The sequence below is a fragment of the Oncorhynchus keta genome, chromosome 35 (assembly GCF_023373465.1).
Source record: "Oncorhynchus keta strain PuntledgeMale-10-30-2019 chromosome 35, Oket_V2, whole genome shotgun sequence".
Classification (NCBI taxonomy): domain Eukaryota; kingdom Metazoa; phylum Chordata; class Actinopteri; order Salmoniformes; family Salmonidae; genus Oncorhynchus; species Oncorhynchus keta.
In genome coordinates, this window is record NC_068455.1 from 30,651,495 (window position 1) to 30,917,410 (window position 265,916).

The 265,916-nt window shown below is 43.3% G+C and overlaps 4 protein-coding genes across 7 annotated transcripts; all 4 read left to right on the forward strand.

The window, feature by feature from the left end:
- The first annotated feature begins 7,445 nt into the window (after positions 1-7,445).
- On the forward strand, positions 7,446-192,195 carry LOC118369087 (latent-transforming growth factor beta-binding protein 2-like). Of its 2 annotated transcripts, none has more exons than XM_052496861.1 (41): positions 7,446-8,458; positions 18,559-18,632; positions 40,616-40,892; positions 84,112-84,326; positions 85,288-85,464; positions 91,192-91,395; positions 94,148-94,389; positions 96,116-96,218; positions 108,593-108,667; positions 118,444-118,566; positions 118,801-118,965; positions 121,694-122,161; positions 122,870-122,889; positions 123,096-123,132; positions 123,768-123,869; positions 124,784-124,909; positions 125,424-125,552; positions 125,929-126,048; positions 126,380-126,499; positions 156,253-156,375; positions 156,568-156,690; positions 156,802-156,924; positions 157,063-157,188; positions 157,385-157,510; positions 157,596-157,721; positions 158,351-158,476; positions 169,471-169,596; positions 170,097-170,216; positions 170,367-170,492; positions 173,860-173,982; positions 174,648-174,776; positions 182,774-182,908; positions 183,216-183,350; positions 184,460-184,651; positions 184,840-184,926; positions 185,507-185,635; positions 185,730-185,870; positions 186,053-186,226; positions 186,689-187,006; positions 187,122-187,271; positions 188,335-192,195. In XM_052496861.1, exons 1-41 carry the CDS (start codon positions 7,995-7,997, stop codon positions 188,514-188,516), a joined length of 6,381 nt encoding a protein of 2,126 aa, XP_052352821.1. In that variant the 5' UTR covers positions 7,446-7,994; the 3' UTR covers positions 188,517-192,195. The 2 variants fall into 2 exon arrangements, with proteins under 2 accessions (XP_052352821.1, XP_052352822.1); XM_052496862.1 differs by having other exon boundaries at positions 123,771-123,869.
- Positions 192,196-193,543: 1,348 nt separating this feature from the next.
- Positions 193,544-203,717, forward strand: pomt2 (protein-O-mannosyltransferase 2). Of its 3 annotated transcripts, none has more exons than XM_052496864.1 (20): positions 193,544-193,706; positions 194,239-194,552; positions 194,644-194,728; positions 194,872-194,976; positions 195,075-195,183; positions 195,404-195,512; positions 195,646-195,805; positions 195,909-196,015; positions 196,140-196,222; positions 196,407-196,583; positions 196,679-196,739; positions 196,871-196,949; positions 197,070-197,221; positions 197,332-197,423; positions 197,548-197,624; positions 197,708-197,779; positions 197,876-197,935; positions 198,014-198,119; positions 198,202-198,342; positions 198,819-199,442. In XM_052496864.1, exons 2-20 carry the CDS (start codon positions 194,248-194,250, stop codon positions 199,430-199,432), a joined length of 2,694 nt encoding a protein of 897 aa, XP_052352824.1. In that variant the 5' UTR covers positions 193,544-193,706; positions 194,239-194,247; the 3' UTR covers positions 199,433-199,442. The 3 variants fall into 3 exon arrangements, with proteins under 3 accessions (XP_052352824.1, XP_052352823.1, XP_035608225.1); XM_035752332.2 differs by lacking the exons at positions 193,544-193,706; positions 198,819-199,442 and adding exons at positions 202,538-202,649; positions 202,868-203,717 and having other exon boundaries at positions 193,722-194,552; XM_052496863.1 differs by lacking the exon at positions 193,544-193,706 and having other exon boundaries at positions 193,717-194,552.
- A 964-nt stretch (positions 203,718-204,681) lies between these two features.
- On the forward strand, positions 204,682-229,381 carry LOC118368320 (protein lin-52 homolog). The gene is made up of 6 exons (XM_035752335.2): positions 204,682-204,787; positions 206,737-206,811; positions 206,917-206,954; positions 207,051-207,117; positions 207,207-207,290; positions 228,773-229,381. Exons 1-6 carry the CDS (start codon positions 204,769-204,771, stop codon positions 228,826-228,828), a joined length of 339 nt encoding a protein of 112 aa, XP_035608228.1. The 5' UTR covers positions 204,682-204,768; the 3' UTR covers positions 228,829-229,381.
- Positions 229,382-234,560: 5,179 nt separating this feature from the next.
- LOC118369246 (visual system homeobox 2-like) lies at positions 234,561-241,890 on the forward strand. The gene is made up of 5 exons (XM_035753703.2): positions 234,561-235,350; positions 235,755-235,839; positions 236,967-237,090; positions 239,644-239,824; positions 240,221-241,890. Exons 1-5 carry the CDS (start codon positions 234,936-234,938, stop codon positions 240,532-240,534), a joined length of 1,119 nt encoding a protein of 372 aa, XP_035609596.1. The 5' UTR covers positions 234,561-234,935; the 3' UTR covers positions 240,535-241,890.
- The last annotated feature ends 24,026 nt before the right edge of the window (positions 241,891-265,916 follow it).

Sequence of the window (265,916 nt, forward strand, 5' to 3'; positions counted from 1 at the left end):
TTGCTACTTCCAACACACTTAAACTCCACAGTGAAGTTATGATGATTTCCCTGCATGTGATAACCTCTGTTCATTAATTCCCATGAAACTTGGCCAAAGAAAGAGAAGCTTACTTCCCTTATGGGTGGGATAGAAAATGAATGGACAAACCATGCATGCTGACCACACTAGCCAACTCCTGTTGACATTTTTGGAAGGTGTGTGTAATGGTAATGGTGTTGGCGTGGTGGAGACAGGAGATTGGAGACATACTGTAGGCCTATTTAAGTGTTAGTGATGGGCAGGTTGCTAACCCGCAGGCCCCGCGGTTACTGCGGTAGGGTGGCAGGCAGGTTGAATGAAGACAAAACAATGCAGAAAAAAGTCCATAAAAGTATACTTCTTGTGCAATTCATACTGTCTATAAAGGTGCTATATTTATCAGCATTATAAAAGCTGATTAGTATTTCAAATAAATAAAATACGCATCCAAGCCGAACTCAAATCTTATCAGAAACATGTTGGGTAGTTTTCAAATATTTTAATTTCCTTATAACCGGTCCAACTGATGTCATTCGGAAAGTTAGCACGAAAAATCTTTCCAGTTGCATTTTCTACCCGGTTCCTAGATGTTTTTGCTTTGGAATGGCGGTTAAGAGCATTGGGCCAGTAACTGGGTTTGAATCCCAGAGTCGACTAGGTGAATAATCTGTTGATGTGCCCTTGAGCAAGGAATTGAACCCTAATTGTTCCTGTAAGTTGCTCTGGATAAGAGAGTCTGCTAAATTACTTAAATGTTACATTTAAATATGGCGGAACAGAAGCAGAGATGAAAGAGAAGCTTTACCGATGCCAACTAGATTGAAGCATTGATTCTATCAATTTATTACATTATTTTGGTGAGCAAGTGTTTGTTTAGTATTCTAGGGCAACAAGGAGTGACAGAATAGAAGCTGCATGTAGGCTTATTTATTGACAAGTTGACTAACAAACAGCCTTCCAAAATTGTTGAAATTATAAGCAGAAACATAGGCCTACAGTGGGGCAAAAAAGTATTTAGTCAGCCACCAATTGTACAAGTTCTCCCACTTAAAAAGATGAGAGGCCTGTAATTTTCATCATAGGAACACTTCAACTATGACAGACAAAATGAGAAGAAAAAATCCAGAAAATCACATTGTAGGATTTCTAATGATTTTTTTTGCAAATTATGGTGGAAAATAAGTATTTGGTCAATAACTAAAGTTTATCTCAATACTTTGTTAAATACCCTTTGTTGTCAATGACAGAGGTCAAACGTTTTCTGTAAGTCTTCACAAGGTTTTCACACACTGTTGCTGGTATTTTGGCCCATTCCTCCATACAGATCTCCTCTAGAGCAGTGATGTTTTGGGGCTGTTGCTGGGCAACACGGACTTTCAACTCCCTCCAAAGATTTTCTATGGGGTTGAGATCTGGACACTGGCTAGGCCACTCCAGGACCTTGAAATGCTTCTTACGAAGCCACTCCTTCGTTGCCCGGGCGGTGTGTTTGGGATCATTGTCATGCTGAAAGACCCAGCCACGTTTCATCTTCAATGCCCTTGCTGATGGTAGGCTTTGTTACTTTGGTCCCAGCTCTCTGCAGGTCATTCACTAGGTCCCCCCAGGTGATTTTGGGATTTTTGCTCACCGTTCTTGTGATCATTTTGACCCCACGGGGTGAGATCTTGCGTGGAGCCCCGGATCGAGGGAGATTATCAGTGGTCTTGTATGTCTTCCATTTCCTAATAATTGCTCCCACAGTTGATTTCTTCAAACCAAGCTGCTTACCTATTGCATATTCAGTCTTCCCAGCCTGGTGCAGGTCTACAATTTTGTTTCTGGTGTCCTTTGACAGCTCTTTGGTCTTGGCCATAGTGGAGTTTGGAGTGTGACTGTTTGAGGTTGTGGACAGGTGTCTTTTATACTGATAACAAGTTCAAACAGGTGCCATTAATACAGGTAACGAGTGGAGGACAGAGGAGCCTCTTAAAGAAGAAGTTACAGGTCTGTGAGAGCCAGAAATCTTGCTTGTTTGTAGGTGACCAAATACTTATTTTCCACCATATTTTGCAAATAAATTCATTAAAAATCCTACAATGTGATTTTCTGGATTTTTTTTCTCATTTTGTCTGCATTAGTTGAAGTGTACCTATGATGAAAATTACAGGCCTCTCTCATCTTTTTAAGTGGGAGAACTTGCACAATTGGTGGCTGACTAAATACTTTTTTTGCCCCACTGTATCTAAAAAGGCCTAAAAAAATTACTCCGCCATCTCCGACTGTACAGCACCTTTTCTATATTTGCAGGTTAGGACATCGGATGCGGGCCTCAGATTTTCACTATGGCGCAGGACGGGATGACTGCAGTTTTACGGGCTCCTAACCAACTGTTTTTTCACATTGTTTGTAACTTGTTATATACATAAAGTTGCTGCTACTGTCTCTTATGACTGAAAAGAGCTTCTGGACATCAGAACAGCGATTACACACCTCGAACTGGACGAAGACTTTTTTCTTTAATGATTCCGTCGCGAAGGATATACTCCTTTCCGGAGAACAGGTCCAAATCCCCGTCATTCATTGAAGAAAAGGCGGAGATACCGAGGGAGAAGGTTGGGATGCCTTGTTAGGATTTGTAGGCGAGTGAGTAAATCGCCATTACCATCGGTTCTATTGGCCAACCTGCCATCACTGGAAAACAAACACTGGAAAACAAACTTGATGATCTACGGTCGAGACTATCCTACCAACAGGACATTAAAAACTGTAATATCTTATCTTTCGCTGAGTCGTGGCTGAACGGCGTCACTGTGTCACACACTGATCTGTTTCACCTGTCTTTGTGATTGTCTCCACCCCCCTTCAAGTGTCGCCCATCTTCGCCATTAACCCCTGTGTATTTATACCTGTGTTCTCTGTTGGTCTGTTGCCAGTTCGTCTTGTTTGTCAAGTCAACCAGCGTTTTTGTATCTCAGCTCCTGCTTTTCCCTGTCTCTCTTTTTCTCGCCCTCCTGGTTTTGAGCCTTGCCTGTCCTGACTCAGAGCCCACCTGCCTGACCACCCTGCCTGCCCCTGACCCTGCCTGCCGACCTGTATCTTTGCTCCACCTCTGGATTACTTACCTCTGCCTACCCTGACCCTGAGCCTGCCTGCCGTCCGGTACTGTTGCCCCACCTCTGGTTTACTGACCTCTGTCTACCCTGACCCCGAGTCTGCCTGCCGTCCGGTACCATTGCCCCACCTCTGGTTTACTGACCCCTGCCTGGCTTGACCCTGAGTCTGCCTGCCGTCCGGTACCGTTGCCCCACCTCTGGTTTACTTACCTCTGCCTACCCTGACCCTGCCTGCCGACCGGTACCGTTGCCCCACCTCTGGTTTACTGACCCCTGCCTGGCTTGACCCTGAGTCTGCCTGCCGTCCGGTACCGTTGCCCCACCTCTGGTTTACTGACCTCTGCCTACCCAGACCCTGAGTCTGCCTGCCGTCCGGGTACCGTTGCCCCACCTCTGGTTTACTGACCCCTGCCTGGCTTGACCTGTCTTTTGCCCCTGTTGGATTATTAAACCATTGTTAATTCGACGTTGTCTGCATCTGGGTCTTACCTTCATACCTGATACACGGATAATATAGAGCTGGCTGTTTTTTCTGTGTATCGCCAGGACAGGGTAGCTACAGTTGAAGTCAGAAGTTTACATACACCTTAGCCAAATACATTTCAACTCAGTTTTTCACAATTCCTGACATTTAATCCTAGTAAAAATTCCTTGTTTTAGGTCAGTTACGATCCCCACTTTATTTTAAGAATGTGAAATGTCAGAATAATAGTAAAGATAATAATTTATTTAAGCTTTTATTTATTTCATCACATTCCCAGTGGGTCAGAAGTTTAGATACTGTCACGACCTCCGCCGAAGTTAGTCCCTCTCCTTGTTCGGGCGGCGTTCAGCAGTCGACGTCACCGACCTTCTAGCCATCGTCAATCCACTTTTCATTTTCCATCACACCTAGTTCCAATTCCATCAATTACATGTTGTTTATTTAACCCTCTGTTCCCCCCCATGTCCTTGTCTGTAATTGTTTGTTGTAGTGCTTGTGCACGGTATGCTGGTATTTACCGGGTTTTGTTTGACCCATTTATTTTATTATTCTGTTGACGGTGGTTTATGGTTATTAAACACAACCGTTGTAAATCAGTTTCCGCTCTCCTGCGGCTGACTTCTCTGCCGCCAGTAGCATCGCATTACACATACACTCAATTAGTATTTGGTAGTGTTGCCTTTAAATTGTTGAACTTGGGTCAAACTTTTTGGGTAGCCTTCCACAAGCTTCCCACAACAAGAGGGTGAATTTTGGCCCATTCCTCCAGACAGAGCTGGTGTAACTGAGTCAGGTTTGTAGGCCCCCTTGCTCGCACACGCTTTTTCAGTTCTGCCCACAAATCTTCTATAGGATTGAGGTCAGGGCTTGGGGTCATTGTCCATTTGGAAGACCGATTTCCAACCAAGCTTTAACTTCCTGACTGATGTCTTGAGATGTTGCTTCACTATATCCACATAATTTTCCTACCTCATGAAGCCATCTATTTTGTGAAGTGCACCAGTCCCCCCTGCAGCAAAGCACCCCCACAACATGATGCTGCTACCCCCTTGCTTCACGGTTGGGTTGGTGTTCTTTGGCTTGCAAGCCTCCCCTTTTTCCTCCAAACGGTCATTATGGCCAAACAGTTCTATTTTTGTTTCATCAGACCAGAGGACATTTCTCCAAAAAAGTATGATCTTTGTCCCCATGTGCAGTGGCAAACCATAGTCTGTCTTTTTTATGGAGGTTTTTTGAGCAGTGGCATCTTCCTTTCAGGTTATGTCGATATAGGACTTGTTTTACTGTAGATATAGATACTTTTGTACCTGTTTCCTCCAGCATCTTCACAAGGTCCTTTGCTGTTGTTCTGGGATTGATTTGCACTTTTCGCGCCAACGTACGTTCATCTCTAGGAGACAGAACGTGTCTCCTTCCTGAGCGGTATGGCAGCTGCGTGGTCCCATGCTGTTTATACTTGCGTACTATTGTTTTTACAGATGAACGTGGTACCTTCAGGCGTTTGGAAATTGCTCCCAAGGATGAACCAGATTTGTGGAGGTCTCCAATTGTTTTTCTGATGTCTTGGCTGAATTCTTTTGATTTTCTCATGATGTCAAGCAAAGAGGCACTGAGTTTGAAGGTAGGCCTTGAAATTCATCCACAGGTAGACGTCCAATTGTTTCAAATTATGCCAATTTGCCTATCAGAAGCTTCTAAATGCATAACATAATTTTCTGGAATTTTCCAAGCTGTTTAAAGACACAGCCAACTTAGTGTATATGAACTTCTGACCCACTGGAATTGTGATACAGTAAATTATAAGTGAAATAAACTGTCTGTAAACAATTGTTGGAAGAATTACTTGTGTCATGCACAAAGTAGATGTCCTAACCGACTTGCAAAAACTATAGTTTGTTAACAAGAAATTTGTGGAGTGGTTGAAAAACGAGTTTTAATGACTCCATCCTAAGTGTATGTAAACTTCCGACTTCAAATGTATATACCAGGCGGTGTCAGAGGAAGGCCCAAAAATTTGTCAAAGACTCCAGTCACCCAAGTCATACACTGTTCTCTGCTACCGCATGGCAAGTGGTACCGGAGCGCCAAGTCTAGGTCCAAAAGGCCCCTTAACAGCTTCTACCCCCAAGCTATAAGAATGCTGAACAATTAATAAAATGGCCACCCTCGACTAACCTGTACCCCCGCACATTCACTCGGTACCGGTGCCCCCTGTATATAGCCTCATTATTGTTATACTGTGTTACTTTTTACTTCGACTTTATTTTATTTAGTAAATATTTTCCCAAATCTATTTCTTGAACTGCACTGTTGGTTAAGGGCCTGTAAGTAAGTATTTCACGGTAAGGTGAACCTGTTGTATTTGCATGTGACAAATACTATTTTATTTTATTTGGGTGGTTGCAGATGGGTTATTTAACAATTTTGGGCAGGTGATGAACCGTTACAGATTCTGCGATAGAAATGTTAAGGTAATTTCCGATTGAACCGACATACAGCATTTACAGTTGGCAGCTTTGTCGCTAAAGCAATAGCATTGCCTTTAAATTTAAATCATGCTGTAAAGCTAAACTTGCAATGCAGATTGAATAAACTTGCAATGCAGATTGAATAAAGCTCTTTATGCTTGTTCACATTGCAGGCCTTAATGCTCAAATCAGTTTTGGTTTTCAAATCCGTTTTGGAGTACTGACTGTCATAACAGTTAGTTAAGTTAAGTTACAAGTGACCAAATCGGATTTGTGTGTTCAGACAGTCAATTGCTGACAATTACTGACAATCAGACGCTAGTTGTCATAGTAATGATGGGTGAGGGCACAGTGGTGTAGGCTGATTGGTGGTGGTGCTCCTGCTTCCCATCAAAGGCTAAGGTGACAACAATGCCTGCCATGGATGTTTCCCAGTTGCTTTGAATGTTCAAAATCATAGTGTAAGAACCTTTTTAAATCCTCAGAGGATAAGATGATCCAACTTTCACAATGAGTTCATTTTTATCTAGCAACTGCAGTCAACTAGCTAGCAAGGTAGCTGTTCAGCTTTCTAGCACATTCACTAATTCTCCAATCAGCAAGCTAGTTAGCTACCATGTCATGTTCATGTCAAACTGTCAACAGAGTAGCTAGCAAGCAACAAAATATGCCAAATAACAGTCTAAAAACCACTTGGGGGTAAATAAACAAGACTTTACCATTCCGACACAAGTCGCATGGCCAGGAATCAGATTTGTATCTGACTTCAAATCAAGCTGGTTTGAAGTGTGGCTTGAAATATCAGATTCCATGTGCTTTTTGGCTTTTCAGACTGCAGAACAAATTTAAATTGTATATGCAAAAACATTGGTTTTGAGTAACTTCAAACTGCCAATGTGAACCAGGCTGAAGTGTATCATTGTGGGTTGAATGGGATAAGGCAGCCAACTCTCTTTGGGTTGTTTAAGATCTTATGGGAGAAAAGAAATGTGTTGTTTCCAGGCAGTCCAGGGAAACTGATGATGCAGCATGGAAGAGAGGGGAAGATGAATGGGATTTGTTATATAACTTCTATAGTTTTCCAAGAACTCAAATGTAGCTTTAACCGTGTGTGCACTTCCCATATCCCCCATGTTGTGTGACATAAATATCATATTGTTATGTCAATGTTCAATTACGAGCCTACTAATTACTCAATCACGTTTGTCAATGTGCTATATTATATGACAAGTTGACCTTACCTAGCATACTCAATCTAACATTTACTTGATTTGCATTTTAATACTATCCTGCAGTATCCACATTGTGCGCTACATGTGCGTTTATGCAACCGCAGCAAAGAGGGGCGCAGGGTTAGTTTGTGTATGATCTCGTACTGTAGCTTGGCGGCTTGGACTGGGGGGGCTGAGCGTAGGCATCAATAAGACCACTAAGGGGGAGTTTTCTACTTGTAAAACGCATGAAAAGCCTCCCCAAATTCCCGGTGACTTCAGATTCAAGGAGGTGGTCATATCCATCGGAGCACCATTCATACTCTAGAACTTTCACTTCTAGTAGGACTGCGGCTTCAGACAAAATCCCATTGCTGCCTGCGCGCGCTCTTAACATGAACTCAAATGGATTAAAACGTATCTGACATAAACCTGTTTCTGTAAGTAACCTATAGGTAAGCTTTACATTTTCAATTTTAGGAGAATATGCGAAAGCTGTGAATTGGTTTAAGATTTTGAATACATCCTGCGTAATGCTTACCTGGACATTATGAAGAGACATCAAAGCATTTTGCATGCTTCGGAAAAGATACAGTGTTGTTGAAACTTTCTGTTCGCCTCCATTCAACCACTCGATATTGCTTGTGGCTATCGACACAACTGAATCTTGAGTGACCAGCCTACACGTAGCAGCAATTCAATTTTTGACACAAATATGGACCGTTTATGGATTGCAGTTTTAGTGGTTCTAACCATTGCACTAGTACGAATGTGTGACTGCCAGAAGGACTCAACAGGTGGTAGACAGGAGATGTGGGAGCAGCTCCGGGAGCTAGCGAGGAGCCAAGGTCACTCCGCAGTGGGAGCTAAGGACGCTGTCCCCGACACACCATCCAGAGAAAGCTTGCTCAACCTCTCTCATAATGTCTCGCACTCCGGTCGCCGGGCTCCGATGAGCTCATCATCTCAACGAGATAACAGGTACGCGACGGCAATTAAACCACTTCCAGCTCCCAGTACGGAAGCTTCCCTCAGGGCGGATGATGCCACGGTCCCACGAGATGCTGCGCGTAGGGCCGCGACACAGCTCGGCACCCATCACTCATCACAGCAAAGACCCCGAATCAGTTCCAGACAGAGCAACAAACCCAGCTCAACGCATACCAGGCGCCTTGCAGGGTAAGACACAGCGCTTGTTTTTTTTAGTTGAAAAAATATGTACTGCCCGCAGGAGTACTTTTGAGTTTGTCTACAAATTAAACATGTTTTTTTTTTTTTTTACATAAATCCTGCTGTTTCTCCTCCCGGGGTTGTGAGGTTACATTATTTATTATGATCTTTGATGTTTGTGATTTGTGTTGTTGCTATTGTGTCGTGTCATGAATGAACACTAGCCTACTACAGTGAAACATTTGCTAAATTGATACACTTACTATTTGTCTGCTACACAATAATGATTGTATTATAGGGTGAATGACTTTCAACAGTAGCCTATGCAGTTGTGTGCCCTCTATCTGCTACAGATGTTTTGTTGCTCTTATTTTCCCCTATATCTCACACAGGATGGTAAACATTGGCTATATTGCTATAATGTCTAATGAATGAATGAAATAATTCCATCCCATGGCTCCAGTGTGTCTGAAGTGAATGTCGGACCTCTCCTCTATTCAGTCTGACACTGAATTCCTCAGTGACATTTCTCTGAATGGAATGATAATTTGTCATGTGGGGTCATGGCAGGACTTGAACTATATTGGTAGAGGTTAAACCCTTTATTCATATCAGAACAGTGAACACAACATGTTTCTCTGGACTAGGAAGTTGTTCATTAACGACAAGTGTTAAACCACATTTTTGTCACTAGTTTATGCAGAGCAGTTTATTGAAAGAGCACTACCAGAGCTATCATTTAATCTTAAGAAAACTTTGAAACAGTACAGTTACCATGTCCTCAGACTACTCCTAGGTAGGTAGGTGTGTGTTGTGTGAATACACATGCTGCCCGTGGCCATGTAGTGGTTCTACAAAAGCCCTTTGCCCACATTTGCAAATTCACTTAGTGATTACAAACACCTGTTTTCCTGGAGGCTTTTTCGCAGTGCTGCAAATACCTGGAGTTCTTTCTCTTTCTTTTGACTCAAAACAGAACCATCAGTTGTTTCCATTAAAAGCTGATTATTTTTAGTAAATGAACCCTCATGCAGCCAACCCTGTTTGTTCCATAGGACAACGCATGGTACACATGCATGGCACACGACCCTATGGGAATCAGGTTATTTATATGGTCAGTTTCTGAGGGACACTTTATGAACAGTATGAGGATCCCTTCTAATTGGAGAAACACATGTTGGGGGATGAAAGGTGTACTCACAGACCTTACTCTGCTGAATAAGGTGAGGAATGCCTAGCAGACTCTGTGTAATGTCTGACAGTTATGGTTAGGAGGAGGTGAGTAGGGAAAGATCTGGGATGATAGTCTGAGTGCCCGGATTTCAACCACCGTTCTCCTTTTAATATCTTGGACTGGTAGGCTTTGCCACTTGGTTCCAGAAAAGTAAACCTAATATAATGGTTCCCATAGCCTTTTACAGGGAGATTTAGATATACTAGTGTATCAGTGTGTTCAGCACCAATGTCTTTATTACTGTTGCTGAGTTGCTGTAGAAAGCAGTTCATGTGGCGCCCCCACATCCACACAACACAATGGGTTAGATTCCATCAAACTTGTACGGTAGGTAACCAGAAACATCTTACTTCTTGTGCATTAAGAATGCACATTTGGATTCAAGGACTCAACAAGCCTATGTTACAAAACAATGTGAATAAAAATATAATCCAACCCATGTGGATTTTAACATGCTTTCTCACTGCACAGAACAAGTATTATTTTAAAAAAGGAACCTAGTTACTGGTTTGATTGAATAGGGCATGTGCGTCAATGTAATTAACAAAATAACAAATCAAATCAAATTTATTTGTCACATACACATGGTTAGCAGATGTTAATGCGAGTGTAGCGAAATGCTTGTGCTTCTAGTTCCGACAATGCAGTAATAACCAACAAGTAATCTAACTAACAATTCCTAAACTACTGTCTTATACACAGTGTAAGGGGATAAAGAATATGTACATAAGGATATATGAATGAGTGATGGTACAGAGCAGCATAGGCAAGATACAGTAGATGGTATCGAGTACAGTATATACATATAAGATGAGTATGTAAACAAAGTGGCATAGTTAAAGTGGCTAGTGATACATGTATTACATAAGGATGCAGTCGATGATATAGAGTACAGTATATACGTATGCATATGAGATGAATAATGTAGGGTAAGCAACATTATATAAGGTAGCATTGTTTAAAGTGGCTGGAGTTGAGTCAGTGTCAGTGTGTTGGCAGCGGCCACTCAATGTTAGTGGTGGCTGTTTAACAGTCTGATGGCCTTGAGATAGAAGCTGTTTTTCAGTCTCTCAGGCCCCGGCTTTGATGCACCTGTACTGACCTTCCTGTAACATCGGGTGGTGTAGGTGTCCTGGAGGGCAGGTAGTTTGCCCCCGGTGATGCGTTGTGCAGACCTCACTACCCTCTGGAGAGCCTTACGGTTGAGGGCGGAGCAGTTGCCGTACCAGGCGGTGATACAGCCCGCCAGGATGCTCTCGATTGTGCATCTGTAGAAGTTTGTGAGTGCTTTTGGTGACAAGCCGAATTTCTTCAGCCTCCTGAGGTTGAAGAGGCGCTGCTGCGCCTTCTTCACGATGCTGTCTGTGTGAGTGGACCAATTCAGTTGGTCTGTGATGTGTATGCCGAGGAACTTAAAACTTGCTACCCTCTCCACTACTGTTCCATCGATGTGGATAGGGGGGTGTTCCCTCTGCTGTTTCCTGAAGTCCACAATCATCTCCTTAGTTTTGTTGACGTTGAGTGTGAGGTTATTTTCCTGACACCACACTCCGAGGGCCCTCACCTCCTCCATGTAGGCCGTCTCGTCGTTGTTGGTAATCAAGCCTACCACTGTTGTGTCATCCGCAAACTTGATGATTGAGTTGGAGGCGTGCGTGGCCACACAGTCGTGGGTGAACAGGGAGTACAGGAGAGGACTCAGAACGCACCCTTGTGGGGCCCCAGTGTTGAGGATCAGAGGGGAGGAGATGTTGTTACCTACCCTCACCACCTGGGGGCGGCCTGTCAGGAAGTCCAGTACCCAGTTGCACAGGGCGGGGTCGAGACCCAGGGTCTTGAGCTTGATGACGAGCTTGGAGTGTACTATGGTGTTGAATGCCGAGCTGTAGTCGATGAACAGCATTCTCACATAGGTATTCCTCTTGTCCAGATGGGTTAGGGCAGTGTGCAGTGTGGTTGAGATTGCATCGTCTGTGGACCTATTTGGGCGATAAGCAAATTGGAGTGGGTCTAGGGTGTCAGGTAGGGTGGAGGTGATATGGTCCTTGACTAGTCTCTCAAAGCACTTCATGATGACGGAAGTGAGTGCTACGGGGCGGTAGTCGTTTAGCTCAGTTACCTTAGCTTTCTTGGGAACAGGAACAATGGTGGCCCTCTTGAAGCATGTGGGAACAGCAGACTGGTATAGGGATTGATTGAATATGTCCGTAAACACACTGGCCAGCTGGTCTGCGCATGCTCTGAGGGCGCGGCTGGGGATGCCGTCTGGGCCTGCAGCCTTTCGAGGGTTAACACGTTTAAATGTCTTACTCACCTCAGCTGCAGTGAAGGAGAGACCGCATGTTTTCGTTGCAGGCCGTGTCATTGGCACTGTATTGTCCTCAAAGCGGGCAAAAAAGTTATTTAGTCTGCCTGGGAGCAAGACATCCTGGTCCGTGACTGGGCTGGATTTCTTCCTGTAGTCCGTGATTGACTGTAGACCCTGCCACATGCCTCTTGTGTCTGAGCCGTTGAATTGAGATTCTACTTTGTCTCTGTACTGACGCTTAGCTTGTTTGATAGCCTTGCGGAGGGAATAGCTACACTGTTTGTATTCGGTCATGTTACCAGACACCTTGCCCTGATTAAAAGCAATGGTTCGCGCTTTCAGTTTCACGCAAATGCTGCCATCAATCCACGGTTTCTGGTTAGGGAATGTTTTAATCGTTGCTATGGGAACGACATCTTCAACACACGTTCTAATGAACTCGCACACCGAATCAGCGTATTCGTCAATGTTGTTATCTGACGCAATACGAAACATATTCCAGTCCACGTGCTGGAAGCAGTCTTGGAGTGTGGAGTCAGCTTGGTCGGACCAGCGTTGGACAGACCTCAGCGTGGGAGCCTCTAGTTTTAGTTTCTGTCTGTAGGCAGGGATCAGCAAAATGGAGTCGTGGTCAGCTTTTCCGAAAGGGGGGCGGGGCAGGGCCTTATATGCGTCGCGGAAGTTAGAGTAACAATGATCCAAGGTTTTTCCACCCCTGGTTGCGCAATCGATATGCTGATCAAATTTAGGGAGTCTTGTTTTCAGATTATCCTTGTTAAAATCCCCAGCTACAATGAATGCAGCCTCCAGATAAATGGTTTCCAGTTTGCAAAGAGTTAAATAAAGTTCGTTCAGAGCCATCGATGTGTCTGCTTGGGGGGGGATATATACTGCTGTGATTATAATCTAAGAGAATTCTCTTGGTAGATAATGCGGTCTACATTTGATTGTGAGGAATTCTAAATCAGGTGAACAGAAGGATTTGAGTTCCTGTATGTTTCTTTCATCACACCATGTCTCGTTAGTCATAAGGCATACGCCCCCGCCCCTCTTCTTACCAGAATGGTGTTTGTTTCTGTCGGCGCGATGCGTGGAGAAACCCGTTGGCTGCACCGCTTCAAGTAGCGTCTCTCCAGTGAGCCATGTTTCCGTGAAGCACAGAACGTTACAGTCTCTGATGTCCCTCTGGAATGCTACCCTTGCTCGGATTTCATAAACCTTGTTGTCTAGAGACTGGACATTGGCAAGAAGAATGCTAGGGAGTGGTGCACGGTGTGCCCGTCTCCGGAGTCTGACCAGAAGACCGCCTCGTTTCCCTCTTTTTCGGAGTCGTTTTTTTGGGTCGCTGCATGCGATCCATTCCGTTGTCCTGTTTGTAAGGCAGAACACAGGATCCGCGTCGCGAAAAACATATTCTTGGACGTACTGATGGTGAGTTGACGCTGATCTTATATTCAGTAGTTCTTCTCGACTGTATGTAATGAAACCTAAGATGACCTGGGGTACTAATGTAAGAAATAACACGTAAAAAAACAAAAAACTGCATAGTTTCCTAGGAACGCGAAGCGAGGCAGCCATCTCTGTCGGCGCCGGAAGTACAGCAAATCCCCATGAAAATCAGTCTGTTTATGAATGACATCTGTTTTTTGTATGGGCTGCGTCTCAATCCACCGCATCCGCCTATGTCACCTTCCGCATCTTTTTTTAAAATGTAATATTATTTTTTTAAACTAGGCAAGTAAGTTAAGAACAAATTCTTACTTACAATGACGGTCTACTGTGGAACAGTGGGTTCAGCCTTATTCTGCCCCTGAACGACAGATTGTTACCTTGTCAGCTCAGAGATTTGATCCAGCAACCTGTTGGTTACTGGCCAAACGCTCTAACCACTTGGCTACCTGCCGCCCCATCTGTGGGGAAAGTGTCAGAGCTACAGCACTGTTTGTCAGAAAATCAGTCTTTACACGAAATTCGTCTGTGGAAAGATGAGAATCTCACAAACAAAATGGTGTTTTCCGTTTTGTTCTGCGACCCCAAAAGTCATGGGACTCGTCTGAAGGTAACCCGGTATCGTTTTAAAAAATGAATGAAAGTCGTTTTGTGCCAACTAAAAAAAGGAGTTAAATATGTGTACATTTATTTCTATATACACTGCTCAAAAAAATCAAGGGAACACTAAAATAACACATCCTAGATCTGAATGAATGAAATATTCTTAATAAATACTTTTTTCTTTACATAGTTGAATGTGCTGACAACAAAATCACACAGAAATTATCAATGGAAATCAAATTTATCAACCGATGGAGGTCTGGATTTGGAGTCACACTCAAAATTAAAGTGGAAAACCACACTACAGTCTGATCCAACTTTGATGTAATGTCCTTAAAACAAGTCAAAATGAGGCTCAGTAGTGTGTGTGGCCTCCACGTGCCTGTATGACCTCCCTACAACGCCTGGGCATGCTCCTGATGAGGTGGCGAATGGTTTCCTGAGGGATCTCCTCCCAGACCTGGACTAAAGCATCCATCCGCCAACTCCTGGAAAGTCTGTGGTGCAACGTGGTGTTGGTGGATGGAGCGAGACATGATGTCCCAGATGTGCTCAATTGGATTCAGGTCTGGGGAACTGGCGGGCCAGTCCATAGCATCAATGCCTTCCTCTTGCAAGAACTGCTGACACACTCTAGCCACATGAGGTCGAGCATTGTCTTGCATTAGGAGGAACCCAGGGCCAACCGCACCAGTATATGGTCTCACAAGGGGTCTGAGGATCTCATCTCGGTACCTAATGGCAGTCAGGCTACCTCTGGTGAGCACATGGAGGGCTGTGCGGCCCCCCAAAGAAATGCCACCCCACACCATGACTGACCCACCGCCAAACCGGTCATGATGTTGCAGGCAGCAGAACCACTCCTTTATTGGGGCTGTCTTGCTAATTGCCTATAATTTCCACCTGTTGTCTATTCCATTTGCACAACAGCATGTGAAATTTATTGTCAATGAGTGTTGCTTCCAAAGTGGACATTTTGATTTCACTGAAGTGTGATTGACTTGGAGTTACATTGTGTTGTTTAAGTGTTCCCTTTATTTTTTTGAGCAGTATATATATATATATATATATATATATATATATATATATATATATATATATATATATATATATATATTTCCTAAGCTTTCTAATATCTCCTAGATATAGAAAAGAGACTTCAAAACCTTATTCCTTATTATACATTTTTTTGACTGTCTGTTTTTCCATTTATGAATGTGTTATTCATTGCTTTTCTATGGCCTATAGCAGTAAAGGCCAAACAATACAATATTTGATCAAATCATTTGTTAAACGTTTTTTTATATACCTACAGGAGTCCTACAATTCAAAATCAAATGGCTAAATGATCCATGGTATGACCATTTTAAAACAATTCAATATGTTAGCTTAGTAGAACCCTCCTCTCCAAAGGCTTAGACTTGTAGGGGTTAAAGGTCCAGTGCAGCTGTTTTTATCTCAATATCAAATCATTTCTGTGTAACAATTAAGTACCTTACTGTGATTGTTTCAATTAAAATGGTCAAAAATAAGCCAAATAGTTTATTAGCAAAAAGCATTTTCTCAAACAAGAATTTAGATGGGACTGTCTGGGAGTGGTCTGAGTGAGGGACCTAATTGGAGGAGCCTAATGGGAGGGATATGTAACCTGAAAACGAGTTGCTATTGGCAGATAGGTTTGAAACTTTGTCATTGGTCTATTAACTTATACTGCCCAGTGATGTTGCCAGGCAGGCCAAAACTCCATCCCACCATCTTTTCAAATCGCTCAAACACTAAAAGGGCATTATCATAATTTTCACAATTTCACAGTATTATTTAAACCTTATTGAGTGGAAAAGCCTGCCCCTTTAAGGGGCCGTAACAGTAAAGGTGCCATAAATCTTCAGAGGCATTAATTAACCTTGTGTAATTCACGATTTTTCACCTCTTTCTCTTTCATTAGCTTGAAATGAATGATCTGCTTGTCATTAGAGAGCGTGTGCTTGCATGACACATTTCCTCTCGGAATTCCCACTGTCTCCTTACTCACTCCCTGATTTCTGGTTAGCCCTCTGGGATAGGGAGTTCCACACGGCGTACCTGTCATGCCCTCTCGAGCTCAGTCTGTCAGGAAGACCCAGGACTGCTCCAACTTGCTCGGAAAATTGCTCAACCTGGCTGCATAAAATGGGTCATTACGAGTGCAAATATGACATCATTGATATTTATAGAGCTTTTATGAAAGGTTTTGTTATGTAGAACTTGAATACCTTTACCATGCTACTGTGCTCTTCATGATGCTAGCAGGAATGATCCCTATAGGCATCAACTTCCCCACAGACCTGCTGGTCTATTTTGTATGGTTCATATTCATAATTTCTGGGAGATATTATTGTTTTCTAAGTCACTGTTGTATCGTTAAAATATGGTGAATCAGCTGTTTGCAATTGTAAATGTAATTGATTAACGACCTACCAACTACTTTGCTCTAGTCTGATTGGTCAGATGTTTGTTAGTTGTCAGAAGAGTTCAGGAGTTGATGCATGGTTGTGAATATGCTCAGTTTGCCTTAGCATTTCACAGCTAAGGCAAAGCGACGCAACAACCAATGGTTGCGTGGCACGTCATCGACTGTGTCATCGACTGACAAATTGCTATAGCAGATGTGGTTAACTGATTCTTAAAATACCTATCCAGGCATTGTACGGTCTGTCAGGCATCAGCAATGTCTAACAATAGGAACACGCCCTAAATCTGCAAAAGAGTCATTGGTCTCCATCCAGTGTTTTTCTACATAGAGAGTAATCTATCCATCTAAAGAACTCTCAAACCACAAAAAAAACCCCGGATGTAACCGTTAGTCTTAACCGTTTTGCAACAGAAGCAAGAGTTTCTATTAGACAAATTCTGGTAGGTCCCTCCCCATTTCATTCCGTTTACTTCCGTTTGGATCTGGTTCCTAGTGAATACACCCCAGTTGACTGACCAGGTGGTGGTGACAGGAGGCAGACAGTACTACTGTCACCCTGTGTTTACCCTTTAACAGTTTACTAGTCATCTCCTGACCCAGAACAGATATCGTACTGTATCTGCACAAGCCATACATACATTCACTCAACTCATTGCCATTAATATCTTGTGGAAAGAAGATGGGAAGTCAATTTATGCCAAAACTCTTGTTTGTGGTTTGAATTTGCCCTGGAGTTGCTCTTGTGGTGTGGTGCCTTTTCATGCATCTCGCTGTTAAAATTGGCCAGCGCTGTTCTTGCAGAGTAAAATATGTAAAGAATCTAGTTATTATAGTTTGAAACTTGTCATCTTTCATTTTCCTGGAGATTTATGTGAGCAAAGGGTGCTTTTCATGTGTTTCTCCTGTTCCCTCCCAGGCTCAGATAACCACTAGCCTATTTGTTTTCCCTCTGGACTCCATGCAGCACAGAGAGAGAGGGGTGTGTGGCTCTACACTCACAGATAGAGTTTCATGCTTTGCCTGCAAATGTTATTGAATAAAATGCAATTATTTCTGAATCTCTAAGGTGCTCCTTCAATAGGCCAACCACATTAAGGGATATGAGACTATAATGGGGTCAGAATTAAATCTCAGATAGAAATGTTAAGGTTTGAGACCATGAACACTCAAAACATTATTCCCCTTATGAATTGTGGGGTACTGTACTTTGTACATGCCAGTCCATTTATTACGTACGAATCAAATCAAATGTATTTATAAAGCCTTTTTTACATCAGCAGATGTCACAAAGTGCTTATACAGAAACCCAACCTAAAACCCCAAACAGCAAGTAATGCAGATGTAGAAGCACTGTGGCTAGGAAAAACTCCCTAGAAAGGCAGGAACCTAGAGAGGAACCAGACTCTGAGGGGTGTCCAGTCCTCTTCTGGCTGTGCCGGGTGAAGATTATGAGAGTACATGACCATTAAGGCCATATCGTTCTTCAACATATTGAAACGTTCATAAATGACCAACAGGGTCAGATAATATTCACAGGGGTTGTTGAGGGTGCAAAAGGTCAGCACCTCAGGAGTACATTTCAGTTGGCTTTTCATAGCTGAGCATTCAGAGGTCGAGACCGCAGGTGAGAGAGAGAGAGAGAGAGAGAGAGAGAGAGAGAGAGAGAGAGAGAGAGAGAGAGAGAGAGAGAGAGAGAGAGAGAGAGAGAGAGAGATTCAGTTAGTTAGTTAGTTAGTTGAAAACAGCAGGACAAGGTAGCACGTCCGTCTGGTAAACAGGTCAGGGTTCCATAGCCGCAGGCAGAACAGTTGAAATTGGAGCAGCAACACAACAGGGTGGGCTGGAGACAGCCAGGAGTCATCAGGCCAGATGGTCCTAGGGTTCAGGTCCTCCGAGAGAGAGTGATGGGAGAATTAGAGCGAGCATACTTAGGCCACCAAATAAGACAGAAGAATTTCACCAGATAGGACAGACCCTAGCCCCCTGGCACATATACTATTGCAGCATAGATACTGGAGGCTGAGTGTTACATATCCCATTTCTCTCCCTCTCTTTCTCTGCAGGCCTAATGTATGTGGAGGTCACCAGTGCTGCTCTGGATGGGCTGTGGCTTCTGGCACCAACCGCTGCATAAAGCGTAAGTATTCATCTTTGACCATATGCCTTAGGTAAACAATGATCAATGATAATCTCTATCCTTTGGCTTGACTGTCTCTTAACCGTCCTTCTCAATAGTTTAAGCATATTGTCTTACCCAATAGCAGGGGTCGGCAACTTTGGCCCCCCAAAGTTTGAAAACTTAAGAAAATGACTGTAACATTTAGGAAATCTGTTCCCAAATATTCCCACAAATAAAAAACAATAGATATGATCGTGTCTCAATGAAATTATGAAATGATTGCTTTCAAAATTTAAACAATCTCTTTTTGGGCTTAGGTGTGAGTTAATTTGACCATTCGCTCCTACAAAAACCGTCCCGCGGTTGAGTCTTGTTGCCTAACCCTGCCCTATAGGAAGTGTTCCGGTGTGTCATTATTACCTCCATGGTCATGTTATTAATGTAGATTAGCATGCTCTTTCATGTAAAATCCTAACATGGAAATGACCAGTGCTTAGCACTTGGCTCGCTCTGTTTGACACAAGCCCTTAATAATGGGTGTAACTGTACTTTTCTTTATTTGACCACAGCAATATTGGATATCTTAACTACCATATAATTAAAAACTCAATGGCAGATACTGGGGGTGAGTGAATAATTGGGCACTTTTTAAAGCACAATTTTTGCAGAATCTTAACAGCTTACAAGTGTTACCATTGTAACATTCTTGACATTTGGAAAGTTTTTTTTGCCTTTTTACTGTTCTGTGGGTTGTGAAGTGTTCTATATGTTTTCTAGTGGGGGGCAGGCGCCTTAAACAATCTCTCCTTTTAAGAGAGAATTGTGACCTAGTAACCACCCAGCTAGCACATTTTGTTCCTTCAAAGTTTTGGGAACATACGTTTTTGGTTTCCCATTGTTTCTGGGAACGAAGCCATACGTTTCCTGACCGGTTAAACTGAAAGCTTTTTAAACGTGCTGAGAACAGAAGTGAAAATTATGCCTGTCTGGGAATGTTTATTTATCGGTTGAAGGGAGGTTCTGATAATGTTTTACTTTGAAAGTTTTCCTGGGAGGTTTTATTAATGCACTGAGAATGGAAATTACAAGGTATTTTGAGGTTTTTGATAACTTCCTTAAAACTTTCATTGAACGTTTCAATAAGACTTTTAATAACACTACTAGCTTATTTTGTTTGCATAAAAAAACACTCCAAGCACAGATAGGACACATGGTAATTCATTCCCTCAGGAATTAATCACGTGAACACATGTACTTTTTGTGACACGGCGTCAGTGTGATTCGTATCTATAATCTTCTGTTGTCTAGCTATGGAATTAGTCCACTGCGCCACCAGGATGGTGCTAGCATGCCATGCTTTTATACACATACTAAGCTGTTCTTTTAAATGTATTCAAACAGACCTCATTTCAAGCGCTCAAAAACTAGAGTCGATTTCCGTGGTACCGTGGAAATGTAATTTGCATAATTACCTCTGGCTTAAATCTGTCAGCTTCTTTTTTCAATAGATACATCTCAATATCTCCGCCGATATCTCCGCCGATATCGCATTTCGTGTCTGCGGTGAAAGGGGACAGAGCTAGAGCAGTGTTTGTCCCGAAAATCGGTCTTCTCACAAAATCGTCTGTAGCATCCGAACAGTTTAGCTTACAAACTATTATGACCCTCTATAAAAACATGAGACTCTCACGAACACGATGGTGTTCTCTGTTTTGCTCTACGAGCGTCTTGGGACTCGTCAGAAGACGGCACAGCCAATTTGCCAACTTCTGTCTGTAGCGTCCGAACAGTTTGGGCTACACACTAAATGACCCCTCTCTGCAAAGGTGAGACTCTCACAAACACATACATGTCAGTTGTTTTGCTCTAGGATGCCCACAGGCCTCACAAGACTCGTCTGAAGGTCCCCTGGTCCCAGTTTTTTAAAATGATGTATGTATTTATGTATGTATGTATGTATGTATGTATGTATGTATGTATGTATGTATGTATGTATGTATGTATGTATGTATGTATGTATGTATGTATGTATGTATGTATGTATGTATGTATGGAGACTGTAAAAAATAAGGCATTAAATACATATATTTTTTACATATATTTATAAACTGAGCAAGAAAAGAAACGTCCTGCGTTGCATCGGTTATATGCAACGCAGGACACACTAGATAAACTCGTAATATCATCAACAATGTGTAGTTAACTAAGATAAGTTTAATGCTAGCTAGCAACTTCCCTTGGCTTCTTGCTGCCCTCGTGTAACCGGTAGTCAGCCTGCCACATAGGCTCCTTGTGGAGTGCAATGTAAGGCAGGTTGTTCGAGCGTTGGACTAGTAACTGGAAGGTTGCAAAAACGAATCCCCGAGCTGACAAGGTAAAAATCTGTCGTTCTGCCCCTGAACAAGGCAGTTAACCCATTGTTCCTAGGCCGTCATTGAAAATAAGAATGTGTTCTTAATAACTGACTTTCCGAGTTAAATAAAGGTGTAAAAAATAAATTAATAATAATAATCGGCAAATCGGTGTCCAAAAATACCGATTGTTATTGAAAACTTGAAATCGGCCCTAATTAATCGTCCATTCCAATTAACCGGTCAACCTCTAATTTTGACCCCCCACCCCTCTTGTTCAGGGACACATTATTCTATTTCTGTTAGTCACATGTCTGTGGAACTTGTTCAGTCTATGTCTCAGTTGTTGAATCTCATGTTCATACAAATATTTACACATGCTAAGTTTGCTGAAAATAAATGCAGTTGACAGTGAGAGGACATTTCTTTTTTTGCTGAGTTTATAAATTGAACTTTTTTTCTCTTTCAGATATAGGGCAGACACCTCAGAACAAACTTCCTTTAGATTTTTTGAGGGGGCTATCTGTTGTTCCATGTAGTGAATCTGTTATTCAATGTGTTTGTATGGGCTAATAGCAGTAAGGACAAATGAAAATGGTCATACTTTTTATGTATATATTTTTTTATACTTCAAGTGGTATTAAAATAAAAAATCAAATAGCTAAATGATCCTTGGTATGACCTTCTTAAAAAAACGCAGTCATAGCTTAGTAGAACCCCCCTCCCCTGGTTTAGACAGGGCTTAGACTGTAAAGGGTTAAGATCAGGTGTGGCCAATTAGTGGGCGCGGCCAACACACCTAGGGCGCGTTCAGCAGGATTGAACGTTTTGGAACATTCAGATAGAAATAGTGTATGCACATCAAAAATACCTCTCTGATATGTAGAATAAGGAATCCGGCTCTATTCATGGCATTTCTATCTGCAACGTTCAGGAATGTTTGGCAACTGAACATGACCCTGAACACACTTACAAGATAGAGGAAAGAGAGAGTTTTGTTGATGCTGAGAACAAAATATATGTTTTTAATAACATTCTTAGAACATTCTCTGAACGTTACTAAAATTTTCTTGTGCTTTTTATGGAAAGTTTTCTTAATATTCTGAGATCATAATGTATATTTTTAAGTAAATTCTTAAAATGTTCTCTGAATGTTACTAAACTTTTTTGTGGTTTTTATGGAAAGTTTTTATAACGTTCTCAGAATAATTTGAGACCATTACTTTAAATAAAACTGTAGGAAACGTTATACTGAAGTACTGAAATTCACACAGAAGAACTTTACTTCTTAACGTTCTTGGAACAATTTGAGAACATGACTTTAAGTGTTAGCTCGGCAGCTCCTGGTTACAAATATTATCAAAGCTTTTCTATAGCCTATCAAAACATTTTGACAACGTTTCTCCTTTTATTTTTGTCTGTCATCATGTTGCTGACTGAAATAACAGGTTACAGGAGAAGCTGTTCTAGAAAGAGTTATCTTTACGTTTTACAAGCACAGAATGTGAAACCCACACTCACAACCTGCATTTCGGGGCGAGAACAGTTCCCACAGCAACTAGACAGCAGCACACAAACACACACTCACAGTGTCACACGATACAAAAGCTGTAGTTGTTTGCCCATCAGTAAATAAAGTCACCTCCTCATTCGCCAGCCTCCTAATTACTACCGCTGGTCCCAGCTAAAGGCACACTTACAGAGGTGTAAATGACTTAGGATGAAGCAGGAGTTACTCAGATCAGATGGGTAAACATTTTTCACCTGCCAGAAAGTAACATGTCCCTTCTTAACCAGTCATGTTAAACACAGTAGACCATCTAAGAAGGCAAGGTCTCCATCCCACCACCATCTGGTTTCTGTTAGGAGTTTGGCCCTCACCCAGGTGTGGCTGGAGGGTAGGGAACCATCAGCTGTGTAGTGAACTCCACATCACGACCCCAGGCCGGGCCCTGGCCTGGAGCCAAAACAAGCCCCCCAGCCAGCGTGCCCTGGGAGCTCCCTTATGGAGACCTCCACCGTGGTGGTGGAAACCCCCCCACTAACTCAGACTATCACATTCTCTGTGTGTGTTACTGCAGACCCTAACAGGGTATAACTAGTGGGGGGCGGCCACATGAGAAAACATGTTCACAGTGGGGGAAAGAAAAGGAACAAACCTGTCAACTGGGCAATATGTAAAAACATATCCTCACTGAGCCACGTCTTGGAAATTATATATGACGGGATTGAAGTAACGTCTAATATTAAAACTGTCGGTCGTAAGCTTCAACCGGGAGAGTGGATTTGGTGTCTTGAGTTATGGTTTCTCAACAACACGTCCTTGTTGAATCAGGTTGATGTCACAGCAAATATATGGCAGGAATTGGTTTGACAGTTGTCCAGTGAGAATGCCTACAAGGATTTGTAAATGCTATGTTTATAGAAATGTCTGGGTCTTTGTGTGTCTGGTCTGGTATGGAATCAAGATATGGTTTTAAGAGGTTTTCAGAGTTCTTGCCCAGTTAGTACATTTGGTTCCTTGGAAGTTGTGGGAAAGTATATTTTTGGTTTCCCATTGGTTCTGGGAACGAAGCCATAAGTGAAACTTTTTCAAATGTTCTGAGAACGGAAGTGCAAATTTTGCCTGTATTGGGAACATTCATTTTTATTTTGCAGGAAGGTTTTGAGAACGTTTTACTCTGGTTTCTTGAAAGTTGTCCTGGGAGGATTTATTAACGCTCTGAGAACGGATATTATAGGCTATTTGGAGGTTTTATAATAACTTACTTAAAACTTTCACTAAATGTTACAATAAGACTTTTAATAACACTCCAATCTCATTTTGGGTAAACTTTTATGAACTCCAAGCACAGATAGGACACGTAAATTAATTTCCTTTGGCATTAATCATGCAAACACATTTCTTTTTTATTGTGACATGACATCTGTGAGATTTAAACACATAATCTTCTTTTCTCTACACATGGAATTGGATGGAGCTAGCATGCAATGTTTTTTACGCATACAAAGCTGTTGATTTTAGTCTATTCAAACAGACCCAATTTCAAAGGAAACAAGCACTCATTAAGATCACGTATGGCCAATTAATGGGCGTGGCCAACACACCTGAAAACAATTAACTTTCTCTATCCTTTATCTTGTTTTGTTGATGCTGAGAATGCAGTGCACTCGGAAAGTATTCAGACCCCTTGACTTTTTCCAAATTTTGTTACGTTACAGTCTTATTCTAAAATGGATTAAATAGTTTTTCCCCCTCATCAATCTGCACACAATACTCCATAATGACAAAGCAAAAATAGGTTTTTAGACATTTTTGCTAAGTAAAAAAGAAATGAAATATCACATATACATAGGTATTCAGACCCTTTAATCAGTACTTTGGCACCGATTACAGCCTCAAATCTTCTTGGGTATGACACTACAAGCTTGTATCACATATATTTGGGGAGTTTCCCCCAATCTTCTCTGCAGATCCTCTCAAGTGCAGTCAGGAGCATCACTGCACAGCTTTTTCAGGTCTCTCCAGAGATGTTAGATTGGGTTCAAGCCCGGGCTCTGGCTAGGCCACTCTAGGACATTCAGAGGCTTGTCCTGAAGCCACTCCTGCGAAGCCACTCCTGTGTTGTCTTGGCTGTGTGCTTAGGGTTGTTATCCTGTTGGAAGGTGAACCAGCACTCTGGTGCAGGATTTCATCAAGGATTTTTATTTTTTTATTTTACCTTTATTTAACTAGGCAAGTCAGTTAAGAACTAAACTCTTATTTTCAATGACGGCCTAGGAACAGTGTAACTGCCTGTTCAGGGGCAGAACGACAGATTTGTACCTTGTCAGCTCGGGGGTTTGAACTTGCAACCGTCTGGTTACTAGTCCAACGCTCTAACCACTAGGCTACCCTGCCGCCCCAGGATCACTCTGTACTTTGTTCCATTCATCTTTCCCTTGATCCTGACTGATCCCAGTGCCTGCCGCTGAAAACATCCCCACAGCATGATGCTGCCACCACCATGCTTCATAGTAGGGATGGCGTCTTCCAGACGTGACGCTTGGCATTCAGGGCAAAGGGTTCAATCTTGGTTTCATCAGACCAGAGAATCTTGTGCGGGCTGTCATGTACCTTTTACTGAGGAGTGACTTCCATCTGGCCACTCTAACATAAATGCCTGATTGGTGGAGTGCTGCAGAGTTGGTTGTCCTTCTGGAAGGTTCTCCCATCTCCACAGAGGAACTCTGGAGCTCTATCAGAGTGACCATCGGGTTTCTGGTCACCTCCCTGACCAAGGCCCTTCTCCCCAGATTGATCAGTTTGGCTGAGTGTCCAGCTCTAGGAATAGTCTTGGTGGTTCCAAACTTCTTCCATTTCAGATTGATGGAGGCTACCGAGTTCTTGGGGACCTTCAATGCTGCAGAAATTGTTTCGTACCCTTCCCCAGATCTGTGCCTTGACACAATCCTGTCTCTGAGCTCTAGGGACAATTCCTTCAACCTCATGGCTTGGTTTTTTCTCTGAAATAAACTGTCAACTGTGGGACCTTATATAGACAGGTGTGTGCCTTTCCAAATCATGTCCAATCAATTGAATTTATTTTAAATAACATTCTTAGGTTCTCTGAGCATTACTAAAGTTTTATTGTGGTTTTTATGGAAAGTTTTCTTCACGTTCTGAGAACGAAATTTATGTTTTTAAATAACAGTCTTAGAACGTTTTCTGAATATTACTAAAGTTTTCTTGTGATTTTTTTATTGAAAGTTTTCTTAACGTTCCCAGAACAATTTGAGAACATGACGTTAAATACAACCATGAAGAAACCAGTAGGAAACATTATGCTGAAGTGCTGAAATTCCCACAGAAGAACATTGTTTCTTAACATTCTCTGAAATATTTGAAAACATTCCCAATGTCAAACCTGTTGGAGAACATTCCTAGAACATGACCAAAATTGAAATGAAATGTAACCATGTTTGAGCTTTTAGGAAATGTTCTGATAAATTATTGAAAACTAAGAAAATGAAGTTTGTTTTACTAAGTTCCTTAAAGGAGGATGTTTCAAAGTTTCTTAAATGTGCTGAGAATGTTCCATGGCCAAATAACTATCCTGCACCATTCACATAAAGTTGTGGGAAGGTTGTATACAAAATAACCATAGGACAACTATGGTCTCACCAAGCTCTGAGAAACATTTGGTTCCCAGAACGTTATGTGCTATCTGGGTGTCCTGTTGTGGGTTTGGCCCAAGGTTTGCTCTTGGCTCAGATTCTGCCTTGTTGTTGTAGAAGATGGATGGTAAACACAGTTGTTTTTTCTGTTTTGTGTTGTTTAGTAAGTAACATCCGTCTAAAAGAGTTTGCTGTTATGTAATAGAATACTGAGCAATAATTTGTAATTATTTTTGCTTGAAAGTCACCTTAGTAAATGTTCTTTGAAGTATCATCATTAAAAAGAATACATTGTTGAGAAAATGTCTTATGTTATTGTTATGTATATAAATTCTGATCAGGCTTTTAAGTCTGTGTTTGTCAGTGTTGTCTGATCTAACCACTGGTTTTATTGATGGTTGTCATAAGACACATAGTTCTGTGGTTATTTCTGCTTCGGTTGGCCAAAGCCATAAAGTGATGCCAGGTGTAACTGTGGCCAATGGCTATAGAAGATTCCCAGTTTACCTTCATATTTATTTACAAGCAGCATTTAGCATAACTATGCCCCACGGATCCAAAAGGGTGCATCTGGTTTGGGGGTCATCTCTTTAGTAAATTTGCCAGATTCACATCTGTTGACCAAAAAACCCTCAGTCCCAGAGATCAAGAGCAACGGAAGGCCAGATGTACCACAGACAGACAGACAGACAGACAGACAGACAGACAGACAGACAGACAGACAGACAGACAGACAGACAGACAGACAGACTGACTGACTGACTGACTGACTGACTGACTGACTGACTGACTGACTGCACAACATGCTGCTGTCAAGACACACACACACACACACACACTTCTAAATGCACTTTTCATCTTCCAATGTGTTTTACTGTAAAGCCCCCCCAAACTGCTCCACACATTTATTCCATGATAAAAAAAGACCTGCGGATTCCTCCTTTTGCCAGAACCAGGTTTAGGAATTATAATTAAATGATCTTATACATGTACAGTGTCTTCAAAAGTATTCATACCCCTTTACTTATTCCACATGTTGTTGTGTTACAGCCTGAATTCAACATTGATTAAATATATTTTTCTCACAATATCCCATAATGTCAAAGTGAAAACATGTTTTGAAAATGAAATACAGAAATCTAATTTGCATACAGTACCAGTCAAATGTTTGGACACACCTACTCATGTCAGGTTGTAAAATAATAGTGAAGACATCAAAACTATGAAATAACACATATGGAATCATGCAGTAACCAAAAAAGTGTTAAACAAATCAAAATAGATTTTATATTTGAGATTCTTCAAAGTAGCCACCCTTTGCCTTGATGACAGCTTTGTACACTTTTGGCATTCTCTCAACCAGTTTCAGTAACCTGGAATGCATTTCAAATTACGTGTGTGCCTTGTTAATTTGTGTAATTTGTTCCTTCTTAATGCGCTTGTGCCAATCAGTTGTGTTGTGACAAGTTAGGGGTGGTATACAGAAGATATCCCTATTTGGTAAAAGACCAAGTCCATATTATGACAAGAACAGCTCAAATAAGCAAAGAGAAATGACAGTCCATCATTTGAAGAACAAGTGCAGTCGCAAAAACCATCAAGCGCTATGATGAAACTGGCTCTCACGAGGACCTCTGCTGCAGAGGATAAGTTCATTAGAGTTAACTGCACCTCAGATTGCAGCACAAATAAATGTTTCACAGAGTGCAAGTAACAGACACATCTCAACATCAACTGTTCAGAGGAGACTGTATGAATCAGGCCTTCATGATCGAATTAGTGCAAAGAAACCTCTACTGAAGGACACAAATAATAAGAAGAGACTTGCTTGGGACAAGAAACACGAGCAATGGACATTAGACCAGTGTGGAAATCTGTCCTTTGGTCTGATGAGTCCAGATTTGAGATTTTGGGTTCCAACCACCATGTCTTATTGAGATGCGAAGCAGGTGAATGGATCATCTCCGCATGTGTGGTTCTCACTGTGAAGCATGGAGGAAGAGGTGTGATGGTGTCACTTAACCAGCATGGTTACCACAGCATTCTGCAGCAATACGCCATCCCATATGGTTTGCGATTAGTGGAACTATAATTTGTTTTTCAACAGGAAAATGACCCCAAACACACCTCCAGGCTGTGTAAGGGCTATTTGGCCAAGGAGAGTGATGGAGTGCTGCATCAGATGACCTGGCCTCCACAATCACCCGACCTCAACTCAATTGAGATGGCTTGGGATGAGTTGGACCGCAGAGTGAAGGAAAAGCAGCCAACAAGTGCTCAGCATATGTGGGAACTTCTTCAAGACGGTTGGAAAAGCATTCCTCATGAAGCTGGTTGAGAGAATGCCAAGAGTGTGCAAAGCTGGCATCAAGGCCAAGGGTGGCTACTTTGAAGAATCTAAAATATAAACTATATTTTTTATTTGTTTCCACTTTTTTGGTTACTACATGATGCCATATGTGTTATTTAATATTTTTGATGTCTTCACTATTATTCTACATTGTAGAAAATATTACAAAAATAAAGAAAAAACCTAGGTTTGTCCAAACTTTTGACTGATTCTGTAAGTATTCACACCCATTTGCTATGACACTCCAAATTGAGCTCAGGTGCTTCCAATTTACTTTGATCATCCTTGAGCTGTCACGACAACTTAATTGGCGCAGTGGTCTAAGTCACTGCATCTCAGTGCAAGAGGCACCACTACAGTCCCTGGTTCGGATCCAGGCTGTATCACATCTGGCCGTGATTGGGAGTCCCATAGGGTCCAGCTTCGTCCGGAGTAGGCCGTCATTATAAATAAGAATTTGTTCTAAACTGACTTGCCTAGTTAAATAAAGATTACGTTTAATAAATTAAATTGGAGTCCACCTGTGGCCAATTCAATTGTTTGGACATGATTTAGAATGAAACACCTGTCTATATAAGGTCCCACATTTGACAGTGCATGTTGGAGTAGAAACTATATCATGAAGTCCAAGGAACTGGATGTAGATTGTGATGAAGCATATATCTGGGGAAGTGTATAAAACAATTTCTAGAGTGTTGAAAGTTTCCAAAACACAGTGTTCTCCATCATTGGTACATTGAACAAATATGTCTGGAGGAAACCAGGCACAGCTCTTTACCCGTCTAACATCATCCCTACCATGAAGCATGGTGGTGGCAGCATCATGCTATGGGGATGTTTTTCAGTGGCAGGGACTGGGTGACTGGTAAGAATACAGAGCACAATGAATGGAGCCAAATACAGGCAAATGCCTGATGAGAACCTGGCGCAAATGCCCTTAGACTGGGGCAAAGACTTTACGTTCCAACAGTACAATAACCCCAAGCATACAGCTAAAGAAATTCTGGAATGTCTTCAGAACAAGAATGTGAAAGTCCTTGAGTGGCCCAGTTAAAGCCCAGACTTGAATCCCATTCAAAATCTGTGGAAATACTTGAAGATTGTTGTTTCCCTCCGCTTTTCATCTAAACTAAGAATTGGAGAAAATCTCCAAATCCAGATGTGCAAAGCTGATACAGATATACCAAAGACGACTCAAAGCTGTAATCACCACAAAAAGTGCTTCTACAAAGTATTTACTCAGGGGTGTGAATACTTATGTAAATTATATTTCTGTATTTCATTTTCAATAAATTTACAAAAGATTCTTAACATGTTTTCACTTTGTTATTCTGGGGTATTGTGTGTAGATGTGTGACAATGTATTTTTTTAAATACATTTTGAATTCATTAACACAACAAAATGTGGAATAAGTCAAGGGGTATGAATACTTTCTGAATATTTCCAATATTCATTCACAATCGCAATATACCGTTTTAAACCACAGAATGAATGAACACTTCACCAGCAAACCAGTCATTCATTAAATGAGCCAGGAAAGATAAGTAGTGGGAATGCAGTCCACCTTGATGACCAATTATTGCGAAAAAAAGGGAAACTGAACATCGAATTACTGGAATTCCTCTGATTTGTATCGTAAATAGCCACAGAAACATGTTTCCAAAATAGCAAAACCTCCGGCAGGCCAAACTGAATCAAATGAGGAGGAAGTAAAAGGTCACCTTATTAGGTGGAAGCACTTTTACTTTACTTATTGACTGTCACTACTGTACCAGAATTGGACTCCAGTATTTTATAGATCAAAATAGTCTCTCTTGTTCTACTGGTATCTCACTCTAATCTATGTGATATTCAAAGTAAGATTCACAGCAGTCATCTCGCAGTGAACATTATCTGGGCTACAGTATCACACAAAGTTGATCTGAGTCAACTGACTATTCAGATCTCCTATTAGTAGTGTTTATTTTTGGTTGGTTAGAAGGTTTAATCCTCACATATCAAAGTTGCCATTTAAATCCTGACCAACAGGTGTTTACACACTGAGTTTGGCTCGTCGTGATCATAAGACGGACTTCACCGGCCATAGAGACAGGGCTAGCCCTTTGCATTCATAGCGCCCGGGTCACTATGCATCAGTGTCATTAGGGTTGCGATGGCTTCTCCTCCTGACATGGTCTCTTTGTTAATTGGATTAATGACATGGTCTGCTGAACACAAACTTGAATTTAGGACTGAATGCAGAATGCCTCTCACAGGAGGGAGACTCCCCACAGTGCATACTGTGTCTCACTGACCATCTCACCCCAACACAGTGAGTTTACCCAGTGCCATGGCACAAAGACTTATTGATGTCTTCTGCAGTTGAATTCATACTTGCTGCATATACTGTAGTGAAGACCAAATGGTACGTGGAATGTATTTGAACATGCAATAAGTATAATCAGCCATGAAATAATGGCTCTTGGTTTAAATCCGTAGCTGTCTTTGAGAGGGCAGATGAAAGGTGCATCATTCTTGAAGAGAAATGAAGTTGTTTTCAACCTTTTAAGCAGCCAGTGATTGACAGAGTGAAATGCGGTAGAAAGGAGTTTCTTTTTGATTTCCTTCCAGCTTTCTTTGGCCTGCTGTGCTGCTCAGGGCCCCATCCAAACCTAAAATAACTCTTCATGCAGAAAGTCTGCCTCTCTCTCTTTCATTCCCCCCTTCCTCGCTATTTCTCCTTTTCCAAACAAAAATGTCCTGCATGTAGAATGTTTCTTTAATTCCATCATATCCTCACGGCTGTTAGGGATAGATTAAAGCCTTCCAGTGTGGACAGATTTGGAGACACCGTTAGGAATTATGTATGTTTTGATTCAAGCTCTGCTGCCCAAAATCAGAATTACGTACTTTGTAGTTACCTCATCCTACATAACCTACAGAGGTGTCATGCCCATAGGGGGCACAGGGGCACATGCCCCCTCAGATTCTGGTATTTTTTGTATTTTTTAAATGAACATGACTAGCCAGTTAGCATTTTTATGAAGTTGGCTTTAGCTAGCCCAGATAGGTTCCCAATCACCAAACCTTATATCTAGCTACCTAGCTAAGAAGCCATTGCAGGTTATCATTCAAGTTGGAGTAGCTAGCTTGTCTAACCATGCCTGTTGGTAAGGTTGGGAGACTTTAGAAAAGCAAGCAATAACTAAATATACTTTTATCCAGATGCGGAGAAGCATATTTTGTTTCTTTAAATAAAGAAACACCAGTCAGGAGGGTACAGACAGCTCAAGAGGTATGCTTATATATGAAGAAAAATAGACATAGAATTAAGCATAATGATTATGGCTGTAGATTTCCAACCCCCAGCCATCCTCACATACTTTTTGCCCCCTCAGATTTTTCAGGGTATATAGTATGACGCCTCTGATAACATGGGGCTATGTACCATCCTACTGAAGCTCTCATTTGGGGCCCTGTCAACTCAGGGGGAGTGAGTTCAGGTTGACTATACCTTGTTGTAAAACAGAGTCCACCTGTAATATGCTTTCCTCTCACATAAACACGTGCCCACCAGCTGCTAAAGTAAAGCATCAAGGACATACATGTGTGAGCATTTTGGGAAATTATTTTGGCTTGTGGTATTGGTGCTTTTTTGAATATCTATTTTGTTCCAGATGCATTGGGCATGCATTGCTACAGTCCAAACACTGTTCATGATTTAGTGTGAAGACTGTCTTTGCATTCAACCACTGTATATTCAAGCCTATCATTGAATCTGACAGTGTTCCATTGCTTCCATGGCTGTGGGCCAGTTGCTCATCCTTATCAAAACCAAATCTGCTTGTGAGCCAAGTCACCTGTCATTTTCATTGGGAGAAAATATGTTTATGTTCCATTCAATTGTTTGAAGAGCATACACTGCTAAATGCATTAGCTGTATGGAAGAGTTAAATATCAGGCTTGAAGGACATTATGAGCCAATATACAGTACTGTTGAAAATGTCTTTGCCATGTATTGTCATCTAGCATGACACACACATAGAGTTTAGCCTGAAATCTCTTTGAAAGAAAAGTGAATTAGGCATAAACAGTTCATGTATATAGGGCATGCTGATAAGGATCAAATCTGCCTAGAAACATGGCTTGTTTCTTTACAGGACCACTGGAAGGTATTTAAACCACTGGCCTCTCTGGTGACGTTGTTCAGTCAGGGGTGAAGTAATTGCTACACAGACAGGCCGTCCCTGCTTTACAGGCGCACTGCGGATTAGCAGGGGGTTACACAGTTCACCGTTCAGGGGCATAACTCTCCCTGGCAGTCTGGATGGTTTTATGGGCTATTAGACAGATCCTGTAATCAATACACACACCATGTTCACAGAGCCCTATCATTACTCTCACACTGGGATGGACACTCCCCAAACCAGGAGGCCTCCCTTCTCCTCACCAGCTGTTGTCTGTCTGGAGGTGGCAATCAGGTTCTGTTTGGGCCTCCTCTGGCCACATGTTTTTCTAATTGCTACCATGGACCACAGCATAGCTAGAATGAGTTACTGCATTGGCTGTGGATGAGGAGGGGAAAGGTTTGTTTTTCTGTTTACGCGTTGGTTTTGGTTGGCGAGCCCCTGTTGATATAGGGCCACTAGAGACGGAAGTAGAACGCTGTTACTCTGCTCTAGCCATGGGTTGTCTGACGGGTCTAATACATTGTTCAATGACATTTGACTGTTTCTGTTTCTTTAAGCGCGATGTAACTGATGTCGTGATGCAAGGAGAGAGTGGATCTGTCAGAGATATCTTAACAGAGAGACTGTAGAGAACTTTGCAAGACTTTGCTTGATTGACCGGGTCACATACAGTACAACACCAAACGGTAAACACTCCCCACCTCTCTGTACCCGATAGCCTTATGGCCATATGGAAACTTGTGATGTTATCCCCTTGAGAATGGAGTCGAAATTACACGTACAGTAGTGGGCACATACCCCCATATATCCCCCCAGAGGATTGCTCATTAAAGGCTGAAGGAGGTGAAGGTGGAGAGGTACAGTATAGCATGGCTAAAAGTAATGTACACAATGTCATGGGTCAGCCTCAGGTTACCTAAATCCCCATGCCAATTTGAGTGGAGAGGGAGTGAAAGCCCAGACTACTGTATTAGGTTGAAAAACCGCACTGTGACAGAAAAAGTGAAAAGATATGAAGGGGCAAATCCATTTTCTGAAATGTTACCCCATAAGGCTTTACTAGAAAGTACCACAGAACTACCACAAAGGACCAGTCATCAGTCAGTCCTGAGCTGAGATCCCTCACTTCTACTGCTGGTAATGAATAGGCTTCTAGATGGTAGATGGTGACAGGGAGGGTGACAGGGAGGGTGACAGGGATTACATATTGGGAAATGGACAGTGACAATCTCTAAGGGAGGTTGATTGATTGTACTGAAATGTGCAAATGCTCACTTTTGAAAACAATGTAACCCGTGCCATTGAATAACATAAATACTCTGATCAAGATCATGCTGAAATACCAGTGTACCACAATTCTGCAATGTTACTTATTTGGTAGAAAACATTTTAGACATGATTTCACCCTCCAAAGCTTGGCCTACCGTTTAACTAGCTTTAAAGACATCCGTTGACTAGCAGAAGACAATAGTATTTTCCTAAGTTTGTCCAATGTTGGATAGTGCTGAAAATGGGGTTTAATAAAACCTCCTGGGAGCAGGTTTTTTGTTGTAATGGAGAAGGTGAGAGAGTGTGGTAAAGTTAGGGCCACGTGTTATGGTTTCTCTCTGATATCACACACATGGCTTAGTGTTCCAGAGTTTAGCATGTTTCCATTTTTAACTTTGAACAGACATTCTTCCATACATTTCCATATATTTTGAAAATCCAACTCAAAACACAAAAATGATTATCCCCCACCCCCTCTTCCAGTGTTCTAGTTTTGTTTGAAAGGGCCCTTGGTGGTGAGATCTTTAGTTATTTGTGTTCTCTTGTTCAAAGAGTGCCTGAATCCTAATCTGTATAACGGCTCACTGGCCATAAATCTCTTAATGGCACATCATCTCCTCCAACCGTAGAGAGAGGGGTACCCAAGATTATCCCGATTCCGTTCTCATTATTGATATCATTTTCAAAAGCACCAATATCAAGTTAGCAGAAGAAGTATTATTGACCTGTGAAAGAAAATGGAGACAATTTTGTGTGTGTTTGAGTTATGTCAAATATTTGGTTTCAAATTTCTTGTCCTGAATGAGAGGATTGTAAAAGTTTGATGGGTTGTATTACTTTGAGGTGGAGAGAGGGGGCAAATATCTAGTGAATAGTAATGGACTGGAGACAGCCACTCTGTTGGAAACGAGAGCCCGACTCCATACAGTGGATGTGGGCTGCTGCCTGCTGCCTTCCACTGAAGTAAAGGCTTCCCTCAGGCCTGCTGTGCTGTGGGAGCTAAGAATGCTATTTACCCAAATTAAGGCCCTGGCTTATTTTAATATTCATAATTTAGTATGCTCACCACTAATACAATCAAAAACTCATACAGTACAATATATTCAAATGTGCTCTGCTTTTTTCAGAATAGGTTTTATGGTCTGTTTTGAAGGATGACTGATAGTGTAGTTTGGCCACAGAGTGAATGTTGTTTGGAAAGCAGGGATGATGGGGTAGACCTCAGCTGTCATGGATTTGTTCAGGACTGTTATCCCTCTGACATTCCCCCATTCTCCCTTCCTGAAGTCTGTCCTTAGATAACTTCAACTGGAGATTGGTTTTAAGGACAAAACTTGGGCTGAATCTCACATGCTTACTGTTTTTGCTCCTAGATCCAGTGCATTCGGGAAGTATTCAGACCTCTTGACTTTTTCCACATTTTGTTACGTTTCTAAAATTGATTAAATCACATTTTTTCCTCATCAATCTACACACAATACCCCACAAAGCAAAATGTCATGATCATTGGTTGAATTAATGGACCAAGGCGCAGCGTGCATAGAGTTCCACATGTTTATTGGATGAAACTCACCGAAAACAATAAAGCGCAAAACGAAACATGAAACTAATGTAGTGCTCGCAGGCAACTAGACATAGACAAGATCCCACAAAAACCCAGTGGGAAAAGGCTGCCTAAATATGATCCCCAATCAGAGACAACGATTGGGTATGGTATGGTTCCCAACATGATTGGGAACCATACCAGGCCAACATATAAATTAAAAAACTAGACTACCCACCCTAGTCACACCCTGACCTAACCAAAATAGAGAATAAAAAGGATCTTTAAGGTCAGGGCGTGACAGAAAAACGTTTAAAAAAAACATTTATGCAAATGTATTAAAATAATTAAATATTATGATTACAATTATTAATAATAATTATTAAAATTAAAATAAATAATGAATAAATAATTATGTACTTAGGTATTTAGACCCTTTGCTTTGAGACTCGAAATTGAGCTCAGGTGCATCCTGTTTCCACTGATCATCTTTGAGATGTTTCTACAACTTGATTGGGGTCCACCTGTGGTAAATTCAATTGATTGGACATGATTTGGTAAGGCACACACCTATCTATATAAGGTCCCACAGTTGACAGTGCATGTCAGAGAAAAACCCAAGCCATGAGGTTAAAGGAATTGTCCGTAGAGACAATTGTCCGATACAGGATTGTGTCAAGGCACAGATCTTGGGAAGGGTACCAAAAAATGTCTGCAGCATTGAAGGTCCCCAAGAACACAGTGGCCTCCATCATTCTTAAATGGAAGAAGTTTGGAACCACCAAGACTCTTCCTAGAGCTGGACACCCAGCCAAACTGAGCAATCGGGAGAGAAGGGCCTTGGTCAGGAAGGTGACCAAGAACCCAATGGTCACTCTGACAGACCTCCAGAGCTCCTCTGTGGAGATGGGAGAAACTTCCAGAAGGACAACCATCTCTGCAGCACTCCACCAATCAGGCCTTTATGGTAGAGTGGCCAGACGGAAGCCACGCCTCAGTAAAAGGCAAATGACAGCCAGCTTGGAGTTTTCCAAAAGGCACCTAAAGGACTCTCAGACCATGAAAAACACATGACAGCCCCCTTGAGAAGAATGGGAGAAACTCACCAAATACAGTTGTGCCAAGCTTGTAGCGTCATACCCAAGAAGACTTGAGGCTGTAATCAATGCCAAAGGTGCTTAAACAAAGTACTGAGTAAAGGGTCTGAACTCTTATGTGAATGTGATATTTCAGTTTATTTTTAATAAATTTGCAAAAATGTTAAAAAAACATTTTTGCTTTGTCGTTAGATTGATGAGGAACAATTTGTTTTAATCCATTTTAGAAGGGGTCTGAATACTATCCTGACACTATTGTTCAAAAGTTTGGGTTCACTTAGAAATGTCCTTGTTTTTTAAAGAAAAGCAAAACATTTTTGTCCATTAAAATAACTTCAAATTGATGTTCTGCCTTCTAGGCAGAGTTGCAAAGAAAAAGCCATATCTCAAACTGGCCAATAAAAGATTAAGAAGGGCAAAACAAAACAGACACTGGACAGAGGAACTCTGCCTAGAAGGCCAGCATCCCAGAGTCGCCTCTTCAATGTCGATGTTGAGACTGGTGTTTTGCACGTACTATTTAATGAAGCTTCCAGTTGAGGACTTGTGAGGCATCTGTTTCTCTAATGTACTTGTCCTCTTGCTCAGTTGTGCACCGGGGCCTCCCACTCCTCTTTCTATTTTGGCTAGAGCCAGTATGTGCTGTTCTGTGAAGGGAGTAGTACACAGCGTTGTACGAGATCTTCAGTTTTTGGCAATTTCTTAGCCTTCAATTCTTAGAACAAGAATAAACTGAGGAGTTTCAGAAGAAAGTTATTTGTTTCTGGCCATTTTGAGCCTGTAATCGAACCCACAAATGCTGATGCTCCAGATACTCAACTAGTCTAAAGAAAGACAGTTTTATTGCTTCTTTAATCAGAACAACAGTTTTCAGCTGTGCAAACATCATAGCAAAATGGCTTTCTAATTATCAATTAGCCTTTTAAAATGATAAACTTGGATTAGCTAACACAACATGCCATTGGAATACAGGAGTGATGGTTGCTGATAATGGGTCTCTGTATGCCTATGTAGATAATCCATTCAAAATCAGCCGTTTCCAGCTACAGCAGTCATTTACAACATTAACAATGTCTACACTATATTTCTGATCAAATTGATGTTATTTTAATGGACAAAAAATAAATGTGCTTTTCTTTCAAAAACAAGGACAATGGCATGGTAACAGAATGATGCTGACAAATAATTAACACAGAACATTTTGCACAAAATCAATTACTTGAACATTGCAGATGGAACGTTTGGTGACAGGACGACGGCACTAACAGCACAATCCATCATTCTGTCATGCATCTGAACTGATCTTCACATATATGTTTTTGGACACATTTTCTGTGGAAATTGTTTAATTGTCGTCCTTGTGCATGGAGTTGCATAGTTTGTTTAACTTTGCAATCATTGTGTTTCGATTGACATACATTTTTAAAGTCAAAAGTCAGAATCTAATCATCATTCTGTTACTGTGGAATTGCCCATATGAGATGTTTGAACTGAGTTCACAAAGTAAAGCTCATGAACGTGATTAATGCACAGAGTCTTGCATGGAGACTCGGAGTGTATGCTTCCATCGCATGACAAGTTCCAATAATGCCCACGTTTATGCACTTTTCAGATGACTGGCTCTGGATTCTCTTAAGATTGGTCCTCAGCCTCAGTCATAATTAAGCACAACAATGACCCTGCCAGGAATGTTTCCCATTTCTATTAGTGTTTCAAAGAAAATTCGTATTTTATTATTCCCCAATGCAATAATTAAACCACATATTTGTGAAATGGACGGAATGTGAGGCAATTAGTTTTAATGATGTGCAAGACAAATCTGCACGACAGCAATTACTGCGACAAAGTGTTCACCAGCCAGGCAGCCAGACAGGCAGGCCAGCCCCATGCAGCAGGCCGGACCCAGAGAAGAGAGAAAGATAGTGACACTGCACCAGGCCAGACCCAGGGAAGAGAGACAGACAGTGACACTGCAGCAGTCAGGCTTGTGTGGAGCTCTAGTCAGAGTCAAAAGGACCAGGGTCAGTGTCCACTGCCCAGCCAAGTCCATTGTCAATGGAACGCATGTTTGGTGCCACATTGCGTCACTTTAATGACTGCTATTGGGCGACAGAGCTGAAGAGGGTCACATATTCAGGGTCACATACACAGACTCTGACATGTACCAACCATACAGACGGATGATTAGGCCATTTTCTTGGCCAGTTGCACAAATTGATAAGTGAGTATATGTAATTGTTCCAATTTAGATGGTACGGTGTCAATAATTGGGAGGGGTGGGGTGGGGAGTGGGAGCCACTCATTTACTGAACTCTCCCTCATAATGTCAACAGACTCTTTGATCCTCAAAGTCTTCCCCCAAACCCTTGTAATCTTTGAGGTTGAACAAGGCTGTGGCACCAGGCCAGCCTCAAGTCTAGTTAGTGGATGATATATTTAACTCCCTGCCAAGTAGAGACCAGGCAATTCTTATTTTATCCTATGGTGGAAACTGGAAAACTCGGATCACATACCAAGTTATATGAGTCCACACTCCACAAGCACATTTCCCTGACTGTGTACACTTCATCAGACAGGGGTGTATTCCCCCCTAAGCAGTTAAAACTAAATGCTCTAGCGAATTTGTTGGGTTTAAATAGAATAGACTTAACAATAAACCACAGGAATTTGGTCAAAGGACTATTATTTAATTTAGCGTTTGTTCCCCTTTGCCATCAAGTTGCAATGATTGACCGTAATGCATACCCTCTCAATTAACGCATGTACATCATATTGTAAGAAAGTTGTGGTGCTGAATTCAAAACCATGTGGTGCTAGTTTGCTGCCTTTTCATGGCAATTTTATGTCTACTGTTAGGATACAATTAGAGAGAGCGAGAGAACAAGAGACTGAAGCCAAGCTGTTAGCTACACAGTAGAATAATTATGTTCCTCGGTGTGGCAGCCAAGGACTCAGTCTTCCTCATGCCATAGAGGACACGTAGGAGGTCCATTCTCCTCTCACATCAGACAAACTGGTCCCTGTGTCTGAACAATAACAGGAAGCCTACAGCAGGTAGACCATGCAGCCCATAGCTACCAGCTCTCTTCACAGTGCCAGAAACAGTGGAAGCCTTCCTGCCTGCGATCTGTCAGTGTCCACGGCATCTGTGTCAATAGCATTCCACCACTGTTGACGGAGCACTGCTGTTTGCTTTAGCCACCAGAGAGTAGCGACCTGATTTAGTGTTTGAGGACAATGTCATAAATTCTGCAGTGCCATCCAGTACATACATTTGTGTCACAAGATGGAGTGGTTGTTTGCTTTGAATCGCATGCCACAGGCCTTTGAATAGTGTTCACGTAGCTGGAGTGAGGTGCAGGGAGGGGCCAGGGTTGGCCGTGTGCGGAATGTTTGCCATGACCATAAAATTACCTCAACACTCACTGTATTTTCAGACAATTGATAAATATTGTTTATACCTCAATCTTGCACCAGACAAGGAAAACAGATTGGTTTGTTTTTCAAATCTAGGAATATCTGCGGGCACGAGCCATGCCATATATGAAAGGTGAGGCATTTACAGTCAGACTCAAGTTAGGCTCCAAGTCGGCCTGTGGAATCTAGTTTCCCATTCGCTCATTTTTTTACGTGCTTCATTTATGACCCTTTTAAGCTGTTTGTCTTTATAATGGCAATGACACACATTCGATTTGGAATCAGTAATGAAAGGTATTTCTAGGAAAACTGCTGAGCATTGGAACGCCAGTAGCATTAAGCACCACCAAGGAGCTGAAGTAAAAAATTTGAGAAATCAGACAAGGGTTAAATGTAAGCGATCACATACATTTAGACTAAACAAGGCTGTTATGGACTCAGGTGAAATTGAACATGACATTCCCTCCAGGCTCTGTACTATAAGGAAAAGCAAGGGCAGAGACACACAACTAATCGCCCCCTTGATTGAATCACTTAAAGTCAATCTGGGCCAATGCTGAGATAATGTAGGCCATGTCTGGAGCCGCTCCTTTATGTGAAAGACCACATGTTCTAACATGACACCGCTAATGATCTCCCCCCCGCAGCCGACTGCCAGCCCCCCTGCCATAACCGCGGCTCCTGCAGTAGGCCCCACACATGTGTGTGCCGCTCGGGGTTCCAGGGGGCCCGCTGCGAGGAGGCAGCACCAGAGCAGGTGTACATCCACACCGGAGGGTCCCTGAGGCGCATCCAGCCAGGCACTAACCCCTTCCAGAGAGAGCAGCCCAGGAGGAGACCTACAGAGAGGCAGGCCATAGACAACCCCAGCCCCAGGGCCCAGACAATCAGACCTGATACCACCAGACAGCCTCTTCAACCTGTGTAAGTCCACCACTGCACTGTACCCACTTCCTGCTGGAGTATTTACACATTTAAAGATGGTTACTCACTGACCTTTACACACTGACCTAATTTAGCTCTGTTTTGCTATATGAACTATGTGTTTTCCCAACAGAAGCAAGGAAAGAAATGTAAATGATCTTTTGATTGTTTGTGTTCAACATGCTTTATGCTTTAAACATACTTTAAGAGGGAAGGAAAGGAAAGGGGGATACCTAGTCCGTTGTACAGCTGAATGCCTTCAACTTAAATATAGGAGCTCAGTAGACACTGAATATGGAATACTGGACTTACAGAAGTTTCAGTATTTGATCAGATGCATACATTCTGGATCTGTAACACACTAAATAGTGGGGTGACAGTAAAATATTCTTGGTTTCCAATCCAAGAGTACAGTAGGCCTTTGAAGTGTAATCAAAACTGATTTTCTGGCGCTAGACCACTGACATCTGAGATTTTTGTAATATAATCGCTGAGTTCAGAAGAGGATTTAAACCTCCGATGCCATTTCTTTTGATCTATGATGGCAGTCTGACATGTGGGCATGGCAGCCCTGCGGCTTTATGAAATGTTTTTGGCCCAGTGTCATGGCACACTGATATACATCTTCATTTGAACATGGAATTCGTTTCACAGTCAAACTTGGACTCAAGTGTAGATTCTGCTGTTTATTCGGGGGCTGCGGTTTAAGCTCATGCAAAAAGGAGTTATGCCTCTAAGCTCCTCATTTCTACAATAAGAAGAGAAAATTATAATTTCGCATCTATTCAAAATCAGCCTTAGTCTTACAGGAGCAGGCAGAGGAAGGAGAAAAGCACTGTACTGTACACACCACCGTGAGTTGAACTACTACAACAGTCACCTGGACAGTGTGAGAAGCAAGTGCAATGATATGCTTTATGTTGTGTATGTACGACATACGGCGTGTGCAAAACAGAAGTTCTTTATCCTGGTATGCACTATGATGTGTGTTTGTCATTGGGTCGAATCATAGCAGATGAGCGGGTCCATATGTTCAATGATTCATGCTTCATTCTTAATTCTCTGTAGAGCCAGAGCTAAACAACCGAGCATGACTTTCCTTCTTCGCCATTAAAAGAGCTGCTCCATATTAACTCCACAGGGGGTTATGAAGCCATGGTTGAAGAAGTTCAACATGAACTTCACGTGAAGTTCAACAAGTGTGAAGGAAAACAATGTCTGATTTGCCACATAGGATTGCCACAGTAACGCTTGCCATTTGCTGTGAAGATAGAAACCAGATTTGAAAGAATAATGTATTTTCTTTGGGGTTGTGTAACATTATAAAAATGTCAATTTGTTAATTGGACTAGACTAACAATGACTACCGATGCACATAGCGTGACAACTGGTCCGACTAGGTCATCTCACTAAACATTCAGCTATTCTCCAAAGACCATTAATCAGACCAGAGAATGGCATCAGACTTTTGGCTTCAACAGCATTCTATTTGTCTCGCAATCATTCTGGAAATGATACTCGTGCATTTCTGCTAAAAAAAATGATTGTATTTTTTTCTCCACTGTTTGCTTAAGTACGTTGTTAAGCTTGGAGGTCACTGCCAAATCTTCTGATTATGGTCGTGTTATGGTTTGAACCGTATTTCCGACTGAGGGTGTTGAAAGGTGATGCTTGTTTGTGTCTATGACTGTGCAGGCCGATTTTTTTGTTATGCATGGGAAAAGTTTATCTTGTCAAATGCTTCTCTGCCTTGGATGAGAGCCCAATGGTTTTCTAATCCTCCTGCAGTTGTATTAAGTGCCATAATTTGTTTGAGCACTGAGGTCACCCTTCGTTTTCAGCCAAAGTGTGATCTGGGTAATATCGTTCTCTGAAATCTCTGCAGTGTATTCGATTACAGTTGACATTTATGGTCCAGTACGATCTAATTGCGAGAACCGAGAGTGCCTTTTGCAGTTATGTCACATTGTATTTCTGTTGGTGTTATGGAATTACACTGGCAAAACCACTCTGATGCATGTAGTAGCTTGAAGTAACCCAAGTCAATGTGTTGGCAGATGTTTTCCCGAAAACAGTTTTTAAATTATTTTCCCTTGCATTGTTTCTTAGTCACGATAAATCTTTAGTTTGTAATCAATACAAGGCATGTGTCAGAAGTGCACAGTTGCTATGCATATGGTTGCTTTGATATTGACTTAGGGGACATATTTGCAACCTGAGTCACAGATCTGGGACAAATAAGAGAGCAAAGCTGCATATTTGACATTACAAGAGGCAGACACCATTACTGAGTCACACACAACCTGGCGATGAGCAGCTTGATCTCGCGTGTCTCTAATGGAGCTGACTAACACATCGCAGCAGGTGTTGTTCATCTGAAGATGAGCCATTTCCTACTCCACAACACAAGCCTGGCCAGAGCCTGTCCAACCATTTAAATGAATGCTTGTGGATGAGTTGGCAAACACAGACGTTTAGATAAAATGGGGTTGTGAAGCCAGAAACAGGCCCAAACTATGAGAAGTATAGAAAACAGTGAGTGTGTGGACATTTGGATAAGATTATTCACATAACCCAGTCAGGGAGTGGCAGGCTCACGTGTCTGTATTTTCAGGCTACTAGAGTACTTCTTCTCAGAAGAAGTTTGTGTAATGTACTGTATGTGTGGGTCCAGTTCTAGTGAGCACCATTCTCAATTCAGGCCCTGTTGTAACCCAGAGGTGGAAAAAGTTCACCCCTGGAGCAGTAGTGGACCCAGGTCTTTGTCTCAGATATCAGGTTTTGGTTGTGCTGTGGCCAGAGGCGCGGGAGCAATGTGAGGTCAGTGAGAGAGTGCAGAGCGGTGCCAAGCCCAAATTAACGGGTGAGGAGAGCTGCCTCGGCACAGATTAGAACATCCTGCTGTTTTTACCCCTGTCCTCTTCTCCGGCCGGGGAGAAAGGGCCACTCTCAACAACAACCGCCGCAGACCCCTGCCCCTGCCTCCGCTGCCTCTACTCTCCTGCCTCCAGCCTGTCCAGGCCTTTCCTGTTCTCCCTAAGAGGGAAGGTGTGAGGTATGTCTCCGTCTGGGAAACAGGTTTGGGTCGTTACGCCAGTAGCACCTTGTTACTGACTTTACCTCTATTGCCTGTTGGGTCGCGCCAAGAAAACAGGCATTATGCAGCAGCTCCTAGCAGAGCTGGGCTTAAGATGGGCCAAGTTGGCCGGCAGTGATAAGGGCATGAGGGGTCGTCTGGCCGGCCAACGTGGAGCGGTCTGGGAGTCCAGACAGCCTGCTCTCCCGACCCGCCAGTTAACCTCCCGCGGTAATGAAATCACCCTGTGTGCACTGTGTCCGCAGCAGATGGGAAATGAATACTGTCTGCTGTATTTTGTGAAGTGGTTTGTCAACACTTGGGAATATCGGGACGGTCTGTAAGACATGAACGGTCTGTAAGGCATGGACGGTCTGTAAGACATGGACGGTCTGTAAGACATGGACGGTCTGTAAGGCATGGACGGTCTGTAAGACATGGACGGTCTGTAAGACATTGACGGTCTGTAAGACATGGACGGTCTGTAAGACATGGACAGTCTGTAAGACATGGACGGTCTGTAAGACATGGACGGTCTGTAAGACATGGACGGTCTGTAAGACATGGACGGTCTGTAAGACATGGACGGTCTGTAAGACATGGACGGTCTATAAGACATGGACGGTCTGTAAGACATGGACGTCTGTAAGACATGGACGGTCTGTAAGACATGGACGGTCTGTAAGACATTCCAGTAAAACAGGTGTACACTTTTGCTGTGTTTAACTCAGTTTACAGTAGGCCTGTGCAGAGTAATCTGAGGCCAAACACAGACCGTTTAGATTAAAGAAAGTAAAGAAAGTGTGTTCATAATGTTTGTAGCTAAAATCATAAATCAGGATCATGCAAACTTACTGTGTCCACTTTGACCATACTCCCACTCTAGTCCCCTACTCTCCCACTGTCCTCCCCTACATGTCCACTGTCCTCCCCTACACTCCCACTGTCCTCCCCTACACTCCCACTGTCCTCCCCTACACTTCCACTGTCCTCCCCTACACTCCCACTGTCCTCCCCCACTGTCCTCCCCTACACGTCCCACTGTCCTCCCCTACACTCCCACTGTCCTCCCCTACACTTCCACTGTCCTACCCTACACTCCCACTGTCCTCCCCTACACCTCCACTGTCCTCCCCTACACTCCCACTGTCCTCCCCCACTGTCCTCCCCTACACGTCCACTGTCCTCCCCTACACTCCCACTGTCCTCCCCTACACTCCCACTGTCCTCCCTACACTCCCACTGTACCTCCCACTGTCCCCCTACACTTCCACTGTCACTCCACTGTCCTCCCCTACACTCCCACTGTCCTCCCCTACACTCCCACTGTCCTCCCCTACACTCCCACTGTCCTCCCCTACACTCCCTCTGTCCTCCCCTACACTTCCACTGTCCTCCCCTACACTCCCTCTGTCCTCCCCTACACTTCCACTGTCCTCCCTACACTTCCACTGTCCTCCCCTACACTTCCACTGTCCTCCCCTACACTCCCACTGTCCTCCCCTACACTCCCTCTATCCTCCCCTACACTCCCACTGTCCTCCCCTACACTTCCACTGTCCTCCCCTACACTCCCACTGTCCTACACTACACTTCCACTGTCCTCCCCCACTGTCCTCCCCTACACGTCCACTGTCCTCCCCTACACTCCCACTGTCCTCCCCTACACTCCCACTGTCCTCCCCTACACTCCCACTGTCCTCCCCTACACTTCCACTGTCCTCCCCTACACTTCCACTGTCCTCCCCTACACTTCCACTGTCCTCCCCTACACTTCCACTGTCCTCCCCTACACTCCCACTGTCCTCCCCTACACTCCCACTGTCCTCCCCTACACTTCCACTGTCCTACACTACACTTCCACTGTCCTCCCCTACACTCCCACTGTCCTCCCCTACACTCCCACTGTCCTCCCCTACACTCCCACTGTCCTCCCCTACACTCCCACTGTCCTCCCCTACACTCCCTCTGTCCTCCCCTACACTTCCACTGTCCTCCCCTACACTTCCACTGTCCTCCCCCACTGTCCTCCCCTACACGTCCACTGTCCTCCCCTACACTCCCACTGTCCTCCCCTACACTCCCACTGTCCTCCCCTACACTCCCTCTGTCCTCCCCTACACTTCCACTGTCCTCCCCTACACTTCCACTGTCCTCCCCTACACTTCCACTGTCCTCCCCTACACTTCCACTGTCCTCCCCTACACTCCCACTGTCCTCCCCTCCTCCCCTATCCTCCCCTACACTCCCACTGTCCTCCCCTACACTTCCACTGTCCTCCCCTACACTTCCACTGTCCTCCCTACACTTCCACTGTCCTCCCCTACACTCCCACTGTCCTCCCCTACACTCCTCTATCCTCCCTACACTCCCACTGTCCTCCCCTACACTTCCACTGTCCTACCCTACATTCCCACTACCCTACAGTCCCACTGTCCTCACCTACACTTCCACTGTCCTACCCTACACTCCCACTGTCCTCCCCTACACGTCCACTGTCCTCCCCTACACTCCCACTGTCCTCCCCTACACGTCCACTGTCCTCTCCTACACTCCCACTGTCCTCCCCTACACTTCCACTGTCCTACCCTACACTCCCACTGTCCTCCCCTACACCTCCACTGTCCTCCCCTACACTCCCACTGTCCTCCCCCACTGTCCTCCCCTACACGTCCACTGTCCTCCCCTACACTCCCACTGTCCTCCCCTACACTCCCACTGTCCTCCCCTACACTCCCACTGTCCCCCCCTACACTTCCACTGTCCTACACTACACTTCCACTGTCCTACATTACACTCCCACTGTCCTCCCCTACACTCCCACTGTCCTCCCCTACACTCCCACTGTCCTCCCCTACACTCCCTCTGTCCTCCCCTACACTTCCACTGTCCTCCCCTACACTTCCACTGTCCTCCCCTACACTTCCACTGTCCTCCCCTACACTTCCACTGTCCTCCCCTACACTCCCACTGTCCTCCCCTACACTCCCACTGTCCTCCCCTACACTTCCACTGTCCTACCCTACACTCCCACTGTCCTCCCCTACACTTCCACTGTCCTCCCCTACACTCCCTCTGTCCTCCCCTACTCTCCAACTCTCCCACCCTACTCCCCTACACTCCCACCTACTCCCCTTTATTCCGATCCTTCACCTATAGTGAACTGTGTGGACCTCCCAGGGTCTGGCCAGGTCTAACGGCAGGCTAGAGATTGCCAGGTCTCTGGGCCACACTTCAGAATGAGTACATCCTTACGTGGCTGCCAAATAAATAATCCATTCTCCCCCCATGCCGTCCCTCGTCCGCCCTGTTCGTCACCCCTGCAGTGGGATTCGACAGAGGTTCAGCGTAACACAGGCTTTCCTGTGGGGGGCTTTGCTCAGCTTAAGTAGTGAAACGTCCTTCCCTGACAGCATGATATCCTGGTGGTCACAGCCAGTCTGTCAGCCCGTTTTATGAGGGTCAGGGCCAGCCTTGAACCACTCCAGTCCGAATGGGTGGATCGGTGATACAGCTGGATCAGTGATACAGTATGGCATGGAGGACACAGTCACTGCCTCCCCTGGGTTCTTCCTCTCTCCCGTCCCTCTCTCCTTCTCTGACATCAGGTCTCCACAGGAAACGGGGCCAGGCCAGGGGCAGGGCAGAGCAGGATGTGCAGTCATCTTTCCAAAGGTGATTTCTCTCTGTGAGAGAAGAGGAGAGAGGAGGAACCTGGATTGTACTGTAGGACTCTGCACAGCAACAACTTCCCATCTAATGGTCTCTACACTTGTGCTAGCTTATCTGGACTAATAGAAATTGATATGCTAACTGCAGGTTGCATTGTTGTAGCAGGTACTGTATTGCTTTCTCAGCCAAAGCTTCATGATAATTTACTCCACAAACACAATGGTGACCTTGCTGTGAGTCCATGCAAAGCTGTTTTACTTAAAGCTCCCGAACAGTCAAAATCATGTTTTTCGTGAACTTGGATGATATTTGTATGAAACCAGATCAAAGTACAATTGATTATACTTGTCCCCTCCCCCATGACAATACACTTGGATTCAGGAGGTCGGGATTAACGCAGGATTATTAAGGTGTTTTTGTGACAGCACAAAATGCCTCTCATTTTGACTGCAGCACGGCAGCAAGTATAATAAGAGGTTTCCCCTATTCATCTAAGGCAAAGATACTTCTAGGTTTCAGCTTTCATCTGTGTCTGGCGTTAGCTAGTAACTGGCTAGCTAGGTCTTCAGCATGGATCAAAAGGGTTGGCCATTACATCAAGACACATGCCAAATGGGAGGTTCATGCAAACTTCTTCACATCATTGACAGTCATGATATATGGACATTGTCTGGCATTCAATATATATATTTATTGAAATGTACCCAGACCTCACCCTGTAAAGTTTCAACTGAAATTCTCCAAGATGAACCAGCTAGCTAGCTTGATAAACAGTGCTGGATTTAAAAAAAAGTTCCTATTTAAAAAAAATACAAACATACACATACAAACAACAACTTACAAACATCAACTACATCACCTCTGCCCAGACCCAAATTCTCACACCTCCATCCCTAGTGCTTGCATTGTTTGCCACATGTCCTTAAATTGTACCAATTTGATTTTCTCGGTCGCCCATGCTTTTTCAATATTTCAATAATAAATCATTTGATTTTCCCATTGTGTTAATGATGGCGGATGAATTGATTTCCAAGTTTTTAATATACTTTTTTTTCAAGATGAGTGATGAGAAGATAATCATCCATGTAACTGCTTTCGTCTGTTGAATGAAGAGTGGACCAAGATGTAGCGTGGAAAGCGTTCATGATTTTAATATTCAAAAAACACTCAAACAAAATAACAAACGTGAAAACGAAAGCTCACAGTTCTCTCAGGCACAGACACTAAACAGAAAACAAGATCCCAAAAAACCCAAAAGGAAAATGACAACTTATATGTAATCCCCAATCAGAGACAACGATAGACAGCTGCCTCTGATTGGGAGTCACACACGGCCAAAAACAAAGAAATAGAAAACATAGACTTTCCCACCTGAGTCACACCCTGACCTAACCAAACATAGAGAATAAAAAGGATCTCTAAGGTCAGGGCCTGACAATCCAGCCCAACGGGTCTCACTACACTCGCATATGCCATGCCATGGTATGCTCCGGCCGCAAACCTGAACCTATAGGGGAGGGTCCGGATGGGCATCTACTCACGGTCGGGGCTCCGGTGCGGGACGTAGACCCTGCTCCGCTTGAGGCTCCCCCCACTTCGGTGGCGCCTCTGGTGCTGGGATCGTCACCTGGGCCTCCGGACCGTAGATCGTTGCTGCAGACCCCGGACCGGGAACCGTCGCTGCAGGCTCCGGACCGGGAACCGTCGCTGCAGGCTCCGGACCGTGTACCATCGCTGGAGGCTCCGGACCGGGAACCGTCGCTGCGGGCTCCGGACCGTGTACCGTCGCTGGAGGCTCCGGACCGGGGAATGAAGCAGGAGGCTCCGGACCGGGAACCGTCGCTGCAGGCTCTGGACCGTGTACCGTCGCTGGAGGCTCCGGACCGTGTACCGTCGCTGCAGGCTCCGGACCGTGTACCGTCGCTGGAGGCTCCGGACCGGGGAATGAAGCAGGAGGCTCCGGACCGGGAACCGTCGCTGCAGGCTCCGGACCGTGTACCGTCGCTGCAGGCTCCGGACCGTGTACCGTCGCTGCAGGCTCCGGACCGTGTACCGTCGCTGCAGGCTCCGGACCGTGTACCGTCGCTGCAGGCTCCGGACCGTGTACCTTCGCTGCAGGCTCCGGACCGTGGACCGTCGCTGGAGGCTCCGGACCGTGGACCGTCGCTGGAGGCTCCGGACCGGGAACCGTCGCTGCAGGCTCCGGACCGGGAACCGTCACTGCAGGCTCCGGACCGTGGACCGTCGCTGGAGGCTCCGGCCCTGGGAATGAAGCAGGAGGCTCCGGACCGGGGATCTTCGCTGGAGGCTTCGTGCCACGGATCATCTCTGGAGGCTTCGTGCCATGGATCAACACTGGATGCTTTGTGGCATGGATCATCACTGGAGGCTTCGTGGCATGGATCATCACTGGAGGCTTTGGGCCATGGATCATGACTGGAGGCTTCGTACGTGGAGCCGGAACAGGTCTCACCGGACTGAGGAGACGTACTGGAAGCCTGATACGTGGAGCTGCCACTACACGTCCTGGCTGGATAACCACTTTAGCTCGGTGAGTGTGGAGAGCTGGCACAGGACACACTGGGCTATGAAGGCTCACTGGAGGGATAGTGCGTAGAGCCGGATATACTGGGCCGTGGAGTTGCAGTGGAGGTCTGGAGCGAAGAGCTGGCACAACGCGTCCTGGCTGAATACCCCTGGCACCAAGTGCGGGGAGCTGGAACAGGCCACACTGGGTTGTGCTGGCGAACTGGGGATACCGTGCGTAGAACTGGCGCAAGATATCCTGGGCCGAAGAGACGCACCAGAGACCAGGAGTGCTGAGCCAGCACAATCCGTCCTGGCTGAATTCCCACTCTAGCAAGGCAACTGCCGGGAGCTGGAACAGAGTGCACTGGGCTGTGCATGCCCAGACACCGTGCGCATCCCCGCATCTCCCCGTGTGCCCCCCCCCACCCAATATTTTTGGAGCTGTCTCTCGGGCTTCTGTCGTTGTCTTAAATCCTCGTATCGTCGCCGTTCCTTACTCGCTGCCTCCGCCTGCTTCCATGGCAGTGTCTTGTCCCCTGCCATTACCTCCTCCCAGGTCCAGGATGTCCTCCACTCCCTTTTCTCCCAGGCCCAGGATCCCTGCTCCTCCTGGCCACACTGCTTGGTCCTTTGGTGGTGGGATCTTCTGTAACGGCTCTCGTTTGTTGAATGAAGAGTGGACCAAGACGCAGCGTGGAAAGTGTTCATGATTTTAATATTCAAAAAACACTCAAACAAAATAACAAACATGAACTTCCAATTTAGTCCCAAATAAATAATGAAACATGTTGAATTTGGTTTAAATAATGCAAAAACAAAGTGTTGGAGAAGAAAGTAAAAGTGCAATATGTGCCATGTAAAAAAGCTACATGTTTAAGTTCCTTGCTCAGAACATGAGAACATATGAAAGCTGGTGGTTCTTCTTAACATGAGTCTTCAATATTCCCACTGTTGGAATTAATGCTTACGAGCCTGCTGCCTACCACCGCTCAGTCAGACTGCTCTATCAAATCATAGACTTAATTATTATATAATAACACAGAGAAATACGAGCCTTAGGTCATTAATATTGTCAAATCCAGAAACTATCATTTCAAAAACAAAATGTTTATTCTTTCAGTGAAATACGGAACCGTTCCGTATTGTATCTAACGGGGTGGCATCCATAAGTCTAAATATTGCTGTTACATTGCACAACCTTCAATGTTATGTCATAATTATGTAAAATTTAGGCAAATTAATTACGGTCTTTGTTAGTAAGAAATGGTCTTCACACAGTTCGCAACGAGTCAGGCGGCCCAAACTGCTGCATATACCCTGACTCTGCTTGCACAAAACACAAGAGAAGTGACACAATTTCCCTGTTAAGATTGATTGTTTTTTATTACATAAGTTTAATTCTAGCTAGCACCTTACCTTGGCTCCTTGCTGCACTCGCATAACAGGTAGTCAGCCTGCCACGCAGTCTCCTCGTGGAGTGCAATGTAATCGGCCATAATCGGTGTCCAAAAATGCTGATTACCGATTGTTATGAAAACTTGAAATCGGCCCTAATTAATCAGCCATTACGATTAATCGGTCGACCTCTAATCTCATACATCGCTGTGTACTACTCCCTTCACAGAACAGTGCAAACTGTCTCTAACCAGAATAGAAAGAGGAGTGGGAGACCCCGGTGCACAACTGAGCAAGAGGACAAGGACATTAGAGTGCCTAGTTTGAGAAACAGCCTCACAAGTCCTGGCAACTGGCATCTTCATTAAAGTAACCGCAAAACACCAGTCTCAATGTCAACAGTGAAGAGGTGTTCATTTTACCATGAAGGCCTGATTCACGCAGTCTCCTCTGAACAGTTGATGTTGAGATGTGTCTGTTACTTGAACTCTGTGAAGCATTTATTTGGGCTGCAATCTGAGGTGCAGTTAACGCTAATGAACTTATCCTCTGCAGCAGAGGTAGCTCTGGGTCTTCCATTCCTGTGGTGGTCCCCAAGTTTCATCAAGGAGCTTGATGGTTTTTGCGACTGCACTTGTAGAAACTTTCAAAGTTCTTGACATTTTACGTGACCTTCATGTCTGAAAGTAATGATGGACTGTCGTTTCTCTCTGCTTATTTGAGCTGTTCTTGACTTGGTATTTTACCAAATAGGATTATCTTCTGTATACCAACCCTACCTTGTCACAACACAACTGATTGGCTCAAGCACATTAAGATGGAAAGAAATTCCACAAATTTGCTTTTAACAAGGGAAACTTGTTAATTAAAATGCATTCCAGGTAACTACCTCATGAAGCTGATTGAGAGAATGCTAAGAGTGTGCAAAGCTGTCATCAAGTTAAAGGGTGGCTACTTTGAAGAATCTCAAATTCCCATTCATTTCTGCTGATCCTCTCAAGCTCTGTCAGGTTGGATGGGGACGCTGCGTCGCTGCACAGCTATTTTCAGGTCTCACCAGAGGTGTTAGATCAGGCTCTGGCTGGGCCACTCAAGGACATTCAGAGACTTGTCCCTAAGCCATTGTCTTGGCTGTGTGATCAGGGTTGGTGTCCTGTTGGAAGGTGAACCCTCACCCCAGTCTGAGGTCCTGAGCACTCTGGAGAAGGTTCTCATCAAAGATCTCTCTGTACTGTGCTCCGTTCATCTTTCCCTTGCTCCCAGTTCCTGCCGCTGAAAAACATCCCCACAGCATGATGCTGCCACCCCCATGCTTCACTGTAGGGATGATATTGGCTAGGTGATGACTGGCGCCTAGTTTCCTCCAGACGTGACGCTTGGCATTCAGGCCAAAGAGTTCAATATTGGTTTCATCATGGTCTGAGAGTCTTTTAGGTGACTTTTGGCAAACTCCAAGCAGGCTATCATGTACCTTTTACTGAGGAGTGGTTTCCGTCTGGTCACTCTACCATAAAGGCCTGATTGGTGGAGTGCTGTAGAGATGGTTGTCCTTCTGGAAGGCTCTCCCATCTCCACAAAGGAACTTTAGAGCTCTGTCAGAGTGACCATTGGGTTCTTGGTCACCTCCCTGACCATGGCCCTTCTCTCCTGATTGCTCAGTTTGGCCGGGTGGCCAGCTCTAGGAAGAGTGTTGCTGGTTCCAAACTTCTTCCATTTAAGATTGATGGAGGCCGCTGTGTTTTTGGGGACCTTCAATGTAATTTTTTAGAACCATTCCCCAGTTCTGTGCCTTGACACAATCTTGTCTCGGATCCCTACGGACAATTCCTTCGACCTTATGGCTTGTTTTTTTCTCTGACATGCACTGCTAACTGTGGGACCTATATAGACAGGTGTGTACCTTTCCAAATCATGTCCAATCAATTAAATTTACCACAGGTGGACCCCATTCAAGTTGTAGAAACAGCTCAAGGATGATAAATGGAAACAGGTATTTGCAAACATTTCTAAAAACCTGTTTTCATTATGGGGTATTATGTGTAGCTTGATGAGGATTTATTTTTATTTTTAAATGTAATACATTTTAGAGTAAGGCTGTAAAGTAACAAAATGTTGGGAAATTAATGGGTCTGAATACTTCCTGAATGCACTGTATTGTTATAGTGTTGTTAACCAAGAAGTTGTTAATGTTGTTAGCTTTATCTTTTGAAAATAGACATGCAAAAATAGTCTGGGGATGAGCATGTGAATCTTCAATATGTACCCATTGTTCCTCTTTAGTGCATTTAACTATATGTCTGTAGTAAAAGCCTTGGGTGGTGAGTTGAAACAATTCCAAGTCTAAAGGTTAAAACCACACTTAGCCTTAGAAAGATTTAAAGCATTCCTATTTATTCTATTAATTTGATTCGCCCATATAAAGTCTGTTATGACCGAGTATACCAAATGTCTTCGGTGGGGTAATTGTTATTGTCGAAAATGAATACAAAAAAATTGGGAGACTTGCCATTCCAAAGAGGTTTATTCTCTCTGTAGGATTCATGGGAAGATAATTCAATTGAATTAGACCTGCTTTCATATTGTTGATTAATGGATTAAAGTTATCTTTATATATTTGTTGTTTGTTGACACTTAATAAGTGTTTTATATTTTTTTGTGGTCCACTTAAATGATTGCTGTAGATTGATTGTTATTCTTTTTTTTGCAATTATCAAGGTTTTTTAATGTAAAATGTTATATCCTGAAATGTTTGAGTATTCTAAAAATATTTTTATGAAAGGGGGAATTGAATTTTCAATATTGATCACGTATATCTGAAGACCATCTGCAAAGAAATGTAGTTTATATTAATGTTTAACAGTACCTGTTACGTTTGGGTCCTGTCTAATTCTTTCTGCAAGCGGTTCTAGTGCCAGTGCAAACAGGATGGGAGAGAGGAGACATCCCTGTCTTGTGCCCTTTTCTAAAGCAATGTCATCAGAAAATGTATTTTTTAGTATGTTTTTGCTTTAGGACATGTAAAGAATATTTTTTATTAAATGTATTATTTCAGTTGGAAAGTTAGTAAAAAAGCTTCCAAAGTTTTGAATAGAAAAGGCCATTCAAGACAGCTTAAAATACAACAGTCATTATTTTTTTTTTTAATTTTACCTTTATTTAACCAGCCAAGTCAGTTAAGAACATATTCTTATTTTCAATGACGGCCTGGGAACAGTGGGTTAACTGCCTGTTCAGGGGCAGAACGACAGATTTGTACCTTGTCAGCTCGGGGGTTTGAACTTGCAACCTTCCGGTTACTAGTCCAACGCTCTAACCACTAGGCTACGCTGCCGCCCCCATTATTAATAAATCTATATCTTGTTTTCTTGCGTATTGTGTTAAATTGAAACGTCCATGTATTTGTTTGTGAGTGTCTATTGTTAATAAACCCGGTTTATTTGTTTCATACGTATCAAGTCTGCTTATAAGTTTGTTATTATACTGAACAAAAATATAAACGTAACTTGTAAAGTGTTGGTCTCATGTTCCGTGAGCTGAAATAAAAGATCCCAGAAATGTTCCATATGCACTAAAATATAATTTTTCTCAAATGTTTGTTTACATCCCTGTTAGTGAGCGTTTCTTCTTTGCCAAGATAATCCATCCACATGACAGTTGTGGCACATCAAAAAGCTGATTAAACAGCATGAACATTACACAGGTGCACCTTGTGTCGGGGATAATAAAAGGCCATTCTAAAATGTGCAGTTTTGTCACAGATGTCTCAAATTTTGAGGGAGCTTGCAACTGACATGCTGACTGCAGGAATGTCCACCATCATAAAATGGCCTTCTTGGTCCTTGTGCTGGGATATAAGAGAAAATGGTATATTCTTATTTATCAGGATGCTTACACCTCTGCTGTTATGACAGTAGGTGGGAGCATAGGCCTCTCCAATCCAGCTACTCTTTAAATGTTCAATTTCTCTTTTTTTATGTAACTCTTACAAGAATATGCTGACAACCATATGCTGAGAACCATATGTTTTTTCCTCATCATGGAGCCTTATCACATTCCATGTGATAAGTTGGATTTTGTTCATCTTTACTTGTAAAGAATCAAAGTTATCCTCAAAGTTAACCTTATCTGTTCTGCCTATCATTGAAGAACCAAGTAAAACATTTGGGGACTATGTCAACAATGGACTAATGAAACAAATACCAAATAAAATGTTTGAGGTGGAGTTTTCCTTTAAGGCAGCTCAATTTTCTCAGCCATTTGTTGTAAGGTATTGGACTGATGTTGAGGGCAAGGCAACCAGCCATGTGCATGGAGCAAAATGACCCTTAAGTGAATGATGGTGATATATTTATCTTACAGTAGGCAGTGACTGGTTTCCTCATATCGGCCCACACTTGTTGTCTGGTGACTAATAGGCCTAGTGGTTACGGGTCTTATTGACTCTAAGCTTTACATTGAACCACACAGTAACTTCTCAGAGGAAACTGTGGTCAGTGAGGGAGTTCTTCGTGTTAATCATTGAACAGTCATCCCTTTTAGCCTAACCCCAGATAGACCACACGACTCTTACTGCTGGAAGCTACTGTCACCATACCCTAGTAGGTGTTCACGGAAGCTGCCAGAAGTATTATTGTTGTTCTGTAATATACTGCAGTAGTTGTTATAGAATTAGGAGCAGTGTGAGACATAGTAATAGCAGTAGCTGTGGTGGGAGGCCTAGTTATGGTAATAGTAGCAATTGTGGTGGAATGGTAACTTTAATGTTGAAAGCAAGAGAATACATCTTTCCTCACAGTTTCTCATAACCACACAGAAGGGGAAAATGTCAAAATAGCAAATATCCTACTAACTTTAGGTCCCTAATACTCTTGACACTTTCAAGCCTGCATGCTCTTTATGCTAAGTGGTTATGGTAAGACGTTCTGACTGGGAAAGTTATCCTGCCACCTGGTAGTCTGCTATCATAATCAGAGAGGAAGTACCAAGAGTCATCCCCTTGTCCTCAGATTCTACAGCTAAAAGAGTATGCCTTGAGTTGGGGGAATAGAGGGCTATGGAGGGGGGCTTGGACTCGGAGTGTTAATTCCCATATGTCATAACAGTTTTACCTTCACCCCGTTTCTGTTCTTTCTAATCTCTGCAAGGATAGGAACTAGGATAGGGACTGTAGCATGGGGATCCCTGATCTATGTCACTAGTGTGGGTGTGAATGAACATGAATGAGTTCTGAGCAGGCTCAGTGTTCAGTGTACTGGAGGGACAGGTTTGTCTTTGTGCTGATGCTACAAACTTGACCTCTGGCTCGACCCTGGTCCCTGATGATCACTTTCACTTGTGATGTGAATGGGTAAGGGCTTTCCGGAGCACTGGTGACATCCTCTGCAATGGTTTAGGAGTGTCCAGGCAACTGTGTTTCTCTGCTAACGCTGGATTATAGAACATCAACATGGCAAAGAGTGCAGACTCAGCTCTGGAGGCTACCTTGGACTCATGTGAACCCTCGTGGGGCTTGGGATGGGATGGGAAGGGGCGGGATGGTTGGGGGATTGGGTAAAAAACAGCTGCCATGTTTAAAGTAACTGTCCAGGGAGAAACTCACTTTTAAAAGTTTAGATTATTTGTACTTATGCCCAAATAATGTTGTTGACTCATCCCATACTCATATTTGTGGGAAAAGCTTAAATTGGAGAAGAAAACGCTTATCTCAAACAGACCATTTGATGTCATCTTCGTGAGGATGTTGAGCTGGCCATTCAGCATTCTACTCTCTTTAATATTTTTAATGACCAGTGTACTCCCACACCCTTCTGTTGTTGGGGTACACCCACACCTTTCCAACACACAAAAGCTGCCTTTAACATACTTGAACTATTTCACTCATATTGTAATTCATTATAGATCATTTTTTAAAGAAAGTAGCATTTTGACAAGACAGTGATATTGGCAGAGTAAGACTAGGGATCAGAGTTTGTTCCCCTGTTGCAAAGATAAGGACAACAAAGTCCCATGAGTGGTTGACTTTCTTCTCAGGCCACAGGGTCTTAGAAAGCTTGGCAGCGCAGGAAAGATCTTTCTCTCTCTGTCCGTCGAGCTCCCCAGGGCCTTGTCAGACACATACTTAATGCCACAGTTCCCGGCCTGGCGGACTGCAGGTTCCAAGCCAAATCCATCACATCAACCAGCAGGCCTTTGTGATGCAGCTGTCATTCGCAGAGACAACAACATTTCTGGGGAACAAAGTGTCCCTTCCACACTGGTCAGGCTGAGTTCCCGTGATGGGGGTTGAAAACATGAATTACCAGTATGGCTGTGCATGGGACCAGTTTTATTTAACCAGGTAAGTTCACTGAGAACACATTCTCATTTACAGCAAAGACTTGGGGAATAGTTACAGGGATGAATGAGCCAATTGGAAGCTGGGGATGATTAGGTGATCATGATGGTATAGTATAAAAGCCAGATTGGGAATTTAGCCAGGACACCAGGGTTAACAACCCTACTCTTACAATACGTGTCATGGGATCTTTTAGTGACCACAGAGAGTCAAGACACCCATTTAACATCCCATCCAAAAGACAGCATCTTACCCAGGGCAATGTCCCCAATCATTGCCCTGGGGAATTGGGATATTTGTTTAGACCATAGGAAAGGGTGCCTCCTAATGGCCCTGCAACACCACTTCCAGCAGCATCTGTTCTCCCATCCAGGGACTGACTAGGACCAACCCTGCTTAGCTTCAGAAACAAACCAGCAGTGGGATTTAGGGTGGTATGCTGCTGGCCCAGTTAAAGCAGGCAGAGGTCAGAGAGCTTGATCGCTGGGGGTTGAGGCAGCAGAGTTCAGCTTACAGCTCAAAACATCCAACAATGTCAGCCTCTGGTCCTTGGTGAGCACTAGCTAACTTATCCTACGCAATAGGTGATTACATAGATATTTGACATGTCTGGGCCACCCACAAAAAAATAGAATTTATCACAGTTTCTTGTTTCCAGACATCGGAAAACGACCTTTGCTGGCTTTTCTTTTGCTGTTTTAGGTCGTTCAAAGTAAATAAATGTTTCGTATTGCTTTTCAATTAACTTCCCTGTGCTCTATCAAAATCCCCCTTTTAAGTATGAAAACCTATTTCAGAGCTAAACTATGTTTTTATGTTATTAGGACTTGGCTTCACAGAACACCTCTTCCTGCTTAGCTGTCTCGCTATAATTTGGGAAATGAATGATCAGAGCGACTGTAATATGCTGGAGAGGTTTGAATGGCCTCTCAGTTTCGAATGTCTGCAGGCCTTTTGGGCATCTTCCCTGGACCACACAAACCACAGGCATCTCCTCCCCTCGCGTCCAGACCCAGCTCACTAGCCTGCCTCTCACAGCCTAACACTCCTTACTCTCTCCAAGAACCGAGGTGGAAATTGACGGGCTGGCAAGGGTCTCACATAATATGGCCCCCCAGGGGGGACAAAACAACAGTTTATTTCACAACTTTTTGGCCGGAAATATAGTAGACAGAAATATAGTGATTCACTTGCACATAGAGCATCTGTGGACCTCGTTGGAATCAAGTTTAGAAAAAGTATATTCTGATGCAAATCATGAGGGGGAAAATGAAGAAACTGGTTTCAGTTCTATGTGGTTAGCACCTAAATCAAACCCATTAGAGTACCTTGTGGAGAGGAAAATGGACTGTGCTGTGCTCACTCTCCTCTGGAAGGCACAGTTTGTCCTCTGATATAAGCCTTGTCCCCTGGGGCACATAATGGCTGAGGTAGGAGTTGGCATGGAGCTACTTCAATGCAGCTCAGGGATTTAATCTAACTCTTTTCTAATTCATTGTGTCCAGGCCATGGCTGCTACCAACTGGATTCCTGGAAGGCTAGACAGGAGGAACATGATTTAATCCAGCCTCTACGGCTGGTGCGATTCACTCTGTGACGCACCCAGATTTTCATGAGGGGAAAATAATCTGCCAGGAGCCACAATTAGCCAAGCCATAATGACTAGAGATGCTATCAAACACAATAGGCCAATCTGCGTTTTAATTGTTCACTGATGTTTGGCCCTGTGCAACTGTGTAACGAGATGACCCTGAACTCTGCCCTGTTACACTGTATATCCGCTAACCAGGTGTTTTTCTCTTATGAGATGGGACAAACAACAGCACTAATACTGCTTGCATGTACTCCAGAGAACAGTCCTCAGAGTTGCATCTAGTTTCAGGAGACAGGGTTAGTTAGGGTTTCATCAAAAACATAGGAAAAACTTACAAAGACGTGTTGTAAGATTTGGTATTTGAATTGTAGTCATCCTAGGTTTGAGCATGCGTGTGAATTACAGGGGGTAGAGGGAGGTTTTTGCTCTGATGTGCAGCCATGGTGGATGTTCAGCAGCACTGTTCAGGCTGTTTCCAACATGGAGGTCAGTGGTACAACTTCTATCTACATGGCTATGTGTCATTTATTTCAACAGTTTGTTGGTGCTTTTTAATGTGGTGCCGATCTCCAGCCAGGAGAGGGAGAAACTCCAATAAAACTCTCAGTTTGCTTCCTCAACTGCTCTATTGCTGGTCCCATAAAAAAGTGTTTTGGATAATGTCGTAATGAGAGCTCACTTGAGAACGCTCCCGCGTCCCCCGTGTCCTCGCTCCTGATTGAATCCACATGTATCTGGTAAAATATTAGTACATGGTAAATTGATAATGAGGACATTGTCTCCTTACATCCCGTTATGTAAGAGCGAGGCAGATGTCAATAAAGATGAATTGCTAACGCCTGTCTTCAAAGGAACAACTGATAAGGTTTTATGTCATTTTTGGAAGAAGATGTAATGTTTGGTTGACATACAGAGAAGCTGCGGTGGAGGAGCAACAGCTCAGTGCCAGTTCTGAAAACAGGCCAATTGCTTTTTCTCTCCAAGCCTTCAGTTCACATCACAACCCAGCCATTCTGTAGGGCCCGGCTTACACGACTGACCACCACAGATTAAACTTTCACAGAGGCTATAATTATAGGTCAGGCTTTGATGTGACAGAGACTTCTGAGTTATTTTAAGTTTTCCAATGAACACCAACGCTTCCGCCGCTCACTGAATTGTTCATGTTGCCATGAGGAATAAGCAACAACAATATGAAATAAGCCCAGTGCTGTCAGGGTATCATATTTATTATAGCCTGTTCAGTGTCAAGCTTTGAGGTCTTATTGAAAGGAGCACAGAGAGACTTCAATGCACCCGCTGCATATGGGCTCTAGAAAGAAAGCCAGGGAAATGGGATCTGCCCTCTGGAGCTGCATTTGACCACTGTGGTGGCAGCTGTGCTGCTATTCTGTGTGAGTAATAAAGGATTCATGCTTTCACAAGTCCCAGCCACCTCTCTTCTCACTGCTTCTCAATCCACCCAACTGAATCTACATTGAATTTCCAGACAAATAAGAGGCATGTATCAGTTTTCTTAGATCATGTGGATTGATGGAGATGGGATAGAATTAGACCAAACCTGATCGAATCAAATCTAAGGTAAACTTCCATCATGAAAAAATAACATTGTTTCTGAAAATGCCAAGTTTGAATTCCTGTGTGCTGATGAAACCTTGTAAATGTGAAAGCTTATCTGATATGAAATCCTATTTTGACGGAGAGGTTCAGAGGATTGCATTCTGCAGAAAGATGATAGCATCTTGACGGACAGTCTGGAAAGGTTCCTCTGTGTTATAGTTTGGTTGGTTCGTTCCAGGAACATTATGGTCATTCATTACACAACAGTGTTTCAAATACTAAAACATTGACTTAGTCGAGCATCATGTTAGGTAGTTGAATGACAACGCCAGGGCCCTGTTTCAAGTTATACACTGCACTCTATGAGGACACGCTATGCTGTCCATGTTACAAGTCTGTGAATGCTCTCTACACTTCACCTGAAGTACCATCTGTTGAAACTTGAGAACCTTTTAACAATGTAGACAGGCTCTGTAATGCCCATTCTAAAGTGCTCCATTGTTTCAGAGATATTCTGTTGTTGAAACACTCTGTTGGCCAGATGCTCTAGAATTATATCACATGCTTTCTCTGTCCAAATGCCTTTCCCTTTATTGCTGCTTTGGAATTTGTGGAGATACGTGTAAAAGCATAATGTTTATGTAGTTTGTCTGTGTCTGAAACATTTCTTGTTGCAACACAGTATCTACTATGTGTTTAAAAAGATTACAGTAAAGACCTTCTTAGTTCACTGTTCAAGTGCATTCTCACAATACATTCAATTATGGTATTCAACTATTGCATCTGAGCTCCTAGAGTGTGCAGCTCTCCTTTTCTTCTTCGTGTGTTCTACTCCGCTAGCCAGCACCTCGCCTAACAAGGTGTGCGTTCCTTTGGCCTCCACGTTCTCACAATACACTCATAAATCGTCTCTACTTCGATTGCCAAAAAAAGGGCGTTTTCAATGACTGAGTACTACAGTGTTCTCGCTGTTGAAGCCACAATATGTGCAATTCAATAACAATTGACCAATTTGCCAGGTTTCTGTTGTTCCTCCAAATTAGTCTGATGATCTACATATTCAATCTTCAGCAGTGAAGTGAAGTTCTCTCTCTTCTATTTTCTCCTAATGAGGTGAACAAACTTGGATTTCCACTTGATCTTTAATGACTATCATTTACTTTCCTATTTGCCAACTAGACTTCAAATTGCTGCTAATTGCGAGCGACCATTATGCAACAAGAGCATTTTTAACTAGGGTCACTTTTGGAAAGAGGTTCAAAGTTAGCCATTAAGCATTCTGTGTAAATAAAGAGAAAAATAATCACTGGGTTATTTTCCCCTTAATAGTGTGAGCTATTGTTCTGGTGATGTGTTGTAGCATTATAGATTGGCCCTGGGGGCATGTCACTCTTCTTTCTAGGGGTCATGTTCCATGCGAGGCTAAATATAAGGGCTGTACACAGGAGGCAGTGTGGCTGAGTGTTGGCCTCTGTGTGCTGAGCTGTGTGCTGTGGTGGTGAGACCCAGACCCAGACCCAGACTGGGACAGCCATGCCAGACACTTCTTTCTGCCTGCTGTCAGACAAGCTTGTTTAGACAGTCGATGCAAAGCCAAATGGCTTTTTCCAAAATCCAGACAGTCTTCATATCAGTATATTTTCTGCGTTAAGCTGCCTGCCACAAGCCAGAGCCAGGCCATTAGATGTGGGTTCTGAGTATGGTATTTTCAAACAAATCTAGATGAAAAATTATTATTGCCAGGGCAAAACAGTTGTGTGGAACTGAGTCTCTCAAAGCGCTGAGAGAGCTGTATAAATCTTTTTTATATATACACCCTGTGCTTCTTTCCAGGCCACCTGGCACTCCAAGTCCAACGAAACAATATTCTGCTATTGAAATGCATTAGTCTCTAACTGACTAACTTCTGATATATTTAGTGTGGATTAGCAGTGATGAAACAGAATTGTGGAAGATGCTACAGTACTCCCTGTATCATACTGAACTATGGATACATTTTGCATGTTTTCCAGGTTGACAGTGTGCAGTAGGCCTGTGATGATTAAGGGGTTAGTTTGAGATGGGGAGCTGGGTCAGGGTGGAAGGTGGTGGTGGGTGGAGGTGGGTGGTGGTGGAGTGTGTCTGGGAGCATCAGAGGATCAGGTGCTGTCTTGCTGGCTGCAGTTTCGAGAGGGCACCACTAGCAGAAACAACAGATTGAGAAATAGGCAGATAGGAAGTGATCTGTTTTGAGAGACCCCCTAGTATCTGGCTGTTCCTGTCAGCATATCAAAGCCACCTTGCAGAATGTCACAACGGAAGCATCGGTTACTATACCCCCCCCCCCCTTCAAAGAATGCCTACCATTTTGCTTGGCAAGATTATGTCATTGAGAGCTATTAACAACACGATTTACGAGATTCTGCGTCAGCAAACGGCTGTGACATCTGAGATGTTTATTTTTTTACCCCTTTAGACTGTTCTTGGTTCTGCCCTCTGTTTTGATTGGGCAGGGATGACCCCTAATTGGCCCCTAAGCCCTCTCTTATTATTGTCAAATGACACGTCAGGAGCAGCCAATCACATTGTCTGTCACTTTTTATTAGACGTGTTATACCTGTGTCGTAATGCTGAAATGGGTTTGAAGATACAGCATATAACAACCCCTTGCCAAAATAATTGTAGGCATTCAGTGTAATGCTTTGGAAGGGGTACAATATGTGTGTTTCTATCAAGCAGGACTAGAATGTTACAGTGATTAGTGATTTCCCAGACGTGAAAACTTCTAATTCTCTCCCACATAAGTGGAATGATGAACGAAAGCAGTCACTGCCAAGCCGTGCTTCTGGCTCGGAACGATTCCCTGCTAATCATCCCAGGGCTTTCATCAGGTGTTTGAGCATAGATTGTCTTGTGTGTTTAAGGTCCTCTGAGATCCGCCAGAGTTTTGATTTACACTGATAATGCTGTAATGTAGAAGCAGGCCTTGCTGGGAATGGGTTAAGACAGTTCGGACCAGGCCTTGTCGCCCTCCGGATCTCACAACCTGCAGTGTACTGTAACTGAAGGGTGAAAGCATAGGGTAAACTTAGGTAAAGCCAGAATTGGAGTGTATTTTCATTTGTTATGACAACGACGTATGTTACTATACAACCTTACATCACATATCACACGCATGCAAACACACGTTCCTTTAGTATGGCGCTGAGATTTTTGTCATTTAATTTGCTGAGTGATAAGTGTAATTATTTGGTTTCACATGATAACTCCCATCATCAAGTACTCAAGTGCTTAGGGTCTAATGAGGGTTGGGGACAGTTCAGTTGGTAATTCGTTGTTAGTTGTTCAGTCGGGTGTTAGTCGTGGAGCCCTATTTACAGCTCTTTAAGAGCCACCAGCCAGGCTCATATTATGAGCCTGATCCATAGATTTCAGGAACACTTGTCTGTGTGTGAGTGGCGACATCAGACACAAGCCTGTGTTTCTATATTGGACTGTGGAAGGCAAGTGCAAATTCAATAAATGTGTTTCCACTAATTCAATCATTTCTCATTGCTGTCTTTGTTCCTCACCATCATGACGATAATGTGGCCCTCCCTCCCTTTCGTGGCAGATACTGATTTAATTCAAATGTCATAGTATATTATTCGATAGTGATTTTTTACGTCTTCCATTGAAGCATGTTTCACGTAATCTTGGCAGAGGGCTCCTCAAATAGCTTTTCATTCACCCATAACATGGCGGGCCGGGAATCCTCCCAACTCCTTGAAGTAGTAATGATGACATCAAACGTACAGAATGAGCTGCCCCCTCCACCCCCTGATCCAAATGCTGTGAGGAAATAGTTTGCGATTGGGAGCGAAACATCTGGCCTGGCCCAGGAAGTGAAGTGAGGCAGGATGGGTGCTGGCCAGGTGTAACACACTCAGGAACGGGGGAAAAAAACATAATGGCCTGGACTGGGCTGGCCACAGCCCACATGCACCTCTCCTCTGATTGATGACTGATACAAGCACATCTTGTTTCCCCAATGTCATTTCCTACAGAGAGGGTCTCTAGTAGTGTCAGGAACTACTGGGTCAACAGCTGTCAGCTAGGTGCATGTGGTCTTTCTGAAGGACCAATATCAAATGTTGTTTGTTTCTATTTCTCCTTTTCACTAAGTGTCTTGTTACGCTGGCAGCAGGAATGTGGTTTGCATGCTGAGTCTTGAGCTGTTCAGAACACCTGAGGCGCTGTGTGTGTTTTAAGATAGTTCCGATGGAGTCAGAGGATCAGGTGTAAAAATAGGTGTTATTTAGAGTGGATCTAATGATTTATGTACAAAATATACAAATACAGAAAAGTTATGAAAAATGGTTGACAACAATAATGAACTTGAAAAACAAACTTACTTGGCCAATAGTTAAATTATCTCGACTCGATGACCCTCAAACACAGGGCTAATCGCTGATAACCTCATCTGAGTATGGCAGAAAGTAACAGCATGTTACCTAGACAAGCGGCTCAAAGAGGGTTTTCCATCCTCTCTGGCTCTCCAAGAATGAGGAGCATAGGTATCCTAAAAGGACCTACCCTCACCTGACATAAACCATTCACACTTTAAATTGCTGAGAATTCTCAATTCCACGATACAATGAAGTTGTATTAGCATAAACATGAGCGTTAATGATAAACAATGAAAACACCCCGAAAAGAGAGAAACAGATTATTTGTAGGTGTGCATCCTGTAGCTAAAGCTAACCTTGGCTGGTGTGCACTCACATGGGAAGCTACTCAAGACAGTTCACACAGCGATGGTAAGTAGCAAGTTGGCTAATCCAAACCAAATAAATACAATGTTAAGCATTTCTAAATAAATGGTAAAGGTCATTTGACTCTCTGGTGTTTGTTCAGTCAATATATCAAGCACAATGTTTGATGGGACTAGCGATAGCATATTCCTAGTTAATTTCACGAGCAATGTTTGTACCAAACAATCAGTCCCTTTGTTTGGGGAGAAATGGACGTCACATGACGCATATTCACTGTGTCTTTGTGTTCGTTTGTGCCCGACTGAAGGTGTGTGTGTGTCTGATAGCCACATACAGTCCCTTCAGAAAGTATTCATACCCCTTGACTTATTTTAAAATGTTACAGCCTGAATTTAAAATGTATTGAACATACAGTTGAACTCTGAAGTTTACATACACTTAGGTTGGAGTCATTAAAACTTGTTTTTCAACCACTCCACAAATTTATTGTTAACAAACTTTTAGCAAGTCGGTCAGGACATCTACTTTGTGCATGACACAAGTAATTTTTCCAACAATTATTTACAGACTGATTATTTCACTTATAATTCACTGTATCACAATTCCAGTGGGTCAGAAGTTTACATACACTAAGTTGACTGTCCCTTTAAACAGCTTGGAAAATTCCAGAAGATGATGTCATGGCTTTAGAAGCTTCTGATAGGCTAATTGACATAATTTGAGTCAATTGGAGGTGTACCTGTGGATGTATTTCAAGGCCTACCTTCAAACTCAGTGCCTTGTTGGTTGATATCATGGGTAAAATCAAAATAAATCAGCCAAGAACTCAGAAACAAAATTGTAGACCTCCACAAGTCTGGTTCATCATTGCGAGCCATTTCCAAACGCCTGAAGATACCACGTTCATCTGTACAAAGAATAGTACGCAAGTATAAACACCATGGGACCACGCAGCTGTCATACCGCTCAGGAACGAGACGTGTTCTGTCTCCTAGAGATGAAAGTACTTTGGTGCAAAAAGTGCAAATCAATCCCAGAACAACAGCAAGGACCTTGTGAAGATGCTGGAGGAAACAAAACAGGTACAAAAGGATCTATATCCACAGTAAAACGAGTTCTATATCGACATAACCTGAAAGGTCGCTCAGCAAGGAATAAGCCACTGCTCAGAAACCGCCATAAAAAAGCCAGACTACGGTTTGCAACTGCACATGGGGACAAAGATCGTACTTTTTGAAGAAATGTCGTCTGGTCTGGCGAAACGAAAATAGAACTGTTTGGCCATAATAACCGTCATTATGTTTGGAGGAAAAAGGTTGGAGGCTTTCAAGCCGAAGAACACCATCCCAACCATGAAGCATGGGGGTGGCAGCATCATGTTGTGGGGGTGCTTTGCTGCAGGAGGGACTGGTGACATCACAAAACAGATGGCATCATGAGGTAGGAAAATTACGTGGATATATTGAAGCAACATCTCAAGACATCAGTCAGGAAGTTAAAGCTTGGTTGCAAATGGGTCTTCCAAATGGACAATGACCCCAAGCATACTTCCAAAGTTGTGGCAAAATGGCTTAAGGACAACAAAGTCAAGTTTTTGGAGTGGCCATCACAAATCCCTGACCTCAATCCTATAGAAAATGTGTGGGCAGAAATTAAGAAGCGTGTGCGAGCAAGGAGGCCTACAAACCTGACTCAGTTACACCAGCTCTGTCAGGAGGAATGGGCCAAAATTCACCCAACTTATTGTGGGAAGCTTGTGGAAGGCTACTCAAAACAGTTGGAGACTTTTATCTCCCTCACCAACTTCAAACATCAGCTATCTGAGCAGCTAACCGATCGCTGCAGCTGTACATAGTCTATTGGTAAATAGCCCACCCATTTTCACCTACCTCATCCCCACAGTTTTTATTTATTTACTTTTCTGCTCTTTTGCACACCAATACCTGTACATGATCATCTGATCATTTATCACTCCAGTGTTAATCTGCAATATTGTAATTATTCGCCTACCTCCTCATGCCTTTTGCACACATTGTATATAGACTCCACTTTTTTTTCCTACTGTGTTATTGACTTGTTAATTGTTTACTCCATGTGTAACTCTGTGTTGTCTGTTCACACTGCTATGCTTTATCTTGGCCAGGTCGCAGTTACAAATGAGAACTTGTTCTCAACTAGCCTGCCTGGTTAAATAAAGGTGAAATAAAATTTGACCCAAGTTAAACAATTTAAAGGCAATGTTACCAAATACTAATTGAGTGTATGTAAACTTCTGACCTACTGGGAATGTGATGAAAGAAATTAAAGCTGAAATAAATCATTCTTTCTACTATTATTCTGACATTTCACATTCTCAAAATAAAGCGGTGATCCTAACTGACCTAAGAAAGGGAATTCTTACTAGGATTAAATGTCAGGAATTGTGAGAAACTGAGTTTAAATGTATTTGGCTAAGGTGTATGTAAACTTCCGACTTCAACTGTATGTTTTCTCTCACCCATATACACACAATACCCTATGAAAACAAAGTGAAAACATGTTTTCTGAATTATTTGCTAATTTATTGAAATACAGAAATATCTCATTTACATAGGTATTCAAACCCCCGAGTCAATACTGAGTAAAAATACCTTTGGTGGCGATTACAGCTTTGAGACGTCTTTATCAACTTTGCACATCTGGGTTCGGGAATTTTTTTCCATTCTTCCTTGCAGAATTTCTCAAGCTCTGTTAAGTTAGATGTGGAGCGGCGGTGAACAGCAATCTTCAAGTCTTTCCACTGATTTTCAATGGGATTCAAGTCTGGGTTTTGGCCTGGCCACTCAAGGACAATCATGGTGATCCAGTTGAAACAACGGAATCACTACAAAAGAGACTGAAACACCTACAGTATATGACAGAGAGACACATATGCATCTCAACGCTGTCACTTTGAGCAACTATTTGCACAAGAAATTGATTACATAAGGCCTTAGTATCCAGAAGGCACCCACAATTGGCAGAGAGATTGAGAATTTCTGTGACCAGTGGTGCCAAATTATGAAAAAATTCTAATTTGATCTCATGGCTCTCATGATCCAGGAAATAGCTGTGCAACTGGGTGGAATACGTGAGAAGATACAAGCAGTGAGATTTCAACTGCACTGAGACTTTGGTAGTTATTTTGTCTCATAAATGATAAGATTCCAAATGTGAATGTGTCAAGTATGGGTGAGACGACTGTTCAGACTATGGGTGACACAATGGAGAATGACATTCCCCACAGATCGAATACCCATTTTCGAGTCAAAACCACCATGTAACAATGGCGCCAGAGAAGAAGGCTGATGTGTTACATGTCCCCAACCGATTTAGTTATTTTGTTTGTTTATTTGAGTTGTTTGTAACTTATTGTTTTACTTATTTTGTACATAATGTTGCCCCTACTGACTCTTATGAACTTCTGGACATCAGGACTGCGATACCTCACCACGGACTGGCAGAATCCTTTCTGTCCTTTAACGAGTCTGACGAGCCCGACGCGAATGATATACTGCTTTCTCCGGAACAGGGTCAGATTCCCGTGATTTGCGTGAAGAGGAGGCGGAGAAAAAGGGGCCAGAGGGCGGGCTGCCTTCTGAGAATTCGTAGGCGATCGAATAAACCCCCACTTCCTTCATTTCTGCTAGCAAACTTGCAATCTTTGGAGAATTAAATCGATGACCTATGCAGAGATTAAACTACCAACGGGACATTCAAAGCTGTAATATCTTATGCTTCACGGAGTCGTGACTGAACGATGACACTATCAACATACAGCTGGCTGGTTATGCGCTGTACCGGCAGGATAGAACAGTGGCGGCTGGTAAGACAAGGGGCGGCGGACTATGTATTTTTGTAAATAACAGCTGGTGCACAATATCTAAGGAAGTCTTGAGCTATTGCTCGCCTGAGGTAGAGTATCTCATGATAAGCTGTAGACAACACTATCTACCTAGAGAGTTTTCATCTGTATTAAGACAGCATTGAATGAGCTGTATTCCGCCATAAGCAAACAAGAAAACGCTCACCCAGAGGCAGTGCTCCTAGTTGTAAGGGCTATAATGCAGGGACAAATCCGTTTACCAAATTTCTATCAGCATGTTAAATTTGCAACCAGAGGGAAAAAACTCTGGACCACCTTTACTCCACACACAGAGACACATAGAAAGCTGGCCCTTGCCCTCCATTTGGCAAATCTGACCATAATTCTATCCTTCTGACTCCTGCTTACAAGCAAAAAATGTATCAGGAAGCACCAGTGACGAGATCAATAAAAAAGTGGTCAGATGTTCCGTGATTCCTCCGATGGCATTGAGGAGTACACCACATCAGTCATGGGCTTCATTGATAACTCGATCGATGACGTCATCCCCACAGTGACCGTACGTACATACCCCAACCAGAAGCCATGGATTACAGGCAACATCCACACTGAGCTAAAGGCTAGAGCTGCCACTTTCAAGGAGCGGGACTCTAACCCGGAAGTTTATAAGAAATCCTGCTATGCCCTCCCACAAACCATCAAACAGGCAATGCATCAATACAGGACTAAGATCAAATCGTAATACACCGGCTCTGACTCTCGTCGGATGTGACAGGGCTTGCAAACCATTACAGACTATAATGGGAAGCCCATCCGAGAGTTGCCCAGTGACACGAGCCTACCAGACGAGCTAAACAACTTCTATGCACACTTCGAAGCAAATAACACTGAAACATGCATGAGAGCACCAGCTGTTCCGGAAGCGTGTGTGATCACGCTCTCCGCAACCAATGTGAGTAAGACCTTTAAACAGATCAACATTCACAAGGCCAGACGGATTACTAGGACATGTACTGCGAGCATGCGCTGACCAACTGGCAAGTGTTTTCACTGACATTTTCAACCTCTCTCTGTCCGAGTCTGTAATACCAACATGTTTTAAGCAGACCACCATAGTCCCTGTGCCCAAGAATACTAAGGTAACCTGCCTAAATGACTACCGATCCATAGTACTCACGTCTGTAGCCATGAAGTGCTTTGAAAGGCTGGTCACGGCTCACATCAACACCATTATCCCAGACACCCTAGACCCACTCCAATTTGCATACTGCCCTAACAGATCCACAGATGATGCAATCTCTATTGCACTCCACACTGCCCCTTCCCATCTGGACAAAAGGAACACCAATGTGAGAATGCTATTCATTGACTACAGCTCAACACCATAGTGCCCTCAAAGCTCATCAATAAGTTCAGGACCCTGGGACAGAACACCTCCCTCTGCAACTGGATCCTGGACTTATATAATTTGATATACTGAAGAATATACATAACTGTCTTATGATTTATATTATCTTGTTTGATACACAGGGGCCCCACAAGGGTGCCTGCTCAGTCCCCTCCTGTACTCCCTGTTCACTCATGACTGCACGGCTAGGCACGATTCCAACACCATCATTATGTTTGCCGCTGTTGTGTCATCGGCAAACATAATGATCACAGACAACGACGAGACAGCCTATAGGGAGGAGGTTAGAGACCTGGCCGTGTGGTGCCAGGACAACAACACCTCCCTCAACATGATCATGACAAAGAGATGATTGTGGACTATAGGAAAAAGAGGACCGAGCATTCCCCCATTCTCATCGACGGGGCTGCAGTGGAGCAGGTTGAGAGCTTCAAGTTCCTTGGTGACCACATCACCGACAAACTAACATTGCCCAAGCACACCAAGGCAGTCGTGAAGAGGGCACTACAAAACCTATTCCCCCCCCAGGAGACTTTAAAGATTTTGCATGGGTCCTCAGATGCTCAAAAAGTTTTACAGCTGCACCATCGAGAGCATCTTGACTGGTTGCATCACTGCCTGGTATGGCAAATGCTCTGCCTTCGACCGCAAGGCACTACAGAGGGTAGTGCGAACGACCCAGTACATTACTGAGACCAAGCTTCCTGCCATCCAGTACCTCTATACTAGGCGGTGTCAGAGGAAGGCCATAACAATTGTCAAAGATTCCAGCCACCCTAGTCAGAGACTGTTCTCTCCGCTACCGCACGGCAAGCGGTACCGGAGTGCCAAGTCTAGGTCCAAGAGGCTTGGACATAAGACTCCTGAACATCTAATCAAATGGCTACCCAGACTATTTGCATTGCCTCCCCCCTCTTTTACCATGCTGATACACTCTGTTGTTATCATCTATGCATAGTTAATAACTATACCTAAATGTACATATTACCTCAACTAACTGGTGCCCCAGGAACATTGACTCTGTACTGGTACCCCCCTGTATATAGTTTCACTATTGTTATTTTACTGCTGCTCTTTAATTACTTGTTACTTTTATTTCTTATTCTTATCCGTATTTTTTATTAAACTGCATTGTTGGTTAGGGACTCGTAAGTAAGCATTTCACTGTAAGGTCTACACCTGTTGTATACGGCGCATGTGACTAATACAATTTGATTTGATTAGATATGATTTTGTCTGCCCAGATACTTCTTAAGGATGACGCAGAATATAGTTCCCATGCAGGAACATCAATCAGCGGAAATTCAGAGCGCCACCTATAGTTTTTGATAAAACTCAAACTTTCATTAAAACACACATTCAAGGTATTGAATTAAAGCTACACTCGTTGTGAATCTATCCACCGAGTCAGATTTGTAAAATGCTTTTCGGCGAAAGCATGAGAAGCTATTATCTGATAGCATGCACCGCCAAAATACTGCCACGCCACTTAAAACGACAGATTTTGCGGTAGCCGGCGCTAAACGCAGAAATAAAATATAAAACATTCATTACCTTTGACGAGCTTCTTTCTTGGCACTCCTATATGTCCCATAAACATCACTATTGGGTCTTTTTTTCGATTAAATCGGTCCATATATAGCCTAGATATCGATCTATGAAGACTGTGTAATTAAGGAAAAAACTGAGTTTGATAACGCAACGTCATTTTTTTTAATTAAAAAAGTTGACGATAAACTTTCACAAAACACTTCGAAATACTTTTGTAATGTAACTTTAGGTATTAGTAAACGTTAATAATCTATCAAAATGATTACGGGGCGATGTATATTCAACAGCTCCACGTCCTGATATCATGTCCAAATATTTCTCAACCAAAACATCCGGTCGGAGACCGAAAAAAATGCTCTGCCTTGTGTCCGTTTGACCAAGAAACAAATCCGAGACAAATGACAAGACTGTTGACATCGTGTGGAAGCTGTAGGTATTGCAACCTCGGCCCCATTTAATGTGGTTCACGTTTAACAATGGGTTGAAGTGGCGCATGGATATATTTTCCAGTTTTCAGTGATCAGATTTTCCTGCGCTTTTCGATGAAACGCACGTTCTGTTATAGTTACAGCCGTGATTTAACCAGTTTTAGAAACGTCAGAGTGTTTTCTATCCACACATACTAATCATATGCATATACTATATTCCTGGCATGAGTAGCAGGACACTGAAATGTTGTGCGATTTTTAACAAAAAGCTGCGAAAATGCGCATGATCCATAAGAACAGAGACAAGCGTTGGATGTTTAAGAAATTATTCCACTTTGATAGTGCGTAATGTTGGGCGGAGTTGTGGTGTTGTTAAACCGTGATGACTATGTGAATGAGATCTGGGGACAATTGAACAACATCACTTTCTATCAGAAATTGTCACGTGACCCCACACCACTGTTCAAAGATGAGATCACTGCAAGCTGACGTCTCTTGTGGAAAGTGGAGACGTTCCAATCAGGAACATTATTTATGCTTTACCAAAAATCCACAGACGACTGGATAAGCCACCAAGGAGACCTATTGTGGCCTTCAGCCTCATTGACTGAAAATATCTCTGCTTTTGTAGATTTCGTTCTAAAACCCAATGTGGTGTCACTCCCAGCATATGTACGCGCTTCTACGGACATGATTAACACCCTCAAGACATTGCACAATATCCATGGGGAGATGATTATGGCTTGCTTTGATGTTGAATCACTGTATACTAATATCCCCCACCAGGGAGGCCTAGAAGCCATGGCACACTTTCTTAGTCAACGACCCACTGGTACACTGTCTTAGTCAACAACCCACTGGCACACTGTCTTAGTCAACAACCCACTGGCACACTGTCTTCGTCAACAACCCACTGGCACACTGTCTTAGTCAACAACCCACTGGTACACTGTCTTAGTCAACAACCCACTGGTACACTGTCTTAGTCAACAACCCACTGGCACACTGTCTTAGTCAACAACCCACTGGCACACTGTCTTAGTCAACAACCCACTGGTACACTGTCTTAGTCAACAACCCACTGGCACACTGTCTTAGTCAACAACCCACTGGCACACTGTCTTAGTCAACAACCCACTGGCACACTGTCTTAGTCAACAACCCACTGGTACACTTTCTTAGTCAACGACCCACTGGTACACTGTCTTAGTCAACAACCCACTGGCACACTGTCTTAGTCAACAACCCACTGGCACACTGTCTTAGTCAACAACCCACTGGTACACTGTCTTAGTCAACAACCCACTGGCACACTGTCTTAGTCCACAACCCACTGGCACACTGTCTTAGTCAACGACCCACTGGCACACTGTCTTAGTCAACGACCCACTGGCACACTGTCTTAGTCAACAACCCACTGGCACACTGTCTTAGTCAACAACCCACTGGCACACTGTCTTAGTCAATCACCCACTGGCACACTGTCTTAGTCAACAACCCACTGGCACACTGTCTTAGTCAATCACCCACTGGCACACTGTCTTAGTCAACAACCCACTGGCACACTGTCTTAGTCAACGACCCACTGGCACACTGTCTTAGTCAATGACCCACTGGCACACTGTCTTAGTCAACAACCCACTGGCACACTGTCTTAGTCAACAACCCACTGGCACACTGTCTTAGTCAATCACCCACTGGCACACTGTCTTAGTCAACAACCCACTGGCACACTGTCTTAGTCAACGACCCACTGGCACACTATCTTAGTCAACAACTCACTGGCACACTGTCTTAGTCAACAACCCACTGGCACACTGTCTTAGTCAATCACCCACTGGCACACTGTCTTAGTCAACAACCTACTGACACACTGTCATAGTCAATCACCCACTGGCACACTGTCTTAGTCAACAACCCACTGGCACACTGTCTTAGTCAACAACCCACTGCCAAACTGTCTTAGTCAACAACCCACTGGCACACTGTCTTAGTCAACAATCCACTGGCACACTGTCTTAGTCAACAAACCACTGGCACACTGTCTTTGTCAATCACCCACTGGCATACTGTCTTAGTCAACAACCCACTGGCACACTGTCTTAGTCAACAACCCACAGGCACACTGTCTTAGTCAATCACCCACTGGCACACTGTCTTAGTCAACAAACCACTGGCACACTGTCTTAGTCAACAACCCACTGGCACACTGTCTTAGTCAACAACCCACAGGCACACTGTCTTTGTCAATCACCCACTGGCACACTGTCTTAGTCAACAACCCACTGGCACACTGTCTTAGTCAACAACCCACTGGTACACTGTCTTAGTCAACAACCCACTGGCACACTGTCTTAGTCAACAACCCACTGGTACACTGTCTTAGTCAACAACCCACAGGCACACTGTCTTAGTCAATCACCCACTGGCACACTGTCTTAGTCAACAACCCACTGGCACACTGTCTTAGTCAACAACCCACTGCCACACTGTCTTAGTCAACAACCCACAGGCACACTGTCTTAGTCAACAACCCACTGCCACACTCCCTAGCACTAACTGTATTGTTAGACTTGCTGAGATTGTTCTGACTAAGAACTTTTTTATGTTTGAAAATGACATGTTCATTCAACAGAAGGGAACTGCTATGAGTAGTAAAATGGCACCGAATTATGCCGATCTGTATGTGGGGTTGTTTGAGAAGAATGTGATTTTCAGCCCTAACTATCCATTCTTGCTCCATATCAGACTCTGGAAACGCTTCATTTATGATGTATTCCTTCTATTCCAGGGCACAGTAGAGGAACTTTATCTATTCCACTCCTTCATCAATACAAGCAGTGAACATTTGAAATGCCATTCACCTTTAATGCACATGAAGCAAGTTTTCTGGACATTTTGATTAAGAGGGAGGGGGGCGGGGTATAGCATGGATCTATACAGGAAGCCGACGGACAGGAATTATCAATACAGTCGCATACGCAGGATTTGTAACACACAGAGTGACAATGACAAACAAGCCGACTATCTGGATGAGTGTTTCAGACAGCGGGGTTACCCAGAGGAATGACTGCAGGACGCAAGGGAACGTTATAAAAATATGACCCAGGATGACAGCCTCACGTCCAAACCTCCCCACCATCCTGACCAACACGTTCAATGCTTCCTTCACTTGGTAAACAGTTCAACCACATCATTAAAAAACACAGGCACATCTTGCACACTGATCTACAACTGTAAGAGACGTTTAAAGAACCCCCACGGGTTATCTTCAGACTCGCCCACAACATCAGTCAACTGGTGGGGAGGTCTGATCTTCCACCAGAGCCACATAGGTACCTTTCTAGACAAGTGCTGGACAGTAACTATAGATGTGGCGGATGTACCCAGTGTAACTCTATGAACAAATGCACAATGTTCGTAAAGACCATTAAGATTAAGGGCATCATTATTCTATAAAAAAAAGTCATATACCTGATCAAGTGTATTTGTGGTCTATGCTATGTAGGAAAAACAAAACAAGCTCTGAAAACAAGGATAGCAGAACACAGGAGTAATATCAGGACCCTTGACCAGAGAAACCCTGTGGCTGCGCATTTCATGGAGGCTCGTCACAACATTAGCTCTTTGAGACACATTGGTATCGAACATGGTAAGACTCCTAGCAGGGGGGAGATACTGATCATCTATTGTTGAGAAGAGAATTGTATTGGATTCACCAGTTTTGTACAATGTCTCCTAGAGGTTTGATATCAGACCATTTCTTATATGAATATGGCACTTTGATTTGTCTTGCCTTCCAGTTTACCCACTTGGTCATTTTGTAAATATATATTATTTTCTGGAACTACTACATGTACCCATCTCATTGTTATTACATTATTAGATAAACCATTTGTTTTGGCACCCACCATGCATCATGTCTGCAATGGTCATGTGAAGTGAAATGTGGATATTTTGGTCTGTGAGCACTTTGTTTGTTTGACATGACGAAGATCCGTTTCAGATTGAATCAGTGTCAATAAATCTGTGAATTGGGAGGTTTAACAGTGTACAGGCCTTGTTCTATATCATTCAAGGACTTTCAAATGCTTGTTCTGGAGCCATTGCAGCTTTGCTTTGGCTGTATGCTTGGGATCATTGTTTTGTTGGAACGTACATTTTCAGTCTAAGGTCATTGGCACTCTGGGGTAGGGTCTCATCAAAGATTTGCCTGTATTTGGCTCCATTCATTGTTCCCTCTATCATTACCAGTCTCCCTGTCCTTGCCACTGATACGCATCACTATCCACCACCATGCTTCCCAGTAGTGATGGTGTTAAACAGGTGATGAGCTGTGCCTGGTTTTCTCCAGACATAGTGCTTTGCATTCAGGCCAAAGAGTTGAATGTCTGTCTCATCAGACCACAGAATCTTTTGCCTCATGCTCTTTCACGTGCCTTTTTGCAAACTCCAGGCGTGCTCTCATGTGACTTCATCTCAGGAGTGGCTTCCGTCAGGCTACTCTCCCATGAAGTTCAGAATGGTGTAGTGCTGTAGAAACTGTTGGCCTTCTTGCAGGTTCTCCTCTCTCAGCCAAGGAACTCTGTAGTTCTGTCAATGTAATCACTGGGTTCTTGGCCACCTCTCTGACAACCCACTGCCACACTCCCTAGCACTTCTTGCCCTGTTGTTCAGTTTGGTTGGACGGCCAGCTCTAGGCAGAATCTGGGTAGTTTCATTTTTTTTTCAATTTCCCAATGATGGAGACCACTGTGTTCTTGGAAACTTTCAACACTCTAGAACATGTTTTATACACTTCCCCAGATATATGCTTCATCACAATCTACAGCCAGTTCCTTGGACTTCATGATATAGTTTCTACTCCGACATGCACTGTCAAATGTGGGACCTTATATAGACAGGTGTTTCATTCTAAATCATGTCCAAACAATTGAATTGGCCACAGGTGGACTCCAATCAAGTTGTAGCGATATCTCAAGGATGATCAAAGGAAATTGGATGCACCTGAGCTCAATTTGGAATGTCACAGCAAAGGGGTGTGAATACTTATGTCTCATCAGACCATTATTACGGAGAATCAGACAAACTATTGCTCTCTTTGCCAGTCACGCTCTGTTAAAGGTCCCCAAATCACACACATCACTGGGTCGCTCGTCTTTTAAGATCGCTGCAGCTAGAGACTGGAACGAGATGCAACAAACACTCAAGACTGGAAAGTTTGATCTCAATCTCTTCATTCAAAGACTCAATCATTGACACTCTTACTGACAGTTGTGGTTGCTTTGAGTGATATATTGTTGTCTCTACCTTCTTACCCTTTGTGTTGTTGACTGTGCCCAATAATGTTCGTACCATGTTTTGTGCTGCTACCATGTTCTTCTGCTGCCATGTTGTGTTACTACCATGCTGTGTTGTCATGTGTTGCTGCCTTGCTATGTTGTTGTCTTAGGGCTCTCTTTATGTAGTGTTGTGATGTGTGATGTGTGTTTTGTTATATATATATATATATATATTTTAATAATTGATTTATCCCCCATCCCCACAGCAGGCCTTTTCCCTTTTTGCCTTTTGGTAGGCCATAGTTGCAAATAAGAATTTGTTCTTAACTGACTTACCTAGTTAAATAAAGGTTAAATAAAATAATATTGGCTACTGAGCTTATTCGAGGTTTGTAATTAGCCCAACTCAAATGCTGACAGCACAGGCTTCCCACACAAAGGCAGTGTGGTGGTTTTGTTATTCCACACGGTTTTTCATACTTCTTATAGCTCTGTTTTACACTCGGGCTGATGCCCCCCTGTAAGTCAGACAGGTGCAGATGGATCCAAAGGGAAATCATGAGTGTTTTTCACATAATTGCTGGATGCTAAAAAAATGATCACTTTTTTATTAAATGAACAATGCATTATGTGGGTTGAATGCTGTAACACAGAATAAACCATGAATAAAAGTCCCACGATGGTAGTGACTGTCCATTACTGCTGATCACTTATTAACCATTCACATTACTTTACTGTCAGTTGTTGTGTATATTGCATTTGTTATACTTCATGACTTTACTATTTCATTCCAAGTCATCATCTCATCGTTATAGAGCTGCTGTCTGACAAAATTACTACTTTTTAGTTCTTCAAAGTAAATAAGGAATACTTTTATGAACAACTGTCAATCACTTTGATCATGTATTTTCAGGTAGAGATACCTTGAGAAGCGTCAGCTGTTATCTGTATGCCCTCACAATCAAGCGTTTTTGTCTCTTCCATAGCAGGCGTAAATTATACACAGACCGGACAAGTAGATGGATTATGGTCATTGTAGTTAATTACCATGTTTTATGTGCTAAACCACTTTTTCAGTCAAAAAGCAAGAAATCTACCGCTCAGAATATTTTTAATACATGACTTACATTTTTTAATATTTTTTACATGAACCTAATAAAAATAGTTATGTAAGAAGTAGGTTTGTGCTGTAGGCCTAATACATTACCACAGCATATTGGCTAAATGACTTGCCTGCCAATATTATCAGACCATATAGTATTTCAAAACTCAAGCTTTATTTCAAAACTCGACAAAACTATTTTTCCTGGTCAGATCTCGTTTTTTTCCCCTGAGTTCATAGTTGTCTTGGACACAACATTAGGCTCAGCAAGCAGAGGGAGAGAGCTGCAGAGGGTCTGCCTCTCACATTCCCTGCTCTCTCCTTCCTTTCCTCTGGTGAGACTGACCAGAGAGAGGGGACACCGTCTTTCACCGGATGGCGAAAGCCTCATGCAAAAATTCATGTTGTTCCTTTGACCAGAGAAAATTTTATGAAATATAATATATTAAAATACACGATGGGCTACAGTACTAATAATAATCAATACACAGGGCTATCTACAGTACTACTAATAATAAATACGCAGGGCTATCTACAGTACTACTAATAATAATAAATACGCAGGGCTATCTACAGTACTAATAATAAATACGCAGGGCTATCTACAGTACTACTAATAATAATAAATACGCAGGGCTATCTACAGTACTAATAATAATAAATACACTGGGCTATCTACAGTACTAATAATAATAAATACACTGGGCTATCTACAGTACTAATAATAATAAATACGCAGGGCTATCTATAGTACTGCTAATAACAAACATGCAGGGCTATCTTGTAAGAGTCATGTGTAGGAGACCGGGCAAAGGGAGGACAGGACTTAGAAAACAATCCACAACGACCAGGATCATGGTGTTACCCTGTGAAGGTGGAAGATCAGTTAAAAAATCCACCGACAGGGGCGACCACGGCCGTTGTGGAACGGGTAGAGGTTGTAGCTTACCTCTGGGCAGGTGTCTAGGAGCCTTGCACTGGGCGCACACTGAGCAGGAGGAAACATAAATCCTCAGGTCCTTAGCTAAAGTGGGCCACCAGTACCTCCCATCAAGACAGCGCACCGTCCGACCTATCCCAGGATGAACAGAGGAGGGTGAGGTGTGGGCCCAATAGATCAGTCGGTCGGGGACAGCAGATGGAACGTACAGATGCTCAGCTGGACACTGAGGGGGAGAGGGCTCTGCACGTGAGGCCCGCTCAATGTCCGTGTCCAGCTCCCACACTACCGGCGCCACCAAACACCAAACCGGCATCCTTCTTCTTCACAAAGAATTAACTCGAGGAGACGGGTGAAATGGAGGGCTGAATGTACCCCTGACGCAGGGATTCGGAGACATATGTCTCCATAGACACCGTCTCCGCTTGCAACAGGGGATACACGTGACTCCTGGGAAATGTAGCATCTACCAGGAGATCTATCGCACAATCCCCCCGTCGATGGGGTGGTAATTGAGTCAAATCGGCATATTCTGGGGAATGCGCCCGGTGGAGACCTGTTCTGGACTTTCCACCGTAGTAGCACCAACGGAAACCCCTAAACACCTACCTGAGCGCTCTCGCGACCACCCCATGAGAGCCCTCCGTGGCCAAGAAACAGTGGGGTTATGACAAGCTAACCAGGGTAGGCCAAGCACCACAGAATACGCAGGAGAATAATATTTTCCTTGCGACCCCCCTGCGTTATCATACACAAAGGAGTGGTGGCCTCCCTGATAAACCCTGACCCTAATGGTCGACTATCTAAGGCATGAACAGGGAAGGGCATATCCACAGGAACAATAGGGATCCCTAAACTATGAGCTAAACTTTTATTAAAGAAATTCCCAGCCGCACCTGAATCTACTAGCGCCTTATACTGGGAACGTGGGGAAAATTCAGGAAAGTTACAGAGACAAACATATGTGCAACAGAGAGCTCTGGATGAGAATAGTGCCTACTCACCTGGGGTGACGCCAGAGTGCCCTGCCTGCTGCCTTGATTCCCAGAGGAACCAACCCGGCACCGACCAGAAATGTGACCTCTGCGACCACATATGGTGCTCGAGCGGGAACCCCCTCAGGTCTCCCTGCGCACCATCCCTCCCAACTCCATGGGTACAGGAGAGAGGGTGCAGGACCAATCATTCTCAGCATCACTACTTAGCGTGGCTATGGTTGTGATAGTGCATGCAATGCAACAACAGTGCTTGAAAGAAGGTGTCCATGAGGATTGTCCAGAATATTTTGGTGTCTCATTTGTGCCTGGATCCATTTTGGATCTAATATCCCTAACGGGTTGAAGTTGATCATTTCTTCTTGTCTGCTTGATTTACAGCAGGGTCTCGTTAGATTTAACAGAGAAAGCATGAAGGTATTGTGTTCATGTTTTCAGATGCTTTTGTGCCTGGGATTGGACATCGAGTCTACTGTGCGCAGTTGTGTAGGATCGACTATTGTGCAACACCCAACACTATTCCTATACATTGTTCTGGATATAATGAGAACAAATTACACAGCCTAGTGTGCTTATTCACAATATGATCTGTTAATGAAAAAACATGACAAATGCATTTTGTTTTCCATGTTAGACCTGCAATTTTAAAACAATATACAAGGGGCCGCCAACCTGAACTTGAATTTGGAGCTCAGAAATGTAATTACTAGAATAGGCCTACCTTGACAATCATCTCCTAAATTTGGTGCTAGAAAAGTCCTTGTAATTATTGTAGCCAATTTATAAGTTCTCCTGCTCCTTTATAATTATCCGTGATTTCATTTTTGATCTGTTTTTGTGATGTGACCCCTTTTGTTTGTTTACCGTCGCTTCAATGGAAGGGTGATGATCTATGATCTGTTGCGGTAAAACCACGCGTGGTTATTATTAGGACGACAACATCTAATGTTGGCTTCGACTGGACTTTCCATACAAATCCTTCCAATAAAAAGAGAACCTGGTTTTTGGTCACTTTCTCATTATAAAAACAGCAACGGCGAGATTGAAATGGTGAGATGAATGATACCGCGCTATTCACTACTTTATTATGTGTGTCGGCCACATACGCTACAGAACAATCGCCATTCATGCATCCAATCTATTTCGGCATTGTCCACATTATTCTGAAATATTTTAGAATCTAATAATAATGTGAATATCAATACATTAGCAAGGCCTAGAAAATGACATCTCGAGCATGCAAGCTAACTCCCTTTTACATCAAAAACATCACAGGAGGCACATCACAGGAGGCCCCTAATATCTAACAGGTACTGTACACATATATACAGTGCACTCAGAAAGTATTCATAACCCTTGACTTATTCCACGTTTTGTTGTGTTACATCCTGAATTCAAAATGGCTTCAATTCAACAACAACAAAATCTCACTCATCTACACACGATACCCCATAATGACAATGTGAAAACGGGTTTTTATAATGTTTTACAAATGTATTGAAAATTAAATACAGAGATATCTCATTTACATGAGTATTCACACCCCTGTTAGAATCACCTTTGCCAGCGATTACAGCTGAGAGTCTCAATTTTCTTTTTTATTATTCTTCTTCAAGTTCTTGTCAATTTCGTTGTTGATAATTGCTAGACAGCCGTTTTCAAGTCTTGCCATAGATTTTGAAGCTGACTTATATCAAAACTGTAACTAGGCCACTCGGTAACATTCGATGCCGTCTTGGTAAGCAACTTCAGTGTATATTTTGGCCTTGTATTTTAGGTTATTGTCCTGTTGAAAGGTGAATTTGTCTGAACCAGGTTCAGACTGAACCAGGTTTTCATCTAGGATTTTGCCTGTGCTTAGCTCTATTCCGTTTATTTTTAGTCCTTGCCGATGACAAGCATACCGATTCTATAAAATATGAAGAGTAGTTCTAAGTGATGTGTTGTGATAGATGTGTGGGATACAAAGATGAGGTAGTCATTCAAAAATCATGTTAAACACTATTATTGCTCACAGGGAGTCCATGCAACTTATTATGTGACTTGTTAAGCACATTATTAGTCCTGAACTTATTTAGGCTTGTCATTACAAAGGGGTTGAACACTTATTTACTCAAGACATGTCAGCTTTTCATTTGTTATTCATTTGTAAACATTTAGGCTAGTTACACAACAACATTTGGAAAAAGTCACGGGGTGTGAATCCTTTCTGGAGGCACTGTATTTGTCCGTAAATGTACATAGTGAACTCGTACACATTGTAAATACGTAAATAGATATTTACTAGTCTAATATTTCAGACAATGACCTACTGCTTGCATGTCAAAATCAGACTGGGAAGAAGTGACGTTTCGCGATCTCCCCCTATCTGCAAGCGTGTAGCCGACTAATAGAAATACATAAACATTGAATACATATTTCTGCAGTGGCAAGTGGAAACATAACCAACTCTGCTACACACATGCTGCCCTGACTTGCAACAGATGTGAGTAAGTGGATCACTATAGGGCCTAAGTACGATATGATATTCTTGATTCAATTATATTAAAAAAACATGGAATCTCATCTATAAAATAAACTAAGTAATGCTATGACCTAAGACAGACATAATGCTGTTTGTCTTTCACACTCTCTCAGACATGTGGTGTTAGGTTTAACATGTTGACCATGTGTAAGTGGATTATACGCTGGTTTTCTGTATGTTGGTCGTGTATGTTTAGTGACTGTTGTCGAGGGAGAGGTTTGAAGAGTCTGGTGTCATCTGTCTCGTTACCAGGACCCAGGTGAAGCGAGGACCAGCTGACTCATCGTCTCCTCAGCAGACTGGGACGTCTCGCACCGTCAAGCGATACCCATCGTCCACTGGACCCATCACATCCAACGCTCTGCCTAATGGGAACGGACATGACATTGGGAACGCCAATGGACACTCAAGTAACAGCCACAGACCCACCACCAATGGCCACGCCAACAATGCAGTGGCGCCAGCAGGTAATGACCAGAATAAATGTTTCACCCAAGATGATACAACTGTTCTTTATTGCTTTATTGCCCTGGTTTGACAAAAAAGAAGGGGAAAAAAGAAGAAAAATGACATGTATGACACACACAGTGAGTTTCTGTCTTCACTAAATGTAACATTAGATTTGGGGGGAAAAGTGTTGTTGGCTCTGTCCCAGGCTCCTCTCTTCTCCCTCCCTCCCCTCCCTGTGGTTTTCATCACACGAGCGACAGACGTTTGATATCCCAGCCGTGTGCCTGGGGGGGTTAGCCGTCTCCACCTTATGCTCTGGAGCGTCTCCAGTGTGCAGACACAGGACAGCCCTGCTCCCTCTCTGTAGACCCAGAGAGGGAGGTGGGAGGAGGGGGTAGGCACCACGGTCCTCACTGTCACCTTGGATCCATGACAGGTCACACCCGACAGACCCCCCCACCACCAGAAACCTCCAAAAACAAAACCTTTTAATGACCTACTCCTCTCCCCTCCAACCCTCTCAGAACAGAACAGTGCCCTCTGTAAAGCTGTCTGCTGTCCAAGTTTCTCTTGTTTTTCCATCCTACCAGGGCAACGGGTGTTGAACAGCTTCCCACCATTACACAAGGTTTACTCACACATCTAGAACACCTTATCCCAATGACAAAGGCTTCGAGGCCAGCCCCCATGCTTAACTAGATCCCCCCCCATCCACCCACCCCTCCACAGGCATGCCCAGTGACACATCCTCCTTTCAGCTGCACCGTGCCATTGCCCAGACACTGGCACACACACTCACGCATAAACACACACACACGTCCAAACACACTCAAACTCATATAAACCTCCCCTTCTGCTGGGCTGACGAGGCAGCAGGTCCGGGGATTGTGTCTGTCTGTCGTCCATTAAAGATGCAGCTCTTCTCCAGAGCAGCGCTGCTCCTGTTCACCCAGGTCTCTGTGTGTCTTTGTGCTCCAGGGGCCAACCTCACTTCCAGCCTTGACCGCATCAAGATTGTCTTCACCCCCATGGTGTGTCGGAGGGTGTGCAGCGGCGGCCGCTGCTACAACAGCTGTGAGAAGGGTGACACCACCACCGTCTACAGTGAGAACCAGCAGCAGCATCAGCCGGCAAAGACCCAGGGCTTCAGACTCTGTGAGTGTTCCCCCTTTTTAATTCTCATTCTCCTTCTCTCACTCCACCCATTTCTCTTCCTACGCTGTCTGAATGTAGTCCAGAGGTGAGAGGGGGAAAGAGGGGCTCCTGATAGATAAACCCATTCCCACTGTGGAGCTGTCTGAATGTAGTCCAGAGGTGAGAGGGGGAAAGAGGGGCTCCTGATAGATAAACCCATTCCCACTGTGGAGCTGTCTGAATGTAGTCCAGAGGTGAGAGGGGGAAAGAGGGGCTCCTGATAGATAAACCCATTCCCACTGTGGAGCTGTCTGAATGTAGTCCAGAGGTGAGAGGGGGAAAGAGGGGCTCCTGATAGATAAACCCATTCCCACTGTGGAGCTGTCTGAATGTAGTCCAGAGGTGAGAGGGGGAAAGAGGGGCTCCTGATAGATAAACCCATTCCCACTGTGGAGCTGTCTGAATGTAGTCCAGAGGTGAGAGGGGGAAAGAGGGGCTCCTGATAGATAAACCCATTCCCACTGTGGAGCTGTCTGAATGTAGTCCAGAGGTGAGATTATATGCCTGGGAGCAGTGTGAAAGAGAGAGAGGGATAGAGGGAGGGAGAGAGAGAGAGGGGTAGAGGGAGGGAGAGAGAGGTGACAGAGTGGGGGAGATTATATGCCTGGGAGCAGTGTGAAAGAGAGAGAGGGATAGAGGGAGGGAGAGAGAGAGAGGGGTAGAGGGAGGGAGAGAGAGAAAGGGGAGAGCAGATTAAGAGCAGGTCTCCCTCCCTTCGTGTCGCAGGACTCGGTGGAGGCTAACCACACACGTGGAAGCACCGCTCTCACGCTCCCAACAGTTAGCCCGGTCTCTTTGTGGTTTACACCTCCACGGTTAACCATTTAATGTGCTCACTGGGATATGTGGAGAGAGACAAAGAGAAAGGGAGAGAGAGGGAGTTGCAGAGTGAATAGGATTTTATAGGGATTACATTAAAGCTGCTATTTATCCGTGGGCTTTGCTACAAACTCACACAGGAGAGCAGTCTCCCTCTCTGCCTCTCCATGTGGGGGAGAACAATAACCAATACTGGGGGCCCGGCCCTGTTTCCCTAGTGTTCCCCTCAGCCCTTACCATACAGCTAAGGCTTACAGTAATCACTCAAACTGATTAAAAGTGAAGGGTGCCCATACCACACACACACATGAACACAGGCTGCCGCCGCCCCACACTTAACACACTAAACTCCTCATGGGAGGAACTGGCTGAGTTATGAATAGATAAACAGGTTGTTTTGTAGATTTATGCTCCCATTATTAGGTTTTTGGAAAATGTAAAGCTACTCCAAACACAATGACTTGGCAGAGTCGTTGCACAACAATGCATTTCTGGCACTTCTGGGTGATCCTGAGAAGCAGTTTATTTTTATGCCCGATTTTATTTTAAAGAAATCTCTGATCATTAAAACAGCTGTAAAAAAGACTCCGTTAAAGGAAATGACTCAATATTCAAGCTGGCATTTTGTTGTTGCGGAAGTGCGTGTAGACAGCAAACAGTTATGTCATGTTGTTGTTATGTTCCCAACGTGGGGCAGTAAAAACTGGGTGGATTGCATCATTCCACTTTTGGGCTCCCTGGATTCACAACATTGAACAGTTATTCTAAACCCTGACATTACTCAGACAAGTGACTTAGAGAAACCCTTCAACAAGGCATGTTAAAGGCAGATGGGGCTGGTGCTGGGGATGTGTGAGTGTGTGGCACGGACATGAGTACTATCTTCCTGTCTGTCTGGTGTCTGAATAGATGTGTGATGGGAGGTAGAGGGTGGATGAGAAAAAAGGTCAGGTTGATGTCTAGGAATAATTCCTGCCCCATGCTGAGGTGAGTTAGGTGAGGCTGAGACAACACTCTGAGGCGAGTCTGAGTCTGAGTCTGAGACTGAGGCCAATGCCGAGACAACACTCTGAGACGAGACTGAGTCTGAGGCAGAGACTGAGACAACACTCTGAGGCGAGACTGACATGAGACTGAGGCCGAGGCTGAGACAACACTCTGAGGCCAGTCTGTGTATGAGGCCGAGGATGAGACAACACTCTGAGGTGAGGCTCAATCTGAGACTGAGGCAGAGACTGAGACAACACTCTGAGGCGAGGCTGAGACAACACTCTGAGGCAAGGCTGAGACAACACTCTGAGGTGAGGCTGAGTCTGAGACTGAGGCAGAGACTGAGACAACACTCTGAGGCGAGGCTGAGACAACACTCTGAGGCAAGGCTGAGACAACACTCTGAGGTGAGACTGAGTCTGAGCCTGAGACTGAGGCCAAGGCTGAGACAACACTCTGAGGCGAGAATGAGTATGAGACCGAGGCTGAGACAACACTCTGAGGCCAAGACTGAGACAACACTCTGAGGCGAGTCTTGGATTGAGGCCGAGGATGAGACAACACTCTGAGACGAGACTGAGTCTGAGGCCGGGGCTGAGACAACACTCTGAGGCCGAGACTAAGATAACACTCTGAGGCGAGTCTGAGTCTGAGACTGATGCCAAGACTGAGACAACACTCTGAGGCGAGTCTTGGATTGAGGCCATGACTGAGACAACACTCTGAGGCGAGTCTGGGACTGAGGCCAAGACGGAGACAACACTCTGAGTCGAGGCTGAGTATGAGCCTGAGACAACACTCTGAGGCTGAGACTGGGGCCGAGGCTGAGACTGAGGCTGTTCAGGCCTGTGCAGGGCTGCTCCCCAGATTGTTAAGAATTAATGGCCCTTTGTAGCTGATAATTTAGCCAGCATGTGTAATCACAGGGGGGCTTCCTGTGGGCCTGAACACTGGCTCCATGTCCCCCTCTTTCTCCACCACTCTCTTTCCTTCTCTCTCTCTCTCTCTCTCTCTCTCTCTCTCTCCCTCTCTCTCTCTCTCTCTCTCTCTCCACCACTTTTTTTTACAGCCAGACTATCATGCCACAGCCCTCCAAGATTTGCTCACACCCGGAGTCTGTCTGTCTGTCTGTCTGTCTGTCTGTCTGTCTGTCTGTCTGTCTGTCTGTCTGTCTGTCTGTCTGTCTGTCTGTCTGTCTGTCTGTGACAAGGGTTAATAGCGCCACAACATGATTGGGTCCGAAGCCTTTAATGCCACAGATACAACTGTCTTTCATCTGCTGTTTTAGAAACCTGCCTCATCACAGGGGTCACGATAACGGCATCCAAATATGCATTATAAAAAAAGGCACAGATATTTTCTCTTTTTTGCCTTTAGAAGATTCCCTTTTATTGTGCCAGGCTGTTATCGATTTCTCATTTTCCAGGCTTTGAAGTTTGAGTCAGTTGAGGTTAAGGTTTGAACGTCTCTGTAGATCCTGATATAGAGCAGGTATGTAGGACACTGGCACCTCTGCCAAGAGATAAGCAGAATGAAAGGCTGTGAAAGCAACCTGTCAAACACCAGCTGCTTTTCCTTCTAGAGGAGCCCGTCATCACTACTGGAAGATTGCAGGGCGTAAATCAAACTATATGCAAAGACAATGTCAGCTAGGGATTCAATAGTCTTAAGTGCTTAAGAACCAATTGCTGCACTCCATTGAAATTCTAACCAAGCTGTTATTTTGGTATGTGAGATTTCTTTTCTCTTGTATTCCAGTGTTTCCCCTATTTGCATTTAGCAGCGATGCACCGCCATCACTGCAATTTAATATATATATATATATATATATATATATATATATATATATATACGATGCCTTCAGAAAGCATACACACCCCTTGACTTTTTCCGCATTTTGCTGTGGCCTGAATTTTAAATGGATAAAAAACTAAATGTCACTGATCTACACACAATACCCTATAATGTCAAAGTGGAATTATGTTTTTTGAAAATAAAAGCTGAAATGTCTTGAGTGAATAAGTAATGAACCCCTTTGTTATGGCAAGCCTAAATAAGTACCACGCTCCATATTTTTAAGCATAGTGGTGGCTGCGTGGGTATGTTTGTATTCATTCAGAACTGGGGAGTTTTTCAGGATAAAAAATGGCGCCAAGGACAGGCAAAATCATTGAGGAAAACCTGGTTCAGACAAGACACTGGGAGATGAATTCACCTTTCAGCAGGACAATAACATAAAACACAAGGCCAAATCTACACTGGAGTTGCTTACCATGAAGACATGGAGTGGCCGAGTTACAGTTCTGACTGATATCTCCTTGAAAATCTATGTCAAGACCTGAAACTGTTTGTCTAGCAATGAGCAAATTGGCAAATGTTGCCCAATCCAGTTGTGGAAAGCTCTTAGAGACTTACCCAGAAAGACTCACAACTATAATTGCTGCCAAATGTGCTTCAACAAACTATTTACTCAGGGGTGTGAATACTTATGTAAATGAGGTATTTCTGTATTTCATTTTCAATATATGTGCAAACATGTCTAAAAACGTGTTTTCCCTTTGTCATTATGGGGTATTTTTTAAATAATGTGTCAGCCATAGTCATTTCACGTCTCGCAAGGCGCATGTGTCTCTCTGCAACTTAATTGGTGGCTCGCTGCAATAATCTCAATGAATGTGTTGTGCAAGTTGATTTCCTCAGTCAGCTGAATGCACCGCTTAATTCGTTTATAGAACTGTGGTTACGTAAGTAACCTTCAATATCCACTATTAGCTGCTGGGACAAATGGAGTGGTAATATTCATGTGAATTTGGCTATAGCTTTTGAACAGTTCAAGCTATTTAGCGAATTGAACCACATTCCTGAATGCCAATACTTTCAGGAACGCGTCCATGTACGACGTTCACAAACTCGTTAGAAGGGAGGGTAGTGAATCTGTATGACTGGGGAAATGAATTGATTAAAGCATACTTCCTTCAAAAAGCATATACTTCCTTCAAAAAGCATATACTTCCTTCAAAAAGCATATACTTCCTTCAAAAAGCATATACTTCCTTCAAAAAGCATATACTTCCTTCAAAAAGCATATACTTCCTTCAAAAAGCATATACTTCCTTCAAAAAGCATATACTTCCTTCAAAAAGCATATACTTCCTTCAAAAAGCATATACTTCCGGCAAAACTGAAATGTGACATGACCTGATTTGACTTATCTTTGTGCTATATCTTTCATTGAGATAATGGCAATAAGGCCCGATTCAAAAGATTAAATAAATACTTTTTACACATTTGTTTCTGTGATAGTGTCCTACATTAGAGATTGAAACAGTTTGACCATCCGTGCTAATAGTATCTTAAGTATTGTGTCTGAATCAATTTAAAATCATGTATGACTCAGTTTAAAGTCGTGACCCCCTAACCCACCTTATTAGTGATATGTCATGCAAAATTCATACCAACTGTATTTCTGCCTGCTTGAACACCGAATAGCTCAGATACTCCTGAAAACAGGAAATGACCCCAGGAATCGATAGAACATCGCTCAGAGCTGTACAAAAACAATATAACATTTAAAATGGGTGAATCTTCTCTTTAATAGGGAGAGGTTATATTTGAAGTGTGTTTTACCTCAGGGTGAAGTTGGAGCTTCATAAACCCATGTCAAATGAGGTTTCTGCTAGTGAATGTGGTGACGGTTATGTGAGCAACAGGAAAGTAGTTGTCCATATGAAGTCTCAGTCTACACTACCTATTGGAATTGTCTCTCCTGCTTCTCATTATGTGTATGGGCCCCAGTATATGAGGACGCATAAATCAACTTAATTCAATCTGGCGGTTCCTTACACTAACAAACCTCCCCCCTTCCTCTCTCCCCTGCAGTCTTCTGTCAGATCCCCTGTCTGAACGGCGGGCGCTGCATTGGCAGGGACCAGTGCTGGTGCCCAACAAACTCCACGGGGAAGTTCTGCCACCTCCCAGCCCCCCCTCCTGCCCGACCCACCCTCAGCAGGAAGGACGGCAGCCTGGCCGGACACAACTCGTCCTCCCACTCCATGTACACCCTGCCGCTGTCCAATCAACAAGGTGATCACCTAGCCGTCTGGCTGGGTGGGACACAGGAACACAGTCTCTGGCCAGGTCTCCAGGACCTCCCCCAGCTAGGCCTCCTGTAGTCACACTGTGTCCTCCAGTTCTGCTGATTTTACTGCTGTCTTTTATTCATCTGATTCATCATGCCCTCTCAACTGTGCTGGTTTTGTTTGAATTAACTCAGGTTTATTTGTTGACGTGCAACGGCCCAGTTAGAAACTCTGCTGAATTCTACCTTCGTGAACCAGCAGTGAAAGTCAGAATGGGTTCTCAGTAGAATATGTAATATGTAATGTGTTTTTTTGGAGTTCCCCATATTGTTCACACAGTGCTCCCTCTTATCAACAGAAGACCCTATAGTGAATTAGAAACAGAGCATGCCCTAACCATGAAGAGCCGCTAAAATAAGCAGCATTAAAGCAACATTCCCCTTTTGTCCTGGCTTCTCTTTGGCCTGCTGTAAGTAGAAGCAGAAGCTCTCTCTTCAGATTCTCACTTAGCTCCTTTGAATTCCATTCTCCATTTTTTCCCCAGCCCTTCCTGACTTTATAATGCTAATCTAATGACAGACCACATGTGTGGGTTGTTACATCACAGGGTAGGCATCTGCCTGTCTGTCTGACTGTGTCGAGAGAGTCACTACAAGGCCATGGTAAAGTCATGTGCTCTCTCTCTCACTCTCTGTAGTATATCAAACACACGGCCTGTTTGTGGAGCTGTGATTTATGAAAGGGGAGAGTATGTCAGAATTCCTGGGAAATTCCTCGGCACATCCTGAATATGGATGTGCTCTGGTGTCACATGGACAAAGGAGAATGTCCTCAATATTACAACAGTTCTGCAATTCCTTCAACCTGTCTCAGGTCATAAACATATAATAATGGAATTCAACGTTTGTGTGTTTTAAGTGTCTTTTCGTTTGTGCTGTATCTCTGTTAAGACCTGACGTTTGTGCTGTATCTCTGTTAAGACCTGACGTTTGTGCTGTATCTCTGTTAAGACCTGACGTTTGTGCTGTATCTCTGTTAAGACCTGACGTTTGTGCTGTATCTCTGTTAAGACCTGGCTTTGTGCTGTATCTCTGTTAAGAGACTCTGTTAAGACCTGACGTTTGTGCGTTTGTGCTGTATCTCTGTTAAGACCTGACGTTTGTGCTGTATCTCTGTTAAGACCTGACGTTTGTGCTGTATCTCTGTTAAGACCTGACGTTTTGCTGCTGTAAGACCTGACGTTTGTCTCTCTGTTAAGACCTGGCGTTTGTGCTGTATCTCTGTTAAGACCTGACGTTTGTGCTGTATCTCTGTTAAGACCTGACGTTTGTGCTGTATCTCTGTTAAGACCTGACGCGTTTGTGCTGTATCTCTGTTAAGACCTGACGTTTGTGCTGTATCTCTGTTAAGACCTGACGTTTGTGCTGTATCTCTGTTAAGACCTGACGTTTGTGCTGTATCTCTGTTAAGACCTGACGTTTGTGCTGTATCTCTGTTAAGACCTGACGTTTGTGCTGTATCTCTGTTAAGACCTGACGTTTGTGCTGTATCTCTGTTAAGACGTTTGTGCTGTATCTCTGTTAAGACCTGACGTTTGTGCTGTATCTCTGTTAAGACCTGACGTTTGTGCTGTATCTCTGTTAAGACCTGACGCTTGTGCTGTATCTCTGTTAAGACCTGACGTTTGTGCTGTATCTCTGTTAAGACCTGACGTTTGTGCTGTATCTCTGTTAAGACCTGACGTTTGTGCTGTATCTCTGTTAAGACCTGACGTTTGTGCTGTATCTCTGTTAAGACCTGACGTTTGTGCTGTATCTCTGTTAAGACCTGACGTTTGTGCTGTATCTCTGTTAAGACCTGACGTTTGTGCTGTATCTCTGTTAAGACCTGACGTTTGTGCTGTATCTCTGTTAAGACCTGACGTTTGTGCTGTATCTCTGTTAAGACCTGACGTTTGTGCTGTATCTCTGTTAAGACCTGACGTTTGTGCTGTATCTCTGTTAAGACCTGACGTTTGTGCTGTATCTCTGTTAAGACCTGACGTTTGTGCTGTATCTCTGTTAAGACCTGACGTTTGTGCTGTATCTCTGTTAAGACCTGACGTTTGTGCTGTATCTCGTTTGTGCTGTATCTCTGTTAAGACCTGACGTTTGTGCTGTATCTCTGTTAAGACCTGACGTTTGTGCTGTATCTCTGTTAAGACCTGACGTTTGTGCTGTATCTCTGTTAAGACCTGACGTTTGTGCTGTATCTCTGTTAAGACCTGACGTTTGTGCTGTATCTCTGTTAAGACCTGACGTTTGTGCTGTATCTCTGTTAAGACCTGACGTTTGTGCTGTATCTCTGTTAAGACCTGACGTTTGTGCTGTATCTCTGTTAAGACCTGACGTTTGTGCTGTATCTCTGTTAAGACCTGACGTTTGTGCTGTATCTCTGTTAAGACCTGACGTTTGTGCTGTATCTCTGTTAAGACCTGACGTTTGTGCTGTATCTCTGTTAAGACCTGACGTTTGTGCTGTATCTCTGTTAAGACCTGACGTTTGTGCTGTATCTCTGTTAAGACCTGACGTTTGTGCTGTATCTCTGTTAAGACCTGGCGTTTGGGAACACCCTTTGAGAAGCATCACTGCAAGGTCCAGGACTGTTCATCATGCTCTTTCCCGTGTCCAGACAGATTGGGCTCAATGTGTTTCTGCTGAATGTGGTAGTAGAGTGTTGCCTGACAGACTGTGCTGTGCGCTCTGTGTCCTGTCCAGCCTCTCTACACCCATCCATGGTGAATGTCCACATCCAGCACCCCCACGAGGCTGAGGTGCAGATCCACCAAGTTGCCCGGGTCAAGCCTGGCCAGAGACCCCCCGCGGCTGAGGGGGCTCACTCTGTACAGCAGCGCTCCCAACCTGGCAATGGCATCAGCAATGGGCATGGGCACACCAGACCACACAACCGGCAGAACGGATACGTGGGGAGGTGCTTCCAAGAGACCGTTGATGGACAGGTATAGTATGGTCCACTGAGTATGATGTTTTGAGTGGCACACTCTGTCTGATAGTAGGTGTCTGGGACAGGAAGTATGTCTGTGGCTTTGAATTAAACTGCAGCCAGGATTTATAAGCTCTCAACACATTGATCATCTCGTGTTCCCCTCCCAACACCCACAGACGTGTTATGAGTTAGGCTTGAGAGGGTGAAATCCAAGTGAGAGGCTGAAATCCAACCCACGTCTCAAACACAGAGCGATCTCCTTCACACACACACACACACACACACACACACACACACACACACACACACACACACACACACACACACACACACACACACACACACACACTCTCACACACACACACACACACACACACACACACACACACACACACACACACACACACACACACACACACACACACACACACACACACACACACACACTCTCTATCTCATCTCTCACACACACACACACTCTCTATCTCATCTCTCACACACACACACCCTCTATCTCATCTCTCACACATAGAGAGTAAAGAGCAGTGGTGGTGGTTGGAGGAACCCATGGAGGTAGAAATCTGAGGAACGGCTCATTGGAACGGCTGGAATGGAATATGTGGAAAGGTAACAAACACATGGAAACCATGTGTTTACGATACCGTTCCATTCCAGCCGTTCCAATGAGCCGTTCCTCAGATTTCTACCTCCACTGGTAACGAGAGCTCCTCATCGTAGGTTCTGTATAGGCAGCATCTGTTGGCTTGGCTGTGAGAGATGCTGTTATTCCCCCTGCCTCCTGTTTCCAACTCTTAACAGTAGTGTCCTCTGTAGAGCTGCTGCCAGCCCAGTGTTAGACTATGTGTTATCAGCTACTTGACACGCAGAGCAGAGAAAGTGTATGTTCGTGCTGGAAGGGATCTTTCATTGTCCATGCCATTTTGAAAATAACCTACAGTCAGATTCATGACGCTCATTGGTCCTCCCCCCCAAAAAAGAAGATTTCTGTTTGGTCTTGACTGACTTTACCAATTAGGTGTTCCATAGCAATGTGTCCTTAACTCTTTTCCCAAAGCTCCATGAGGCACCATTTGTCAGGCAGAATTCAGTGATGTTTGATAATAATCTCTCCACAATTAGCCAAGTTCCTTAACGAGCCAAGCCAAGAGCAGCAGTAGAGCTATTCCTGGTTCAGCCTGTTTATGTCCTCTGCTGCGGACTAACCAATCTCAGATGTGTTCAGTTCAGCTCACTCTGTCCTCATTCAGATGAGAAGACTCAGAAACTGCTAAACACCCAAACATAAACACACACACACACACACACACACACACACACACACACACACACACACACACACACACACACACACACACACACACACACACACACACACACACACACACACACACACACACACACACACACACACACACACACACACACACACACACACACACACACACACACACACAGTCCAATTAAAACACACACACACAGTCCAAGTAAAACATGCACGCACACAGACACACACACACACACACACACACACACACACACACACACACACACACACACACACACACACACACACACACACACACACACACACACACACACATACAGTATATAAAGTCAGGTTAAACAACATGCTGTCAGAGTGGAAAAAGGGAAGGTGTCGGTGATGTGTCCTGTGTTGTGTGAGTGTGTTGAGATGTGTGTGTGTGTTGTCATTGCAGTGTGGGAAGCCTCTTCCGGGCCTGACCAAACAGGATGACTGCTGTGGAAGTGTGGGTGCCTCATGGGGCCTGAACAAGTGCACAGAGTGTCCAACCAAACCAGGTGAGTCCCCTTTACCCTCACATCCTGAACACACTAAACCAGTGAACCTAGATCCTCCCGGGCTATTCCTTCTGTTATGTTATGATGTGTTAATTTGGCTAAACAATGTATTTTACGTCAATCGTGAACCCAATCTATCTCTGAAATGAACCGTCAATCCCTTTAACAGTGGGGTGATAATTCTGGATGATTACTGAGTTTTGTATCCTAGATTAGAAGGATCGTGCCTCAACTTTTGGCATCACTTGTCATCTCATTGTAAACTGTAGTTGTTTTCACTTCTAAAAACAAAACAATGCACCAAATGAAAACCCATTTAGCATGACTAACAGAGCCTGGCAGGAGTGCCACCCAGCCTGCCATCAGGCAGAGAGAGAGGCCAGCTCTGCCTCTACTATAGCTAACAGAAGAGAAATGGACAGCCATGGTTCCTGACCAGAGCTGCCTGTGCTGCTGTGATGGTTTTGAGAAGCATCCGTGTGCCTGTTGGGTGGTTCTTCCCCTCTTTCTGTGTGTGGAGGCAGCAGACTCTCAGTCACGTTGTTGGCAGCGTTTCATCATTATGTTTTAAATAGAGGAGCGCTCCGGGCCCCTGATGACCCCCACCCAAGGGCCTCCAGGCCCTACTGAAGCTCCCCACGAGGGTTGTTTGGTGGTAAGGAGGGACGGTCCCCACCCTGCTCTTCCCTGTTAATCCTATCAGGAAGAGGCCTGGCTGCGGTAGATGTCAATAGCCTGTCACAGGGTGCTGTCATAGCCCCTTCCCTGTGAAGTGTCTGTCTGCCGGAGCTCTAATCACAAGCAGACATCATCTCATCTAAGGTCCATTCATCATAGACGAACATCTATTTTTCTCTTCTCTCTGTGCCAGAATCTCTCTCACTATCTCTTTCTTTCTTTCTCTATCTTATTCTCTCTCTCTCACTCTCTCGGTCTCTCTCTATCTCTTTCTTTCTCTCTCCCACACCAGCATCTCGTTTGACTCACAGATGTTTTCCTCTCCTCCGTCCTTTGAAGTGGGGAGAAACAGAACTATCCCTCCATTCTCTCATTGTGTAGTTGTTTCGGGGCAGCTTGGGCCTTGGTCCCGGGTCACACGCAGAGTCGCTGGAGATGAGAGAATGAAAGACAAAAGAGGAAAAGATGAAGCCACATACTGTATGTCCCATGCTGATTGGTGCATACTTTGAAGGACTGTATACAAATATGGCCAGAACCCGCTTTTGCTGGCTTCATTATACTTTGTGTACTATGTAGTAACTTAAACAATTGGACACGCGCTAATGAAGAGTAATCATTTTGTCATCCCGTACATCTGTCTTGGACTGCTCCCAGCCAGATCAGTTGATGGCTTGATGACAAGTATCTGGAAACTAGTCATTTACCTCAATGAGAGAGGCTAGTGTCTCTCCTCTCTGAGCTTGTGATGCTGAGGTCATAATGCCCAGCTTGTTTTTGGGTGTGACTCACGCAACACCCGTCAGTTTATTATTGTTTGTAAAACATACAGGCCATTGAAAACAAGTGTCACAGCAACAGGAGCCACTTAACAACATATTTTGTAGACACTGAGAACTATGTTGCTTAGCTGTTTAAGAACTAGTGTCGAATGTGGTTCCATTAAGGAATGCTAGATCCAGACCTACTGTTTCCCGGAACCTTTTAACGTCTCCTCTGGTCAGATCCAAGTGCCAGGATGTCTCGTTCTCTGTTGCCTATCTTGGCTTCAGTCCTGACTGTGATCTCCACACCATTCCCACGTTATTCTCCTATAGTTCTCCCTCTATCCAATGGGAGGGAATCACTGAACTCTCTGACTGATTCAGTGAAAGACATCAATCCAAGACACTGCCAGACTACTCTGTTGTTTTAGGCAGATACAGTATTATTATTGTTATATGGAGTGGAGGAAGCCACAGTGCGGTGGGGAAACCAACGGGTGTGTGTTTTTGGGAGGGAGGGAAGTTGACGTAATGGAGGTAATGACAGTGACACTGTGGAAGCCCGAGCACCAGCCCCGTTCAGCCCTTTAGGATCGAATGCACTATAAACCCACATGCTGCACATTTCAGTGAGTAATGAACTCCAGATAAAATAAGACCCTGGTCCATCTCTCCTCTCTCTCTCTCTGGTTCATGTGTCCATCTCTCCTCTCTCTCTCTCTGGTTCATGTGTCCATCTCTCCTCTCTCTCTCTGGTTCATGTGTCCATCTCTCCTCTCTCTCTCTGGGTCATATGTCCATCTCTCCTCTCTCTCTCTGGTTCATATGTCCATCTCTCCTCTCTCTCTCTGGTTCATATGTCCATCTCTCCTCTCTCTCTCTGGTTCATGTGTCCATCTCTCCTCTCTCTCTCTGGTTCATATGTCCATCTCTCCTCTCTCTCTCTGGTTCATATGTCCATCTCTCCTCTCTCTCTCTCTGGTTCATGTGTCCATCTCTCCTCTCTCTCTCTGGGTCATATGTCCATCTCTCCTCTCTCTCTCTGGTTCATATGTCCATCTCTCCTCTCTCTCTCTGGTTCATGTGTCCATCTCTCCTCTCTCTCTCTGGTTTATGTGTCCATCTCTCCTCTCTCTCTTTGGTTCGTATGTCCATCTCTCCTCTCTCTGGTTCATATGTCCATCTCTCCTCTCTCTGGTTCATATGTCCATCTCTCCTCTCTCTCTCTTTGGTTCGTATGTCCATCTCTCCTCTCTCTCTCTGGTTCATATGTCCATCTCTTCTCTCTCTGGTTCATGTGTCCATCTCTCCTCTCTCTCTCTGGTTCATATGTCCATCTCTCCTCTCTCTCTTTGGTTCGTATGTCCATCTCTCCTCTCTCTGGTTCATATGTCCATCTCTCCTCTCTCTCTCTTTGGTTCGTATGTCCATCTCTCCTCTCTCTCTCTGGTTCATATGTCCATCTCTTCTCTCTCTGGTTCATGTGTCCATCTCTCCTCTCTCTCTCTGGTTCATATGTCCATCTCTCCTCTCTCTCTTTGGTTCGTATGTCCATCTCTCCTCTCTCTGGTTCATATGTCCATCTCTCCTCTCTCTCTTTGGTTCGTATGTCCATCTCTCCTCTCTCTGGTTCATATGTCCATCTCTCCTCTCTCTGGTTCATATGTCCATCTCTCCTCTCTCTCTTTGGTTCGTATGTCCATCTCTCCTCTCTCTCTCTGGTTCATATGTCCATCTCTCCTCTCTCTCTCTGGGTCGTATGTCCATCTCTCCTCTCTCTCTTTGGTTCATATGTCCATCTCTCCTCTCTCTGGTTCATGTGTCCATCTCTCCTCTCTCTCTCTGGTTCATGTGTCCATCTCTCCTCTCTCTCTCTGGTTCGTATGTCCATCTCTCCTCTCTCTCTCTGGTTCATGTGTCCATCTCTCCTCTCTCTCTCTGGTTCATATGTCCATCTCTCCTCTCTCTCTCTGGTTCGTAATGTCCATCTCTCCTCTCTCTCTCTGGTTCATATGTCCATCTCTCCTCTCTCTCTCCGGTTCATATGTCCATCTCTCCTCTCTCTCTCTCTCTGGTTCATATGTCCATCTCTCATCTTTCTCTCTGGTTCATATGTCCATCTCTCCTCTCTCTCTCAGGGTCATATGTCCATCTCTCCTCTCTCTCTCTGGTTCTTATGTCCATCTCTCCTCTCTCACTCTGGTTCATGTGTCCATCTCTCCTCTCTCTCTCTGGTTCATGTGTCCGTCTCTCCTCTCTCTCTCTGGTTCATATGTCCATCTCTCCTCTCTCTCTCTGGTTCATATGTCCATCTCTCCTCTCTCTCTCTGGTTCATGTGTCCATCTCTCCTCTCTCTCTCTGGTTCGTAATGTCCATCTCTCCTCTCTCTCTCTGGTTCGTATGTCCATCTCTCCTCTCTCTCTCTGGTTCATATGTCCATCTCTCCTCTCTCTCTCTGGTTCATGTGTCCATCTCTCCTCTCTCTCTCTGGTTCATATGTCCATCTCTCCTCTCTCTCTCTGGTTCATATGTCCATCTCTCCTCTCTCTCTCTGGTTCATGTGTCCATCTCTCCTCTCTCTCTCTGGTTCATGTGTCCATCTCTCCTCTCTCTCTCTCTGGTTCATATGAGGCTGAGAGAGAGAGAGAGGGAGAGAGGGAGAGAGAGAGAGAGAGAGAGAGAGAGAGAGAGAGAGGGAGAGAGAGAGAGAGAGAGAGAGAGAGGAGAGAGAGAGAGAGAGGGAGAGAGAGAGAGAGAGGGAGAGAGAGAGAGAGAGAGAGAGACCACAAGAGAAGGTCAACCAGTGTATGCTTATTTATTTTCCCTTTTGTACTTTAACCGTTTGTACATCGTTACAACACAGTATATATACATGATATGACATTTGTAATGTCTTTATTCTTTTTGAACTTCTGTGAGTGTAATGTTTACTGTTAATTTGTATTGTTTATTTCACTTTTGTATATTATCTACTTCACTTGCTTTGGCAATGTTAACATATGTTTCCCATGCCAATAAAGCCCCTTGAATTGAATTGAATTGAGAGAAAACAGTGCCAGACCTTATTTAAATTTCAGGCTTATGGCTGAAATGTTGAAGTGTGTCCTCTGACAGGAGAGGAGATGTAAGCAATTAGAGCTGCGTGTCCCTCTAGACTGCAAGATGACACCTGATTGGATGAGGCAAGGCCAATGTGGGGTATGGAGTTGATTGACAGCTAATTTGCTTTCAAAGTACAGTATATTGGGAAACGTACCCAATAAAGTGAATCCAGCTATTTGTAGATACAGTAGATCAGAACAATGATAGGTAGATCAGTGTCATTCAGGCTGTTTGTTAGGGTTTTCTGCATTGAGGATCATGTTAAGTGAAAGGTTCATGTGAAAACTGATCTGAGGTACTTTAGAAGAAAAAGTGTGACTGCCTCTGCCCTGAGTGTGACCCTATGACCTGGTGCGAGAGTGGCATGGCTGTTTCTGACTTTAAATGGAGTAGCTGGCCACCCATAGTGGCCATCTGTGCCAGTGTGTTCCATGGCTTATTCAATTCCATAAAGCATGGCTCCGGTCGTCTCCCTATCTGTCATTCCAGAAAGTCTTCCCTCCAAGTGACTCTCCCACTCCGGGTTGCTTCCCAGGGAGCAGGAACAGAGTTCCCCGGGGCCAACATAACTCACAGACACACCCACAGGAGCCCTGGCCTCTGGACCTGGAGCCACTACCTCCCCAGGCCACCGAGGTCACAGCATGATGTCACAGCATGATGATGTCAGCCCTCTGCCCCTCCTTCCTCAACCCCGACCACACCAGCAGGCCCGCCCCATACTGAGGGAGCAACCTCCCTCTGACTCTACTATCTCTCTCTCATAGGAATGTTATTCCTGAGCATCAGATTAATCAAATAAGATGAGAAGGAGGAGAAGAAGGCCCTGTTCCAAATCACCCTACATGAGATCATCCCTTCCAGTCCCATGGAGAACTATTGAATCTGCCCATTTAAGACCAAAGCATGTGCCTAGTACTTTTTATTAGCAGTGATCAAACATTGAACACTTGTTAATGACCAACATCCAAACCCAGTGATGGGGCGACTTGTTCAGAACAACACAGACAGAGCTGAACATGTGCTGTAGTCCGTGCCAAGGTTCCAGGCTGCTCTCTCTCTCTCTGCCACTGCAGCCTCTCTCTCATGGTGATTAGACAGAGACGTTGCCATCCTTTGACAGGTTCTGATTCGCTCTGTGTTGATTTAGCTTAATGCCGGGTACAAACAGTGTGATGGAATCTATTAGCTAGACAGCAGTGTGGCTAATGGGGGCTGACTGGGCCTGACTGCGAGCAGGAATACATCCCAATACAGACATACAGTATCTATCTATCTGGCCCGGAGAGGACTGCTAAGTCCAAGGCACCGTGCCAGTGAGTTGGATGCACATGGAAATGAAATCTCTGTTGCACGGCTGGATATGATACATGTTTAGCCTGTTCTTCATGGGGTATGGACTGTACCATTTCATCTCTTGGCCTCGCCCCCAGTGGTAAATATTTCATGTCAAGTGGCAGCAGTGGGAGATTATGGGAGAATGTGTGTCTATTTAAATGGGAGGTCACAGCCACACCGCTGTGGGTGTCGTAAAGAAGAGAGGACAGAACAAAATTTTAAAAACTGTCAAACTACAAACAGATGCAAAAAGCATCAAATTATGTTGAAAACTGAGATAAATATAATGTTTTTGAAGAAGGATTAAGCCAAGCCGAACATGAGGGAGAAGCACTTTGTGACATCGCATGATGTGAAAAGGCCTTTATAAATACAGTTGATTTCATTTGATGAAATAAAGGCCTTGATCGGACCAGCTGCATTGTCTTTATACAATGTCTGTCAAAACATGGTAATTGTCTGTGCCTATGAACATGCAGCTGGGAATGTCATTTACCCAATATCAATCTCCAAGCTGGTATACTGGAGCTTTTTAAGAAAGATAATGTTAGCTTTGCATGAGTGTGTGGTGTCTGAGGCTGATCTCATCATGGGGATGTTGATTTTAGGTCCATGTGGCTGTCTCGTCTCATCTGATGCCCCAGCGATTGACTGGCTGGCAGCTGGGGCTTATTTACAGGGCTCGTGATATGGGCCGTGCCAGAATGGCAAACTTGGCTTGTGTCAATGAGACGTTCTGCTTTGAAAGCAAATGACTTCCCCTTAGCTGTTTTCTGCAATCAGTCGTTGGCCTGGAGGCCAGAGGGACATGGGTTCTTTCTCATCTTCATCTCAAAGGGAATGAAACAACTCCTTGTGATTAAAGGATTGTGTTGGGTTTACCCCTCCATGGCACCAGTTTGTCCCAAGGCCATCTGTTCTCAGTAAGCAAGTCGCTTAAAGGGTTTTAAAGGTTATTGGCACTCATGTCTGCTGTGTTCCTACAGAATGGCTAATTTTGGAATGGATAGAAATGACTGTCTCCCCTCCTCCTGTGACTCACATCCATTCCCCTTCCCTGGTCTACTACTTCTTCTCAGGTTCTCCAGCTAGGCTCCTGAATAAGCCTGGGAGTAGGGGGTGACTCAGGACAGGCCCCATGGAGGAGCAGTATATTGGGGTTGAGGCAGTACAGTACATTGTGGGTTCAGTACCGTGCTCTCAGCCTGTGATGGATGTGCCTGGCACTCGTACGTCTAAGCAGGCGAATAGAAGCCTCCCTCAGGCCAGGTGGTCCACATAATGACTGCACTAAATTACCAATTAAAGATTTCTGTCAAGCAGAACCCATTTCACTAGATGCGCTCCTTTCCCTTCAGACTCCTTCCCTCTCGCTCTTTTCTTACCTTCACTCCCCTTTTGCCTATCCTCCTCTCTCATTCCCTCTGTAAACACCCACATCTCAAAAGGCCTATTTCGAAGACCGTGCTGAGTTAGCTTTGACTCCTGTTTTAGAGTAGGCTCTCAAAAGAAAGTGATGCCACCTATTAAGAACTGTTATATGAGGCTTCAACTGTTTACAAGCAAATATTGCTGGATGGTTGCAAATAAAATGCCTGACACAATTTAGAGATGACTGGTGAAGTACAACAAATCAGTCAAGGGTGACAAAGTCTTTTGGTAAAGTGCAATGAATGAATGGAGGGGAACAAGTGAGGCCAACAGTCTGTGTCCCTGTACTTCCTCTTTGTAAAGCACAATGAAGATGGGCCAGTCTGGTCTCTCTGTCCCAGCATCCATGTAACCAAGGGGAACACTAATGATGCAGCGAGGTCACTCTTGCGTTTCACTGCATTGGGATCTGTGACAATGAACATTGTCTGGGTCAGCATGACGGCATGGCACATCCATTCCACAGTGGCATTCTACTCACAGTAGGTTACAAAACATCCTGAACTAGCATATATCCTAGATACATAGCTTCCAGTACATTTCACTCTTTGGGTTTTCTGTCCATTGCACTGGCCTATAACTCGTTTTCCCTTGTAAGGAGGCCTGTGCCCTGCCAGGCATCCCTTGGCATGTGCCCCTGCAGTCAATCAGGGAAGACTGATCCTGTTCTCATAGGGGTTCACACCCGCCTCGCCCACCGCCCTGTCACAACAGCTCATTACCCAGAGGCCTCTCTGGGGATTCCAGGGGAGCAGGGCGGGACCGGAACAGCCGCTTCGCTTTGACACGATTATCCCCGACCCTGACCCTGCAGGGGAGCTCCCGTCTGGTCTGATCCACTTCTGATCTGCTGTGTCAACCTGCAGATACTGCAGCCTTACTGCCTCCTTCAGTGATCACTGAGTCACGTCATGACCAACAGTATGAACTCATACTGTTAGACTCTCACAACCACTCAGAACACAGATGGGAAAACACCATAAATAAGACAGATTGATGGCACATTCCAGGTAGACTACAAGATCTATCCCTATTCTTTCTCCTCCCTGCGATATTGATAGCCTGTTGATGAACTGAGGTTCACCAGTACCACAAACGGAGACAACTTTGGCAGCTGGATCTGGAATCAGAATTCCACCATTTTTTCCCAATTAACAGCTTGTCGCCTGTGTAGGAAGGAAAAGGAAAATAAATGACTTGGGGTTCCCAAACAAACAGAGGAGAAGGAAGGCTGACTGCAGGGTCAGCTTTGCATCAGTGCTGCACTGAGTAAAGGGCAGATGTGCTGCTGTGGCTGAGGGGATGCCGGACCTATTTGCACTGCCCTGGTGTCTAGATTGATGGGTTGTATGAGAGGGGCTCTTATCAGGTCCTGTTGACCCACCATCTGCTTACCTGCCAGACGGCCTGCGACACCACTGTCTGCCAGGCGGCCTGCGACACCACTGTCTGCCAGAAGGCCTGCGACACCACTGTCTGCCAAGCGGCCTGCGACACCACTGTCTGCCAGGCGGCCTGCGACACCACTGTCTGCCAGACGGCCTGCGACACCACTGTCTGCCAGGCGGCCTGCCACACCACTTTCTGCCAGGCGGCCTGCGACACCACTGTCTGTCACTCCCAGGCCTCCAGATCAACACCCTGCAATCTGCTGCAGCGTTGCCTGAGGATAAACTTCCCCTCAGGGCCCACTCAGCCGGAGAAGAGCCTGGAGGGAAGAGAACATGTTTTCATTGGTACTGGTGGCGAAATTCCTGCTGTGCTCCAAATGACGTTATAGATACTGTGTAAGAGCAAAGATATTGAAGGTACTTATGGAGCTCACATGTAGTGTGCCATACTGTGTGCATATTGCAAGCTATTAATGAGTGTGTGTGTGTGCATACACTACCGGTCAAAGTTTTACAACACCTACTGATTCAAGGGTTTTTCTTTATTTTTACAATGTAGAATAATAGTGAGGACATCAAAACTTTTAAAAAACACATATGGAATCATGCAGTAACCAAAAAAGAGTTAAACAAATGAAAATATATTTTACATTTGAGATTCTTCAAATAGCCACCCTTTGCCTTGATGACAGCTTTGCACACTCTTGGCATTCTCTCAACCAGCTTCACCTGGAATGCTTTTCCAACAGTCTTGAAGGAGTTTCCCACATATGCTGAGCACTTGTTGGCTGCTTTCCTTCACTCTGTGGTCCAACTCATCCCAACCATCTCAATTTGGTTGAGGTCAGGAGATTGTGGAGGCCAGGTCATCTGATGCAGCACTCCATCAGTCCTTCTTGGTAAAGTAGCCCTTACACAGCCTAGAGGTGTTATGGGTCATTGTCCTGTTGAAAAACAAATGATAGTCCCACTAAGCCCAAACCAGATGTGATGGCGTATCGCTATCGCTGTGGAATGCTGTGGTAGCCATACTGGTTTAGTGTGCATTGAATTCTAAATAAATCACAGACATGCGGAGATCATCTGTTCACCCACACCGCGTCTCACAAAGACACAGCGGTTGGAACCAAAAATCTCCAATTTGGACTCCAGACCAATATACAAATTTCCACCAGTCTAATGTCCATTGCTCGTGTTTCTTGGCCCAAGCAAGTCTCTTCTTATTATTGGTGTCTTTTAGTAGTGGTTTCTTTGCAGCAATTCGACCATGGAAGCCTGATTCACACAGTCTCCTCTGAACAGTTGATGTTGAGATGTGTCTGTTACTTGAACTCTGTGAAGCATTTATTTGGGGTGAAATTTCTGAGGCTGGTAACGCCAATGAACTTATCCTCAGCAGCAGAGGTAACTCTGGGTCTTCCATTCCTGTGGCGGTCCTCATGAGAGCCAGTTGCATCAAGGCTTTTGATGGTTTTTGCGACTGCACTTGGAGAAAGTTCTGGGAATGTTCCGTATTGACTGACCTTCATGTCTTAAAGTAATGATGGACTGTCGTTTTTCTTTGCTTATTTGAGCTGATCTTGCCATAACATGGACTTGGCATTTTACCAAATAGGACTATCTTCTGTATACCCCCCTACCTTGTCACAACACAACTGATTGGCTCAAATGCATTAAGAAGGGAAAAAAATCCACAAATTAACTTTTAAGAAGGCACACTGTTAATTGAAATTGATTCCAGGTGACTACCCCATGATTTATGTCCAAATAGCCACTTGTTGTTAGCGTGTTCAGCCCAGTAATCCATCTTCATGAGGTGCGAGCATTTCATCCAGACCATAAACTCAAAAAGTTCTGTTACAGTCCTGTAGAAACATGTCAAACTATGTATGGAATCAATCGTTAGGATGTTTTTAACATAAAACATCAATAATGTTCCAACCGGAGAATTCCTGTCTTCAGAAAAAGCACTGGAACGCGAGGTAACTCTGTCGGGAGCGCGCGTCATGAGACCGAGGCTCTCTGCCAGACCACTGACTCAAACAGGTCTCATGAGCCTCTCCTTTATAGTAGAATCCTCATTCAACTTTTAAAAGACAGTTGACATCTAGTGGAAGCCCTAGGAAGTGCAACCTCATCCATATCTCAATGTGTACTCGGTAGGCAAAGCTTTAAAAAACTACAAACCTCAGATGTCCCACTTCCTGGTTGGATTTTTCTCAGGTTTTCGCCTGCCACATGAGTTCTGTTATACTCACAGACATCATTCAAACAGTTTTAAAAACTTCAGAGTGTTTTCCAGTTCACTCTGGGCACGCTATTCATCCAAAAGGGAAAATGCTGCCCCCTATCCCAAAAAGGTTAACACTTTTTTGGTTACGACATGATTCCATATGTGTTATTTTATAGTTTTGATGTCTACACTATTATTGTACAATGTCGAAAATAGTAAAAATAAAGAAAAACCCTTCAATGAGTAGGTGTTCTAAAACTTATGAACGGTAGTGTATATGCTGAAAATTAGATCAAATGTACGTATGAGATATCAACATTCTTCTGAAGGCTTGTCAATTGTGTGGTTCCGCTCACAATCTGATGAACTGGAAAAGCTAAGAATGGTCTGGAAGTAACATGAAAAACAATCTCTGCTCTTCCGCTGAAAAATCCACCCTAGCCAGACACTACTAAATCATGAAGAGGACCGTTCTCCTTTCAACATGTGTCTGATGATATTCTAGGAGACTCTTCTCCTGCGTCTCCTCTTTCACCTTTCCATAACTGTGAAATCTGTGACTAATCACTTTGATTCTGTCCAGCAATCGGCTCTGATTACCCCCTACCTTCCCCACAAGTGAAGCCTCAGTCCTGGCCATCTGATATTGAGAATAGCCCCCTTCCCCGGTCCCAACAACTAATTGAGCATACCCTGACTGGGTGCCGAATGAATAATGACATCATGTTTTCAGGCCTCTGTCAGCAAGTGAATGGCCACGCCGGGGGCATGAACAAATACAGAGCGTTATTTACAACACCGCTTCTGTGAACCTCTAAAGTACCTCGCTGAAGGACATGCTACATGAGGAGATTGTTATAGTTATAGTAGAACAAGCAAGAAAAAATATGCGCAGCATCCTCGTAAGAACCCCAGTAAACCTACATTCCTCATCATTCCTGGCGTGTACACATGAAGCATTAGTCTGGTGTTTAAGTGGATTTTCGCCGTGGTTGGTGACACAGGTCATGGCTATGGCATGTGTTTTCTCGAAACAATTTATGATATACAGGCTCTCTTTCACTGTGTATGTGTCCCCAGGGCTGTGGACCTCTGGGTAATATGATTAAAAATGACGTGCGGTGTTGATGATTGTGCGTGATGGCAGTGCTGTCGTATAACTGTAGTTAATGGGGATTCATTTACATGGCAGCATTGTGGTGTCCCGCAGGGCCCAGCTGTGGGTCCCCGTCTAATTTCTCCCCCTGCCAAGCTCAGCACATCTGTAACTTATATGCTTCCATGCTACACATGAACCATCTCCCTCCCTTCCTCCCTCCCTCCCTCCGTGTCATATGGATGCAATGTTTTTTTAAAGTTGACAAGCAGTGTGATAATTTCTCTTTCTCTAATCAGTGCTCTCACTCATCACCTTCTTTCTTTTCCTTTTCCCGCAGCGTATGCAGTGATTGCGAACGGACAAGTGGAATGCCCTAAGGGTTACAAAAGGATGAACATGACTCATTGTCAAGGTAATGGGAATGAAAGATATCTTGTTGTTTGGTTGTGTTTAGTAATACCAATAGTGCCTGAAGAACTGTCATTTAATTTTTTCTCATAGATCAAATCAAATCAAAGTTTATTTGTCACGTGCGCCGAATACAACAGGTGTACACCTTACAGTGAAATGCTTACTTACAGGATCTAACCAAAGGTGCTGGGGGAAAAAAGGTATATGTGTGTGTAGATAAGCAAAGAAATAAAACAACAGTAAAAAGACACGTGAAAAAAGAGTAGCAAGGCTATATACAGACACCTGTTAGTCAGGCTTATTGAGGTAGTATGTACATGAAGGTATTGTTAAAGTGACTATGCATATATGATGAACAGAGAGTAGCAGAAGCGATGAACAGAGAGCAGAGAGCAGATTGTATTCTAACAACATGTCTGCATTGAATTCAAATGACCCAAGTCAACCCCCACACTCCACCACACCCTATTCTCAAAACGTTATGTCTGTATTGTGATAAGAACAGTTGTACAGTGACTGCCCATACATGGCCATGCTTAACAAACCCCCAGGGCCTGTATAAAAGTATTCCTGTCTATATGTCTAGCCCACTGGGAACAGGGTCATGGGTACAACAAGCTGTGGCCTGGGTCAGAGTTCAGCTGCCCTAATATGCCCCAGGAGGGAGTGGCGTTTTTAATTGCTCTGTGGAGGTCTGTATGGAGCTATATAGCCAATGCCTTTTGTTAAACTTCTGTTACAGTTTGTTCTCAACACTCCCACTCAATCTGTCAGCGGGGGATAGACGGCGTGACTTCCAGCTCACCCATCCATCTGTGTGTGAAAACAAACTGTGTCCGTCCGTCCCTGAATGTGTTGGATGCCTCCCTCCTCACTGCCTTTTAGTGGGCCCTGTCAGCCTGCTGACGGCTATAGAAGAGATATCCTCCCACAACGTACATCCACTGGATGCTGTAGATACTGTAGACCAGTGTTTCCCAAACTCCTTTCCTCCAGTACCCCCAACAGTACATATTTTGTTGTGGCCCCGGACAACCACACCTGATTTTACTTGTCAACTAATCATCAAGCCCTTGACAAGTTGAATCAGGTGTTTTTGTCTGGGGCTACAGCAAAGAAATTGTACTATTGGGAGGACCAGGGTTGGGAAACACTGCTGTAGACAACCACAAAGAGGGAGGGAATCACATATAAGATGGTTAAATCATATTGGAATTCAAAGATCAATAGGTCTATTTTGGCCTGAAGATATATGCATTACCTCATACATCAATGATTTCTGGATGTTTCTCGTGCTATTCTCCAAATATAGTTTCTGTCAGTGCTAAGGACTATCAGTTAGATTTATGACCAGCTCTTCCACTCCCAACTTCCAAAGACTTGATTTATGTTTTTTTAATCTGGAGGACATTGCACACTTAATCTTATGGAGTGTACCATCATCAACAGATCATTTTAGATGTTATAATGGTTTGAAATGCACATCGCAGACAAAAAAAAACCACACAATGTTAAACAAGAAGATTAGTTTTATTTTATTAGATTGGTCATAATCAACAGTAAATTTCAACAAGTTTTCTGAGTTGCATGGCAACTACTGTAGTAGAGTGTATTGTGGATACTGTGGGTGTTTCTTCTCTGTGGTGATGGAGTTATTAATATGCTAAATTATTTTGCATTCCTCGTATTTATATAAAAAAAAGCGGTGGACAAAGGGTGTCAAGAGTTGCCAGTAAAGTAATTTATCTGACTTTAATTCAGCTGGCTTTTTCTGATCACTTCAAGATGTTCTCCCCTCACAGTCCCTCATTTTTGGAGGCTGAAAAACCAAACTGACAGATATTCACAATATTTACTGGCCAGCTTCAAAGTCTTGTTCCAATTCAGCTGGAGCTCCATTCCACAAAATTATTTTATTTTACCCCTCAGAACAACTGCCAAGGAGGCAAAAAGCTGATTTTTCAGTGATTCTGTCATTATTATCAAACGGGTGTCCTCCTTGCCAAAGCGTGACTCCTCGCCTTGAGCTTCTTGCTCTGTATTTCAGAGTAGGAGAAAAAGTATTGTGTCTTACCCTGTGTCTGAGCACAGACGTGATTCACCCTGCTCTTTCTTTCTACCCCTGCTGCTGGGCTCGGTGGCCTACAGTGGGCATCGCGTCACAGATAAGATGTCCCCTCGGAAACACAAGCTGTTTTGTGACCTCCGGACAGGCCCTTATCTTTCAAACACTCCAGAGAAACTGGGTCAGCTGGAGTCACCATGAATATATATAGGGCTGCTTATGTAGTGGAACATCTATGGCCTCACTGCCATAAACTTAATATGTGCTGTTTCTGTTGTGAGTGGGGGGCTTAAGTCTCTATAGACAGCAGGTCATATTTTTAGTTAGCCTATATCGAGATGTTATTGTGAACAGATCAGCTTGTCGAAGCACCCGAACACAGGCGGGAAGTATAAAATGAACAGACCAGAGGCAGTGGTTGTGGTTCCTCTTGTATTGTTTACTAAACGGGTCTTCTTTCACCTGACAAAAATAACTCCCGTGCAGGGAACGTCCAACTCTGAAACAACTGCGTAACAAAACAAATAAACATAAACTAAGCCATTGACCAAAAGGCCGTGGCCAAAAAAGCAAAACAAAAACAACAAACGGCTACTCCTGTCTTTAGACTATCATCTACTCATAATAGTTACAAGAGGAACACTCCTCTCTACCTATAGCCTGCCTTGGTTAACAGAGAGACAAGGTGCCCCGTACACAGACGCTTTCTCTGAGGTAGGAAAAACCCATGTCCTCGCAGGTCCCCGTCTCTACTCCCAATCGTCCCCCAGCTCCTCTCCTGGCACACGGATATAGAGGAAGACACAAAGCAATTAGTGGGCCCAGCTGTGTACTAATTGGCTTTACACTTGAGTACCTGTCCCCTGAGGATGGTGCTGTCGTGTCGTCTTCCTCCGGTTGGTCACTGAACTCTCACATTATGGATTGAGATTTGACGGATGTTCCATTCAAGGACCGGTCAAGTTCTTACATGTATCTGAGAAGATTTGGAAAAGTAACACTTATTCTTCCCAAATCCTCAAATGGATGGGTTTTTCGCTTCTTGACTTATGTTTAGTGTCTGACTCAAAACATTTAAACACCTCAGTATTCACAGAGGATCCACCAGTCCCCACTCCAATAGTACTAGATATTTCCTTTACAATGACAGTAAATAATTATCCTGGTTGTTTATGTGAATCCTCTACAAGCTTATTTTGTCCCTGCCGTCATAAAGTGAGGAATGACGAGTCGGGTGAGTTCAGGGCCGGCAGGTTGTCAGTTTAAGCGCAGTCAGGGGACTCTTTGGGTGGAGTCATCATTCCGCGTCATTACTACAATAACAATGGCGTCATGAGAAACCTGTCGGAGGGCTCTGATGGAAGTCTATGTGTGTTCCATCTGTGCCTATATAATAACAGAGAATGTCTCTTGGAGAATGAGTGAGCGACCAACCATGAAGTCAGATAGGTGTTGAGATTAGTGCAGGTCATGACAGGCTGTCAGTTCCAATCTCTTACCCCCGACCAGACTGTACCACTAACACTAATCTGGAGTCAACCTGACCCTGGATTACAGACCCCATGTGATGAAGGAAGGCTGAGCCTAACGTTAAACTTCAGCCTTCAGCTCTACATCCCTATAGTCCCTGTCGCCTCCACAAGCAGTGTTGTTGTCTCTCTGAGTGGGAGCTAGCAGAGTTCCGTTTCCCCAAGAGATATGGTTTGGTCAGAGCTCATAGTGTATAACCCCATGACATGAGTTGTCCATTGCGTCTTCTTTATGTGCCCCATGGCTCACCCAAACAGGAAACAATGTCCGCCCATTTGCTTACACTTGAGTCGGCCTGTTTACATCATTACTAACAGAGGGGCTTGGGGATAAGTCATGGGGGAGTCAGCTATTTATGACCTTAAACTTGTTCCCCTTTTAATCCCCCATACCACCAACACACATGCACGCACACAGGCACACGCACACACAGACACATATATAAATACACACACACACACACACACACACACACACACACACACACACACACACACACACACACACACACACACACACACACACACACACACACACACACACACACAGTGCATTCAGAAAATATTCAGACCCCTTGTCTTTTTCCAGTTTGTTATGTTACAGCTTTATTCTAAAATTGATTAAATAGTTTTTTTCCTCGTCAATCTACATACAAATACCCCATAATGACTAAGCAAAACCAGGTTTTTATACATTTTTGCTCATTTGTAAAGATTTTAAAACTAAAATATCACATGTACATAAGTATTCAGACCCTTTACTCAGTACTTTGTTGAAGGACCTTTGGCAGCGATTACAGTCTCGAGTCTTCTTGGGTATGACGCTACAAGCTTGGCACACCTGTATTTGGGGATTTTCTCCCATTATTCTCTACAGATCCTCTTAAGCTCTGTCAGGTTGGATGGGTAGCGTCGATGCACAGCTATTTTCAGGTCTCTCCCGAGATGTTCGATCGGGTTCAAGTCCGGGCTCTGGCTGGGCCGCTCAAGGACATTCAGAGACGTGTCCTGGAGCCACTCCTGCGTTGTCTTGGCTGTGTGCTTAGCGTCATTGTCCTGGTGGAAGGTGAACCTTGGCATTCAGGCCAAAGAGTTCAATCTTGGTTTCATCAGACAAGAAAATCTTGTTTCTCATGGTCTGAGAGTCTTTAGGTGTTTTTTGGCAAACTCCAAGCGGGCTGTCATGTGCCTTTTACTGAGAAGTGGCTTCCATTCTACCATAAAGCTCTGATTGGTGGAGTGCTGCAGAGATGATTGTCCTTCTGGAAGATTATCCCATCTCCACAGAGGAGCTCTGGAGCCATGTCAGAGTAACCATTGGGTTCTTGGTCACCTCCCCGACCAAAGCCCTTCTCCCTCGATTGCTCAGTTTGCCCGGGTGGCCAGCTCTAGGAAGTGTCTTAGTGGTTCAAAACTTCTTCCATTTAAGAAGGATGGAGGCCACTGAGTTCTTGGGGACCTTCAATGCTGCAGAAATTGTTTCGTACCCTTCCCCAGATCTGTGCCCCAACACAATCCTGTCTAGGAGCTCTACGGACAATTCCTTCGACCTCATGGCTTTGTTTTTGCTCTGACATGCACTGTCAACTGTGAGACATTATATAGACAGGTGTGTGCCTTTCCAAATCATGTCCAATCAATTGAATTCACCACAAGTGGACTCCAATCAAGTTGTAGAAACATCTCAAGGATGATCAATGGAAACAGGATGCACCTGACCTCAATTTAGAGTCTCATAGCAAAGGGTCTGAATACTTATGTAAATATGTTTTTTCTGTTTTTAAAATTTATAATACATTTTTAATACATACAAATTTGTAAAACCCTGTTTTTAATTTGTCATTATGGGGTATTGTATGTAGATTGATGATTTATTTAATACATTTTAGAATAAGGCTGTAACGTAACAAAATGCGGAAAAGGTCAAGGGTTCTGAATACTTTCCAAATGCACTGTATATATACAGTACGCTGAGTGTATAATACATTAGGAGCACCTTCCTAATATTGAGTTGCACCCCCTTTTGCCCTCAGAACAGCCTCAATTTGTTGGGGCTTGGATTCTACAAGGTGTTGAAAGCGTTCCACAGGGATACTGGTTCATGTTGACTCCAATGCTTCCCACAGTTGTGTCAAGTTTTACTTTGGGTGGTGGACCCGTTCTTGAGAAACACAGGAAACTGTTGGGCATGAAAAAAACTGCAACGTTTGCAGTTCTTGACTAATTCAAAGGCACTTTAATATTTGTTCTTGCCCATTCACCCCCTGAATGGCACACATACACAATCCATGTCTCAATTGTCTCAATGCTCAATTTACTATAAAAGTGACCAAAAAAAACCACAATACATTATTTACCATTCATTTCTATTGGTCACAAAATAATCTGAAACACAACCAAAACAAACAACAAATGCGTCCAACAAGTTTGTAGAGTTACGAGCCTGATGTAATCATCGCGTGCTACAAATATGAGGCCAAGTACTAAACCTTTGACTACTTTAATACACTTATAAGGGAGTTTGTCCCAATAATTTTGCTCCCCTAAAATGTACAAAAAGTGCTGTAATTTCTAAATGGATTAGAATACCCTAAAATTAAAGTTGACAGCCTGCACATTAACCTCATAGTTACTGCACAATTTCAAATCTAAAGTGCTGGAGTACAGCACCAAAACAACAAAAAATGTGTCACTGTCTCAATTATTTTGGAGCTGACTGTATATACAGTATATATATAGAGAGAGAGGCCTGTACTCACATGATAGTTTGTTTTGCCTCCCATCACTCCCCAGACCCTGCCTGTTCCCTTATAAGCTCACTATTTCCACCAGCTAGCACACCAGCAAAACAAGAGCAGATACATTATTATTGGGAAAATTTGCCATGGCAGCTTGTCAGGTTCCAGTCGTCACGGCGATGGGAAAAGGCCTAATGATTTACTCTTTGTTTAACTCTGTGAAAAAACAAACCCTGCATGGTCCCAATGTGGTGGCATGACTAAGAGGCTGAGGCATGTGGTGCTCATCTCCTGCCTCCTGCCTGGGCCACTAGCTACCTCCTCTGGCTGTCTGGGTGACTCAGGAGCACAGCTCTCTGCTGTTGAATGGACACATAAACAAACGCCACTCACCATCACGTTATCTTTTCTCCTTTCCGCACATGGTTGAGGGGGAAAAACACTCTCTGTCTCCAGTATATTTCCTAACGTGAGCTTATAGGATGCATTGACCTTGGTCACAGTGTGGGAAATAAACTGTAGGAACAGGGATGCTAATCTAAGACATACCCATCTCTGCTCTGTTTCCAACTACCCTGGTCTTTCAGGAAAATAACCATCTCTATATCTCTCTCTCTGTTTTGTAAAAAAAGATTTGATAAGATACCAAGAACAAATACAATAGTGTGTGTGTGTGTGTGTGTGTGTGTGTGTGTGTGTGTGTGTGTGTGTGTGTGTGTGTGTGTGTGTGTGTGTGTGTGTGTGTGTGTGTGTGTGTGTGTGTGTGTGTGTGTGTGTGTGTGTGTGTGTGTGCACAGTTCACGTGTATTTGTGTATCTGTGATGTCACCCACTCTGATGTATTATATTGTTAAAAAAGCCATCTATCATATGTCATCTAGGGCATCTATCATATGTCATCTAGGGCATCTATCATATGTCATCTCCATCTATCATATGTCATCTATATTGTTAAAAAAGCCATCTATCATATGTCATCTAGGGCATCTATCATATGTAATGTCATCTAGGGCATCTATCATATGTCATCTAGGGCATCTATCATATGTCATCTATCATATGTCATCTATCATATGTCATCTATCATATGTCATCTAGGGCATCTATCATATGTCATCTAGGGCATCTATCATATGTCATCTATCATATGTCATCTAGGGCATCTATCATATGTCATCTATCATATGTCATCTATCATATGTCATCTAGGGCATCTATCATATGTCATCTATCATATGTCATCTATCATATGTCATCGATCATATGTCATCTATCATATGTAATCTATCATATGTCATCTATCATATGTCATCTATCATATGTCATCTAGGGCATCTATCATATGTCATCTAGGGCATCTATCATATGTCATCTAGGGCATCTATCATATGTCATCTAGGGCATCTATCATATGTCATCTATGGCATCTATCATATGTCATGTATGGCATCTATCATATGTCATCTATCATATGTAATCTAGGGCATCTATCATATGTCATCTAGGGCATCTATCATATGTCATCTAGGGCATCTATCATATGTCATCTAGGGCATCTATCATATGTCATCTATCATATGTCATCTATCATATGTCATCTAGGGCATCTATCATATGTCATCTAGGGCATCTATCATATGTCATCTAGGGCATCTATCATATGTCATCTAGGGCATCTATCATATGTCATCTAGGGCATCTATCATATGTCATGTATGGCATCTATCATATGTCATCTATCATATGTAATCTAGGGCATCTATCATATGTCATCTAGGGCATCTATCATATGTCATCTAGGGCATCTATCATATGTCATCTAGGGCATCTATCATATGTCATCTATCATATGTCATCTAGGGCATCTATCATATGTCATCTATGGCATCTATCATATGTCATCTATCATATGTCATCTAGGGCATCTATCATATGTCATCTATGGCATCTATCATATGTCATCTATCATATGTCATCTAGGGCATCTATCATATGTCATCTAGGGCATCTATCATATGTCATCTAGGGCATCTATCATATGTCATCTAGGGCATCTATCATATGTCATCTATCATATGTCATCTATCATATGTCATCTAGGGCATCTATCATATGTCATCTAGGGCATCTATCATATGTAATCTAGGGCATCTATCATATGTCATCTATCATATGTAATCTATCATATGTCATCTAGGGCATCTATCATATGTCATCTAGGGCATCTATCATATGTAATCTAGGGCATCTATCATATGTCATCTATCATATGTCATCTATCATATGTCATCTATCATATGTCATCTATCATATGTCATCTATCATATGTCATCTATCATATGTAATCTAGGGCATCTATCATATGTCATCTAGGGCATCTATCATATGTCATCTATCATATGTCATCTAGGGCATCTATCATATGTCATCTATCATATGTCATCTAGGGCATCTATCATATGTCATCTATGGCATCTATCATATGTCATCTAGGGCATCTATCATATGTCATCTATCATATGTCATCTAGGGCATCTATCATATGTCATCTAGGGCATCTATCATATGTCATCGAGGGCATCTATAAGTATATGGACACCCCTTCAAATGAGTGGATTTGGCCATTTCAGCCACACCCGTTGCTGACAGTTGTACAGTATAAAGTCGAGCACACAGCCATGCAATCTCCATAGACAAACATTGGCGGTAGAAAGGCCCTACTGAAGAGCTCAGTGACTTTCAACGTGGCACCGTCGTAGGATGTCACCTTTCCAACAAGTCAGTTTGTCAAATTTCTGCCCTGCTAGAGCTGCCCCGGTCAATTCTAAGTGCTGTTATTGTGAAGTGGAAACGTCTAGGAGCAACAACGTCTCAGCGGCAAAGTGTAGGCTGCACAAACTCACAGAATGGGACCGCCGAGTGCTGAAGCATGTAGCGTCTGTCCTCGGTTGCAACACTCACTACCGAGTTCCAAACTGCCTCTGGAAGCAACGTCAGCACAATAACTGTTCGTCGGGAGCTTAATGAAATGGGTTTCCATGGCCAACCAGCCGCACACCAGCCAAGATCACCATGCACAATGCCAGCGTCGGCTGTAGGGGTGTAAAGCTCACTGCCATTGGATTCTGGAGCAGTGGAAACGCGTTCTCTGGAGTGATGAATCACGCTTCACCATCTGGGTTTGACGGATGCCAGGAGAACTCTACTTACCAAAATGCATGGTGCCAATTGTAATGTTTGGTGGAGAAGAAATAATGGTCTGGGGCTGTTTTTCATGGTTCGGGCTCGGTCCCGTAGTTCCAGTGAAGAGACACCTTTACACTACATTCAAGACGATTCTGTGATTCCAACTTTGTGGCAACAGTTTGGGGAAGACCCTTTCCTGTTTCACGATGACAACCCAACAATCCGATACTGTACTACCATGGAGTGTTTTCTTTTCTCAGACATCAACGAGTGTCTGATGAATGGGATCTGTAAGAACGCTGAGTGTCTGAATACCAGAGGAAGCTACAGATGCACCTGTAAACCAGGCTACATGCTGGACCCTGCCAGGAGCCACTGTGTCTGTGAGTACTCCTACTGCCTTCCTGTTACGTCTGATGGTCTGTCTGTCTTATGGTGTTTCCTTGGTCTGTGAGTACTCCTACTGCCTTCCTGTTACGTCTGATGGTCTGTCTGTCTTATGGTGTTTCCTTGGTCTGTGAGTACTCCTACTGCCTTCCTGTTACGTCTGATGGTCTGTCTGTCTTTGGTCTGTGAGGTCTGTCTCATGGAGGCTTGTATATGTTTTTTTCGGACAGCGGACAAGGCTGTGTCGGACCAGAGGGGGATGTGTTACCGCTCAGCGTCAGCGGGGATCTGCTCTCTGCCTCTCGCTCAGCACATCACCAAACAGATCTGCTGCTGTAGCCGTGTGGGCAAGGCCTGGGGCACGGCCTGCGAGAGGTGCCCTCTGCCAGACACAGGTACCCACACACCCTCTCTATTTCTCTCTCTTACATTTCTCTCTCTTACATTTCTCTCTCTTATATTTCTCTCTCTTACTTCTCTCTCTTATATTTCTCTCTCTTATATCTCTCTCTCTTACTTCTCTCTCTTACATTTCTCTCTCTTATATTTCTCTCTCTTACTTCTCTCTCTTACATTTCTCTCTCTTATATCTCTCTCAACACTACAACCTCGATGAACCCGTTAAATATCTCTAGTTTGATTACACTTGGTGAACATTCATTGGCTGGGTTGGATTTTAACAGCGGGGCGAAATGTGGGATCTTAGGCTGCGTATTGTGATGTTAATGAAAGCATACAGTACATGCTACTCAACACAACAGTCATTCAGGCTTCACTCACTATATTACACTGGCCTGGATAGCCAGTCATGTATTGCAGTTCAAAGATAACCCAATGTGTTTGATGTGGAATAAGATCAAAACAACAGAACCTTTATATGTTGAGACTGTATAATATTATAATAGTGGGAGTGAATGGTGTGTTATCACACAGGCCCTTGGAGAGAAACGCCAGTTATAGTCCAGCTATGTCTCCCAAAGAAAGAAAAACGAGTCAAGCCAAATCAAACATGGGCTGTGGTTGTCATCCTCTTTTTTTTCTTGACGATTTTATCTTCAAAGTCAAAGAAATGGCCATTATTTAGAGCAGGGACCGGTTTGGCAAGTGATTCATGGAGGTTGTCATAGATCAGATATCAGAGAGCCAGACCTCCATGGTGCTATGCCAGACTAGTGCTCTGCTCTATGTGTAGATGCAGTCCACATACAGCCTGATTACCCTGTCATCGCCAGACACTGACTTTTGTACAGATGAAGGATCTTCATGTGAAACAGCTACAGCAGGAAAATAATACTGCAGCTACAGGAGATGTGAATTATAATGTGGATTATAATTCATGGATATTTTTGTAGGGGTTGATACATTTTTCTTAAGGGAAAATCAAGTCTGAAATTTCCAAGTGGAAATTACAAACTTCAGAAGCCTTTTTAAACCTCAAATACGCTACATGTTTTACATTTCCTGCATTGCAGGAAGTTCTCCTGTAAAAGGGGAATCTAATTAAGATCCTACATCTGTATTGCGTGACAAGCTGTTAGAGCCATGTTGAACACAGAGCATCAAGACTCATTATTAGTCGTAATAGGAGCACAATGACTTGCCTTCCTGTCAGACTTAGAGCTCTGATGTGGAATTAGCCACAAATCCCCATCTCCATCCGCATTAGACAGATCAGTTAGGAGACTTCATCGTATCCATGCTTCTTGCATGTACAGTTGCACCTAACCACAGTGCTGTCAGTATTGGTATCTATATTCTAGAGATTATTTGTCCATTATAAAATTGTCATAGAGGCCTGTGTTCCAGGTCAGGGAGAGTACAATACTATTTAACTGTAATATATTCACCCCTGTTGAAATGTGTTGGGCTCCAACACAAAGAGATGCAATCACCCTCCTTTTATTTCTTCAGTCAGTCCTCCACACTCTGGCACTGGCTCGCTTACTCACTCTTCTCCTGCCCAGAGTTCAAAGGTCAGTTAGTATTACATGATCCTCTACTTCCCCCCTGACACTGCCCCCCTGGCACTGCCCCCCTGGCACTGCCCCCCTGACACTGCTCCCCTGGCACTGCCCCCCTGGCACTGCCTGCCCTGAGCCTGTGTCTGAAACTAGGGATGTGACAAATGAAAAACAAATATATATCTTTAAACATATATTTTCTTCTTAGTTTAAATGCTATGGAAAAAAATATATAAATTGCATGTGAATTCACAAGGCAAAATATGGTCCTGCGTATGACCCCTAGGGGTTGATGCAGTTCCATCTACCTCAGTCATGGCTACTCCATCCATCCATCTTCGGGTCTCGCGGTGCGTCCCTTTCAGATGGTTAAAGCATTGCACCTGTACTACATTTACTGTACATTTGCATTTTATCACCTTCTCATTTACCTTCTCCAATTATTGTCATACAGGACTTCGCTGCTGTCACTTGCCTTTCTCTGCCATTTTACTGTTAACGATGGTGACGTAGTGGTGGAGAGTCGACTCCAAACGGAATGCTGTATCTCGCAATTTCTTGGCTTGCATGTGTCTCGCAACTTCAGTAAAGCAGGGCCCTATCTTCAATGAATAGGCTAGAATATTCTACACGCAACAGACCGAAGACTGAACACACATTCACATCATGAAAGAGAAAGAGCACGCGAGCCACCGCGACAGAGAGGAGTGGGCAGGCAGAAAGAATTGCATGTGTCTTGGTAATATGTATCGCGCATATTTACTAAAGTAGCCTAAAGTTCACGTCTTCCTCTTTGGTTTTATATCAATCACACAAATTTCTTCTAAACGCTAACGATCCCAATTTAATTTAAACGTTCACACCCATCTGACACATACACAACCCCTCTGTGATAGCCTCTCTGACGGCTGTCACTGCCCTGGCAGCTCCCTCCCTGGCCATGGATGAAACCTAATCCCCTTCACAGAGGAGAGACTACAGTATGGCATGCTGTACATAATGGTATTACATGGATGGCTTTTGGTATTGCTGCGAACACCAGACAGAAATACGACCCATAATTACTGTCTGGCAGCGTTTCATGTTAGCTCAGGAGCCCAAGGGGGGAATATGGCCTTATGATGTTTTCTATGGTTCTTTGTTTGCCCCTGTACGCCTGCAGACCATTTCAAGGAGATCTGTCCCGCTGGCCACGGCTACACATACTCGCGCTCCGACGTGCAGATCTCCCTGAGACAGCTGGAGGAAGAGGAGCTGAGGAGGACTGGCGTTTCCTGGGAGGCCCAAAACCCTAGCCACTCCCAACTGCCCCAGCAGCCAGCTCAGCCCCCGCAGCAGCTGCCTCACGTCCCACAGATCCCACAGTACCCCTACCACCGCCAACCACATCAACCACAGCATACACAACACCCCCACCAACCACAACACCCACAGGAGATACCCCACCACCCCCAGACCCCACAGTACCCTCATCAATCCCACAAACCCCACCATCCACAGCACCCCCAAGAGCTCCCCCAGACTCCCCAGATCCCCCAGTACCCTCACACCCCCCAACAACCACAACACCCTCTCCATCCAGACCCAGACACCCAGAATCCAGCTGAGGAGACCCCCAGCCAGCCTCAAGGTGAGAACAATTATATTGTTAGGCATATTTTATTGAAGTATTTGTGTCCAAATAAGGTAGCAAGTCGACCATTGATAATATTATTTCTACAACATACTGTATTAAAATGGGTCTGAAGTTACGAGGTTACACAATGGAAAACCTTTTAGTAGACGAGGATAAAGTAGCTATTTACACAGACGAAAACATCAACAGGATGTTTTTATCTCCACAAATAACAGGTTTATCCTCATCTACTAAATATCAAACTGTATTCGCTTCCCCTATCTGTCAGAATACACCTCCCATAAGCATTTGAGCAGTGTACTTAATCCACACAGGTCAAACATCTGCGACCTCTGGATCTTCTGTGAAACATTCTTCTGATTTACAGTTATGAGATAAATTATCGGCATGGCCCGAGCAAAATTATTTATATAAGGAGACCATAAATATTTAGGGATTGTGTCTTCACTATCTGAGATATCTGTTTCAAATGTTTCCATAGGCTCTATAGTACATGATCAGAGTCAAGGTCTTCTCCCTGGCTTTAGGGATAAATGTGCTGTAAGATGAGTTTTATTGGAAACAAAGACCTTAAGATGGCGTCTAAACAGTAAAACGCCCGATGAGAACATGGATTGATATCTCAATGACAATGCATGGTAATGCTAACCGAATGTCACTTTTCTCTACTGATAACACGGCCGCTTCTCTCTCTCCAAACAGATGTGGAAATGTTGAACCCGGTGAGTTCCTCTTCTCTCAGAAAAAAAACACATGCTTTTGAAATGTTTATTTTAGAAGAAAACCACAGCGTCTTAGCTTTAAGACTCCTATGGTATTAAGTCATTGCAATCGATATGAAAAATACATTGATGGTAAAAACGGTCAGAAGAGAGTGAAACACATTTTTTTATAACCAAATTCTAACCTATTCTTGCTTATTCCACAGCGTCCTGTTGCGACTGACTCCCCACTGAAGTACCCAGGTAATGTATCTAAATCCCAAACCATCAAAGAACCTTGTCACAATGGTGTCAGTTCATATTCATAACTCATAATCACAGTTTCAGCCTGTAATTTACTGTGGTGTTTTTACACAGTGATCCTACACCTCATGGTGCATTGATAAAACCAATGAGAGTGCCAGAGAAAACAGAGATTCATCCAGTAGTCAGGCACATGGAGTCCTGAAACATTTTCTATAAATTGCTCACACAAAGCACACAGCAGAGGCAGCCTGCCCCGGGATTCCCCTGCCAATGAAAACATTGACAGTCTGTAGGTTGAGTCCATCTATGGGTCCAGCTGATTGATGTCTGTTATCTGTTTTTAGCAAGCAGAAAGGGCATATTTCATCTTTATATCACTGCCATGCTACCGTAGGAGGACCTTGTGAGTGATTGTCATGCCATTGCCAGTTGGAAAAGCAGATACTGGGTCACTCAGGGGAAAGTAGCAGCAGCCAAGGCTGTTGGATATCCAGTGTGCTCTCCCCATTGGCCCATTGACACGTTGACACCTCGTCTTTCTATCTTTCGCTCTCTGTCTTTCTTCTCTCTTTCTCTCTATGTTTCCCTCTCTGTCTCTCTCCCTCTCTCTTGTCCTCCAACTCTGTCTCCAGTAGATGTGGTAGAAAAAGTGACTCCTGACTCTCCCATCAACCTGGGGCCTGAATCTGAGGGCAAGGACACAGCCTCCATCAATGTGGCCACTCAGGTCACAGGTGAGAGGCATGGTCACAATACACTTCATGGTCTCCACTGCACTGGCCACTGTGCCTCGACATCCACTGATGCTAGATGAGTACAGTACATTAGCAGACGCAGATTGAATGGATTGGAACAGTCTACTCATAATGCTCCCCAATAACTATTTAAATGTAGAATTGCAATTAAACGTTATGCTTTCTAGATACAAATGGGATTTCTCAGTTCATTTGTGACTTATGAATGTCCAACAGGCCTGTTTGATAGACATTTCTTAGGGCTGACCCGTAGTTTAGCAAGGGGAAGCAGAGGATGTGTTGTCCTCTTCGTGGACCTTCTCCCCCAAGCCAACTTGGCTTCAGGCTTCCGAGCAGCACAGAGGGCGAGAGGGCGAGAAACCAGAGAGAGTGTGCCTTTTGGAAGAGGAAACTGTCTGGACTGGACAGACGCCAGGCCTGCATGAAAAGAAGAGAGAGAAGACTGTGTGTTTGTGACTCGCGGTCATCCTATGGAGAGGGTCAGAGCTCTGAGTCAAACACAGCAGCCCACCCTCAGCTCATGTTTACAAGAACCACTTTGGACTGAAACAAACAACTGACAAGTCCAATGACAGGCTTAACAGTGCATGGCCCCTCCCTGTCATCCTGACTCTTAGTGAGCGCCCCCTGCCACATGTTTGAACACTACACCGCAGTAAAACGTGTCCCCTCCATGCAGCCTGCCATAAAACAGCCTGCGCGTTTCCATGGAGAAAAACACGTGGTGAACGAGTAAACTTTCTTTGGAGTAGACAGTGTTTAAGAAGAGTTGTGTGGAAAAGACAACTTAATAGGATAGGATGAACACGGCATGTCTGTTGGTATTGTATTTTATTGTATTGTATTGTATTGAATGTTCACACAGGTAAGTCAGTGTCAGTATCTCCTCACAGATATTGACAAGTGCTCCATCACTCCAACCATATGTGGCCATGGGCTGTGCGTGCCAGTGCAGACAGGCTACACCTGCTACTGTGACCCCGGCTACAAGCTGAGCGCGCTCCAGACCAACTGCATCGGTAAGACGGGAATAGCTGGGTGGGCAAAGGGGGCTTCTCCGGGAGTTCTGTCAGCTCTCCATATCATTGTCTTAACACGAGCTTCGCCGTTCACACCACACACGATACAAGAACAGAGGCCTTGAGAACTCAAGAGCCAAGTGAAAGTGATCGCTGTGTTTATGTTGACCCTTTATGCGACGCCTGACAACAAGGTCGGAGCAATCCAGAGAGCTGCCACGGAGCTGTGATCCGTTACCTCACTCTGCAGTCGCCGTCCAAACCCTGCTCTGGCCCATCACTGAGGAATGCTTGCACTCCACTCTGCACTGTGGAGGGGCTCCAGAATGAAGGGTTGGAAAGGACAAGGTCTCCAGTGGTGAAATGGAACTGAAATGGAACACTCTTGCCTTTCTCCCCCCTCTTTCTTTCTCTCTATATCTATCTCTCTCTTTATTTGTGTCTTTCTGTCTCTCTCCCCTCCTCTCTCTCTCTCCCTCTCTGTCTGTCTCCCTCCTTCCCTCTCTCTGTCCAGATGTGAATGAGTGTGAGGGGGACCCTTGTGGAGGGAAGGGCCGTTGTGTGAACACCTTTGGCTCCTACACCTGCCAATGCTACAGCGGCTACAGCCAGGTCATCACCCAGAACAGGAAGTTCTGCCAGGGTGAGATGGGGAAAAGCATGCTGGGTGCTGTAGTTTTAGGAAGGGATGTTCACCCAGTGATGTTCTCACTGCTCACATAAATACTGTACTAGCTGGTGCTCTCACACGAGAATACTAGCTAAAGCCCTCCCCAGAGCGACCAGGGGAACTGAGAGACAGATTTAAATATGAATGATGCTCTAAGAAGACACATTTGAGCTTTTTAAACGTGCTATATAAGTGTAATGTGTCATCATTTTAAAAACAGTCTTTTATGTTTCAAGGCAATTTAAGGCCAATTTCAGACTAGCAATGTTTCTCTAATGAGCCATATTCATAGAACAATAGCCACTCTTTGTTACTTCCCTCTCTGACTTGTTCCGGGGATTCTGTGCAGATATAAATGAGTGTGACATGGCCAACAAGTGCCAGGACGGTGACTGTGTCAACACGGAGGGATCTTACACCTGTGAATGCAAGAGTGGCTACGCCAAGTCCTGGAAAGGGCCGTGTGAAGGTGAATCCAGCACAGAGACAGACAACCTTGATACTCTGTACTTTCAGAACATCACAATGCTGGCCATGGGTGTTTATTGGCTGCACTAGGGTTCATATCTAATCCAGCCACAGAACAGACATTGTTGTATTTTCCTCAGCTCTGAGCCAGGGGAAAAACAAAGTGGAGACTTTAAATAGTAGGCAATACCAGAGGGAGGATATGGGCATGATTATTGGTGTGTGTGTGAGCGTGCGAGTGCCCTTGTAAATGTAGAGACTAGATCCAGGCTTATCTTAATGGTATTTCCTCAACTCCACTCTCTCCTCTCCCTCCCCTGTTCCATTGCCAGATGTAGATGAGTGCCAGGGCCCCAGTCCGTGCCCCAGTGGAAGGTGTGTCAACACCCCAGGCTCCTTCCAGTGCCAGGCCTGTGGCCCCGGGTTCAGGGCTGCCAGCGGGAGATGTCTGGGTAAGATGGGCCTCCAGGATCCATGCCTGGAAATGAGCTGGGTTTCCCTCTTAAACTTCTTTATGATTTGATAATATTCCCCCAGCCTGCCTGGCACACTTTACGTAAGCAAAGCTTGCAGTTGGCAACACCAGAAATGACCAATAAGATGTCATCAGTGCAACCGTGAATGGTCTTAAGGACATGTTGACAGGCCTGATACTCTACAGTTTGCAACCAAATTGGACTGGCTGAATTAGATTTTTCACTTATGGCTTTGCTCTTAGGGCTGGAGTCATTAAGGATAGTGGAAAACGTATTTCATGCTGTTATACTCTTTTCAAAGGGGTTCATATTGGATGTTTTATGTGCAGGGGACTACCACAGCACCCCAACCACAGCGCTCGCAGGAGAGGCCTTGGCGGGGCTTGAGTGATGGCTCTCTCATAGCGTGGGCAGTGATTTAGTGACTCATAGACTGGCTCCTTCCTTGAATCTGTTATTCAATGTGTTTGTATGGGCTAATAGCAGTAAGGACTATCTGTTGTTCCATGTTGTGAATCTGTTATTCAATGTGTTTGTATGGGCTAATAGCAGTAAGGACTATCTGTTGTTCCATGTAGTGAATCTGTTATTCAATGTGTTTGTATGGGCTAATAGCAGTAAGAACTATCTGTTGTTCCATGTAGTGAATCTGTTATTCAATGTGTTTGTATGGGCTAATAGCAGTAAGGACTATCTGTTGTTCCATGTAGTGAATCTGTTATTCAATGTGTTTGTATGGGCTAATAGCAGTAAGGACTACCTGTTGTTCCATGTAGTGAATCTGTTATTCAATCTGTTTGTATGGGCTAATAGCAGTAAGGACTATCTGTTGTTCCATGTAGTGAATCTGTTATTCAATGTGTTTGTATGGGCTAATAGCAGTAAGGACTACCTGTTGTTCCATGTAGTGAATCTGTTATTCAATGTGTTTGTATGGGCTAATAGCAGTAAGGACTACCTGTTGTTCCATGTAGTGAATCTGTTATTCAATGTGTTTGTATGGGCTAATAGCAGTAAGGACTATCTGTTATTCAATGTGTTTGTATGGGCTAATAGCAGTAAGGACTATCTGTTGTTCCGTGTAGTGAATCTGTTATTCAATGTGTTTGTATGGGCTAATAGCAGTAAGGACTATCTGTTGTTCCGTGTAGTGAATCTGTTATTCAATGTGTTTGTATGGGCTAATAGCAGTAATGACTATCTGTTGTTCCGTGTAGTGAATCTGTTATTCAATGTGTTTGTATGGGCTAATAGCAGTAAGGACTATCTGTTATTCAATGTGTTTGTATGGGCTAATAGCAGTAAGGACTACCTGTTGTTCCATGTAGTGAATCTGTTATTCAATGTGTTTGTATGGGCTAATAGCAGTAAGGACTATCTGTTGTTCCATGTAGTGAATCTGTTATTCAATGTGTTTGTATGGGCTAATAGCAGTAAGGACTATCTGTTGTTCCATGTAGTGAATCTGTTATTCAATGTATTTGTATGGGCTAATAGCAGTAAGGACTACCTGTTGTTCCGTGTAGTGAATCTGTTATTCAATGCGTTTGTATGGGCTAATAGCAGTAAGGACTATCTGTTGTTCCGTGTAGTGAATCTGTTATTCAATGTGTTTGTATGGGCTAATAGCAGTAAGGACTATCTGTTGTTCCGTGTAGTGAATCTGTTATTCAATGTGTTTGTATGGGCTAATAGCAGTAAGGACTACCTGTTGTTCCCTGTAGTGAATCTGTTATTCAATGCGTTTGTATGGGCTAATAGCAGTAAGGACTATCTGTTGTTCCATGTAGTGAATCTGTTATTCAATGTGTTTGTATGGGCTAATAGCAGTAAAGATGATCTGTTGGTCCATGTAGTGAATCTGTTATTCAATGTGTTTGTATGGGCTAATAGCAGTAAGGACTATCTGTTATTCAATGTGTTTGTATGGGCTAATAGCAGTAAGGACTACCTGTTGTTCCATGTAGTGAATCTGTTATTCAATGTGTTTGTATGGGCTAATAGCAGTAAGAACTATCTGTTGTTCCATGTAGTGAATCTGTTATTCAATGTGTTTGTATGGGCTAATAGCAGTAAGGACTACCTGTTGTTCCATGTAGTGAATCTGTTATTCAATGTGTTTGTATGGGCTAATAGCAGTAAGGACGATCTGTTGTTCCATGTAGTGAATCTGTTATTCAATGTGTTTGTATGGGCTAATAGCAGTAAGGACTATCTGTTGTTCCATGTAGTGAATCTGTTATTCAATGTGTTTGTATGGGCTAATAGCAGTAAGGACTACCTGTTGTTCCATGTAGTGAATCTGTTATTCAATGTGTTTGTATGGGCTAATAGCAGTAAGGACTATCTGTTGTTCCATGTAGTGAATCTGTTTTTCAATGTGTTTGTATGGGCTAATAGCAGTAAGGACTATCTGTTGTTCCATGTAGTGAATCTGTTATTCAATGTGTTTGTATGGGCTAATAGCAGTAAGGACTATCTGTTGTTCCATGTAGTGAATCTGTTATTCAATGTGTTTGTATGGGCTAATAGCAGTAAGGATGATCTGTTGGTCCATGTAGTGAATCTGTTATTCAATGTGTTTGTATGGGCTAATAGCAGTAAGGACTACCTGTTGTTCCATGTAGTGAATCTGTTATTCAATGTGTTTGTATGGGCTAATAGCAGTAAGGACTACCTGTTGTTCCATGTAGTGAATCTGTTATTCAATGTGTTTGTATGGGCTAATAGCAGTAAGGACGATCTGTTGTTCCATGTAGTGAATCTGTTATTCAATGTGTTTGTATGGGCTAATAGCAGTAAGGACTATCTGTTGTTCCGTGTAGTGAATCTGTTATTCAATGTGTTTGTATGGGCTAATAGCAGTAAGGACTATCTGTTGTTCCGTGTAGTGAATTTGTTATTCAATGTGTTTGTATGGGCTAATAGCAGTAAGGACTATCTGTTGTTCCGTGTAGTGAATCTGTTATTCAATGTGTTTGTATGGGCTAATAGCAGTAAGGACTATCTGTTGTTCCATGTAGTGAATCTGTTATTCAATGTGTTTGTATGGGCTAATAGCAGTAAGAACTATCTGTTGTTCCATGTAGTGAATCTGTTATTCAATGTGTTTGTATGGGCTAATAGCAGTAAGGACTATCTGTTGTTCCATGTAGTGAATCTGTTATTCAATGTGTTTATATGGGCTAATAGCAGTAAGGACTATCTGTTGTTCCATGTAGTGAATCTGTTATTCAATGTGTTTGTATGGGCTAATAGCAGTAAGGACTACCTGTTGTTCCATGTAGTGAATCTGTTATTCAATGTGTTTGTATGGGCTAATAGCAGTAAGGACTATCTGTTGTTCCATGTAGTGAATCTGTTATTCAATGCGTTTGTATGGGCTAATAGCAGTAAGGACTATCTGTTGTTCCGTGTAGTGAATCTGTTATTCAATGTGTTTGTATGGGCTAATAGCAGTAAGGACTATCTGTTGTTCCGTGTAGTGAATTTGTTATTCAATGTGTTTGTATGGGCTAATAGCAGTAAGGACTATCTGTTGTTCCGTGTAGTGAATCTGTTATTCAATGTGTTTGTATGGGCTAATAGCAGTAAGGACTATCTGTTGTTCCATGTAGTGAATCTGTTATTCAATGTGTTTGTATGGGCTAATAGCAGTAAGAACTATCTGTTGTTCCATGTAGTGAATCTGTTATTCAATGTGTTTGTATGGGCTAATAGCAGTAAGGACTATCTGTTGTTCCATGTAGTGAATCTGTTATTCAATGTGTTTGTATGGGCTAATAGCAGTAAGGACTACCTGTTGTTCCATGTAGTGAATCTGTTATTCAATGTGTTTGTATGGGCTAATAGCAGTAAGGACTACCTGTTGTTCCATGTTGTGAATCTGTTATGCAATGTGTTTGTATGGGCTAATAGCAGTAAGGACTATCTGTTGTTCCATGTTGTGAATCTGTTATTCAATGTGTTTGTATGGGCTAATAGCAGTAAGGACTATCTGTTGTTCCATGTAGTGAATCTGTTATTCAATGCGTTTGTATGGGCTAATAGCAGTAAGGACTACCTGTTGTTCCATGTAGTGAATCTGTTATTCAATGTGTTTGTATGGGCTAATAGCAGTAAGGACTATCTGTTGTTCCATGTAGTGAATATGTTATTCAATGTGTTTGTATGGGCTAATAGCAGTAAGGACTATCTGTTGTTCCATGTAGTGAATCTGTTATTCAATGTGTTTGTATGGGCTAATAGCAGTAAGGACGATCTGTTGTTCCATGTAGTGAATCTGTTATTCAATGTGTTTGTATGGGCTAATAGCAGTAAGGACGATCTGTTGTTCCATGTAGTGAATCTGTTATTCAATGTGTTTGTATGGGCTAATAGCAGTAAGGACTATCTGTTGTTCCATGTAGTGAATCTGTTATTCAATGTGTTTGTATGGGCTAATAGCAGTAAGGACTATCTGTTGTTCCATGTAGTGAATCTGTTATTCAATGTGTTTGTATGGGCTAATAGCAGTAAGGACTATCTGTTGTTCCATGTAGTGAATCTGTTATTCAATGTGTTTGTATGGGCTAATAGCAGTAAGGACTACCTGTTGTTCCATGTAGTGAATCTGTTTTTCAATGTGTTTGTATGGGCTAATAGCAGTAAGGACTATCTGTTGTTCCATGTAGTGAATCTGTTATTCAATGTGTTTGTATGGGCTAATAGCAGTAAGGACTATCTGTTGTTCCATGTAGTGAATCTGTTATTCAATGTGTTTGTATGGGCTAATAGCAGTAAGGATGATCTGTTGGTCCATGTAGTGAATCTGTTATTCAATGTGTTTGTATGGGCTAATAGCAGTAAGGACTACCTGTTGTTCCATGTAGTGAATCTGTTATTCAATGTGTTTGTATGGGCTAATAGCAGTAAGGACTACCTGTTGTTCCATGTAGTGAATCTGTTATTCAATGTGTTTGTATGGGCTAATAGCAGTAAGGACGATCTGTTGTTCCATGTAGTGAATCTGTTATTCAATGTGTTTGTATGGGCTAATAGCAGTAAGGACTATCTGTTGTTCCGTGTAGTGAATCTGTTATTCAATGTGTTTGTATGGGCTAATAGCAGTAAGGACTATCTGTTGTTCCGTGTAGTGAATTTGTTATTCAATGTGTTTGTATGGGCTAATAGCAGTAAGGACTATCTGTTGTTCCGTGTAGTGAATCTGTTATTCAATGTGTTTGTATGGGCTAATAGCAGTAAGGACTATCTGTTGTTCCATGTAGTGAATCTGTTATTCAATGTGTTTGTATGGGCTAATAGCAGTAAGAACTATCTGTTGTTCCATGTAGTGAATCTGTTATTCAATGTGTTTGTATGGGCTAATAGCAGTAAGGACTATCTGTTGTTCCATGTAGTGAATCTGTTATTCAATGTGTTTGTATGGGCTAATAGCAGTAAGGACTACCTGTTGTTCCATGTAGTGAATCTGTTATTCAATGTGTTTGTATGGGCTAATAGCAGTAAGGACTACCTGTTGTTCCATGTAGTGAATCTGTTATTCAATGTGTTTGTATGGGCTAATAGCAGTAAGGACGATCTGTTGTTCCATGTAGTGAATCTGTTATTCAATGTGTTTGTATGGGCTAATAGCAGTAAGGACGATCTGTTGTTCCATGTAGTGAATCTGTTATTCAATGTGTTTGTATGGGCTAATAGCAGTAAGGACTATCTGTTGTTCCATGTAGTGAATCTGTTATTCAATGTGTTTGTATGGGCTAATAGCAGTAAGGACTATCTGTTGTTCCATGTAGTGAATCTGTTATTCAATGTGTTTGTATGGGCTAATAGCAGTAAGGACTATCTGTTGTTCCATGTAGTGAATCTGTTATTCAATGTGTTTGTATGGGCTAATAGCAGTAAGGACTACCTGTTGTTCCATGTAGTGAATCTGTTTTTCAATGTGTTTGTATGGGCTAATAGCAGTAAGGACTATCTGTTGTTCCATGTAGTGAATCTGTTATTCAATGTGTTTGTATGGGCTAATAGCAGTAAGGACTATCTGTTGTTCCATGTAGTGAATCTGTTATTCAATGTGTTTGTATGGGCTAATAGCAGTAAGGATGATCTGTTGGTCCATGTAGTGAATCTGTTATTCAATGTGTTTGTATGGGCTAATAGCAGTAAGGACTACCTGTTGTTCCATGTAGTGAATCTGTTATTCAATGTGTTTGTATGGGCTAATAGCAGTAAGGACTACCTGTTGTTCCATGTAGTGAATCTGTTATTCAATGTGTTTGTATGGGCTAATAGCAGTAAGGACGATCTGTTGTTCCATGTAGTGAATCTGTTATTCAATGTGTTTGTATGGGCTAATAGCAGTAAGGACTATCTGTTGTTCCGTGTAGTGAATCTGTTATTCAATGTGTTTGTATGGGCTAATAGCAGTAAGGACTATCTGTTGTTCCGTGTAGTGAATTTGTTATTCAATGTGTTTGTATGGGCTAATAGCAGTAAGGACTATCTGTTGTTCCGTGTAGTGAATCTGTTATTCAATGTGTTTGTATGGGCTAATAGCAGTAAGGACTATCTGTTGTTCCATGTAGTGAATCTGTTATTCAATGTGTTTGTATGGGCTAATAGCAGTAAGAACTATCTGTTGTTCCATGTAGTGAATCTGTTATTCAATGTGTTTGTATGGGCTAATAGCAGTAAGGACTATCTGTTGTTCCATGTAGTGAATCTGTTATTCAATGTGTTTGTATGGGCTAATAGCAGTAAGGACTACCTGTTGTTCCATGTAGTGAATCTGTTATTCAATGTGTTTGTATGGGCTAATAGCAGTAAGGACTACCTGTTGTTCCATGTAGTGAATCTGTTATTCAATGTGTTTGTATGGGCTAATAGCAGTAAGGACTATCTGTTGTTCCATGTAGTGAATCTGTTATTCAATGTGTTTGTATGGGCTAATAGCAGTAAGGACTACCTGTTGTTCCATGTAGTGAATCTGTTATTCAATGTGTTTGTATGGGCTAATAGCAGTAAGGACTATCTGTTGTTCCGTGTAGTGAATCTGTTATTCAATGTGTTTGTATGGGCTAATAGCAGTAAGGACTACCTGTTGTTCCATGTAGTGAATCTGTTATTCAATGTGTTTGTATGGGCTAATAGCAGTAAGGACTATCTGTTGTTCCATGTAGTGAATCTGTTATTCAATGTGTTTGTATGGGCTAATAGCAGTAAGGACTATCTGTTGTTCCATGTAGTGAATCTGTTATTCAATGTGTTTGTATGGGCTAATAGCAGTAAGGACTATCTGTTGTTCCATGTAGTGAATCTGTTATTCAATGTGTTTGTATAGGCTAATAACAGTAAGGACGATCTGTTGTTCCATGTAGTGAATCTGTTATTCAATGTGTTTGTATGGGCTAATAGCAGTAAGGACTATCTGTTGTTCCATGTAGTGAATCTGTTATTCAATGTGTTTGTATGGGCTAATAGCAGTAAGGACTATCTGTTGTTCCATGTAGTGAATCTGTTATTCAATGTGTTTGTATGGGCTAATAGCAGTAAGGACTATCTGTTGTTCCATGTAGTGAATCTGTTATTCAATGTGTTTGTATGGGCTAATAGCAGTAAGGACTATCTGTTGTTCCATGTAGTGAATCTGTTATTCAATGTGTTTGTATGGGCTAATAGCAGTAAGGACTATCTGTTGTTCCATGTAGTGAATCTGTTATTCAATGTGTTTGTATGGGCTAATAGCAGTAAGGACTATCTGTTGTTCCGTGTAGTGAATCTGTTATTCAATGTGTTTGTATGGGCTAATAGCAGTAAGGACTACCTGTTGTTCCATGTAGTGAATCTGTTATTCAATGTGTTTGTATGGGCTAATAGCAGTAAGGACTATCTGTTATTCCATGTAGTGTTCAATGGGCTAATAGCAGTAAGGACTATCTGTTATGTAGTGAATCTGTTATTCAATGTGTTTGTATGGGCTAATAGCAGTAAGGACTATCTGTTGTTCCGTGTAGTGAATCTGTTATTCAATGTGTTTGTATGGGCTAATAGCAGTAATGACTATCTGTTGTTCCATGTAGTGAATCTGTTATTCAATGTGTTTGTATGGGCTAATAGCAGTAAGGACTATCTGTTATTCAATGTGTTTGTATCTGTTGACTATCTGTTGTTCCGTGTAGTGAATCTGTTATTCAATGTGTTTGTATGGGCTAATAGCAGTAAGGACTATCTGTTGTTCCATGTAGTGAATCTGTTATTCAATGTGTTTGTATGGGCTAATAGCAGTAAGGACTATCTGTTGTTCCATGTAGTGAATCTGTTATTCAATGTGTTTGTATGGGCTAATAGTAAGGACTAGTAAATGACTATCTGTTGTTCCATGTAGTGAATCTGTTATTCAATGTGTTTGTATGGGCTAATAGCAGTAAGGACTATCTGTTGTTCCATGTAGTGAATCTGTTATTCAATGTGTTTGTATGGGCTAATAGCAGTAAGGACTATCTGTTGTTCCATGTAGTGAATCTGTTATTCAATGTGTTTGTATGGGCTAATAGCAGTAAGGACTATCTGTTGTTCCATGTAGTGAATCTGTTATTCAATGTGTTTGTATGGGCTAATAGCAGTAAGGACTATCTGTTGTTCCATGTAGTGAATCTGTTATTCAATGTGTTTGTATGGGCTAATAGCAGTAAGGACTACCTGTTGTTCCATGTAGTGAATCTGTTATTCAATGTGTTTGTATGGGCTAATAGCAGTAAGGACTATCTGTTGTTCCATGTAGTGAATCTGTTATTCAATGTGTTTGTATGGGCTAATAGCAGTAAGGACTATCTGTTATTCAATGTGTTTGTATGGGCTAATAGAGTAAGGACTATCTGTTGTTCCATGTAGTGAATCTGTTATTCAATGTGTTTGTATGGGCTAATAGCAGTAAGGACTATCTGTTGTTCCATGTAGTGAATCTGTTATTCAATGTGTTTGTATGGGCTAATAGCAGTAAGGACTATCTGTTGTTCCATGTAGTGAATCTGTTATTCAATGTGTTTGTATGGGCTAATAGCAGTAAGGACTACCTGTTGTTCCATGTAGTGAATCTGTTATTCAATGCGTTTGTATGGGCTAATAGCAGTAAGGACTATCTGTTGTTCCGTGTAGTGAATCTGTTATTCAATGTGTTTGTATGGGCTAATAGCAGTAAGGACTATCTGTTGTTCCATGTAGTGAATCTGTTATTCAATGTGTTTGTATGGGCTAATAGCAGTAAGGACTACCTGTTGTTCCGTGTAGTGAATCTGTTATTCAATGCGTTTGTATGGGCTAATAGCAGTAAGGACTATCTGTTGTTCCATGTAGTGAATCTGTTATTCAATGTGTTTGTATGGGCTAATAGCAGTAAAGATGATCTGTTGGTCCATGTAGTGAATCTGTTATTCAATGTGTTTGTATGGGCTAATAGCAGTAAGGACTATCTGTTATTCAATGTGTTTGTATGGGCTAATGTAAGGACTACCTGTTGTTCCATGTAGTGAATCTGTTATTCAATGTGTTTGTATGGGCTAATAGCAGTAAGAACTATCTGTTGTTCCATGTAGTGAATCTGTTATTCAATGTGTTTGTATGGGCTAATAGCAGTAAGGACTACCTGTTGTTCCATGTAGTGAATCTGTTATTCAATGTGTTTGTATGGGCTAATAGCAGTAAGGACTATCTGTTGTTCCATGTTGTGAATCTGTTATTCAATGTGTTTGTATGGGCTAATAGCAGTAAGGACTATCTGTTGTTCCATGTAGTGAATCTGTTATTCAATGTGTTTGTATGGGCTAATAGCAGTAATGACTATCTGTTGTTCCATGTAGTGAATCTGTTATTCAATGTGTTTGTATGGGCTAATAAGGACTATCTGTTATTCAATGTGTTTGTAGCAGTAAGAACTATCTGTTGTTCCATGTAGTGAATCTGTTATTCAATGTGTTTGTATGGGCTAATAGCAGTAAGGACTATCTGTTGTTCCATGTAGTGAATCTGTTATTCAATGTGTTTGTATGGGCTAATAGCAGTAAGGACTATCTGTTGTTCCATGTAGTGAATCTGTTATTCAATGTGTTTGTATGGGCTAATAGCAGTAAGGACTATCTGTTGTTCCATGTAGTGAATCTGTTATTCAATGTGTTTGTATGGGCTAATAGCAGTAAGGACTATCTGTTGTTCCATGTAGTGAATCTGTTATTCAATGTGTTTGTATGGGCTAATAGCAGTAAGGACTACCTGTTGTTCCATGTAGTGAATCTGTTATTCAATGTGTTTGTATGGGCTAATAGCAGTAAGGACTATCTGTTGTTCCATGTAGTGAATCTGTTATTCAATGTGTTTGTATGGGCTAATAGCAGTAAGGACTACCTGTTGTTCCATGTAGTGAATCTGTTATTCAATGTGTTTTATGGGCTAATAGCAGTAAGGACTATCTGTTGTTCCATGTAGTGAATCTGTTATTCAATGTGTTTGTATGGGCTAATAGCAGTAAGGACTATCTGTTGTTCCGTGTAGTGAATCTGTTATTCAATGTGTTTGTATGGGCTAATAGCAGTAAGGACTATCTGTTGTTCCGTGTAGTGAATCTGTTATTCAATGTGTTTGTATGGGCTAATAGCAGTAAGGACTATCTGTTGTTCCGTGTAGTGTGTTATTCAAATCTGTTATCTGTTATTCAATGTGTTTGTATGGGCTAATAGCAGTAAGGACTATCTGTTGTTCCATGTAGTGAATCTGTTATTCAATGTGTTTGTATGGGCTAATAGCAGTAAGGACTATCTGTTGTTCCATGTAGTGAATCTGTTATTCAATGTGTTTATATGGGCTAATAGCAGTAAGGACTACCTGTTGTTCCATGTAGTGAATCTGTTATTCAATGTGCTTGTATGGGCTAACAGCAGTAAGGACTACCTGTTGTTCCATGTAGTGAATCTGTTATTCAATGTGTTTGTATGGGCTAATAGCAGTAAGGACTACCTGTTGTTCCATGTAGTGAATCTGTTATTCAATGTGTTTGTATGGGCTAATAGCAGTAAGGACTACCTGTTGTTCCATGTAGTGAATCTGTTATTCAGTGTGTTTGTATGGGCTAATAGCAGTAAGGACTATCTGTTATTCAATGTGTTTGTATGGGCTAACAGCAGTAAGGACTACCTGTTGTTCCATGTAGTGAATCTGTTATTCAATGTGTTTGTATGGGCTAATAGCAGTAAGGACTACCTGTTGTTCCATGTAGTGAATCTGTTATTCAATGTGTTTGTATGGGCTAATAGCAGTAAGGACTATCTGTTGTTCCGTGTAGTGAATCTGTTATTCAATGTGTTTGTATGGGCTAATAGCAGTAAGGACTGTTATCTGTTGTTCCAGTGTAGTGAATCTGTTATTCAATGTGTTTGTATGGGCTAATAGCAGTAAGGACTATCTGTTGTTCCATGTAGTGAATCTGTTATTCAATGTGTTTGTATGGGCTAATAGCAGTAAGGACTATCTGTTGTTCCATGTAGTGAATCTGTTATTCAATGTGTTTGTATGGGCTAATAGCAGTAAGGACTACCTGTTGTTCCATGTAGTGAATCTGTTATTCAATCTGTTTGTATGGGCTAATAGCAGTAAGGACTATCTGTTGTTCCATGTAGTGAATCTGTTATTCAATGTGTTTGTATGGGCTAATAGCAGTAAGGACTACCTGTTGTTCCATGTAGTGAATCTGTTATTCAATCTGTTTGTATGGGCTAATAGCAGTAAGGACTACCTGTTGTTCCATGTAGTGAATCTGTTATTCAATGTGTTTGTATGGGCTAATAGCAGTAAGGACTATCTGTTGTTCCATGTTGTGAATCTGTTATTCAATGTGTTTGTATGGGCTAATAGCAGTAAGGACTATCTGTTGTTCCATGTTGTGAATCTGTTATTCAATGTGTTTGTATGGGCTAATAGCAGTAAGGACTACCTGTTGTTCCATGTAGTGAATCTGTTATTCAATGTGTTTGTTGGGTATAAGGACTATCTGTTGCGTGTAGTGAATCTGTTATTCAATGTGTTTGTATGGGCTAATAGCAGTAAGGACTATCTGTTGTTCCATGTAGTGAATCTGTTATTCAATGTGTTTGTATGGGCTAATAGCAGTAAGGACTACCTGTTGTTCCGTGTAGTGAATCTGTTATTCAATGTGTTTGTATGGGCTAATAGCAGTAAGGACTATCTGTTGTTCCATGTAGTGAATCTGTTATTCAATGTGTTTGTATGGGCTAATAGCAGTAAAGATGATCTGTTGTTCCATGTAGTGAATCTGTTATTCAATGTGTTTGTATGGGCTAATAGCAGTAAGGACTATCTATTCAATGTGTTTGTTGTTCCATGTAGTGAATCTGTTATTCAATGTGTTTGTATGGGCTAATAGCAGTAAGAACTATCTGTTGTTCCATGTAGTGAATCTGTTATTCAATGTGTTTGTATGGGCTAATAGCAGTAAGGACTATCTGTTGTTCCATGTAGTGAATCTGTTATTCAATGTGTTTGTATGGGCTAATAGCAGTAAGGACTATCTGTTGTTCCATGTAGTGAATCTGTTATTCAATGTGTTTGTATGGGCTAATAGCAGTAAGGACTATCTGTTGTTCCATGTAGTGAATCTGTTATTCAATGTGTTTGTATGGGCTAATAGCAGTAAGGACTATCTGTTGTTCCATGTAGTGAATCTGTTATTCAATGTGTTTGTATGGGCTAATAGCAGTAAGGACTATCTGTTGTTCCATGTAGTGAATCTGTTATTCAATGTGTTTGTATGGGCTAATAGCAGTAAGGACTATCTGTTGTTCCATGTAGTGAATCTGTTATTCAATGTGTTTGTATGGGCTAATAGCAGTAAGGACTATCTGTTGTTCCATGTAGTGAATCTGTTATTCAATGTGTTTGTATGGGCTAATAGCAGTAAGGACTATCTGTTGTTCCATGTAGTGAATCTGTTATTCAATGTGTTTGTATGGGCTAATAGCAGTAAGGACTACCTGTTGTTCCGTGTAGTGAATCTGTTATTCAATGTGTTTGTATGGGCTAAGTGACTATCTGTTGTTCCGTGTAGTGAATCTGTTATTCAATGTGTTTGTATGGGCTAATAGCAGTAAGGACTATCTGTTGTTCCATGTAGTGAATCTGTTATTCAATGTGTTTGTATGGGCTAATAGCAGTAAGGACTACCTGTTGTTCCATGTAGTGAATCTGTTATTCAATGTGTTTGTATGGGCTAATAGCAGTAAGGACTATCTGTTGTTCCATGTAGTGAATCTGTTATTCAATGTGTTTGTATGGGCTAATAGCAGTAAAGATGATCTGTTGGTCCATGTAGTGAATCTGTTATTCAATGTGTTTGTATGGGCTAATAGCAGTAAGGACTATCTGTTATTCAATGTGTTTGTATGGGCTAATAGCAGTAAGGACTACCTGTTGTTCCATGTAGTGAATCTGTTATTCATGGGTAAGAACTATCTGTTGTTCCATGTAGTGAATCTGTTATTCAATGTGTTTGTATGGGCTAATAGCAGTAAGGACTACCTGTTGTTCCATGTAGTGAATCTGTTATTCAATGTGTTTGTATGGGCTAATAGCAGTAAGGACGATCTGTTGTTCCATGTAGTGAATCTGTTTTTCAATGTGTTTGTATGGGCTAATAGCAGTAAGGACTATCTGTTGTTCCATGTAGTGAATCTGTTATTCAATGTGTTTGTATGGGCTAATAGCAGTAAGGACTATCTGTTGTTCCATGTAGTGAATCTGTTATTCAATGTGTTTGTATGGGCTAATAGCAGTAAGGATGATCTGTTGTTCCATGTAGTGAATCTGTTATTCAATGTGTTTGTATGGGCTAATAGCAGTAAGGACTACCTGTTGTTCCATGTAGTGAATCTGTTATTCAATGCGTTTGTATGGGCTAATAGCAGTAAGGACTATCTGTTGTTCCGTGTAGTGAATCTGTTATTCAATGTGTTTGTATGGGCTAATAGCAGTAAGGACTATCTGTTGTTCCGTGTAGTGAATCTGTTATTCAATGTGTTTGTATGGGCTAATAGCAGTAAGGACTACCTGTTGTTCCGTGTAGTGAATCTGTTATTCAATGTGTTTGTATGGGCTAATAGCAGTAAGGACTATCTGTTGTTCCATGTAGTGAATCTGTTATTCAATGTGTTTGTATGGGCTAATAGCAGTAAAGATGATCTGTTGGTCCATGTAGTGAATCTGTTATTCAATGTGTTTGTATGGGCTAATAGCAGTAAGGACTATCTGTTATTCAATGTGTTTGTATGGGCTAATAGCTAAGGACTACCTGTTGTTCCATGTAGTGAATCTGTTATTCAATGTGTTTGTATGGGCTAATAGCAGTAAGAACTATCTGTTGTTCCATGTAGTGAATCTGTTATTCAATGTGTTTGTATGGGCTAATAGCAGTAAGGACTACCTGTTGTTCCATGTAGTGAATCTGTTATTCAATGTGTTTGTATGGGCTAATAGCAGTAAGGACTATCTGTTGTTCCATGTTGTGAATCTGTTATTCAATGTGTTTGTATGGGCTAATAGCAGTAAGGACTATCTGTTGTTCCATGTAGTGAATCTGTTATTCAATGTGTTTGTATGGGCTAATAGCAGTAAGGACTATCTGTTGTTCCATGTAGTGAATCTGTTATTCAATGTGTTTGTATGGGCTAATAGCAGTAAGGACTATCTGTTGTTCCATGTAGTGAATCTGTTATTCAATGTGTTTGTATGGGCTAATAGCAGTAAGGACTACCTGTTGTTCCATGTAGTGAATCTGTTATTCAATGTGTTTGTATGGGCTAATAGCAGTAAGGACTATCTGTTGTTCCATGTAGTGAATCTGTTATTCAATGTGTTTGTATGGGCTAATAGCAGTAAAGATGATCTGTTGGTCCATGTAGTGAATCTGTTATTCAATGTGTTTGTATGGGCTAATAGCAGTAAGGACTATCTGTTATTCTGTTTGTTCTAATAGCAGTAAGGACTACCTGTTGTTCCATGTAGTGAATCTGTTATTCAATGTGTTTGTATGGGCTAATAGCAGTAAGAACTATCTGTTGTTCCATGTAGTGAATCTGTTATTCAATGTGTTTGTATGGGCTAATAGCAGTAAGGACTACCTGTTGTTCCATGTAGTGAATCTGTTATTCAATGTGTTTGTATGGGCTAATAGCAGTAAGGACTATCTGTTGTTCCATGTAGTGAATCTGTTATTCAATGTGTTTGTATGGGCTAATAGCAGTAAGGACTATCTGTTGTTCCATGTAGTGAATCTGTTATTCAATGTGTTTGTATGGGCTAATAGCAGTAAGGACTATCTGTTGTTCCATGTAGTGAATCTGTTATTCAATGTGTTTGTATGGGCTAATAGCAGTAAGGATGATCTGTTGGTCCATGTAGTGAATCTGTTATTCAATGTGTTTGTATGGGCTAATAGCAGTAAGGACTACCTGTTGTTCCATGTAGTGAATCTGTTATTCAATGTGTTTGTATGGGCTAATAGCAGTAAGGACTATCTGTTGTTCCATGTAGTGAATCTGTTATTCAATGTGTTTGTATGGGGCAGTAAGGACTATCTGTTGTTCCAGTAAGGACTATCTGTTGTTCCGTGTAGTGAATCTGTTATTCAATGTGTTTGTATGGGCTAATAGCAGTAAGGACTATCTGTTGTTCCATGTAGTGAATCTGTTATTCAATGTGTTTGTATGGGCTAATAGCAGTAAGGACTATCTGTTGTTCCATGTAGTGAATCTGTTATTCAATGTGTTTGTATGGGCTAATAGCAGTAAGGACTGTTATTCTGTTTGTTCCATGTAGTGACTATCTGTTATTCAATGTGTTTGTATGGGCTAATAGCAGTAAGGACTATCTGTTGTTGTGTAGTGAATCTGTTATTCAATGTGTTTGTATGGGCTAATAGCAGTAAGGACTACCTGTTGTTCCATGTAGTGAATCTGTTATTCAATGTGTTTGTATGGGCTAATAGCAGTAAGGACTATCTGTTGTTCCATGTAGTGAATCTGTTATTCAATGTGTTTGTATGGGCTAATAGCAGTAAAGATGATCTGTTGTTCCATGTAGTGAATCTGTTATTCAATGTGTTTGTATGGGCTAAGTAGGACTATCTGTTATTCAATGTGTTTGTATGGGCTAATAGCAGTAAGGACTACCTGTTGTTCCATGTAGTGAATCTGTTATTCAATGTGTTTGTATGGGCTAATAGCAGTAAGAACTATCTGTTGTTCCATGTAGTGAATCTGTTATTCAATGTGTTTGTATGGGCTAATAGCAGTAAGGACTACCTGTTGTTATGTAGTGAATCTGTTATTCAATGTGTTTGTATGGGCTAATAGCAGTCGATCTGTTGTTCCATGTAGTGAATCTGTTATTCAATGTGTTTGTATGGGCTAATAGCAGTAAGGACTATCTGTTGTTCCATGTAGTGAATCTGTTATTCAATGTGTTTGTATGGGCTAATAGCAGTAAGGACTATCTGTTGTTCCATGTAGTGAATCTGTTATTCAATGTGTTTGTATGGGCTAATAGCAGTAAGGACTGATCTGTTGTTCCATGTAGTGAATCTGTTATTCAATGTGTTTGTATGGGCTAATAGCAGTAAGGACTATCTGTTGTTCCATGTAGTGAATCTGTTATTCAATGCGTTTGTATGGGCTAATAGCAGTAAGGACTATCTGTTGTTCCGTGTAGTGAATCTGTTATTCAATGTGTTTGTATGGGCTAATAGCAGTAAGGACTATCTGTTGTTCCATGTAGTGAATCTGTTATTCAATGTGTTTGTATGGGCTAATAGCAGTAAGGACTACCTGTTGTTCCGTGTAGTGAATCTGTTATTCAATGCGTTTGTATGGGCTAATAGCAGTAAGGACTATCTGTTGTTCCATGTAGTGAATCTGTTATTCAATGTGTTTGTATGGGCTAATAGCAGTAAAGATGATCTGTTGGTCCATGTAGTGAATCTGTTATTCAATGTGTTTGTATGGGCTAATAGCAGTGAATCTGTTATTCAATGTGTTTGTATGGGCTAATAGCAGTAAGGACTACCTGTTGTTCCATGTAGTGAATCTGTTATTCAATGTGTTTGTATGGGCTAATAGCAGTAAGAACTATCTGTTGTTCCATGTAGTGAATCTGTTATTCAATGTGTTTGTATGGGCTAATAGCAGTAAGGACTACCTGTTGTTCCATGTAGTGAATCTGTTATTCAATGTGTTTGTATGGGCTAATAGCAGTAAGGACTATCTGTTGTTCCATGTAGTGAATCTGTTATTCAATGTGTTTGTATGGGCTAATAGCAGTAAGGACTATCTGTTGTTCCATGTAGTGAATCTGTTATTCAATGTGTTTGTATGGGCTAATAGCAGTAAGGACTACCTGTTGTTCCATGTAGTGAATCTGTTATTCAATGTGTTTGTATGGGCTAATAGCAGTAAGGACTATCTGTTGTTCCATGTAGTGAATCTGTTTTTCAATGTGTTTGTATGGGCTAATAGCAGTAAGGACTATCTGTTGTTCCATGTAGTGAATCTGTTATTCAATGTGTTTGTATGGGCTAATAGCAGTAAGGACTATCTGTTGTTCCATGTGTGAATCTGATGTGTTTGTATGGGCTAATAGCAGTAAGGACTATCTGTTCAATGTGTTTGTATGGGCTAATAGCAGTAAGGACTACCTGTTGTTCCATGTAGTGAATCTGTTATTCAATGTGTTTGTATGGGCTAATAGCAGTAAGGACTATCTGTTGTTCCGTGTAGTGAATCTGTTATTCAATGTGTTTGTATGGGCTAATAGCAGTAAGGACTACCTGTTGTTCCGTGTAGTGAATCTGTTATTCAATGCGTTTGTATGGGCTAATAGCAGTAAGGACTATCTGTTGTTCCATGTAGTGAATCTGTTATTCAATGTGTTTGTATGGGCTAATAGCAGTAAAGATGATCTGTTGGTCCATGTAGTGAATCTGTTATTCAATGTGTTTGTATGGGCTAATAGCAGTAAGGACTATCTGTTATTCAATGTGTTTGTATGGGCTAATAGCAGTAAGGACTACCTGTTGTTCCATGTAGTGAATCTGTTATTCAATGTGTTTGTATGGGCTAATAGCAGTAAGAACTATCTGTTGTTCCATGTAGTGAATCTGTTATTCAATGTGTTTGTATGGGCTAATAGCAGTAAGGACTACCTGTTGTTCCATGTAGTGAATCTGTTATTCAATGTGTTTGTATGGGCTAATAGCAGTAAGGATATCTGTTGTTCCATGTAGTGAATCTGTTATTCAATGTGTTTGTATGGGCTAATAGCAGTAAGGACTATCTGTTGTTCCATGTAGTGAATCTGTTATTCAATGTGTTTGTATGGGCTAATAGCAGTAAGGACTATCTGTTGTTCCATGTAGTGAATCTGTTATTCAATGTGTTTGTATGGGCTAATAGCAGTAAGGATGATCTGTTGGTCCATGTAGTGAATCTGTTATTCAATGTGTTTGTATGGGCTAATAGCAGTAAGGACTACCTGTTGTTCCATGTAGTGAATCTGTTATTCAATGCGTTTGTATGGGCTAATAGCAGTAAGGACTATCTGTTGTTCCGTGTAGTGAATCTGTTATTCAATGTGTTTGTATGGGCTAATAGCAGTAAGGACTATCTGTTGTTCCGTGTAGTGAATCTGTTATTCAATGTGTTTGTATGGGCTAATAGCAGTAAGGACTACCTGTTGTTCCGTGTAGTGAATCTGTTATTCAATGCGTTTGTATGGGCTAATAGCAGTAAGGACTATCTGTTGTTCCATGTAGTGAATCTGTTATTCAATGTGTTTGTATGGGCTAATAGCAGTAAAGATGATCTGTTGGTCCATGTAGTGAATCTGTTATTCAATGTGTTTGTATGGGCTAATAGCAGTAAGGACTATCTGTTATTCAATGTGTTTGTATGGGCTAATAGCAGTAAGGACTACCTGTTGTTCCATGTAGTGAATCTGTTATTCAATGTGTTTGTATGGGCTAATAGCAGTAAGGACTATCTGTTGTTCCATGTAGTGAATCTGTTATTCAATGTGTTTGTATGGGCTAATAGCAGTAAGAACTACCTGTTGTTCCATGTAGTGAATCTGTTATTCAATGTGTTTGTATGGGCTAATAGCAGTAAGGACGATCTGTTGTTCCATGTAGTGAATCTGTTATTCAATGTGTTTGTATGGGCTAATAGCAGTAAGGACTATCTGTTGTTCCATGTAGTGAATCTGTTATTCAATGTGTTTGTATGGGCTAATAGCAGTAAGGACTACCTGTTGTTCCATGTAGTGAATCTGTTATTCAATGTGTTTGTATGGGCTAATAGCAGTAAGGACTATCTGTTGTTCCATGTAGTGAATCTGTTTTTCAATGTGTTTGTATGGGCTAATAGCAGTAAGGACTATCTGTTGTTCCATGTAGTGAATCTGTTATTCAATGTGTTTGTATGGGCTAATAGCAGTAAGGACTATCTGTTGGTCCATGTAGTGAATCTGTTATTCTGTTTTATTAGCAGTAAGGACTATCTGTTATTCAATGTGTTTGTATGGGCTAATAGCAGTAAGGACTACCTGTTGTTCCATGTAGTGAATCTGTTATTCAATGTGTTTGTATGGGCTAATAGCAGTAAGAACTATCTGTTGTTCCATGTAGTGAATCTGTTATTCAATGTGTTTGTATGGGCTAATAGCAGTAAGGACTACCTGTTGTTCCATGTAGTGAATCTGTTATTCAATGTGTTTGTATGGGCTAATAGCAGTAAGGACGATCTGTTGTTCCATGTAGTGAATCTGTTTTTCAATGTGTTTGTATGGGCTAATAGCAGTAAGGACTATCTGTTGTTCCATGTAGTGAATCTGTTATTCAATGTGTTTGTATGGGCTAATAGCAGTAAGGACTATCTGTTGTTCCATGTAGTGAATCTGTTATTCAATGTGTTTGTATGGGCTTAGCAGTAAGGATGATCTGTTGTCCATGTAGTGAATCTGTTATTCAATGTGTTTGTATGGGCTAATAGCAGTAAGGACTACCTGTTGTTCCATGTAGTGAATCTGTTATTCAATGCGTTTGTATGGGCTAATAGCAGTAAGGACTATCTGTTGTTCTGTGTAGTGAATCTGTTATTCAATGTGTTTGTATGGGCTAATAGCAGTAAGGACTATCTGTTGTTCCGTGTAGTGAATCTGTTATTCAATGTGTTTGTATGGGCTAATAGCAGTAAGGACTATCTGTTGTTCCATGTAGTGAATCTGTTATTCAATGTGTTTGTATGGGCTAATAGCAGTAAGGACTATCTGTTATTCAATGTGTTTGAATCTATCTGTTATTCAATGTGTTTGTATGGGCTAATAGCAGTAAGGACTATCTGTTGTTCCGTGTAGTGAATCTGTTATTCAATGTGTTTGTATGGGCTAATAGCAGTAAGGACTACCTGTTGTTCCGTGTAGTGAATCTGTTATTCAATGCGTTTGTATGGGCTAATAGCAGTAAGGACTATCTGTTGTTCCATGTAGTGAATCTGTTATTCAATGTGTTTGTATGGGCTAATAGCAGTAAAGATGATCTGTTGGTCCATGTAGTGAATCTGTTATTCAATGTGTTTGTATGGGCTAATAGCAGTAAGGACTATCTGTTATTCAATGTGTTTGTATGGGCTAATAGCAGTAAGGACTACCTGTTGTTCCATGTAGTGAATCTGTTATTCAATGTGTTTGTATGGGCTAATAGCAGTAAGAACTATCTGTTGTTCCATGTAGTGAATCTGTTATTCAATGTGTTTGTATGGGCTAATAGCAGTAAGGACTACCTGTTGTTCCATGTAGTGAATCTGTTATTCAATGTGTTTGTATGGGCTAATAGCAGTAAGGACGATCTGTTGTTCCATGTAGTGAATCTGTTTTCAATGTGTTTGTATGGGCTAATAGCAGTAAGGACTATCTGTTGTTCCATGTAGTGAATCTGTTATTCAATGTGTTTGTATGGGCTAATAGCAGTAAGGACTATCTGTTGTTCCATGTAGTGAATCTGTTATTCAATGTGTTTGTATGGGCTAATAGCAGTAAGGATGATCTGTTGGTCCATGTAGTGAATCTGTTATTCAATGTGTTTGTATGGGCTAATAGCAGTAAGGACTACCTGTTGTTCCATGTAGTGAATCTGTTATTCAATGTGTTTGTATGGGCTAATAGCAGTAAGGACTATCTGTTGTTCCGTGTAGTGAATCTGTTATTCAATGTGTTTGTATGGGCTAATAGCAGTAAGGACTATCTGTTGTTCCGTGTAGTGAATCTGTTATTCAATGTGTTTGTATGGGCTAATAGCAGTAAGGACTACCTGTTGTTCCATGTAGTGAATCTGTTATTCAATGCGTTTGTATGGGCTAATAGCAGTAAGGACTATCTGTTGTTCCATGTAGTGAATCTGTTATTCAATGTGTTTGTATGGGCTAATAGCAGTAAAGATGATCTGTTGGTCCATGTAGTGAATCTGTTATTCAATGTGTTTGTATGGGCTAATAGCAGTAAGGACTATCTGTTATTCAATGTGTTTGTATGGGCTAATAGCAGTAAGGACTACCTGTTGTTCCATGTAGTGAATCTGTTATTCAATGTGTTTGTATGGGCTAATAGCAGTAAGAACTATCTGTTGTTCCATGTAGTGAATCTGTTATTCAATGTGTTTGTATGGGCTAATAGCAGTAAGGACTACCTGTTGTTCCATGTAGTGAATCTGTTATTCAATGTGTTTGTATGGGCTAATAGCAGTAAGGACGATCTGTTGTTCCATGTAGTGAATCTGTTATTCAATGTGTTTGTATGGGCTAATAGCAGTAAGGACTATCTGTTGTTCCATGTAGTGAATCTGTTATTCAATGTGTTTGTATGGGCTAATAGCAGTAAGGACTACCTGTTGTTCCATGTAGTGAATCTGTTATTCAATGTGTTTGTATGGGCTAATAGCAGTAAGGACTATCTGTTGTTCCATGTAGTGAATCTGTTTTTCAATGTGTTTGTATGGGCTAATAGCAGTAAGGACTATCTGTTGTTCCATGTAGTGAATCTGTTATTCAATGTGTTTGTATGGGCTAATAGCAGTAAGGACTATCTGTTGTTCCATGTAGTGAATCTGTTATTCAATGTGTTTGTATGGGCTAATAGCAGTAAGGATGATCTGTTGGTCCATGTAGTGAATCTGTTATTCAATGTGTTTGTATGGGCTAATAGCAGTAAGGACTACCTGTTGTTCCATGTAGTGAATCTGTTATTCAATGTGTTTGTATGGGCTAATAGCAGTAAGGACTACCTGTTGTTCCATGTAGTGAATCTGTTATTCAATGTGTTTGTATGGGCTAATAGCAGTAAGGACTATCTGTTGTTCCATGTAGTGAATCTGTTATTCAATGTGTTTGTATGGGCTAATAGCAGTAAGGACTACCTGTTGTTCCATGTAGTGAATCTGTTATTCAATGTGTTTGTATGGGCTAATAGCAGTAAGGACTATCTGTTATTCTGTTGTTACCTGTTGTTCCATGTAGTGAATCTGTTATTCAATGTGTTTGTATGGGCTAATAGCAGTAAGGACTATCTGTTGTTCCATGTAGTGAATCTGTTATTCAATGTGTTTGTATGGGCTAATAGCAGTAAGGACTATCTGTTGTTCCATGTAGTGAATATGTTATTCAATGTGTTTGTATGGGCTAATAGCAGTAAGAACTATCTGTTGTTCCATGTAGTGAATCTGTTATTCAATGTATTTGTATGGGCTAATAGCAGTAAGGACTACCTGTTGTTCCGTGTAGTGAATCTGTTATTCAATGCGTTTGTATGGGCTAATAGCAGTAAGGACTATCTGTTGTTCCGTGTAGTGAATCTGTTATTCAATGTGTTTGTATGGGCTAATAGCAGTAAGGACTATCTGTTGTTCCGTGTAGTGAATCTGTTATTCAATGTGTTTGTATGGGCTAATAGCAGTAAGGACTACCTGTTGTTCCGTGTAGTGAATCTGTTATTCAATGCGTTTGTATGGGCTAATAGCAGTAAGGACTATCTATTGTTCCATGTAGTGAATCTGTTATTCAATGTGTTTGTATGGGCTAATAGCAGTAAAGATGATCTGTTGGTCCATGTAGTGAATCTGTTATTCAATGTGTTTGTATGGGCTAATAGCAGTAAGGACTATCTGTTATTCAATGTGTTTGTATGGGCTAATAGCAGTAAGGACTACCTGTTGTTCCATGTAGTGAATCTGTTATTCAATGTGTTTGTATGGGCTAATAGCAGTAAGAACTATCTGTTGTTCCATGTAGTGAATCTGTTATTCAATGTGTTTGTATGGGCTAATAGCAGTAAGGACTACCTGTTGTTCCATGTAGTGAATCTGTTATTCAATGTGTTTGTATGGGCTAATAGCAGTAAGGACGATCTGTTGTTCCATGTAGTGAATCTGTTATTCAATGTGTTTGTATGGGCTAATAGCAGTAAGGACTATCTGTTGTTCCATGTAGTGAATCTGTTATTCAATGTGTTTGTATGGGCTAATAGCAGTAAGGACTATCTGTTATTCAATGTGTTTGTATGGGCTAATAGCAGTAAGGACTATCTGTTATTCAATGTGTTTGTATGGGCTAATAGCAGTAAGGACTATCTGTTGTTCCGTGTAGTGAATCTGTTATTCAATGTGTTTGTATGGGCTAATAGCAGTAAGGACTACCTGTTGTTCCGTGTAGTGAATCTGTTATTCAATGCGTTTGTATGGGCTAATAGCAGTAAGGACTATCTGTTGTTCCATGTAGTGAATCTGTTATTCAATGTGTTTGTATGGGCTAATAGCAGTAAAGATGATCTGTTGGTCCATGTAGTGAATCTGTTATTCAATGTGTTTGTATGGGCTAATAGCAGTAAGGACTATCTGTTATTCTGTTTGTATGGGCCAGTAAGGACTATCTGTTGTTCCATGTAGTGAATCTGTTATTCAATGTGTTTGTATGGGCTAATAGCAGTAAGGATGATCTGTTGGTCCATGTAGTGAATCTGTTATTCAATGTGTTTGTATGGGGTAATAGCAGTAAGGACTACCTGTTGTTCCATGTAGTGAATCTGTTATTCAATGCGTTTGTATGGGCTAATAGCAGTAAGGACTATCTGTTGTTCCGTGTAGTGAATCTGTTATTCAATGTGTTTGTATGGGCTTAGCAGTAAGGACTATCTGTTGTTCCGTGTAGTGAATCTGTTATTCAATGTGTTTGTATGGGCTAATAGCAGTAAGGACTACCTGTTGTTCCGTGTAGTGAATCTGTTATTCAATGCGTTTGTATGGGCTAATAGCAGTAAGGACTATCTGTTGTTCCATGTAGTGAATCTGTTATTCAATGTGTTTGTATGGGCTAATAGCAGTAAAGATGATCTGTTGGTCCATGTAGTGAATCTGTTATTCAATGTGTTTGTATGGGCTAATAGCAGTAAGGACTATCTGTTATTCAATGTGTTTGTATGGGCTAATAGCAGTAAGGACTACCTGTTGTTCCATGTAGTGAATCTGTTATTCAATGTGTTTGTATGGGCTAATAGCAGTAAGAACTATCTGTTGTTCCATGTAGTGAATCTGTTATTCAATGTGTTTGTATGGGCTAATAGCAGTAAGGACTACCTGTTGTTCCATGTAGTGAATCTGTTATTCAATGTGTTTGTATGGGCTAATAGCAGTAAGGACGATCTGTTGTTCCATGTAGTGAATCTGTTATTCAATGTGTTTGTATGGGCTAATAGCAGTAAGGACTATCTGTTGTTCCATGTAGTGAATCTGTTATTCAATGTGTTTGTATGGGCTAATAGCAGTAAGGACTATCTGTTGTTCCATGTAGTGAATCTGTTATTCAATGTGTTTGTATGGGCTAATAGCAGTAAGAACTATCTGTTGTTCCATGTAGTGAATCTGTTATTCAATGTATTTGTATGGGCTAATAGCAGTAAGGACTACCTGTTGTTCCATGTAGTGAATCTGTTATTCAATGCGTTTGTATGGGCTAATAGCAGTAAGGACTATCTGTTGTTCCGTGTAGTGAATCTGTTATTCAATGTGTTTGTATGGGCTAATAGCAGTAAGGACTATCTGTTGTTCCGTGTAGTGAATCTGTTATTCAATGTGTTTGTATGGGCTAATAGCAGTAAGGACTACCTGTTGTTCCGTGTAGTGAATCTGTTATTCAATGCGTTTGTATGGGCTAATAGCAGTAAGGACTATCTATTGTTCCATGTAGTGAATCTGTTATTCAATGTGTTTGTATGGGCTAATAGCAGTAAAGATGATCTGTTGGTCCATGTAGTGAATCTGTTATTCAATGTGTTTGTATGGGCTAATAGCAGTAAGGACTATCTGTTATTCAATGTGTTTGTATGGGCTAATAGCAGTAAGGACTACCTGTTGTTCCATGTAGTGAATCTGTTATTCAATGTGTTTGTATGGGCTAATAGCAGTAAGAACTATCTGTTGTTCCATGTAGTGAATCTGTTATTCAATGTGTTTGTATGGGCTAATAGCAGTAAGGACTACCTGTTGTTCCATGTAGTGAATCTGTTATTCAATGTGTTTGTATGGGCTAATAGCAGTAAGGACGATCTGTTGTTCCATGTAGTGAATCTGTTATTCAATGTGTTTGTATGGGCTAATAGCAGTAAGGACTATCTGTTGTTCCATGTAGTGAATCTGTTATTCAATGTGTTTGTTTGGGCTAATAGCAGTAAGGACTATCTGTTATTCAATGTGCTTGTATGGGCTAATAGCAGTAAGGACTATCTGTTATTCAATGTGTTTGTTTGGGCTAATAGCAGTAAGGACTATCTGTTATTCAATGTGTTTGTATGGGCTAATAGCAGTAAGGACTACCTGTTGTTCCATGTAGTGAATCTGTTATTCAATGTGTTTGTATGGGCTAATAGCAGTAAGGACTATCTGTTGTTCCATGTAGTGAATCTGTTATTCAATGTGTTTGTATGGGCTAATAGCAGTAAAGATGATCTGTTGGTCCATGTAGTGAATCTGTTATTCAATGTGTTTGTATGGGCTAATAGCAGTAAGGACTATCTGTTATTCAATGTGTTTGTATGGGCTAATAGCAGTAAGGACTATCTGTTGTTCCATGTAGTGAATCTGTTATTCAATGTGTTTGTATGGGCTAATAGCAGTAAGGATGATCTGTTGGTCCATGTAGTGAATCTGTTATTCAATGTGTTTGTATGGGGTAATAGCAGTAAGGACTACCTGTTGTTCCATGTAGTGAATCTGTTATTCAATGCGTTTGTATGGGCTAATAGCAGTAAGGACTATCTGTTGTTCCGTGTAGTGAATCTGTTATTCAATGTGTTTGTATGGGCTAATAGCAGTAAGGACTATCTGTTGTTCCGTGTAGTGAATCTGTTATTCAATGTGTTTGTATGGGCTAATAGCAGTAAGGACTACCTGTTGTTCCGTGTAGTGAATCTGTTATTCAATGCGTTTGTATGGGCTAATAGCAGTAAGGACTATCTGTTGTTCCATGTAGTGAATCTGTTATTCAATGTGTTTGTATGGGCTAATAGCAGTAAAGATGATCTGTTGGTCCATGTAGTGAATCTGTTATTCAATGTGTTTGTATGGGCTAATAGCAGTAAGGACTATCTGTTATTCAATGTGTTTGTATGGGCTAATAGCAGTAAGGACTACCTGTTGTTCCATGTAGTGAATCTGTTATTCAATGTGTTTGTATGGGCTAATAGCAGTAAGAACTATCTGTTGTTCCATGTAGTGAATCTGTTATTCAATGTGTTTGTATGGGCTAATAGCAGTAAGGACTACCTGTTGTTCCATGTAGTGAATCTGTTATTCAATGTGTTTGTATGGGCTAATAGCAGTAAGGACGATCTGTTGTTCCATGTAGTGAATCTGTTATTCAATGTGTTTGTATGGGCTAATAGCAGTAAGGACTATCTGTTGTTCCATGTAGTGAATCTGTTATTCAATGTGTTTGTATGGGCTAATAGCAGTAAGGACTACCTGTTGTTCCATGTAGTGAATCTGTTATTCAATGTGTTTGTATGGGCTAATAGCAGTAAGGACTATCTGTTGTTCCATGTAGTGAATCTGTTTTTCAATGTGTTTGTATGGGCTAATAGCAGTAAGGACTATCTGTTGTTCCATGTAGTGAATCTGTTATTCAATGTGTTTGTATGGGCTAATAGCAGTAAGGACTATCTGTTGTTCCATGTAGTGAATCTGTTATTCAATGTGTTTGTATGGGCTAATAGCAGTAAGGATGATCTGTTGGTCCATGTAGTGAATCTGTTATTCAATGTGTTTGTATGGGCTAATAGCAGTAAGGACTACCTGTTGTTCCATGTAGTGAATCTGTTATTCAATGTGTTTGTATGGGCTAATAGCAGTAAGGACTATCTGTTGTTCCGTGTAGTGAATCTGTTATTCAATGTGTTTGTATGGGCTAATAGCAGTAAGGACTATCTGTTGTTCCATGTAGTGAATCTGTTATTCAATGTGTTTGTATGGGCTAATAGCAGTAAGGACTATCTGTTGTTCCGTGTAGTGAATCTGTTATTCAATGTGTTTGTATGGGCTAATAGCAGTAAGGACTATCTGTTGTTCCATGTAGTGAATCTGTTATTCAATGTGTTTGTATGGGCTAATAGCAGTAAGGACTACCTGTTGTTCCGTGTAGTGAATCTGTTATTCAATGCGTTTGTATGGGCTAATAGCAGTAAGGACTATCTGTTGTTCCATGTAGTGAATCTGTTATTCAATGTGTTTGTATGGGCTAATAGCAGTAAAAAAAACGTACTTCAATTCTAAATGAAATAGCTAAATGATCCTTGATATGACCTTCTTAAAACAATTCCATATAGCTTAGTAGAACCCCCCCTCTGGCTTAGACAGTGCTTAGACTGTTATGGGTTAAACATATCACCCTTGTTATTGCTGATCTTTTCATATCATCTGCTGCTGTAAAAGATTGTTTGTAATACTTCAATTTGTGAAAGTCAAAATATTTTCCCTTGGCCTCAGCCTTAAACAAACAGCCTATTATTTTTGGATGGCTCCGGCCTCTGCAGTGGAGCCCAGCGGGGCTATGTCTTTATTACTGGGTCAAGGGGAGAGGACTGGAGTGATGACTGAGATGTATGAAGGGGTCAAGGGGTCAATATTACCCAACTGTTAAAAGGCCCTGTCAGACAAAAAGGGCTGTGGTTAGTCAACCATATAACTGCCTCTGTTACACTATAAAACCACTACGAGGGTTTAATAGGGCTTCAATACACAATGCATGACACACTATACAAGGTCTGTAGCATGCTGAATGAGCCAACGTCCCAGTGTAGCAACCCCCACCCAACCCTGAGGTGTCCCTTTAAGACGCTCCAGGCTGGTATTGTGACATCTTCTCCTTCTCGCCTCCTCCAGAAGAATATTGTATATTTTAGAGTCTGAGGTGATTATTGTGTAAAGGTCAAGTCCTCCCTGACTGAGCTGGCCTGTGAAAGGTGAACTTATCCAGGCAGGTTTTTTGGCCCGTTCTACAACTTCTTCCCAATGACTCCTATGACGGAAGAAGGCTCGACCTTACGGGCTCTTTGATTACACCAGGCGTATTACTTTCCCTTCAAAGAAAACACTACATGGGCTCCATTATTTTCTGCTCGTAGGTCTTTAAACAAATACAATCAATGCACTCATAGCGTTCTATATTGTGATGTGGAGTATGACTAGCTGCTGAGTTGCACTTCCTCTGGAAATGAGGTGGAACAGAGGAGCTAAATACAGTTGGTTCAAAACCCCCACTAACAGGCTAATATCCACATGGATGATGGAACTCAACTAAAATGGAGGATCATGTATGCAAGCAGCGTGTGTGTTCTCTATGTTTGTTTCCAGTGTTTGCCTCAGTCAATTGCCTGTAGCACAGTAGTTGGAGCCCAATTGGCTGCGTTGTGGATAAGCCTAATTGGTTGTGCGATAGAGAGAACAGCTCCAGCCTCATGTCGGGCTTATCGTAGAGGACTGAGAGATGCCAGGAGATTGCAGAAACAAAGTTTTGGGCCGTACTGACAGACGTCTGGCTAGAGCCATCGTGAGACGAGACACACAAAGCCCTGCCTGTATTCCACTGAATGTTTTCAGTGCAGTAGCCCTCTGTTTCTACTGTGTCATTCACCTCACACTGAACCTGCCCACACAACTGTGTTGAGAGAGTTGTACTCTGCCCACTCACTCACACACTCACAGACACACAGATGCTCTCTATCACACGCACAGAGGAAGGAGCTGCCTGGCAAATTCTTAGAGAGCCATGAAATATAGTCTTTGTTTTATGCCTTTTGGAGTCAACTAAAACAACATTTCTATATGATTTCTTCCACAAAAATGGAAGAAATCTTCCACAAAAAAAAACTTGGTTTTGACATTGTCAAGTGTATTGACTTAGAGCATGAATTGGGAAAGATTAAGGCAGGGCAATAGATAATAACAAACATTCACAGGGTACAGTATATTCCAACTAATCATGTCGTGGGTTCTGGGTGTTTTACTGTCTGAAATCTGTCACAGTGAAACTCATGTGTCTTTGTGCGTGGTGACCTGAATGTTGGTGACCGGTCTTGACCCTCAGATGTCAACGAGTGTTTGGACCAATCGGCGTGCGCCCACGGTAGGTGTGTCAACTCCGAGGGCTCCTACAGCTGCAGCTGTTCCCAAGGATACCAGGCTTCTCTGGACAACAGCAGTTGCCAAGGTACTTGTTTGTGAAAACATAAGTCCCACATCATTCATTCTCCAGTTTCGGTATTAAAATAAACAGTTCTCTGAAGCGGAAATGGTGCTACTGAAGAAGCGTTTGAGGTCCAGGGGGTTTTAAGAAATGTTGTTAACAGTGAGGAGGAGTGGTGGTTTAACAAGGTCCTCCAACATACGGTCTTTTCTCCAGATGTGGATGAGTGTCTGCTCCCTGGAGCCTGCCTCCATGGCAGGTGTGTCAATCTGGATGGCTCCCACAGGTGCAGCTGTAACCCTGGTTACCAAAGCGCTCCTGACGGCAGGGCCTGTGAAGGTCTGTAAAAGATTAGATGTGTGGAATACGACCCTTCACAGCATGCTGCTGTTCTCCTCGAGCTCTGAGCTCTCTATGGCTCTTTTAATGCCTCATTGTTGTTTTTATTAGATGTTGACGAATGTGCTACACCTGTGTGCCCCGCGGGAATTTGCACCAATTCCGAAGGTTCCTACTCATGCAAGAACTGCCGACCTGGATTCCAGCGATCAGCGGATGGACAGAGATGTGAAGGTATGGAACCCGTACAACCTTTGGCATTTCAGGCAACACACTGAAGGATTATCATCCACCATAGACAGATAAAGCACGTCAGACAGTGTGCAGCCTCCTACTGTTCATTCTTCATGTCAATCTGTCATTTTATTCCAGATGTGGATGAGTGCTCCAAGGCAGACGTGTGTCTGGGAGGGGTGTGTGCCAACACAGAGGGCTCTTTCACCTGCACACGCTGTAAAGACGGCTACAGGGTGTCCCAGAACAGGCAGAGGTGTGAGGGTGAGTCCAGCCAAAGCCTTCCCCAGCTGGAACATTCACGCACACCTTCTGTAAAGGATGCCCTTTGCGTGCATCAACTGTATATCTGTCTCTGTTACTGTGATCTAGGTGTTTCTTAGAACTGTAACACAATACTTGTATATAGGTTGTTTGCCAATAGTAGTTAATGTCTGTGCTGGTCTGGTGTCTCCTCCAGATATTGATGAGTGCCAGTCTGGGTCTGTGTGTGCTAATGGGATCTGTCTGAACTCTGAGGGCTCCTTCTCCTGCATCACCTGTCCCTCAGGCTACAGCGTCTCCCTAGACGGAGAGCTGTGTGAAGGTCAGTCCATTCTCCCTGAAACCACATCTAATGGTCCATCAAAGGAGGGGTGTTTTACTTAAAAGACCATATTGGTGTATTACAGATATTGATGAGTGTGAGCTGCCCACTACGTGCCCCAGGGGAACATGCACCAACACTGAGGGTTCCTTCACCTGCACCACCTGTGGGTCAGGCTATAGAGTGACTGAGGATGGGCTGGAGTGTGATGGTGAGTCTTGGACACATTTCCTGCGTACATGTGAGTTGGTGTGTGCGTGCGTGCCTGAGTTTGTGCATTTGTGTGCGTTAGCAGGCCGTGTGTTACCGAGTGCTCTATGAGCATGTTAGGCTCTGACCTCTGCCCTGCCTGTGACAGATGTGAGTGAGTGTGCCAGGTAACGCCCCCATTGGGCCCCGCGTGGGTCCAGTCAGGCCTCTCTCCCACATCGCCTTTTGTTAACAGCAGGCTCAGGTTGTCTGTAAATGATGTCAGGTGTGACGGCTTGGACCCAAAGCCCCTCTCCTTAGCTAAAGATCCCAAAATACTCCTCCCAGACATCACATCATAACTGGATCCTGCATCCCTCTCCCTCTGGCACCATCCATCTGATCCGCGTTCAAAAGAAAGAGACATGGGCTTCAAATAAAACACAGTGAAGTCAGCCTGTCCCACTGATAGATCAGCTGGAGAGATAGATGTGTTGACAGTGGAACTCTATGCCATATCAATTAGAAACGGATCGAAATGATTACATGTGGCATGTGGTCATGTTTTCCACCAGGCATTCTATCCTCAGCTACAGTTCAGGTATGTAGTTAACTGGCCTTCTCTCTCTGTTTCTCTGTCCTGTTGTTCAGATGTGGACGAGTGCTTGGTGGCTAACGTGTGCCCAGGCCAGCTGTGTCGGAACAGTCCTGGATCCTTCTCCTGCAGCAGCTGTGGGACTGGCTTTACCCTGTCTGAGGACGGCTCCCACTGCCAGGGTAAGACTGTCTAACCTCTGGAACACACTCACCCCCGCCCTCCTATTCTTCTCCCCAAGATGAACAGCGCAGATCCAGTTCATACTCTAATGTCATTTAATGGAAGGGTGGATCGAGACTAGGAAGAAGATCTCCTTTTTCGAAATGTTTTTTGCCCTGGGAAAATCCTGAAAACAAGTCCAAGTCAGACTTTGATTGGATTTTAATGGATGTCTTCATGCCAGGGAAAGATTAACGGCTTAATTTGAAATGAAACCAACCACTCCCCAGCTCCTACGCAGCCAGCACAAACTGTGGAACTCCTCTGTTGACCCACAGGCAAACCAAAAGCCATTCCATTCACTTAACAATGGCCTTCACTATTTCCCCTGTAAGAAATACAATCTGTACCAGAGCAAGGAATTTCCAATGATCACATAACAGAGAGCCATGAGTGTTTGTTGATACAGTAATTATACACCACCTGTAATAGCTTGCTGTTTTGGAATAGATGCCTGTCCCGCATACTTCTCTCCACCCTTTTTAATAAAGCACTGTCAGTGCAAGCTAATAAAGGAGGCTTTGCTTACTGTACGTGCAGACTGACTCCTTGCGTTCAGCCAGTAGTCATGTTATCAGGCCAGAGGCAGACTGAGAGACTGACTCCTTGCGTTCAGCCAGTAGTCATGTTATCAGGCCAGAGGCAGACTGAGAGACTGACTCCTTGCGTTCAGCCATTAGTCATGTTATCAGGCCAGAGGCAGACTGAGAGACTGGCTCCTTGCGTTCAGCCATTAGTCATGTTGTCAGGCCAGAGGCAGACTGAGAGACTGGCTCCTTGCGTTCAGCCATTAGTCATGTTATCAGGCCAGAGGCAGACTGAGAGACTGGCTCCTTGCATTCAGCCATTAATCATGTTATCAGGCCAGAGGCAGACTCAGAGACTGGCTCCTTGCGTTCAGCCATTAGTCATGTTATCAGGCCAGAGGCAGACTGAGAGACTGACTCCTTGCATTCAGCCATTAGTCATGTTGTCAGGCCAGAGGCAGACTGAGAGACTGGCTCCTTGCATTCAGCCATTAGTCATGTTGTCAGGCCAGAGGCAGACTGAGAGACTGACTCCTTGCGTTCAGCCAGTAGTCATGTTATCAGGCCAGAGGCAGACTGAGAGACTGGCTCCCTGCGTTCAGCCATTAGTCATGTTGTCAGGCCAGAGGCAGACTGAGAGACTGACTCCTTGCATTCCGCCATTAGTCATGTTGTCAGGCCAGAGGCAGACTGAGAGACTGGATCCTTGCATTCAGCCATTAGTCATGTTGTCAGGCCAGAGGCAGACTGAGAGACTGGCTCCTTGCATTCAGCCATTAGTCATGTTATCAGGCCAGAGGCAGACTGAGAGACTGACTCCTTGCATTCAGCCATTAGTCATGTTGACAGGCCAGAGGCAGACTGAGAGACTGGCTACTTGCGTTCAGCCATTAGTCATGTTATCAGGCCAGAGGCAGACTGAGAGACTGGCTCCTTGCGTTCAGCCATTAGTCATGTTATCAGGCCAGAGGCAGACTGAGAGACTGACTCCTTGCATTCAGCCATTAGTCATGTTATCAGGCCAGAGGCAGACTGAGAGACTGGCTCCTTGCGTTCAGCCATTAGTCATGTTGTCAGGCCAGAGGCAGACTGAGAGACTGGCTCCTTGCGTTCAGCCATTAGTCATGTTATCAGGCCAGAGGCAGACTGAGAGACTGGCTCCTTGCATTCAGCCATTAATCATGTTATCAGGCCAGAGGCAGACTCAGAGACTGGCTCCTTGCGTTCAGCCATTAGTCATGTTATCAGGCCAGAGGCAGACTGAGAGACTGACTCCTTGCATTCAGCCATTAGTCATGTTGTCAGGCCAGAGGCAGACTGAGAGACTGGCTCCTTGCATTCAGCCATTAGTCATGTTATCAGGCCAGAGGCAGACTGAGAGACTGACTCCTTGCATTCAGCCATTAGTCATGTTGACAGGCCAGAGGCAGACTGAGAGACTGGCTCCTTGCATTCAGCCATTAGTCATGTTGTCAGGCCAGAGGCAGACTGAGAGACTGACTCCTTGCATTCCGCCATTAGTCATGTTGTCAGGCCAGAGGCAGACTGAGAGACTGGATCCTTGCATTCAGCCATTAGTCATGTTGTCAGGCCAGAGGCAGACTGAGAGACTGGCTCCTTGCATTCAGCCATTAGTCATGTTATCAGGCCAGAGGCAGACTGAGAGACTGACTCCTTGCATTCAGCCATTAGTCATGTTGACAGGCCAGAGGCAGACTGAGAGACTGGCTCCTTGCGTTCAGCCATTAGTCATGTTATCAGGCCAGAGGCAGACTGAGAGACTGGCTCCTTGCGTTCAGCCATTAGTCATGTTATCAGGCCAGAGGCAGACTGAGAGACTGGCTCCTTGCATTCAGCCATTAATCATGTTATCAGGCCAGAGGCAGACTCAGAGACTGGCTCCTTGCGTTCAGCCATTAGTCATGTTATCAGGCCAGAGGTAGACTGAGAGACTGACTCCTTGCATTCAGCCATTAGTCATGTTGTCAGGCCAGAGGCAGACTTAGAGACTGGCTCCTTGCATTCAGCCATTAGTCATGTTGTCAGGCCAGAGGCAGACTGAGAGACTGGCTCCTTGCATTCAGCCATTAGTCATGTTATCAGGCCAGAGGCAGACTGAGAGACTGACTCCTTGCATTCAGCCATTAGTCATGTTGTCAGGCCAGAGGCAGACTGGGAGACTGACTCCTTGCATTCAGCCATTAGTCATGTTGTCAGGCCAGAGGCAGACTGAGAGACTGGCTCCTTGCATTCAGCCATTAGTCATGTTGTCAGGCCAGAGGCAGACTGAGAGACTGGCTCCTTGTATTCAGTCATGAGTCATGTTGTCAGGCCAGAGGCAGACTGAGAGACTGGCTCCTTGTATTCAGTCATGAGACATGTTGTCAGGCCAGAGGCAGACTGAGAGACTGACTCCTTGCATTCAGCCATTAGTCATGTTGTCAGGCCAGAGGCAGACTGAGAGACTAGCTCCTTGCGTTCAGCCATTAGTCATGTTGTCAGGCCAGAGGCAGACTGAGAGACTGGCTCCTTGCGTTCAGCCATTAGTCATGTTGTCAGGCCAGAGGCAGACTGAGAAACTGGCTCCTTGTATTCAGTCATGAGTCATGTTGTCAGGCCAGAGGCAGACTGAGAGACTGACTCCTTGCATTCAGCCATTAGTCATGTTGTCAGGCCAGAGGCAGACTGAGAAACTGGCTCCTTGTATTCAGTCATGAGTCATGTTGTCAGGCCAGAGGCAGACTGAGAGACTGACTCCTTACATTCAGCCATTAGTCATGTTGTCAGGCCAGAGGCAGACTGAGAGACTGACTCCTTGTATTCAGTCATGAGTCATGTTATCAGGCCAGAGGCAGACTCAGAGACTGGCTCCTTGTATTCAGTCATGAGTCATGTTGTCAGGCCAGAGGCAGACTGAGAGACTGGCTCCTTGTATTCAGTCATGAGTCATGTTGTCAGGCCAGAGGCAGACTGAGAGACTGACTCCTTGCATTCAGCCATTAGTCATGTTGTCAGGCCAGAGGCAGACTGAGAGACTAGCTCCTTGCGTTCAGCCATTAGTCATGTTGTCAGGCCAGAGGCAGACTGAGAGACTGGCTCCTTGCGTTCAGCCATTAGTCATGTTATCAGGCCAGAGGCAGACTGAGAAACTGGCTCCTTGTATTCAGTCATGAGTCATGTTGTCAGGCCAGAGGCAGACTGAGAGACTGACTCCTTGCATTCAGCCATTAGTCATGTTGTCAGGCCAGAGGCAGACTGAGAAACTGGCTCCTTGTATTCAGTCATGAGTCATGTTGTCAGGCCAGAGGCAGACTGAGAGACTGACTCCTTACATTCAGCCATTAGTCATGTTGTCAGGCCAGAGGCAGACTGAGAGACTGACTCCTTGCGTTCAGCCAGTAGTCATGTTATCAGGCCAGAGGCAGACTGAGAGACTGGCTCCCTGCGTTCAGCCATTAGTCATGTTGTCAGGCCAGAGGCAGACTGAGAGACTGGCTCCTTGCGTTCAGCCAGTAGTCATGTTATCAGGCCAGAGGCAGACTGAGAGACTGGCTCCTTGCGTTCAGCCAGTAGTCATGTTATCAGGCCAGAGGCAGACTGAGAGACTGGCTCCTTGCGTTCAGCCATTAGTCATGTTATCAGGCCAGAGGCAGACTGAGAGACTGACTCCTTGCATTCAGCCATTAGTCATGTTATCAGGCCAGAGGCAGACTGAGAGACTGGCTCCTTGCGTTCAGCCATTAGTAATGTTGTCAGGCCAGAGGCAGACTGAGAGACTGGCTCCTTGCGTTCAGCCATTAGTCATGTTATCAGGCCAGAGGCAGACTGAGAGACTGGCTCCTTGCATTCAGCCATTAATCATGTTATCAGGCCAGAGGCAGACTCAGAGACTGGCTCCTTGCGTTCAGCCATTAGTCATGTTATCAGGCCAGAGGCAGACTGAGAGACTGACTCCTTGCATTCAGCCATTAGTCATGTTGTCAGGCCAGAGGCAGACTGAGAGACTGGCTCCTTGCATTCAGCCATTAGTCATGTTATCAGGCCAGAGGCAGACTGAGAGACTGACTCCTTGCATTCAGCCATTAGTCATGTTGTCAGGCCAGAGGCAGACTGAGAGACTGGCTCCTTGCATTCAGCCATTAGTCATGTTGTCAGGCCAGAGGCAGACTGGGAGACTGACTCCTTGCATTCAGCCATTAGTCATGTTGTCAGGCCAGAGGCAGACTGAGAGACTGGCTCCTTGCATTCAGCCATTAGTCATGTTGTCAGGCCAGAGGCAGACTGAGAGACTGGCTCCTTGTATTCAGTCATGAGTCATGTTGTCAGGCCAGAGGCAGACTGAGAGACTGGCTCCTTGTATTCAGTCATGAGTCATGTTGTCAGGCCAGAGGCAGACTGAGAGACTGACTCCTTGCATTCAGCCATTAGTCATGTTGTCAGGCCAGAGGCAGACTGAGAGACTAGCTCCTTGCGTTCAGCCATTAGTCATGTTGTCAGGCCAGAGGCAGACTGAGAGACTGGCTCCTTGCGTTCAGCCATTAGTCATGTTGTCAGGCCAGAGGCAGACTGAGAAACTGGCTCCTTGTATTCAGTCATGAGTCATGTTGTCAGGCCAGAGGCAGACTGAGAGACTGACTCCTTGCATTCAGCCATTAGTCATGTTGTCAGGCCAGAGGCAGACTGAGAAACTGGCTCCTTGTATTCATTCATGAGTCATGTTGTCAGGCCAGAGGCAGACTGAGAGACTGACTCCTTACATTCAGCCATTAGTCATGTTGTCAGGCCAGAGGCAGACTGAGAGACTGACTCCTTGTATTCAGTCATGAGTCATGTTATCAGGCCAGAGGCAGACTCAGAGACTGACTCCTTGCGTTCAGCCAGTAGTCATGTTATCAGGCCAGAGGCAGACTGAGAGACTGGCTCCTTGCGTTCAGCCATTAGTCATGTTATCAGGCCAGAGGCAGACTGAGAGACTGGCTCCTTGCGTTCAGCCAGTAGTCATGTTATCAGGCCAGAGGCAGACTGAGAGACTGGCTCCTTGCGTTCAGCCAGTAGTCATGTTATCAGGCCAGAGGCAGACTGAGAGACTGGCTCCTTGCGTTCAGCCATTAGTCATGTTATCAGGCCAGAGGCAGACTGAGAGACTGACTCCTTGCATTCAGCCATTAGTCATGTTATCAGGCCAGAGGCAGACTGAGAGACTGGCTCCTTGCGTTCAGCCATTAGTCATGTTGTCAGGCCAGAGGCAGACTGAGAGACTGGCTCCTTGCGTTCAGCCATTAGTCATGTTATCAGGCCAGAGGCAGACTGAGAGACTGGCTCCTTGCGTTCAGTCATGTTGTCAGGCCAGAGGCAGACTGAGAGACTGGCTCCTTGTATTCAGTCATGAGTCATGTTGTCAGGCCAGAGGCAGACTGAGAGACTGACTCCTTGCATTCAGCCATTAATCATGTTATCAGGCCAGAGGCAGACTCAGAGACTGGCTCCTTGCGTTCAGCCATTAGTCATGTTATCAGGCCAGAGGCAGACTGAGAGACTGACTCCTTGCATTCAGCCATTAGTCATGTTGTCAGGCCAGAGGCAGACTGAGAGACTGGCTCCTTGCATTCAGCCATTAGTCATGTTGTCAGGCCAGAGGCAGACTGAGAGACTGACTCCTTGCATTCAGCCATTAGTCATGTTGACAGGCCAGAGGCAGACTGAGAGACTGGCTCCTTGCATTCAGCCATTAGTCATGTTGTCAGGCCAGAGGCAGACTGAGAGACTGACTCCTTGCATTCCGCCATTAGTCATGTTGTCAGGCCAGAGGCAGACTGAGAGACTGGCTCCTTGCATTCAGCCATTAGTCATGTTGTCAGGCCAGAGGCAGACTGAGAGACTGGCTCCTTGCATTCAGCCATTAGTCATGTTATCAGGCCAGAGGCAGACTGAGAGACTGACTCCTTGCATTCAGCCATTAGTCATGTTGACAGGCCAGAGGCAGACTGAGAGACTGGCTCCTTGCCTTCAGCCATTAGTCATGTTATCAGGCCAGAGGCAGACTGAGAGACTGACTCCTTGCATTCAGCCATTAGTCATGTTATCAGGCCAGAGGCAGACTGAGAGACTGGCTCCTTGCGTTCAGCCATTAGTCATGTTGTCAGGCCAGAGGCAGACTGAGAGACTGGCTCCTTGCGTTCAGCCATTAGTCATGTTATCAGGCCAGAGGCAGACTGAGAGACTGGCTCCTTGCGTTCAGTCATGTTGTCAGGCCAGAGGCAGACTGAGAGACTGGCTCCTTGCGTTCAGCCATTAGTCATGTTATCAGGCCAGAGGCAGACTGAGAGACTGGCTCCTTGCATTCAGCCATTAATCATGTTATCAGGCCAGAGGCAGACTCAGAGACTGGCTCCTTGCGTTCAGCCATTAGTCATGTTATCAGGCCAGAGGCAGACTGAGAGACTGACTCCTTGCATTCAGCCATTAGTCATGTTGTCAGGCCAGAGGCAGACTGAGAGACTGGCTCCTTGCATTCAGCCATTAGTCATGTTGTCAGGCCAGAGGCAGACTGAGAGACTGACTCCTTGCGTTCAGCCATTAGTCATGTTATCAGGCCAGAGGCAGACTGAGAGACTGGCTCCCTGCGTTCAGCCATTAGTCATGTTGTCAGGCCAGAGGCAGACTGAGAGACTGACTCCTTGCATTCCGCCATTAGTCATGTTGTCAGGCCAGAGGCAGACTGAGAGACTGGATCCTTGCATTCAGCCATTAGTCATGTTGTCAGGCCAGAGGCAGACTGAGAGACTGGCTCCTTGCATTCAGCCATTAGTCATGTTATCAGGCCAGAGGCAGACTGAGAGACTGACTCCTTGCATTCAGCCATTAGTCATGTTGTCAGGCCAGAGGCAGACTGAGAGACTGGCTCCTTGCGTTCAGCCATTAGTCATGTTATCAGGCCAGAGGCAGACTGAGAGACTGGCTCCTTGCGTTCAGCCATTAGTCATGTTATCAGGCCAGAGGCAGACTGAGAGACTGGCTCCTTGCATTCAGCCATTAATCATGTTATCAGGCCAGAGGCAGACTCAGAGACTGGCTCCTTGCGTTCAGCCATTAGTCATGTTATCAGGCCAGAGGTAGACTGAGAGACTGACTCCTTGCATTCAGCCATTAGTCATGTTGTCAGGCCAGAGGCAGACTTAGAGACTGGCTCCTTGCATTCAGCCATTAGTCATGTTGTCAGGCCAGAGGCAGACTGAGAGACTGGCTCCTTGCATTTAGCCATTAGTCATGTTATCAGGCCAGAGGCAGACTGAGAGACTGACTCCTTGCATTCAGCCATTAGTCATGTTGACAGGCCAGAGGCAGACTGAGAGACTGGCTCCTTGCATTCAGCCATTAGTCATGTTGTCAGGCCAGAGGCAGACTGGGAGACTGACTCCTTGCATTCAGCCATTAGTCATGTTGTCAGGCCAGAGGCAGACTGAGAGACTGGCTCCTTGCATTCAGCCATTAGTCATGTTGTCAGGCCAGAGGCAGACTGAGAGACTGGCTCCTTGTATTCAGTCATTAGTCATGTTGTCAGGCCAGAGGCAGACTGAGAGACTGGCTCCTTGTATTCAGTCATGAGTCATGTTGTCAGGCCAGAGGCAGACTGAGAGACTGACTCCTTGCATTCAGCCATTAGTCATGTTGTCAGGCCAGAGGCAGACTGAGAGACTGGCTCCTTGCGTTCAGCCATTAGTCATGTTGTCAGGCCAGAGGCAGACTGAGAAACTGGCTCCTTGTATTCAGTCATGAGTCATGTTGTCAGGCCAGAGGCAGACTGAGAGACTGACTCCTTGCATTCAGCCATTAGTCATGTTGTCAGGCCAGAGGCAGACTGAGAAACTGGCTCCTTGTATTCAGTCATGAGTCATGTTGTCAGGCCAGAGGCAGACTGAGAGACTGACTCCTTACATTCAGCCATTAGTCATGTTGTCAGGCCAGAGGCAGACTGAGAGACTGACTCCTTGTATTCAGTCATGAGTCATGTTATCAGGCCAGAGGCAGACTCAGAGACTGACTCCTTGCGTTCAGCCAGTAGTCATGTTATCAGGCCAGAGGCAGACTGAGAGACTGGCTCCCTGCGTTCAGCCATTAGTCATGTTATCAGGCCAGAGGTAGACTGAGAGACTGGCTCCTTGCGTTCAGCCAGTAGTCATGTTATCAGGCCAGAGGCAGACTGAGAGACTGGCTCCTTGCGTTCAGCCAGTAGTCATGTTATCAGGCCAGAGGCAGACTGAGAGACTGGCTCCTTGCGTTCAGCCATTAGTCATGTTATCAGGCCAGAGGCAGACTGAGAGACTGACTCCTTGCATTCAGCCATTAGTCATGTTATCAGGCCAGAGGCAGACTGAGAGACTGGCTCCTTGCGTTCAGCCATTAGTAATGTTGTCAGGCCAGAGGCAGACTGAGAGACTGGCTCCTTGCGTTCAGCCATTAGTCATGTTATCAGGCCAGAGGCAGACTGAGAGACTGGCTCCTTGCATTCAGCCATTAATCATGTTATCAGGCCAGAGGCAGACTCAGAGACTGGCTCCTTGCATTCAGCCATTAGTCATGTTATCAGGCCAGAGGCAGACTGAGAGACTGGCTCCTTGCATTCAGCCATTAGTCATGTTGTCAGGCCAGAGGCAGACTGAGAGACTGGCTCAGCCTTGCATTCAGCCATTAGTCATGTTATCAGGCCAGAGGCAGACTGAGAGACTGACTCCTTGCATTCAGCCATTAGTCATGTTGTCAGGCCAGAGGCAGACTGAGAGACTGGCTCCTTGCATTCAGCCATTAGTCATGTTGTCAGGCCAGAGGCAGACTGGGAGACTGACTCCTTGCATTCAGCCATTAGTCATGTTGTCAGGCCAGAGGCAGACTGAGAGACTGGCTCCTTGCATTCAGCCATTAGTCATGTTGTCAGGCCAGAGGCAGACTGAGAGACTGGCTCCTTGTATTCAGTCATGAGTCATGTTGTCAGGCCAGAGGCAGACTGAGAGACTGGCTCCTTGTATTCAGTCATGAGTCATGTTGTCAGGCCAGAGGCAGACTGAGAGACTGGATCCTTGCATTCAGCCATTAGTCATGTTGTCAGGCCAGAGGCAGACTGAGAGACTGGCTCCTTGCATTCAGCCATTAGTCATGTTATCAGGCCAGAGGCAGACTGAGAGACTGGCTCCTTGCGTTCAGCCATTAGTCATGTTGTCAGGCCAGAGGCAGACTGAGAGACTGGCTCCTTGCGTTCAGCCATTAGTCATGTTATCAGGCCAGAGGCAGACTGAGAGACTGGCTCCTTGCATTCAGCCATTAATCATGTTATCAGGCCAGAGGCAGACTCAGAGACTGGCTCCTTGCGTTCAGCCATTAGTCATGTTATCAGGCCAGAGGTAGACTGAGAGACTGACTCCTTGCATTCAGCCATTAGTCATGTTGTCAGGCCAGAGGCAGACTTAGAGACTGGCTCCTTGCATTCAGCCATTAGTCATGTTGTCAGGCCAGAGGCAGACTGAGAGACTGGCTCCTTGCATTCAGCCATTAGTCATGTTATCAGGCCAGAGGCAGACTGAGAGACTGGCTCCTTGCATTCAGCCATTAGTCATGTTGACAGGCCAGAGGCAGACTGAGAGACTGGCTCCTTGCATTCAGCCATTAGTCATGTTGTCAGGCCAGAGGCAGACTGAGAGACTGACTCTTTGCATTCAGCCATTAGTCATGTTGTCAGGCCAGAGGCAGACTGAGAGACTGGCTCCTTGCATTCAGCCATTAGTCATGTTGTCAGGCCAGAGGCAGACTGAGAGACTGGCTCCTTGTATTCAGTCATGAGTCATGTTGTCAGGCCAGAGGCAGACTGAGAGACTGACTCCTTGTATTCAGTCATGAGTCATGTTGTCAGGCCAGAGGCAGACTGAGAGACTGACTCCTTGCATTCAGCCATTAGTCATGTTGTCAGGCCAGAGGCAGACTGAGAGACTAGCTCCTTGCGTTCAGCCATTAGTCATGTTGTCAGGCCAGAGGCAGACTGAGAGACTGGCTCCTTGCGTTCAGCCATTAGTCATGTTGTCAGGCCAGAGGCAGACTGAGAGACTGGCTCCTTGTATTCAGTCATGAGTCATGTTGTCAGGCCAGAGGCAGACTGAGATACTGGCTCCTAGGCTAGATCTGACCTCACTCATGTTATGATGCTCTCCCTCTTTTCTCTCTTCCCCCTCTCTGTCTCCATCTTTCTCTCTTCTCTCTCTGTCTCCATCTTTCTCTCTTCTCTCTCTCTCTCTCTCTCTCTCTCTCTCTCTCTCTCCTCTCCTCTCCTCTCCTCTCCTCTCCTCTCCTCTCCTCTCCTCTCCCTCTCCTCTCTCTCTCTCTCTCTCTCTCTCTGTCTCCATCTCTCTTCTCTTTGTCTCCCCCCCCTCTCTCTCCTTCAGACATAAATGAGTGCCTGTCCCCAGGGGTCTGTCCCATGGGCGTTTGCAGCAACACAGAGGGCTCCTACTCCTGTATGACCTGTGACCTTGGCTTCACGCTGGCGCCCAATGGGCTCACCTGTGAAGGTACTACTTTTTTTTACTTGGGACTAAACTCTAATGACCCTTCAATCCTGCGGGAAGTTCACCTCTTATGCTGATGATTTTATTTGTAGTCAGTCACAGCTCTGTGTGGTAGACGAGTACCTGCAGACTAGCGGAGGCTGGAACGAAGCAAGTGGAATGGCATCAAACATCTGGAAACAATGTGTTTGATGTATTTGATACCATTCCACTGATGCCGCTCCAGTCATTACCACGAGCCCATCCTCCCCAGTTAAGGTGCCACCAACCTCCTGTGCAGTAGATGCGATTTGATTCGTCATAATTCCCTGATGTGAAACAATGAAAATGATGTATATTCATGTGGCAGGTTGTGACACTTTCCTTGAAGTTTTGGCCGCTTTAGTTGGAGGACAAACTGAGGACCCACTTGGATTAAGACCTAATGACCTCCCAGCTGTGGTGGGAATGTGTCACGCTACATTACGTGTGTGTGTCTGTTTTCCCTACGTGTCCCCCGGCAGACATCAACGAGTGTGAGGACCACGGTCTGTGTCTGGCAGGACAGTGTACCAACAACCCTGGTTCATACAGCTGCTCCTGTCCATCGGGCCTGGAGATGGTGGACGGGACATCTTGCAGAGGTACACACACTCACACCCTCTCTCTTAGGATGGGGGGTGGACGTCCTCTCCTGGTCAGCTGCGTGTGTATTGATGAGCTGTCCTTGATTAACTATCCGATTAGCCTGTCATGTTGTCATGTTTGCCTCTGTGTGTGTGTATGTATTACAGATGTGGATGAGTGTCAGTCTGGGGGGATCTGTGGAGATGGGGACTGTCTAAACACAGAGGGTTCCTACCTCTGCATCTGCCCTGATGGATACACCACAGGCACCACAGATGGAATTGGCTGCCAAGGTGAGAGAGAACAAAATATACTGTTTATAACTAACTACCAACTTGTTTGAATGTATTACCACAATTAGGACAAGCCACAAGCCCCGCTCCTGTCTGGGTGAGGGCATACAGTGCATGTAGATGGCAGCTTGTACTCCCTGACCCTGTCTCTCTCAGGGCTGACCCCTCTCCCCTTGACCCCCCTGCTCCTGCTCTGGGGTGCCTGGATGTCCACTTGTTCCCCAGACCAGTTAGGCAGCAGTCATAAAACACAGCCATTGTTTCTAACAGGCCATGGCCAGACATCAACCGTCTCACTGCTCCCCCTCTCTCAGCTCCACTGGACCAGGTTTGATGTCATTCCAGCCGCACCCATTGCCCTGGTCACAACAGAGGGGGGAAAATGCTGCTCCTAATTGTTGGCAAGAGAACTAGCTAGCCTTTCACTGAAACCTTCTGGAGCATTAGCTGTCAAAATACAGAGGAATGGAACCCTCTGGGAGAATCAATATGAAGGGAACATAACTCAGGCTAAATGTCTGACCTGCGTATTATTGATTCTGGTATAGTTTAATGCTGAAGGGTACCTAAAGTTAGCATAGCCTGGATGAAAAAACATTGGGCATTACACTGAGCATGTTATCCCTCTAGAGTGATGTGAAGCAGGTAAGCATAGAGCAGGGCCACTCTCTGGGGGTAGAGGATCCTGGAGGGGGTTATGAGGGCCGAGACCTCTTCCAGCCATTCATTTACATTTTAGTAATTTAGCAGACACTCTTATCCATGGGCACATCAACAGATTTTTCACCTAGTCAGCTTGGGGATTCAAACCAATGACCTTTCGTTTACTGGACCCATGCTCATAACCGCTAGGCTACCTACCGCCCCAAACGTACTCAGCAGGCTAGGCAGCCCCTCCCCAGTACCCAGTACTGATGGCTGGGCTCTCCCTGATGTCCCCTGGCCATGTACTACAGCACCACACCAGTGAGCAAGACAGACCCAACCTGCACACTCCCCTGGCCCTCTGCCACAGCTAATATTTCCCTTTAATTGTCCTATAAATCAGATGCTGGGTATATTTTCATGCCGTCTGCTGTTGTGTGTGCAGCGCTGACACAATGAAAGCCAGGCCTTTCTGCCATGGGCCCTGCAGGGAGTGGAGAGGGGGTACATGGGAAGGAGGGGGAGCCCAAAGTGTTTGGTCTTCTGGTTGGAACACAGTTGGACTGGCTGGGTAGATGGTTGCTTACAGGGCTTTCACTGTCTGGGACTCAACAGTGGACTTAGGACTAATATAAATCACAAAGATGAACTAATCACTTGTCAATCTAGTATAACCTGCCATTCAGCTCTGTTTGAGATAAATCATTGCTATAAATGCTTTGTTATTGAATCACATGTTATTGAATCACAGTTATTAAACTGGAACATACATTGGGGTGTTTACCTAGGCACTTCTCAGACTGTTTTGTTCCCTGTACCTCCATACATGTGTTTACTATCTACCTTGAGAGATTTGTCTCATTATCAGCCCTTGGCAGAAGAAGAGGGGCTTTTCATTCGTGTTCTATTTTTGTTGCTTTTCTGCCTTGCCCCCACTTATTATTCAGTCCAAATACCTGGTAAGTTATGTTGTAATGTGGCAATTATCCACCAATCTACATTTAATCAAGCATAAAGCCATCATTATAAATGTTTTACTAGTCGGAGTGAATGTTCCCAGACTAACCCAGCAAACCGGGAACAATCCCAGGACATTATCTAAGATTCCCATTAAGTTTTAGTAAGGATTTGATCTAACATTAGGATTATAACATCCGAAAGACATTCAAAGAAAATTGTTGATAACCAAATCGTATTTTTTCAGTATATAACCATGGCAGTATGGTCAGTCGTTAGCCTTCTTAGACATAACTAACCCAGGGATATACTGTTAACTGGGTTATTCACCATCACTTCGCCCAGACTCTTTATATGCTGCCTACTTCTGGGCCATAATTACAAGGTATCCAAGACTATGAGGGCTGATCTAGGATCACTTTGGTTTTTTAGCTAATGAAAAATAAGATAGCTGGGACCATATCAAGCTTCTCAAATGAGGAATTAAATCGGGTGTGTTAAAAGAAAAAGCTAAACAGTACATTTTTACAGAATGTTTTATTTTCTACAGTTAAATCTAAATTCTGCCTGGATTTCTATATCTAAATGAAATGAAGACATCCTCTCTTCTAGTAGATTATATCTGAGCTTCAATATCACCGTTTTTTCCCTTCTAAAGAACATGGTTAAAGAATATGTGGGCTTGAACCTGCAATCTTCAGATCTACAACCCTTGTTGTATAATCATCAACCCTCGTTGTGTAATCACCAACCCTCGTTGTATAATCACCAACCCTCGTTGTATAATCACCAACCCTCGTTGTGTAATCACCAACCCTCGTTGTGTAATCACCAACCCTCGTTGTATAATCACCAACCCTCGTTGTATAATCACCAACCCTCGTTGTATAATCACCAACCCTCGTTGTGTAATCACCAACCCTCGTTGTGTAATCACCAACCCTCGTTGTATAATCACCAACCCTCGTTGTATAATCATCAACCCTCGTTGTGTAATCACCAACCCTCGTTGTGTAATCACCAACCCTCGTTGTATAATCACAAACCCTCGTTGTGTAATCACCAACCCTCGTTGTGTAATCACCAACCCTCGTTGTATAATCACCAACCCTCATTGTGTAATCACCAACCCTCGTTGTGTAATCACCAACCCTCGTTGTATAATCACCAACCCTCATTGTATAATCATCAACCCTCGTTGTGTAATCACCAACCCTCGTTGTATAATCACCAACCCTCGTTGTATAATCATCAACCCTCGTTGTGTAATAATAATCACCAACCCTCGTTGTATAATCACCAACCCTCGTTGTATAATCATCAACCCTCGTTGTATAATCATCAGCACGACTGGACAGTTTTTGTGTTATGAGAAAATTTGGCAGAACCTAACTAATGTTCTGGGAACTTGCCTAGAACAAATTCTGGTTTGCTGGGAAGGTACATCGTTTTTTTTTCATATTTCCTGTTTGCCAGTACAGTAAAGTGTTCCAAATGGCCAGTGTATCTTACTCTCAGACAAACCCTTGACTGCACACATTATTTTTCTTCATGCTAAAAGAGAACGAGATTCTCAATGGGTGGACTGATTCATATTGTACCAAAGGAGATAATACTTCAAGACTGTAATCAACATAGAAAACTTAACAATCATTGCCTTTCACACGTTCCTCTCCCATTGTCTCTTTTTCTCTCCGTCGCACTCTTCCCTCGTCTCTCTCTTTCACTCTCTCTCTCCCCCCTCTCATCCTCCTTTCTCCTCCAGATGTTGATGAGTGCAGCAAGGATGGCGTGTGCTCCCATGGCCAGTGTCTAAACACGGGTGGCTCCTACATCTGCCTTTGTGAGACTGGCTTCAAGTACTCTGTAGACACAGCCGACTGTGAGGGTAAGAACACTCTACCAACCTCATGCCTCCCTCACTCTTCCCACAACAAGCCACTGCTTCTGCCCCAGCTGAAACACTACATTCTCACAACATTTCAGCAGAGTTAATAGAATGTTCTGGTCCATTTAGACCAGAGTTCGCACCACGGTGTAACACGTTGCCTATGATCGATTATGTAGCTGTAATCAGTTTGGTTTCAGTGGTGACGTTCCCTCAGTGAGAGAGTCCATTCCTGGCTCAGAGGCTTTCCTCTCGCTGTAGCCTTGCATAAGAGAGCTCCAAGTGACTGGAGCTCTCCTTCCCATCTCCCCTTTGAGGGGTGAATTAACCCATTGTGGGATGGAGGTGATTCTCCCTCTGGAACGTCTCCCTTTGCTCCTTCACACGTTTTTCAGTTGCTCCAAAATATTGCTCTTGGCCATGCTGCTGCCGAGCAGCACCACAGGCCTCCTACTCATGCAGGGGGAGCTATTGTGCTGCCTGTGAGGAGTGTGGTTGCTGTATGTCAGTGCATGTGTGCGTGTGCATGCATGAATGACATAAGCGCATGTTTATCTCAGGGCTCCTGGCCGGCCCTACTCATGCTGGAGATCCATGCTGCTGTGAGAGGTGGAGGATAGGATTGATATGTGTATGACATTAGAACATCTTCTGTCTCTCCACAGATCAGAATGAGTGTAAGGAGTTTGGTAGCTCAGTGTGTGGCACCTGGCGCTGTGAGAACACCATTGGCTCATACCGATGCTTCATGGGCTGCCAGCCTGGCCTGTATGGACAGGACAACCCAGACTGTGGTAAGTCAGAGTGGACACACAGGCACTGTGCTTAGTCAACAGGTAATGTACTTACTTAATGGATAGCTGAAGGCACCCGAGTATCAGCCTCACTGCTCATTTACCTTGGGGCGGGAGAGGACAGGGCAGTGGTCTGAAAGAAGCACTCTGCATTGTCTCGATAGCCTCCCAGCTCACCCCCACCATAGAGAGATACTGATATCGCTCTGGCACGCATACACAAAGAGGCTCGTGTGAATCAAACGCTATCAAGTGCACTGGGCCTTCCTGGCCAGGGGAGCATAGAAAAGGGGAAATGGGCCCTGAAATTGGGCCATTTAGAAAGGGAACAGCGGTGTCATCCGAGGCAGTGTTTGAGGCCCGTCTGATAATAGGGCCAGGTCTCATCCTCCAGACAATGGGGCTAATGGAGCCCTATTGGCAGGGGCCAGGGGTGTAACCTGATCCCAGCTGTTCCCCTCTCTAAGTGGGGCAAGGCTGTCGTCTGATGGGATGTACGGTGCACCCTACCCCTCCCGTCCAGCCACCCGCTCCGGGCCTCAACCTCCTCAGGTCTCTGCAACTTGAGACACCCGTTCTGGTGGTCACCTGGCCCGGGATGGGTGTAGACGACCGATAAATCTGTGTCTAACATCTGTAAGGTTGAACCAAAAGATTACATGTAATGAAATACAAAATTATTACGTGAAATTGAATGAAGCAATAATGTACGTTGATGCTAATACGATGTACAATATTCCATTATATTTCTATATGATAACAATAGCATAATACAGTTGTGGCCAAAAGTTTTGAGAATGACACAAATATTAATTTCCACAAAGTTTGCTGCTTCAGTGTCTAGATATTTTTGTCACATGTTACTATGGAATACTGAAGTATAATTACAAGCATTTCATAAGTGTCAAAGGCTTTAATTGACAATTACATGAAGTTGATGCAAAGAGTCAATATTTGCAGTGTTGACCCTTCTTTTTCAAGACATCTGCAATCTGCCCTGGCATGCTGTCAATGAACTTCTAGGCCACATCCTGACTGATGGCAGCCCATTCTTGCATAATCAATGCTTGGAGTTTGTCAGAATTTGTGGGTTTTTGTTTGTCCACCCTCCTCTTGAGGATTGACCACAAGTTCTCAATGGGATTAAGGTCTGGGGAGTTTCCTGGCCATGGACCCAAAATATTGATGTTTTGTTCCCCGAGCCACTTAGTTATCACTTTTGCCTTATGGCAAGGTGCTCCATCATTGTTCATCACCAAACTGTTCCTGGATGGTTGCAAGAAGTTGCTCTCGGAGGATGTGTTGGTACCATTCTTTATTCATGGCTGTGTTCCTAGGCAAAATTGTGAGTGAGCCCACTCCCTTGCCTGAGAAGCAACCCCATGCATGAATGGTCTCAGGATGCTTTACTGTTGGCATGACACAGGACTGATGGTAGCGCTCACCTTGTCTTCTACGGACAAGCTTTTTTTCTGGATGCCCCAAACAATCTTGACGCCAGGCCATCCTCCAAAGGTCTTTGCCTCACAGATGCACTCACACCTGCCTGCTGCCATTCCTGAGCACTCTCTGTACTGGTGGTGCCCCGATCCCGCAGCTGAATCAACTTTAGGAGACGGTCCTGGCGCTTGCTGGACTTTCTTGGGCGCCCTGAAGCCTTCTTCACAACAATTGAACTGCTCTCCTTTAAGTTCTTGATGATCCCATAAATGGTTGATTTAGGTGCAATCTTACTGGCAGCAATATCCTTGTCTGCAAAGCAATGATGACGGCACATGTTTCCTTGAAGATAACAATGGTTGACAGAGGAAGAACAATGATTCCAAGCACCATCCTCCTTTTGAAGCTTCCAGTCTGTTATTCGAACTCAATCAGCATGACAGAGTGATCTCCAGCCTTGTCCACCTCAACACTCACACCTGTGTTAACGAGAAATCACTGACATGATGTCAGCTGGTCCTTTTGTGGCAGGGCTGAAATGCAGTGGAAATGTTTTTGGGGGATTCAGTTCATTTGCATGGCAAAGATGGACTTTGCAATTAATTGCAATTCATCTGATCACTCTTCATAACATTCTGGAGTATATGCAAATTGCCATCATACAAACTGAGGAGGCAGACTTTGTGAAAATTAATATTTGTGTCATTTTTAAAACTTTTGGCCACGACTGTATATTTAATATGCCATATACAATTTTTTTAACAGTTTCACTAATTAATTTTAATTAACTTAATCATTATGACACACCCCTCACTAATGTCATTGGTTACACTAATTGCACTGTGTGTCTACATAACCTGGTACAAGTATTCATGACATTACCCTGAGGAAGACACAGTGATGCCCAAACATTGGTAAATACCCATTAAATTGCTGGGAGATTATACGTGGAGTGTGCAAGTTTTTTATTTTGACAGTTTATAACATCAGTCCAAAAACAACAGAACAGCACCGTCTCCATGACAATTGAAAACAAGAGCGCCTATGTGTTTACTGGCAAAGACAGACCATCAGTTTGTGTATGTGTGTCCATGAGAGATGAACATCATTTTACTATATACAGAAGAGTGTTTGATTAATGCTGGTGCACACCCGTTTTCCAAGCAGGTTGAATAGGCCATGGCTGGCGCTGTTGTTCGCCTTTGCCGGTGATCTTCTCGCTTACCGTACCTTCTCGCTTACCGTACCTTCTCGCTTACCGTACCTTCTCGCTTACCGTAAACTTCTCGCTTACCGCTTACATGATTAAGTTGGTTTTATAAGAGGCATATCTGACATTCAACAAACATACAGGCCAAGTATTTGCTCATATCAAAATGGCTTCCAAACCGGCAGGGCCAGGCCTGAAGGGGAGAGAGTTGTGATAGCATGATCTAGTGGAAAGAGCCCCAGATGGGGCGGCCTGAAAGAGAGAGAGAGGGTGTTGAGATGCGGTGAACGTCGAGCAGCCTGTTATATTCTCATCGCCATGCCTCTTTATTTGACTCACAGTGGAGAGCAGAGCCTAGCTGAGCGTCAGCACCCTGGCCGATGACAGAGCCTGGCTTGGTGTGTCCCTCTCTCTTCTGAAGACCATGATGTTGTGTGGCTGGATCCCAGTGTGGAGGGGCCTGTTGTGAGAGCTGGCCAGATCCATAACAGCTGCTCACAGCGTCCCCTGTTTTACCATTTACCATCAACTTGGCCTGTCTCCTGCACGCATAGGCTCAGTTCAATATAGTCTGAATAAGTTGTGTGATGTAAATAGGTGCTGCTGGTTATTGCATTAGGCGCCCACAATAGCCATGTTGTTGTGTAACTGTCTCCTCTCACTTATCTAACCACCAACAAGGTTTTTTTCCCACAACAGTTTGACCATAGAGGTCACACATTGTGGGCCATGACCCACACACGCTTTAGGCTGAACCTGTTCAAAGGCAACAGCCCAAGTCCAAGTCAAAATTGCCTAGGGCATCGAAACAGCTCCAGCCTCTCTGGTCCAGTCCAGTGGTGCAGCCAGCCATGGCCATCTCTGACCCGCTCTCTCCTCACTTCTTTTCTGGTGCCTCTCCTCCTCTCTTCCAGGCTCCCCAGCATCTTCCTGGGACATATATTCGGTACATCCACACAAAGCAGCACAGATGTTGACTCAGAACCTCTCCCCTCCATCCCCCGCTGATCTGAGGATCAAGCCCTCTCGCCTCTCTCTCTCCCCTCCACAGCTCAGCATCTCAGCACAATGGCCACTTGTTCCCAGGGCATTATGGGAGGTTTTGAGAGATGCTGCCGTCACCCCAATAAAGTGTCTGGGGAGGGAGCTCAATTACTCTGAGGCGTTTATGTCTGCTTGTAAAAATCATCAAATATGAGGCCAGACACTGTAATTTGCCATTTCTTCGAGGGGCGTTGTTTTATTTTTACTCCGATGGGGTGGCGGTTGTCTTTGGCTCTGCTCGCCAAACTCATTTTGTGGTCATAATACAAAAGGGGGAAACAGTCTTAAGCTGCAAATGCGCTCTACCTCTGTCCATTTCAGTTGTTCACTCATCCCTGCTACGACAGCCTATAGAGACAAACTGTGGGTACTGTATGAGGAAAAACAGTGTGTGCTTGTCAATGTGTTTGTGTTGGAAAAGAAACACGTATCTCATTTTGATCCAGCTGCAGATCGGCGTTGTGGCTATACATTTTGTGTGGCTACGACTTGTCTTTATTAAGGCATACAGGGCTGGAAATCATTGGTGGTCACTCTCTTCAAGCTCCTACACGAATGTATGGAAATGTGATGTGTTTGAAAAGACATTTAGCACACTGTTGTCCAGATGTAGGGTTATGTTGGGGAATGGGCATAGTACACACAGGTTATAAAACACGGCTTAATCTTGGAGGTGGCCGGGCTCGGCTGGGGAATGAAACAACAGATGAAACAGAGAAAAACGCTCCTGTAAAATAAATATCCCTCTTCATCCCTGGCTAATCCTATATGTCAAATAACCCTGGCCTGCATATGGCTCCAATCAGGCCATGGGTTGCCCAGGGAACCAGGGAACACAGGGGAGAAGTGTGGAGGGTGTGCCAACAGTCAGCTAGCCACACAGGCCCACCATGTGCTCCACATTACAACGCGGCACCGAGACCTTCACTTAACATGCTCACCTGATCTGGCCTGAACCATTACCGGGCCAGGCTGATTTACACTCAGGAAGGGGCTCCTGGGTCAGACCATTATGAGAGAGGGGGGTGGGGGTGGGGGTAATGGAGGAGATGGCCCATCAGCTCAGAAACTCCCATCTAAAGTTAACTTCTCACCCCACCTCCAATCCACCCCCTCGAGCGATTCCGTCTCACATGCTTCCTGTTGTTACGACAGTGATCATGACTTGGAAAGTGTCGGAGAGGGGTTTCAGCTTCCTGCTGTACTGTGTCAGTGTTCATGTTGCTGTATGTTACTGACAGTGCCTGTATTATTAGAGTTAGAGCATACATTATGCATTTCCCACAGGCCATTTAGCATGTGATTAACATGCTCACGGTCTGGCTGGACAGATTAATTGAAGAGTTTAGTAAGGCTGTCAGTCCCAGTGCTTCAGAACATCCATGGAAAGACCATTAAAGCAATGTCCCCTTCCTTTCTGGGATGATGGTTTGATAGCGTCATATATGTCGCTACACATGTGGAAATAGGAACATTGCTTCCATGTTTCAGATGGATGAAAATCGCGGGGCAGACGCAGATTATTTCATGTAGCAGCTGAGAGTTTCGATGACCTTCCTGAGAGACCTCCCAGCTGTCTGCTTTACTCACACTGACAATCCAAAACCCCACTTCAGCTTTTCACACATGCTGAAATGTTCTTCAGTGTTACAGTATACACCTCCCATTACTATTAGTCTGTAGCAAGTGCTCAAAATCCAGACGGTGCAGAGGGACTATAGCTACTTAAAACATTTAAATAAGTGAACATTTTAATGGGGAAACAACTACATGTTTTTGATAACGGCCCCTTCTACTAAGTTTGTAAACACAACGTTTGTATTTTGGTGGCTCTTATGTCCCCACGTCAACTTTTGTCTTCATAGTGTCAGAGCCATTTGGCTGACATCACTAGAAGCACTATTTTGGACCATCTTCGGGGTGGCTGGACAGTCAGGTCTCCCAGAATGCACTTGTCTGTAATGTAACTGTACAGCAAGGGCCCAAGCCAAGCTCTCTCCATCCCTGCTGAATGGGTTGCTTAATCCAGTCATTCTGGCTGCCTCTTCTCCTTCCCCGAATGATGCAACATTTACGAGAGCTGGGAGACAGAATAAATTGCTGCTAGACAATATGTGAATGTCAGTTATTTTTACCTTAACAAATCGACTAACGTTATGAATCCTTGGCACAACTGTACTTCCATTTGATTCCAATTGATGTGTTAGCATGTTTGATAAGACATCCAGGGCTATTAGATGCCATGAAGTTGATTTATACTTTAATGTCTACTGTTCCTGTCATTATGTCATGCCCATAACTTTGTAACATAGAGAAAATATTACAGTACCAAATACTCCTCCATTTCCCCATGACTGCAAATGTCCTGTAAAAGATTATCTTTCGCTGATTCAGCCATTTTCATTCTAATTAGAAAAGAACACACACAGCATGGAGTCTCTAACAAAGGAGAACTTGGCAAACTTCCCTCAAATTCCGCAAAAAAGGTGCCCTTCCAAAAAAAAAAAGAGAACACTGCTGAATGTGGCTTTTGTGTGCATTTTACCTTTCTGTGGTAACATAAGCGATGTAGGAACATAATAATGGTTGTTTGTGTGTCACAGAACCTGGTGAATTGGAAGGTGGTCAGTGCACAAGCAGGTTAAAGTTGACCAGCGGTTTATGTGATTGACCAGGGAACAACCATAGATGACTGAAGTGTGATCAAACCATATGTTTTTTAAACAATTATAATCAGCCTAGCCTCTCTAACATTGTCTGTCGTTGACCTCTGCACCATGCACCATACTCCAATGAATAATAAATTATGTATGTAAGAAATTGCTACCAAATGTTACCTTTAAACAGAGGGTGGTTGGGAATCAGCACTAGTGTTATATGGTTCAGTGTTAACCATCTCTAAGTTCTGTGCTTTCCCTCTCCTCACGCATCCAAATGTACACATAACAATGTTTTCCCCTTACTTCATTAAACAGGCTTTATGATATATGGCTGTGCATGCGAGCGGCTGCACATGGTTGCCAGGCATCGGCCTCTCCCTCCTTTTAAACCAAAACATCTTCTGAATGAGTCCAGATCAGCCCTCCTGCTTAGATTTGTTGCATGCAACAACCTTTTTGAAATTACAAAAGTAAGATGTAAAATAAGTCAAAATAGGTTAACTGATTAAAATAGGAAACAATGTGGACCAGTCAGAGTTGTTGAACAAATTGTACATTCATTCAAGCCAAATGGAAATCCTATCCTCGCCATTTGGACCAAATATCTCTCAAGTGGCTTATGTGGATGTGGAAGCCAGTCAGTCCCATGTTGTTACATCATCTCAGACCTCACTGGACCAGTAAGTGGGGTGACAAGAACTTCTCACTCCATAGACCCCAGCAAGTTTCAAGTTTTATTAGTCGTACTGTATGTACAGGATACACATCACAGGAGGTTGGTGGCACCTTAATTGGGGAGGACGGGCGTATGGTAATGACTGGAGCGGAATAGGTGGAATGGTATCAAATACATCAAACAAATGGTTTCAATGTGTTGGATGCCATTCCACAGCTCAATTCCAGACATTATTTAACAAAAGAGAAACTTAACAATGAAACAACAAAAATAAATAATAAAAGATAAGAATACGAACATGAAGTAAATGGCTCAGTAGAATAGAATAGGCATTATAGCATAAGTATAATACAGGAAGGCACAAGTTATAGTCCAATATGTACACATGTATCAGGGAAGGGAGTGCAAGTGTTTAAATTGTACAGTATTAACAATAGTAAATAAGAATCTGGTAGCAGCAATTGTGATCTGTGTGTGTGTGTGTGTGTGTGTGTGTGTGTGTGTGTGTGTGTGTGTGTGTGTGTGTGTGTGTGTGTGTGTGTGTGTGTGTGTGTGTGTGTGTGTGTGTGTGTGTGTGTGTGTGTGTGTGTGTGTGTGTGCGTCAGAGAAACCCTTAGAGCAGAGGAACCCTTAGAACAGAGTAGACATGCTGAGAGGCAGCCCTTACAGTCCTTTCACTGGGTTAATTGATAGCCATCGGGGTCAGCAGAATGGGTTCCATCAAATGATCTGGGTCCCCACGAAGCTGTAGACTATCCCATTATTTTCCTCTATTCATTTTCTATGTTTGACATGTTATGATGATGGTTATTGTTATTATAAGTCGTAGCGGTAGTAGTGTTTATTTTAGTATTACAACACACGGTCATTAGCAAGCCAGTCTTGAAATAGTACAGTTATACATGCGTAGAAGATAAACATTGGAATGCATTATGTTATGCTCACCTTTGGGTGCCCTCTTGTTTAGATATTGATGAGTGTGTGAATGAGACCATCTGTGGGGACCATGGCTTCTGTGAGAACACAGATGGCTCCTACCGTTGTCAGTGTGACCAGGGCTACAGCAACCCCCCTGGTGATGCCGGGACCCATAGCTGTGTGGGTAAGTAACTGTTAAATTATAAACTTCACTGGTTAGCATGGTCAGTGACTGTATACCAATGTGCAGTATGTACTGTAATGTGTGTGTGTGTGTGTGTGTGTGTGTGTGTGTGTGTGTGTGTGTGTGTGTGTGTGTGTGTGTGTGTGTGTGTGTGTGTGTGTGTGTGTGTGTGTGTGTGTGTGTGTGTGTGTGTGTGTGTGTGTGTGTGTGTGTGTGTGTGTAAGCACACTCGTGCCTGTCAGTGTGCATATGTACGTGCTGTGCATCGGTGTGTGTAAATTTATCCCCCCATTCCCGTCCCGTGCAGACGTGAACGAGTGTGAGATGAGCACGGCGCTGTGTGGAGAGGCCCTGTGTGAGAATGTGGATGGCAGCTTCCTGTGCATCTGCCCCAGCGACAATGAGGAATTTGATCCCATCACCAGCCAGTGCCGCCCGCAGGGTAACACACCACACACAGGAACTTATGGGACTTAAGGGTTCATTCTGTCTATGCGGGATTGAGTTTTCACTGTCTTAATGAGGCATCTCATATTATCATGACATCTGGGGAACGAGCAGGGAGCGAGTGGTTGCATGTTCCCTGTAGTAGATGTTTCTATTGGACAACCTTTCTTCTGAGTTTGACTCCATACTATTGGATGAATGGAGAGTTATGTTTTATCCCTACAAGGATAAATGCATTGCAGTCTGCAAAAAACGAATTGCAGGAAAACTATTCCAGCCATCCCTTACAGAATTGATTTGCTGTGCTCAGAGCACAACTCCAAGCTCTCGCTCATGGTCAAATCTCCCCAGTCAAATCTCCCCAAGTCAAATTCCCCCCAAAGACAAACAAGGATAAGGTATAGCTATTGGCAAAACTGCCATGGAAAGATCTCTCTCAGAAACACTAACAGTGTTCACTGTAAACAGATTACTGAAATACAATGTCAAACTTACCTTGAGTCTGTGGCATTGGCTTGTCTTTAGCTTGACATGGGCATGTACACACAAGCGAGCCATATTTACATTAATAAGCAGCATGCTCTCGACGGGGATGTTTTTGTTCTCGTTCTGTATTAAACCCCAAGTATGCCTTGTGTACTTTGACCCCATTCCGCTGTTTGCTTTTGACGTGTGGTAATCAATCATGTGAGAATGAATGGTGTGTTGACTCACATGCCAGTGTTTCCATTTGGCTAAGCCCGCTGCTTAACTGTGAATGCCTGAGACCATGTCTGTGGATAAAAGAGCAGCCTCAGCAGTGTCAGCTGAAGGTACTCAGGCCTACTGCCTGCCCTACTGTATGTTGTGGAGCTCCTGCCCCAGGGAAACACAGTGGCACTCACTATGCTGTTAGACATGGGGCCAGTAGACTGACTGATTCTTACTGATATCATGATGGCAATAAATATTATTTGTAGTGGTAATGCTATAGTCTTTATTGTAGTAATTCAACCCTGAAAGTAGCAACTAGTATTACAATTTATTCTGCAAATCCCCTCCATTTATTCCCCTCTGCATCTCTTTCTCCTCATGAGAGGTGTGATTTCCCTATGTGTTCTACAGGTGAAGATGCTCCTCCTAAGCCAGCCTCACCCACTGAGGAGCAGAGGAAGGAGTGTTACTACAACCTGAACGATGCTAACTTCTGTGACAACGTGCTGTCTCGCAACACCACCAAGCAGGAGTGCTGCTGCACGGTGGGGGCCGGCTGGGGGGACGACTGTGAGATCCACCCCTGCCCAGTCCCAGGGAGAGGTAAGCTTACAGTATGATTTGAGACTGAGGGAGATTCCCAAGAGGGATTGAATGATCAACCTTTAGGAGACAGATATTCAGATACAACTGTTCACATATACTCACTCCTTTTTGCTTCATGATGTATAATACATTATTACAGAAAGGAGGAAGTATGTTTGTCCATTCATTCTTGTTTGTTTCTCCAGAGGAGTATGACCAGTTGTGTCCACATGGAAGTGGTCTTCTGCCCCAAGCTGTTTCCTCCCACAGCCTGGAACAGCAGAGGTTCAAAGGTACTTTACTCCCATGTTGCCTCCTCAACCCACTGGCTTCTGTTTACAGTCGTAATACCTGAGGTTTCACCGTTTTTCCTTCTCCCATAACTTTGTACCAACACAAAGAAAATGGCTGTTTCAGCTCCCCTTGTATTTACACCCATGGCAGCCGTTTAAAAAGTCCTGCGTAATTTCCTACCAAATTTATGGTTCTCTTTAAAGCTAGCTCTTTACACCGTGACGGGATACCTGCATACCTAGCTAATTAAGCACAAGTGTTGTGCACTAACCAGCTTGACCTAATAGAGAAGGCTGTCTCAAGCAAGGTGCTGTGCTCATTTTACAGTAGGGGCCAGGATTTGAGGGGTCTAGCTAGCTACAGCACATGGAGGGGTTATATTGAGATTCTACAGACACAGTAGGCCTACACAAAGTTTAGGCTGATTCTAGAGGTGATATATTAAAGGCAAGGTGATTTGGATGAATGGAATGTGAATTTATCAACCGATGTCACCTTTCTCTCTCTCTCTCTCTCTCTCTCTCTCTCTCTCTCTCTCTCTCTCTCTCTCTCTCTCTCTCTCTCTCTCTCTCTCACCAGATGTGGACGAGTGTAAGATGTTTGGGCCAGATATCTGTAAGAATGGCCGTTGCTCTAACAACTTCTCCTCGTACTCCTGCTTCTGCCGTACAGGCTTCTACTACGACAACATCCGGCTGGAGTGTGTGGGTAAGGGCCGCCCACTGTCTCTGCTTTTCTCAGTTCCACCAAACTCTCAACTATGGGACTCAGTCGTTGACGTATGCGTGTGTGTGTGTTCCAGATTATGACGAGTGCCTGACAGAGAAGGAGTGTGTGGATGGGGTGTGTGTGAACACTGCCGGCTCTTTCGACTGCTTCTGCAGTCCCCCTCTGGTCCTGGACACCACCCGCCGTCGCTGCGTCAGCGTCAACACCACCGAGGGTGAGACTCACACACTCCTACATCTCAAGGTTTATCCAGATGAAACAGTTACCAGCCAGATTATTGATTCAGCTGTCCAACATTAACAAGATAGAATTAGTAGAAACTCCCTCCTTTCCTCTTTTGTGAATCACTCTTCCCTTCTCCTTCCTTCCCTCTCTTCTCCCTTCCCTGAACCACAGAGACTCATGAGCCTGAGGAGGACATCCACCTGGACATCTGCTGGCAGGGCCTGGTAGATGAGCGTATGTGTGCCCAGCCCCTCATCGGCAGGAGGACCACCTACACAGAGTGCTGCTGTCTCTATGGAGTGGCCTGGAGCGAACAGTGTGCCTTTTGCCCCATGAGGGACTCTGGTAAGGGACACAGCTAGTCGACATTCATGCTGTTATTATTCAGTTGAAATGTAGAAGTGACATTTACATTTACATTTACATTACATTTACATTTACATTTAAGTCATTTAGCAGACGCTCTTATCCAGAGCGACTTACAAATTGGTGCATTCACCTTATGACATCCAGTAGAACAGTCACTTTACAATAGTGCATCTAAATCTTAAAGGGGGGTGAGAAGGATTACTTATCCTATCCTAGGTATTCCTTAAAGAGGTGGGGTTTCAGGTGTCTCCGGAAGGTGGTGATTGACTCCGCTGTCCTGGCGTCGTGAGGGAGTTTGTTCCACCATTGGGGGGCGGGAACTGTACTTCCTCAGTGGTAGGGAGGCGAGCAGGCCAGAGGTGGATGAACGCAGTGCCCTTGTTTGTGATACATATCTCACTAAAACACTGACCTGTGTGTTTGTTTGTTTTCGATCAGATGACTACGCAGCAGTGTGTAACCTGCCAAGGAGAGGGGGGTCTGACAGTCTACGAGAGAGGCCAGGCTACGAGTACGGTCCTGGGGTTGAGGGTCCTGATAGGCCCTATGTCCCCCCCTACTGGGACAACTATGGAGGAGGGCCCATTACTGGGCCTGGGGGTACCTACTACAACCCAGAGGACACCCAGGGCATCCCCCTGTTCACGGACAACACCAACGACTATGGCTCCCGAGAGGGAGACATAGAGCCGCCACTACGTGTCCCTGTCCACCGGCCAAGAGAGTTCCAGCCTCGCCCTGTAGACTCATATAATGGTAAGCTCATAAGAATCATTCAAAAAATACACATCAATTAATATTATTGCTAATGCATGGTGAAATGCTACCTCTGTAGGGACTCCTTCTTCATTCATATTCTGTTTCCAATAAGACCGCTTTGATGGCTTCGAGGGCCTGCGAGCAGAGGAGTGTGGCATCCTGAACGGCTGTGAGAATGGCCGGTGTGTCCGCGTGAGGGAAGGTTACACCTGTGACTGCTTTGATGGATACGAGCTTGACCTCACCAAAATGGCCTGCATCGGTAGGTTCCTCTCCCACTGTCTCATAATGTCCACCTGCAGTCAGAGTCAGATTCTCCTCTCTGTGTTCTTACCAGATATATCATTTCCTTTTGGAATTCCTAGAAATAAATTAGTCAATTCAGATAACCTTTTGATCTGTTCCATTTTCCCACATTTAAAAATGATATATGGTTTGGGGCTAAGATCAAACCCTACTTCAGAATGAGGAAGCATTCCCTAGGTTTGTGCCTTTTGGAGACAGGTCTTGGGGTTCTCTTTAGTGAGGTAACTCGCCATGCAATATCACGCAGAGTTTGGCTGCAGAGAAATTACAATCAAACCTCCCATGTCAGATTTAAGCAATAAGGCCCAAGGGGGTGTGGTATATGGCCAATATGCCACTGCTAAGGGCTGTTCTTAGGCACAACGCAACGTGGAGTTCCTGGATACTGCCCTTAGCTGTGGTATATTGGCCATATACCACAAACCCCTGAAGGTACCTTATTGCTATTATAAACTGGTTACCAATGTAATTAGAGCAGTAAAAATACATGTTTTGTCATACCCGTGGTATACGGTCTGATATACCACAGCTGTGCAGGGCTTGAAACACCAGCATTCAGGGCTCGAAACACCCAGTTTATAATAGAAAATAGAAACCACTTGAAGGCAAACAATGAAAGGACACTTGGCTGCTGCCTTCCAGATAGTATTGAGAGAGAGACAGAGAGAGAGAGAGAGAGAGAGAGAGAGAGAGAGAGAGAGAGAGAGAGAGAGAGAGAGAGAGAGAGAGAGAGAGAGAGAGAGAGAGAGAGAGAGAGAGAGAGAGAGAGAGAGAGAGAGAGAGAGAGAGAGAGAGGGAGAGAGCGATGAAAGCAGTTTTTACAAGTACTGAAAGTTAGGCATCCCTCTAGCCCCCACTGTCGCCAGACATCTACTGCACCTGACTGTGGAGCCATCCTACCACCCATACTGACCAGGCCACTATGTGGGACTTCTGACACAGGACGTGTGGCATGAACAGCTGCATTTGCTGTGAAATCGGTCTCCTCAGTTAACTCTGCGTGTCTCCTTTTCCTGCAGACATAAACGAGTGTGAGGATATCAGTGACAACGTGGCGCTGTGTAAGAACGGGGCCTGTACCAACACCGAGGGGTCGTACAAGTGCACCTGCCTGCCTGGCTTCCAGGCCTCTGCCAAGCCCCATGAATGCATCCCAGAGGTCCCAGTAGCTGGCTTTAGAGAGAGAGTGGCAGGGAAATGAGGGTGTGCATGTTGGAGATTTTTCTCTCCCCCCGCCCTCTCACAGGGCCTGGCACTAAACCTCCATCAAAAAACACTGAAACGTCCACGCTTGTCCCCTAAACACACACACACCAACACACATACACACATACTCTTATTGACTCTTTCATATTTTCTCTCTCTCTACCACACAAATACTCATTCACATTTCCACAGGGGACCAGGAGCTATCCAGTGAATGTATTCCATGGGATATCCTATTTCTTAACATTTATATTCTGCCTAAAGGGATTTTCTGAGGAGTGACCTTTTATTCAGTGATCCCAGGCAGTTTGGTATGCATACATACATTTTTTCTGCATTGTTTTTCTCCATGTGTCTTTTTGGTTGATTATTTATTTCATGTACATGACAAGGCTCTGTAAAGTAAGAGGGCATAGGATGTATATTGTCTTATTTGTCAGACCAATATACGTTACTAACGATGAGGGGAAACAGTGTGAATAGTTTTTTAAGTTTGGTAACTAAGCCTGGAGGAAGCTTATTGTCGTAAGCATGCCACATGTTATATTCATATTATAACATAATAATCACATTGCTATACAGGGAAAGTTATTTTCAAACCACTTTTTACTAGTATTTGGGATGCTTCTGTTGTCAGCAAGGCCTTTAAAAGGACCAACCACCACTTCCACTTGTCTTCTGTGTTTCTTATAACAGTGCAATCCTACAGTCCTCATCCTCGAGACAAAGAGGCTCCTCTGTTGGCAAGGTTGTCTCAAGAGCAATAACTACGATCAAACAAGGGCCAGACCAGATTCATATGCTATCACAATGTTGCTTTGACCTGCTGCCAGTACAAAGAGAGAGAGAGAGAGAGAGAGAGATAATTGAATATGGGCTTGGAAAGGCTATAAATGTGCAGTACCAGTCAAAAGTTTGGACCTACCTACTCATTCCAGGGTTTTCCTTTATTTTGACTATTTTCTACATTGTAGAATAATAGTGAATATATCAAATCTATGAAATAACACATACGGAATCATGTAGTAATCAAAAAAAGTGTTAATAAAATCTAAATATATTTTATATTTGAGATTCTTCAAAGTTGCCACCCTTTGCCTTGATGACAGCTTTGCACACTCTTGGCATTCTCTCAACCTGCTTCATGAGGTAGTCACCTGGAATGCATTTCAATTAACAGGTATGCCTTGTTAAATGTTAAATTGTGCAATTTATTTCCTTCTTAATGCATTTTGAGCCAGTCAGTTGTGTTGTTTGTTACAAGGTAGGGGTGGACACATCTCAACATCAACTGTTCAGACTCTCTGAAGTCATTAAAGATCCCATGGCACTTATCGTAAGAGTAGGGGTGTTAACCCCGGTGTCCTGGCTAAATTCCCAATCTGGCCCTCAAACCATCATGGCCACCTAATCATCCCCAGCTTACAGTTGGCTCATTCATCCCCCTCTTCTCCCCTGTAACTATTCCCCAGGTCGTTGCTGTAAATGAGAACGTGTTCTCAGTCAACTTACCTGGTAAAATAACAGTAAAATAAAAAAAAGAGGACACTGCGTGAATCAGGCCTTCATGGTCAAATTGCTACTAAAGGACACCAATAACAAGAAGAGACTTGCTTGGGCCAAGAAACACAAGCAATGGACATTAGACCAGTGGAAATCTGTCCTTTGGCCCAATAAGTCCAAAGTTGAGATTTTTGGTTCCAACCGCCGAGTCTTTGTGAGGTGCTGAGTAGGTGAACGGATGATCTCCACATGTGTAAAAAAAATACAGTAGAAATACATTACTGTACTTTTAGATTTGTGTGTATTGTTGTGGATTATTAGATACTACTGCACTGTTGGAGCTCGGAACACAAGCATTTCACTACACCCGCAACAACATCTGCTAAATATGTGTATGCGACCAATAAAATTGGATTTGATTTGATTTAGTTCCCACCGTGAAGCATGAAGGAGGTGTGATGGTGTTGGGGTGCTTTGCTAGTGAAACTGTCAGTGATTTATTTAGAATTCAAAGCACACTTAACCAGCATGGCCACCACAGAATTCTGCAGCAATACGCCATCCCATCTGGTTTGCACTTAGTGGGACTATCATTTGTTTTTCAACAAGACCAATACCCAACACACCTCCAGGATGTGTAAGGGCAATTTGAACAAGAAGGAGAGTGATGGATTGCTGCATCAGATGACCTGGCCCCCACAATCACCCGACCTCAACCCACTTAAGATGGTTTGGGATGAGTTGGACCGCAGAGTGAATGAAAAGCAGCCAACAAGTGCTCAGTATATATGGGAACTCCTTCAAGACTGTTGGAAAAGCATTCCAGGTTTAAGATGGTTGAGGGAATGCCAAGAGTGTGCAAACCTGTCATCAAGGCAAAGGGTGGCTACTTTGAAGAATCAAAAATATGAGATATATTTAGATTTGTTTAACACTTTTTTGGTTACTGCATAATGCCATGTGTGTTATTTCATAGTGTTGATGTCTTCACTATTATTCTACAATGTAGAAAATAGTAAAAATAAAGAAAAACCTTTAAAGGAGTAGGTGTGTCCAAACGTTTGACTGGTACTGTATATGATTAAATATGTAATATGTTTGTATAGGTTCCACTAGCCTTCTCCCACTAGTCAAGAGAGTAGTTAAGCAAACATATTGTCCCATAGCAAATGTTTTATGTTTACATTCAATCACATTCCCATTCACAATTGACTTCAGATCCCATGTAAGAACATTCCCATTAATGCATCTCTGATTGTGAGTAAAGGCTTTGTTGACGAGGTTTAGGATATTTTGTACAGATCTAGTACTATGTATTAATGTTTTTGTTACATTCTAATAATGCATATAGTGCAGCCAATATTTTTGTTTGACAAAAAAAAATCAAAAAAATCCAGCATTACAGTTTAGCCATTTAGATTTATATATTTCTGTAAAAAAAAAACGTTAAAAAAAAAACATATCTTTATGTATGAGGAAAGTGGTTTACACTGTACCAGAGAAAGTGTATGTATCCTGCCCTGTGGAGCAGACATTGAAATGTAATGTTGGGGAATGGCAGTACTTTTTTAAACACAATGTGGTGCCATTGATCCGACAAGTACAATACAGAGAAGAATGCCTTCTGAAATGCAAAGCATTATTCTTTGTGCCATTAAAACACAACTTGTTTGCCTTTCAAATAATGTTACTGGGAACAAAACAGTATGTCATTCTGGTGACCTTTTTTAAAATCAATATAATGAACACTATTCGTCATTTAACTTTGTTGTCCTTTCACATTCAACTCTAGAAACATGTGATTGCTGATTAGTCATGTTTTCAAATTTTCCATGAAGAGAAATGCGTATCTTGCCATCACCTATCTTACACATATTTGGAGGATGCCTTCTTTCAATGACTGATGCCCTTGACCTGCATTCAAAGAGATGCTCACTGTACTCTTTATCAGTCTATCTATACTGTATGATTCATCCCTCCACAAGTCTTACATTGAGGTTAAACAAATTGTGAACATGTATTTTATATTATTTAAAGCTTTGTAAACCACACGTTGTGGTGTAGGATGTGATGTATGCTGTGGTCAATGAAAATATCATGTTCATTCCTTTTGTTTACCTCTTGACTGTAGTCACTATCTGTCATCAAAATAAACTTTGAAAATATCTATATTTATTTGTCTCCCTTATCTGTGGAATATTCTACACACATTACACAGATACAATAATATCCTCATTTCGAAACCAAATGTTTATGATGCAAATATACTTTCAGCTCAAATGGAGACACTTGCATGAGTATGGAGGGTGATCAATGCCAGTTTGAGAAATATAATATATCAGCGCGCATGATTCATGACCTAGTGAAAATGCTATGTTAAAATTAAAATCGAAAATGGCTAATTGAAAATTGGAAATGGTAAATAGAAATTATAAATGAAAATGGTAAACACAACATGACAAATGGTTTACAGATAATGTTAAATGCTATGTGCAAAGTGGATGTCTACATTTTCCAACTGCCCAATTTAGTACTTACTCTTTTTATTTTCAAAGTGTATGCAAATTGCTTCCCGGAGGCATGAACCAGGAGAGCAACACAATACCACCATGCAGTGATACATCCTAGCCATGCCGTGTTTTCTGTGCTTTCATTTTAGACTAGTGTAACTGACAGGGTTTGAACCTGGTGTCCTGTACACCAGAGGAACAGCTTAGCCAAAGCATAGGAAATGTAGCTTGGGGAGCCAATGCAATTTTTCTGGTCTTAGCAAAGTTACTCAACACTAGGCAAAGTTATTCCTCATATGTGCGTAGTCACCAAACCACTTCTCCTTGGTTAGCTGTTCACATAATGAGTCTGATACCTGAAGAGTTGCATTGGCTCCCAGAGCCTTGGCTTCAGCTAAGCAGGCCTATGCTTTTCTGGTGTGCAGGAGACCTGGGTTGGTTACACTAGTCTAAAATCAATGTACAGAGAGATGTACCACTACATGGGGGTGTTGTGTTGCTCTCCTGGTCCACGCCTCCAAAAATCAATTTGCATACACTTTGAAAATTCTAATGCAAATTGAAATAGAAAACGCTTAATTGGGTAGATGGAAAATGAAAACAACCCCTTTCAATTTCAAATGACATTTTGCGATTTTTTTGTTTACCATTTGGCTTTTTTCATTGATCATGACCATTTTTATTTCAAATTTGTATAATTTCACATTTTTCTATTTTCATTTTAACATAGCAATTTATGGTGGAATGAATCATGCACACTGATATGAAAATAAAAATATATTCTTATTTAGCATTTAAGCATTGAATTTTCGATCTGGCACGTATCACCCTCCATATACCAGAGAGGATTTTACGTGTTGTGAGCATTGTGTGGTGTGCACGCCTGTGATTTATTGTGCTCTCTCGCCACCCAGTGGCCGTAATGTCTATATGCGTACAGCACAACCACATTGTGGAAGGCGTTTCCCACTGATCTCCAGCCTTGTCCTAAATTTCAGTTGTATACTGGGAAATTGTGTCCGTATTCCCGTGTCATGGATTTAATGAAGGATGGAAAAGCATACAGATCCCAGAAACCACGCAACGTGCGTGACTAAAAATGGAGTGTTGAGATTCGGCTACATTGTGCGCGTGCTGCGCACCTTTTGCAGATATTTGATGAAGCACATCGGGTAAATGTTTTGTTTTATTTTACAAAAATACCGGTAGATGCTTTGAAATCTGTGCAACGTAAATTCCGTCAGGAGTGTATGCCAGAGTAGTAGTTTAATTTTAGAAATGCTTGTTTTCCAAATGCGTAAAATAACCAGCAAAGTCCTGCTTTTAATGCATTACGTTACCTACGGAATATCAGGTGAAAACAGGAATGATTAGATTAATATTCATTTTGGTTGAAAATGCACAAAGCTGTCTGACAGCTGCTACTGCGAGCTAGCTACAATGCTAGCTAGTGTACGGATAACATTACAATATATATATATATTAATTGCAACGTTGTTATGCGACATTGTTACTAGCTAGCTATTCCCTGCATAGACCGATCTACAATGTAATGGGACTTGTTTTGCTGCTGCTTGTTAGCTACTTTGTTGTAGCAGTCTGTCACAAACATTCCACTGACAAAATATTCATATTTCTTAAGCTTTCTTTGGACATTGTGGGCGGTACAAAGAATACCAATTAAATTGACAAACTTTGTTTTAGTTTTAACTAATGGCAAAGAAAAAATGTGTTGCACAATACAACGAAGAATGCTCAATGCTACGAAATCGGAGAGGCCAGATGAATACAGGGGAGCAGAGCCCTGTTTCAACCCATCATGAGTCGACCCAGGAGAATACGGAGGATGATGGACTGTCTGAAGGTGACAGCCAATCCTTAAATGGGACATCAGCACAACATGACCAGGGCATTTACTCTCCAAATAATGAGGCACAAAGCACAGCTTTCTTTCTGTTGGTGGTGTTGCTCTCTTTTTCCACACGCCTTTACAAAATCATGGAACCCCCTCATGTATGGTGAGTGATGGTGCCCCAAGAGACTATAAGGCTCCCTCATGAAGTCTGTGTGTTTATGTATCATCTTGTTGTGTGATCCTATCTGTTTTAGCTGGGATGAAACCCACTTTGGGAAAATGGGGAGTTACTACATTAACAGGACCTTCTTCTTTGATGTCCACCCACCACTTGGCAAAGTAAGACAATGCCACGGTCTTTTAGCATTCTAAACATTCTTAGAATATCTCTTTCTACAGTCATCATTACTTCCATAACTTGATAAGTATCTTAATTTACATAATGTGTATGTGTTTTTAAGTAACCGTTCCCTCTATGCCAGATGCTGATCGGGCTCGCTGGGTACATGACTGGCTACGATGGCACCTACCCTTTCCTTAAACCTGGGGACAAATATGAGCACCACAACTACTGGGGGATGAGAGGGGTAAGGCCTACAAAGACCGAATGGCTTTTATGTTGTGTGAATAATGTCATGCTCCACAGTACTAGTTTGATCTGTCAACGTGCTCTGCCTCTGTGCAGTTCTGTGCATCTCTGGGCTCCTGTCTGCCCCCCTTTGCCTACCTCACAGTGCTGGAGTTGTCCCAGTCCCCGACAGCTGCCCTCATCACTGCTGCAGTGCTGGCCTTTGGTGAGTATGTACCACCAGCACTAACAAAGTAACCAGAGACAGCCTGGGGGAAGAGTCTGGATCTACTTTAGCCAATTACCTTGCCAAACAGACTTGATTATGGACTGGTCAACCATTCTTATGTTATAACTGTGGTGAAGTTTAAGATGTGTATTGTGTTAGATCACCTTAATCTAAATAACTTGTACCTTGGGCTGTCTCCCCCCCCTCCCCCATTCAGACACTGGCTGCATAACCATCTCTCAGTACATCCTTCTCGACCCCATTCTCATGTTCTTTATAATGGGAGCAGTGCTCAGCATGGTCAAGTTTAATCGACAGAGATATAGGTAAGGGACCTCCAGAGCAGAGCAAACCTACATCTGAATTGTCAGTTAAGTCATTAGAATCAAATTAAAAGGACTTGTTATTGACCAACTTTGTACATAGTGATGCTGCTATGCTCTCTCCTATGGTGTTCAGGCCCTTTAGCGCACCCTGGTGGTTCTGGCTGGTACTGACAGGGGTGAACCTGTCTGGGGCTCTGGGGGTTAAGTTTGTGGGGCTGTTTGTCATCCTGCTGGTGGGAATGAACACAGCCTGGGACCTGTGGAGTTTGCTGGGGGATCTGCACCTCTCTCTGGTACTCATCAACTGATTATGAATCACCTATGATATTGATGTACCAAACTGACTTACATTGGAGGCCAACACTGACTCCTTCTCCCTTTTCTTCGTTCTACCAGATTGATTTTGGGAAGCACGTGTTGTCCAGGGTGTTTGGGCTTATCCTGCTTCCCCTGTTCCTGTATGTTACAATATTTGCAGTCCACTTTGTTGTCCTGAACAAAAGGTAAGTTGATTATTGGCTATGCTTTTGTTATAGTGGGGTTATTGGAAAGCTTTAAATTGATTCGCCCCCTAAATAATGTCTAATCACATTTACACAATGTGTTTCCATTGTCCCCTGTCTCCAGCGGTCCAGGAGATGGCTTCTTCAGCTCTGCTTTTCAGTCCCGTTTGATTGGAAACAACCTACACAATGCATCCATGCCTGAGTGTGAGTTGATTTAAATAGCATCTTCTACGTTTTTGTCTTTACCATAGTGGTGCCTTACAGTATATTTCCACTTGTCAGTTTGAATGACGTGTATTCAAATAATGTCCTAAGTAACCTCTTGCTTCTAATAATGCTGATCTGTCCTCCTTGTTCTACTATGATGGTGGCCTGTGCTCTCCTACAGACCTGGCATATGGCTCTATCATCACTGTGAAGAACCTGCGTATCGCTGGAGGATACCTCCACTCTCACTGGCATCTGTATCCAGAGGGTGTCGGAGCAAAGCAGCAGCAGGTCACAGCATACCTCCATAAGGACTATAACAACATGTGGCTGGTGCATAGATCCAATGACAGTGATGGTGAGCCTTGTTGTGCAGTCAGAATATGTCACTCATAAAGGTTCATTGCAACATACGTATTATGATGTATTTTGTTCTTCTTTTTTTTTGTCCAGCACAATCAGGAGAACCTGACCTTGTTCGTCATGGTGACATTATTCAATTGGAGCACAAAGAGTAAGTGGTTTGACAGTGACACCCCTCATCTGTTTGAAAGCTTATCATTGTACTGCACCCATACTGTACCTGTTTTGACATTACAACAAATTCTTCAGTGCAATAATGGTTGATTCTCCTGTGTCCACCAGGACTACCCGTAACCTTCACAGTCACCTCCACGAGGCACCTCTCACTAAAAAACACTTCCAGGTCACAGGCTATGGCATCGTGAGTAAGCATATACAATGCTTGCACAGTTCTCAGAAGTTATTGATAGGTTGTGTGTGAGAGAGGTTTCATTCTTCAGCCTAAATGTTGATCAGTATCGTTCCTTTCTGGTGCTTTCAGAATGGAACAGGTGACCCTAATGACCTGTGGCAGGTGGAGGTGTGTGGGGGTCGGAAGGGCGACCTGGTCAAGGTGTTACGCAGCAAAGTACGCTTCCTGCACCGAGCAACTGGCTGTGTGCTCTACTCCTCTGGCAAGACTCTCCCCAAATGGTAAGAAATGGAGGAATGATCTAGACTCTTCTAAAGTTCTCTAATATCTTTATTTACAAACGTTAACATTACCGATGATGACAGTGTCAAATTGTGTCTTCTCTTTTCAGGGGCTGGGAACAGGTGGAGATTACATGTAGCCCATATCTGAAGGAGACCCCAAACTCTCAATGGAATATTGAGGATCATATCAATACCAAATGTACGCCTCCATTCCTGCATTTAAAAAAATTGTGTTCTCATGGCCCACTGCTTGATATGTGATGGTGTTGTGTGTTTACTTAATACCTAAAGGTGTGTGTTTTTGTTTGTGTGTGCATTGATAGTGCCCAACATTAGCCTTTCAGTGCTGAAGCCCCACTTCCTGGAGATATTGCTGGAGTCCCACATCGTTATGATCAGGGTGAGAGAACAAGACAACACAAGTGTGCCAAATTCTCCCACACACTTATTGTATTGATTACAACTAAATGTCTCTTTTTACAGGGTAACAGTGGGTTGAAGCCCAAAGACAATGAAATGAACTCTAAACCCTGGCATTGGCCAATCAACTACCAGGTTTGCATGTTGAATACCCCATGACTTCAATGTGGTTGGACAGTCCCAAAATGAAATAGTCTCTTATTACTGTGCCTTTGTTCTGTTTTTGCAAAGGGATTGAGGTTCTCTGGAGTGAATGAGACTGAATACCGTGTCTACCTGTTAGGGAACCCTGTAAGTACCTCTCTCCACTCACTGAGTATGCTAACACATAACACTGCTACAATATAGTTAAATCTACCTCTTCTGCAGGTGATCTGGTGGCTGAACCTGGTCAGTCTAGGCCTGTATGTGGTTATGGTGGCAGTGGCCTCTCTGGCCCTCCGCAGAGGAGTCCAGCTGGACAAGAGAAGAATTGGTAGGAGCTTTTAGAACTTCCCTGTCAGTTTCATGAGTAACTCGTTTGAGTACTTGATTCTAACACGGATGTGTGTGTGCAGAGCATTGTCGCGTGCTGATGGAAGGTGGAGGGCTGCTGCTCCTGGGCTGGTTGCTGCACTACGTACCCTTCTACACCATGGGCCGCATCCTCTACTACCACCACTACTTCCCTGCCATGCTCTTCAGCAGCATGCTAACAGGTAAAGTGGGTCTACCCCAAACACATGCTCCCCATAATGCCCCCTTCATATTGATCGCACATTACAGACTCATCCAGGAGTCATACATTAAATAATGTTGGAGTAGTTCAGATCATGGAAGTCAGGAACCAATACACGCAGTCAGTCAGGAAAGTAAAGGCTAGCTTTTTCAAGCAGAAATTCGCATCCTGTAGCTCTAACTCCAAAAAGTTTTGGGACACTGTAAAGTCGATGGAGAACAAGAAATTCTAAATTCCAAGCTTCTGCCTCTAACCCTAGGAAGCTCTTTGCCACCTTCTCCTCCCTCCTGAATCCTCCCCCCCCCTCCTCCCTCTCTGCAGATGACTTCGTCAACCATTTTGAAAAAAAGAAGGTCGACGACATCCGATCCTCGTTTGCTAAGTCAAACGACACCGCTGGTTCTGCTCACACTGCCCTACCCTGTGCTCTGACCTCTTTCTCCCCTCTCTCTCCAGATGAAATCTCGCGTCTTGTGACGGCCGGCCGCCCAACATCCTGCCCGCTTGACCCTATCCCCTCCTCTCTTCTCCAGACCATTTCCGGAGACCTTCTCCCTTACCTCACCTCGCTCATCAACTCATCCCTGACCGCTGGCTACGTCCCTTCCGTCTTCAAGAGAGCGAGAGTTGCACCCCTTCTGAAAAAACCTACACTCGATCCCTCCGATGTCAACAACTACAGACCAGTATCCCTTCTTTCTTTTCTCTCCAAAACTCTTGAACGTGCCGTCCTTGGCCAGCTCTCCCGCTATCTCTCTCAGAATGACCTTCTTGATCCAAATCAGTCAGGTTTCAAGACTAGTCATTCAACTGAGACTGCTCTTCTCTGTATCACGGAGGCGCTCCGCACCGCTAAAGCTAACTCTCTCTCCTCTGCTCTCATCCTTCTAGACCTATCGGCTGCCTTCGATACTGTGAACCATCAGATCCTCCTCTCCACCCTCTCCGAGTTGGGCATCTCCGGCGCGGCCCACGCTTGGATTGCGTCCTACCTGACAGGTCGCTCCTACCAGGTGGCGTGGCGAGAATCTGTCTCCTCACCACTGGTGTCCCCCAGGGCTCTGTTCTAGGCCCTCTCCTATTCTCGCTATACACAAAGTCACTTGGCTCTGTCATAACCTCACATGGTCTCTCCTATCATAGCTATGCAGACGACACACAATTAATCTTCTCCTTTCCCCCTTCTGATGACCAGGTGGCGAATCGCATCTCTGCATGTCTGGCAGACATATCAGTGTGGATGACGGATCACCACCTCAAGCTGAACCTCGGCAAGACGGAGCTGCTCTTTTTCCCGGGGAAGGACTGCCCGTTCCATGATCTCGCCATCACGGTTGACAACTCCATTGTGTCCTCCTCCCAGAGCGCTAAGAACTATGGCGTGATCCTGGACAACACCCTGTCGTTCTCAACTAACATCAAGGCGGTGGCCCGTTCCTGTAGGTTCATGCTCTACAACATCCGCAGAGTACGACCCTGCCTCACACAGGAAGCGGCGCAGGTCCTAATCCAGGCACTTGTCATCTCCCGTCTGGATTACCGCAACTCGCTGTTGGCTGGGCTCCCTGCCTGTGCCATTAAACCCCTACAACTCATCCAGAACGCCGCAGCCTGTCTGGTGTTCAACCTTCCCAAGTTCTCTCACCTCACCCCGCTCCTCCGCTCTCTCCACTGGCTTCCAGTTGAAGCTCGCATCCGCTACAAGACCATGGTGCTTGCCTACGGAGCTGTGAGGGGAACGGCACCTCAGTACCTCCAGGCTCTGATCAGGCCCTACACCCAAACAGGGGCACTGCGTTCATCCACCTCTGGCCTGCTCGCCTCCCTACCACTGAGGAAGTACAGTTCCCGCTCAGCCCAGTCAAAACTGTTCGCTGCTCTGGCCCCCCAATGGTGGAACAAACTCCCTCACGACGCCAGGACAGCGGAGTCAATCACCACCTTCCGGAGACACCTGAAACCCCACCTCTTTAAGGAATACCTAGGATAGGATAAGTAATCATTCTCACCCCCCCCCCCTTTTAAGATTTAGATGCACTATTGTAAAGTGACTGTTCCACTGGATGTCATAAGGTGAATGCACCAATTTGTAAGTCGCTCTGGATAAGAGCGTCTGCTAAATGACTTAAATGTAAATGTAAGAGCACCTCCTCCCAGCTGCCCACTGCACTGAGGCTAGGTAACACGGTCACCACTGATAAATTCATGATCATCGAAAATTTCAATAAGCATTTCTCAATGGCTGGCCATGCCTTCCTCCTGGCTACTCCAACCTCGGCCAACAGCTCCGCCCAAGCATCCCCAGCTTCTCCTTCACCCATATCCAGACAGCAGATGTTCTGAAAGAGCTGCAAAACCGGGACCAGTACAAATCAGATGGGCTAGACAATCTGGACCCTCTCTTTCTAAAACTATCCGCCCCCATTGTTGCAACCCCTATCCGTATCGTCCGGGATCCCTAAAAATTGGAAAGCTGCCGCGGTCATCCCCCTCTTCAAAGGTGGTGACACCCTAGACCCAAACTGTTACAGACTTCTGTCCTGCCTATTTAAAATCTTTGAAAGCCAACTTAATAAACAGATCACTGACCATTTCAAGTTCCAACGTACCTTCTCCGCTGTGCAATCCGGCTTCCGAGCCGGTCACGGGTGCACCTCAGCCACGCTCAAGGTACTAAACGATATCATAACCGCCATCGTTAAAAGATAGTACTGTGCAGCCGTCTTCATTGACCTGGCCAAGGCTTTCGACACTGTCAATCACCGTATTCTTATCGGCAGACTCAATAGCCTTGGTTTTTCTGACGACTGCCTCGCCTGGTTCACCAACTACTTTGCAGACAGAGTTCAGTGTGTCAAATCGGTACCACAGGGTTCAATTCTCGGACCGACTCTTTTCTCTGTATATATCAATGATGTCGCTCTTTGTGCGGGCGATTCCCTAATCCACCTCTACGCAGACGACACCATTCTGTATACTTCTGGCCCTTCCTTGGACACTGTGCTAACTAACCTCCAAACGAGCTTCAATGCCATACAACACTCCTTCCATGGCCTCCGACTGCTCTTAAACGCTAGTAAAACCAAATGCATGCTTTTCAACCGTTCGCTACCCTGGACGGTTCCGACCTATGTGGACAACTATACATACCTAGGTAAACTCTCCTTCCAGACTCATATTAAACATCTCCAATCCAAAATCAAATCTAGAATCGGCTTTCTATTTCGCAACAAAGCCGCCTTCACTCACGCCGCCAAACTTACCCTAGTAAAACTGACTATCCTACCGATCCTCGACTTCGGCGATGTCATCTACAAAATAGCTTCGAACACTCTACTCAGCAAACTGGATGCAGTCTATCACAGTGCCATCTGTTTTGTTACCCAATCACCTTCTACCACTCACCACTGCGACCTGTATGCTCTAGTCAGCTGGCCCTCGCTACATATTCGTCGCCAGACCCACAGGTACCAGGTCATCTATAAGTCAAGGCGGAGCTTTACCTAGCATGATCTCAGTTCACTGGTCACAATAACAACACCCACCCGTAGCGCACGTTCCAGCAGGTATATCTCACTGATCATCCCCAAAGCCAACACCTCATTTGGCCGCCTTTCCTTCCAGTTCTCTGCTGCCAGTGACTGGAAAAAATTGCAAAAATCGCTGAAGTTGGAGACTTATTTCCCTCACCAACTTTAAACATCAACTATCTGAGCAGCTAACCGATCACAGCAGCTGTACTTAGTCCATCTGTAAATAGCCCACCCAATCTACCTACCACATCCCCATACTGTTTTTATTTTATTTACTTTTCTGCTCTTTTGCACACCAGTATCTCTACTTGCACATCATCATCTGCTCATTTATCACTCGTGTTAATCTGCTAAATTGTAATTATTTGCTCCTATGGCCTCTCCTCATGCCTTTTGCACACACTGTATATAGACTTTATTTTCTTTACTGTGTCATTGACTTGTTTGCGTTATTGGCTTGTTTATTGTTTACTCCATGTGTAACTCTGTTGTTGTCTTGTCACACTGCTTTGCTTTATCTTGGCCAGGTCGCAGTTGCAAATGAGAACTTGTTCTCAACTAGCCTACCTGGTTAAATAAAGGTGAAATAAATAAAAATCCAGTTATATTTATAAAGATTTTGAATTGTCATCTCTGTCTCAGGGATTACTTTGGACACCCTGCTGCAGAGTGCTGACCTATGGCTCCACCCACCCTATTCTCACTGGCTGCTCAGAGGAGGACAGGCAATGCTATTCCTGGCCATCCTTGATAGGTGAGATAAACATGAGACCTCTTCTGTGCCTTTGAACCTGATTTAAATTGTAAACATGGAAGTTTTCTGTTGGCTTTATTTGCTATATAATCACATTCACTGTATGTCATTGGTGCAATAGTTCATCTACACCCAAAAATGAATTTTGAAATTGGTTGTTCTTTCTTCTCATCTTCAGTTTACATCTGTTTCTCTCTCTGCCTTTCTAAACCATGCAGCTTTTACATGTTTCACCCTCTGTCCTATGGTATGAGAGGGCCGCTGGCCCATGACCCTGATAGTACCATGGCTGGCCTGAAGTGGATGGACTCCTGGGAGTTTTAGGCAGGTGAACAGTCAGGAAGAGTTCTGACTGACATAGTGATGTATCAGTGGTATTTTAGCAGACATGCAAGTGTCTGTTTCTTATAGACTATGTGAACTTCAGTATTTTTCATAATGTGCATAGCTATGGATTGTTAAATATTTAACATTAAAGTATTTTATAGTCAGTTGCGTCCAAATATTTCTAAGTGTTTTAATTCAACATTGAAAACTGAATATTTTAGTGAATTTCTACACTTGAATTGCGCAGCAGTGCATTGTGAAACAATACTAAGAACAGAATATACTGTTAACAATCATAGCCTATTCTTTTTGTGTTGGGAGATAAAAACGTGATAAATACATTCATGTGCATTAGGTGGATGTTGAAATGTGTGAATGATGTGTTTTATTTAATTGAGACCGTTAGTGACGTCTAATGATGTCTATTGTACTGCCTTAACATGTTTTATTTTTTTCTTGACTGAGTTGCAATAATGAGCTAAGTGCCTAGGGACTAAATCAATTTTAAATACTTATGAGAATCTAATATTCTAATTAAAAGTTTTATGATGGGAATGAGTTAACCTGTTTCCGTTACATTATATCAAATGATCTTGTAATGTTTTCTCGATCTTAGTGTGCACAGTATTGTATACATCCTTGGCAAGATACAGTGCTTTCAATGACTGTCATTTTTCATTTTTCATTTTGCTTTCCCAAAGAAAGGAATCTGTTACATTTCAATACAACTCTCCAAAACAACCTTTGTATATAGTGCACATTCATTGCCTTTTGTTTCTCCTGCGGTGTCCTATATATATGTTTTGCAATGTGTGATCTTATTTCATGTGTGGGTATGATTTTAATATATATATTTTTTTGTGCATTTGTGACAAGTTTACAGACACGATCGTCATACTTCTCAAATACAGAAAAGCACCACAATGTCATGCATGCATATTTTTTCCTAGGTCGAAACAATCTCTCAAACTCTAAGAAATGTTGCCTTCTCCCAACAGTTTTCAGCCGTTAGCTTTTCCCACGACTGGCTCATGTGAACTACAATAATGTGTTTTAACGTTTAGAAACTATCTAATTATCATCGCTTTCGAAACATATGGACCTTGTCTTTCATCAGCGAGAAAGAATCCTTCAAATAAAAAAGATACACATACTGTAGCAGTTTTGCACAAATAGATACAGCTATGGGTACCTCCATCTGACGAAACTACACTTCCGAGTTACACAAGTATTCGGGGGACACTAATTTAGATAGCTAATTAGCACAGGTGGTCGCCTCTGGTCTTGTCTATTTTCCTTAAACAAGTGCTGTACACATGGCCGTGTGGGAACACAAACATTTTTCTTCATGGTATGTTTGATAAGGTCCTAATGATTCAAAAACGGTTCTGGAAGCGTTGCGTGTTCATTTAAAGATTTGAGAGTCGGGGGTCTTAACAAAATCCCCCGTACAGAAATTGCCTTTGTCCAAGGACTCTTATGTGTAATGTAATGGAACTGGGAGTCGTTATCAAGGGCTAGATAGAAACAGGCTGACAATATTTGTAGAATCAATATTACTGCTATGTAATCACCCAGAGGTTAATCTAGATTTTTTTTCAAGAAATTGAGCATAGTCACAGATGGAGGTAGGAAAGCTTTTTTTCTTAGAGACTGATTTATCGATAAGAATATTTGATGCAATTTGTGTGGCACTGTGATACATGTGCCATCTGTTGACAGAAGTTTGCAGTGCAGCTTGGTCAACACGTCAACCCATTGGTTGCATTATATCACGTGTGTGGATCGAAAGATGGCGTCTCCAAATGGAGGTAAATTCTAATTCTTTACTCTGTTGTTGGGTGTATAAATGTACATTTTGAGAGCGAGGTGCAAATTCAACGTGTATGTTTCCTATCTATTTGCTGAAACATTCTGAGTTGATAAAAGTTTATATTTTGTACAAATAATGCATCACGTTTTGTTTTTACCAGGCTTTGCTCACACAAGTGTTTTTGTCTGCCAAACCAAAATAACAAGACAGTTTACATTAGCTAACGTTAGCTACAATAGCTAACTAATAGTTAACGAGCTAGTTAGCTAGCAACTTGGTAAGGTACACTATATATACAAAATTATGTGGACCTTCAAATTACTGGATTCGGCTATTTCAGCCACACCCGTTGCTGACAGGTGTATAAAATCGAGCACACAGCCTTGCGATCCCCATAGACAAACATTGTCAGAATGGCGTCACTGAAGAGCTCAGTGACTTGCAATGTGGCACCGTCATAGGATGCCACCATTCCAACAAGTCCTTTTTACAAGTTTCAGCCCTGCACTGCTATAGCTGCCCCAGTCAACTGTAAGTGCTGTTAATGTAAAGTGGAAACTAGGCGCAAACAAAGGCTCAGCCACAAAGTGGTAGGCCACACGAGTTCACAGAACGGGACTGCTGAAGTGCGTAGAGCGTAAAAAAGAATAATCGGGAGCATCATTAAATGGGTTTCCATGGCTGAGCAGCCGCAAACAAGCCTAAGATCTCAAAGCTCAATGCCGGCTGGAGTGGTGTAAAGCTCGCTGCCATAGGACTATCTGGAGTGATGAATCACGCTTCACCATCTGACAGTCCAACAGACTAATCTGGGTTTGAAGGATGCCAGGAGAACGCTACCTTCCCGAATGCATAGTGCCAACTATAGTTTGGTGGAGGAGGAATAATGGTCTGGGGCTGTTTTTCATGGTTCTGGCTCAGCTCCTTAGTTCCAGTGAAGGGAAATCTTAACGCTACAGCATACAATGTCATTCTAGATGATTATATGCTTCCAACTTTGTGGCAACAGTTTGGGGAATGCCCCTATCCTGTTTTAGCATGACAATGCCCCTGTGCACAAAGTGAGGTCCATACAGAAGTGGTTTGATGAGATCGGTGTGGAAGAACTTGACTGGCCTCCACAGAGCCCTGACCTCAACCCCATCTAGCACGTTTGGAATGAATTGGAATCCCGACTGTGAGCTAGGCCTAATCGCCAAACATCAGTAATGCTCTTGTGGCTGAATGGAAGCAAGTCCCCGCAGCGATGTTCCAACATCTAGTGGAAAGCCTTCCCAGAAGACTGGAGGCTGTTATAGCATCAAAGTGGGGACCAACTCCATATTAATGCCCATGATTTTGGAATGAGATGTTCGACAAGCAAGTGTATACAAACATTTTGGCCATGTAGCGTAGCTATGCCGGTTGTCAACCATTAGCTAGCTAGGCCTATCCAATTTAACAATAAATTGAAGTGCATTTTAATGGACACTGACCTAGCTAGGTGGCCAGCAAAGGAACAGTAGCTCTAACTAATTCATGTGAGGTAATGTTAACGTAGCCAACTAGCTAATGCGTTGTGACATAACAAGGGATGGGTGAAAAATAACTGATAGCTAGCTATTTAATGTTAGAAATACAGTAAAAATCATTTCCATACTGTCAAACATCTGACAATAACTATATTTCTAGCTAGCTGTCTAACTATGGTAATAGGTAGCTACTAGCTAACGTTAGTTCCTTAAGCAATAGTCTACATGCAATCTCATTGTATATTGAGAAGAAAGGATCATGACCCCTTTCATAACATTATTTTCAATTCAAATCCAATTACCACTAGCAAGGTATTGTAGATGAGCCCTGTTGATGTAGCTAGCAAGCTCTGACTTAGTTTGTACAGCACACTTTCATATTTAATAGTGTTCAATCTGTTGATGATGACTAAAATCTCCATTTCAACTTTGTAAGGTGATGATTTTGAATCATCTCTGCTGAGTTTTGAGAAGCTGGATAGAGCATCTCCTGACCTATGGCCAGAGCAATGTAAGTGTGTCTTCTCTGTGTTAGCTTCATAAAGACTATCATTGCAATTGACTCATTCCTGGTTTTGATTGGTTTGCCTGTTTCATGCTGTCATCCCTCACACAGTGCCAGGAGTCGCAGATTTTGCTGCATCATGCAAAAATGTAAGTAAAAAAAAAAAAGATCTATAGCACTGATAAATGAATTGACCTACATGGCAGAGAGAATGCACAATCTTATTTACTTGTTTTGCATTGCAGCCAATTACCAATTCTCCACCCAAATGGATGGCTGAACTGGAGAGTGAGGACATTGAAATGTTAAAAGGTAAATTACAGTAGCATCATATGGTACACTGTTGAGCATAGTCTTTTCACAGATAGGCAATGTTTTGACTAACTGTAATCCTCCAACAGAGCTGGGGAGCCTGACCACAGCCAACCTGATGGAGAAGGTCAAAGGGCTACAGAACTTGGCCTACCAGCTGGGCCTTGAGGAGTGTAAGTATTTACCTGAGAAACACGCACATGAACAACACACACAAGAACGACACCCGCACTCACCACTTATTTGGTCTAGGTTGTCATTCCGTACACTACCTCTAGATGGTGCTGCTAGCCTTATGGCTAATTTATGTCTGAACAGTCAAGGAACATCTCAAGTATTTGGTGATAGTAATTCTACTCATTTATATTTCACGCAACAGATACCTCTTAATAAGATTCTATGTATTTCTAATTCAATCTTTCTGAATATTTTTGTAATGAATAAGACATCAATAGATTGTAAATGGAGTATATAAACTCAGCAACAAAAAAAAACGTCCCTTTTTCAGGACCCTGTCTTTCAAAGATAATTCGTAGAAATACAAATAACTTCACAAATCTTCATTGTAAAGGTTAACACTGTTTCCAATGCTTGTTCAATGAACCATAAACAATTACTGAACATGCACTTGTGGAACGGTCGTAAAGACACTAACGGCTTACAGACATTGGCAATTAAGGTCATACTTATGAAAACTTAGAACACTAAAGAGGCCTTTCTACTGACTCTGAAAAACACCATCAGAAAGATGCCCAGGGTCCCTGCTCATCTGCGTGAACGTGCCTTAGGCATGCTGCAGGGAGGCATGAGGACTGCAGATGTGGCCAGGGCAATAAATTGCAATGTCCGTACTGTGAGATGCCTACGACAGCGCTACAGGGAGACAGGATGGACAGCTGATCGTCCTTGCAGTGGCAGACCATGTGTAGCAACTCCTGCACAGGATTGGTACATCCGAACATCAAACCTGCGGGATAGGTACAGGATGGCAGCAACAACTGCCCGAGTTACACCAGAAACACACAATCCCTCCATTAGTGCTCAGACTGTCCGCAACAGGCTGAGAGAGGCTGTACTGAGGGCTTGTATGGCAGATCCTCACCAGACATCACCGGCAACAACGTCACCTATGGGTACAAACCCACCGTCGCTGGACCAGGCAGGACTGTCAAAAAATGCTCTTTCACTGACAAGTTGCTGTTTTGTCTCACCAGTGTTCTGGCTCAGGAAGGCCACCAAAAATTCTGAGATTTCCATACCCAACTTTTTCCGTCAAGATAGAACTGCCAAAGGGGGAGGAGTTGCAGTCTACTGCAGAGATAGCCTGCAAAGTAATGTCATACTTTCCAGGTCCATACCCAAACAGTTCGAACTACTAATTTTAAAAATTACTCTCCAGAAATAAGTCTCTCACTGTTGCCGCCTGCTACCGACCCCTCTCAGCTCCCAGCTGTGCCCTGGACACCATTTGTGAATTGATCGCCCCCCATCTAGCTTCAGAGTTTGTTCTGTTAGGTGACCTAAACTGGGATTTCCATTACGTCCTACAATCTAAGCTAGATGCCCTCAATCTCACCCAAATCATCAAGGAACCCACCAGGTACAACCCTAAATCTGTAAACAAGGGCACCCTCATAGACGTCATCCTGACCAACTGGCCCTCCAAATACACCTCCGCTGTCTTCAACCAGGATCTCAGCGATCACTGCCTCATTGCCTGTATCCGCTACGGATCCGCAGTAAAACGACCACCCCTCATCATTGTCAAAAGCTCCCTAAAACACTTCTGTGAGCAGGCCTTTCTAATCGACCTGGCATCCTGGAAGGATATTGACCTCATCCCGTCAGTTGAGGATGTCTGGTCATTCTTTAAAAGTAACTTCCTCACCATTTTAGATAAGCATGCTCCGTTCAGAAAATGCAGAACTAAGAACAGATATAGCCCTTGGTTCACTCCAGACCTGACTGCCCTCGACCAGCACAAAAACATCCTGTGGCGGACTGCAATAGCATCGAATAGTCCCCGCGATATGCAACTGTTCAGGGAAGTCAGGAACCAATACACGCAGTCAGCCAGGAAAGCAAAGGCCAGCTTTTTCAGGCAGAAATTTGCATCCTGTAGCTCTAACTCCAAAAAGTTCTGGGACACTGTGAAGTCCATGGAGAACAAGAGCACCTCCTCCCAGCTGCCCACTGCACTGAGGCTAGGTAACACGGTCACCACGGTCAAAAACTTCAACAAGCATTTCTTCGAAAGACAAGTCAACAAACAGGTCACTGACCATCTCGAATCCCACCGTACCTTCTCCGCTGTGCAATCTGGTTTCCAAGCCGGTCACGGGTGCACCTCAGCCACGCTCAAGGTACTAAACGATATCATAACCGCCATCGATAAAAGACAGTACTGTGCAGCCGTCTTCATCGACCTTGCCAAGGCTTTCGACTCTGTCAATCACCATATTCTTATCGGCAGACTCAGTAGCCTTGGTTTTTCTGATGACTGCCTTGCCTGGTTCACCAACTACTTTGCAGACAAGAGTTCAGTGTGTCAAATCGGAGGGCATGCTGTCCGGTCCTCTGGCAGTCTCTATGGGGGTGCCACAGGGTTCAATTCTCAGGCCGACTTTTTTCTCTGTATATATCAATGATGTTGCTCTTGCTGCGGGCGATTCCCTGATCCACCTCTTCGCAGACGACACCATTCTGTATACTTCCGGCCCGTCCTTGGACACTGTGCTATCTAACCTCCAAACGAGCTTCAATGCCATACACCACTCCTTCTGTGGCCTCCCAACTGCTCTTAAACGCTAGTAAAACCAAATGCATGCTTTTCAACCGTTCGCTGCCTGCACCCGCACACCCGACTAGCATCACCACCCTGGATGGTTCCGACCTAGAATATGTGGACATCTATAAGTACCTAGGTGTCTGGCTAGACTGTAAACTCTCCTTCCAGACTCATATCAAACATCTCCAATCTAAAATCAAATCTAGTGTCGGCTTTCTATTCCGCAAAAAAGCCTCCTTCACTCATGCCGCTAAACTTACCCTAGTAAAACTGACTATCCTACCGATCCTCGACTTCGGCGATGTCATCTACAAAATTGCTTCCAACACTCTACTCAGCAAACTGGATGCAGTGTATCACAGTGCCATCCGTTTTGTTACTAAAGCAACTTATACCACCCACCACTGCGACCTGTATGCTCTAGTCGGCTGGCCCTCGCTACATATTCGTCGCCAGACCCACTGGCTCCAGGTCATCTATAAGTCCATGCTAGGTAAAGCTCCGCCTTATCTCAGTTCACTGGTCATGATGGCAACACCCACCCGTAGCACGCGCTCCAGCAGGTGTATCTCACTGATCATCCCTAAAGCCAACACCTCATTTGGCCGCCTTTCGTTCCAGTTCTCTGCTGCCTGTGACTGGAACGAATTGCAAAAATCGCTGAAGTTGGAGACTTTTATCTCCCTCACCAATTTCAAACATCTGCTGAGCAGCTAACCGATCGCTGCAGCTGTACATAGTCTATTGGTAAATAGCCCACCCAATTTTCCCTACCTCATCCCCATACTGTTTTTATTTATTTACTTTTCTGCTCTTTTGCACACCAATATCTCTACCTGTACATTACCATCTGATCATTTATCACTCCAGTGTTAATCTGCAAAATTGCAATTATTCGCCTACCTCATGCCTTTTGCACACAATGTATATAGACTCTCTTTTTTTTCTACTGTGTTATTGACTTGTTAATTGTTTACTCCATGTGTAACTCTGTGTTGTCTGTTCACACTGCTATGCTTTATCTTGGCCAGGTCGCAGTTGCAAATGAGAACCTGTTCTCAACTAGCCTATCTGATTAAATAAAAAATAAAAATAAATAAAAAAGGGTTGATTTTCGTTTATCGTCAAAGGAAATAGCGTTACACCGAGGCCTGTATTCTGGAGCAGGATCCATTTGGAGGATGAGGGTCCGTCATGGTCTGGGGCGGTGTGTCACAGCATCATCGAACTGAGCTTGTTGTCATTGCAGGCAATCTCAACGCTGTGCGTTACAGGGAAGATATCCTCCTCCCTCATGTGGTACCCTTCCTGCAGGCTCATCCTGACATGACCCTCCAGCAAGACAATGCCACCAGCCATACTGCTCGTTCTGTGCGTGATTTCCTGCAAGGCAGGGATGTCAGTGTTCTGCCATGGCCAGCTAAGAGCCCAGATCTCAATCCCATTGAGCACGTCTGGGACCTGTTGGATCGGAGGATGAGGGCTAGGGCTAGGGCTAGAGCCACCCCCCCACAGAAATGTCCGGGAACTCGCAGGTGCCTTGGTGGAAGAGTGGGGTAACATCTCACAGCAAGAACGGGCAAATCTGGTGCAGTCCATGAGGAGGAGATGTAATGCAGCTGGTGGCCACACCAGATGCGGACTGTTACTTTTGATTTTGACCCCCCCTTTGTTCAGGGACACATTATTCAATTTCTGTTAGTCACATGTCTGTCTCAGTTGTTGAATCTTGTTATGTTCGTACAAATATTTACACATGTTAAGTTTGTTGAAAATCAACACAGTTGACAGTGAGAGGCTGTTTCTTTTTTTGCTGAATTTATATACAGTATCAGTCGAAAGTTTGGACACACCTCCTCATTTAAAGGTTTTTTTCCTACATTGTGGGAATAATAGTGAAGAGATAAACACTATGAAATAATACACATGGAATCATGTATTAACCAAAAAAGTGTAAAACAAATCAAGATATATTTTAGATTCTTCAAAGTAGCCACCCTTTGCCTTGATGACAGCTTTGCACACTCTTGGCATTCTCTCAACCAGCTTCACCTGGGATAATTTTCCAACAGTCTTGAAGGAGTTCCTACATTTGCTGAGCACTTGTTGGCTGCTTTTCCTTCACTCTGCGGTCAACTCATCCCAAACCATCTCAATTGGGTTGAGGCGGGTGATTGTGGAGGCCAGGTCATCCGATGCAGCACTCCATCACTCTCCTTCTTGGTCAAATAACTCTTACACAACCTGGAGGTGTGTTGGGTCATTATCCCGTTGAAATACAAATGATAGTCCCACTAAGCGCAAACCAGATTGGACGGCGTATCACTGCAGAATGCTGTGGTAGCCATGTTGGTTAAGTGTGCCCTGAATTTAAAATAAATCCCAGACAGTGTCACCAGCAAAGCACCATCACACCACCTCCATGCTTCAAGTTGGGAACCACACGTGCAGAGATCATCCATTCACCTACTCTGCGTCTCTAAAATCTGGACTCGTCAGACCAAAGGACAGCTTTCCACCGGTCTAATGTCTATTGCTTGTGTTTCTTGGCCCAAGCAAGTTTCTTCTTCTTGTCGGTGACCTTTGGTAATGGTTTCTTTGAAGCAATTCGACCACGAAGGCCTGATTCACGCAGTCTCTTCTGAACAGTTGATGTTGAGATGTGTCTGTTACTTGAACTTTGTGAAGCATTTATTTGGGATGCAATCTGAGGTGCAGTTAACTCTACTTGAACTTATCCTCTGTAGCAGAGAAATCTGGATCTTCCTTTCCTGTCGCGGTCCTCATGAGAGGCAGTTTAATCATACCGCTTGATGGAATTTTCAACTGCACTTTAAGAAACTTTCAAAGTTCTTGAGCTGTTCCGGATTGACTGACCTTCGTGTCTCTAAAGTAATAATGGACTGTAATTTCTCTCTGCTTATTTGAGCTGTTCTTGCCGTAATGTGGACTTGGTCTTTTACCAAATAGGGCTACCTTGTCACAACACAACTGATTGGCTCAAATGTATTAAGATGGAAAAGAATTCCACAAATTAAAAAGGCACACCTTTTAATTGAAGGGCATTCCAGGCGACTACCTCATAAAGCTGGTTGAGAGAATGCCAAGAGTGTGCAAATCTGTCTTCAAGGCAAATATAACACATATTTAGATATGTGTAACACTTTTTTTATATAAGAGCAACGTCAACTCCCCAACATTACGACCAGGAATACGACTTTCCCAAAGCGGAACCTCTGTTTGGTCCACCACCCAGGACAATGGATCAGATCCCAGCTGTCGACCCCAAACAACGGCGCCGCAGATGGAGTGGTCTTCTGGACAGGCTCCGTAGACTGGCACATCGCGCACCGCTCCCGAATATACTACTCGCCAATGTCCAGTCTCTTGACAACAAGGTAGACGAAATCCGAGCAAGGGTTGCCTTCCAGAGAGACATCAGAGATTGTGACGTTCTTTGTTTCACGGAAACATGGCTCACTCGGGATATGTTATCAGATTCGGTACAGCCACCTGGTTTCTTCAGACATCGCGCCGTTAGAAACAAATATCTCTCTTGTAAGAAGAAGGGCGGAGGTGTATGCCTTATGATTAACGAGTCGTGTGTGATCATAACAACATACAGGAGCTCAAGTCCTTTTGTTCACCTGACCTAGAATTCCTTACAATCAAATGCCGACCGCATTATCTACCAAGAGAATTCTCTTCGAATCTAATCACCATCATGTTTTTCCCCCCCAAGCAGACACATCGACGGCCCTGAAAGAACTTCATTGGACTCTTTGTAAACTGGAAACCACATATCCTGAGGCTGCATTTATTGTAGCTGGTGATTTTAACAAGTCTAATCTGAAAACAACGCTCCCTAAATTCTATCAGCACATCTAATGCGTGACCCGGGCTGGCAAAACACTGGATCATTGTTATTCTAACTTCCACGATGCATACAAGCCCTCCCCCGCCCTCCTTTTGGAAAGTCTGACCAGGACTCCATTTTGTTGCTCCCAGCGTATAGACAGAAACTAAAACATGTTTTGCCCGTTCTCAGGTCTGTTAAATGCTGGTCCGACCAATCGGATTCTACGCTTCAAGATTGCTTCGATCACGTGGACTGGGATATGTTCTGCATAGTGTCTGACAATAACATTGATGAATACGCTGATTCGGTGTGCGAGTTTATTAGCAAGTGCATCGGTGATGTACCCACAGCGACTGTTAAAACCTTCCCCAACCAGAAAACGTGGATTGATGGCAGCATTCGCGCAAAACTGAAAGCTCGAACCACGGCTTTTAATCATGGCAAGGCGACCAGAAACATGACAGAATACAAACAGTGTAGCTATTCCCTCCGCAAGGCAATCAAACAAGCTAAGCGTCAGTATAGAGACAAAGTAGAGTTTTTTTTAAACATTTTTTTTTATTTCACCTTTATTTAACCAGGTAGGCTAGTTGAGAACAGGTTCTCATTTGCAACTGCGACCTGGCCAAGATAAAGAATAGCAGTGTGAACAGACAACACAGAGTTACACATGGAGTAAACAATTAACAAGTCAATAACACCGAGAGAAAAAAGGGGAGTCTATATACAATGTGTGCAGAAGGCATGAGGAGGTAGGCGAATAATTACAATATTTTCAGATTAACACTGTAGTGATAAATGATCAGATGATCATGTACAGGTAGAGATATTGGTGTGCAAAAGAGCAGAAAAGTAAATAAATAAAAACTGTGGGGATGAGGTAGGTGAAAATGAGTGTGCTATTTACCAATAGATTATGTACAGCTGCAGCGATCGGTTAGCTGCTCAGCTAGCTGATGTTTGAAGTTGGTGAGGGAGATAAAAGTCTCCAACTTCAGCGATTTTTGCAATTCGTTCCAGTCACAGGCAGCAGAGTACTGGAACGAAAGGCGGCCGAATGAGGTGTTGGCTTTAGGGATGATCAATGAGATACACCTGCTGGAGCGCGTGCTACGGATGGGTGTTGCCATCGTGACCAGTGAGCTGAGATAAGGCGGAGCTTTGCCTAGCATGGCCTTGTAGATGACCTGAAGCCAGTGGGTCTGGCGACGAATATGTAGCGAGGGCCAGCCGACTAGAGCATACAAGTCGCAGTGGTGGGTAGTACAAGGTGCTTTAGTGACAAAACGGATGGCACTGTGATAAACTGCATCCAGTTTGCTGAGTAGAGTGTTGGAAGCAATTTTGTAGATGACGTCGCCGAAGTCGAGGATCGGTAGGATAGTCAGTTTTACTAGGGTAAGCTTGGCAGCGTGAGTGAAGGAGGCTTTGTTGCGGAATAGAAAGCCGATTCTTGATTTGATTTTCGATTGGAGATGTTTGATATGGGTCTGGAAGGAGAGTTTGCAGTCTAGCCAGACACCTAGGTACTTATAGGTGTCCACATATTCAAGGTCGGAACCATCCAGTGTGGAGATGCTAGTCGGGCAATTCAACGGCTTAGATACGAGAGGTACAGTGGGGCAAAAAAGTATTTAGTCAGCCACCAATTGTGCAAGTTCTCCCACTTAAAAAGATGAGAGAGGCCTGTAACTTTCATCATAGGCACACTTCAACTATGACAAACAAAATGAGAAAAAAAATCCAGAAAATCACATTGTAGGATTTTTAATGAATTTCTTTGCAAATTTAGGGTGGAAAATAAGTATTTGGTCAATAACTATAGTTATCTCAATACTTTGTCATTGCCAACAAAGGGTATATAACAGAGGTCAAACGTTTTCTCTAAGTCTTCACAAGGTTTTCACACACCGTTGCTGGTATTTTGGCCGATTCCTCCATGCAGATCTCCTCTAGAGCAGTGACGTTTTGGGGCTGTTGCTGGGCAACACGGACTTTCAACTCCCTCCAAAGATTTTCTATGGGGTTGAGATCTGGAGACTGGCTAGGCCACTCCAGGACCTTGAAATGCTTCTTATGAAGCCACTTCTTCGCTGCCCGGGCGGTGTGTCATCATTGTCATGCTGAAAGACCCAGCCACGTTTCATATTCAATGCCCTTGCTGATGGAAGGAGGTTTTCACTCAAAATCTCACGATACATGGCCCCATTCATTCTTTCCTTTACACGGATCAGTCGTCCTGGTCCCTTTGCAGAAAAACAGCCCCAAAGCATAATGTTTCCATCCCCATGCTTCACAGTAGGTATGGTGTTCTTTGGATGCAACTCTGCATTCTTTGTCCTCCAAACACAGCGAGTTGAGTTTTTACCAAAAAGTTATATTTTGGTTTCATCTGACCATATGACATTCTCCCAATCTTCTTCTGGATCATCCAAATGCTCTCTAGCAAACTTCAGGCGGGCCTGGACATGTACTGGCTTAAGCAGGGGGACACGTCTGGCACTGCAGGATTTGAGTCCCTGGCGGCGTAGTGTGTACTGATGGTAGGCTTTGTTACTTTGTTACTTTGGTCCCAGCTCTCTGCAGGTCATTCACTAGGTCCCCCCGTGTGGTTCTGGGATTTTTGCTCACCGTTCTTGTGATCATTTTGACCCCACGGGGTGAGATCTTGCGTGGAGCCCCAGATCGAGGGAGATTATCAGTGGTCTTGTATGTCTTCCATTTCCTAATAATTGCTCCCACAGTTGATTTCTTCAAATCAAGCTGCTTACCTATTGCAGATTCAGTCTTCCCAGCCTGGTGCAGGTCTACAATTTTGTTTCTGGTGTCCTTTGACAGCTCTTTGGTCTTGGCCATAGTGGAGTTTGGACTGTTTGAGGTTGTGGACAGGTGTCTTTTGTACTGATAACAAGTTCAAACAGGTGCCATTAATACAGGTAATGAGTGGAGGACAGAGGAGCCTCTTAAATTAGTTACAGGTCTGTGAGAGCCAGAAATCTTGCTTGTTTGTAGGTGACCAAATACTTATTTTCCACCATAATTTGCAAATTAATTAATTAAAAATCCTACAATGTGATTTTCTGTTTTTTTTTTCTTTTTTTCATTTTGTCTGTCATAGTTGAAGTGTACCTATGATGAAAATTACAGGTCTCTCATCTTTTTAAGTGGGGAGTTCTTGCACAATTGGTGGCTGACTAAATACTTTTTTGCCCCACTGTATATGGCAGGGTCTACAGTCAATCACGGACTACAAAAAGAAAACCAGCCCCGTCGCGCACCACAATGTCTTGCTCCCAGCCGGCCCAGACGGCAGCCCTAGCCGCGTCCTCAGAGCATGCGCAGACCAGCTGATTGGTGTGTTTACAGACATATTCAATCAATCCTTATCCCAGTCTGCTGTTCCCACATGCTTCAAGAGAGCCACCATTGTTCCTGTTCCCAAGAAAGTAATTTAGCTCAGTTACCTTAGCTATCGCCCTGTAGCACTCTCTTCCGTCGTCATACTTTGAGAGACTAGTCAAAGACTATGTCACCTCCACCCTACCCGACACCCTAGACCCACTCCAATTTGCTTACCGCACCAATAGGTCCACAGAGGACGCAATCACACTGCACACTGCCCTAACCCATCTGGACAAGAGGAATGCCTATGTAAGAATGCTGTGCATCGACTACAGCTCAGCATTTAACACCATCGTACCCTCCAAACTCGTCATCAAGCTCGAGACCCTGGACTTCCTGATGGTCCGCCCCCAGGTGGTGAGGGTAGGAAACATCTCCACCCCGCTGATTCGCAACACTGGGGCCTCACAAGGGTGCGTTCTCAGCCCTCTCCTGTACTCCCTATTCACTCATGACTGCGTGGCCACGCACACCAACTCAATCATCATGTTTGCAGACGACACTGCAGTGGTAGTCTTGATTACCAACAACGACGAGACGGCCTGCAGGGAGGAGGTGAGGGCCCTGTGTCAGGAGGGTGTTGTGTCAGGAAAATAACCTCACACTCAATGTCAACAAAACAAAGGAGATGATCGTGGACTTCAGGAAACAGCAGAGGGAGCAGCCCCCTCTCCACATCGATGGTACAGTAGTGGAGAAGATGCAAAGTTTTAAGTTCCTCTGCATACACATCACAGACAAACTGAAATGGTCCACCCACAGAGAGTGGTGAAGAAGGCGCCGCAGCGCCTCTTCAACCTCAGGAGGCTGAAGAAATTTGTCTTGTCACCAAAAACACTCACAAACTTTTACAGATGTACAATCGAGAGCATCCTGTCCGGCTGTATCACTGCCTGTAACGGCAACTGCTCCGCCCACAACCATAAGGCTCTCCAGAGGGTAGTGAGGTCTGCACAACGCATCACTGGGGGCAAACTACCTGCCCTCCAGGACACCTACACCACCTGATGTCACAGGAAGGCCAAAAAGATCATCAAGGACAACAACCACCCGAGCCACTGCCTGTTCACCCCGCTAACCTCCTGAAGGCGAGGTCAGTACAGGTGCATTAAAGCTGGGACCAAGACTAAAAAACAGCTTCTATCTCAAGGCCATGAGACTGTTAAACAGCCATCACTAACATTGAGTGGCTGCTGCCAACATACTGACTCATCTCTAGCCACTTTAATAATTAAAAATTGGACCTAATAAATGTATCACTAGACACTTTAAACAATGCCACTTTATATGTTTACATACCCTACATTACTCATCTCATATGTATATACTGTACTCTATACCATCTACTGCATCTTGCCTATGCCGTTTGGCCATCGCTCAACCATATATTTTTATGTACATATTCTTATTCATTCCTTTACACTTGTGTGTGTGTGTAAGGTAGTTGTTGTGAAATTGTTAGATTACTTGTTAGATATTACTGCATGGTCGGAACTAGAAGCACAAGCATTTCGCTACACTTGCATTAACATTTGCTAACCATGAGTATGTGACAAATAAAATGTTATTTACATGATTTCATAGTTTTGATGTCTTCACTATTATTCTACAATGTAGAAAATAGTAAAAATAAAGAAAAACCCTTTAATGAGAAGGTGTCAAATTTTGACTGGTACTGTATAAGGCTATCTTGTTGTCTAATCGGGTGTATTAAACAGTTGGAGCACTGCACATATGAATTTATTATTTTCATTGTGTTGATTATGGTTTGGTAATTCAGCGTAAAACAACAGCATTTCGAGAGTTCATTTAGAAGCCTTGTGAGGTGGGGGAAGGTCTCACATAAGCGTAACACATCAACGATTGCAGCATGTGATGGATGCAAAATGTGGTCTGACATATTTTCTGCATCTGTTGTCCTAATCCTTAACATGTGGATTAGAGAGCTATAGCTAAGTGCTCCTATTTTTCCTAAGAGGAAGATGGGTACTTGGCTTACTGTGGACAAAGCACACCATGCACAAAGCCAGAAAGAGCTATTTGATACAGACTGAAATGTTTCCTCTCAAAATTATATGGTTGCTTCCAAAATAACAGTATTGTAAAACTCTGACACACTGCATGCTTTTAATGTTGACTGCACTTTCCTTTTCAATTGTTTTGCGCTCTTGTTGTAGAGTAACGCACTCCCTGACAATCAGATATATATATATATATATATGCTTTGTGGTGGGAGTTCTCCCTTAAATCTGGAGTGGATTTAGTCTCCATACAATGCTTAAAACAGAAACTGTAATATTGTACGATGGGGACCAAGAACCCTCTGCCCCTCTTTGCGATCCTGAGAGATGTAGAGCATGTTGCTATGCAGAGTTGGTACAGGGCTGATACGTCCCGCTCCACAGCGAGCGCCACGCTGATTTGTCAAATACCATAAAGACAGGATGATTAAAGTAGGCTCATTCTGGAGAGGATTATGCCAAACATGATTTGTCTGGGCTTTGCCCCGCTCACTCAGAAAAATGAGAAATATATTTTTATTTAATGGCAACTTTTGAGTAGATCAAGGAGGCATGCCACGTCAGAATATTGCCACCAAGATATAGAGCATGACTTGACAGCTTGAATGACAATGAATTGCCTCAAAATGCGTGTAGACTTGGTGGGGATGACACTACTCTATCGAATGTCCCACATATTATGTCGCAGGCATTATGAAAGCTCAGATTAGTGTAATTGACTTCAGCATAGATGAAATGTGTTATCTGCTTATTTCAGGCTCATATTTACAGGTCAGGATCCTCTGTCTGCCACACACATTTTAGCATATTATTGCTGCTAAATACAAAATGAAACAGGCTGATCATACAGTCTGATCCAGGGTCTGTAGGACCAATCTCACCCAAACGTGATGATCTTCATTTACAGGCATTTATGGCCAAATGAAGCTATCTGATGTCCCTCACATTTTTCAGTTCAGCTCGACTCATGGCCTGAGCATGCACTGGTCTGTTAATGAGCTTTAATTCAATGCTTCATGTTGTCTACCATACCACGTATTTATTAGTCAAGAACGTGTTGTAGCTGGTTCTTATAAAGCTGTTATCTGCCATAAAGGAAGGGACGTTGTTTTTGCAACCATGTCATGTACCTCGGGATGACGCAACACAATGATGGTTATTATAGGTCTCAGAGCAGCTTGTACTGGAGCCTCTTTAATGTGCTCTGGTTTAATTTTCTCCTTTTCCCGCTGTCAGGGGACGCCTTGTAAATCTCAGCTACTTTTTCATCATGTTTGTGCGCTCTTCAGTGCCCCGTAAACAAGCCACCTGAGAGAGAAGCGGAGAGAGAGAGAGAGAGAGCATGAAGGCAGGGGACATGATTTACTATCCCCGTTAAACATGTGGCCCATTGAACTGTGGGCTGTTTAATGGGAAGAGGACAATCAGCCAGTGAAAACACACCGCCCTGCGGCCCGAGGAGGGAGGGGACTGGCCAGAGGTAGACACCTCTCACCTAGAGGACACTGATTTCACCTAGCCCTTCAGGAGGACTTGGAACACTACCATGGCAATATTATAGATGCCATTCAGAATAAATTACCCAAAAAATGACTAAAACATATAAATAGGAAGACGGGCCAAATGTAATGTGAAATGACAACTTAACGTTCGGAGATTGAGGCAGATTATGCCTGTAGATCATAGACCCCAAGACTAGAAGGCATGTGGGACAGCACTTTGTGTAGATGTGTATTTATATATGCCTATGTGTTAGTATAAGTGTGTAGCAGGCTGGCCCCTGGAGAGGGGGCTCCACCTCCCCATGGCTGTGTGACGCTGCCCGGGTGGGTCCCAGCGGGGGCCTGGCGCGTGCCTCCTCCCCAGACCCCAGCTGCTTCCCCACCCTGTGATGAATGCCCCTGTCGTGGGCCGCTGAGCCCGGCATCAGGCCCTGGGTCCTAGGGGAGCACTGACTACTGTGATAAGTGATGTTATTGGAGGTAATTGAAAGGAGAGTGGTCCTGAGGGACATGTCTCAGGCTGCTGCCCTAACACACTTGTAGGTTTCACTGATCACCACCACCACTGACTGACTGGCTGACTGATTGGGCCTTGGCTCGTTGGTAATGCAGTGATACCTTTGTATCACTGCAAAGGCAGCCCTTTGTGTCACTGCAAAAGCAGCCCTATGCAGAGACCATTAAGTGTAGTGATAGTATTTTTTAAATAATTCTTCAGTTAGATTATGAAAAGAACTGTACCGACTGAGCCTCCTGATTTATTCACTGCAATGGTTGTTTTTGGAAACAACCATTATAGAATGAGAATGATGAGAAATAGAATGAGGCAGTCATGATCATCCAGGTATGGTTTGATACGAAGGAATGCCAGTCAAGACCAGTCCTGCTCAGTATTGGCTGGCAGTGGCACAGAGCTGGCATGTACTCCACTGTGCCGCCACCACCAGAGTAGAACCAGGATGACACCCACATCCTTGCCTATGTGGAGGTGAGGCTGAAGGTCAGCGCAGACAGCTCTTAATGGCCCAGCATTCACAGCCTCCTCTCCTCCTCAGCATCAATCTCCTGCCTATAAACAGGCCTGTGCTGCTGAATATGATTGCATTCACACTGGCCCACGGTGGTAATGTGCTTCCATCAATCCATCCAGGGCGACCTGAGTGACCGCGGGGCGGGCCGTTATGAAGTGCTGCTCCCTGACAGCCTCTGAATGAGGAACAGGGGACCCTCCTCCTCTGTCCTCCTCTTCTCTCTGCACCGGCCTGCTTTATGGGCTCATAGTGGAGACGAATGGCAGCTCCCCTTCGCCAGAGAGTTGTTAGGATTGGCATGAAGGGAAACTGAAATAGGACATAAACGATGCTGTGTATGTGTTGATCAGTTTTTTTGTGTGTGATTTGAGATGCATGTTTTGGGGGAAATATTGTGTGGCTTGAAGAGATGAAATCGCTGGTATGAGAAAATTGTCCCCGAAAAGCTTGCTTGTTCAGCCAAATATGTATCAAGTTATTTCAGAAGCCTCAAACCAGTGTTGCATGGTTATCGCAGAATAGGTTCCTGACTGTTGGTTTAGTGTAGCTGTTGCAGCATGAAGCAACAGTTGTTGCTGAATCGCAATCGTACGAACAATCATAATTGAGTTTCATCAAGATTGTCTAAACAAGTCAACTGATCACCTGGTAGCAGTGGAGCTGTGTCTTCTGTATCAGTATTATGTGTGTATCATGGTAGAGGGAGGGAGAGCTGCACACACCGCCTGTTCCTCAGCCCTGCCTGCCTTCCGCCTCCCTGATCAGATCGGAAATGACACCTCATTTCCATAAATCCATTAAGAATTCATTGGATTTTTTTCTTTCCCAGCTAATCATTTTGGCGGTGTAAAACCTTTTAGGCTTTTTAATGAATGAATTTTGACTGATTGCCTATTAATAAGGACACCTCTTGAGCAGGGATAGGCTGTGGCAGGGGTGAGGCGGTGTAGATGTTTGTTTGTGCGCGCAAGCTTGTGTGTGTGTGTCAGTGCACACAGGCAGCAGGCAGGAAGACATTGGAGGGAGAGAAGAGGGGGGAGGAGAGGAGCGCTCTCTCAGTTGGGACATAAAGAGGAACCAGTGGCTCCCCTGGGAAATCACTGGTCGTGTCTGCATCTTAAATATCCCTGTGAAGTATCAATAAGTGGGTAATTGAATTTTGAACACAAACATGAGCGTCAGGTGTATGTGTTGCGAGGCGGGGGGTTATATGGGGGGGGGTGAATGTGTTGATGGCAGAAGGAGGTGGGGTGTGTGTGGGGGAGGGGTGTCATCTCCTCTGTGCCTCTCCAGTCCCTGGGGAAGTGGGCAATGAGAATGGATGTTAAATCCATTAAATAAAGCTTACAGACAGTAATAGCTGAGTGGCACTTGAAGATGGGCAGTGGGGGTCAGATTAGTATGCTTGACTCTTAATGAAAGTGAATTGGGGCAGTCAGGGCTGGAGGCTGGGACACCAGTTAACCCAGGTGGTCATCTGTCTCTGGGGCTAACAGGGGTCTGGCTGACTCCTCTGGCGTGTGCCTGGAGTGGTGAAGCGGCCTCACCATGATTACTACCATTCCACACACGGGAGGGGGCGCAGGGGGAGACGAGATGATGTGACTGACACCCAGATCACTCACTCCAAACGGTAGGAAGGTGATGTCACACATTTAGGCTATATATTTACATTTTGAGAGTATCATTTTGAGAAGTGCCGGTGAACGAACATTGTATTCAGTTTTGGATAGTCATGTGGTTGAGGGGGACATTGTGTAATTGTATTTTCCTGTGTACATCAGGTTGTGATATCATCCCCAGACCAGCCAGGGCTCAATGATAATTAGAGAGCAACTAATCAACAGGGTTAAGACAAGGCCCTCACAATCCATAAGCCAAATGTGTCATTTAGTATAATGGCAGCTGTAACAAGTCACTGATTAACAAAGTACAGAATTAGGGATTGACCTTTCTAATTAACTAAACACATCTCTCACTCCCTCTCATCAGTATTGATCACTCCTGGCCTGTAACAACATGTATGTGTGGGCATGTGCGTGGGGGGCTGGACTGTTGTGTGCACGAGGCAGACCTCATTGACAGAGATCTGTGTGGGTGTCTTTCAGTCCGTGTGTGTGAGTCTAGTTGCCTGAGGGGGGCTGGCTTGCTGGTCCTTTCTCTTCCTACTTTTAATCTTTCTCTTACAATGCAAATCGTATGAGTTTCTATCTGTCAGACAGAGGGGGAGGCTAAACGGAACTCTAATTAATGAGTGGCACAGAGGGGTGAGTCCTGATGGAGGGGGTCTCTGGGGGAGGTGAGGGGCACAGCCACAGACCAGGCTGCTCTACTTTATTGTTGGGGGATGGAGAGATACAGAGGGAGAGACACCAGTCTGTCCCATTTAGCAGGCCTCTCCAGAAACCAGTGGTCCATTTAACGAGCTCTTAGCAGAGAGATCAGAAAGACAAACCTGGGATTAGGAGACCAATGACTCAATAGGATTCTCTAAAGGTCCTGTCTCCATCAGCATAAAGTTTGGAGAGAATGCCATTTGTATTTGTGAACGCGATACAGCGATAATTCCATCATTTTATGTTAATAGTTTTATCTACAGTCTTGTCTTTTTATTTAGTATCAAATGCAAGGTCAAAGCAGACATTTAATTATGCTCTTGTCCTTCTCTATTTAACATGTAGATCTCTCTTTCCCCATGCCCCAAGAGTGAGTATAGGTCTAACTAGATATATAGAGCACTGTTGTGATAGCCTTTGGCTCACTAAACCCAACTCCTCCTAATAGGGAAATGATATTTGTGCACCAGTAGTTTTGTGTCATCTTAATTCATTACATCCCACGTGATTCTGATGGTTTTATTCCATCTAAGACCCTGTATGTCGGTCTGTCCGGGGGCACTAATTATTTTGTTTAGTGTTATTCGAAGAGACCACAGCACCGCGCAAAATTAATCAATCCCAATCCAATTAGCATCATGTTGAACCTGATGATGGACGCCTCAAGGTGAAGCCGCCCGTGCCCAGCCGGGGCATTATCATTCCAGGGAGGGCGGCTCATCTAAATTACAATTCACCCTGCTTTTTCATTAGCCACCGTGGCGCCGCTAACCTCTTCACCGCTTTGCACAGCCCAACAAACACCTAGGCAGCTCATCAGCTCTAGTGTCTGGTTCAACAAGCAGAGAGAGACAGTTGTACAACTGTAAACCTTCTGTGTGGGTGGGAAGGCTTGGGACAGTCAGACACACTCACACTCATGTGTATGCATATTTTTCCAAAAATCTACAAGAAGGCAGGAATTTACTTTCTGTGATTGTCAGTGTGGCCTGTAATGCTCTTTGTGTCCTGGTGGGTATGTTTATCAACTGTATGAAGCTGGTGTTTTTGTGTACGTTTGAAGAGGTGGTCCCAGCTCCCCTCTTGGCCCTGAGCTTTGATTCTGTACTGATGCTAAGAGCCTGCTCCTCCTATTATCAGGAACAAAGTGTAATTACTGGACCTGGATGAGGCCTCTCCAGGGTGGCTCTGATACTGGAGGAACATCCCTGTAGCTTCCCTTGTGACACAACCTGGCTGTTGTTGACTGAAAATCTCCTGGAATACGCTCCTTACCAGATAGAAGCAAGGTGACAAGGCGTTCAGTTGGGGCCAATCTGTTTTCGACGCAATGGGGTTGGCACAGATCCAGAACTATTGTGCAGAGCTTGTTTTGTAGACCCCCACCAAGTGCTCTTCATTATGTCTCCATACAGTACATCTCCCATTTTCATGGGCTTTCCTAGCTAACCTTCATGGTTTATGTTGTGAGTGCTATCTGATCAGTGTCTTCGGTTCTTACGACGGTCATTCAGTGGTAGCTAAGTGTATTCAGTGAGAAGAAATGTGGTTATGGCCATAGTCTCTTAGACATAAGGCACCATGGAAAGTTGTGGATTGATTAGTTTGCGTTCCAGAGAACGGTATCTCAGACAACATCCCCCTTTCACTCCCCCCATATTTTTCTGTAACACAGTTATACATGCACATACTGAGATGCTTGAATACATGTATCTGGCTGCCTTGATAAGGCAATCACAAAGGGTGTGTCTCTTTAGTAGCTAGTTTGCGTCTTATGTTGTTTTCCGTGTCCAGAATGAACAGATGTTTGTATAAATTACCTCCCCGTTAGATGTTTCACAAATTGAATGCATGCTTTGCATTGATAAGTGATTCTGCTCTGAAGTGAGGGACTGGGTGAGGGAGTGCTGTCGCTTGTTTGAGTCTAAATCCATGGTTGAAGCATAAGTTTTGACAGCATACAGTGGCAATAAAAATGATGAGAACCCTTTGGAATTACCTGGATATCTGCATAAATTGGTCATAAAATCTTCATCTAAGTCACAATAATAGACAAACATATTGTGCTTAAACTAATAACATACAAATTATTGTATTATTCTTGTCTATAGTGAATACATTATTTAAACATTCACAGTGTAGGTTGGGAAAAGTATGTGAACCCCTAGGCTAATGACTTCTCCAAAAGCTAATTGGAGTCAGGCTTCAGCTAACCTGGAGTCCAGTCAATGAGATGAGATTGGAGATGTTGGTTAGAGCTGCCCTGCCCTATAAAAAACACTCACAAAATTTGAGTTTGCTATTCACAAGAAGAATTGCTTGATGTGAACCATGCCTCGAACAAAAGAGATCTCAGAAGACCTAAGCTTAAGAATTGATGACTTGCATAAAGCTGGAAAAGGTTATAAAAGTATCTCTAAAAGCCTTGATGTGCATCAGTCCACAGTATGACAAATTGTCTATAAATGGAGAAAGTTCAGCACTGTTGCTACTCTCCCTAGGAGTGGCCGTCCTGCAAAGATGACTGCAAGAGCACAGTGCAGAATGCTCAATGAGGTTAAGAAGAATCCTAGAGTGTCAGCTAAAGACTTACAGAAATCTCTGGAACATGCTAACATCTCTGTTAACAAGTCTTCGATACGTAAAACACTAAACAAGAATGGTGTTCATGGGAGGACACCACAGAAGAAACCACTTTTGTCCAAAAAAACAAAACATTTCTGCAAGTTTGAAAAAGTGCACCTGAATGTTCCACAGCGCTACTGGCAAAATATTCTGTGGACAGATGAAACTACAGTTGAGTTATTTGGAAGGAACACACAACACTATGTGTGGAGAAAAAAAAGGCACAGCACACCAACATCAAAACCTCATCTCAACTGTAAAGTATGGTGGCGGGAGCATCATGGTTTGGGGCAGCTTATTCAATAGAGACGTATAATTGTTTGTGTGTTATTAGTTTAAGCAGACTGTGTTTGTCTATTGTTGTGACCTAGATGAAGATCAGATTTTATGACCAATTTATGCAGAAATCCAGGTAAACTCAGCAAAAAAAGAAACATCCCTTTTTCAGGACCCTTTTTTTAAAGATAATTCGTAAAAATCCAAATAACTTCACAGATCTTCATTGTAAAGGGTTTAAACACTGTTTCCTATGCTTGTTCAATGAACCATAAACAATTCATGTACATGCACCTCTGGAACAGTCGTTAAGACACTAACAGCTTACAGACGGAAGGCAATTAAGGTCAAAGTTATGAAAACTTAAGACACTAAAGAGACCTTTCTACTGACTCTGGGGGGGAAAATGCCCAGGATCCCTGCTCATCTGCATGAAAGTGGATTAAGCATGCTGCAAGGAGGCATGAGGACTGCAGATGTGGCCAGGGCAATTAACTGCAATGTCCGTACTGTGAGACGCCTAGGACAGCGCTACAGGGAAACAGGATGGACAGCTGATCGTCCTCGCAGTGGCAGACCACGTGTAGCAACACCTGCACAGGATTGGTACATCCGAACATCACACCTGCGGGATAGGTACAGGATGGCAGCAACAACTGCCCGAGTTACACCAGAAACACACAACCCCTCCTGCTCAGACTGTCCGCAATAGGCTGAGAGAGGCTGGACTGAGGGCTTGTAGGTCTGTTGTATGGCAGATCCTCACCAGACATCACCGGGAACAACGTTGCCTATGGGCACAAACCCACCGTCGCTGGACCAGACATGACGGGAAAAAAGTGCTCTTCATTGACGAGTCGTGGTTTTGTCTCACCAGGGGTGATGGTCAGATTCGCGTTTATTGTCGATGGAATGAGCATTACACGGAGGCCTGTACTCTGGAGCAGGATCGATTTGGAGGTGGAGGGTCCGTCATGGTCTGGGGCGGTGTGTCACAACATCATCGTGCTGAGCTTGTTGTGATTGCAGGCAATCTCAACGCTGTGCATTACAGGGAAGACATCCTCCTGCCTCATGTGGTACCCTTCCTGCAGGCTCATCCTGACATGACCATCCAGCATGACAATGCCACCAGCCATACTGCTCGTTCTGTGCGTGATTTCCTGCAAGGCAGTAATGTCAGTGTTCTGCCATAGCCAGCAAAGAGCCCGGATCTCAGTCTGGGACCTGATGGATCGGAGGGTGAGGGCTAGGGCCACCCCCCCAGAAATGTCCGGGAACTCGCAGGTGCCTTGGTGGAAGAGTGGGGTAAACATCTCACAGTAAGAACTGGCAAATCTGGTGCAGTCCATGAGGAGATACACTGCCGTACTTAATGCAGCTGGTGGCCACACCAAATGCTGTTACTTTTGATTTTGACCCCCCCATTGTTCAGGGACACATTATTCAATGTCTGTTAGTCACATGTCTGTGGAACTTGTTCAGTTTACGTCTCAGTTGTTGAATCTTGCTATGTTCATACAAATATTTTCATATATTTACACAAGTTTGCTGAAAATAAATGCAGTTGACAGTGAGAGGGCGTTTCTTTTTTTGCTGAGTTTATTTCCAAAATGTTTACATACTTTTTCTTGCCACTGTAGGTTGTAGTGTACCCAGAAGTTTACTATACAGAAGTCAGTGGAAATACTTTCAATGAATCAATAGTTTTTAGGTAGGTTACCTCAAGCATCCTTGAGTAAGAGGTGCTCAAAAAGGTTTGATTTCTGAAATGTACAGTTGATATTTACATCGTATCATTTGTTCATTCTCCAGCCAGGGAGATGACCAGGGGAAAGTTCCTGAACATCCTGGAGAGACCCAAAAAGTGAAGACCCAGGATGTGTCTGCACAAAGAGTAATACAACACCCAGACGACTGACTTGAGACAGAAGAGGAGTCAGACCTATGCCTTTATGTATACACTCATACTACTACTACCACCATCAAGTCCCTGGATTTGAATATTGACACGGGGGCTAAATTCATTCACTGCGGAGTTCCCCTCGAGTCAAAGGGCTGCAACACTTTTCACCCCCTGACCTGTACATTTCTTTTGTCCTCAAAGGCAGTTCCATTTACTTTTATAATGATTTGAAATGGTGAATTACTTTTCTTTTTAGCTAGCTTGCAGGACTGTTTTGAAATTTGTATATTCTGTATTTATTATTTTTCTATTTGGAGCATTCTAAAAAACAAAAGTGCAATTTGTCAAAGAAAATTGTGTAATTCTTTAAAAAATTGAATAAATTGCTCCCTCTTTTAGGCTATAACATGTTTATTAATTGTCCTTGTAATTGGTAATTACCCTCAGTGAGCATCTATGGATACAATTTCATCTTTCAATGGTTTAGGATACAATTAAATTCACTTCAGAAACTGGTTCCATGATGCAACAGTTTTTTGGGGAGATTTGAACTTTTAATTAGGGCAATAACTTCATGCCTGTGCCACTCCATAGACGCTTTCTGTTAGAGCACCTCTCTGGCTTTGGACATGTAAGGAGCTGTGACATGAGAGTGCTTCCCCGCTACAAGGGCATTTTTTCATTTAATGAGGATTGGAAGTAGAGGCCCTACACAAAACGTTGCATAAAAATAATATTTCTCATTGTCATCCCTTTTAATGAGAGTTGACATAATTACTAGGACCATTTCTTTTCTAATTAGCACACTTCCAGCGACGTCGGAGCTAGCGGCCAGGCAAAAAGGAAATCAGACAGGCATGCTGAATGGGAAACAAAAAGAAGTCCGTCCAACATAATTAGGTGAGACAATGCCTCAGACTGTTCCCGGCTGGAGATGTCGCAGGGGCTCTGGCCGCGCTGGGGAGCGCTCACTCTCCACAAGTTACACATCTCCACAGGCCGCTAATAAGCCCCTAATTGTCTTTCCGAGTCACACGGACAGAGGCAGCCACTGCCCAAGTGGCTGCACCCCCTGCCTCTCGCACGTACCCAGCTTCACCTCTTGCAAAATACTGATTATTTATATAATTTCCCCGTTCCCAGACAGCGTGTGTGTTTTCCTGTGTGTGCTGGAGATTCCTGTGATGGGTTGGGTGGGGGGAGTGGAAGTACAGCATGGCCTGATGGGCAGGAATGTAAGTTGGCAGAGGAGGGCAAGCTACTTATTTTACCCCCACTGCATCAGGGTTTATTATAGTCTCCTGTAGTCTGTTTAATTTATATGCTCTAGTCTAGTGTACAGTGTTTATTTTCTGTCAAATTTAACCACTACTGTACCTTATAACACAAGTTTTACATCATTTTAGGGGTGAAAAGTGAGTATTTAGCTCAGATAGTGTAGAGCTGACTGGTTGACATGGCCTATTGCTGTGTTGGCTGGTTAACACTTGTTGATATTGACTGATGTACATTGATCAGTCTACTGAGTGTTGACACAGTAAGTGACCTGGCATTCACAATATGGTGCAATCACTGGTGGCTGTATCTCATGCGAGGCTTCCGGTCCGTTGGATGCTCCTCGAGAAACGGGTCATTCCCCGTGGAGGGGTCGTCTATTCAGAGAGAACAAACTCCTCCATCCGTCAACAATACATCGCCCTGACCTCACCGAGCCTCACTGCCCCGACAAAACGTCAATTCGATGTTCCCTCAGGCCTTTAATTAGCTGTCAATTAGTGCAAATTAATCAACTCCTCGCCTAGTTAAGCAATGCCGGCAGGCAGCTCCCAAACACGCCATTGTAGAGGAGCCATGAGAACTGGAACTAGCAAACTCACTTTGCATCAGGGGGTCATCAAGCCCTCGGCAGCGCTTTGGGGAAAGAAAAAAAGCAGACCCTCTTGCAGTGTTTTAGTTTTCCTCTGACTCGGCACAAGATGTGTGCTGTCATCAGTACTGGCTCACTGTTTCAACACAGCTATAGAGTTAGGGGCCCGGGCTTGATTCAGCACTATAACAGGCTGAATCACAAAATGTGTTGGATTTACCTGCTGGCAGTCATAGAGTAGACAAATGCTGCTTTCATTCATATCTGCTGCACAGTATAGCGCGACTGTAGATGTGTGCTTGTGGAGCCTCGGTGATCCTTCATTTTGATTGCATAGTATGAAATATCAAGCTCAAGCAATCTGCAGGGGTTGGGCTAATGCATAGTTATGTTCCTGATACAGCCCATCACATAGCCCATTATCTAGTGACCTTCCTGTGGATTGAAAGTTATTTACTTATTCATTATTACAAATAGACTTCAAGCCTTTCCAATCAAAATGACTGCAGACTGAAGACTCAACTGGTATTTATTCAAAGGGGGAGGTTTTAATTTGCAACATTTAGATGCCTGGTGAAATGGGAAGATGCCGTTAAACACCCTCTGCTTTGACCTCTAGCCTATAGAGGTCAGTACTTCTTTTTTTTGACCGCAGGACATCAGTTTGTCGAACACACTAGATAATCATGTTTGGAATGGATATGTAATGTGTTTTAAAGCTAAAGCCCACATTTGTTTATTTATTCCACTTTTCAGCCTTATATCATCCTCAGGCCATCCACTTGAGTTGGGATCTTGAACTATAGAAGTGTTTCTCATACCATTGTTTGAGGGTAATCTGGTTTACACAACATGACAACTCGCCCACAGCAAGATGGAAACAGGGGGAAACAACAGATAAACACATTTTTGCAACAGCTGTTTGTTTGCCATTTAATCTGCAGCCTTTGGATGTTGTGGTCTTTGATGGGAAACCCAATATACACGAATGAGTGAACTAAAACTGCCTTTAATCTAGAACCCTATTAGACCGTTCGCTCATCTGCATGTAAAACAGGGTGGAGTCATTTTGATATGGAGATGGGTTATTAAAAGCCTAGTGAGAGAGAGAGGGTCTCCAGCAACAATAAACAACAAAGCCGTGATAGATTGCAACAGAAGTGGTGGTGGAGTGAGGGCAGGAACCCGCGGTGTAATTGACAGGTCATCCTGACTCACGGTTCCATGTGAATAGATGGGTTTATCTCTACTGGCTGATGCGTCATTAGCATATTCCCGATAACATTGATTTCTTCATTACCCGTAATGAAATTTTGACTTAATAGCCTCCTAATTAGTTTCAACTGGTCATCGAGTAATTGTGGCGGTAATATTTTTCTCCCTCTTAATCTGTGGCTCAATTTTTACTGTTTGATGTAAAATATGATTTTGCTGAACAGATTCGTTTTAGGTCTGTGCTATAGTTTACAATATTTATTTTGTTTTAACCTCTGTGTCTCTCACCCTATCGACTAGATCAGATATGAACGAAATCTAAATGTTCTGTAGATTAACTCAACTACAAAATAGGATGTCAGAATTGCCATATGACCAGAAGTATGCATTCTGGCGCACAAATTGCAATACCCTAATTGCTAGGCCTATTTATCTACATCGAAAGGGTGTTTTCTTCAAATGTGTAAGATGTAGTTCTATATAGGCTAATATCTTATATGAACCTCGATGTAGCCATTGATATGTCGTTATTAGCATGACACAAAACAGATACAGTCTGTAATGTCTTGCTTATACATCTGATAATCCCGTTGATGCCTGGTGTGGGTTATCTCTCTGTGAATAGTCATGGCTGGACATCATACGTAAATTTCACATCCACAATAACAAGTTCCCATAGAATCAGCATGTCATTTCTTGTTGTGGAATAACTAAGTAGGCATACTAATTGTCCATTGTGTTTCATTGGCTAAAACCTTGTCAGTCACGTGATTTTAGATTTTTATCAACTGTTTTTGCCACGCGCCAACGTTGCTTCCTTCCTCTGGCCCGCCTGACTCTCTGCCCGTCCCCTTTAAACCAGAACATGTATTAATCTGTTACCACAAGGCACTTAGATAAGATCTGAGTTTGCTTTGTCCCCCTCAAATAGTTTCAGTCCATTTCCATAAATGATCTTGGTGTAATTATCTGTGCAGATGTCCAAATTGTGCCACACAGATCTCAAAACTCATCCAGTCTCTATGCGTAAAATGGTCGTATTAATTTCTTAACTCATGGTGCTGTTCACAAGTAGGCCTAATCGTAAATATGGGCATTTATTTGTGTCCAAGGCAGTATTGACAAAAGAAGGCTGCCATATCTAAATATTTTCCAAATTGTAGTTTACAATTGAACATTATTCTGGTACTCTGCAACTGCCCAATAGAATGTGATTAAACATGTCAAACTATTTAATTATTTATTCATTATATTAAAAACTAACCAAGTATAGGCCACTTTGTAAATTGCACCAAATGTAGGCCTTACTGTTCTTTTATTTAGCGGAAAAGACTCCTGATATTTAGGATGAAGAAGTATATTGGAAGTATAAAAGGGTGGCTATATCTAATTCCTTGATAAACATTTTAGATTATAAGAAAAACGTCAATTTAATTTATACCAAATCAATGTTTTTCAAATAGGCAAATTCGATAAGATATAGGAAAAAAATGTCGAAATAGATAATTTTTACATTAAAATACAATAGGCTATATGTTCTCCCCATTAAAATACAATAGGCTATAAGTTCTCCCCATTAAAATATGAAACATAAACTGACTATCTAAACTAAGCGACTTGTGCATATAGAAAGATCATCACAGAGTTCAATTTTTTAGGATTGCAACGGGGATTAAAATGGGGATTGGATAAAACCCATTAGCAAGACAAATAGGGCCTAAAGAAAATTATGTAACACATTAAACATCCGATAAAATGGTGCAATGTTTGATAATGGTAATCATCTTTATTAATGTAATTGCACTTTATGAACATGCTTGGCATGCTCCCCAAATGATCCCATGCGTCAATAACTATCCTTTTCTAAACGATTAAGAGTGATATAGGCTAGGCCTAATGCTGTTTTTGTTCGCATTAATTAATTTGTAAACGTTGTTTAGTAAATAGCTTCTAATGCCTACACGTTGGTAGCCCAGATTCTTTCCTAATTTTCCATTTATTTAGCGAAATGTCCATCTCCATTAATCTGTCTTGTATGCTGCTGTGAGATCAGTCTCTAGCTAGGCAGAGATGTGTTTTCGCGTCCAGCTGTCGTTATGGAGAGGCTTTGATGTCCATGTGATGGTTTCCTTGCCTCGGATCAATTATCAGTTCATGTGTGAGGCAAGGGATGGACATAGCGATCATAGGAGATGGAAATAGCACTAGAAGAGGCGGCAGTTAGCCTAATGGTTAGAGCGTTGGGTAACCGAAAGGTTGCTAGATCGAATCCACGAGCTGACAAGGTAAGAATCTGTCGTTCTGCCCTTGAACAAGGCAGTTAACCCACTGGTCCTAGGCCGTCATTGTAAATAATAATTCATTCTTAACTGACTTGCCTAGTTAAATATAGGTTTTAAAAAAGATGGACTGAAACGTGCGTTTTCTTTTTATGAAACTAAACAATTTTTATGGTAACTAAATCCAGGCCCGGATTCATTCAATCCGCTTCATATAGTTTTAATTCTGCATGGCATTATAATATCGAGATCACGTTTAAATAGCAGAATCATTTTTATAGTCAATATACAGTATAAACGAGTACACATGCTAGCCTACAAACGAAAAACATTTCAAAAGGCCTGTGGCTGCATTGGTGCATTTTTTTCCAATAAATTGGATGAATAGCATGGCTTTAACTACGTGCACCTGTTTCATTCTCTTTATCCGCAGGCGTTTTGGGTATCCTCACACTCTCGGTTTTGTGCCCATAGCCCTAATATATCATCAGTTCTTAGCGAATAAACCATTTCCAAAGGCGCGTAATGCTTGATGCGCAGGATTCCCGAAAAATCCCTAGTAGTTGATTGGCTGCTGGGCTCTGACTCTTGTTGGGGTGGACCTGTTTGATAAAAGAACCATTTTCAAGAGTCTGGAGTGACACATAGTGGTTCGTGCACTGGGGACCGACCTGTGAGCCGCTAAAAATAGGGAATACTATCGAAGACACCATGACAGGTAAACAAGGAGCTGTGCTATCTGAAACGCTGAATATATCCAAAACGTCCTCTCTCGGTGCTAACGGAGGTAACAGCCTGCACCAACAATCAAAGAACATCGCCACGCACCCTCCCAGATGCACGGGATTCGGGATCCAGGAGATTTTAGGGCTGAATAAAGACTCTTCGGCGGTCTCGAGGAGCACCCTGCAGTCTCTGCCATCTGGGGCGCACCTGCTTGCCGCCAGGTCAATGCTTGGTACCGCTGGTGTCGGAGTTGGGATGGGATTAATCGGGCCTGGAGGGATTCCGTCGTTCTACAGCCAACCAGCGTTTTTGGAGGTCCTGCAGGACGCGCAGAACGTTCACTTGCAGCCCCACAATAGAACTGTGGGACCTCTGGACCACAGCCAGTCCGCCAGTTCGGGTAGGAATTTCAGTCGTTGTCATTAGCCTGAAATAAGGACTTCAAATATATGCTTGTATTTTTTCGAATAATAATTGTAATATTATTATTAGGCTGAACTATAAAGGGACCATGGATAACCATTGGCTAATAATAATATAAAATAATAGCAATAGGCTACTTATGTCAGTAAGTAGGCCGTCATTGTAAATAAGAAGTTGTTCTTAACTGACTTGCCTAGTTAAATAAAGGTAAAATAAATAAAACATAGTTTTAAAAAATATAACAGTAACAAAATACAACGATAACATTTGTGTTGGAGAAATTGTACTCAATGTCATCACTAACAATTGTGATAACACATTGGAAATTATCTAAAGTCTCAAACGAGTCATTCACGTTGTCACGTTTTCTAATATTTACAGACTCGGAAGATTTTTCGTCAAACGAACGAAAACTCTCAAAGACCTCATTAAGCCAGAGCAAGAAACGGAAGAAAAGACGGCACCGGTAAGCGTTGCATTCCAACACATGATATTATTGTTTTATAAGAATGCTAATAACTTGTTCAATTTCTGAAGTTCGCATGTTTCATAATTTTTGGTGTGGCCTAACACTCCTTTTTAATATTACATTGTTTAGGCGTTTTGAACTGTCTTAATTCAACAACAAGATTAGACTAGGATATAATTTGAAATAGTAGCCTGTGCTAATTACTGAGATGATTTACAGGTTGTCAGTGGCCATTAGGCTATCAATAAACGTATATACTTAACAAACATGGAATTAAATCGAATAGGGTCTAGGCCTATATGTTTGAAATTCAAGTTAATTAAACGCAATTAGACAACGCATTGCCTTATTTCCCAATTGCCCTTGGTTTCAAATGTTTGACATGTTTCATAGCAAATACATCATATTTACACCTCGTATTTTATTTCAAGTGTGAATTTACAGGCTAGCCTACTCTAACATGTCCGTCTTTTTTCATATATTCTTATGTATATTTGTTTTGGGATGTGAAAGCATTGGCCTATTTTAACCATCGAGTGTAGGCCTACAAGTAGGCTATGTCAAAACCTTTCATAGCGATAGGCTTAGTCTGTGAATACTCTTATTCAATAAGGGTGATCAGACATTGAAATTGTAAAATATGATTTCCTTTATACCAGCATATATCCCTATAAAGGAATAGTCCCTGCAAAAAAATGTTTTGCTAACCTTTTTAATTAATCCACTTATTTTTGTAGCCTACTCACTGAATGCATGGTTATAGTCCTACACATTGGCTTATGGGATACATCCACTGCCTCAAGTAGGCTACTGAATAGGCCTTTTTAAAATGATTGTGAACCAATAATAAGAGAATAAATAATCAAATCTAGCAGCTGCTTTTGGAGGCCATGTGAGTTAGTCTACTGTAGGTCTATTTCTAAAATGCACCATTGTTGTTAATGTACCTAAGATGTAATGCATACAGACACCTTGGATAAAGATGTAATGGAATACATTGCCACCATACAAATGAAGGTGTGCATTTGTACATCTGATCTGTTTGAAATAAATAATAGCCAACCTAGTCGCCTTTCAAACATTTTTCAATGTCCACAATTTACACATATTTCATATTTCTACAGAACCATATTCACATCTTACCAGCTCGAGGAGTTGGAGAAGGCCTTTAACGAAGCCCACTACCCTGATGTGTATGCACGGGAGATGCTGGCTATGAAAACAGAGCTTCCTGAGGACAGAATACAGGTATGACTACAGGTTATAGTCTATTGTTGGTGCTGTTGTTATTGTATCATGTCAGGGGAAATGTATTTTGTAACTGCAGTTCTTCCTCCCCTAAATAGCATTTAAATGTCTCAAAACAGCATTCTTCATGTTAATAATATTTTTTATTTGATTGGAATATCATGTCAAATACAGTTTTTGATATAATTTGCATTGTCCCTTGCAAGAAAGTCAAATGTACTTATTATGTTACTCTCCAAAATATTTCCTACGGGAGAACCTGTGCTAATTGTAAAATGTGTTTCTCCAATGAGATGTGATTATCAGTGACACATTAGTTTTTTAAAACACCTTTTCTGCATTTATTTTGGAGCAAGCACTACTAAAGCGATACTTCAGGATTTTGTCAATTAAGCCCTTTATCTACTTCCCCTGAGTCAGATGAACTGGTGGATACCATTTTTATGGCTCTGCATGTAGTTTGAAGGTAAATTGCTAACCAGCATTAGTGCAATTGCTAACTAGCGTTAGTGCAATGACAATTGATAACTAGCGTTTGTGCAATGACAATTGATAACTAGCGTTAGCGAATGCTAGTGGATACCAAATACTTTCAGTCATTGCGCTAACGCTAGTTATCAATTGTCATTGCACTAACGCTAGTTAGCAATGGCTTGCGAAACTACCTCTAACTTCCTTCATACTGGATGGCGAGACATCCAAATGTTATCCATGAGTTCATCTGACTCTGGGCAAGTAGATAAAGGTACAACATTCATTGTCATAATCCCGAAGTAGCCCTTTAAACCACCACTGACACCTGTCTCTGTACATTGGGACCATACTCTGCGTTTGATATGTATTATAATAATTCAGATAATGTCTCTTACAAACAAGTTCAGTCATTCATAAAGAAGGCCTATGGTATCAGGTGGTTTTTGCGTCCCCGGCCAGAATAAAGGACATTGGTACCAGAAGGGGTTTATGCAGTGTAGACCTATAGGCAGGTCTACTTTTGTTGCTTTAACCTTGAAATGTAAATAGCCTGGGCCTAGGTTATAAAGCAGGCGTCTAATAACCAATGAATGGCGTGGAAAATGAAAAGTAAAGTGATATAGGCTTTACTCTGCACTTGACGAAATAGTTAGCTCCTTAATGTTTTACGGAGGAGGTAAATGAGCCCACATAAATCGAACAATTATGCCTCTCTACCTGTCTGAACAAAGACACCTCTAGTAGCATCCTCGCAAGATAATCTCTCATTAGGTGTAGTTGGATGTGAAACAATTTGTTCTCGGACAGGAGCACTAACGACCTAATCAAGCTATCAAGGCAGAAGAAGATTGCGGTGTGACCTGGACCATCCATCTGCCCGAGCGGCGTTTAATTTCGTTCTCATTATGGCTCTTCGCAGCGAATAAATAATAAGGGAAAAAAAACTGTATTCCAATCCTAAATAAAATTAACATCCAATTTTCTCATACAGTCTAATTAGTTGAATCAGATGAGCATGCCTTGTTCCGGGGGGAAGCTGGCTCGAGACGCGGGGAGTTCAAATGATATAACTACATTGAATTTATTAGCACGGGTCAATAGTGCCGCTCCCCGGAGTCCCGCTCGTTTAATTTCCCGTGATATTTGCCCGCCTGTCCACCATCGATTGAGCTTGAAATTAACTTAGTTTTCAATCAGTCTTGGCGTGCCCTAGGGGTCGCTTCTGCTCGCAGCTTTCCCCTCAGCTTCCTTTGAGGGCCAGAGAAGCAATTTCTTATAAAAAAAAGTATATTGTATGAAATAAGGGCTATCATCAGAATGAACAGAAAAAGGTTTGAAATGGTTTTCTTAATTTTCAATTTAATGTCTGGTTCCCCTCCACAGTCGAGACATATCCGTGCTTACCCCTCCTCTTTTTTTTTTTTGCACTTTACACACAGTCATCAGATGTGGCCAAGTAGGCTGTTTAACAGCTCTGTGTTGTGCTATGAAATCAATTTGGCCTCTCACTGAGCTGACAGATAGCATGGGGCCCCAACCAGTGGTCATGGAGTTCCACATTGCAAGTTGATGTTTCACTGAATATCCATCCACACTACCTCAGACTGGGTGGAGAAGCCAAACATTGCATAAGGGGTCTTACAGAGATCTCAAAACAACACAACACTAGAGTGACTGAAATAAAACCAGATTTAGTTATGTTGTTTTCACAAATTATAGAACAGAATTGGCATGAAGGGCCATTGGGTCTTTATTTGGAATCTCATTAGCGTTTCCAAAAGCAGCAGCTGGCGTCCACAAAAAAAACACAAAACAAGTAACAAACACTGATACATTGATAGACAAGGACAGTCACACAAATGTAGAATACACCGATATACAACCAATAAAACAACAAAAATGATACAAACAATTTTTCAAGAGTTGGAACACTGTGGCGCAATGTGATGGTAGTGCTAAAGCCTTTTAAGGTGGTGGTGTCTGTCAGAAGACTCATTAATGCTGCTAGTGTCAGTGTGTCTGAATATTGCTAGATTCAGTGTTGATAGGTGGTACTTAATGTCTCCTCCTGGGTCAAAGGTCTGGTTCCAGAACCGCAGGGCCAAATGGAGGAAGAGGGAGAAGTGCTGGGGACGCAGCAGTGTGATGGCAGAGTACGGGCTGTATGGAGCCATGGTCCGTCACTCCATCCCCCTACCGGATTCCATCCTCAAGTCTGCCAAGGATGGCATCATGGACTCTTGTGCCCCATGGCTGCTTGGTATGAGACTAATGTTCAATCTACAGCAGGTTTCATCCTCCATGCTTTGAATTCATTCTTGCTCTCATATATTCTCCACATTCTACTTTTCTACTTTTCCTCGTCATTCAGGGCAGAGGGCAAATACTTTATTCTTGGTTTCATCCTTTCATCAAATGGCTCTGAAATGATCAAGATATCATCATTTATATTTGGGAGGCTTACTTCTTGCGTAGTGGGGGAAAAAATATACAGCAAGTATTGACTATTGGTCTACATTTATTATGCATCCTCAATTTGAAGATCATATTCCTATAGCTAAATCAGAACTATTTCTTTGTTTAATATTTTCAGTTGAAGATGGCTTTCCAATCAGCAGACGCTTTTCTAAATCCGAATACCCCCAATTCTTTACAGGGATGCACAAAAAGTCCATGGAGACCACGGTCGTCCAGCCAAAAGGGAAGTTCGACATTCCCCAGCAGCCAGCCATTCAGAGAGGAGAAGAATGTGACGTGGAGGAGAAGAGGCCGGAGGGCAAGTCACCCATCTCCAAAGAGGAACTGAGGGAGAACAGCATCGCAACACTCAGGGCAAAAGCACAGGAGCACAGTGCCAAGGTGCTCGGGACTGTTACATGTGAGAGACCAGAGAGCAAAGTGGAGAGACAGGCAGCAGAGGAAAAATCTAGTGGCCCTTTGAGTCCAGTGGAAGAGCCCAAGAGTCCATAGACCCTCACTTTGTAAAGACTTTGCAGTTCTCTTGACTGTTCTCTTAATATCTGTATGGACTCAACTAGATCTATCAGTTTTATTCAGTGTTCCCTGAGGTTTTTACATGTTGAACTCATCCTAGATCTCTATTATGCTGTTTTAAAATGACCTTATTTAAACCGGTCTTCCTATTGGAGAGATAAGATAACTGAATTCGTCTCTTATTGACTAAGAAAAACACCAATGCACTTTCTGTCTTTCTTACTCCCTGACATTCATACATATATTGTTGCTTATATATTGTGAAAACTTGTTTAATATGGGGGTTAACACTACATACATATGTATATCGCTGACAACCCCTATAACTAGAAGATACCCACTTTACAAATGTCTCTCATTGAATATTCTTAAACTACTCATTCAGTATGCAAAGTGCATACTTGTGTTTGTTAGAATGAGCCAATTAGGACATTTGTTGATATATAAGTAGCCAATCTTTGAAAGTATACTGTATATTGAATTCACAGCATCCATAATATTGATGCTGACTATGTTTCTTTTATATTCTTTGGGATGATGATGTATGAAAGGGAAAACAATTTTCTCTTAATTAAGAGGAACACAACAATTAAAAAGTTATCTTACCTTGTTATTATGCTGTATATAATAAAGATAAAGAAAGATCGCTCACAAAGGCACTGTTAAAACATACTTTTATGTGGTCTTTAAATGTTTGCGTTTTTGTTTCATAGTCTGAATAATATGCAATACAGAGTATAATTAGTTTTGTTGATGAGGTCTGCTGTTGCTTTAGTTAGTGTTTTGCCTAAACACAAAGCCAAGTGGCCAGGTGGACCTGCAAGAGAGAAGCTGTAGCTCAAATAATTATCTACAGTATATTCTTCACTATATTTGTCTTTTCTCCTGTCCACTACCTGGGCATACTTATGCTATTTCTGTCTTCAGTAAGTAGTAGTAAGTCCTGGACTGCTGTACCAGACAATGGACGCTCTAAAAAGTACCAGAGTTCAAATCAAATCAAATTGTATTTGTCACACGCGCTGCATACAATGGGTGTAAACTTTACCATGAAATGCTTGATTACGAGCCCTTCCCAAAGGTGCAGAGTTCATGCAAAAAATGTAATACAAAAATAGTAACAAAATAGTAAAATAGTAAAATACACAAAGATTAAGTTATATACAGAACCATACATTTCTTAGAACTTGGCGAGAGCTTGACAAAATAATGTTATTTCCTTGGTATTTCATTACTTTAAAATAAAGTTTCCTAAAATTTCAAACATGGTTCCATTCAATTACATTTTTGGTAATGTTCTAGGAACGTTTTCCAACTGGTTTGACATTGGGAATGTAAGATATTTCACAGCAGTTTAGATGGTACAATGATTCTCTCCACTATACATGCATGTTTTGTCACATAAACTGAAATTATGCGAACTATTAGAATTTTAGCAACCAGGAAATGGCAGAGCGATTTCTGCATAGTGCATCTTTTAAGCATAACATTTCCTACAGTTTTTTTCTCATGGTTTTATTTAAAGACATGTTCTCAGTAGGTTCAGAGAACCTTAAAAAAAACATTATTTTGTGGGATTTTCAGTACTTCAGTATAACAATTGCCTTTGAAATGGGGTCCGTTTGAATAGACCAAAATGAACAGTTTCGCACGAGTTAAAAAAAACATAGTATACTAGGTCCATCCAGGTGGCTCAGTGGTCTTATTCCATAGATATAGAACAGAAGATCATAGGTTTGAATCTCACTGATGCTATGCTGCAATGTTTGCATGATTAATGCCTAAGCAAATTAATTTCCATGTGTCCTATCTGTGCTTGGAGCTAAACTAAACCAGCAGTGTTATTAAAAGTCTTATTCAAATATTCAGTCAATGTTTTAAGGAAGTTATTCAAAAACTCAAAATAACCTATAATTTCCATTGATAAAACCTCCCAGGAAAACTTTTGTAGTAAAACGTTCTCAGGACCTGCCTTCAACTAAAAATGTACATTCCCATAACAGGCAAAATGTTCACTTCCATTCTCAGAACGTTTAAAAAACGTTATATTTTATCGGTCAGAAAACATATGGCTTTATTCCCAGGACCAATGGGAAACCAAAAACCTACATTCCCACAACTTCCAAGGAACCAAATGTGCTAGCTGGGAGTACCATGTCACTGTGTAGGGGTACGAGGTACAGAATATGAGGTAGATATGTACATAAAGGCAGGGTATAGTGACTAGGCATCAGGATAAATAATAAGAAATAGTAAAATAAAGAACAGAGTAGGAGCAGCTTATGATGTGTGTGTGTGTGTGTGTGTGTGTGCATGCATGCCTACATGTGTGTGTGTGTGCGTATGTAGTGTATGTGAATGTGTGTGGGTTTGTGTGAGTGTCAGTGTAGTGTGTGAGAGTGTATACATATGGTGTATATATAGTATTGTAAGTGTGCATAGACTCAGTGCAAGATAGGGTCAACGTAAATAGTTTGGGTAACCATTTAATTAGCTATTTAGCAATCTTATGGCTGTTTAGCAGTCTAATGGCTTGGGGGTAGAATCTGTCTCGGAGCCTGTTGGTACCATTTGCCGTTTTGTCCTTGTCATTCCCTGTGTAAGATGCTCCGTTGGTCATGCTGATTAGAAGGTGGCTAGCTGGTCCTATACCTGCATGCTCTGCCTGTTCCCAGGGAAGCCAAGTGCAGTATTTTGTTCTGCTGCCTGTAATCCATTGCAGTAGAGAGGCTTCAATCTCTCAGATTAAAGTATGGGGCCAGTGCATAAGGGTCATATCGGAGAGGGGAGCCAGTGAGAGCAGCTCAGATGAGGTGCTCTCAGCCTGTATTAAAGGCACCTGCTTTGTTACTTAGCCAGAACCATATCTGTCTCCATTAATGCTGTTTTATCCTGTTATTCTAGATGTTTAGATCACTTATCCATCCAGCTTTTTTAAGTATGCACATACTGTTAGCTGAAATGCTGAGCTGTCTTACACTCATTGGTTCATATTAGGTCAACATGATTTCAGTTTAGAATAGATTTGGATGCAAGACATAATCCATCAGATTGCATGTTGAATAAGATTCACTGAATGATCTATTAAATGATCTATTACTGTATACTATTCTAAACCTTGAATAATTCAAGCCTTTTTGAATCTCTTGGGCGGATCTTTTATTACTTCCTTTATTAAATGAACCATTCCAAGCCATTCATAGCAAATATAGAACATTTCCATTGAGCAACAGGCAGATGAGTAGGCTGTCAGTAGGCATCATGACGTATGCACACTGGATGCTTCCCAGATTAGAATCATATTTGGTTGCATTTACACAGGCAGTCCTATTCAGATCCCCCCCCCAATTATTAACAAAATAGCTGATCTGATTGGTCAAGACCAACTAGTTGAAAATTATCAGAATTGGCTGCCTAAACGCAGTCATCATGTCACATGAGAGGGAAAAGACGGTGTACCGTATATAGTGACACTGTCATTAAATGTACACTGTAAATTCAACCCTAATTTACTTCAATTTACTTTGCATCAGTGTAATCATTTCAATGACATCTGGTGTGATAATGCCTGGATTGTGTTAACAAAATTATGTTTTAGGAAACATCCCTTTCATTCATATTTGTCACTCTTGATTCAGTGGATCAGTTTATTAGAAATGCCAGAAACTTCAGATCACATCCAACAAATGGTATTTTATACACATCTAAACCTTTGGAATATTTGGAATCTTAATATCCACTCTGGTTTCTGTTTGCTGGATCTAAATGAAAACACTCAGAGAGATAAACAAAATGAAGTTGGCATCCTGCATTTTAAAACTAGGCAAAAAAATGAATGGATAAAAGTTTCATCACTTTGTTTGTACATCTGCTGTGGAGCTGAGATTTACCATTAGCTATTTGAGAGGATATTTGTCTGTCAGAAACGTTATGTGAACAGCTTGTTGCAGAGGGTCCAGTTCCCTATTTGCTATACGGCTCTTCCAACAGTATTATAGGATTCTGAGGATCCACAATGTGTCATTGCACTATTTGGTCCCTCTAAACTGTGAAGACAGTTTACAAAATAGTGCAATGACACCTTGTGGATCCTCAGAATCCTATAATACTGTTGGAAGAGCCGTATAGCAAATAGTGAACTGGACCCTTAGCCAGGATATATAAACTCACAAATTAAATTACTTGGGCTAAGAGATACGCAGAGTGAAGATTATTCATTTAAGTGCAAAGCTATTTAATCCTTTGAAAGTGCAATGGATGCTTATGAGGGATCTTGTTTGTTGACGAGAAAGCTGTTTATATTAGATATGTCATTTATCATATTTCTCCTGATGGACAGATGAAACTCCAGTTCTTCAAACTGTAAGATAAGAGGTTTTATGTAAAAAATAGTCTTCTTCACACAACATTAAAAACACAATTTCTTCTGAGTGATTGTCTTCGTCAAATAATACGTGAAGTACAAGAAAAAAAGTTGAGTTAATCAATGAGAAAAAGCTCATAAACCATGTTACAAAAGGCACATTAGGGTTGAATGGAGATGAAACCAACATCATTTCCTATGGCAACAGCTCTGCACATAGCAGCTCAGAACAGCAGCATATGAAAGTGACCGTTACAAAATCATTATATATGTCAATAACCCATTTCCAGTCCACCATCTCATTCCATCAGTTTGTTCATTTAGGAGATAAACTGCACTGCAAAGAGAGGGCTAAACATTCTGGACCCCTGTTCATCACAAGAGCAATTCAGACTTCACTCTCTGTCTATCACTGGCCTTATAGTCAGCAGCTGGAACTTCAGAAAGCCCTTTTATGGTTGGTTGAAGTGAATTGACTTCATAAACGAATGTAAACTTCATAAAATCATTGCTATATCTGTGAATTATATTTATATTATATTATATTATATGCAGTTTCTTGTGAGTTGACATAATGTAACCGCAGCCCTATTTGCCAATGGAATTAAATGTAATGTTATTCTGCCCTCTGTTGGGTACTTTGGGGAAGTCATGCATCTAAACAGTGTTTCACTGATGGTGAGATGAAGGGTTTGGAGGACTACAGTTCTTATACTCTTATAATATATGTCTGTTTGTGGTCAATATGCTCCAGAGGGAGCAAAATATTAAAGTCCAGCTAAACATTCAACCTCATGCATATGTCCGGCTAGGTATGAATTCTACCTAAGCTTGCTGTTCTTTGTTTGCTTGTTGTTTTCAACACTTTTGAGATTAATCACACTTTTTAATGTATGATTGTTTTCCTCATATGTTACAACGCGGGACGGCAGGTTGCCTAGTAGTTAGAGCATTGGACTTGTAACCTAAAGGTTGCAAAATGGAATTCCTGAGCTGACAAGGTAATAATCTGTCCTTCTGCTCCTGAAAAAGGCAGCTAACCCACTGTTCCTAGGAAATCATTGAAATAAGAATTTGTTCTTAACTGACTTGCCTAGTTTTTAAAAATGCTGTCCATCAGGTGGAAAGAGAAGCTTGAGAAAATGGATCCTAGAAAGGAAGGGTTAAATATGTGGCATTGACCACAAGGTGGTCATCTTGAGCTAAATATGACATTCAAAAGGAAAATGGAATTAATGACATAAAACAGTAAACATTTGAGAGCCTGTCTTTGGAAATTATTTATGTAAATTGCATAATACATAAAAAGTATTTTATACTGAACAAAAACGCAACATGCAACAATTTCACCAATTTTACTGAGTTGTAGTTCATATATGGAAATCAGTCAATTGAAATAAATGCATTAGGCCCTAATCTATTGATTTCACATGACTGTGAATACAGATACGCATCTGTTGGAAAAAGATACCTGAAATAGAAGGTAGGGGCATGGATCAGAAAACCAGTCAGTATCTGGTGTCACCCTCATTTGCTTCATGCAGCGCAACACATTTCCTTTGCATAGAGTTGATGTTGATCAGGCTGTTGACTGTGGCCTGTGGAATGATGTCCCTCTCCTTTTCAAGTTGCTGGATATTGGCAGGAACTGGAACACGCTGTCGTACACGTTGAGCCAAACATTCCAAACATGCTCAATGACTGGTGAGTATGCTGGCATGGAAGAACTGGGACATTTTCAGCTTCCAGGAATTGTGTGCAGATCCTTGCAACATGGGGCAGTACATTATCATGCTGAAACATGAGGCGATGGTGGCGGATGAATGGCACGACAATGGGCCTTACGATCTCGTCACGGTACCTCTTGTGCATTCAAATTGCCATCGCTAAAATTAAAATGGCCATTGATAATTTTTTTAAATTGTGTTTGTTTTCTGTAGCTCATGCCTAACCATTCCATAACCCCACCGGTCACCATGGGGCACTCTGTTCACAACGTTTGGCATCAGCAAACCGGTCTGCAGTTGTGAGGCTGGTTGGACTTACTGCCAAATTCTCTAAAACCGTGCTAGATGTGGCTTATGTTAGAGCATTTAACATTAAATTATCTTACAACAGCTCTGCTGGACATTCCTATAGTCAGCATGCCAATTGCATGCTCCCTCAAAACTTGAGACATCTGTGGCATTGTGTTGTGTGACAAAACTGCACATTTTAGAGTGGCTTTTTATTGTCCCCAGCACAAAGTGCACCTGTGTAACGATCATCCTGTTCAATCAGCTTCTTGATATGCCACACATGTGAGGTGGATGAATTGTCATGTGGACATGAAGTTAGGGTTAGGTTTGAGCTGGGGTTTAGACATGAAGCTAGGATTAGGTTTGAACTGGAGTTTAGAAATGAAGCTAGGGTTAGGTTTGAGCTGGGGTGTGGACATGAAGCTAGGGTTAGGTTTGAGCTGGGGTGTGGACATGAAGCTAGGGTTAGGTTTGAGCTGGGGTGTGGACATGAAGCTAGGGTTAGGTTTGAGCTGGGGTGTGGACATGAAGCTAGGGTTAGGTTTGAGCTGGGGTGTGGACATGAAGCTAGGGTTAGGTTTGAGCTGGGGTGTGGACATGAAGCTAGGGTTAGGTTTGAGCTGGGGTGTGGACATGAAGCTAGGGTTAGGTTTGAGCTGGGGTTTAGACATGAAGCTAGGGTTAGGTTTGAGCTGGGGTGTGGACATGAAGCTAGGGTTAGGTTTGAGCTGGGGTTTAGACATGAAGCTAGGGTTAGGTTTGAACTGGGGTTTAGACATGAAGCTAGGGTTAGGTTTGAGCTGGGGTTTAGACATGAAGCTAGGGTTAGGTTTGAACTGGGGTTTAGACATGAAGCTAGGGTTAGGTTTGAGCTGGGGTGTGGACATGAAGCTAGGGTTTGGTTTGAGCTGGGGTGTGGACATGAAGCTAGGGTTAGGTTTGAGCTGGGGTGTGGACATGAAGCTAGGGTTTGGTTTGAGCTGGGGTGTGGACATGAAGCTAGGGTTAGGTTTGAGCTGGGGTGTGGACATGAAGCTAGGGTTAGGTTTGAGCTGGGGTGTGGACATGAAGCTAGGGTTTGGTTTGAGCTGGGGTGTGGACATGAAGCTAGGGTTTGGTTTGAGCTGGGGTGTGGACATGAAGCTAGGGGGTTAGCTGGGGTTTGAGCTGGGGTTTGGACATGAAGCTAGGGTTAGGTTTGAGCTGGGGTTTGGACATGAAGCTAGGGTTAGGTTTGAGCTGGGGTGTGGACATGAAGCTAGGGTTTGGTTTGAGCTGGGGTGTGGACATGAAGCTAGGGTTAGGTTTGAGCTGGGGTGTGGACATGAAGCTAGGAGTTAGGTTTGAGCTGGGGTGTGGACTAGGTTAGGTTTGAGCTGGGGTGTGGACATGAGAAGCTAGGGTTAGGTTTGAGCTGGGGTGTGGACATGAGGCTAGGGTTAGGTTTGTGCTGGGGTTTAGACATGAAGCTAGGGTTAGGTTTGAGCTGGGGTGTGGACATGAAGCTAGGGTTAGGTTTGAGCTGGGGTTTAGACATGAAGCTAGGGTTAGGTTTGAACTGGGGTTTTGAAGCAGGTTTGAAGCTAGGGTTAGGTTTGAGCTAGGGGGTTTAGACATGAAGCTAGGGTTAGGTTTGAGCTGGGGTGTGGACATGAAGCTAGGGTTTGGTTTGAGCTGGGGTGTGGACATGAAGCTAGGGTTAGGTTTGAGCTGGGGTGTGGACATGAAGCTAGGGTTTGGTTTGAGCTGGGGTGTGGACATGAAGCTAGGGTTAGGTTTGAGCTGGGGTGTGGACATGAAGCTAGGGTTAGGTTTGAGCTGGGGTGTGGACATGAAGCTAGGGTTTGGTTTGAGCTGGGGTGTGGACATGAAGCTAGGGTTAGGTTTGAGCTGGGGTGTGGACATGAAGCTAGGGTTTGGTTTGAGCTGGGGTGTGGACATGAAGCTAGGGTTAGGTTTGAGCTGGGGTGTGGACATGAAGCTAGGGTTAGGTTTGAGCTGGGGTGTGGACATGAAGCTAGGGTTAGGTTTGAGCTGGGGTGTGGACATGAAGCTAGGGTTTGGTTTGAGCTGGGGTGTGGACATGAAGCTAGGGTTTGGTTTGAGCTGGGGTGTGGACATGAAGCTAGGGTTAGGTTTGAGCTGGGGTGTGGACATGAAGCTAGGGTTAGGTTTGAGCTGGGGTGTGGACATGAAGCTAGGGTTAGGTTTGAGCTGGGGTGTGGACATGAAGCTAGGGTTAGTGTTCCTCATGTCATAGTAGTCCGTAGATGTCCGAGATCAGGGGGATAACTAATGAGTTGTCTGAGATCATGTGGATAACTATTGAGTTGTCTGAGATCAGGGCTGTCTTAATTTCCAGGGGTTATTTTACCAAGACATGGAGACAGGATCAGACAATGATATCTGAATAAGGACACTTTTCGTATTACAATCCACATTTCCGTACACTGAATTTCATATCCAGAGTTTGTTGTCAGCTTTAACACTTTTAATTATTATTATTTTTTTACATTTAGCCTTTCAGTACTTTCGATTAGAGTCTATGACAGAGGTGACTGTTTATAAAAGGGGAAGGAACAGGGACATACAGTAATCAAACAAGTGACTAACCCTAACTAGTGTCAAGAGACAGAGCGAAGGTTCACTTTAGTCTACTTATGTAGCCATAAGCTTCCCAGGCAGTGGTACTTGATGTTACCTTCTAATTGTCACACTATGGATGTGAGAATATGGTGAATGGATAATATGACAGTAATCTAATCAAGTTTGAATTGAAAGTAGGGCCTTTGTCCCTGGATAACTTCCACCTCCACTACACAGCTCAGCTGGACACAAGTCTTTATAATTCTTGCCTGGGCTGGCCACTACTTGAATCATGAAAATATCTTGTACAGTTAGCATTGACAGCATGGCCTAGAAAGATTTATGATGTGTGGCAAGACACCAGCAGCCCTCCTTTCCCTCCCCCAGCAAAAACCCCCTGAGCTGGGTATTTTCAGCGGGCCATCTGTGGGCAGTTCTGAGAGCCAGTTTGCGTCATCTGCCAGACTAAAAGAGTGTTAGTTCCAGTTCACTTCAATAATACCTTATAAGAAATAAATCACCCAAAACCTGATCCACCAAGCCAGCCTCATTTTGACATGATGTGTGCTGCTAACTCAAACATAGTAATAGTAGCAGGTAATCAGAAACCTTCCCATCCCTCTGTCCCTCTTATCTCTCGGCTGCGTTAGACTCGCATCACTCCACAGCTGGCATAAGACAGCAGTTTGGGGGGACGCTCAGAGCACAAAAGTGTCCCGTCTCTGCTTATCATGGAAAGGATAAAAAGCTAAAAGAGATAGACAGAGTTTCCTTGTTGCCTGGGAAAGATAAGTAAAGCCCAAGATGTGCTGCTAGCCTGTTATCTGCCCAGAGAGTGTCCCGGCTAACGCTGTCGCCATGGAGAGGAACATGTTGCTGTGCGACAAAGGTGTGAGGGCAGATAAGCATGCACATGAACATGTTCAAAGACGCACTGGACTCTGAAGTGAAGCTGTGGCTCTCACAGGAAGCGGGCTTTATTAGAGACTGATGCTGATAGCTGGGCTGCTGAATCTGCATGTCTTTGTTTCCTTCTTTCTAAAGAGGATGGAGTGTTTGGGGAGTACTGATTGGCTTCAAAACCAAAGAGAATTCTTGAGTTGTGTGTCTCACAAAGATAAAGCAAATACTGGGGCCACAGTACAGTGCCATGCGAATTTCCATTTGATTTAGATTTCTGTCATTAGGAGGCCAGCAATAGGAGCTGCCAAGGAGTTTCCAAGACCTAAACTAATTGAATAAATCCAAATGTGACATTTTATGAATTTTAAATCATAACGCAAGAAAGAGGGTTACTTTTTCTTTGAGTCTGGCTGGTAGAAAATAGTTGGTTGACAACTAAACGCATTGGGGTGGTAAGGGTGTCATGTTGTTGGATTTAAGTCATAATTAGATTGATGTGTAGAGAATAGGGCTGCAGTAGTTTCTATTTTCAATATGCTGTCTATCCACCCATTTGACAATAGAACCTTCATTGTATCCTCAATGATAACATTATTTAAATATAATATGACTGCTCTCCAAACCATGAACATGGATGCATGCTTTAACATTGTATTTGGTCTGCTCAGCCCAGTTTATTTGTGGAAATCATATCATAAAACAGTTCAATAATAATGTTGAATGTGTGAAGAAAACATCATATAATTGAACATTTTAATTCCAAAACGCTAAACATACATTTTCAGAAATTGTGGTCAATTAGCTTTTGCAGTTCAAAGAACTTATGAAAGAGATTGGTGTGTTTTTTCACAATCTAATCATGACATGGGGTTGTTTATGTATCTGGTTCAAATCTATCACTTGATGGTTTCTTTTCAGAGACACAAATAATCATGTTTTGTTGCTATATATTCACCTCACTCTCAGAGATATAAGTAGTACTGCTAAGTTTTACATAGTCAAATGTGACAAATAACTACATGTTTAATAAAGAACGGTACAAATTATTCATTTGTTTTACATTTTATTTATCAATATGAGATAAAGAGCAATATGAGATCTTTATGTAATATATTAACATTTTAAATGTTTGGCATTTTGCAGAATGCCTTAATCCAAAGCGATTTACAGTCAGTGCATTTATCCTAAAATAGCTACGCGAGACAACCCCATATCACATTAAAATATATAGGATACGAACATTCCATTCCAGCTAAACAATTGATAGTCACTGAGTGTGCTCTTTCCATGACATAGACCGACCAGGTGAATCCAGGTGAAAGCTATGATCCCTTATTGATGTCACTTGTTAAATCCACTTCAATCAGTGTAGATCAGGTATTCCCAAACTGGGGTATGGTGTACCCCTGCACTGCCATCGGGGGTATGCCAAATAAAATGATAATTTCACAAATGTCTTTTTTCTCACATTTTCAAACAGTCCATTTATATTTTCCAACGGGGCTATACATTTGGGTGAGTTTTTGTTCTCACCTGAGTAGCCTCATTTCACTGCCAAAAATAAAAATTAAACAATCTAGTGTTCAGCGAAATAACAACACAATGTCAAATACAGGTAGCCTTGTCAAATAAATAACATCCAATCACATTTACCATTACTCTCTCAGCGGGAATTTCACTAAAGGTCCGTATGTAGCCAAACATAGCTGCTGCTCATTCCGTTTGTTCGAAAATGTATAAAGGGTTAAAAAAAAGTAAGGCCCACGGTCATAGAGACACATACCAGCTCTACTGGTAATACTGCTTCTACCAGCATTACCACACCTGCACCTGTCGACGACACAAGCTGTTCTGTTTGCACGAACACATCCAATGCTAGCATCAGCAATTCTACATTTGTTGTTAGCCCAGCTAGCATGGACACTGACAGTTGTGAGTCTGATGCAGCCGAAGAGCTACTGCCCCCTTATCCACTGGCTTCCAGTTTCGCATCCGCTACAAGACCATGGTGCTTGCCTACGGAGCTGTGAGGGGAACGGCACCCAGTACCTCCAGGCTCTGATCAGGCCCTGGATCCACTGCCTCCCTACCACTGAGGAAGTACAGTTCCCGCTCAGCCCAGTCAAAACTGTTCGCTGCTCTGGCCCCCAATGGTGGAACAAACTCCTCACGACGCCAGGACAGCGGAGTCAATCACCTGAAACCCCACCTCTTCAAGGAATACCTAGGATAGGGTAAGTAAGGGTAAGTAATCCTTCTCCCCCCTTCCCCCCTAAAAAGATTTAGATGCAAGTGGCTGTTCCACTGGATGTCATAAGGTGTATGCACCAATTTGTAAGTCGCTCTGGATAAGAGCGTCTGCTAAATGACTTAAATGTAAATGTATCTGGGAAAGCACTGAATAACAGACAGGGACATTGGACCATTGAAGAGGCGCAAATATGATGAGAACTACATTGATTTGGGGTTCACTTATATTGGGAGTAGTGCCTTTCCTCAGCCACAGTGTGTTATATGTGCAAAAGTACTATCTCACAACTCAATGAAACCTTCACTCTTGCGCAGACATTTAGAAACAAAACATGACAATTTGAAAAATAAGCCAAGGGAGTTTTTTGAGCAATAATAAAGACAACATTCGAGTAGTAAGACATGTATAAAAGCCACAGATACCATTAATAAGAAGGGTATAAAAGCGTTTTATATGGTGAGCTACAGAGTGGCTGGGACAGGCAAGCCCCATACTATTGTGGAGGACTTCATTCTTCCTGCTGCTACGGATATGGCTCGGACAATACTGGGGGAAAAGGCCAAAAAAACTATACAGACTATGCCTTCATCAAACATCACTGTTTCTTGACGCATCAGTGACATGGCAGGAGATGTTTTGAAACAATTACTGATTCTCATACAAACCAGTGAATTATATGCGTTACAGCTGGACGAGTCAACAGACGTGGCAGGCCTGGCACAGCTCCTGGTATATGTCTGTTACAGCTGGACGAGTCAACAGACGTGGAAGGCCTGACACAGCTCCTGGTATATGTCTGTTACAGCTGGACGAGTCAACAGACGTGGCAGGCCTGGCACAGCTCCTGGTATATGTCTGTTACAGCTGGACGAGTCAACAGACGTGGCAGGCCTGGCACAGCTCCTGGTATATGTCTGTTACAGCTGGATGAGTCAACAGACGTGGCGGGCCTGGCACAGCTCCTGGTATATGTCTGTTACAGCTGGATGAGTCAACACGTGGCGGGCCTGGCACAGCTCCTGGTATATGTCTGTTACAGCTGGATGAGTCAACAGATGTGTCAGGCCTGGCACAGCTCCTGGTATATGTCTGTTACAGCTGGACGAGTCAACAGACGTGGCAGGCCTGGCACAGCTCCTGGTATATGTCTGTTACAGCTGGACGAGTCAACAGACGTGGCAGGCCTGGCACAGCTCCTGGTATATGTCTGTTACAGCTGGACGAGTCAACAGACGTGGCAGGCCTGGCACAGCTCCTGGTATATGTCTGTTACAGCTGGATGAGTCAACAGACGTGGCAGGCCTGGCACAGCTCCTGGTATATGTCTGTTACAGCTGGACGAGTCAACAGACGTGGCAGGCCTGGCACAGCTCCTGGTATATGTCCGTTATGTTTATGGGGGGTCAATTATGGAAGACATCCTCTTCTGCAAACCACTGGAAACCAGGACAACATGAGAGGATATTTTTAAAGTACTGGACAGCTTTGTGACATCAAATGGACTTTGGTGGTCAAGATGTGTTGGTATCTGTACTGATGGTGCAAAATTACACAGGTACTTCCCCCGACACAGATGACACAAACAACTGGATTCATTATCCGTTTCATGCCCTGCCTCCAGTCCACTTACTGATATCTGAACAAGAGAGCCTCATCGAAGTTGCAACAAGCAGTTTTGTGAAAATTGAATTTAATCAGATGCCACAGACAGATTTCTGGATTGGGCTGCGCTCAGAGTATCCTGCCTTGGCAAATCGCGCTGTTAAGACACTGATGCCCTTTGCAACCACGTACCTATGTGAGAGTGGATTCTCGGCCCTCACTAGCATGAAAACTAAATACAGGCACAGACTGTTTGTGGAAAATGATTTAAGACTGAGACTCTCTCCAATACAACCCAACATTGCAGAGTTATGTAGATCCTTTCAAGCACACTCTTCTCATTAACCTGTGGTGAGTTATTCATCATTTTTGATGAACAAATATGGTTTTATTTGTTAAATAAAGAGCAAAATGATTGATTATTATTATATTATTATTTGTGCCCTGGTCCTATACGAGCTCATTGTCACTTCCCACAAACGTATTCTTATGTTTAATAAATGTATTGCATAGTGTGTGTGTGGCAGGCTGACAATGATGGCAAAAAACAACATTTGAGAGTGAGCTGACCCTGGTGCTAGAGGGGGTACGCAGCTGGAGGTTGAATGTTTGAAGGGGTACGAGACTATAAAAGTTTGGGAACCACTGGTGTAGATGAATTGGAGGTTAAATAAGGATTTTTAAGCCTTGAGACAATTGAGACATGGATTGTGTATGTTTGCCATTCAGATGGTGAATGAGCAAGACACAATATTTAAGTGCCTTTGAACAGGGTATGGGAGTATGTGCCAGGTGCACCGATTTGTGTCAAGAACTGCAAAGCTACTGAGTTTTTCACGCTCAACAGTTTCCCGGGTGTATCAAGAATGGGCCACCACCCAAAGAACATCCAGCCAACTTGACACAACTGTGGGAAGCATTGGAGTCAAAGGGCAAAAGGGGTGGGTGCCACTCAATACTATGAAGGTGTTCCTAATGTTTGGTATACTCAGTGTGTAGCCTGAAGCCACAGGGCTCTTCTCATGGCTATATTTCCTTATGTGGGAGCAATGCAAACTCTAGGTTGGGATTTTTGGCCTGGTTACATGTGCATTGAACAACACAGCAGCTTTTCTGTATTTCTGTGTAACTCAGAATTGACGGCGAAGTTGGCTCAATGGGGGTCAATGGGAAAGATTGTTTGTTTTCTCCAATTTGTGGGCGTGGTCGAGGGGAATTCCTTATTATTACTTGAATTTCGACATTGGAGTAGCAGGCTAATGTTAGTGGTTGTGTTGCAATGCTTGCAGTTAGCCACGGATTCTTTCCAAAAGACTCATTGTTGAACTTGCCATTTCCAACTTGTTGTGTAATCTTTATGTCCAATGGAGCACCAATATGTTTTATCTATAATTTCTCTTCATTATTTCTCTTCATACGACAAGGACTAAAAAGGATTTGCCAGTAGATTGTCGACTTGATTCATGATTATGAATGCTAGCTAAGACTTTGAAAGTAAGATGTTGACATGATCAGTCCAATCAAAGCTACTCTACATGTAACGTGATTTGACGTAATTTTATTTGTGGCCAATGACCTTGAGCCTCCTTGGAAGGGCACGTGTAATATAACTCTATGGCAGGACCCAAAGGGCTGAAATTTTGGATGTCTACCCTTACTAAGCACTTAAACTTGGCAACGAAGTACTGTTCCCATGAGTGACAGAACACTGAGCTGCATAATGCTCCTTTTTCCTGCTGGATCGACCCACCACCACCGAAAGCACTGAGCTAGGTAGAAAAACCTGCATTTTGGAGCTGCCTTGCTCAAGCAAACAAAAAAAAGAGTGTCAATCTGTTTCACCTGTCCTTGTGATTGTCTCCACCCCCTCCAGTTTTCACCGAGTTCATCTTGTATGTTTTTCCAAGGCAACCAGCGTTTTTCCCATTCTCCTGCTTTTTGCTATTCTCCTTTTTCTAGTCCTCCCGGTTTTGACCCTTGCCTGTTTCTGGACTCTGTACCCGCCTGCCTGACCTTTCTGCCTGCCTTGACCATGAGCCTGTCTGCCACTCTGTACCTCCTGGACTCTGATCTGGTTTAGACCTTTTTCCTGTCCACGACCATTCTCTTGTCTACCCCTTTGGATTAATAAACATTGAATACGGCGTAATGCTAATCAAATTGATCAAACCATCTGCCTCCTGTGTCTGCATCTGGGTCTTACCTTGTGTCATGAGACCATGTGTGTAAGCAGCTTTATTAACTGAATTATACATTTTTTGTTGTTGACATTGTTTTTTATTTTTTTAAATAATATGTTTATTATTTTACAATAAAAAAATCAGATAAAAAAGACAGCAATACTAACAGTGACATTCATTGTACTGTTGAATGGGATACACAAAATAAGACCAAATCCTATTAGGTGGTACATGTATAAGAAGACAGCATATAGTCATTACAAGCAGTGTAGTTAAGCCAAAAATAAATGTTGAGTGGAGTACAGCACAGAGTAGCAGCAGATCGTCAACCCAGTTATGAAGCGGGACTAGACCATTTATCCAGTATCGGCTGCCATATTTTGTAAAACATTGGACTTCTATTGGAGGTATTGTATCGAATCTTTTCCATATGTATTACATTCCCTAAATCCCGTAACCACATTTCAAAGGTAGGTACAGTCTCCAGTTACCAAAATTGCAATATGAGCCTTTTGGCTAATAGAGTACAAAGAGAGACAGCTTTCCCTTCGTGGTAATTCCCATCAACTGTACCAAACAGAGCGGTCAATGGGTCTGGGGCTAGAGCTCTATCAAAGGCTCTAGATAAGTAATCAAAAATGAGAGCCCAGTAAACATGTAACTTAGGACATGTCCAGAATAAGTGGGTCAACGTCCCCTCATCCTGCTTGCACCTCTCACACAGTGGTGAGGTGTCCGGGAATATTTTATGCAGTATGCAGTTTTACTTTTGAGTAATGTAACCTGTGTATCACCTTAAACTGTACAATGCTGTGTCTGGCATTCACTGAACTGTGGTTTATATTCCTGAAGTACTGTTCCCATGAGTGACAGAACTGGAGGGAAAGACATTGTGTCTTTCCCTCCAGAAAGACACAATGTTCAGATTAGCAGCCCAATAATACAGTTTAAAGTGAGGAAGGTCAAAGCCCCCCTCTATTTTGTACTTGCATAAAAGCTTCTTTGAAATTCTGGCTGCCTTGTTATCCCATAAAAATGGAGTTACTATTGAATCCAGTTTCTTAAAATAGCTTTGTGGTATGAAATTGGGTAGACATTGGAAGAGGTAAAGAAACCTGGGTAGGACAACCATTTTAAGTGGTCCTTCTGTAGCTCAGTTGGTAGAGCATGGCGCTTGTAACGCCAGGGTAGTGGGTTCGATTCCCGGGACCACCCATACATAGAATGTATGCACACATGACTGTAAGTCGCTTTGGATAAAAGCGTCTGCTAAATGGCATATATTTAATAGCGTTTATACGACCAACCAAGGAGCTTTTGTTTAAGCTGATATATTTTCATGTCCCTTGCCACTACAATGCCAAGTCTTCTGAACTTGTCCATCACTGTTCTAAACGGGGTAGATTGCAAAAATTGCATATCCACAGGCCATGATATTGGCATCAACTCAATTTTTTTGCCAGTTTATCTTGTAGGCAGAGAAGGAGCCAAATGTGTTTATCAAGTTAAGTAAGGGTGGAATAGAAGTTTTAGGCTTGGACAAAAACAAAAGAACATTGTCTTCATATAGGGACATTTTGTGCTGTGTCCTTTATTTTAACAGAAGCTATATCGGCACATGCCCGAATGCGAGTAGCAAGGGGTTCCATGGCTATAGCGAAGAGAGCAGGCGAAATAGGACACCCCTGTCGGCACCCCTTGAACAAGCGGAATGACTGCGACATTTTTTGATTGGTTACCACGGACGCCATTGGGTGTGCATAAATAATTCTTATCCAATTAATAAATTCCTTTCCGAACCCGAAGTGCTCCAGAACCGACATCATATACTTCCACTCAATCCGATCAAACGCCTTCTCTGCATCAAGACCTATTACCACGGCCTCAACCTTCTCTGCATCAAGAGCTATTACCACTGCCTCAACCTTATGATCGTGATACATTACGTTGATAGGGATTCCTCTTCCCAGCCTGGGATCTCTTGGAAGCTAGCCTCTTCAGCTAACTCCTCGTGGGTTGGCGACGTTGAAATTGGTTCGTTGTCTATCTCATTCAAATTATCTTGTTTAGCGCTCCCTTTTCTGGTGCCTTTTCCCTTTGTCATATTTGTTTGAAGTTATAGGTCGTGAGAGGTTAAGATAAATACTCATTTGTTTCAAAATGGAGCGGAGCTCTAGCAAAGCACGTCTACTCCATAGCACACTCTCTAGCGCCCCCCGTTGTTGACATTGTTTACAGACTGATATGTGACACGTATTAATGTCAAAATAACATGCAAAACAGGCAAGGTCCCCCAAAAAATATATACACTACTGTTCAAAAGTTTGGGGTCACTTAGACATTTCCTTGCTTTTTAAAGAAAAGCACATTTGTTGTCCATTAAAATAACATCAAATTGATCAAAAATACAGTGTAGACATTGTTATTGTTGTAAATGACTATTGTAGCTGGACACTGATGATTTTTTATGGAATATCGATATAGGCGTACAGAGGCCCATTATCAGCAACCATCAATCAGAAGTTAGTTATCTTATTTACTGGCAAATCATTAGTATTCAGCTAACCACGGTTTGTGGTCATCAGCTATCCTTTAGCTCGAAAATCTATCGCCAGTTTTTGTACGGCGCGGCTCGGAACGGAACATACCGGACCAATTTTTCTCTCCATGTCCTTGGATTTCGGCTGCTCTCTGTGGACATTCATTCCCGGATCTCACAGCTGGCTGGCTGCTGTCCGTGTGTCTGTCTGCTCTCGTCGATTCCGGAGCAAGCATCGGTTGCTCCGGAGCTGGCCAGCTCCGTCAGTCGCTCCTGAGCTCCGTCAATCACTCCTGGGCTGCAGTCACCTATCCGGACCCGTTTTAACGCCTACGCGGAGCCCCACCGGGCCTTCACAACTGGACTGCCGACGTTATCTACCCGAAGGAGATCCGGCTGGCTCCTCCGTCGCGACGTTACCTGAGGCCCATCTGCGGCCTACTAACCGTTAGCTGTCTTACCGGCTGCTCTCAGAATAGACAATCGGACAATTTATTTATTTTTATTCTTATTATGTTTCTTCTTGGGCCTCTATAACTATATCTATTGTTTTTATTTTATTTTTGTTGTTGTGTGATTTGGACTAATCCCCTCTACCACACGGAACCCCACTAATCTACTGACGGAACGCAAGAGGTGGCTAACAACAGACCTCCATCCTATGCAAGCTTGCTACCGATGTCCTGGCGAGCTGTCTAAATCGCCGTGACCCCCAAACCAACCACTCCACTCACTGGACTCTTTTGATCACTCGACTAAGGATGCCTCTCCTTAATGTCAATATGTCTTGTCCATTGCTGTTCTGGTTAGTGTTTATTGGCTTATTTCACTGTAGCGCCTCTAGTCCTGCTCACTATACCTTATCCAATTTATTAGTTCCACCAGCCACACATGCAATGACATCTCCTGGTTTCAATGATGTTTCTAGAGACTATATCTCTCTCTTCATCACTCAATACCTAGGTTTACCTCCACTGTATTCACATCCTACCATACCTTTGTCTGTACATTATACCTTGATGCTATTTTATCGCCCCCAGAAACCTCCTTTTACTCTCTGTTCCAGACGTTCTAGACGACCAATTCTTATTGCTTTAAGCCGTACCCTTATTCTTCTCCTCCTATGTTCCTCTGGCGATGTAGAGGTGAATCCAGGCCCTGCAGTGCCTAGCTCCACTCCTATTCCCCAGGCGCCCTCTTTTGATGACTTCTGTAACCGTAATAGCCTTGGTTTCATGCATGTTAACATTAGAAGCCTCCTCCCTAAGTTTGTTCTGTTCACTGCTTTAGCACACTCTGCCAACCCGGATGTTCTGGCTGTGTCTGAATCCTGGCTTAGGAAGACCACCAAAAATTCTGAAATTTTAATTCCAAATTACAACATTTTCAGACAAGATAGAACTGCCAAAGGGGGCGGTGTTGCAATCTACTGCAAAGATAGCCTGCAGAGTTCTGTCCTACTATCCAGGTCTGTACCCAAACAATTTGAACTTCTACTTTTAAAAATCCACCTCTCTAAAAACAAGTCTCTCACCGTTGCCGCCTGCTATAGACCACCCTCTGCCCCAGCTGTGCTCTGGACACCATATGTGAACTGATTTCCCCCATCTATCTTCAGAGCTCGTGCTGCTAGGCGACCTAAACTGGAACATGCTTAACACCCCAGCCATCCTACAATCTAAACTTTATGCCCTCAATCTCACTCAAATTATCAATGAACCTACCAGGTACCCCCCCCCCCTCAAAGCCTTAAACACGGGCACCCTCATAGATATCATCCTAACCAACTTCCCCTCTAAATACACCTCTGCTGTCTTCAACCAAGATCTCAGCGATCACTGCCTCATTGCCTGCATCCGTAATGGGTCAGCCGTCAAACGACCTCCACTCATCACTGTAAAACGCTCCCTGAAACACTTCAGCAAGCAGGCCTTTCTAATCGACCTGGCCGGGGTATCCTGGATGGATATTGATCTCATCCCGTCAGTAGAGGATTCCTGGATATTTTTTAAAAATGCCTTCCTAACCATCCTAAATAAACATGCCCCATTCAAGAAAATTAGAACCAGGAACAGATATAGCCCTTGGTTCTCCCCAGACCTGACTGCCCTTAACCAACACAAAAACATCCTATGGCGTTCTGCATTAGCATCGAACAGCCCCCGTGATATGCAGCTGTTCAGGGAAGCTAGAAACCGTTATACACAGGCAGTTAGAAAAGCCAAGGCTAGCTTTTTCAAGCAGAAATTTGTTTCCTGCAACACTAACTCAAAAAAGTTCTGGGACACTGTAAAGTCCATGGAGAATAAGAACACCTCCTCCCAGCTGCCCTCTGCACTGAAGATAGGAAACACTGTCACCACTGATAAATCCACCATAATTGAGAATTTCAATGAGCATTTTTCTTACGGCTGGCCATGCTTTCCACCAGGCTACTCCTACCCCGGTCAACAGCACTGCACCCCCAACAGCAACTCGCCCAAGCCTTCCCCATTTCTCCTTCTCCCAAATCCATTCAGCTGATGTTCTGAAAGAGCTGAAAAATCTGGACCCATACAGCCGGGCTAGACAATCTGGACCCTTTCTTTCTAAAATGATCTGCCGAAATTGTTGCCACCCCTATTACTAGCCTGTTCAACCTCTCTTTCGTGTCGTCTGAGATTCCCAAAGATTGGAAAGCAGCTGCGGTCATCCCCCTCTTCAAAGGGGGGGACACTCTTGACCCAAACTGCTACAGACCTATATCTATCCTACCATGCCTTTCTAAGGTCTTCGAAAGCCAAGTCAACAAACAGATTACCGACCATTTCGAAACTCACCATACCTTCTCTGCTATGCAGTCTGGTTTCAGAGCTGGTCATGGGTGCACCTCAGCCACGCTCAAGGTCCTAAACAATATCTTAACCGCCATCAATAAGAAACATTACTGTGCAGCCGTATTCATTGATCTGGCCAAGGCTTTCGACTCTGTCAACCACTACATCCTCATCGGCAGACTCGACAGCCTTGGTTTCTCAAATGATTGCCTCGCCTGGTTCACCAACTACTTCTCTGATAGAGTTCAGTGTGTCAAATCAGAGGGTCTGCTGTCCGGACCTCTGGCAGTCTCTATGGGGGTGCCACAGGGTTCAATTCTTGGACCGACTCTCTTCTCTGTATACATCAATGAGGTCGCTCTTGCTGCTGGTGAGTCCCTGATCCACCTCTACGCAGACGACACCATTCTGTATACTTCCGGCCCTTCTTTGGACACTGTGTTAACAACCCCCCAGGCAAGCTTCAATGCCATACAACTCTCCTTCCGTGGCCTCCAATTGCTCTTAAATACAAGTAAAACTAAATGCATGCTCTTCAACCGATCGCTACCTGCACCTACCCGCCTATCCAACATCACTACTCGGGACGGCTCTGACTTAGAATACGTGGACAACTACAAATACTTAGGTGTCTGGTTAGACTGTAAACTCTCCTTCCAGACCCATATCAAACATCTCCAATCCAAAGTTAAATCTAGAATTGGCTTCCTATTTCGCAACAAAGCATCCTTCACTCATGCTGCTAAACATACCCTTGTATAACTGACCATCCTACCAATCCTCGACTTTGGCGATGTCATTTACAAAATAGCCTCCAATACCCAACTCAACAAATTGGATGCAGTCTATCACAGTGCAATCCGTTTTGTCACCAAAGCCCCATATACTACCCACCATTGCGACCTATACGCTCTCGTTGGCTGGCCCTCGCTTCATACTCGTCGCCAAACCCACTGGCTCCATGTCATCTACAAGACCCTGCTAGGTAAAGTCCCCCCTTATCTCAGCTCGCTGGTCACCATAGCATCTCCCACCTGTAGCACACGCTCCAGCAGGTATATCTCTCTAGTCACCCCCAAAACCAATTCTTTCTTTGGCCGCCTCTCCTTCCAGTTCTCTGCTGCCAATGACTGGAACGAATTACAAAAATCTCTGAAACTGGAAACACTTATCTCCCTCACTAGCTTTAAGCACCAACTGTCAGAGCATCTTACAGATTACTGCACCTGTACATAGCCCACCTATAATTTAGCCCAAACAACTACCTCTTTCCCAACTGTATTTAATTTATTTATTTATTTTGCTCCTTTGCACCCCATTATTTGTATTTCTACTTTGCACATTCTTCCATTGCAAAACTACCATTCCAGTGTTTTACTTGCTATATTGTATTTACTTTGCCACCATGGCATTTTTTGCCTTTACCTCCCTTCTCACCTAATTTGCTCACATTGTATATAGACTTGTTTATACTGTATTATTGACTGTATGTTTGTTTTACTCCCTGTGTAACTCTGTGTCGTTGTATCTGTCGAACTGCTTTGCTTTATCTTGGCCAGGTCGCAATTGTAAATGAGAACTTGTTCTCAACTTGCCTACCTGGTTAAATAAAGGGGAAATAAAAAAAATAAAAAATCATTCCTGTGCTCCAATGGCACATTGTGTTAGCTAATTCAAGTTTATCATTTTAAAAGGCTAATTGATCAGGTGAAACAGGTGAAAACTGTTGTGCTGATTTAAAGAAGCAATAAAACTGGCCTTCATTAGACTAGTTGAATATCTGGAGCTTCAGCATTTGTGGGTTCGATTACAGGCTCAAAATAACAGAAACAAAATAACTTTCTTCTGAAACTCGTCAGTCTATTCTTATTCTGAGAACAATTTCATTCATTCATCATCATTTCATGTGAGAAATTGCCAAGAAACTGAAGATCTCGAACAACGCTGTGTACTACTCCCTTCACAGAACAGCGCAAACTGTTTCTAACCAGAATAGAAAGAGGAGTGGGAGGCCCTGGTGCACAACTGAGCAAGAGGACAAGTACATTAGAGTGTCTAGTTTGAGGAGCAGATGCCTCACAAGTCCTCAACTGGGAGCTTCATTAAACAGTACCCACAAAACACCAGTCTCAACGTCAACATTGAAGAGGCGACTCCGGGATTCTGGCCATCTAGGCAGAGTTGCAAAGAAAAAGCCATATCTCAGACTGGCCAATAAAAGATTAAGATGGGTAAAAGAACACAGACACTGGACAGAGGAACTCTGCCTAGAAGGCCAGCATCCCGGAGTCGCCTCCTCACTGTTGACATTGATACTGGTGTTTTGCGGGTACAGTTAACGACTTGTGAGGCATCTGTTTCTCAAACTAGACACACTAATGTACTTGTCCTCTTGCTCAGTTGTGCACCGGGCCTCCCACTCCTCTTTCTATTCTGGTTAGAGACAGTTTGCTCTGTTTTGTGACCCCAAACTTTTGAACGGTAGTTTATATATATTTTTTCTAAATTTGTTTTTGCTAAAAATGTGGGGCTCAAAACAGGTGGGGCTCTGCCCTGAATGACGGGTCGCCACTGCAATAGACCTTGAATGTATCACTGTGTAACATTAATGTAATAATTAAATATACATTAAATGACACGCTAGCATAAAATAATCATCTCTGGATCAACATCAAACAGCATTACAGTGTCTGTAATCTATACAACTACATTTTCACAGAATAGCTTGCTGTGAAGTTTGCAGTTATCACACTAATAAGACCGTATTTCACAATTCACCCCTTTTTTAGGAGGATGTTTTCACAAGATATCTGTCGTTATACTGTTGCCACAGAGATGAAGAGTTAGCTGCTACTGTTTGTTAATGATGAGGCTCATTAGGTTTTCCCAATGTTGCTGAAACCATCCTTGGTAATGTAATATGCCCCAGGCAATAAAACAGTGTGTCTGAAGAAAGAATTACACAGAATGAACTATGCTTCCGTAATAGCTGATAAAACAGACTTGAGAACATTGACTTTCTCAGCCAACATTGCGAAGGTCAAAACTGCAGAATTCAGAGCTATACATGGCAATTATATAATTTAGATGAAAAAAATTAGACTCTTCTTTAAACTCAAAACCAATTAACTTCACTGCAGGTGATATTTTAAGGCTTTTTAGCACTGTGAAGAGTAATACATGGTCAATCATGTAAATACATAGTGAAATTCATGAACACGGCTAACTAATGTGAGAGTAACTGATATCAGGAACATGCTAGCAACAGAGGATGGCATTTGCAGGCCAATGTTGTCCACATGCAGGCAATTATGACAGGTATTCAATCACAGTCATGATACACAGTGAAAATGGGTCCCGGATGTATGAACGGTCAACTATTAATGTACATAGGTGCTTTCTAATGACCTTTTGTCATTCTACTCCTATACAGTTGCTTATCCATTTTGTTCTCTTCCATTTATCACTCTGTTTTTCTTCCCTCAGTCATATGTGGATATGCCCCATTCAATTTCCTCCCTGTCATTTTCTAGAGGGAAACGAAAGGTCTTTGGATGTTACACACTCATTTTCATGCAATCAAACAGTTAAGCAGCAATGATAGGATTCTGTCTGAATCAAACAACTTCACAATGCCTTGGCTTGACATGTTTTAGACTAAATATGCAAAACAAAGTGAATACAAATACAGACAAATCTATGATTTTTGAATAAATATGAGTTATATTCTACATATTTATTCTCCTCAAAACAAAGGAATTGACAAAATACATAAATGATTTCCCACAGTTCAGATAGATCCGGCAGTAATTTACAAAGTTTTATTCCCAGGGTGGTGGATGACTAATATGACTCCAGTTTGCTTCGGGTGGTATGAGCTCAGCTGCGGATGCTGAAAGCGTGGGTGAACTTTCCTCCCTATTGAACAGACACAGGGAACACATGCTGCACTCACTCATTCTCACACACTTCACTACCCTATACAGCTTTCATTGATGAGCTCTTTCGCCCCCATCCTCCCCACTGGACCATTCCATCCATTAGAGGCCTAAAATACTGAAACGGGAGGGGAGCTGAAAAGGGAACAGATGAGGTCACTG

What these genes read in the sequence shown, in the direction of transcription:
- LOC118369087 (XM_052496861.1), top strand. Translation starts at nt 7,995, where the DNA reads ATGGACCGTTTATGGATTGCAGTTTTAGTGGTTCTAACCATTGCACTA. An exon ending in GTGCCCTCTGCCAGACACAG is followed by an intron (nt 118,966 to 121,693) that starts GTACCCACACAC and finishes GTACGCCTGCAG; the next exon opens with ACCATTTCAAGGAGATCTGT. An exon ending in GGAACAGCAGAGGTTCAAAG is followed by an intron (nt 184,927 to 185,506) that starts GTACTTTACTCC and finishes CTCTCTCACCAG; the next exon opens with ATGTGGACGAGTGTAAGATG.
- pomt2 (XM_052496864.1), top strand. Translation starts at nt 194,248, where the DNA reads ATGGCAAAGAAAAAATGTGTTGCACAATACAACGAAGAATGCTCAATG. An exon ending in ATTCAATTGGAGCACAAAGA is followed by an intron (nt 196,740 to 196,870) that starts GTAAGTGGTTTG and finishes TGTGTCCACCAG; the next exon opens with GACTACCCGTAACCTTCACA. An exon ending in AGGTCACAGGCTATGGCATC is followed by an intron (nt 196,950 to 197,069) that starts GTGAGTAAGCAT and finishes TGGTGCTTTCAG; the next exon opens with AATGGAACAGGTGACCCTAA.
- LOC118368320 (XM_035752335.2), top strand. An exon ending in TTGCTGCATCATGCAAAAAT is followed by an intron (nt 206,955 to 207,050) that starts GTAAGTAAAAAA and finishes TTTGCATTGCAG; the next exon opens with CCAATTACCAATTCTCCACC. An exon ending in CCAGCTGGGCCTTGAGGAGT is followed by an intron (nt 207,291 to 228,772) that starts GTAAGTATTTAC and finishes TTCATTCTCCAG; the next exon opens with CCAGGGAGATGACCAGGGGA.
- LOC118369246 (XM_035753703.2), top strand. Translation starts at nt 234,936, where the DNA reads ATGACAGGTAAACAAGGAGCTGTGCTATCTGAAACGCTGAATATATCC. An exon ending in TTCCTGAGGACAGAATACAG is followed by an intron (nt 237,091 to 239,643) that starts GTATGACTACAG and finishes CCTGGGTCAAAG; the next exon opens with GTCTGGTTCCAGAACCGCAG. An exon ending in TTGTGCCCCATGGCTGCTTG is followed by an intron (nt 239,825 to 240,220) that starts GTATGAGACTAA and finishes AATTCTTTACAG; the next exon opens with GGATGCACAAAAAGTCCATG.